We start from the raw sequence: 249,937 nt of genomic DNA on the forward strand, positions 1-249,937 counted from the left end.
CCTTCCCCCATCGCTGCTGACAACCCCCTTTCTTCATGCGCTCCATGTCTGTCATCCTGGGGAGCTGTCAGGCCTCATCCAGAATCTCCTCCATCAGCCCCCCTGGGGGCTGCAGCACAACAGAGGGACTTGGTGGGGGTGGCCTGCCCCTGCGAGAGCCCATTCCACCCGAGCCTCGGCTTCACAAAGACACAGGGTCACTGCCCCGTTTCCCAAGCTCTAACTGCTCGCCAGCCTCTGCACCGAGCTCCCTCTACACCCAAACTCACCGCTCACTCCCTCGGCACATGCTCTGTTACTGCTGTGTTTCACAGAGAAGGGGATGCTCCTTGGTCAGGGACTTGAAGTGAGTGAGGGACAAGACCCGGGTTTGCGACCACAAGGCCTTTAATGACCACACTCTAGTGTGCAACTCCTGCAGACAGAGCCTCCAGGGGCGGGACCATGCCTCTCCCATCAGATTGGGCAATCATGACAACAGTCTCCTCCATCAGACTGGTGTCTTTGAAGGCTGAACCATGCCTGCCCTGTCAGACGGGGACTTCTAAGGATAAGCCCTTATCTCCTCCATTAGACTAGGGGTACCTGAAAGACCATTTCTCTCACATCAGACTGGAAGCCCTGAAAGTGCTTCAGAGTGCTTCAGAGAGTAGAATCATGCCTCCTGGGTTTCTTTTGTTTTTTTTTTAAGATTTTATTTATTCATGAGAGACACACATAGAGAGGCAGAGACACAGGCAGAGGGAGAAGCAGGCTCCCTGCAGGGAGCCCAATGCAGGACTTAATCCCAGGCCCCCAGGATCATGCCCTGAGCTGAAGGCAGATGCCCAACCACCAAGCCACCCAGGTGCCCCCAGAATCATGCCTCCTCTGTCAGACTGGGAGCATATTAAAGCATGCACCCCTCTCCATCAGACTGAGGCTGCTGAGGTCAAGACCATGCCTCTCCCATCAGACTGCAAGTTTTAAAAGGCAAGGCTGTGTCTAGGAGCTTCTTAGGGCAAAGACTGCCTTTCCTATCATAGTAGGAGCTCCTAGGGCAGGGCCACGTCTCCTCCAACAGATTAGGAGTTATTAGGCTCCACCATGAGCCTCCTTTCTTATCCTGGTGCCTTGGCTCCCATCCTCCCCTCCATCCTGCTCCATGAGACAGGGTGAGGGGACGGAGAACACAAGCACAGCCCCCCTCCTCCAGGGACCCCATCTGGCTCCCTCTTAAGGTCCCACCCACCTAAAGCATATATCGAGCACCTACTGTGTGCCATGCAATAGAACACCATTTGGCCACAAGGGGAAGGAGGCACTCACACCCTGGCGGAAGGACCTTGAAAACACGGTGAGAACCAGTGAGAGCCAGACACAAAAAGCCACATAGCATGTGATTCCATTTACATGAAATGTGCCAGAACAGGCTCATCCACGGAGACCAAGCCGATTAGAGGTGGCGGGGGCAGGAGAAGTGGGGAGAACGAGAGTACCAGCAGCGGTGGCGCTTCTTCTTTGGGGGTGGGGGGGGGTGATGAAAATGTTCTGGAATGAGTGGCGATGGGTGCATGATCTTGTGAACGTTCTCAAACGGAAATGCACACTTCAAGGGGGCAAATGGTAGAGTATGTGAATTGTTTCTCAAATTATAAAAGGGGGGGGTGCTTCAGAGGATGTCCCGAACCCCTGAGCCGAGGGTAGCTGTTTCCCTGCCATCTCAGCGGTGATGGGTCACGCCACCCCAGGTCGGGAGGGGCCCGGTCCAGGAGATGCCCCCTGACACTGCCTCCCAGGCCACGGGTGCTGGGGCAAAGGGGAACCCGCAGCCCAGGACCCCCAGACCGCCCCAGCGGCTCGCCTCATCCCTGCAGTGACCCCCTCCAAGGCCCATCTGAACGCAGAAAGCCCCGGAGTTCACGCGGCTCCTCAAGGGCGCGCGGCAAGGTCACGGCCCCCGCCCTGGCCGCCTCCTCCCCTGCAGGGCCTCGGGGCTCCTCTCCTCGCGCGGGGCGGGGGCGGCCCCGGGAGCCGCGGCTCAAAAGCGCAGGAAAGTCAAACGCCCGTTTGATTCCGCCGCGGGGCCTCCAATTGCCATTCCGGACGCGCCGTAACTAGGAGGCCCCTCTCCAGTGTTCATACCTCGGACGGCTCGTGTTTATCCGACAGGGAGAGGGCTCGGATTTGATGAGATCTGTCAACAGCCCATCCCCGCGCCGGGAATTGCCTGGCGGCTGACAGAAAACAGGACAATTACCCGCCGTGCTCCCCGAGGTCCCCGGGGACCCCGCCGCGCGCCGAGCGGGGTGCGGGGGGCGAGGCCCTGGGCGCGCTGCGGAGGAGGATCGGGTTCAACAGGTTCACGTGGGCGACCCGCCAAAGCAGGGGAGGGGACGCGCCGAGGGCCCTGCCGCCGCCAGCGCCTCCGCCCGGCCGGCCGGCGGCCTCGGTTTCGTCGCCTGGAAAATGGGGCGAGCAGTGGGGGCGGAGAAACGCTGACGCCACGGGGACCCCGCAGTGGGTGCCCAGTGCCACCCCAGCCGGGCCACATCGGGGCGCGCGCGCAGGCCGACACGGGCTGCGGGCTGGCTCTGAGCAGGTCCTCCCTCTGCCTGTGCCTCAGTTTCTCCGTGGGGAAAAATATAACTCACTCCCTTCTGGCGCTGCCCCCCTTGAGCTCCCTGGGGGTTCCCTGTTAGAACCCCTGTGGGAAAGCGGGAAAGCAAGGCACAGGCGCCCTGCTCTTCCCAAGGGGCATCTTCCCAACAGTGCCAGCTCTGACTTCTAACTGCTCCTCCCTCCCCTCGGAGCCACAGGCACCAGCCCGCCCTGGGGGCCATGGGTGGGGGGTGCGCGGCACCCGGGGAAGGGAAGGGAACCCCGAGTCCCATGACCACCCCTCTCTCTTACTTCCCCAATATTAAGGGGCGCTGAACAAGCCCCCTTAGGCCGAAAGAAAGGAAAACCCGGTTTGCCCTGGAATGGGCCCGCTCACCTCGCGGCTTCCCTTACCCCAACCTCCCAGCGGCCTCGCCCCCAGACAGCTGCTCTGCCGGGGAGACCCCTCTCATCTCTGTCCCCCTCCCTGCCTCCGCCCCCAGGAGCCACAAAGGGACAGATGCTGAGGACACGCGCCAGGCACAGATACCATCTCCCTGGCCGCGGCCAGCTGCCCCAGCCCCCTCCCCCCGGCTGCAATTAGTCCCCCGGGAGGGAGGGGTGCAGAGGAGAGTCCTCTTGGGGAGGGGGCGCCAGACGCACACACCCCCTTTCCGTTGCCTCCCGGCCTCCTTCAGCTGCATCAATATCAATTTGAGCCGGTGACCTCTAGAACAATCTGCTGGGCAGTTGCGCCGCCAGATACCGGTTCAATCTCAGCCCTCCACAGTGGTCGCCCCCGCCCCCCCCGCTGGTCAGTCCACCCCCTCTCGCGGGCACATCCAGACCCCCCACTTCCCCAGTTGCCCCCGCGCCTCCCTCTCGCGCCGCCCCCGCCCCTGCGCCCCCCGCCCTCCCGGGCAGGGGCAGCCCGTGGCTTCCCACCTCCCGCTCCTGCTCGCTCGTGCGGCCGCGGTCCTCCGGGTCGGGTCCAGCTGCCGCGGCCGCGGCCCGCGACGCCCGCCCCGCACCCCCTCCCGCGGCGGGCAGCGGCTCCCCTCCCTTCCCAGAACAGCTGAAGGTCTCAGTCACCTCCGAGGGGGGCGCAGGGGGAGCGGAGGGGCGGGGGAAGCCGCGGCGGGGGAGGCGGGGAAGCCTTGACGTCGCCGCCCGGGACGCGGCCGGGGGCCGCTAGGGGCTGGGGCGTCCGCCCGCGCGCCCCCTCCCCAAAGTCCCACCTCCCGGCCGCGGCGGGGAAAGTCTCTCCGAAAGCGTGAAGGGGGATTGGAGGAGGTTTTATTTCCCTTTGTGCGGGAGGCCGGGGCCGGATCGAGGCGGCCGGGCCGGGGGCTGCGGGACCCGGGCTCCCCCGGAGCGGAGACGAGCGCAACAAAGGATGCGCCGCGCGGGGGTCACCGTCCCCGCCGCCCAACTTTGCGCGCGGCGCCCGCGCCCCGGGGGAGCCCGCCCGCTGCGCTGAGAACGCAGGCGTCCGGGCTGAGCCCGGGCTGGGGGCCCCCCCGCCCCCCCTCCCTCCGGGCCGCAGAAGGGAATCCCGGAGCCCCCCGGAGGCGGCGGGCGGCCGAGCCGCGCGCGGGGACGGCGCTTCCCGCGGAAACTCCGCGCGCTTCCTTGGATGCCCCGCGCCCGGCCCGACCCCCCGGCGCTCGGCGTTCAGGGCCCCGCGGGGCGCCCCCTCCCCGCGCCGCCCTTGCGGAGCCGGGCTAAGGCGGACTTTGGCTCCCTTCCTCCCCTCCCTCCTTCTGTCTCCCTCTTTTCTCCTCTTTCCACCGCCTTCTGAGCCCAGCCCGGGGACACACCTGATCTTCCCCCTCCCGTTCCTTCCTCCTCCCTCTCCTCCTCTCCACCTCCTCCTCCTCCCTGGGGACTCTGCGGAGAAGAAAGGGGGGTTGGCAAGGGGGCATGTGGGTGCCCCCCCGACAGTGGCCAGCTTTGGCGTGACACACGCACAGATGGCCAAGTGGCTACGGGACTACCTGAGCTTTGGCGGCCGGAGGCCCCCTCCGCAGCCGCCCACCCCCGACTACACGGAGAGCGACATTCTGAGGGCCTACCGGGAGCAGAAGGATCTGGACTTCGAGGACCCCTACGAGGACTCAGACAGCCGCCTGGAGCAGGACCCTGCCGGGCCCGGGGACTGCAAGGGCCCCGGAGACGCCAAGTACGACTCTCCCAAGCACCGGCTCATCAAGGTGGAGGCTGCGGACATGGCCAGAGCCAAGGTCTTGCTGGGCGGCCCCGGGGAAGAGGTGCGTGGCTCCCGCCCAAGCTTGGGCGGCCCCAGGACGCTGGGCGGGGAGGGCCAGGCTGGGCTCCCGGGATTTGGGGAGCTTGTTTTATGGGGCAGGCCAGGGCACCCCCAGAGACGCCCCTGTCCTCCACCTGCTAGAGGGAGCTCAGTATGTGGCCCTTCCCAGGGCGCAGCACTGGCTGTCCCACTGCCTCTCTGCCCTGCTTTGTCCTCCTGTCCCCCTGCCCTCCTGTCCTCCTGTCCCCCTGCTCCCTGCTCCTAACCCCTAGTCCCCTCTGCTCAGATCTGAGTCACTCCCCTAGTGAGCCCTGGAGCACCCTCAACCACGATGCCCCTCCTCTGTTACTACTTCCATTTCATGGAAGTGGAAACTGAGGCTCACAGAAGACAAGCAACTGGCCCAAGGTCACATGGCCCTGGCTTATTAGGACTTGACGCAGATCTGCCTCCAATGCCCATGCTTTTTTTTTTTTTCTTTTTCAATACTTTCCCTAGAGGATCAGGGAATCGTCCCCCAACCCTCCATAGAGACAGGATTTGAGGGGGGTCCCACGAGGCTGTGTGGGGCAGTGTTTAGGAGGACAGAGGAAGGAAGGAGGAGGCAGGGACCCCGGGAAGCAGACCACCTGGGATGAAGCCCTGCCTCCTACTTACCAGCTGTGTGACCCTTAGCAAGTCACTTACCCTCTCTGTGCCTTGTTTTTTCCACCTGTAGAATGGGGATAATGTGCTCACTGGGTGTTGGCATTACAAGGAAACACATGTGAAGCGCTGGCAGCTGATAGACGTTACAACTGTCTGTTTTAACAGAGGTGGGGTGTCAGGGAGGGTCAGAACCGCAGGGAGGCGGAGCCGGGGAAGCTGGCATCTGTGTGCAAATCCTGGTGGATGGGGGAGAGGACTCCCCGCCCCAGAGGAGGAAATGAGCTTTGTGGAGGGGAAGGGGTAGCCAACCCAGAGAGGTGCGCCATCCCCGGGGAGGGGGTGTCCATGGCTGGGCTTGGTTGCCCCCCAGCCCTTGCCACTCCCTTCTTCTCTCTCCAGTTGGAACTCGACACGGAGTACTCAGACCCCTTTGATGCTCAGCCTCATCCGCCACCGTCAGATGACGGCTACATGGAGCCCTATGATGCCCAGCGGGCCGTGAGCGGTGCGAGAGCAGGGCTGGGGGGAAGGGGGCGGGGGCCCCTGGTGGGTGTGGGAGCTGACCAGTGTTCTTGGTGCCCCCAGACCTGCCATGCAAGGGGGTGCAGCTGTATGACACTCCCTACGAGGAGCAGGACCAAGACCCAGGAGATGGGGCCCCTTCCGGGAGGAGACCTCGCCAGAGCCGGCTGCCTCAGGAGGACGAGCGGCCAGCAGATGAGTACGACCAGCCCTGGGAGTGGAAGAAAGACCACATCTCCAAGGCATTTGCAGGTGCCCCTCTGCCCCAGGCCTTGACCCTCCCTCCACAGGCCCTGAGTGTCCACGTCATTCCATTGTCTGCTCTGGTCATAGTCTCTGATTCAACTTACAAAATAGACCCCAATCACCTGCCGCTGTGACACTATGGTCATTTTTGTGCATTCTCGCTAAAGTGTGAATGGCTGATCATCATGCATTTCTCTTCCTAGGACAAGTTGTGTCTTCCCCTGAAGACAGAAATTCCTCTAGAGCACCTGTAGTGCAGGGATAGGCTTTGGCATCAGGGTAGACCTGGATTTGTGTCACTTACTGGGGCAAGGTGCTTTATCTTTTAGTCTTGGTGCCCTCACCCATCAAATGGGGGTCGTGACAGCACCTACAGAACAGGGGGCATGTAAACAGTGCTAGAGGTGCTGTTGGGGGTCAGGGTAGCATTTCTTAGCAGCTATCATTTAGGTGGACTTGGGGTCAAGTGCTGAGTTGGGGAAGCCTGGACAAGTCTGTGATCTCAGTTTCCTCTTCTGTAAAAAGGGTAGCAACACGGGCAGCTTTAAGAAATACAATAACGTGGGCCAGGAAGAGCTGTGCGAACCCAGCTTGGCCTCAGAAGTTGTGTGGCTGGGAGGGACCCGGAGGGCTCGGTGCCTGGCTCTGTCTACCCGTATCTTGGGGTGGGGCTGGGGGGTGGGGTCCAGCTCTAGGACTTGGCCAGACTGTGCAGAACCAGCATCCTGCTCTCCGTTCTGTCCCTCTCGGTCCCCCACGGACTGGCCCCTCCCCTCAGGACACCAGCCTCAGAGGAGTGACCACACCCCTTCTTCAGGAAGCCCTCCCAGGTGGGTTGGACTTAACCCTGCCCTCTTTGACCCTCCCCATCCAGTGCAGTTTGACAGTCCCGAGTGGGAAAGGACCCCAGGCTCTGCCAAAGAGCTTCGGAGACCCCCGTCCAGGAGCCCCCAGGCCGCAGAGCGCGTGGACCCGGCCCTGCCCCTGGAGAAACAGCCGTGAGTGGGGAAGCTGACGGTGGAATCCCTCTCCATCCCATCCCAGCTGCAGACTCCTTGGACTGGGGTGGGGGGGTGTTGGGGGAATTAACGACTCATTCATTCGCTTCATTCCCGTCTTCAACTCATCTTCATTGGGTGCCAGAGCCTGCCGAGTGTCGGACACCTAGCTAGGTACGAAGCAGAATCAAAGGGTGTCTCATTCCTCTGGCATCAGATTCTGGGTTCCAGTCTCTGCTCTGCATCTCTTGGCTGTGCAGCTTTGGGCGAGTCCCTTAACCTCTCTGAACCTAGGGCTCAAAACCCCCAAGACGGCGTCCAGCTCAAACGGACTAAAAGGGTGGATGTCCTCCGTTCACTTGGATGACGCCCATGAGCGAGCCCGAGAGTAAAGAGACAAAACTCATCCTCACCCCCAGGGGATCTTGGGATGGAAGTAGGAGGCGACAGGGTTTTGAGGGGGGAGTCCCAGCGTTGGGCTGGAGTGAGCTGCACCAGCTGGGAGGGCCTGGGTCTTCTTTCCAACCTCCCAGTTCCTCCAGGAACTCCCTAAAAGCCCACTGCGCTGGGCCTGAGGGCACAACTGACTGCTGGGGGTTGGGGACAGCGAGGCACAGGGAGAGAAGTTGTTGCTCTGTTCAATTTTTTTTTTTTTCAATACAAAACCCGCGAAGTCTGTTTGGCGCTCCTCTGTCTGTGAGACCTGGCTCGCAACTGCTAAGCTCACTGTGAGCACGCGCAATGGAAATATTCAGTAAAGGATGGTGCAGGCGGGTGGGGACGCAGGATGTGGCAAATCTGGAGAAAGCCAGATGCAAGGGATTCGCTCGAGGGGAAGTGGAAACAGGACACTGGGGACCTAGCCTTGGGGAGCCAGTGAAGGTCAAGGTCAGGTGTGTCTAGTAACCCCGAGGGAACAGCCCCAATGGGCCTGGGCTCAGCTGCCTGGCAGGGAAAACTGTCTGCCTGAAAACCAGGCTCCCCCTGAGAAACCCAGGGGGATTGTTCTCAGTTGTTTGCCTGGAGGTCACAAGTCCTGGAACCGGACCGGGCCTGCACCCCACCCCAGGGTGCATCTGCGGGGATCGCCCTTTAAGAGACATCTGCCCCCACCCCCTAGGTGGTTTCACGGCCCACTGAGTCGGGCAGATGCCGAGAACCTCCTGTCTCTCTGCAAGGCAGGCAGCTACCTCGTGCGTCTCAGCGAGACCAGTCCCCAGGACTGCTCCCTGTCCCTCAGGTGAGGCCCCAGCCCCCTGAAGGGACCAAGGTTCACCGGACTACCTGGGAGCAGAGGGTGGCTCCAGCAGCCAGTGGGTGGGGCTTCCAGGGAGGCTAGAGGCAGGATTTAAATAGGGAATGAGCACCTTGTCACTGGGGGTATGCAAGAAGGTAGAGTGGAAGCCATACCTTAGATCGAGGATGTGGGTGAGGTGGGAAACTAGGTATTTCCTTCAAACCCCCCGACCCCCCAGTCCAAAAGTTGAAGTATATCCATTTGTGTGTCTCTCGGGGCCAGAATCTCTGAGTGACCCTGTGGGCATTTGAGTTTGAGATCCTGATTCTACGAGCTTCTCTGCCTCAGATTCTAAGTGTGTCTGATTGTAACAAGCCCCCCAATTCGACAAGGCATCTGAGTGTGAGATTCGTAAAAGGACAAGATTGCAGAGGACTTTGAGAATCAGTTTAAATCCTGCCTCTGCCACTCTGCAGCTGTGTTATCTTTGCTAAATTACTCGGCCTCTCTGGGCCTTGCTTTTCCCATCTATGAAATGAGGCTACGAATAGCACCTACTTTGTGTTAATACTGCCGCGATTAAATCACACACACACACACACACACACACACACACACACACACGAAGAATTGTTGAGACTAGTGCCCTGGCAACAGGAAGCGTTTCATCCATATTAATGATGACAAGATCATTCCCAGGCTCAATGTCATTCCACTCACCAGAGAGGGAAGAAAGGAGAGGGACCCCAGACCGAGGGCTAACTCGTGGGGCGCCCAGGAAGCGTAGTGCAAGGGCTCAGAAGGTTTGGAGGAAACGTGCAGGACCTCCAGCCTGCCTTCAGAGCCGACAGGCGCGTCCCTGCCGATGTGGACCAAACCCATGGCTTGGCACCCAAGAGGCCGATTTCTGGAAATATTTGGGAATGCCAGGCCCCAGCTTCTGGGGGCCATGAGTGTGTGTGTGGAGGGGAGCTTTAGGGCCAGAGAGCCTGAGCAGGTCTGGGGTGATCAAGGCACTCTGTGACGCCTGTCCCCCAGGAGCAGCCAGGGCTTCCTGCACCTGAAGTTCGCACGGACCCGAGAGAGCCAGTTCGTGCTGGGGCAGCACAGCGGCCCCTTCGCCAGCGTGCCGGAACTGGTCCTCCACTACAGCTCCCGGCCGCTGCCCGTGCAGGGCGCCGAGCATCTGGCCCTGCTGTACCCGGTGGTCACGCAGACCCCCTGACCCCAGGACCTTCGGCCCCTGCCCTGCACCACGCGGGCCCAGATTTACTGGCCACAAACGCTGGAGGTCTTTCCAGTCCTGGACGAGGCCGGAGGGAGGGAGAGAGACTCGCTTCCCCTCTGGGCCCGGCTCTTCATCAGAGCTGCCTTCTCGGCCTTCTCTTGGGTTCTAGGTTCCAGGATTGTGTCTCCAAGCACTCCTCTGGCCTGGAAAATAAATAAGTTATTGTGTGTTTCAAGTGTCCTTTCTGGGAGGTGGGGATCCCGGCCCTGGGGAAAGAAGAGGGGAGTGACCCTTAGACCCTTGTGGTGGGGGGGCGTCCCCAGCTCCCCGGGGGAATGAGCCCCATGGGGTGAAGCCTGACTTGCTCACAGCGGGGCACCACCAGTAAGGCCTAGACCTGCCTAGGTGTAGGCAGGGAGAGAGCCAGTGAGGTCGGAGGACGCAGCTGATACCGACAGATACAAAGACGGAGAAACCGAGGGGGGAGGCTCTCAGGCCGGCCCTGCCCCCACCTGCCCCTCCCTCGCCTCGGACAGGCGGGCAGCCACGGCCTGATGCTGCTGCAGAATGACATCTGTCCCCATGGAAACAGCAGAAGTGGGGGAGGGGAGTTGAGCCCAGCTGGTGTCACTTCAAGGTGACAGTCGGGCAGGAGACCCGGGCCCGATGTCTCCCGTCAGTCACCCTCCATCTCCAAACCCACCCAAGGACGGGTGGTGCTTCCAGCTCCAGGCGCTGCGTGGGGGTCGCCTGCAATTACTTCTCTGCTAATTGGACATGAGGCTCCAAGGATGAGAGTGGGGCGCTGACCAGTCATCACAAAGCCCCCTCACCACGGCGGACCCCTTCAGCCGCCCTGGGGCTCAGGAGCCCCAAGACGGCCCCCCAGATAGCTTTAACACTCCCCCAAATCACAAAATCTGGCTTTCTTTCTTTCTTTTTTTTTTTTTTAAATCTGGCTTTCCTTTATGAGCCTTTATGGAGTGCTCTGGGGGTGAGAGAGGAATCCAGCGTCATGGTAATGAGGCGGGGGTCTTGGGCTGGGCTGTTGGACTCCCTGACTCTTGGAAATCAGTCACATTTTCATGTGGCCGTTGGTGGGAGGGGGTCTTTCCTGGGATTTCTGTTCTTCTCCCCACTTCCAGAAGCCCTCTTGACCTCTGCGGCCCAGAGGGGCGCGGTTCAGGGGAGACGACAGCAGATATGGGGTGAGCCGACCTGGGCCTGGGGCTGGGGGAAGGCTTCTGGGCCAGGCGCTCCTGGGGGCTGAGAGGTCGCGGGTGGGTGGGAGGGATGGGAGGGTGGGTGGGCGGGGGTGTTGGGAGATCGAATAGAAGCTCTGACCCTGACCCTCCTGGTTCGGCCTGGGGATGTCCAGCACCTTCCCCTCCGCACGCCACAGCCGCGCGTCTTTGGCCCCCCCGCGCCCCTGCCCCCCGGGGCCGGTAAAAGACGTGACCGTAGAGGGGATGCCCTGCAGGTGGGAGGGACGGACGACCCAGGATAAGAGCGGAGAGTCACACGAGACAGCCTGGCTCTCCCCAGCCTACCTGGGCTTCTGCAAAACATGAGCGTAGGGGCCGGACCTCTCCAGTTATTCCCGGTCCCGCCCGACCCCGCAGCCCCACCTGCCCCCCTTCCAGAAGGGGCCGGCGTCCCGGTCCAGTAGCTGCAGTTCCCGCCTCCACCACGCGGGGGCAAGATCGCCGGGGGGACCCAAGAGCCGCCCTCCCCGCCACCTGCGCGGTTACCTGAGTCCCCAGAACCAGCTCCCCCCGCCGCGCTCCGCGGCCACGGCCACGCCCCCTGCCCACGGCAGCGCCACCGGGAGTCCTGGGGAGGGGAGTGCGGGGCGGCCTGAGGGGCGGGGAGTCCCGAGGGGCGGGGCGATGGGCGTGGTCGTCCGAGGGGCGGGGCTGTCCTGGGGGCGTGGCGAGGGCGGGGCTCACCTGAGTCCCTGGAGGTCCGTTGGAGCGCAGGCCATCTGCACACAAGAAACCTGTGTCTCAGGGGTGCTCACCTTCCAGTCCGGCCTCCACCCTCCAGGGTCAGAGCCCCCCTACCCCACGTGAGACCTCAGGATTCCGCCCCTGCCATGCTGCGTGAGTCCCGGCAGGTGTCCCTCGGGGCCTGTTTCCTCTTCTGAAAAGTGAGGCAACCCATTTCTGCCTCCTCGAGTGTTGTAAAATCATGGCCAAATGGATTTTTTTCATCCTGAGCTCCACCATCCTTGTCATGAGCCCCATCACGCCCCTAAGAGTCTCCGCCATTCCCCACACAAGCCCTGTCATCCTATAAGCCCCAGCACTGACATCACGAGCTCCATCATTCCCTCCGTGAGCTCCAGGGTCCTGTGTTTTGAGCTCAACTCTGCTGTCAGGCCCATTTTTCATACAAGGGAAACTGAGTCTCAGCCTGAGTCACTTGCCCGGGGTTACACAACCAGGCAGCAACAGTGCCCCACTTTGAAGAAGGTGTTGCTCACCTCAGCTCCCCTTTCCTTCTCTGTTTCAGGGGGAAAAAAAGAAAGAGAAAGCAAGAAACAGCTTATACCGGCCTGAACTTTTGAGTCGTCTCGAATAAACAGGATAATAGACATAAAATAATCACTTAAGTTTACTGAGGACTTACCATGTTCTAGACCCTGTAATAAACTATTTAGATATAATTACTTCAAATTCACATAACCCATAGCTAAGGAAACAGGCACAGAAGGGTCGGATAACTTGCCCAAGGTCACACAGCCAGTGAACAGCAGAGTGGAGACGTGTTTCCAGGTCTGTGTAATTGATATAAACTCCAGCCAAAGGCTCCTGGTGTGACTAAGATGAGGCCCAGGGCCCCTGACCTCTTCATCTTGCATGTTTTAAAGTTGGCATTGGTCCCCGGAGGCTGCTGATCAGCTGGCGGGGAGGGGAGGGGAGAGGCAGCTGTGTGGAGCTGGATGCACGCCTGCCCGCATCCCTGCGGATGCCAACAATGCACAGCCTGGTGCCTCTGTTACCCAGATTCTGCTAATTGGTAATTGGCCCTCTCATTACTAGTAGGTGGGGGCAGTCAGGACAGCCAGAACGTATTGGCATGGAGGCCGGTGGTGGGAGGGTCCTGCCAACTGGAGAGGAGTGGGCATCTCTGCCGAGGCCCTCAGGAGCCAGCAAGAGAGCAGGAGCCCCATCTGGGCCAGCTGGAGTCTCCCAACCCGATGCAGGGTTTGGCCCAAAGTGGGAGGTCACGCAGGGTGAGGGGGGCAGTATGAGCTGGGCTTTCCAGAAAGCTGGATGTGTCCCTGGCTCGTGTGTATGGCTGGACGTGTCTTGCCCTTCTGTGGGCCTCAGAGGCTTTCTCTTCTCTAAATGGAGGCAGGTGGCTTAGCTGATCTCGGAAATGCCTTCCAGCCTTGAGAGTCTATGGCTTTCAGTGTGGATTCTTGAATTCTAGAGTTATCAGTCCTGAAAAATTCTAAAAGGCTATTTAAAATATCTCAGATACTAAAAATAAATAAATAAATAAAATGTTTCAGATACTGCGATTCTAACGTTCTTGAATCATCTATTCCCTCGTGTCAGTATTTCTCAACCTTTTTTCAATATTATCCCCCTAAAGAGATTTTTAAAGTCTTACTTTGTGCTCCCATGACACTTTAGAACCACAGAGTGTAAATCTCTTTATGTACTATCCATACATCTATGCTTTATACGTAAGAAAGTAGAATTTTCATTGGTCCCCAAGAACCAATTCCTGCCCCCATAGGAGCATATTCCCCACTGAGAACGCTGTAATCCTAAGAGCCTAGAATGTTCTGTCCCTAGGATTCTAGAACTGCAAGATTCTATTTTGTGGCTGGAGATTTTAGAATTGCCTGAGGCGCAACAAAAATGTGTACAGATGTTGACCAAAGGCAGGTTGTAAATTGTTCACCGCAGCCTTATTTGAGATTCCCAACAACTGGACGCTGCCCAAGTGCCCATCCGCAGGAAACTGGATTGATGGGTGGCAGTGGGTCCACTGCAAAGAGAAAGGACGATCCACTGCTGGGTGGCCAGGATGGACGCATCCTCTGGTTGAGTGGAAGGTTCAGTGTTGAATGAGAGAAGCCAGACACAAGAGAGGATGCTCTCTGACTCCCCTGAGGTAGCGCACAAAGCAGCGCAAAATACGTCTGTGCAGCTTGTCGTCGGGATCCTGCGTGTATGCCTGGGTGGGGGGAAAGGGGCCTAGGAGGCGGGAAATACGGTTTCTTTAGCTGGGTGGTGGTTCAGGGGTGAGCTCAGGCTGTGAAAATCCAGTGCTGTGGTCTGAATGTGTGTCCCCCACAATCCCTGTGTCGAGTCCTAACCCCTGGAGGTGATGGAACGAGGAGGTTGGACCTCAGAAGGTGATGAGGTCCAGAGGGTGAAGGCCCACGAAGGGGATGAGCGTTGTTTCTTTTTTTAAGATTGATTGATTGGTTGGTTTATTATTCATGAGAGACACAGAGGGAGAGAGAGAGGTAGAGACACAGGCAGAGGGAGCTGCAGGGAGCTGCAGGGAGCTGCAGGGAGCCCGACAGAGCCCTGCCTCTTCTTCCATGTGAGGAAAGGGATCGGCACCAACATTGAACACAACCATGCTGCTGCCCTGATCTTGGATTTACAGCCTCCAGACTGATGAAAAAAAAGTTTCTGCTGTCTATAAACCACCTGGGGTGCAGTAACTTGTTAGAGCAGCCCAGACGGATCTAGATATCCATTAAGCTGGCCACGTACAATATACGCTTTTTTCCCTGTATGTATACTTTAATAACACATTTTTAAAAAATGTTCTGGGATTCTTTTCCATCAAAACTCCAGAATTACATGTATTCAGGAGTCTTTATGATTGCGATATTCTGGAACAGTGCTCAGCAAACTACTGCCTATGGATCCAATTAGGCCCACTGCCTGTTTTTTTAAAATTAAAAAAAATTTTTTTACACTTACAGTATTCTTAAGAGTTTATTATAAACTAGTTTCACAGGCTTCGAGGAAGTAAAAGGACTCTGTACAGCCTGATAGGAAACAGGCAGGGAGCTGAGGAGGGCCAAGATGAGTCAAGGGCCTTGGTGGGTGCATTCCCGGGGGAGCGGGCCCTGAAAGGGAAACCAGACAATCCTGTGAGACCCCGAGAACAATGGCATAACAAACAGGTCTGTGATAATCGGGCCCATGCCTCTGTCTCTGTGGAGCTTCCATAACTCTGTGGTCAAGGGTCAAAGGAGACCTCACATGCGGGGGGGGGGGGGGGGGGGGGGCACATCCCAGGTGGAGGGAGCGGGGCGGGGGGGTTTGCCCATCGGAGTTCCGCAACCAGGAGGGATCCCCATCGGAGGGCCCATGGGAGGCCTTATGCCAGGTGGTGGGCCCATCATGCCTGGAGGCGGTATCCCCCAGCCTATCAGTGGAGGAGGACCCCCACGGCGGGGTGGGTACTTGTTCGGGGCCCCTGCAATGCTGGTGGTGGCAGCAGCTGCAGCAGCAGCCACAGTGCCTCTTCCCTGTGGGATCATCACCTGCTGGGACGGCCCACCAACCCCTGGGACTGGCCCTGCAAGTCCTGCAGGAGCCTGGGGCATTGGAACACCAGCTGAAATTCCTCTGCCAGCAGCCCTGCTGATCCCTGGACCCCCCGGCAGCTCCAGCAAGTGGCACTTGGGCAATGCCAGTAACTTTGGGAGGAGGTCCCTCTACCGTCATTGAGACCAGGTTCTCCTGCCGATGCAGCACCAGACCGAGGACTCGCTTCTCTTCTCCTTCTGCTTGTTTTGAGTTCTTTGGCTTCATCTTCCTGAACTCATCACAGTCACAGAGGATCAAGTTCATATGCTTGTCAGAAGCCTTGAAGGTGCCAGTGAAGGTCCACCGTCTTGTAGGATGACCTCATCCTATAGTCGATGTGTTGCAGCATCAGCATCTTGCTGCTCTTGCCCGCAGTCGTGTGGCGGTTCTGATGGCTCTGAGTCCCGCCGGATTGCCCTCAGCAGAGGCCTAGATGCCCGCCACTCTTAAGTAAAGTTTTATTGGAAACCGGCGCCAGCCATCCGTGCCCGTCCAGCCTAGGGCGGCTTCGCTACAGCAGCGGAGTGGAGTGGTTGCAGCGGAGAGCGGCTGGTCCACGAAGCAGAAAACATTTACTCTGTGGCCCTCTACAGAACGTTTGCTGAGTCCTGGTCTAGAATTATAAGTTCCGGCATATCTTTGATTCTGTGATTCTAGATTCTGATGTTCTTGAGTTTGCAGGGTTTCTAAGAATCTAATTTGAAGAATTTAGAGTTTATGTTTCTAGGAGTTTGAGATTTTAAATCTTTTTTTTTTTTTTAAGATTTTATTTATTTATTCATGATAGTCACACAGAGAGAGACAGAGAGGGAGAGACACAGGCAGAGGGAGAAGCAGGCTCCATGCACTGGGAGCCCGATGTGGGACTTGATCCCGGGTCTCCAGGATCGTGCCCTGGGCCAAAGGCAGGCGCCAAACCGCTGCGCCACCCAGGGATCCCTGAGATTTTAAATCTTAAGACCATCTGAGTTGCAAAAGCCATACCTTTGCTCCCATACCTTTCTCCACCAGAAGCTGCATGCCATTGGCCTCAGCCACCTCCAACTCAGAAATCTCCACGGCCACCCGGCATGTGTAGTCCCCACTGTCACTGAGGCTCATGTGGTTCAGCCGCAGGGTGAGATTGCCACGCAGCTTCCAGGAAGGCTGCTTCCGGGGCCCACAGACCCCCAGGCGGAGACTGCGATTGATGACGTGTGGCTCACACAAGAAAACACCATCCTTGGCCCCACCCAACAGAGATGCTTGGGACTGTATCACTTGGCAGGCCAAGGTCACCTGGCTGCCCTGAGTCACCTGCAGCCACGTGGGCTCCTGCTGCACTCTCAGGCCTTTGGCTCCTTGCAGGACTGGGGGATAAGAAGTAAGGCGTGTGTGTATGTGTGTGTGTGTGTGTGTGTGTGTGTGTGTGTGTGAATCCCCTAGTGAGTCTACAGCGCTAAGTCTATGTGATCTTTGCAAGGTCACGGCTCACTGAGGCTCAAAGTCTTCATCTGTGAACTGGGTTTAACTTTCTTTTGGCACTTGTGAGATTTCAAGGACTCTGTGACAATTCCAGTTCTCAGCACACAAATATTGCCTTGCTTGTGCCAGGCCTGGTGTTCTGAACACCAGGGACACAGACACAGGGGTGATGAAGACAGACAGAAAGTCCTGCCCCTGCCCACCCACCCCCAGAGCTGACATTCTGGGAGGAGAGACACACAGAAAGTCAGTAAAGTGAGAATCCTGATGGAGGATGAGGATGAGGTGAGAGAGAATGGAGGGTGGTCAGGGAAGGCTTCTCAGAGGAGGTGATATTTGAATGGGGATCTGAATGGTAAGAAGTAGCCAGTCGTGGGAAGAAAGGAAAATATGGAGGAAGAGCACTCCAGGCAGAGGGAGTAGCCCACGCAAAGGCCCTGGGGCACAACCACGGCTGGTGTGTTGGAGAAAGAGCAAGGAGGCCCTTGTGGCTGGAGCAGAGTGAGTGAGGGGGAGAGAAGGAGGAGGGGAATTGGACAGAGGACGGCTTACACATGCTTTGCAGACCACAGGGTGGGGTGGGGGCGGGGGTGGGGAAGGGGAACAGTTTGCTTTTTAATCTAAGTAATGGTCCAATTTAATTTGTTTAAATTTATTTTATTTATTCCAGAGAGAAAGAGCATGCCAGCAGGGGGAGGCGCAGAGGAAGAGAGAATTCCAAGCAGACCCCTCGCTAAGCGGGGAGCCCCTACCCAGGGCTCCATCTCACGGTCTCATGACCTATGAGATCATGACCTGAGCTGAAATCAAGAGTCGGACGCTCGACCAACTGAGCCACCCAGGCGCTCCACACCCCCATTTAAGTTTTAAAAAGATGACCCTGACTGCGGCGGTAAGAATGGACTGTGGGGTCAGGGGGTCCAGGTGGCTGGGAGTAGCAGGACCTGGATCCTGGAAAAAAGAGGTCAGAATCTGAATATATTTTGAACATTGCCCCCAGAAGAGCTGCGTGGACTTACACAGAGAGATGGAAAGAGGGTTTTAGCCTCAGGGACCCTGTGAATGGCAGTGGCTTTTCGGCCAAGACGGAGGACCCTGATGGAGAAGCAGGGCTGGAGTAGGAGAGTTTGCTTTGGGTCATGAGAAGTCTGAGGTCAGAGCCCCCAGAGGGGTGCATTTGGATCAAGTTCCTGGGCTTTGAGGTGTCATTGCCATTGATGCTAGAGAGATGAGATCCAGGGAGGAGTGTTCTGGGCAGAGGGAACAGCAGGTGCAAGGGCCTGGGGGTGGTATCAACTTTGGTGTGCTGGGAAAGAGAGAGAGAGGAAGGAAGGAAGGAAGGAAGGAAGGAAGGAAGGAAGGAAGGAGGAAGAAGGAGGGAAGGAAGGAGGGAGGGAGGAAGGAAGGAATAAAGAAAGAAAAGCTGGCAGGCTGGACAAGGGGGAGAAAGCGAATGTGGCAGAGGGTGGAGATGAGAGAGGCCAGCGTGGCCAGCTCACACCAGTTGGGTGTGTAGGTCGTGGTGTGAGATTCACCCTAGGGACCCACTCTGAGGATCCTGCTAGAACTTTTCAACCCTTGTGAGGTTCTGAGTACCAGAGAGAAACAGGCCCTAGCTAGCAGAGCAGAGAGAGGTTTCCAGGGGCTCCAAGCCCGGGGCAGGCTGCTGGGGTGATGGACAACAGGAGGGAGGGCAGAGGGGAGGGGGGCCCAAGACTCACCCCAGAACTGCACCAGGGGGACCAGCGCTGTGCCCAGGGACTCCATTCCTGGCCCACCAGGCCCCCTGTCCTGGCTGGTCCGCCCCCCAACCCCCCTCCTATATGACAGACATCCTGCCACAATCTCCCCCCACACACACGCCCACCGCCACAGAGGCCGGACAGCAGATGGCCTGTAAACTAATGCTGCTTAGGGCTCCGCTTCCCAAAAGATTTTTTGTTTTTAATCTGAAGGGCAGTTTGTGTATGTGATCGGGATAATGCGTCCCATCCCAGCGAGTGGAAATCTTTCTGGGAGGTGCTATATAAACACGCCTGAGCTGGGGTGGGAGGGGGGCAGGATGGAAGGTTAGGTGATGCAGGTGTGGGGCCCAGGAGCAGGCAGCAGAGGCCTGAGCTTGGATTGAAGACTGGGATCCCAGCTTCAATTATTTGGCCCCCAGTGGTTGAGCAGCTACCTTCGGCTCAGGGCGTGACCCCGGGGTCCCAGGATTGAGTCCCACATCCGGCTCCCCGCAGGGAGCCTGCTTCTCCCTCTGCCCATGTCTCTGCCTCTCTTGGTGTGTCTCTCATGAATAAATAAATCTTTTTTAAAAAATGAAATTCAGAGTAGATTTTTGCTGCCGGCTTCAGGTCTCATGACAGGTATGGGGGGTTCCCCTGTCCCCAGAGCCTGCAGAGAAGTTTGGGGGCCTAAGCCAGGGTATACATAGGCCCTGAATTTCTCCCAGCCCTGCATCTGTCACCCCCGGGGCTGGGAGGAGATGACGGACTCTAGGTGTCACCCCAACCACGGTGCCAGGACCTCTTTTCTCACCCAGGAAGAAGGCCTATGGGCTCCCCAGCATCGTTCCCATCAACCACAGGATGGCCGGCGGGGCACAGAGCGCACCCCAGCCCAGGGCCACACAGCTTCCCCGCCTCCCCCGTCCAGGCCACCGCCTCCCTTGGACTTTCTCAAACTCCACCCTTTCCCCACCCTCCGCTGAGAGGCAATGCTGAGGATCCTGGCTAGATCCTGGATAGATCTGGCCGTAGGCTGGATCCTGGATAGATCTACCCCAGGCTGACAGGGAAGACCAAGCTGGGCACAGGCATTCAGAGCCCCGTGGATTCCGGTCGGGCAGAGAGGCGTCTGGAGGAGGAGACCTGAGAGGCTGTGCCTTGGGGAGAGAAAGGAGGCATCGGATGCGGAGCATCTGCTTGTGCAAAATGTAAATGCCAGGAGTAAACGCAAGGAGTGTGAGCGGTGAGGGGCCAGATCTCACGGGGGGGGGGGGTAGGGGGTGGAATTCCAGCCTTGGGAGCAGCCGAGGAACGCAGGGGTGCAGCAGTGGAGGGGCTTGGGCACCACGACTAGGTTTGGGCTGGAGGCCGGGCGGCAGGGCCGGGGCTCGAACCCAGGCAACCTGCTGCTCAGCTCCGGGCTCTCGGCAGCTCACTCATCACTACCAGCCTCTCGGGGGGCGGCGGGGCGCGGAGACCCCGGCGCGGGACTACGATTCCCAGCATGCTGCGGGGGGCGCGCGTGCGCACTGCGGCCAGTGATGGAGCGCTGACGGGGGGCGCGGCGGCGGCGGCGAGGGCTCGGCGGGCCATTGGCTCGTGGTCGCGGCGAAGGCAGCTTGAGGACTCGGAGGGCGAGCGGGGCCCGCGGGCCGGGCCGGGCCGACCTGGGCTGCAGCCATGGAGGACCAGAGGGTAGGAGCGGGGCGGGGCGGGGCGGACCCGGGGCGGGGGGGCGCAAGGGGGAGGCGACCAGGTGATGCCGCAGCCCCCCCACCCCCGCCGCAGCTTTGCGGCCGAGGCCCCACCCCCGCCGCAACCACGCGGGGATCGAGCCCCTAATTCGGGACGCAGAACCCCCCCCCACCCCGGTTGCCCCGACCTCTCATCATCTTAGCCCGGGTCCTGGCGCATCCCCTCCATGCTCCCCACACGCGCCCAGTATCCCGGCCCCAGCCGCGACCCATCCCCCCTCCTTCCATCGGGACTGCGGACCAGGTGTCGGGACCCTGCCCCGCCCTGCCGTGGAGGACGTCCCTCCAGCTCGGCAAGGTGGTCCCACCGATCCTGCACCCCCAGGAAAGGAACACGTCTGGGGCCTGGGTCAGGGTTGGGGCCCCAGCAGGATCCTCCCGCGCGGTTTCCTTCTCTCCAGGCGTCCCCTCCCCCAGAGGTCCATCCCCCACTCACTTACCTGGGCTCTCAGGCACCGGTTCCCCAGGTCCCTCCTTTCTTCTGGCCAATCCCTGTTCCCAAGGTATCCCCTTCCCCGCGTTAGCAACCCCTTTTCTACAGGCATCATTTTGCTCTGCGGTTTTCTTTCCCCAAGGTAGCCCCTCACCCCAGATCATGCCCCGCCCTCAGTGTATAGGAACAAGGTCGAAGGCTTTGTGTTGAGACAGCGCTGGCTCAGGCCCAGGGGCTGCCCCTTCCCCAGAGGCTCAGTCGTGTCCTTTCCCCCCCCTCCCACCCCCCCCGCCCCCCGTAAAATGGGCATGCTTGCAGCAGGTATCTGCTAGGTGAGGGAAGGTAGGGCCAGAGCCTCGCCCAGGACCTGCCTCGTGGCGGGTGCCCGAGCTCACTGGCGCGCTGGCTTCCACATCTCCTGGATCCCCGGAAGGGAGAGCAGGGAACCCCAGGTGGGAGAGCCCGGCCAGGCTTAGGGGCTCACCAGCCCTGCCTCTGCACATGCTTCCCGTGGGGCAGGAGGCGCTGCGGAAGATCATCACGACCCTGGCTGTGAAGAACGAAGAGATTCAGAGCTTCATCTACTCCCTCAAGCAGATGCTGCTGAACGTGGAGGTGAGGAAAGCACCTCCACAGAAGGGATGGAAGGCCGTGGGGAAGTCTTGGACAGGTGGGTGGAAGGGACAGTGGGAGGGGGCAGTGGGAGGGTTAGCCTGTTCCTGCTGATGCCCATCAGACTTGGCCTGGGGACCGAGTCCAGGCCTCAGTTTCTCCATCCAAGTGAGCACGGGGTTTGGCCAATCCTGGCCCTTCTGACCACATGACATCTCTCCAAGGCAAACTCCACCAAGGTGCAGGAGGACCTGGAGGCAGAGTTCCAGTCCCTCTTCTCCCTCCTGGAGGAGCTGAAGGAGGGCATGCTCATGAAGATAAAGCAGGACCGCGCCAGCCGCACCTACGAGCTACAGGTGTGTGTGTGTGAGGGGCTCTCCCACACCCCCACCCAGCCACGATTCCCCACTGCACCCCTCAGACTCAGCAGAGCCCATCTGGCCTCAGCGTCTTCCTCCAAACCTGCTCCTCCCCCCACATCGCTCCTTGGAGATGCCTGCAAGTGTCTGCAGTGTCCAGAACCAGACACCCCAGTGCCATCGGCCTCATCTCCTCTTTTTCCTGGTCTCTTCTCTGCCCCCTCGCTGGCTGTGATCCATCAGTCCCCACCCACCTGCTCTCCTTGATCTCTATTCCTACCACCCACCTCCACCGCCTCTTCCCTGTCCCCAGGGCCCCACCCCTGCATCTGGCTGCTCCTCCCCTCCAGTCCTCACCCAGGGCCTCCAGTTTCTCAGCCCTTCCCACTGGTCCCCGTATTTGGCAGCATCATCTTTTGCCGACCCCCCCCCCCCCAATGGCTCCTGTGGGATCTCAGATTCTAAATTGAGGCCCTGGGGCTGCATCAAAACCTCCTGGACCACTTTCTAGCATCCCAGATTCCCATCCCAGGAGAATTGGGGGCCTCGAGGCTCAGGTGTGGCCCGGACATGTGAGTTTTTAAGAAAGGGATCCCCAGGTGATTCTGAAGTACTGCAGGGGGTGGGGGGTGAGGCCCAATTTCCCTCCACCCTACCTCCCCCACTGGGAGTTGGAGAAAGGCGTGGTGTCCTGAATCCCAAAGGCAGTGGGGAGGCCCGGAGGGTTTGATGCAGTGGGGTGAGGTGTCTCTTCCTTTGGTGCCGTGCTACTCCCAGAACCAGCTGGCGGCCTGCACTCGGGCCCTGGAGAGCTCAGAGGAGCTTCTGGAGACAGCCAACCAGACCCTGCAGGCCACAGACAGCGAGGACTTCCCTCAGGTGGGCACCTCAGAAGCCAGACCAGTAGGGCCATGCAATAAAATACAGGACACCCAGTTAAATTTGCACTTTAGATCGACCACAAGTGATTTTTAAGTGTAAGTATTGCCCGTATTACATTTAATATAAATATGTCCCAAAGATCACGAGACAAACTTATACTAAAAAATTAGTTGTGGTTGATCTGAAAGTTAAATTTAACAATGGATAATTTGTTTAGTATGAGTATATCCCACGCAGATGTTTAGTATAAGTATTTCCAGATGTTGCATGGAACATATTTGTACTAAAATATTTGTTAGGTATCTGAAATTCAAATATAACAAAGAATAATTTTAAAAAATATTTTATTTATGTATTTTGAGGGAGGAAGCAAGAGAGCAGGGGGAGGAGCAGAGGGAGAGGGACAAGCAGACTCCATGCTGAGCGTCGAGCCAATGTGGGGCTTGATCCACAACCCTGAGATCATGACACAAGCTGAAACCAAGAGTTGGATGCTCAACTGACTGAGCCATCCAGGCGTCCCCAAAAGGGAATAGTTTTTTAGTATAATACATCCATCCAATATTTAGAGTGGGACGTAGTTCTACCAAAAAATCATATTGTTTATCTGAAATGCAAATTTAACTGGGCATCCTCTATTTGTATTTGCCAAACTGGCTAACTGGATATAATGGGCACTAGGCACTGGGGGTGGAGGTATGAGCCCATCTTTGCCCCCATCCCATTGGGGCCCAGCCAAGTGTTTCTGCCCCAGTGGTGGGGGACTTTGGCCAGGGGCTACCACTCTGGGTCTCAGTCTTCCTGTCTGTATAGTGGCTTTCTGATTCAATCAAGAAAACTCTTTGAATTTTATTATGTTGCTTTTTCTAGGCTGCCAAGCAAATCAAAGATGGGTAAGATGCTGGGATCTGGTTCCCACCCCAGTGCCCCGCCCCTGGTGTGAAGGTGGGGATACCCAGGTGAGGGTCTCTACGCCCAGAGCTCTGGACCAGAAACAGGGGGAGTGGGTCTCCCACATACTTCAGAGAACAGAGCCTGGGCCCCCTTGAGATGCCTGCCAGCAGGCTGCCTCCACCTTTTCCCTGCAGTGTGACAATGGCCCCTGCCTTCCGCCTATCATTGAAGGCCAAGGTCAGCGACAACATGAGTCACCTCATGGTGGACTTTGCACAGGAGCGGAGGATGCTACAGGCACTCAAGTTCCTACCAGGTGAGAAGGGAACTTTGTTGGGGCCTGGAGTCTGGGGTACCCTGAAAAAGGCCCAAGTAAGCCTGGCATTGGAACTGACCCTGGGGGTGGAGCCCTGAGGACACCCTGCCCCTGTGGGTGGAGCCATGAAGAAGCCCGCCCCTGGTGGCCAAACCTGAGAGGCCCCACCCACAAGGGGTGGAGTCCCACGAAGGCCAGACCCTATCACAGAATTCTGAAAATATTCTGCCTCTAAATGGTGGAATCCTAAGAAAGCCCATCCGGTTTTGGGTGAACGCTGAGAAAGCTGTTCCCCATCACCCCACCCTGGTGAGACCCTGGGAAGCTCCTTCCCCAGGCCCCGCTATCCGGAGGGGCTCTACCCCCAAGAAGTGCAGGTGGAGTTGCAGTTAGGGGCCCCTGCAGGCCCAGGACCCTGACTCCCACCCCCACCCCCTCTGTCCTGGACAGTGCCCGGCGCCCCTGTGATTGACCTGGCCGAGTCCCTGGTGGCAGACAACTGTGTGACGTTGGTGTGGCGCATGCCGGATGAGGACAGCAAGATTGACCACTACGTGCTGGAGTACCGGCGGACCAACTTCGAGGGCCCGCCCCGCCTCAAGGAGGAGCAGCCCTGGATGGTCATTGAGGGCATCCGGCAGACGGAGTTCACCCTGACAGGTAAGGACAGCTCAACCCTGCCACTGACACACACCCCAAGCCCGGGGCAGCTCAGCAGTTCCAGGATCCCCTTTCCCCTTTCAGCTGGGGGCCTGGCTGGACTGATCGGAGTAGCTGAAAGTAATAATAATGAAATCGATATTGATGATCGCTGCTGCACCGCTATGGAGGGCGTAGCTTGCTGCGTGCTGAACATTTTGCCCACAGGCAGTGCACGTGCTCATCTCATCATTAGCATTTTACAGACGAGGGAACGGGCAGGGAGAGAAGGCCTTCTCCATCCCCGTCTTACCTGTAGGATCCAGCGCTCGTTCATTTCAGCGTATTGAGCGCCTGCAGTATACCAGGGCCTGCCCTGGCACTAGTGAGCAAAGCGGACGAGATTCCCTCTGCTCGTGAAGCTGGCATCCTCCCAGGGTTTGGGGATTTCCTTGGCAGTTGTAAGAAAGCAGAAAGCACAGGGGATTCCCCAGCCGGTGGGGGAGGGTCTGAAGAAGGGTAAAATTGGGGGTCCCCAATGAGTTTCAGAATCCATTTTGAGCCAAGGGAAACCCTCAGTGGGGGGAGAGCCTCACTGACAAGATAACGATCACCATAGCTCTTGGGCTGTAATCAGCCAGTTCTTTATCTGTAATTAGCATACATGGTTAATAATGAGCATGCTAATTGCTGGGAAGAAAAGCTACCAGCCGGCAAGAGGACCCATTCTTTGCATAGGAATCAGAATAAACATACCCCACTTTTCCCCCAATATATTTATTTTTATTATGGCAAAATGCATATAACACAAAATTTCCCATTTTCATCATTTTTAAGTGTCCAGTTTGGTAGTAGTAAGTACATTCATAATGTCGTAAAACTATTAAAACTGTCATACCATCCTCGTAACTTTCCGTCCTGCAAAATGGATACTCTGTCCCCCTTAAACGCTAGCTCCCCAGCCCCCAGCTCCCACCGTCTACTCCCTGTCCCTGTGACTTTTACCGCTTCTAGTACCTAATGTGAGCAGAATCCGACAGGATTTGCTCTTTTGTGTCTGGCTCACATCACTGAGCTCAGTGTCCCCGAGGGACATCCCTCTTGTAGTGCGGGCCAGGACTTCCCTCCTTTTTCGGGCTGAATAATGTTCCTGGGTTTTCGCCACTTGCAGTGGCTTCTGGGACTGGAGTTCAGTGTCAGATCCGAGGAACCGACATGAACACGTTGTGCTGTGTCGGTCCGCATTTTCCCAGTGATACATACCTTCACCCGCCTGTGCGTGGGTAATCGCCTACGTGGTTTTCTCCCGTGTGCAAACTCATGTAACCGCCACCGCGATCAAGGTGGAAGCCTGCTGTATCACGGGCTTCCTGACGCATCGCCCCCTCGCCATGCCCTCTTGCCTTCTACAACATTCCTAGCGAGTGAATTGCACAGGGTAGGACGTTGAATCCATCCAAAGGTGTGTGGTACTGAGGATGTGGATGTGTACACTCATCTAGCTAACTCACCCATGGGGTTATTTGTCACCTACCTGCCATCTCCATGGCTTGGACAGTCAGGAGGGTTTGGGTTTACTGTTCATAACTGACATGCTTCGACCCATCTCATCTTCATGTGAAGCCTGCTTAGGATGGGGAACACGATGGCCGGTTTGCAGAATAGGAAACTGAGACCCACTGTGAGTCCAGACCATCCATAGTCAGATGGGTTCCAGGTTTCTGAAAAAGAGAGTTCTGGTTGGTTCTGGGGGCAGTGGATGGTGTCACTGAGCAAAGTGCTGAACTCTCAGAGAAGGGGATCCAGAGAAGGGTGAGACAGTCTTGGGCACCAGGAGGAAGTGGCAGCCATCCTGAGGCTCGAAAGAGAAAGGGTGAGTGGAGAACAGCCTTCTTTTTTTTTTTTTTTTTTTTTTTTTGAGAACAGCCTTCTAAGCAGAAGCACAGTCTGATGGAGGGCTCAGAGGCCAGAGCGCTCTGAGCCTTTGTCTATGGAACCTGTTGAGTTTGCCACCTACATCTGTGGCGGGGAGTGAGAGGAGGAGTGAGGTCTTTACAAGGCAAGGGGAGCTATGGAAGGTTTTAGAACAGGGGGTACTGAGTGCTCTTCGGATAATCAGAGAACAGGCATCCCATAGGGAACACTCAGGAGGAACCTAGACATGTGATCTGGGCTGTAGGTTAGGCTGTGGGTTCTCCTGTGGTTGAAGGGTATCTGAAGGGCAAGAAGGGGTCAGGGAGCAGAGGGAGATGAGTAAGGGCCCCAGATGGAGTCACCTCAACATTTAAGGGTGTCGAGGAGGGAGGAACCTGCAAAGAAGACCTGGGGAGAACAAACAGAGTGGGGCAGCCGGGAGATCGCAGTAACATGGCTGCCAAGGAAGGAGAATGTTCCAGAGGGAAGGGGTGGTCAGCCAGAAGGTCCTACAAGGTGGAAACTGACAAAGCCAGAGGAAGGAGAGGGAGCGAGGTGACTGAGAGGAGGTAAGGATGTAGACAGCTGTCCAAAGAGGTTTAGCTTGAGGGGAAAGACAACAAAAGACGCCTTGGTGATTGCTTTTTATTTTTATTTTTTAAAGATTTTATTTATTTATTCATGAGAGTCAGAGAGAGGCAGACACAGGCAGAGGGAGAAGCAGGCTCCATGCAGGGATCCCGGGACCCCAGGATCACGCCCTGGGCTGAAGGCAGGTGCCAAACTGCTGAGCCACCCAGGTGTCCCTGCTTTTTATTTTTTAAGACTGGGAGAAACTTGGGATCCCTGGGTGGTGCAGCAGTTTGGCGCCTGCCTTTGGCCCAGGGCGCGATCCTGGAGACCTGGGATCGAATCCCACGTCGGGCTTCTGGTGCATGGAGCCTGCTTCTCCCTCTGCTTGTGTCTCTGCCTCTCTCTCTCTCTCTCTGTGACTATCATAAATAAATAAAAATTTAAAAAAAAGACTGGGAGAAACTAATACAGAAAGGAGGACAGAAGGGAGTAAGGGACATAGCCTAGAAGTAGGGGAAATCTTTAAATAACCCCACATGGAGCCAGGGTTCCAGCAAATGCCTTGCTCACTTTTGCTCCCTGCATTTGTTGGGTCTGGGGGCTGCGTTCTGAAGGAGGCTTGTCAAATGCGCTGATAAACTTTCCCAAGAGTAGCTTCCCCCTAGCTGGCCAGCCCAGAGAAGACAGAGACTCTGCTCCCTATAATATAAACCCAGTGTCCCAGGGAAGGTTCTTATTGGCCAGTTTGGGTCACATGCTATTCCTGAGCCAATTGCTGTTACTGCCTCCTAAAGCATCCTGATTGGCTGCTCTGGGTTGGAGGCGGAGCCAAGTAACCCACAGCCCCAGGGGTGAATGAGGTGGTTTCTCAGGGATAAGAGGCCTTTTGCCAGGTGCTCCTTAGAATGAGGAGTGGCGGGTTTGCCATGGGACACAGGGACCGTGGCCTATTGCTCCCAGCGTACACAACGTTGAGATCCCTCTGTTGCTCCTAGGTCTCAAGTTTGACATGAAATACATGAACTTTCGCGTGAAAGCCTGTAACAAGGCAGTTGCAGGCGAGTTCTCCGAGTCGGTGACCCTGGAGACACCAGGTGACTGGCTCCCACCCCTACCCTGGCTGTGACTCCATAACCCCTCACCCTGGGGCCCCAGGTACTGGTGTGTAATGATAATCTTATAATCAGGGTTCTGTGACCCTTTTTGCTCTGGCTGCCAGGAAGCTCAGAGCTTGGTCCACCATAGATTCCTCAGCCCGGCTGTCTAATATAAACCTGCTGTTGTTTTTTGCTTTTGCAGTTGATCCCATTTTTCCTGGATGGTTTTTATACTTTCTCTTTCTCTCTCTCTCTCTCTCTTGCACACACACACACACAGACACATACTCCTTATCTCTTCTAAAAAAATAGATAAGGGTTCTTAGAGTTGGGGATGGGATTAACACCTCTGCGTGCCCTTCGAGGAAGTCCTTCCGCAGTCTAGCTTCCCTGTCGTCCTATTGCCCGGCCCCTTTCCTGCAGTTAAGCCCCGACAGAAGCCCGGAGCACAAGTGCTTTGGAGAAGCCTGCAGACCTAAGGGACCTTGAGGCCACGAGCCCTCGGCCTTCACGGCCCCGGCTGCAGGCTCTGCCCCTTCTGCTCTTGCCCATCTGTCTGTCTGTCTGGGTGTCTTGCTGCCTGTCCTCTCTGTATCTTCTGTCTCTGAGTCCGTCCATCAATCCCTCTCCCTCCGTCTTTCTGTCTTAGGCCCTGTTGTCTGGTTTCTGTTCCCTGTCCCTGTCATGGTCTGTCTTGGTCACTGCCTGTCTCTCTGTGTCTCTGTGTCTCTCCGGGTTTCCCCATCTCTGTGACTCCCGCGTCTGCCCGGCCCCAGCGTTCATGTTCCGCCTGGATGCGTCCACATCTCACCAGAACCTGCGGGTGGACGATCTCTCCGTGGAGTGGGACGCCATGGGCGGGAAGGTGCAGGACATGAAGACTCGGGAGAAGGACGGCAAGGGGCGGACGGCGTCTCCTGTCAACTCCCCGGCCAGGTAGGACCCCCCTCCGCCCCAGCCCAGCCGCCCTCCTGAGTGTCTGGGGGACAAGCGGGCTGGGCAGGGTGGCCTGCATGGTCAAGGCTGGGGTGGAGGGAGGGACGCGGGGTGGAGGAGCTCAAAGAGTAAGTGGAGGGAGAAGAGGTTTGGAACTGTTTTTTTTTTGTTTTTGTTTTTGATTTTTTTTTTAAGATTTTATTTATTTATTCACGAGAGACACACAGAGAGAGGCAGAGACATAGGCAGAGGGAGAAGCAGGCTCCCTGCGGGGAACCCAATGCGGGACTCGGGACTCGATCCCAGGACCCCGGGGTCACCCCTGAGCTGAAGGCAGATGCTCAACCGCTGAGCCACCAGGCGTCCCTCTAACTGGGTTTTGACAGTCGAATCGTTTTCCAGATGAGGAAGGGCACGGGTGTGTTCTGATAGGCGGGGCCCAGTGCATGAACAGAACCAAATCCTGTGAAGGATTGATGGAGGGTTCTCAGTGGCTGGGTGGACCAGGAAAACCCTCCTCTGGGGGCAGCGAGGGCTGAGCGAGCCTTCCCCTCCCTGCCGCTCACAGAGGTGTGCCATCCCCCAAGAGGATGCCCTCCGGTCGTGGGGGTCGGGATCGCTTCACGGCTGAGTCCTACACGGTGCTGGGTAAGGAGGGGCAAGGACAGGAGGACAGAGGGACACTCTGGGCAGGGCCCTGGAGGTGGGAGGTGGGCGAGAACTCCCCTGGCTGGGGAAGCTGAGGTAGCCACCAACAAAGCTCTCTGGGAACGGTTCCAATAACCTGTTGCTGTGGTGCTGGGGGAGTGGGAGGACTGGGGGGTGGGGGCCTCCTGGGGGTGGAGAGAGCTTTTGGAGGCTCTGGCCTGCAGATCGGCCAGGGGCTGTCCTGGGGTTTGTGGAGTACCTGGGATTTGCAAAGTAGCTGGGAAGAATGGTTGCCAACACGGCCGATGGGTTTATGGACGAGTCAGAGAGGGTCGCCGGTGTGGGAGACAGTGAGCACTGGGGTGAAGGAGAGGCTGGGGCATGGGGAAGTCAATACGGACACTCGCACCTGGGAGGGGGCGGAGTTGGAGAGCAGCTGTGTTCTGGAGATGAGCTAAGGTCTGGGGAGAAGTTGAGGTTCTGTGGAGGACCCGGATTTTCTGGAAAGCATCTGGGATTGGCTAGAGGTGGGGTTCGGGGAGGAAGCAGGGGAAGGGGCAGTGGTGATGGTGGTGGGGTTTGCAGAGGGAAGAGCCCAGCCTAGCTGAGATTGAGGGAGTAGCTGATGTCTGGGAGGAGCAGACCCAGAGAAGACATGGGTGTGAGGGGCTAGCCCTGTGCCTGCAGAGGAGCTGACGCAGTAGATGGGCAAGGGCAGTGGGGCGGGAGGGGGCAGGAGCGTGCAGAGAAGCTGAAGCTCGGGAGTCGCCGGGTCAGGGAGTAGCTGAGCTGGCAAGAATCTAAATCTGGACTTGGGAGAATGTGCACTCAGGGATTAGCTGAGATCCAGAGGGCATCTGAACCCTGGGAAGAGCTGAGGCCTGGAAGACGTTGGCTTCCACCAGGAGCCAGGGGTCTGGGCACAATCTAGATTCACAAAGCAGTAGGAAAGAGGCCCAGGGTGCCCGGGAGTATCCGCACTCCGTAGGACATGAGGCCTGTGGGAATACTTGGAGTCGGCCAGGAGCAAGGGTCTGGGGATTGTCTAGTCTCTGGGATGAACTGAGGACTGGGGAGTATCTGAACGTGGGGAAGAGTGGGAGACGTTTCTAAGGCCTGGAAATATCTGGAAGGAGTAGCTTGGACTTGCAGGGAATCTGAAAAGATCAGTTGAGGCTTGAAGAGCAAATCTGAAAAGATCAGTTGAGGCTTGAAGAGCATCTGGGCTGAGTATCTCGAGGAAGTGGATGCAGCCTGGGGACCACCTAGAAGGAGTAGCTGGGAACTGAGGAGTATCTGGAGGGAAGAGCTATGGTCTGAGGAGTATCTAGGTGACAATCCCTTTGTGGAAGGGTGTCTGGGACGCGAGTCCACCCGGTCCCCGCCGCCCACCTCACCCCACAGGGGACACACTCATCGACGGTGGGGAACATTACTGGGAGGTGCGCTACGAGCCGGACAGCAAGGCGTTCGGCGTGGGGGTGGCGTACCGCAGCCTGGGCCGCTTCGAGCAGCTGGGCAAGACGGCCGCGTCCTGGTGCCTGCACGTCAACAACTGGCTGCAGGTCAGCTTCACCTGCCAAGCACGCCAACAAGGCCAAGGTGCTGGATGCCCCCGTGCCCGACTGTCTGGGCGTGCACTGCGACTTCCACCAAGGTGACCCCCGAGCCCCAGTTGGAATCCCTCGCCACCTCCCTGGGTCGGCTCTCTGCCGCAGACGCCTCTCATCAGGCCCCTCTGTCCCTCTGTCTCCACCCCAGGCCTCCTGTCCTTCTACAACGCCCGTACCAAACAGCTGCTGCACACCTTCAAGGCCAAGTTCACACAGCCCCTGCTGCCTGCTTTCACAGTGAGAGCCCTTCGGTGGCGGCGGGGTTGGGAGGGCTGGGGTGGGGGGGCCCTGGCTTTGCTCCTGAGCCCCCGTGCTCCCCTCACTGGTCCGCAGGTGTGGTGCGGCAGCTTCCAGGTGACGACAGGCCTACAGGTTCCCAGCTCTGTGCGCTGCCTGCAGAAGCGGGGCAGTGCCACGAGCAGCTCCAACACCAGCCTCACTTAGGCCACTGGACTGCCCCCGCCCTGTCCGGCTGATTTTGGGGAGGCCCCTCCCACCCCCAGGCCTTGGTTGTTTCAGCCGGCACCCTCTTCTCACTTGCTGCTTGGAGCCTTAACTCCTGATTGGGGGGGGTCACCAGTGGGGAGTGGGCACCAGGGCGGGCCCTCGTCCCCCACCTCACCTCCTAATAAAGGTCAATCACTGGCCAGGCCGTGCTGATGGTTCTTTGGGGCTGGGTGGCACTGACTGTGCCCCGAACCTCTCTGGACCTCCACTTTCCTGGCTGTAAAATGGGCCTTTCTTGTAGGGTCAGGTGGTAGGTTTTGCTGAGTGGGGCCTGCTGTGGGAGGACATCTGACAGACCCTCGCTGCCCCCTCCCCACCCCAAGCCAGGCCAGACACATAGGCCCCCGGGTCACTTGAGCTTTTATTCTGGGAGGAGCTGTCTGCCTGGCTGACTTGCACACCCCAAGACTGGCTCACTGATCCCCAGCACGTCCAGCTGAGTGCTCCAGCGCCCGCCTCCTCTGCAGTTTCTCTTCCAGCTCTGCCGTCAAATCTGCCAACCCTGGGTGAGGGCGGGGGGTGACCGAGGCCTCAGTTGCCACAGGGAACCCCAGGCCAGGCTGTCCTCCCCACCCCACATCCACCAGAACCTGCTGCAGAATTTGCAGGGCCCAGTAAAAAGTAAAAACGAGGAATCTCGAGACAGCACAGCATTAGACCAAGCGAGGGACCCTTAGGAATGGGGGTCCCGTGTGATCGTGCAGGTCAGCCGCCTGGGAAGCCCGGACACCTCACCTGTTGTGGGGAATAAGGCCTGCACTGAGCCGACTGCCAGCTTCTTGGCCAGGCCACCGTTGACGCCTTTGGGCTCTGGAGGAGAAGCAGGGGGAGGCTGAGGCTGGCTCTTGCCGGATGAGGAAGGGCTGGGGAGGAGGACCCCTACCTGGCTTGGGTGCGATGGGCGGCTTTAGAGACTTTGCCAACTTCCTGGGCTTCGGGACAACCTGCCAGCTGGGGGAATGCACTGTGTGGACAAAGGTGTGGTGTGTCACAGCTAGCTTTTAGCCTCCTCCCCACCCCGCCCCTGTCCCCGTGTCACCCACTCCCTCCCACCTACCATCCTCATTCTCGTAGTCGGCAGCTGGGGCGTCTGCAATGGGGATCACGTAGTTCTCGTTCTGGTTCAGAAGTTGGGGTGGCTTGTCCTGGCTTGGCGGAGGTGTGATGGGCACGGGAGGCAGCTGCTTGCGGCCACCCGAGGCGGGTGCAGGTCCTGGTGGGAACCAGAAGTCACTGTCTGGGCCCACATGTTGCAGGGACACCTCAGCGTGGCTCTGTGTGCCTCTGAATGCGGATGCATGTATGCGCGCCTGGATCTGGGCACGGGACCCTGTGCATGTGTGTGTTTTTGCACGTGCCCATTTAGGAGTCAGTGTGTTTGTGCCCCTGTGTGGCATAAACACGTACGCTTGAGTGCATCTGCATAGTTGAATATATGTAAAGGGTTTGTACACACACACACCTAAATGTGTGCGTACGTGCATGAGACTGTGTGGATGCTACAGTATGTCCGCAGCTGCTTGTCTCTGTCTGTGTTTACCCGCCTACCTATAAATGTCTGAATCTATGCTCGTGAGCATTTGTGTGTACACGCGGGCGTGGCTTATGTTTGCTACACAGGACTGGAACTGTGTGGCACCCTTGTCCACGTGGGGGTCTACACATGAGCAGGTGGATGCAGTTCGTGTTCGTGAGTGTGCAGTGTGTAAGTGTGTACATACATGCCCACTGTGCACAAGGGTCCTCCAGCACCTGCCCAGCCCCGGGAGGCCCACACTGCTCACCCCATGGACCTTTCCAGCCTCTTCTTCCTGCCCCATAAACTGGACCGCCTCCCACCCCTTTCTCAGCAGCCACCCAGATGCCGGTCTCTGGGGGGTCCTTGCTCCAGATGAAGCCCAGCTCTACCTACTGAAATCGTTTGAGACCTTAAGCAAACACCCCCTCCTCCAGGAAGCCTTCCCCCTACTCTACCGCTGCCTGCCCCAAGTCTAGGCACCGCTGCCTTCAGCCCCAGGTTCAACTGCACAGGGCTGGAGTGTGTGCAGCTGTTTCCCCCTCCACAACCCGCAGGGCAGGGTCTGGGTAATTTCTGGGTCCTTGCAACTCCCGGGTACAAGATCAGACTCGGGCGGCACCCTGTGGGTCCCAGGTGTCCCCCCACTCTGTCCCAGCGGCGGCCGCTGGCGGGGCCTCACCTGGGCCTGGGGCCACGGGGGCCGAGCTCGCCACCCACACACTCTCGCCGTTCTCTTTATCCGCCTCCACGTGGCCTAGAACAGAGAGTGGTCCTAGAGGAGGTGCGGCGGCCGGGCGTTGGCCCAGGGGTGCCCCGTGGGAGCAGGGGCCCCCCGGTTCCCTGAGGCCGCACCTAGCACCTTCTCGTAGTCCTCGTTCAGCCGGAAGGGCACCAGCCTCCTACTGCTGTTTGATACGAAATAGTTGACCACGGCATCCAGCGAGGCACGCGAGAGCTGGAGGCGCACAGGGTCGCGGTCAGGGCCGTGGCGGAAGGGGCGCAGACCCCACCACTGAGCTTGCGGACCCCGGCCCAACGCTCACCGGATCCTCCACGTCGATCACATATTTGGAGCCGTCACGCTTCACCTTGTAATGCCGGAACACCGGCGTCCTGCGCGGGCCGTGGTGAGTGGGTGGACCTGCTCGGCCGGGGAGGACCCCGCCCCGTGTCCTGGCTCCGCCCCCACCGAGGGCCTAACCTCTTCCTGCTCCCCGCACACTGACCACGTCCCGTCCTGGCGTGGCTCTCTGCGGAGGACAAGACTCAACTGACTGCATCCTCCGGGAAGACCTAGGCACTGCCCCCGGGGAGCACCGCGCCCTGATGGCTCCACCCCAGGAGGCCCCGCCTCCCTGCTGGCTCCGCCCCCAGGGTTCTGACCCCACCTTCGACTGGCCGGACCCCTCACCACCGTCCCAAAGGAGGCCGCAGTGCCAGGGTCCGATCCACGCCCAGAGTGGCTCCACCTCCAAAGCCTGATTCAACCGCGGCGGGGAGGGCGGGGCCAGGACTCCACCCACAGGCCCTAACTCCGCCCAAAGGGCGGGTTTCCACCCCTGGATTTGATTTCTTCCCTGCTGCAGATGCCAGACCCAGCTCCGACTCCGCCCCGAGGGCCGATCCTAATCCAAAGGTCCTAATCCAAAGGTCTGACTCGCCTCTAGAGTCTCGTCCCCGCTCCAGGCATTGACACCTTCCCGCCACCCCGGGCCCCGCCCCATGAGCTCTGGCCCCGCCCCGGCCCTGACTCCGCCCCCGCGCTCGCCCCTCCTCCCACCGCGGCGCCGCGCATGCGCACCCGTGGAGCGTCTGGCGTGTGGTGACCGACACGTTCGCGCCGTCGCTGCTGGGCCGCAGCAGCAGGTTCCCGCACTCGGGGTAGCGCTCCAGGAGCAGCTGCGCCTCCAGCCGGCTCACCTTCAGGAAGCAGCTGGGGGGCCGCGTCCCTCACTCAGGGCAGGCCCCGCCCCCGTGGAGCCCCGCCCCCTCGATAAGCCTCGCCCTCTAAGGAGCTCCGCCCTTGGCCCCGCCCCCACGGAGCCCCGCCCCCGCAGAGCCCCACCCCCGGAGCCCAGCCCCGTCCCTCGCACCTGGGCGAGTCCCCGAGGACCCCATCCCCGCGCTCCGCTGGCGGCCCCAGCTCCCCACCACCCCCGCCCTCCCGGGACACTCACGGGGGCACCTCGAGCGCGCGGCGGGCCTCCTCTTTGGCCAGGGCCTCGGCCATCATGTACAGGTGTCCGGGCAGCAGGGTCAGGTTGGACGGGACACGCAGCTGAGGGGCGAGGGGGCGCCCGAGGGCACCCAGCCGTCAGGGCACAAGCGGTTTGTGCCCGTGTCACACCTACGGGCAAGGGGGGTGCGGCATGCGGGCCGCGCCAGGATGGGAACCCGGGTCTGGGGGCCCCTGGAGCCGCCTTGCACCTGGGGGGGGGGCGGGGCAGAGAGGCTTTGGAGGGGACATGAAGACACTTGAGCGATGGGAGGGCAGATGAGACGCTAGAATGTAGGGTCTCAAACCCAGCGGCCTGCAGGGGCCAGGCAGAGGCCCGATGACTGAAAGACAGATGGGGCATGTTGACCGAAAAACCCCAGGCTTTTAAGCACTGGCAGGTAACTTTTACATTTTTTGCATAAGACGTTTGTGGGCTCTTCCACGCCAGAGAGGGGGCTGGCAGGAGGGGTGTAGGATGGAGAGAGCAGGCAAGCCGTCCTACCTCGACCACCGTCAGGATGAAGCCTTTCCACATCTCCCGACACTCCAGGCTCTCCACCTGGGGAGGGAAACAGAAAGGGTCCATGTGGATGAGCCTCACCCTATTCATCTGTGAAATGGGAATGAGGAATAGTAGTTGTTCCCAAGGTTAAATGAGTAAAGTCGGATTAATTTAGGATGTCTGAAGGGAAGTCCTTGTGGGATGCTATTCTGCAATGTCACCGAATCAATGTTTATTTATCGTATCTATTCATTTATTCTACATTGACTTTTTATTTTTTTTTTCAAATTTATTTATTCATGAGAGACACAGAGAGGCAGAGACACAGGCAGAGGGAGAAACAGGCTCCCTGCGGGGACTCGATCGCAGGACCCCGGGGTTATGGCCTAAGCAGAAGGCAGACGTTCAACCGCTGGAGCCACCCAGGTGTCCCTATACGTTGACTTTTTTCAAAGATTTCATTTATTTTTTAAAAGATTATTTATTTATTTATTTATTTATTTATTTATTTATTTATTTATTTGAGAAAGAGAGAGAGCGCGCAAGGCACAAGCAGGGGAGAGGGAAAAGCAGCCTCCCCCTGAGCAGGGCTCGATCTCAGGACCCTGGGATCATGACCCAAGCTGAAGGCAGATGCTTCACCAAGTGAACCACCCAGGCGCCCCTATTTTATTTTGAGAGAGAGAGAGAGAGAGAGAGCGAGGGAGCGAGAGAGCGGGAGAAGCAGACTCGCCCACTGAGCCACACTACATGGACATTTAAAGCAACATAAATCTGATCATATGTCTCTTGTGCTCTCAACCCCCCCAGGACTCCCTCCTCCTTTGGAGTAAGTGGGGTGCAGAGGGCCGTGGGGTGCAGGCCTGCCTCCCTCCCCCCTCTCCTCCCTCCTCTTCCCTCCCCCTGTCTCCCCTGCCCTCGCTCTGCTCCAGCCACCCGGGCCTCCTCCCTGCTCCTGCAGCACACCAGGCCTCTGCTGCAGAGCCATTGCACAGGCGGCCATGTGGCTGGCTCGCTCACGTACTTTAGGTCCTAGGTACGCCGTCCCTGGTCACCCTGTGTGACGCTGTAACCCCAACCCCCGTGTGTCCTTTCCCTGGCACCTGCTGCCAGCTGACACTCCAGACATTTCACACATTTAGGTTGTTTGTTGTGTGCCTCCTGCCTCCACCCAGACTCTAAACTCCACAAGGGTGGGAGTTTTAATTGTCTTGCTCACTGCTGTGCAACCAGGAGAGTGCCTGGCACACAGTAGGTGCTCGATCACGTGGGCTGAGAGGTCGCAGGAGGGCAGTGACCCATCCGCGGGCTCCAGGCTTGTTCTGGCTACTTTTCCCGTGTTATCCCATCCTGCAGTTGTAGGAACTGGGGTGTAGAAAAGTTAAGTGACTCGCCCAGTGTCCCCAACCGAGCGGTAGACCCCATGTGAGATCACACTGGTGTGTGTTAGTGGTGAGTGTGACAGGGAGGGGCAGGCCTACCTTGAACTTGATCTCTTGGTTCCAGAGGACCAGGTTGAAATAGATACCGGGGTCTCTGGGGTTTCTGCCGGGCGCCTCATCGCTGAGCCTCACAAATGCTCCGAGGCCCAGCTTCTCCACGTGCTGGGGATCCAGAGGCAGGACCTGAGTGCGGGGCTTGCTGCTTCTCAGGCCCTCGGGCTTGGCGACACCCCCGCGCTCTCTGCTTGGTCCCTGCGGTCAGGTCTTGAGCCTCATGCCCATCCTTACCTGCGAGTCCCGATTGCTATTATAGAAATAGAGAGTGCAGCCCTGCAGGCCCGCCCAGAACTTCTTGTAATCCTGGGGACCAAAAGTAGAGGGCAGAAGGTGAGAAGGCAAATCTGGGGACCTCCATGACACCCCCTCCTGCCTCAGGACCTTTGCACTGGCTCTTCTTGCTGCCTGGGTACTCTTTCCCCGGACCTTCACACAGTTTCCTTCATCACCTGCTTTGGGGCTTTGGACAAATGTTGCCTTCCCTGGGAGGCCCACCCCATCCGTGGCCCAGCTTCTGGGGATCCGTTAGTCATTATTCTTTGAGGAAGGACCCAAGAGAATTTTGATGGGATGGGAGATCCAGAGCTGCCTCCCTCTATACCCCTCTGGAGGGTATAGAGGAAGGAGCTTGGCCCCTGGGTGGCTCAGTGGTTGCATGTCTGCCTTAGGCTCAGGGCGTGATCCTGGGGTCCTGGGATCGGGTCCCACATCAGCCTCCCTGCAGGGAACCTGCTTCTCCCACTGCCTATATCTCTGTCTCTCCTTCTGCATCTCTCATAAATATAAATAAATTAATTTTTAAAAAAAGGAGCTCTAGGGGAGAGTTGAACTATCCACCCACCCACCCATCTGTTTACTCATCTGCACGTACTCACATCTCCCTTCTCCTTGCCCACCCAATAAATGTTTATAGGGATCTCCTAATTTCACAAGGTTCTGAACCCTTGAAATCCTGCAGATTCAGGTTTTCTCCCCCCAGGATTTTGAATTATAAGTGTCCTAACTCTCTGGAGATCTCAGGGGCTGACATAGCTGAGATTGTAAGATTCTAGGGGTTTTTCCCAGCAAATATTCCCCGAACGCCTACTCTGCACCCAATTGTGTTCCAGGCAAAATAATAAATGAGACGTGGCTTCTGTTTCTAAATAGATCATTTTCCAGAAGAACATAGAACACACAGTTACTAAAATCTGGGGGTGCCTGGGTGGCTCAGTTGGTGCAGCGTCCAACTCTTGGTTTTGGTTTGGGTCATGATCTTGGGGTCCCAAGATCAGGCCCTGCATAGGGCTCTATGCTCAGTGGGCCATTGGCTTGAGGCTTCTCCCTCCCTCCCTCTGCGTCTCCCCTCCCCCTGCTCATGTTTTCTCTCAAATAAATAAAATCTTAGAAAGGGGGGGGTGCGCCTGGGTGGCTCAGTTGGTTTAGCCTTTGGCTAGGGTGGAGATCCTGGGTCCTCGGATTGAGTCCCACATTGGGTCCCTGCTCAACGGGGAGTCCGCTTCTCCCTCTGCCTCTGTCTCCTCTCCTCTGCTCATGCTCTCTCTCTCTCAAAGGAATAAATTTATATAAAATAAATTATATATATATATATATATATTTTTTTTTTAAAGCACAGATACTAAAATGCTCCTGGGAAGAGAAATTAGAACCCCAGAAGGGACAGAACATGAGCCTTGAGATCACAGAGGAGGAGAAAGGCCTTCCAAGTGGGAATCTGGGAAGACTTCCTGAAGGAGGAGTTAGTTTAATTAGTCCATAATGACAAAGAGGCTAGTTCTCCGTTGACGGCTGGCATCCGTTCATCAAGCCGCCTATTCCTCCTCCCTTGGCTGCCCGTCCGTCCGTCTATTCATCCGCTAATCTACCCACCCACCCGTCCGTCCTTAGGCACATACATATATTTGACATTTACTGAGGACCTACTCTGTGCCGGCCACTGGGGATAGAGCAGTACGTGATTAAACTCAGCATGGTCGGACCTGCTTCCTCAGCGACTCACTATACACCATTTCACAAGGTATCTAAGCTGCCCCGTGCCTCAGTTTCCCCACCTTTAAAATGGCCATAGATAAGTACCTATGTGGGAGGATGTTGTGAGAATAGGGTGCACGCATACCAGTGAGGCACTGGGGCCTGCAGAGTCAGGTCTGCAGACCACTGAGGGCGCCCCCTCTCCTGTAACCATGACTACGGCCCTGGCCTCCCCCTTTTGCACTGGAGAAAGCCCAGGCACAGAGATGGAGAGCCCCTTGTCAAGGCCTGGGAGTCAGGAAGGCGTGGAGCAGGGATGTGAACCTGGGTCTCGCCCTCTGGGGCCAGGCCTTGCTGAGCCTCTGCTGTCTAGGTGCTGCCTGGGCTGGGCAGGAGGTGGGCCCTTGGAGGCACAAGGAAGGGAAGAGGGAACTGCATTGACGGTGGCTCTGGGGATGCGCAGAGGAGGCGGTGGGCGCTTGTTTGGGGGTGTAGCAGGGGATGAATGTGAGCAGTGGGGAGGAGGAGATGGGGCTTCAGGGGAGGAGGGCCGGGCTTGCCTCAGTATCTGGTCCCCGACGTGTGGCACCCCCAGCTTTCACTGTCCCCACATGCCACCTGTCCTGGCCTTGCCCCAGGCAGCCGAGGCTCTCGGGTCCCTAGGGGCTGGGGGGTAGGGCATGGGAGTCAGGAGGCTTCCCATTTCCTGGTGGAAGCCCCTGGTCCTGTTTGTATCCAAGAGACAGAGAGACCACGAGGAAGACAAATGGAAACAGGCGGGGAGAGGCACGGAGAGAGGCAGCCAGATGGCGGGCGAGGCTCTCCCGGACCCCAGCGCACGCCCTGCCATATCCGGGACCCACCGCGGCCCAGATGCAGAGTCCAGGCTCAGGGAAGTGCTGCCAGCCACCCAGGGGCCCAGCGGTGCCTGCCCCCGCCCCGCCTCACCTGGTCATGAGGTCCCTTCTTCTCCAGAAAGCTCTCATAGTAGTGTGAGGGTAGAGCACCCTTGGCTTTGGGGACCCGGGGTGGGCTTAGGGCTGAGGCCATGGTGGCCAGGGCTTTGGCCTGGCCTCTCCCTCCAGTGGGTGCCCCAGCTGGGCAGGGAAGCAGAGAAACAGGTTCCAGGGGAATTTCCTCTTCTGTCTGCCAGCTCTGGGTGGGTGCTGGGCCGGGCTTGTCCTCCGGGAATCCCAGCCTCTCTGGTCTCCCCCAGAGGTCTGGGAAGCCTGCCCTGCCCGCGTCACGGAGGAGGAAGCCACCGGGAGGCTTTCAGGGCAGAGCAAGGGCTGGGCAGAGGGTTCACTGGGAGGAGGGACCTGCCTCAGCAAAGGTGCGGACGTGAGAAAGGGAGAAGCCAGGTGCCAGAGTGGCAAGGGCTGTGGCAAGGGAGGTCACAACATGAAGGAGCTTGGGGCCCCGAGTGCCCCTGAGGCTGCCCGTACTTTAGACCATCCTGGCCTAGACCCACCAGGAGACCCGCTGGGATTTTGATAGTGTGTCAGTCGGGGAAGACCTGACATCTTGACTATGTTGAGTCTTTTTTGTTTTTGTTTTTAAATAGATTTTTAAAAAAGATGTATTTATTTATTTATGACAGACATAGAGAGAGAGGCAGAGACACAGGAGGAGGGAGAAGCAGGCTCCATGCTGGGAGCCCGACGTGGGACTTGATCCCGGGACTCCAGAATTGCACCCTGGACCAAAGGCAGGCGCCAAACCGCTGAGCCACCCAGGGATCCCAGATTTTATTTTTAAGTAATCTCTGCATCCAACGTGGGGCTGGAACCTACAACCGTGAGATCAAGAGCCACTCACCACGCTGACCCACCCCTATGATGGTCCGTCTTATCCATGGACATGGTCTGTCTCTTTGCTTATTTAAATCTTTGATTTCGCTCATCAGCACAGTATACTTTTCTCATATGCGTCCTGTCCCTGTTTTGTTAGACTTACATCTAAGAATTTCTTTTTTCTTTTCCTTTTTTTTTTTGAGCAGTTTAAATGGCAATGCACTTTTCGTTCCAGATTTCACTGCTAGTACACAGTCGTGCAGTTGATTTTTTTTTTTTAGGTATACATTTAAAAAAAATTTTTTAAGTAACCTCTACACCCATGTGTTTCTCAAACCTATAATCCTGGGATCAAGAGTCCCATGCTTCACCAACTGAGCCAGCCAGGTGCTTCTATCTATCTATCTATCTATCTATCTATCTATCTATCTATCTATTATTTTTAAAAAGATTTTATTTATTTATTAGAGAGAGATAACACAAATAGGCAGAGCAGTAGGCAGAAGGAGAAGATGAAGCAGACTCCCTCTCGAGCAGAGAGCCTGACACAGGGCTCAAGCCTGGCTGAGATCATGACCTGAGCCAAAGGCAGAAGCCCAGTCAATTGAGTCACCCAGGTGCCCCCATATGAAAAGTTTTTATTTAAGGGGTACCTGGCTGGCTCAGTCAGTAGAGGATGCAACTCTTGATCATGCGGTGAGTTTGAGCCCCCCCCCCCCCGCCTTGAGGGGGCAGTAGATCGTACTTTAAAAAATCTTTAAAGTTTTGTTTAAATTCCAGTTAAACGCACATGTTATACTGGTTTCAGGTGTACAAGATAGCAACTCAACACCTTACAACACCCAGTTCTCAACAAGTGCACTCCTTAATCCCCATCACCTATTTCCTCCACCCCCACCCCCACCTCCACTGTGTTCTCTATAATTAAGGGTCTGTTTCTTGGTCTCTCTCTCTCTCTCTCTCTCTCTCTCTCTCTCTCAATGTCATCTATGAATCAATTGCTTCCAAACTCCCAGTACTGTTAATATTTTGCCCTCTTCCCATGAGCCACACCATAAGCATATAATAATAATGGAAAAGCTTGAAATATTATGAGAATTACCAAAATGTGACACCGAGACACAAAGTGAGCAAATGGTGTTGGAAAAATCGTGCTGCATGATTGTCATAAACCTTCAATTTAGTTTTTAAAAATGTGAAGCACATCAGCACGAGGTATTCCTGTACATTTCTTGGCATTTTCCATGTAGACCATCACATCATCTGAAAACAGGGCTGGTTTTCTGTCTTTCTTTCCAATTTGTATGCCTTTCATTTCCTTTTCTTCCCTTATTGCAATGGCTAGACTGTGTCAGTTACGGGTGCCCTGTTCCCTCTGCTATGGGGGAAAATGTTTAGTCTTTCACCATTAAGTAAAATGTTAACTGAAGATTCATGGATTTTCTTCAGCAAGTTGAGGTGGTTTCTGTCTTTTTGTAGTTTGCTAAGAGTTTGTATCATGCGTGGGTGTTGAATTTTGTCAAAAGCTTTCCTTGAATCGATTGAAATGCTCTTTCGACCTTTCATCCTTAGTTTGTGTGTTAGTTTTCTGTGACTGCTCTGGGCAAATTATCGTATATGTAAAGGCTTAAACAATACAGATATGTTACCCTACAGCTCTGTAGAAGTTGTATACGGATCTCACAAAGCTGATATCAAAGTGTTGGCAGGGCTGCATTCCTTTCTGAAAGTTCAAAAGATGAATGTATTTCCCTGCCTTTTCCAGCTTCTAGAAGCTTCTTGCATTCCTTGGCCCATGGTCCCCTTCCTCCTTCTACAAGACCAGAAATGCAGCTACAACCCTTACATCATATCACTCTGAATTTCTTCCGCTGTCACTTCTCTCTTCTGCGTCTAGGAAACTGTGATCACATTGGATTCACACAAATAATCCAGGATAATTTCTTTCAAGTCAGTTGATTAGCAATTTAAATTTCATCTGCACCTTAAATCCCCTTTGCCACATAGCCTAACATATTCACAGGTCCTGGGGATTATTAAAAAGATTTTATTTATTTATCTGTGAGAAACAGAGAGAAAGAGAGAGAGAGACAGAGACAGAGACAGAGACCCAGGCAGAGGGAGACCTGATGGGACCCCAGGATCATGCCCTGAGCTGAAGGCAGACGTTTTAACCCGCTGAGCCACCCAGGATGTGAACATCTTTAGGGAATCCTTACTCTACCTACCACAGATTGTTAAATATGATAGATAACGTTGATTCTTGAATACTGAACCAGCTCTGCATCCCTGGAGTAATCTCCCCCTCCATCATGGTGTGTAATTATGTTTATATGATGCCAAATTCTATTTCCTAATATTCTGTAAGGATTTGTTGCATCTGTTCACAAAGAATATGGTCTATAGTTTTCTTTTTTTCCTTCTTTCTCTTCTCTCTTTTCTTCTTCCTCTTTTTTTTTTTTTTTTTTAATGTTACCCTTATCGGGTGTTGCTATCAGGGTAATGCTAGTTTCGTAAAATGAATTGGGAAGTGTTCTCTCCTCTTCAACTTTCTGGAAGAGATTATTTATTTTTTTATTTGAGAGAGAGAGAGCAGAGAGAGCACACAAGTGGTGGGAAGGGACTTGACCCCAGGACCCTGAGATCGTGACCTGAGCCAAAGCCAGATGCTTAACCAATTGGGCCACCCAGGCGCCATTGGAAGAGATTATTTTAATTAATTAATTAATTAATTAATTTGGAAGAGATTATTTTAAAATGGTGTTAATTTCTTCTTTGAAAAAAAAAATTTCTTCTTTGAAACTTTGGTACAAATCTCCATCCCGCCTTGGAGATTTCTTTTGGAGGAGTTTTAAAATTACAAATTTAATTTCCTTACTTGCTATAGGGCTGCTTGGACTTTATACACATAGCAAAAATAGCCTTTGGAATCCATTAAAGGGGTGTGTGACTTGGCAACATCTCCACCTGATGAGCTCTTATAAGTTGATAACAATACCTGCCATAAAGGGGCGCCATAAATGGTTAGTGAGGTCACAGCAATTTATTTTGACTTTATTTACCAAAGGCAATGGGGAGCCATTTAAGGATTTAGAGCAGGGGAGGGAGGCGGCCACAGTCACATTTTCGTAAGATCCCTCTGGGGCCGTGGTGGAGACAGATAAGGAAGATGGAGGGTATGGAGACCTGAGGCCCAAGGCTAAGACCAGGGTCCAACTGGGAGAGGCCGGAGGTCTGGCCCAGGGTTTTGGGAACAGAGTCAAAGAGAATAGGAGCAAGGACATGGGGGAATAAACTGAGGTCAGAGCCTGGGGGTACTGGGAATGCCCGGTTGGTGGCTGGACCTGCGGTGGGAGGTGGGGGTGGTGTGGGGAAACGTGGGGAGGCATGGAGTTGACAAAAATTTGTCCAGCTCTTATTTTATTATTTTTAAAATTTCATTATCATTTTTTAAAAGACTTTATTTATTTATTTGAGAGAGAGGGAGAGGAAGCATGAGCAGGGGGGAGGGACAGAGGGAGAGGGAGAAGCAGGCCCTCTGCTAACGGGGCCTGATGAGGGGCCCAATCCAGGAGCCTGGGATCATGACCTGAGCTGAAGTCAGAGCCTTAAGCAAAGGAGCCACCCAGGCGCCCGCAGCTCTTCTTTCATTAGGTGTCGAGCCCTGTTCTCCAACAACCCCGACGTCGATATTATTATTGTCCCAATGGTGAAACACAGAGAGCCACATGGGCAGTCCCTGGGTCCCGTGGGACTCCAGACCACGCTCCCCGCACATCCCCGCCCCCACCCCGAGGCCCCGTCCCCCCTTGCAGACCGGCCGAGCAACCCCGCCGCCGGCTGAGCCCACCCTGGGCCCCCCGCAGCCTGGGGAGCCTCCATCCCGGGCTTCCCGCCCCGCCGGAGGCTGGGGACTCTCCATGCAGGGAAGTGTCGCTGCGCCCCGGGCCAAAAGTCCCGGGACAGGGACCGGGGACAAAGGACAGGGCTGCAGCAGCCCAGCGACCTGCCGGCGCTTGACCCGGGATCTGATTGGCTGGCGGAGGACCGGACCCTACAACTGAATGGCTACGTGAAGCCCGGGGGCTCCTGCTGATTGGCCGAGAGGACAAGCTTGGCGGAATTAGCATCTTAACACTGATTGGCTGGGGGAATCCGGCGGCTGCTGCCTATTGGTTAGAGTTTAAACGACCGTCTTCTAATTGGCTGTTGGGTCTGCTCCAACCGCGCAATCAGCTCGGGCTGGAAGGTAACCCTTTAGAGCCTGCGCCCCCGGGCGCCGTGAGTCGCTCTCCCGGCCTCAGTTTCCCTCCAGGTCTCAACGACCGAGGCCTCTGGCCCCTCAAGTGTCTCATCTCGTCCCCACAGTCCCCCGTGGCCCGCAGCTCCAGGCCTCCATCCACCCGGTCGGCTCGGGTGGAGCCACTAGTTCCCCGATAGCAGGGAAGCCCCGGGCCTCAGTTTCCCCGCGCGCCGCGGCAGGCCGAGCCCCCCGCCCGCCCCCAAGCCGCGGCACCTCCCCCTCGGGGCGGGGCCGTGTCACGTGCCAGGAAGAAAGGGCCCGCGGCTCGCCGAGCGCTCGGGGCGCCCGGGGCGCGGGGGTCCCCGGGGAGCGTCATGGCAGGTACGGCGGGGGCCGGGGGCCGGGGGGCGGGGGGCACCGAGGGGCGGCGGGGGCGCGCGGCCCGGTGCAGCCTGTCGCTGCCCGCAGCTCCGGAGCCGCTGTCCCCGGCGGGCGGCGCGGGCGAGGAGGCGCCGGACGAGGATGAGGACGAGGCGGAGGCCGAGGACCCCGAGCGGCCGGCTGCAGCGGGAGGCGCGCGCGGCGGCGGCGGCGGCGGCGGAGCAGGAGGCGGCGGCGGAGCAGGCGGCGGCGGCGGCGGCGGGCCCGGGGCGGGGGCGGGGGCGGGGGGCTGCGGCGGCCCGGGGGGCGCGCTCACCAGGCGCGCGGTCACGCTCAGGGTGCTCCTCAAAGACGCGCTGCTGGAGCCGGGCGCCGGGGTGCTGTCCATCTACTACCTGGTGAGCGCACCCACCCTCCCATCCCCGCGGGGGCAGGCCGGGGAAACTGAGGCCCAGCAGGAGCCCTTCTGGCTGGGCGACCCCGTTCACCCGGCGCCGGCTGCAGGGGGGAGGTGAGCTGAGGACAGCACCGCTCTCCCCGCGGGCGGCGTGACTTTGCTCAGCCTCTCCACATCCCAGTGTCCTCGTGCATACATTGAGATTTTTTTTTTCCCCCTCGCGGGGTTGTATGAGGATTAAGTGAACACGGCGCCCAGCGGGGTGCCCGCGACCCCTTGAGGGCCTTAGGGGTTCGTTGCTGTTGCTGTGAGTCTGTGAGTGGGAGCAGTTTATGGACCGAGGGCTTGCTGCGTGCCTGGCTGTGCGCTGCGTGTTAGGGATCGCGGAGACCCCGTCCCTGCCCTTTGGGGGCTCACAGTCCACTGCGGGGTGGGCAGGCCCAGAACTGGGCGCTTTCAGCCCAGGCCCATGAGGACTGAGAGTGGACATGCAGGTGCTGGGAGGAACGAGCCTGGAAGGCTTCCTGGGAGGGATGCTGTGGGCGGGACGGGTGCCCAGCCCTGGGGAGCAGCAGGTGGCAGGTGGGGGCCTTGGTGGGTAAGAGGCTCTGGGCCCAGCCAGGCCACTTTGCTGCAGGGAAAGAAGTTCCTGGGGGACCTGCAGCCCGACGGGAGGATCGTGTGGCAGGAGACCGGGCAGGTGTTCAACTCACCCAGCGCCTGGGCCACCCACTGCAAAAAGTTGGTGAACCCGGCCAAGAAGTCCGGCTGTGGCTGGGCTTCTGTCAAGTACAAGGGCCAGAAACTGGACAAATACAAGGCAGCCTGGCTCCGGCGACACCAGCTCCACATGCCCACAGCTGCTGCCGACGAGGTGCGTCCTTCGGCCTCCGGAGCAAGCTCTCCCTGACTCATTGTAGCGCCAGGAGTGCCCCGAGTGAGGACGCTGGAGCTGGGGCCCTGTGGGATGAGCAGGAGTTTGTCAGAGCAAGAAGGGAAGAGTTTTCGGAGGGAGGGGGTGGCACAGCAACGCCAGGTTGGTAGAAGCGACCCAGCGCCTGCGGACCCAGGATTAGCCGGTGCAGCTGGAGGCTCACATGCCTTAGGTAGCTGAGGGGACTGGAGACATTGGCAGGGGCCGGGTGGACTTAGCCAAGCACCCACTCCGGTCCTAAGTCGTGTCCGTAAGTAGAATGAAGATGATCACAGTCCCCGCATGTGTCAGATAGGTGCGTCTGGCTGGCAGGTCCGGAGCCTGTAGGGCCGCTGGCAGGCTGGAAAGAGGCGGGGAGGACTCGGGCTTTTACCCTGAGGTGGGTGGGAGCCCAGGGAGGCTGTGGGCAGAGGCTGGACGCACCTGACCAGGTGATCCTGACTCACGGACCCACGGGCGCCCCCTGGTGGCCACTGTATGCAGCACGGGCGAGGGGGGCGGCTGGGGACTGAACTGGTCCGGTGGGAGATGATGGGGTGCACCATCCTGACAATTGATGGCGGAAGACGTGGGCAAGTTTTGGCTGATTTTGAAAGTGGATCTCACGGGATTTGCTGCTGCACGAGACGTTGGTGTTAAGGGAGATTTTGTTCTGAGCAAGCGGATGCCTGGAGCTGCCCTCGGCAGAGGTGTGGGGATTGGGGAGGAGCAGGTGTGGGGGACAGTCGGTGGAGTGTGGCCGAGCTGCGTGAGGGACGCCCCGGAGCCCCCCCGGCAAGGAGGCCTCCAGGGTCAGCTGGACCCCGAGTCTGGAGCTGGTGAGGGGTGCCTGGAGACAGGACTGTGGGTGTCATCCTGGCATCGACAGGGGGAGAGCAGAGGAGACTGCCCCCGAGGGGTCCCAGCCTGGGCTCCGAAGGGGTGGGGGGTGGGAAACCGAGGGTGCCGGACAGCGGGGGAGGAACCCAGGTCCCTGAGGAGTTCCCAGGGGAAGGGGGACGGGCCAGTCAGTCCCTGCAGCGGCGGGGAGGATATGTGACTGTTGGATTTGGACCCTGGGAAGTCGCCCCAGCAGGAGCAGTTAGGGGAGATCAGGAGGAGAGATGGTTGAGAGCATCTGGTAAATAATCCCCTAGGCACGGGCTTGCCCCGAGAATTGGGTGGGCAGGCGGCGGGCTGCTTGCTTTGCAGAGATTCTCCCTTCTCCCTGATGCCCCCCCCCTGTGCAGCTGGAGGCCAGTGTCTGGTTTAAAGACGAGGAGAATAGAGCTCAGGGAGGTTAGGGCGCTTGCGGGAGGCCGCACGCTGGGAGAAGGCAGAGGCCAGGTGGGCCCCTCTGCCAGGCGCTCAAACATGCGCTGCGGCCGAAGCCTAGGCCGCTCCTGCTCGCTCCCGCCCTCTGGTGGGCATCCGGGGCGGCGGCAGGAACCTGGGGCTCGGCGGAGGCGTGGGCGGAGGCGTGGGTGGGCCGCGGTGGGGGGGGCGGCACCCAGCTGAGCGTCCTGCGGCCCTCCCCACCCCCACCCCACCCCACCAGAGCCCGGCCAGTGAAGGCGAGGAGGAGGAGCTGTTGATGGAGGAAGAAGAGGAGGAGGTGCTGGCGGGGGTCTCCACGGAGGACAAGAGCCGGAGGCCACCTGCCAAGGGACCCTTGGAACCTGCCCACACAGGTAAGAGGCCCGGGTCAGGCCTGGCCTTTTTCTCCGCGTTCCCAAGATGCCTGGCTGACGTCCTAGCCCGCTGCCTAATTTCTTTCCCACGCTGCCCAACTTCCATGCTCCCTGTAGGATTTCTCTGTCTCAGTGCCTGTTCCTTTGGCCCCCTGCCTGCTTCTCTAGGTCCTCACCTGATTTCCTAAGCCCTTCATCTGGTATTTTAATCTTTTTTTCCTACTTGTTAACCCGCCGCCCGATCTCAGTTCTGCAGCCTGATTTTTCAAGCGGCCTCTGGAGGGTTTTTTTTTCTTCCTTGGGCAGCCTGGTCTCTATTTTCCAGTTCTGGGCTGGGAGGGCTTGATTGCTGCCCTTTCCCCCTTGCCCCACATCCTGCAGAGGCCGTTCCCCCTGGGAAGCGGGTGGAAAACAAGATCCGGGTGCCTGTGCGGTACTGCATGCTGGGCAGTCGAGACTCCGCCAGGTCAGACACGCCCTGTGCCCGCCACGGACACGCACGTGTGCGCGCACACACACACACACCCCAGTGTACACGCGCTCTGCGGGAGTGGGTGGAGCGGGGGGCAGGAGTAGGGTGGGCTCTGGGCCTCCCCTGTGCACAGCTGGCTCTGGAGGCCCGGGGAGCCAGCTCGGGCGTGAGTGCCTGAACTCTGGGCCCCACTGGCTCCCACAGGAACCCCCACACCCTGGTGGAAGTAACCTCCTTCGCTGCCATCAACAAGTTCCAGCCGTTCAACGTGGCCATCTCCAGCAACGTGCTGTTCCTGCTGGTGTGTGCCCAGCCGCCACCCTGTCCCTTGCGGGCCGAGGGCCAGGCCTGGGCAGGTGGCTGGGCACCTGGGAGGGGTCCCTGGAATGGTAGCTCTGAGGGCATGGACCTGTCTGGCCTGTTCATTACTGGTATACAGTAGGCACTCAGTGTTGGATGAAGGAGGCTGGTGGGGCGGTCCTGGTACACCGCGAGGGCTCCGGCCCTGAGGATAGACATTTGGGGCCAGGCCACAGCCTGAGCCCTCTCCCGATGTCCATCCCCTCCCAGGACTTCCACAGCCACCTGACTCGCAGCGAGGTCGTGGGGTACCTGGGGGGCCGCTGGGACATCAACAGCCAGAGTGAGTATTTGGGGCAGGTGGGCAGGGGGGTGTTTGAGACCAGGTGGGCAGGGGGTATTTGGGGCAGGTGGGCAGAGGGGTGTTTGGGGCAGTGGGCAGGGAAGTGTTTGAGACCAGGTGGGCAGGTGGGTATTTGGGGCAGGTGGGCAGAGGGGTGTTTGGGGCCAGGTGGCAGGGAGGTGTTTGGGACCAGGTGGGCAGGGGGGTGTTTGGCGCAGGTGGGTATTTGGGGCAGGTGGGCAGGGAGGTGTTTGGGGCGGGACCCAGGTGGGCAGGGGGGTGTTTGGGGCAGGTGGGTATTTGGGGCAGGTGGGCAGGGAGGTGTTTGGGGCAGGTGGGCAGGGAGGTGTTTGGGACCAGGTGGGCAGGGGGGTGTTTGGGGCAGGGGGGTGTTTGGGGCCAGGTGGGCAGGTGGGTATTTGGGGCAGGTGGGCAGGGAGGTGTTTGGGACCAGGTGGGCAGGGAGGTGTTTGGGGCAGGTGGGCAGGGGGGCGTTTGGGGCCAGGTGGGCAGGGAGGTGTTTGGGGCAGGTGGGCAGGGGGTGTTAGGGCTGGGTGGGTGTCTACACCTTCTCCCCGCCTCTGTGCAGTGCTCACGGTGCTGAGAGCCTTCCCCTGTCGCAGCCGGCTGGGGGACGTGGATATGGCAGCCAGCATGGAAGAGGAGGTGAGGGGGGCACAGGGGGCCAGGGCGCTCCGGGGAGGGCTAGGGTGGACACAGCTGTTCTGGCCACCGGGTCCTGGGGGCTTGCACAGTGTCTGAGTTTAACAAGTGTGCAGATGAGTGTGCGTGAGCCCACGGCCCTGCATGCTCTGCACAGGCAGTCAGCACCCTTCCCTCTGGCACCCATTTCCTAGCCGTGCCTGGCAGGTAGTGACAGCCCAGCGAATGTTAGCTGCCACCCCAGTAGTGTTTTCTGACACGCCCACTGCCCGCTGGCACCCCCAGTGGCTCTTGGGGACAGGCGACTAGGGGTGGGTCCGGCCCACCTTTCTTGCTCCTGGGGCCAGCGCGGGGCTCTGCTTGCTGAAGCCCCGGGGAATGCCGGTCCTGCTCAAGGGCACACACGTCCACCCAGCTGTCCAACCATTCGAGTGCCTGCTGTGTGCCCAGAATTGTCCACGAGCTAGGGATACAGCAGTGCCCCCAATAAACTTGTGGCTTTGCTCCCTGACAGGTGCAGCTTTTTAACGTATTTGTTGACCGTGGCCCCCTTGAGGGTGGGCGCCGCTCTGTCTTGGTCCCCGCTGTGTCCCCAGGCCTGGTACACAGCAGGCGCGTCCGAAAAGTGGCCTCACGTGGGGACGGAGCTGGGCGGGTGCGCGGGCGGCTGGTTGAGCCCCGGCCTGGCCTGTGCCCCCAGATCTACCAGAGCCTGCTCCTGCGGGGCCTGTCCCTGGTGGGCTGGTACCACAGCCACCCGCACAGCCCCGCGCTGCCGTCGCTGCAGGACATCGACTCGCAGATGGACTACCAGCTGCGGCTGCAGGGCTCCAGCAACGGCTTCCAGCCCTGCCTGGCCCTGCTCTGCTGTGAGTCCCGCCGCCCCGCGCCCGCCCCTCCTGGGCCGCAGACCCTCCCTCCAGGCCCAGCGCCCGCTCTCTCTCCCCCTGCAGCCCCTTACTACTCCGGCAACCCGGGCCCCGAGTCCAAGATCTCCCCCTTCTGGGTGATGCCGCCCCCCGAGGTAGGTGGGGCTGCTGCCGGCGGGGGTCGGGGGGCGCGCCCCAGGCCTCAGTGTCTCCCGAGAAGCGGGAACAGAAGCCCTGCACCATCCGAGGTCCCTGAGGGACCTGGAAAGTCCTGGCCTCCAAGTGGGCCATCTGCCTTGCTACTAAGGCGGCCGCCTCCTCGAACCTTCGTCCACACGTCTGTGCTGGGGTCACAGACGGGCTTTGGAAAGCCATCCTCGGCCTCTCCTGCTGTGGGCAGGGCCACGTGGCCTTGAAGCCGGTGGCAGTGAGGAGCCAGGCCCGGAGTCTCGATTCTCCCTCGGATTGCGGGCCCAGGGCACATCCGTGTGGATGGGGTGCTGGAGGTGGCTGGTGGTGACCGGCGTGTGTCCCTGCCAGCAAAGGCCCAGTGACTACGGCATCCCCATGGACGTGGAGATGGCCTACGTCCAGGACAACTTTCTGACTAATGACATCCTTCATGAGATGGTGAGCTCACTCCCGGGCGGGGCGGGGCGGGGCCCCAGCTGGACGGGGGTGATACTGCAGGACTCCGGGGCGCCCAATGTGCCACATCAGGGCATGGGTCAGACTTCTCTCCTGCGGCCGAAACTCAAGTCTCGGATTCTTGCCCACCTCCTCCCTCCCCCCACCGCCGCCAGCCTCCTGGCTGTTCTGGAACTTGCTGGAGGTGCCCGGCCTCACACCTCTGCCCCTGCCACTGATTGTCCAAATGAAGACTCGTGAGGGACTTCAGCTGGCGCCCAGATGAATGTTTTCAGTGCCCAGGTCCCAACAGCCGTTTAAAAAGCAGCTAGTTGGTCACACCTGTGGGGTTGGGCTACACTGTGGCCTGGGATGAGGCTACGCGAGGGGGGCGGGGTTGCTCAGAGTCATGGGTGCCTCCCTCTTCGGGGTCCTTCCGCCTCCCCCTCCAGGGGCCTCCTGAAAGCTCCCTTAGTTCTCCCTGGAGATGCTCCTCAGCGGTCTCTCCGGGGTCCTGGGTAGCTCCTATATGCTGTATAGGCCTGGAAGCCCCATGAAGGGCAGCGGTGGTGTCTGGGCTGCTCGCTGCTGTATCCTGGGCACCCAGGACAGAGGATGGGAGCGAGGGGGACCCATTGGCCCCCTGTCCTGTAGATGCTGCTGGTGGAATTCTACAAGGGCGCCCCCGACCTCGTGAGGTTCCAGGAGCCCTGGAGCCAGGAGCACACGTACCTCGACAAGCTGAAGGTAAGACTCACACCCTCAGTCTCCCATAAAGCCCTTTAGGAAGACAGTTCTTGGGGAGCCCCCCAATAATCTAACCCTGGGCAGCCTGGGAAATAGTGCTGACCTAATTTCTTCCATAGAAAGTATCTCACCTGGCTTTTAAAGCTGCCAAGGAGCCTTGTTTGGTCACAGGTGGATGGTGACAGTGACAGGGAACCAGTATTAGGATGCAGATGAAAGCATAAAAGGTCGGAGCAGCTCTGCTGGGCCCCCACAGCATGGGTGCTGCAAGCGAGGGAGCAGGGAGCCTGTGGAAGGGGCTGTGTTCTGGTCCAGAGCCTCAGTGCCAGCAAAGTTGAACCAAGCAGAGAAGCTGGTGCACTGAGGGGTTTCTCCAGCCCCCTGGCCCTACCCTCAGGGGACACTTAAGGGCTTGGTGGCCTCGGAGGGTCTTACTTCCGGCCTGGAAGTCCTTCTCAGAAGGCATTTTCAATTGCACTTGGGAGAGAAAGGCCGTTTTGCATGCTTGCTTGTTTTGTCGAAACTTGAGTGGCCACAGCTTTGAGCTGCCATGGGTCCCCTCCACCCTGTCACTGGGCTGGTGGGGTGGGGGCGGCTCCCCACCCAGGTGAGAGCCCGGCAGGGAGGCCGCTGGGGAGAGAGCAGGATGTGGAATGTGCAGATAGAACCCCCTTTCCCCGCCAAAACCCAGAACATTCCACGAATGGGCCTCCTTTAAAAATAAAACCTCACTTTAGAACACATTGTGTACCTTGGTTAGTAAAACCCCTCTGCCCTCTGGGGGGTGGAGTGAGGCCAGGACCACTGGGCACAGCCCTGAGGTGTCAGCCCTGCTCGTTTCAGATCTCCTTGGCCAGCAGGACACCCAAGGACCAGGGCCTGTGCCACGTGCTGGAGCAGGTTTACAGCCTTCTCAAACAAGGGAGCTGAGGCATCGCCTCCGAGGGCCTGGGGGGCCTCTTGGTCAGACTCTGAACCCCAGTGGTTCCGGCTGAGGAGGAACGGGTCTGGGGTTTTGTTTGCAGCTATGCTGCTGTCCCTGTGCAACTCAGCTGCGCAGTGGTTGGGGCGCAGACAATAAAGGGAGAAACAAACATCCTGGGTGTGTGTGTCACCTGGGGATGCCTTCCCCTCCCTGCACTTGTCACCGGGTTCTTGGCTGGTATGGGAAGGATGCCTTTTGTGCAGCCATGGTGGCGTGGACTTCCTGGGGCTGGAGCTGCAGGGAGCTGTGGGGGATCTACTGCCGCGCCGGTGGCCAGCACATGACCACTGTCCCTCCCTGGCTTGTGGGGGGCTAGTACTCTCCCCGGAGTGGGCCCGGACAGGGGACCCTTCTGGAGAGCTGCGCATGTCTGGGTGAGCTTGGGGAAGCGCCACTGCCCCCCCCCCCCCCACCTTGCACCATAACAGACGTTGTAGAAAGAGACATTTAATACTTTTCTTAAAAAAAATTCAGGATTACATTTCAACCTGCCCTCGATTGTGACCAAGGCTACACTGCTCATCTTAGCTGGGATGCACGTGCGTCCCTCGTGGAATGGCAATGAGGGGAGCCTCAGGAGCAGAGCTTGGTGTCTCCGGGGCTTTGCTGGGTCATCAGAGAAGGGGAATGTGATCCAGTCCCGAAGTCCCCCGGTTTAGCCAATTTTTGGATGAGGCAAGACAGGAAGTGGAAGCAGGGCTGGGCTCTGCTGGTCAGGGCAGCTGCCTGCCTTGGTCTGAAGGGAGATGGCTACGGCCACCGGCTTAGGATGGGGGAGGTGCCTGTGACCCTCCTGAGGGGTAGTCCCAGCAACCAGGGGTCTGGGAACATTCACTCATCAAAGCCTTTGTATTTGACCTTCAGCAGAGCAGAGGCTGGAAGACTCCTGTGGTCCCGTTTGTGGTGCACACGTGAGTGCCGTGTGCATAGCTGGTGGTGGCAGCTCGTGCCAGAGAAACGTTCCGTGTGCTTGTCTGGGGTGGGGTACCCTACGTGTGGGAACAGAGGAGGGGGTGCGGGACAGGGTGGAGGGCACTGGTGTGCAGGGCTCAGTGCCCTGCAGGGAGAGACGACAGCAGCTCAAGGGCTGCTCAGGACAAGGCTGGTCTTTAGGGGAACCCTGAGAACCCCAGGATTGTCTCTCCCCAGGGAGGTGGCATCCGTGGGTGTGCCAGGGCCTGGGGAGCCCTGGAGTTGGGGCCAGGAAGGAGTGTTGGAAGGTAACTTAAAGACAGGGTGGTGAATCCTGGCCAGGGATCCTACTCAGAACAGCCAGTGGCACAGATGTTCCAGCTCATGCTGTTAAGGGCAGGTCTCCTGGCGGGTGGGGGGACCCCAAAAGAGGGGAGGAGGGAGGGGGGCCCACCTGGAGTTACCCATTCCTGGAGAGGTATTCCTGGGGGGCGGGAGGAAGTTAGTGTTTCTAAGAGCACCTTAGTGTTAGCCCCTTGGGGCCCTGGGCAGGAAACCTACTCCCTGGGCCCTGGACTGCTGCATGGAAAGGGGACTGTGGGTGACTGCTAGTGGAAGCGGGCCCCTGCCTCCCCGGGCCCCCTGCCCCCTGGCCGCCCCAGCGGGGCCTGCCTTCCCCAGTGGCCCCAGAAGCGCAGGCAGGCTCAGCCCTGGCTGCAGAGGCAGGTGGGATGCAGGCCGCCTGGACCGGGCTGACAGGGTCACTGAGGCAAGGGCACCAGCACCTCCACGTAGCTGAGGGGGAAGAAGCCCGACTGGCCGTGGAGCATGCCCTCGTACCAGTTCTCGTCGATCTGGTTGGTCAACGTGATGACGTCACCCTCGTGGAAGCCCAGCTCCCCGGCATTCTCAGGCTCAAAGTCGTACAGAGCTTTGCAGCTTGGCTGGTCCAGGGGTGCTGGGGGCAGGGGCTCGGCTCAGACCCCTGGCGCCCTCCCTGCCTGCCCACCCCACCCTCCCACCCGGGTCCCTGTGAAGGACAGGTGCTATTTCCTCTGTTGCCCATAGCCTTGTGAGAAAAGAGGGACAAAAGGGAGGGACACGGGCTCCATCAGTGGTCACCACAATGCTCCTGGGGAGAGCCAGGTATGCCCAATGGCATCAGGGTGACAGAATGACCAGAAGCCCTCAGGCTGCCTCTCGGAGAGCCTAGAGGCTGTTGGACACCCTGGGTGCTCACAGCAGGGCCCCACACAGATGGGAAGGCCCCAGCACCTAGCTCCTCCCCTGCCCGAGATGGGCCAAGAGGCCTTCTGCCAGAAAAGCGGAGAAGGGCCCTTCTGAACAGACTAGAAGGCAGTTAGACACGGAGGCGGGGAGCTTGTGAGGGCAGGGCAGGGTCTGTGCCCACAGGGACACTCACGCATGCTCCTACTGGGGGTCCGGATGGGCTTGTCAGAAGATCGGAAAGATGACGAAGCTGTGTGCAGACAAAGCAGAGAGGGTGGGCCGGGAAACCGGGGTTGGGCCCCTTCCCTAGAGGGAGTGGGGTGGGCCTGGCTCTGCAGTTTGGATGGAGCGTTGCACTGGGGGTGGCCCCCTCCCCACTTCTTACCTGGAATCTTGGGGGCCGTGGCACAGGGGAAGCCCCCATTGGACTGCTCAGGCTCCCCCAGGTCGAAGGGCTCCCGAGGCTTGGGCTTGTATTCCCGCTTGGGGCGAGAGGAGGCATCTCGCATCCTGTGTGCAGGGAGGAAAGCCGTGAGCAGCCAGCAGGGCCTGAGCGGTACATGCCAAGATGAAGGAACTTCTCCGTCCCTACTGCTGATGCTGCTGCCCAGGACTTGGGGTAGGAGGGTGGGCCCTGGACACAGAGGCCCAACAGGTCTAACCACAGGGCCCCCTAGTTGGGCAGCTCCCCCAGCTCAGGGCCTTCTCAGAAGCCGCCAAATGGCCAGATCCTGCCAAACCCTACAGCCCCCTTAGCATGCCCACCCCACCTGGGGACACGGCTGCTCAAGGTCATCTTTCTCAGGCCCTGGACTAGTGGACAGCTCTCAGAGGGGAGCCCTGTCTACCCTTGCGCTGTGTAGCCTACCTCCCCAGGCCCTGGGGTGCGGGAGGAAGTTAGTGCTCCTCCGTGGGGGAGGAGCTGAGCTCTGAACTACCTCATTCTCTGGCCTCCCAGCCTCAGGTCACTCCAGTCCTCCCCTCTGACAACTGCCACAAGCCTGATGAGGTCTTGCTGCTTCCCTGGAACCCCCACCCTGTGAGCGCAGTCTAAAGATTCTTTATGAAAAGAAGCCAGCCCCCCTGTTCTGACACATGCTCTGAGCAAGGCTGGACAGTTGGGGGAGGCTAGTGGTGGTGTCTTGGGAGCCCTGAAGGGCTGGCCCAGGATCCACAGGACTGACTCTAGGTTTTCAGGGCACCCCAACTCAGCACAAAGCAAGATGGGGCTCCCACATGGAAGGCCAGGGGCTGGAGCTCACCTTCGCTTGAGCTTGTCGGCCAGTTCGTCCAAGATCTGCACGGCCTGCCGGTGGTAGTCCAGCTGGGCGTCCACCAGCGCGCAGAGCTGGCTCACCTGCTCGATCTGCAAGTGACCAGCACGCTGAAGGGGCAGGCCTCCCTGTGACCCCTACCTCCAAGGCCACCTCTCAGAGAGCTGGGCCAGAGTGCTCCCAGCACAGGGGCCGGGCCCCCCTCTCCATCTGCCCACCCTTGTGCTGCAGCTGGAGTAGAGTGGACGATTTCAGGGGGCCGGGGAGACTGCCCCTTGGGTCTTGCAGCTGCCCCTTGGGCCTAGGAGCTGGGCATGCATGACTCCACCCACTGGTTGCGCTTCCTCGGGCTCCCCACCAGGAGGGCCCCAACGTACATCAGTCTCCAGGAGGTTGTGCATGCTGGTCTCAGCCACCTCCTTGGACTCTTCGAACTTCTCCAGGGCCTGGCGCAGCTCCTCATCGGGAATCCTGCCCTGTCGCTTCTTCTTGTAGTCAAAGTCCAGGCGGCGGCCCTCTAGCTTCTTCAGGTGGTGCTGCAGGAGAGGGAGGGCATTGGGACTATGAGGCAAGTGCTAGGGTCTGCACAGGGAGGACTGGCACGCTGGGCACGGTGTGTGGCAGGGGACAGGTGCTGGGGGGCCACAGGAGGATGGGCATGCGGGGCAGGGCAGGGTGCAGGTCGGGGGGCAGCACCTGGATCTCCTTCAGGTCTTTGTCGCACAAGTTCTGCAGGGGGTCGATGAAGTTCTGCTTGACCTCTATGTCCAGGGAGTCTTTCACCTCTGCCAGGCGCTTCATGGACTCCCCTGCGTCCAACAGGGCGTCCCCTACAGCAGGGCAGGGAGTGGGGGAGTAGCTGTCACGGGAGACCGTGGCCTGGGAGTCCAAGACACCCCAACTTCTAAACTGCTCTCTCATCCCATGGACCAGATGCCAGAATTCAGGACAAACCAAGGAACCCTAAAGTCTGAACCTGAGCCCGAGCAGCCAGGAGGAGCTGGTGATGACAAATATCAAACACCCTCTGCCCCCATTCCCTAGCATCAGTTCTGGCTTGAGAGGACAGGCCTTCCAAGGGGTCTTGGCCCTGTAGGCAACACCCCAACTCTCCATCCCCACAGAGGAAGGCTGGGTGTCCTTGGGAGCCTCTGTCACCCTCGTCCAGGGGATTACCACGCACTGCAGGAGGCTCTGGGGCAGTGGCATCCCGCCATCCAGTGGTAGCCACCCCAGCCCTGCAGCCCACCCGGCCGGCCCTCCACAGTCCTCACCGAAGTTGGACTCGCCACCCAGCTCCTTTCCGTGGCGGATCATGCACTCGCCCAGCAGGCCCTCTGACTGCGGGTAGCCAGGGTTCTTCACTTGCCCTCGGATTTTGGACACCGTGTTGAGCATTGTCAGCTTGGCCCGTGAAGCTGCAAAGGAACGGGCCAGGTAGGTGTGCAGCCAGTCTGTCAGGAAGCCACCAGGCCTGCCCTTGGCCAGAACTGCGGGCTGCTCCCCTCTCTGGGTTCCTCCCTCTCCTCAACACCCTGATTTCTAAAGTGCAGCCCTGGCCCAAAGAATCTTGGTTCCTATGCCTGCTTGGTTCCAGCCAGGCTCTGAGAACCTCCTGCATAGACTTCCGTCCTCTGGACCCCTCTGGGCCTCCTCGTCCTGGAGCACAGCTCTGATCACAGAAGCTCCCTTCCCTGGCCTGCGGAGTAGCACCCCAGGGCGGAGGGCAGGTACAGGCATGTCCAGGTGCCCCAGACATAGCCCTCCACCTGGCGTGGGGGGAGGAGCTGAGCACTTGCCTTTGCCTGCTCAGGTTGGTCCCTGGCACAGGCCTCAACGGGAACTGGCTGGTGTTACTGCCTGTCCCACACCCATCACCTCCTGCTCGGATTTGGATTTTCCTTAGGGAAAAGTCCCCATCTCTCTCTCTCAGACTAGGTGACTCCCACCTCATGCTCCAAGGGTGGGCAGACAGCTGGGGCCAGGCAAATGGGTGGGCAACCTGTTCTGATGGATCCAATGGGTTGCTTAGGTGGAAAGACGCTCTTTTCTTCCGGGACTATTAGCTGTAAGGGTGACTTCACACTAAGGCTGCCATACAGAATGAGAGCTGCCTCATGAAATAGAAAGGAAATGCAGGACTCTAGGGATATCCTCTGGACCCTTGGATCCAGCCACCCATGAAACCCGCCTGCCTATCCCTGGCCATTTCAGTTCTCTGAGCCCATACATTCCTGTTCATGCTCCAGAAGATTGCTGGTTGACATAGGCCCCTCCTGGCTGGCTGGCCCCCCTACCTGGGTTGGGCTGCAGGTACTCAATGGTTCTGGCCAGCACTTCTGTCACAGCCTTGCTGGTAACATCCACCTTCTGTCAAGAGAGGCAGTGTGTGGGGTTTTGTAACCATTGGGAAGCCAGAGGCCAAACCAGGAGTCCCTGGACAGCCCTTGCCCTGCACCCCAGAGCCCACACAAGAACCGCGTGCTGCTCTGAGGGCTGTTGTCTGCCCTGCCTCCCAGGGCTGGGGGGTATCCATCCATCTACGAGCCCCACCCATGGCCCAGCTATAGCACTGCCGTGGCCCATGAGGGTAAACAGTGCTGGGCATCAGACTGGTACCTTCTCCATCTCTTTGAAGTCTTCATCAAGCTTGGTCCCTTCAGCCCCTCCGACCTTCTCACTGACCAGCTGGGGGACAGAAGGAGGGAAAACAGTGTGAGCTTCAGATGAAGAGGAGCCCTGAATATGCCGTCTAGCCATGTCCACTGCCAGTGGGAGCATGTAGAAGGGTCAGCTCGTCCATATCGGCTTCCCAGGGATGCAGCTGATGACCAGATGGGTGGCTGAGCAGGGCCCTGGTTCCAAACCCACACCCTCCTTCCAACCCAGGGTGGGGGGAAAGGAGCTCCTGCTGGAAGCCTTCCCTGGCCAAGCAAACCCCTCGAGTGCCCACCACCCCTGGAGACCTGCCTGGGGGCAACCACAGTTGAGTGATGTCCCCTCTCAGGGCTGAGGTGCCCACACCCAGACAGTGATGCCGCCCTCCCCCGCCCCTGGCTGAAATCAGTTCAGCTTCAGGTGTGGCAAAGAGGTTCACCAGAGCCTCTTCCCCCAGGGATCTCACACTTTCTTTTCCCCACTGAATTCCTGCCTCTTTGGGAAGGAATCCTGTGAACCCAGGGGCCAGCACTTCCTCAAAATACATTCTCCCTGGGCACCTCTGGGAAACAAGCAGGTCCGTGGTGAGGAGGAAGTTCTGTGGCTGAAGGGACTGAATGGACATGGGGATGACCCAGTCCACAGCTTTGTGAACGCCCCCACCCCCCTCCAGCAGGATCCAGAGGAGACAGGGCCTTGTGCTCCAGTGGGTTTATACCTGGCTGAGCCGCAGGTGTAGGAGAGCTAAAACCACCGCAATGGGGGGACAGGAAGGAAGCAGGGTCTGCCCAGTGACTGCTGCCACCTGCAGCAGCTCGGGTCATGCACTATCCTCTAGAGGACCTTGTGGGACGGGCAGAGGCTGCCCTCCTGCTTCTGCTAACCGCTCCATAAGGAAAGACCCTGGTCTCTCCCTGGGCATTTATGGGCCGTCCCAATTTATTTCATGGGACAGTTTCACTTCTTTTAATGATGGTAAAACAGGACATTCTCAAATTCAGTGGTTGCCAGAGAGGGAAATGAGTGCACTGCCTGACGTGAGATGAGACTCTTCTGGTGAACTAGGAGGGAGCTGAAGCGTAGGTGCTCAAAACCACACCTTCCGGGGCCCCGGGGCTGATGGCCTGGCTCAGTGCAGGAAGACATGGTGTGGGGCAGACAGGGACACGTCTCCCAGGCAGGAGCCACATCCTGCCCCTAGGGGAAGGCATGGGCAGACCCCGCAGCCTGCCTGGGGTGGGGGGGTCGGTGGCAGAAGTGCCTCCCCTGGGAACCCAGGAGCCCTCGGCTCCTCAGGCACCTGTGGGGCTGGTTTTACTAGGCACCGGAGCACACAGGAGGCCACGCTGGAAGCACCTGGGCCCTGCCAGTCTCCCTTCACCATCTAGGAGCTCAGAACCCATGTCCCTCAGGCTGCAGATGACCATTCTCTCCGAGGCTCACAATCTTGGAACCGGCACAAATGCATAAAAGGATGACAAGAGGCCAAAAGGATAAAGGAAAACCAAAGGAATCGTGTGCTGATCAGAGCAACAAAGGGTGGCACCTCTGAGTGTGGGGCTCCCCAGGGTGCAGACCACGTCTGGCAGAGAGGAACCCAAGTGCTTCATGGAAGAGCTGGACATGGGGCTGGCAAACAGGATACATCTTTGGGCACGAGCAGCAGGTTTTTCAGGGACCATGGGCCTTCCATCACTGAGCAGCCAGCCCCAGAGGCTCAGCGGTTGGGATGCTGCCTGAGTGGAGGGGCAGGAGGGCGGCAGGGGGCCCTGCCCTTGAGGAAGGCTATGACCCTGACATTTCAGTCCTGCCCGGGAAGAACACACACATATCTTCAGACCCAACAAGCGCAGCAGACACCACCGTGGAAACCCCACTTCCACCTGCAGAACCAGCACGGCACACAGAGCTCGCCCCCCAGGCTCCCTCAGTGGTAGGTCACTACAGCCCGATCCTGTTCTCATGTGGGCTGGGAGGAAACACGCAGTGCCCGGTGGGGCCCGCTCTTCCTCTCCACATCTGAGAACAGCCAGGGACTCCCATGAGCTTGTGGCGCGGAGGGCCTGTTCCCCACTGGCTGGGCCCTGCGTGGCTGTGGCACTTTGGAGGACAGGAAGGTGGATGGTGACCACCGCCCACTCTCTGCAGGCTCCTGGGCCCCACCCAGATGCTCGGAGCCTGAGTCACAAGCAGTGGTCCCATAATGGCTGCCATTGTGAAACCTATCCCCGCCGCCTCTCTGAGGCCAGCATGAAGCCCAGCCCCAGGTCAGGGGCTCTCCAAAACCCTGCCCCAGTCCAGGCGTTAGCCTGTGCCCTAGCTCCCACCAGGTGAGATCCAGGACCTGGTGGCGGCCTGCTGGTGGTAGCCTCTGGAGGTGAGCTCCCTATTGCCCAATTCCTGACACTTTCCAGCTCTTTTCAAGACTGGCTCCTGAGCTCTGCTCTGCCATGCCCACCTAGGCTCCTCGCCTGCTTGGCCTGGCGCTGCCTGCATGGTGGGCTTCAGGGTAGTGACTGTGTCCACAAAGGGCCCAGAGTGGGGTCTCTCCTGGGCAGCTGTGTGTCAACGCCCAGGACACCAGGTACCTGCTGGTGAGTGCAGCTGCACTGTGGCACCTCTGAGCAATGAGGCTCCTATTTTCTTCAACAGCCTTATCAAGATTCTGTGGGCCTATCCCAGGATCTACTGCTCATTAGTTACCCTTGGATGACGGAAGAGTTTTAGTGGCAGCACCTCAATCCAGCCTCAGAACACCGCCAGCAGCTAGAAGTTCCCTCTCTTCTCTCTACTGGTACCTCTTCTGGAAACTGCATGACTGGACTCACACCATACATTTGGCCTGACTGATACTACCCCCATACTACTTTTGACTTTTGGGAAAAGCATGCTCTACCCCCAACCCAGATGGCAGGCACTCCAGGATGGGGCAGGAATCAGTGGCTCCGTGCGCCCTAAATTTAGGCTGCAGAGATGGGTACTGCTGGGGAGGGAGCAAGAGGCCCTGCTCCTGGACGCCTCCCTGCATGCCCAACCCCCTCCTGCTGCTTTCTGGCTACTCTCCAGGCGTATATCCCACCTGGCCTTTGAATGATCATATTTGCAATGGCATGTCTGCAAATGACTGCATTGGGCAGACAGCGTGAACTGTCACAGGCTCCTGCATTGATTAGTAGTGGAGCCGCATGGGGAGATGGCATTACCTGTGACTTGGGCACCTGGGAGGTGAGCAAACCTGGAACACAGCTAGATCTTCACCCACATGACTTCCATGCACAAATGTTGGCCTGTGGGCATTCATAATAAAGACCAATTGCGGGAGAGGCTATTCTTTCAAAGCCTGGTGTTATCATTCCAGACCTTGGCCATCTTTGGAGAGAAGCAAGGAATCTGACTCTCGGGAGAGAAAGAGCATATGCAGTGGAACTAGTCCGAGAAAGGACTGAGGAAATACCGCATGCCATGAGCCAGAGGACAGCTGCTCCAGGAGTCAGGTGGAACTCAGGCAGGAGAAGTTTCTTTTACGGTACGTGGGTGAAAGGCGGCTGCCTGCACTGGCGTGCATGTCCCAGGAGGCCTCTTGGTGGTAGTTGGAGAAGCAGTTCAAATCCTGAGGAGTGGGAGGAAGCCAACAGCAGACCTCCCAACTGAGATGACTCCGCAGGGAAACCTGACCAACACCCGTGACACGGAAAATGAAAGGACCAATCTGCAGGCTCAGTGACCTGGGCAGACGATCTGCTTTGATGACTTAAAGATTTAAGAGAAAATAAGAGGAGGAGGAGGAGGAGGAGGAGGAGGAGGAGGAGGAGGAGGAGGAGGAGGAGGAGGAGGAGGAGGAGGAGGAGGAGGAGGAGGAGGAAGCCGGCATAGAGGAGCCAGGAGGAAGGGAGATGTGCCGGGCCACTCAGGGCCTCACTGTCCCAGATGGTGCTACACGTCTTCCCACTCCAGCGTCCTGCACCTTGTCCAGCCGCCTCATGCATGGGTGGCCACTGGCGGTCCTCGAGGACCTCCTCCCAGGTTAACATCAGAGGCCACTTGACCTCTCCTGGTCCAGGCTCCCCCCAACCCGTGTCTGCGGAGCTGACTGGTCGCTGCCTATCTGTGGGTGCTGGGACAGCATTTCCCACCGTAGGCTACAGAGGTATATGTGAGCCCCAGACCAGGCATGGAGGGGAGAGGTTGCTGCTAGGCCTTGCTGGAGTGCCATGGTGAATGGCACACAAGAGGTGACTGAGACACAGGCCCAAGGGCAAAGAGGGCCTTGAGGGTCCGGCCCAGCCACTTGCTATGGCCCTACACTAGCTGTCCTAAGGATCTGGGCCAGCCAACAGGCCTCTGGCTCTCAAGAGTGAGCACCGCTGCCTCCAGTTAGCAAGGGCTGTCAGGATAGGGGTCAATAGTCCTGTACCAGCAAACTACCACATTGCCAGATGAATTGTGTATAAAGTGGGAGGGGATACAAAAGGGGCATGAAAGTCTGTCCTGGACTTGGGGAGCACCCCTCTGGCAAGGGACAGGAGGATGTCTGATAGAAAAGCAATGCAGAAAACAATATGGTAAGAATCACAAAGGAGGTGTAAATATGCCCAAAGGGCAACAGGACATGGCTCCCAGCTGGATGAGCCACAAAGCCAGTGCTATCTGAGCTGAACCTGAAAGGGCAGGGTCCCAACTGGCAGAGCCAGGCCAGGTGGGCAGAGAGAGTTCTGGATGAGATGCAGGTTTGGGGCACAAGGGCTACCATTCCTGGGCTATTACATGCCAGGCACTGGGTAGGTACATACATCCTATCTACTCAATGAGGGTGCAGGGACCAGCAGGCCATTTCAAGGATGAGGAAACTGAGGGGTGAGAGGCCATGGAGCTGTAAGTGGAGGGCATGAGTGCTGTGCCCAGATGTGTCCGACTTGCCAGTCCACCTGTGCTGTGTCCTATGCTGGAGGATAGGCCAGCGACAGGATGTGGGTGAAGCCTGGGGCCTGCAGGGCCTCTGAGGGCTGTCGGGAGGTGTCAGAATGCCGTGTGTACAATGCCTGGACATGGGAGGCCCCAAGAGCCAACAGTTGATGATCCTGGGCAGAGCTGAGAAATTTCTGAGCCAGAGTGACAGCATAGGGTGGGGAGGGGAAGGGCCTGAGGAAAGACATGCTCCCTCCAGATCCCTTCCAACTCCACCCACCCTCCCTGCCGCCTCCTAACATCTGGAGGGCTTGGAGCCAAACGCTGCAAAGCAAACCCCTCTAGTTTCCATCACGGTCTTCTGTCTCGTGACTCAGAGTCCACGGCATGGGCAGAGCTGAGGCTTGGCTGCTGCCCTGCTGAATACGAGGCTGCTGGCCTTCCTGCAGCTGTTACTCCTCTGCCCGTGCTCCTGGGCCCCCACTTTAGGGGCACTGGCAGACACACCAGCTGGCATTCTCTTTGGTTAATGGGGCTCTCTTTCTGGAAGGGCAAGGTGAGCTGAGCACACTCCTGGGGAAGTAATGTGTGTGGTGCACTGGCTGCCCCCCAAGAAGCCTCCTCCTCTTGTGGTCTCCATCCCTACCCAGAAACCTTCTGGGGCCCCTGGCATCACCAAGATACTCGGGACAATTTCTAAAGCCAGGGCCCCTGTGAGTTGCTCGAGGATGAGCTTCTTGCTGACTGAGGTGGAGTTCCCACGTGGCTCTGAGAGCAAAGGCCACGAGATGTGGGGCTGGGCCATGGCTCTGGGGGTGAGGAGGAGGTGCCAGTGAAGTAGAGGCCAGAGAAACATCATCTGAGCCCAAACAGACCTTCATACCCCTCCTGGGAGGAACCAGAGGATGTGAAGGAGACATGTTAGCAAAAGACTGAAGGCTCTTGGCACGGAGCAAGACATTTCATCTGTCACAGGTCCTCCGTAAATATGTGAGCTGACTGAGAGAATAAGTCACCACTCCTTTTGTTAAACCCCAGAGAGGTTCTGACAAGTCAGAACTTCCTTTTTTTTTTTTCTTTTAAAGATTTTATTTATTCATGAGAGGCAGAGAGAGAGACAGAGAGACAGAGAGTTCTGCCCAAGTCAGAACTTCCTAAGGTATATTGGGGGATTCTGAAATTTCCCCAGATTTGCTGGGACCCTTGTCATGACTCAGGGCACACTTTCCTCTCCTCCTAGCCATTGAAACTAAATGTTTTCTTTCCTTTATTTAAAAAAAAATTTAGGGGATCCCTGGGTGGCGCAGCGGTTTAGCACCTGCCTTTTGGCCCAGGGTGCGATCCTGGAGACCCGGGATCGAATCCCATGTCGGGCTCCCGGTGCATGGAGCCTGCTTCTCCCTCAGCCTGTGTCTCTGCCTCTCTCTCTCTCTGTGTGTGACTATCATAAATAAATAAAAATTTACAAAAAAAAAAAGATCTTAAAAAAATAAAATAAAAATAAGAAAATTTATGCTTTATTATTTTTTAACTTTTTACATTTTTAAAATTATTTTTATTTTTTAAATTTTTTTTTTTTTTTTTTTTTTTTTTTTTTTTTTTTTTTTTTTATTTTTTTTTTTTTTTTTTTTTTTTTATTTTTTAAATTTTATTTTACTTTTGGGCAGCCCAGGTGGCCCAGCAGTTTAGGTTGCCTTTAGCCCAGGGCATGATTCTGGAGACCCAGGATCAAGTCTCATGTCAGGCTCCCTGCATGGAGCCTGCTTCTCCCTCTGCTTGTGTCTCTGTGTGTGTCTCATGAATAAATAAATAAAATCTTTTTAAAAATTCTTTTATTTTACTTTATTTTTAAATTTTTTATTATTTTATTATTTTTATTTTTATTTACTTAAAAAAATTTTTTTTAACTAAATGTTTTCTAAAAAGCAGCTTTGCAAAAAGGCACAGTGGAAATGATCAACCAGGAAAAGTCTGCTGGGGCCCCTGGGAGGCTCAGTCAGTCAAGTGTCTGCCTTTGGCTCAGGGCATGATCCTAGGGTCCTGGGATGGAACCCCACATTGGGCTCCCTGCTCGGTAGGGAGTCTGCTTCTCCCTCTCCCTCTGCTGCTCCCTGTCTATGCTCTCTCTCTCTCAAATAAAGTCATATATATATATATATATATATATATATATATATATATATAAAAGAAAAATCTTCTTAAGTTATGTTCCACACAGAAACTCCAAGTTGGGCGCCTCCACCACCAGATCAGGCCCCAACAGGCAAACACGCACCCTGGACACACTTCCACACGTGGTACAGCTGGGGTTCACTGGGAACCTAGTTTTGGCACCAAAGGATCATGGCTTCTGAAACCCTAAGCCACAGGGGCTGTGGTGGATGAGATGCTGGCTCAGAAGCAGAAGCCGGAGGTCCCCCAGACTGCAGGGACGTGCCGGCTGCTGGTCCTCTAGCTGGAGTGAGCCTGGCTGTCGTCTGGGGAGAGAGCCAGAAAGCTGTGGAGAGGAGCCTGGCATGGGGGCCTTGGTCAGACCTGGCCTCTTGCCGCCTAAACCCCGTGGTCTTCTGTGACCTGCAGGACTGGTCGTTCAGGTCACGTCTCAGGCTAGCTCAACCTTTCCACATCCCTGCACAAATGAAGCTCAGGGCGGCTTGGCTCCCGGCTCCTCGAGATGAAGGATGGAACTCTGGGCTGGCACGGGAAGATAAAGGCTTTGCTGTCTGGAAGGCAGCGAGCTGAACACCACATGAAGTCCCAGCTGCTGCTTCCCTGCCTGGCACATGTTGTTCAAATGCCGAGGGGAACACTCAAATAGGAAAATCCCTTAAAGTCACCTGTCTGGCTTAATCCAAAAATCTGAGCTGGCTATGGCAAGGGCACCGGGAACAAACCAGGAAGTGACCACTGGAAAGAAGTGACTTTAGAAGGAAGTGGCGAGGCAGGCGGGGGACTATCACCCAGTGGCTTTCAAGGACAGAGTGGTGAGCCAGATGACAAAGCTGTGTGTTGCCATTGCAGAGATATGACAGGGATGCAGCTGAGGCCTGCTCTTAAAGAGCTGACCTCTGCTTTTGCAATGCAAGTCCGAGTCTTGGTAGTGAGAGGCTCCCACTGGGCAGATACCGAGAGTTGCCCTTTCAGGTCTGGGCTAAAAAGAACTTTTCTTCACTGACAGCAGAGGCTGCAGACCTGCGCTAGTGCCTGGTTCAGCAGTGTTCCCTGCAGCTGTCACACGGTTCGCCTGATGAGGCCTACAACACTTAAGGATCTGTCACAAGGGCCCTGTGTTCCTCTGAAGCCCTCCACATGCCTGAACCAGGCCGGCCCCGACCCTGGCTCGGACTTTCCTCGTTCCTCCCCAGGTCTTGCTCCTGCCTACTGTCCAGAACCCTCCATGAGTCAAGTTGGGGCCTGCCACAATCTCCTGCCACCTGCCCTGTTTGCACTGCAGCCCCCAGGATCGCTCCCTTCCCCCTGGTCCCCTGTCCACCACTGAAGCCTAATCCCTGCGTGGAATCAGAGGCCTTGGCTTCAGTGCAACTTCCTGTTAGAGTCCCTGAAGCCTGTCAGAGCTCTTCCCGTTCTAACTCTGCATGCCATGCATGCCATGGATCCCACGTCTGTCCCTGGCTGACCACAAGCTCCTCGGGTGCAGGGACCCCCTGTGTCTGGCTTTCTGGCCCAACCCAGCACACTGCGTGGGTTTGATGGCTACCATCTGACTGGCTGGCCCAAGCCCCACTTGCAAAGGGCAGGCTCAAGATGAGGCCTTTTCTCACCTCCCAGGGTGTGGCTAACAAAACGCAGGCACAGTGGTATGGGAAGACCTGAGGCTGGGAAAGATCTGTTGCACAGGAGGCCTCGGAGGAACAGTGAGGGGCTGAGCAGACAAAGGCAGTTGCAAGGTGCCACTTCTTGTTGCTCTAGTCCCAGTTACCAGAAGTTATGGAGCACACCTCAGCCCTCTCTGTTGGAGGGAAGTGCCTTGTTCCTCCCCGCAGGGTGACTCAGCAGTCCTAGGAGATGGGGTAACCAAGAGCTCACCCTGCCTGGCCCCAGCTCCACGTGAATGGTGTGAGGAGAGGGCAGGCGGGCCAGCACTGGCCACAGGCAGGGATTTCCCCTCACACTCCATCTGGCCAGCAACCAGGGGCTGAGCACCCTCCTCAGTGGCCTAAGGTCCCAGGCCCAGCTCCTCTGGGGGAGCCTCCCAGTGTCCAATCAATGAAATGGAGTGTTGGCCCAGGTTCAACTGTAAAGATTGGCAAACCTGGGATTTTCACAAAAGTGCCAAGTTGCCCCAAACTTAACAGAACTGGTCCCTGCTTTCATCAATGGTTAACCAATTGCCTAGTTGATCTCAGAGAATCTGGGGGAAGAGGTGGAACCTGCTGGGTATTGAAGATAACCACCTTCTAGCTCTGAAGCACTTATCACTTGCAGAAGGAGGCAGCATAGCAGGAGCTGAGAAGGGGTCATGCAGCCCAGATGCATGTTCTGTGGTCTTGCTCCCCTGACCCCGATGGAGGGAGAGAGCTGCTTAAGACCTCCAGCAACCACCTGGCCCAGCTGTAGCCTCTGGGCAGGTATCCTCACTTTATAAACGGCATAGCTAAAGCCCCAAGAGATGATGTACCTTGCCCAGGGCCAGAAAGTACAATGCGCAGGTGCAGGGGTGATGGGGGGTGCGCATGTGTGTGACCAAGCCAGGCAGTAGTCCCAAAATAGTTAAATCCAACCCAACTCCAGAGGCTGTCGGGTTCTCTGGAGTTGTTTCCTCATTTTCAGAGGCTAGCTGGGTGTCAGGGTGCTGGGAGATGAGGGAGCTGACTAATAATGAGCATGGGTCTGGAGACTGCGGCTAGCACTTGAGGTGGGCTGCAAACCCCAGCCCTCCCATCAACAAGTGTGGGGCCACATCTCAGGCCCTGTAAGTGGGTGGTTAGGAGGACCTTACCTGCTCCTGGACGCCAGGCCAAGAACCCAAGTCTAAAGGAGAGCAGCCACCCAAGACTACTTTGAGTTAACCACACTGGCCCAGACGCCAGAGACCTGAAGTCTAGGGCTGGCTTTGCCCTGAGCCCTCTGGAACTCCACACAATATCCATGGCTCAGGGCTGACATGAGGCCAAAGCTCCTGGAACATTACAGAGCCTGTGTGAATACCAAGGGGGCACCAGACTGGAGCTGTTCAGGGGATCCACCAGTCTCCCTCTTGCAGACCTCTGCCTGCGGCATGGTGCTGCTAACTTGGAAAGAATTGGACAGGACCTCTCTCTCACCTTCCTGCTGACTGCGGCTTGGCCCAGAACATATCCCAGGAAAGTGATGAATCTGGGCAGCACCAGACTGTGGGGGTGGTGGTGAGGGGGTGACAAGCCATAAAGCTCATTCTGTCTCCTTCCAGGACAGGTGGAAGGAACAATACCTGCCGTGCAGGGGACTCAGCTGGGCCTGATCCCAGCTGGCGTCCCTGGCTGTATAGATGGCTTTTACCAATGACTGAGATGCCAACAAATACTTTTAAGGCTCATCTCCCTGGAAGAGATCACACCTGGGACTCATGGTAGGGCTAAAATGTCAGGGTATATATTGTTCTCCTATGTTTTATCTTCTGATCTTGGGGATGAGGCAATAGGACTGCATGTTATACAACTCGGAAAGTCAATTTTAGATGAAAACTCATAAAAAGAAACACCCAACCTACAAATAAATGTAATCCCCCCTGCCCCCAAGTCCTGCCTGGCTGGGCAGCGCCAGCTCTGCATCAGTGTGTGTGCCATACGGCGGCCGCCAGCTGCCGGTCCACAGCCAGGGTGGCAGAGCACGAATGAGTTCCGCATTCGTGCAGAGATGATAAGGGCATTCTGCAAACTCATCTGGTATCAATGGCAGAACTAACGTGAGAATAGCCCTTTGGGAAAAGGCCCTCTGCTCTGAGGCTTGGAAATCTGCTTGGCCTCTGGAAGGCACTGACACAATGTCCGTATCAAACACTGTGAGCACAGCCCACCACACAAAGGCCAGGCACCCAGGCACAGGTCTCAATGAGGGGTGACATGTACCCCAACCATGACAAGCTACAGTGGCCCACTGATCAATCTAAAAGCCCAGAGCCCTTGCCACCTGAAATACAGATGCCACCTCTCCTGTCTCTAAGACCCTTTCCATTTTTAAAGCTGCCTCTTCCAAGAAGCCCTCCTGATTCTCTACCACCTGCCTCCTTAACTGGATAGGAGTGACATGGCCACTGTCCACGTCTCCCATCACATTACTGGTACCTCCTCTCTCAAGTCCCTGCCCACTTCGGACTTCACCTTGGACCAGGCTCAAGTGGGCTGTATTTTCTATTCTGTGAAGTCAACCGCCTCATTCCTACCTCCTTATGGTCTTCCACCCACTGGACTGTGAACTTGAAGTGAGCAACCCCATCCCTGATAGGAAGCACTTTGATATGACTCCATACAGCACTGTATGGTGGCTACGCTCTAAGAGGGCAGCAGACTCAGGAGCTGGCCGGATGGCAGCACCCCTCCGTACCCACAACTTCCTTTTGTTGCCTGCTTGTAGGAAATTCAGGTGAGGCTGGCACTCTGGCTGGAGGCTGCCAGTCCAATTTCCCTGCTCTCCACCCAAGGTCTTCCCACAGCTGATTCCCTCACCAGAGAGCAAAGGGTTGAGTTAATTTGCAAAGAAAAAAAACCTGAGGAAGCCAGGCCCTGGCCGGTTAGTATCAGGGGACCTGCCCTGCCACCAACCGCCACCCCCCCTACCCCCCAGAGTGGGATGGTTTCTCAATGACAGGAACCCCCGTGAAAGCAACAAGTCTGTGGTTTGGGAGGACACAGCACAGGAAGGCTGACAGCAAACAGGCTCTAAAGGCCAAAGAGAAATGTGCTCGATTGGAGCTGGGGAGCGTGGGGCGGGCAGAGCTCAGACTTGGAGCTCCTTTAGACAGCTCCAGGCAGCAGCTCTGAGTGGGCGCTGAGGAATGTACCATCACCTGACTCTTGCTCGCCTGTCATATCAGGGTGGTGATAACAAGCTTGGCTGACGGGTGACTCATGGCCATGGTGGCCTATGGCCACCAAGACCAATCTCTTCAGGAGTGGCTACATAAGCACCCGGGCAGGTGCTGACCCCAAGACAGCACGTGGCAAGCAGGAGAAGGTGAACTGGTCAAACCAAGGCCTGCTGTGGGTTAATGCTACGCACTGTGAGTGGGTCGTGTGCGAAATGCCAACATTCTGTCACCTTGCCTGGCCACTCCTCCACCCACACACACCCTACTTGTCCAGGGGCACCCGCCTATCGAAACTGCAGAGTCAGTCTTGGAAAGCCACAGCTGGAAGGAGTCTAGTCTCAGAATCACTGTCCAGCCACCTCAACACAGATGAGGCCCAGGAGGAGGGAGCTGTCAGAGTCAGGTAGGCAGTTCCCGTGGTCACAGAGGCAAATGGCCCCTACTTCCCCAGCTGCCACCCACCCTTTAGTGAACAGAGCAGGTGGGCCTATCCTTCCTCACATGTGTGCGCACGCGCGCGCGCGCACACACACACACACACACACACACTCACTCTGCTGTCAGCACTCATGCCCCAGCACTGGGTGAGCGCCCAGACCTTCGAGGTTCCCAGAGATGCTGCTGCAGACCACAGATGCAAAAGTACAGTTCTCGGGGCCCTTTCTCCTCCCTCAGGGCTCATCTTCATGCCAGCGATGCCACTTGAGACAGCCTTGCTCCACCTCCTCACCCCTACTCCCCAGTCCAAGGCTCTCCATCCCCAAACGTGAACTTCCGGTCGGCAGTGAGGCTACTGTGAGGAGCTGGGAGGACAGCACGGGACTGGGTCCCAGTAGATGCTTGTGCAACCAGTATTTGTTGAGATAATAGATACATGTTGGGCCTGCACACCCTGCTCTCCAGGAGCTCCTGGGAGGGCTCTCTCAACTGAAACAAGCACCGCCTCTGCCTACCAGGCCATGACTATGAAAGAACGCAGACTCTGCTGAGCCTCAGTTTCCTCAACTGTAAGATGGGAAGTAGGGATGACATGCTGCGGGACTCAAGTGTGAATGTGCTTTAGAACTCACAGACTAGGGGTGTCTGGGTGGCTCAGTCAGTTAAGCGTCTGCCTTCAGCTCAGGTCATGATCTCAGTCCTGGGATCAAGCCCTGAATCAAGTTGGGCTCCCTGCTCAGTAGGGAATCTGCTTCTCTCTTTCCCTCTGACCCTCTACCCTGCTCATGTGCACACGCTCTCTCCCTCTCTCAAATAAATAAATACTTAAAAAAACAAAACAAAACCCACAGACTACAGGTATGCACCTGTTGCTCACTGCAGAACAAGTCACCCGAGGAAAGGAGGCCAGGAGTGCCATGTGCAGGCAGCTGGGGCAAACATCCTACAACTTGGGCAAGGTCCAGCAGCAGGATCTGCCAGGTGGCCCACACAACAGGGTGAAAGACTTCCAGGGGAGCCCTCCTGAGGGATCAGTGCCTCCTCCCCCTACCACATGACCACACATAGCCAGGCAGCTGTGTCCACAGCAGGCTGACCTGCTAATTCTTTTTTGCAACAGAAGCTCCAAGAGATCAGTGATGGGACCTCGACTCCACAAAGCTCTCAGCACTAGGAATATCTGTTGGTGGGCGGCTTTGATAAACAATCTCGATGCTCTATTTGGGGGAAAGGGAGAGAACAGGGCATAGAGATGAAACAACTTGGTCTGAAGGAAGATGGCGGGTAGGAAACCCCTAGTGGAGAGTAGCTGCTGTCACACAACAGCTATCGTGTCATGACCCAGCTACTCCAGTCTCCAGGCTGCCCCTCTTCCCACTTTCACCCAGCCACCATGGTGGCTTGTTGGCCAACCCTCAACGCCTCTCGAGCAGATGTCTACCCTCCATCCTGGCTAATAGGATTCCTAACCCTCAGCCTCCCCACCCGAGATGCCCGTTCTCCCCATCCTTCAGATGGCGCTGGTGTGGGCATGCATTCCTGAATGCAGCAATGAAACTCTATGAATGAGAGTCCACCCCCACAAGCTGGGGAAGGGGGACGGCTATGCTATTCTGACTCATGGTACTCCTCAGCAATGCTTTTTTATGTTTTGCAGGAGAAAAGCAACCCTGTCTTCCAATCTGGCTGCCTTTCTCCCTAGGCCTTCCTGCTCTCTTGTCACCCCTGTGATACATGTTGCTGCTTTTTAAGCTAGGAGCCGTAAAAGTACTCAAATCCCTCTCCACCTCGTGATGCTGATCTAGCAGCCAGGGCTGCCACCCGGCACCCAGGGCTGCCTCCACTTCCCCAGAAGGACAGAACTCACCAACAGAATGTGTATGACTCCTGGATAAGTGGGGGAAAGAATACAAAAGGGCAAGCCAGCAGCCCTGAGGCTCCAGCACTTGCTCTAGCTGCCTGCCTAGGAAACCCTGTATGCTTTTTTGCTTTCTTCCTCCCATGGCCAAATGCGAAGCCAGAGTCTAGGGTCATCCTGGGAATCATCCCTCGTTCCTCTTTGCAGGCGCTTGTCATAGGACCCTGTGTTACTGAATCAGCCCTGTTCCACTTAGTCAGCACCCGTGTTTGTGATACTCTCCTGCTTGGAGTTGATCTGCTCTGTCGGAAGGGGGATGAACATTTGGGGTCAAAGTCAGAAGTCCAGATCCCCCCACCCCTTTGAAAAGGTTGCCCTATTCATTCAACAACTATTTATTATTATATATAACGAGTATAACAGAGGAACAAAAGATTAGTAAAATCATAGGCAAAAAAGATTAATAGCAGGGTCTAAGCTAAGGGACCTATACGGAGAAGTCACTTCCTCCCTGTGGGGAAGAGAACCAGGGACAGTTCACAAAGATGACCCTGAACTTGGCTTTGAAGGATGAATTGATGCAGAAAGGAGAAAGGGACATGATGTGAGGAAAGGCAGAGACAAGGGGTCACAGGATCTGCACCAGCGCAGACGACGCTGGTTGAGGGCTGGCATGGAAACAAATGCCCAGGATGGGGTTCTGAAATGTCTCTCTTAGAGATGTGGGGAGTTGTTAAGCAAAGAGTATCTGATGTCAGTCTCCAGGCTTCATGATGGGAAGAAAGGGACCTTCAGGCTCAAGAACCGCCGAGCTCCTTCTATCCAGTTAGCAGGAGCCAGAGTAGGTCGAGATCCCACCATAGTATTTCCTGTGATGTGCTGCCCTGAGGTGTAGATGCACAGCAGTGTTTTTTGCATAAAACCTGAACACAGAGCCAGTTTTCAAATTCATGTTAAACAATGGTGATGGAGATTTCCTATCAATCCATCAGCTTTTAAGTCACCAAGGTGGGATCCAGGAACCAGGGACTGACTTCTACAGAGCTTCAGATTCACTTCACGGAACCCTTTAATTGAAGATGGCCATGAGGGATGTGCTCTTAGCATGGTGACGCAACAATGACCCAGAAGTTGACCTGGCAAGTGAACCGATCCTATTTTCTTGCTGACGCCGGCCATTAAGTTGGAGGCGAGAGCTAACGGGGGATAAAACATGTGTACATGTGTGCATACACCCACCCCTTTAAGAAGGAGCTCTAAACTTTTCTATCAGGACAAGACTTTAAGACAGGGCAGACCTATGGCTGCCATAACAAATTACTACAAGCTCAGCGACAAAACACAAATTTCCCAAACAACACAAAACATTACAAACCTGATATTAAAACAACAAAAAAATAAATCTTGCCTCTCCTGGCTTCTAGAGCAGCCCCCATTCTTTGGCTGTGGCATGGCATGGCCTATCCTCAAAGTCAGTGATGCAGACCTGCCACGCTCCCTTCCCCTGACGCCCTGCTCAGCAGTCATACTTCCCTCTCACCACAGAGGGGACAGGAACCTGCCTTTAAGTGCCCTGATCACTAGACAGGGCCTACCAGGTTAATTCCGAGGGATCTCTGCATCTCCAGGTCCACACACACTCTGGCTCCCATCGGCAAGGCCCCTGTGCCAAGGCAGCACATTCACAGGAACTGCTGGCAGGTCTCACCACTCATTCATAGCTGTTCTGTTCTAGAAAGTCACTGTGAACACTCAACTGTTGAATATGGAACCACTTCTCGTGGGAGAAACAATGGGGTTCGGTTCTTGTGAGCCTCTGGTCACAGCGAATCAATACCTAATACCTCATGTTACATGCATTTCTATCTAAATACACCTTATATAATACATGCTATTGACTCGTCTACACTGAATTTGGCCAGCAGAGCTGTAACCCCTTCCTGAAGGAAGCTCATCTGATACATGGGTTTCCTGCCTAAGGCACAACATGGCCTTCCTGCACTCAGGAACATAAGCTGGCACCATAGCTCTGCTTGGGGTCATTTCAAACAGCAAAATCACCCACAAAATGCACAAAGATGCAAAAAAACATGGCACTTAAAGTATACTGCAAGGACACTGGTTAATAGTCTGGGCTGACACATCTCAGCTGGGAACATCGGGAGACTCAAAATTCTTTGCTGCTCTGCAAATTTGCAAATGACTGCAAAGTGCCCTGAGTATTGATTTGGGGGCTACAAATAAATAGTAGCAAACAGGTGAAAGTGCATGCACAGAATCTCCAATCAGGGAGCTCTGACTGCATATGCCAGTGCAAGCGGCCCTTCGTGACAAGGCTGGATGCCAGGTGCTTTCTGCAAAAAGCTCTCCTCACTGTGGAGAGCAGAACCGAAAACACAGCTATTGAGGAACTGACAGGCTGATGAGTAAATGAATTCTGTGAGGAGGACACAGGGCAGATGGAGGGTTCTGGGTGCTGCCTGTGGCTGCAGGTTTCCCCAGGGTTTATCCCTGGTCCATGAGACCTCTGGACCACCCCCAACCAACTCTGTGCCTGCAGACCCTCTGCCCACCCACTCAGAGTCCTGGCTGAGGCCCCTAGGCAGGCAGCAGAACACACTTGAAATATCACCCTTAGGAATGTTCAGACACAGGACTCCCCCAGCTTTGGCCTGGACTTTAGGTCATGCAAATTGAATACAATGTGTTTTTTTTTTTTTTCCAGACTGGTACCAGGGAAAACCTATACTGTTATATTAAACAAGGTGTAAGTCTGGAAAACCTCTCAGACACATCCCAAGGGGGACATCTGCAAGAGTGCTCACTGCCACACAGTTTGAAAGAGCCAAGACCTGGAAACATCGTCAATCCCCACTGGCAAGGGTTGGATAAGTGCCCTGCTGTACAGTCACACCGGGGAAGGCTATCCAGCTAAGCAATGAAACTAGGGCTACATGCATTCGGGTAAACGGGAAACACTAACGGTACTGAACAAAAGAGCAGCTTACACCAATAACCACATGACAGACAGCATTTAGAGGGGTAAACCTGCAAAACAAGATTGCACACTTTTTGGTGATAATTCATGTGCAGTAAAGTTGTAAATCAGGGAGAGGCTTTGCCTGTGACTGCACTGCTCTTAGTGAAGCTCTTGTGGGCATGTGGCTATTTCTTTGTATCTTTTCCTATGTCTGAACCACTTGATGATACACCAACAACAGCAGTGATGCAACACAAGACTCATACACAACCTTATCTATTCACATGTAACTCAGCAGCTAGATAATGGTTATTGACAATACATAACATGGTGCGTGATTCCATGTAGCCAATCAATGCAACCATGTTAATAGTGAGGACATAAGGATGTGATTAACGATAAGGAACGCTAATAACAGCAGTAATCACCTTATCACGGCGCCTGAGAAGTGACGTGCCCTCTACAGCACCCCAGCACCGACTGCCTCCGGGCCTGGTGACCGCCCTGGTAGCTACTCAAGTGACCTCTGCAAGAAGGTCAACCCTGTGGGCTCTGCTGCAAAGCCAAACGGACTTTTGGACTCCAGAAGCACAATGGAGGCAGTTGGGCAAAAGGACTTTCTCCCTGCCCCCCTGACCAAGTGCACTTTCCTCCTGAGTTGCAAACACTCCTCTTGTCTCTGCAGCTTTCCACCTAAGACTCCACTTGTATTGAGGTGGTAGAGAGGCTTCACTCAACAGAAGGGGCTTGTCAGTGCCTCCTGCCCATCCTGAGCTGAAGCTGTGGAAGCTGTGGGAAGCACAGGCAGGATCAAACACTCAGGTGCCCCTGAGGCTGCTGGAAAGAAAGGAACCTTGCATGGAGCCGGACACAAATGCCTTAGACTTCTCCGCTATGAAGACATTCCATGCCAAAGCTGGGAGAGAACCACATCTGGATTTGGATTTCCAGGACCTCACAGCCCACCTTGATGTGGGGCATCACTTGCACATGTTTCAGGGCCCTGACCCAGACACCCACTCGATGGTCAGTGGGGAGCTACAGCAGCTCCTATGTTCCACAAAGATGGGGAAATGTTGCCTTGCGCAGAGCAGAAAGCAGCAAGAGACTAACCCACAGCAAAGGTTCTCAAATCTCAGGACCTAAGGGTCAACCCTAGACCAGCCAGGTTGGATTCAAGGATGGAGAAACCTCACCCCAACCCTCAGCTGCCCTCTTCTGAACCACAAAGGCTGGCCTTCAAGGGCCAGCACTGGGCATCTGACTCTAGACAATCACGGCTCTGATGGATGTCTGCCCATCTGCCCCAAGAAAAGGAACAGGAAGTTCCCAGTTTCCTTTCTAGAGGGGTTTCTTAAGAATGTGGGTCTCTGCTCAATCCTGAGGCTGAGGTTCAAAATGACAGTTCATCATTCAATCATTGCACTTTAGAAAAAATTGGGCTGGGTGGAGGGGCACTAGTGAAAGATAAGCGAATTATGGTTCAACGTGATGTCTGTGGACTCCCTGAGAGTATCAACTGAACTGTGACCTTACTGTCATGCTAATCCAAAGCCAAAGGGACAATCTCTGAGCTTTGATTTCTTATTTATTTTTTTTTAAAGATTTTATTTATTTATTCATGACACAGAGAGAGAGAGAGGGGCAGAGACACAGGCAGAGGGAGAAGCAGGCTCCATGCAAGGAGCCTGACATGGGTCTCTAGGATCAGGATCCAGGGTCTCTAGGATCAGGCCCTAGGCTGAAGGCGGCACCAAACCACTGAGCCACCCGGCGGCCCTGATTTCTTATTTTTAAACCCGTTGGACCTGTTTCTGATGGAGGGCTGTTAGCCCCTCTGCTTCCCTAGAGTTCTGCCTAGGCTAAGCAGAAGCCACCCCCAGGGACATTGTAGGAGGCCACTATCACTGTCACTGGACTGCCCCACTCCCACTCTCAGAAGGAGCCCACCATTTCTGACAATTTGGTCAGTAAGCCATGGCCCAGGGAACCCCAGGCCTGTCACAAGCCACCAGGCAGCCCTGCTTTGACAGGAGCTCAGGTTTGATGAGAAGAAAAGCACATTCTGGTGTGAGGACGTGTTTGGCATGTGGCATGTGGGCAGGAGAGCACTAAGGTGCACTGGTCAGATGCCCAGAGGACGGAGAAGTCTTTCCAGTGAGTGGCCACAGAAGGTGAGGATAAAGAGACATACAAACAAGGCTTTAAAGGGCAAGCAGGAAGTGGACAGAGAGACCAGTTGGGGTGCAGAAAATGAGGCACAAGGTACACGGTAGTACAAGGTAGCTTGCTGAGCAGGCAGACCGGTCAGACTGGAGCCGTCAGACTGGAGGGTGCCACCCATGAAGGGAAGGGGTAGGATTTAAAATTGGGACCAGGCAGAACTCCAGGAGGTCCTGAATGCCAGGTCAGCTGGGGATGTTTACACTTCCCACCCATCCCAGGCTCTGCTTCCTTTAGGCCTGCTGACCCTACAGCTCTGGCATCTGCACCCACAACCCATGATGCAACCATTTGCTCACTAGTGTGCAAATGTCCATCCATCCAATACCAACAGTTCCCAAAACAGGCCAGGGGCTGGGCTCAACTGGGCACACAATAATAGCAGAACCACACGGGCCTGGCCTACAAAGACTTAGGATCCAGCGACAAAGATGTCAATCTCCATTCTCGATTGGAAAAGCAGCTATAAGAGTCTGAGAGGTGGAGAGACAGAGGCTCTGAGTGCCTCAGAGGCTGGGGAGACACATGAAAAGGCTGAAGGGACACATGAAAGGTGAAGTGATGTTTGCCAGGCCAAGGGGAGGCAAGGTTGCTGGAGCCGGGAGAACAGTCCCGCGTCCTCTCCGACACTCAGACACTCAGTGGATACCTCGCATGGTTCTGCTAGGACAGTACTCCCTAGACTGGGAGCCCTGCTGGGCCAGTAGCTGCTGGGTCTGTGGTCTCAGTGACACCACTGGAGGTGCTTGATTCCCAGGTGTGGACCTCTGAGCAGCTGGGCAGTGACCCGATGCTGAGTCAAGTCCTTTGGAGGAAATCACAGTCTATTTTCCTGCTGTGGTTGGGAATCGCCGCGTGACCCCCGTTCTCTGGGCTCAGTCAGCAGGTTTTTTTCTAGGAGCTGAACGGAAAAGGAAGATGGAGCTGTCCTCTGGGATCCTGCATTCGTTCGTTCGTGGAACCCTGGTTACTGCCTAACAGGAAATGAGCGGAAATGTACCCAAACTGCAGTGCTCAGTAGAAGCAGCTGCCAAATCCAGCCCTGTGAGCGGCTGGGGGGGGGGGGGGGAGGGGGTAGGACAAGGGAAGGCAGGGAGGAAGGGGAGGGGGAGGGAGAGGAGAGAGCAAAGATGAGGGAAGACAGAAACCAGCTGCTGCCAATCTGACACACTCCTCCATCCAGCTTGCCAGGAACAGCTTTGAAAAAGAACCAGAAAAAGCTGCCCCTAACACTTCACCAGGCAGGAAAAGCCCTTAGGGTTTGAGTACTGGGGTAAAGACACCTCAATAGGCCTGCAGAGCTCCTAATCCCCTGGAGCTGGAAAACTTCAGCATCAAAACCTTCCTACAGCTTACAAGTTTCACCCCCTGCACTGGAAATCGGGAACAGAAGACTAGTTGACTTTCCTCTGGCCAATCCTCCACCCCCAACTTGCCACAGTGCCAAAACGTGCAACACACTCGCCTCCAAAATCCTACGGAGGAAACTGGCTACAGGGATCAGTTTCAAAATATCGGCAACAACAGAAGAGGAGGAGAAGGGCTAAGATGGGCCAGAGCAGAACTAATTGGCCTATGCCCTTGGGTCAAAGGCCACGGGACACACATGCCAGAGGCAAAGGGCAGGCCTCAGTAGGCCCTGTCACTGCATCAGAGCACTAAGTGTTTCCTCTGAGGGAAAAAGCAAGCAGATGCACATATGGACACCTGAAGGGCAAAGGAATGGGACAGCCCCCAATTTCTGAAACTGAGCAGGGAGACACTATGAAACCCCTAAGCTCAGTAACTCGCAGACTATAATTAAGTATCCTATGGCTCTGCCTTCACGCTGAGCCAAATAAGTAGGGAGAAGTGTACCTGGGCACGCTAACTGGTGTTTAATAAACACAGGGTTCTGAGTCAGACCTGAACTTGCCACCTCATGTTTGGCAGACACAGGTAGCGAATCAGAGTATGGTGCCCTCTTGGTCCTGGTTGTTAACAAGAATATGTGGGACTCTGCTTGGTTACAGAGTGCCTCCATGACTGTGGACAGTGGTCAGGTGAACTCAGTTTTACAGACAGGCCTGGAAAGTGGTAGGGTTTAAGGAGGTCCCAGGATCCCTCAGGGGAGGGCAGTCTCACACTTCTGTAGCTCCACAGTCCAGCCTAGAACACCAGGCTGGTTATTCTATCCACCCAGCAAGTTGGTGACCCAAAGCCCAGTGGGAAGAGGAACAGCTCTGGCCAGGGTCCCATAGGGTCTTCTTACAGAGGGAGTCAGGAGAGTTGCTTCCAGCAAAGTTGGACTTAACCAAGTTCCCATTACATATGGATATGGCCAATGGCCAAAGCCATTTCCACATCTGGTGCCCCAAGGCAGACGGTCTTCAGGAAGTTAGCCTGCAGCTGCTGAGCTCAAGGATCTGGGGCAGGGACCCCATTTCGCCTGTCACCTGTTATTCTCAGCACACAGGTTCCATGCTTTTGTTCATACTCAGGCAAAAGATCTACAAGTTCCAGACTTTTGTATCTAAGACCATTCCATGCTTATTACTTAACAGGCCAAACTCTTTGCTAGGAAATCAAAAGCCTAATTCCTCACAATAAGATTTTAAAAATAGTTCAGAGCAGGTAGTATCTGGGGACGTTCCAAACACCAACCATGTCCCCCCAGACAGTACTTATTCTAACAGGCTGGGGTCCCAGGTGCCCCAGCCCACTCCTCACCCCATGTCTTTCTACAAAGTCTGATCTTTCCTTCTGGGCACAAACCAGGGCCTAGCAAGCATCCAATGAATTTCAAAGCTATAGGAGGAGAATTTTCCTCCTAGCTCTGAAGGAACCAATCTTTCAGTTCAAACTCTCTCTCCCTCCTTTCAGGCCAAAAGAAAAAAAAAAAAATCCAGCCAGCACTCCAGGCAGCTGCCAGCTCTATCCCTAGTTACACTCTCAAATCTGGCCTGACCACAAGAATTATCAGAAACCAGCAAGCAGCTCAGGCCTGGAAATTAACATTGTATCACAATGAGAAGTGAACTTCCAAGTTTGGATCTCACTGTCAGGGTCCCCTTGCCTTCCTTAGTCCCCTAGAAACACGCAGATTCAAGCACCTCCGCCAGTTCTAGATGTACGTAAGTACCAGAGGGGCCCAAGGGCCCAGACAGACACCGCTTCCTTCTAGCACTTTCCCCTACAGATTCTTCACCAGGCCTCAGTCCAGCAGCGGCCAGCTCTTAACAAGAAGTAAAAGCGCGCGCAAACTTTCTACTCCAGCCCAAACCGACCTTATAAGAGACCTGAACATTTTCACTAGAGATGAACTGGCACGGAATTTGCCCAGATGCTGCCAGATTACTAATAACTCATTATTAATAACTCATTTGTTACCAGCATCATCAGAGAGATCAGAAACTTTTAATTAACATCATAGTCTCAGCTGCTAGAAACCAAGCCTCTCCATGCCCCACTCTCTCCCACATCCACTTCTCAATTTAGAAACAACACTGTTCTAAGCCTCTGAAATCAACCTGTTTCAAAGCATTGTTTCTCAACCTGGTGCCCCTGACATTTGGGGCCTAATAATTCTTTGTTGTGGGGAAGGCTGTCCTGTGTACTATAGGATGTTTAGCAACCACTCTTAGCCTCTACCCACTCAATACCAGGAGCACCCTTCTTCCCAAGTGCAGACAACGAAAAACCTTCTCAGACATTGCCAAACATCCCTGAAAGGGCACACGGAGTGGGGAGTGGGGAGGACTTGTCACCCCAGCTGGGTACTGATGCAAGCTTAGACCTTCTTAAAGATACCAGATGCCAAGGGATCCCTGGGTGGCGCAGTGGTTTGGCGCTTGCCTTTGGCCCAGGGCGCGATCCTGGAGACCCGGGATCGAATCCCACATCAGGCTCCTGCTGCATGGAGCCTGTTTCTCCCTCTGCCTGTGTCTCTGCCTCTCTCTCTGTCTGTGACTATCATAAATAAATAAAAATTAAAAAAAAAAAAAAAATAAAGATACCAGATGCCAAAGATACCCTGGAGTTCTAACAACTTGGGATCTGGATGCTGAGTTTCATGTAGGTGTTTATTTGTGTAGATGTGGTCATCCATGTTTTGAAAACTAAGAAAGGCAGGCAGCTACCACAAGAATGGCCCAGGTGAGATTTTTGTTGTTGTTCTATCGGGTTTTTGTTTTGGTTTAATTATCCCTGCTTTTCTCAAATCGTAAAGCAGGGTTTCTCAACCTCGGCACTACTGACATCTGGGCCCAAATAATTCTTGGTCGTGGGACTGCCCAGTGCGTTACATAGAGTGTTGAGCGGCATCCCTAGCCTCCACCTACTTGATTCTAATAGCAACCCAGGTTGTGACAACCTAAAATCTCTCTAGATATTTCCAATGTCTCCTAGAGAATAGAACTGGCCTTGGTTGACAACCACTATCCTATAGGAAGATATAAATGTCCCCACATTGTGCTCGCTTCGGCAGCACCTATACTAAATGTCCCCACATCATTTTGTGTAAAAAGAATAGTATGTTTATCCTTATGGCAGATAAATGAGACTAGTGGCTAAAAGCATACTGCCTGTCCACAAGGTGAGAGTTCAACAGATGTTAACCACTGCCTTATACTTTTCAACAGCCAACCCTACTCTAAGGACAAAAGGATGAAAATGGGTGTACTGAGGATAAGAAAAGAATCACACAAAGAGATGGACACGTTTGGATAAACAACAGAGATGCTGGGGGCCTGTGGAAACTATTGCAGAAGAGAGTGGAGCACAGCCAGCATGATTCTTGAGAGCACAACTCAGCAGAGGATTTATCAAGAATCCAAGACAGCCGCTCCCAGAGTAGGATGTGGCCATCACAGCAATTCTTTGGGATGGGCCTCAGAATGGCGAGATCACAAATTGGATCAGAACCAGCAGCTTATACTACACAGTGTCTTCCATTCAAGGTTTCCCTCACAGATTTGAATGCAGGACACCCCCCTACCCCCGCCCCCTCAAGAAAAAGCTCTGGTGGCCAGTCTGAGCAGCCTAGCCAGTTCCTCTAGCAGAGTGTGCTTGCTTGGGACAGTATGGCCCTCCAGCATGGGCCTTGAGAGCTAGGGGTTGGGAGGAGAGGGCTTCTCCTGCAGGAGGGACTACATCAAGGTCCAAGACAGCAAGCACCATCCCTAGTTGCTCTGGTCAAGCCCTGGTGGTCTGATGTCTGTTGGGCAGGGTCCAACCCAGGGCCAGGTCACTTAATTCTACCCTGCTGGGACAAAGGGCTGTACTCTCAGCAATAATGCCAGAACCCCCCCCCCCCCCCCCCCGATTAAGTGTCTCTTCCTCTAGGGGTTAGCCATCATCTGGGGTTTGCCCTAGATAAACACTAGCGTGGGGTCATGACTTTTTCCATCAAGGGGCAAAAGGTTCCAGCTGAGTTACTGTAGACTTATTTCTCTTCTCTCCTACTGAACTTTTCCAAATTGTGGGAAAAGCCCAGTTTGCCAGCAGGGCCCACACAATCCCTAAGATGGTCGCTCATTCCTCCACGGATTCTATCCACACAAAGTGCCCACCTACGGTTCTTAATCTGGGATGCGGGGATCAAGAGGATTCAAGAAATCTGGGGCTTCGTGGATCTGAAACTATAAACTGAATCTCCCACTTGCTCAGCTTTCTGGAGAGTGGATCCACAGCTTTCACCAGATTCTTGAGCAATGGGGCTGGGACATTCCAAAAAAACAAAACAAAACAAAACAAAACAAAACAAACAACAACAACAAAAAACCACCCTATACTTACTTGTCACGTGTAAAAACATACATACTCTCGGATTCAGCATTCTCCTTCTGGGAATTTATCTTATAAACCCAATCCCACCTCTGAGCAAAGATATTCACTGGCTATTCATTGTGTGTAGCACAAACTGACAGGAAACGATCCACACATACATCAACAGATGACTGGTCAAAATTTAACCAGTCCCCCAAAGTTAACTGGAATACCAGCACCCATTAAGATGATCAAAGAGAGGGGATCCCCGGGGCGGGGGGGGGGGGGTGCTCAGCGGTTTAGCATCTGCCTTCAGCTCAGGGTGTGATCCGGAGTCCTGGGGTCAAGTCCCACATCGGGCTCCCTGCAGGGAGCCTGCTTCTCCCTCTGCCTGTGTCTCTGCCTCTCTCTCTCTCTCTGTGTGTGTGTCTCTCTCATGAATAAATAAATAAAATCTTAAAAAAGAAAAGAAGATCAAAGAGATTCTAGGGGTATGCTCCAGGGCAGTGGCTCTGGGGTGGGGGCAGAAGGGGACATTTGGTAGCAGGGGGAGGTATGTGTGGTGTCAGGACTGGGGGGGGGGTGCTCCTGGCATCAAGCGGGTGGGGCCAGGGATGCCCCTCATCGCCCCCACAGTGCCCAGGGCAGCGCGGTCTGAGGCGGAGAATTCCAGCTCTAGCGTTATCTCCGAACACATGGAACGGAAAACCGAAAAAGCCGAAGCACAAAGGGCTACACAGACCACGGTACCACCGTGTGCGTGTGCGTGTGCGTGTGCGTTTTTCTAGGAAAGGTGTAACCGATCTTCGGAAAAGATGCCGATGCCCCGGGGGACTGGAGGCGGAAGCGGGGCTTTCCCCTCCACCCTTTCCCAACTTTGTAGCGGGTCCATCAAAAGGGGTTTTCGTTTGTTTGTTTTGGAGAACGGCTGCGGACGCCAAGTTTCCCTGCCCCCGGGCTCTCTGGCAGGAGTCCCGTGTCGACAGCCTCAGGGCAGTGTCTTCCTCGCCCGCTCCGGGCCCGTCTACGCGAGGGAAGGCGACAGCGTCCGGGTCCGCGTCCCGGGGCGCCGCCGCCCCTCCCCGGGGTCTGCCCACCCTCCCGGGGAGACCCGAGCCCACATGGCGGGCGGGCCTGTGGGCCGCCTCGCCGGCAGCCGCCGTCCCTCCCGGGCGGGAGACCCCCTCAGCGGACGCCGCGCGCCGACGCCGCGCCTCCGGAGCCGGCGGCCCCCTCACGAGCCACGTCGGGCCCGGCCGGGTCCCGACTCCGCACAGCCTGGGGGCGCGGCGCCAGCTCCCCCGCCTCGGCCGCCGCTCACCTGGCTCGCCTTGTAGAACTGCTTCTTCAGCCCCGCCACCGACATGCTGCCTCCCGCCGCAGGGGCTCCCGCCCGGACCCAGCGAACCGGAGGGACCGCGCAAGCGACAGGCTCCCGGGCGCCGCCGATACCCCGCGCGCCTCAGCGGGCCCCGTCGGCGCTGCCTCCACCGCGCTCTCGCCAGCTCCGCGCCCGCCCCGGCGCCGCCTCAGGCCCCTCGCGCGCCCGCGCGGCCAGGATATTACATGGCAACCGCACACTTCCGGTGCCGGCCTGCGCGCGCCCCCGGCCCCGGCCCCGACCGCGCACGCGCGCCCCCTGCCGGCCGGAGAGCGCACGCGCACGCGCACGTCTTGCCCTCTCCCCTCCCCCGCTATGAGGCCGCCTCCGACAGCGAGCCGACAGGAACGAGCCTAGAGAGACCCTGGAGGCTACAGCGCCTCCTGGCGGCCCGGAGGTAGTCCTAGCGTTTTAGGAAAGGCGCTTAAATCCTGGAGAGGTTGGGAGGCCGGGTTTGTAAATCAGACGTCGTTCGCTAATCTCAGTCGACCCAATTCTCTGTGCATTTAGTCCCTTCCACACGCACCGCCTTCAGCCCTGCCACGTGCTCATCCATTTAGTTGCCCTAGTACGACATCAGGGTGTCCCTTTATTGCTTTTCTATCCCCCTGGCCTCCCTGCCCAGGCCAGACTATCGCACCCAGTCTCCTCGCTGGTATGCCCACCTGCAGGTTTCCCCTCCAATTTTCCCCCTTAAAAATACTCAGAGGGACGCCTGAGTGGCTCAGCGGCTGGGCATCTGCATTCGGCTCAGGGCGTGATCCCGGGTGCAGGGATCAAGTCCCACGTCGGGCTCCCTGTGAGAACCCTGCTTCTCCCTCTGTCTGAGTCTCTGCCTCTCTCTCTGTGTTTCTCATGAATAAATGAGTAAATTCTTAAAAAAAAAAAAAAAAGATGCTCTATAACAAAATGTATATCACATTAGTCTACTATCCTCACAATACACTCTCAACTTCGTAGCATGGCCTTACAAAGCTTACAAATTTTGGCTCCATCAACTCTTCTGACTTCAGCTCTCTTCCTCTTCTATAACCCATGATCCCTGTTTACTGTGGGCCTTTTCTAAGGTTGTTCTTTTCTGGCACATTTTCCCCCAATCTCCCCTCCCCCGCCCCCCATCCTTTGTGCATAAAAGAGAAATCTGTTGGGAATGTCACCTCTTTCAGGAAATTCAGTTTTATACATGTTAATTGATTTTTGTTTTTTATATCAATTGTTATTGAATTAACTGGAAGTTAATAATAAATTGGAATGGATAAATTAATCTGAAAAGAGGAACAAGAAAGTGGCTAGAGCTAACGTGCTTGCAACTTCAGTGCTGAAATCTGACAGATCTGGGTGCTCTTCTGAAGCAGAAGATTGCTAGAAGTTTCCAAATGCCTCAACAGAAGGTACTGGACTAGATGGATGATTATTTCAGATTATGTATGCCACAAATCTCCCTCCCTAAGATCCTGATGGGGCTGTTACGAATAGTTTGTTTGTTTTTTGATTCCCCATGTGATTCTGAAAGGCACTCTGAATGGTGACCTACTGGTTTCAATCATTGCAAAATGCCAGAATGTCATGATTCATACGGGGAAACTCAGGCATTGAGTAAGACATGACTTGTCCAAAGTGATTTTAATCTGAACTCCCTATTTCTCCACATTGCTTCCAAACAATTCAGCTTTAATTATCCAATCTATAAATTCAATAGAATTCTAAACTTGATCTAAATTTCATCTTCTTTCCTCACTTCTCTGCTTGACAGATTAATTGGTGCTACAGAAAACCAACTCTAGGACGCCTGGGTGGCTCAGTGGTTGAGCGTCCGCCATCAGCTCAGGTCAAGATCCTGGGGTCCTGGGATCAAGTCCCCCTTTGGGCTCCTCGCAGGGAGCCTGCTTCTCCCTCTGCCTATGTCTCTGCCTATCTCTGTCTCTCATGAATAAATTCACAAAATCTTGAAGAAAAAAAAACCAACTTGAAGGCTCACAGGTTGACACTGAACGTCTGTGTTCCATGTGAAGCTTGTAATCAAATGGAGTTTATGCATTTGCTCATCTATTTATTGAGCCCTTGCTAAATGCATCAATCATGGAGAGGTACTGGGGATACAGAAATAAATTATTCCTCCTCTCTTGGAGCTGGTGACAAAGACACATACTAAATCAAATAACACGCTAATAAAAAAAAATAAGCTGTAATTGCTTCAGAAAAAAAGAACTGCAAGGGAAAAAAGGGCGGGGGCGGAAAAAAAGGGGGGGGGAAGAACTGCATTGTAGGAACTTCACCTTGTTGAGGACAGGGAAAGGCTCCCCAAGGTGCACATCTAAGATCTGAAAGTTAGGTTGAAACTAGCCACGAAGAGAGCTGCGGAAAGTTTTCTAGGTGAGGAAAGACCGTGTGCAAAAATGCTGAGGATAAAACCACAAAGATCCATTTCATTCATTCCCTCTGAATATGTTTGGTGCGCATTAAATGCTTCTAGAGCGCTGCACAGAATCTATTTAACTTATTTTCTCATAAAAAGGCATTTATAATTTTGCTACTGATGATACTCAGCCAACATCCAACGAGGATCAACTACAAGCCTCGCTCCTGCTCTAAACCAGTTTCAGATTGTCACCCACCACCCTACGTAGAACGTTTCGTCATGACGTAAGAGCTGGCCCTCCCTCCTCCTGCCGACCTATCCCACGCGCTCAGCCAATCACAGGGCGGAACTCTCAGTTTGACAGCTTCCGCCTCCAATCGCAGGGCACCTCTTCCCCGCCAATGACCGGCGGCCTAGAGGAAGCCCCGGTCCTCCGCGGGAATATCAATAGGGGAACCCTGGGAGGAATGGAAGACGCGGCTCTCGCGAGGATGCTCCCGGCGCTCCCTTCTTCCCGAGGCGGGTTGTCACGTGACGCAGCCTCGTCCAATCGCCGCGCGGCCTGCGGGGGTCGCCGCGGTTCCCGCCAAATACGAGCTCGGCGGCCGCGGCAGCAGCGGCGCGGGCGGGAGGGCGAGCGGCAGTGGCCGCCTGAACGGAGCCCGCGCCTCCGCCGCCTGAGGGGAGCTCTAGCCGCCGCCGGGGCGATGCTGGAGGAACTGGAGTGCGGGGCGCCCGGCGCCAGGGGAGCGGCCGCAGGTCGGTTCGGGTCCGCGCCGAGGGGAAGGGGGGGCGCGGCGCGCGGCCTGCGCAGGCCGAGAGGCGGCGGTTGGGGGCGGACGGACCTCCCGGCCTCGGGCCCGCTCCTCGTCGGCGGCCGTTGGGTCGGTGCGGCCGTTACGGTCGGAGCTAGGGTCTGGCGACCCGAAGGGCTCCCTCCTTGACGTTATTGTTGCGGCCGCGACCATTTTTCTTCCGGCGCTTTGGCTTCAGTTAGTCCTTGCGAGGCTCTTTTTTTCCCCCTGTGCTGACGGGTCGGTGTGGCCCGGGGGGTGGAGACTGAGGCCCCGCGAGGCGAAAGGGCTGCCTTTGCAGGTTGCCGAATGCGTCTGTGTCCCCCGAGCAAGTTGGACCGTGCAGCGGCCCTCTGGCCGGGTGGGGAAACTGAGGCCCGGGGGCACATGAGCTCGGGGACCAGACAGCTGCATCTGCGGGTCAGGGCACGCCCAGGTAAGAGGTTTGGGTGGTGGGATCGCCAGGGAGATGCGACTCCCGGCTTCTTGATCCCGCTCGCTCTGCGGGGTGAGGACCTGTCTTCCCCTCCCCCACCCCACCTTGGGAGGGGGCTTTCTAGCACCCGGTGGGGACCTCCGAAACGGGCGATGGTGAACGGGCGATGGTGAACCAGGCCGCCTGTCTGCCTTGCTTGACTCCCATTTTGTCCCTGGCACTTGCACAGTGCTTGGCACAGAGTACAAGTTGGTTGGCTGAATTAGGGGTTGACAGGGAGATAGTTACTCCACCCCAGGGTCTCTCAACCTGGCCACTGTTGACATTTGGGGCTGCCCTGTGCACTGTAAGGTGTCGGGCAGCATCCTTGGCCTCCACCCGTTAGACCCTAGTAGCAAACCGTTTTCCCTATTTGTGAGGACCCAGAATGTATCCAACCAAGCATTGCCAAGGTGCCCTGGGAAGGGTTGCAGAATCGCCCCCTCCCTGTAGCTGAGAACCACTGCTCCAGTTGTTTCCAGACTTTGAAATTTCACAGAGACATAAAATTCCCATCAGTAAAGTTGGAACCGATTGTCATGGGCCGTCGTTTGATCCAGTAACAACGTTTAATTTAGAAATGTAAAAAGCACTACTTTGCGGTGACCATTCTACCATACAAGGAAGGGGTGTTTTAATGCTACGTAAAATTAGGAGGCGTGTAATCTCATAATAAAGAGCGTTTGGTAACTTTAGACACGAAGTGTGTGTGAATGGTATGTGTACCTTTGAACAGTTGGGATCTCTGGGTAGGCTGTTCCTTTATGTTGACCCGAGGTAGCTTCTAGGCTTAGGTCACTGTGTTCCACTTGTTTCAACACTGGTGACTCAGGGCCACACTAGTGAATACTTGTGGTTGACCTAAAACTACATTTAAATAGGTAGAGATTATGTATACTTTGGTTGAAAGGTGAAATTATGTCTTTAGTAACTAAGGACTTAAAAGGGTATTGAAATGGGTAGAAAGGAAATGTGAATCCTCAGGGTATTTGTATTCCAAGCATAGGGGGGTAGGCGAGAGCAGTTTCATCTGCTGAGTTTTTTTAGAAACTTTGAAAAAAAAAAAAGAAGAAGAAATAAAGAAACCTTGATCTGCTTTTTAAAAATACTCACTTGTATGTATTTTTTTACAAAACATGTAGATTGCCCCAAATAACTAACCTAGGTTTTTTGTAAGACAGATCTCCTAGCAGGTGTCATTTTCTAAATTTATTTTAACCAATTTAAGGATGTTTTTCCAAAGACTTAGTTCTATTTACAGTCATTCCTGTATCAGCTTCGATATTATTAAATGCTTTTTTTGAAATTTTTTTTTTTCATGCAGGAAAACATTCTCCCTTGTTTCTTCACTTCAGCTCCAGCCTGGCAGGCTCAGTATGCTTTGAATTGTTTTACCTGTATAGGCTCTATTTTTTTTTTTTTAAGATTTTATTTATTAATTCATGAGAGACACACAGAGGCAGAGACACAGGCAGAGTGAGAAGCAGGCTTCCCATGGGGAAGCCCAATGTGGGACTCGATCCCGGGACTCCAGGATTGTGACCCGAGCCAAAGGCAGACGCTTAACCACCGAGCCACTCAGGTGCCCCAGCGTATAGGCTCTATTTTGAAAGAAAATAAACCATATTCTGATTTTGCACATTTGGTGGTGGGGATGGGTTGATTGGAGGAGGACATTTTGGGGTCATTAATTGTGAAATCGGTAACGCAGTGTTTTCTGTCATCTGTACTCGTTCCCTTTCTCTCTCTCTCTTTTTTTTTTTTTCCTTAAGATTTTAAGTAATTTCTGTGCCCAGTTTGGGCTTGAACTCACAATTCTGAGATCAAGAGTTGCATGGTCTACAGACTGAGTCAACTAGGTGCCCCGTCATTCCCCTTTTCACTGTCCCTGTTACTGTGCTCATTGGTGTCCCACTATGTGCCAGTTCTGAGCTACGTGCGAAGGGTACAGTGTGGAACAAGTCTCCCATTGTGTTGGGAAGGGGGGAGACGTCATGTAAGTTTCAGAACGATAATCACCACATGAAGATGAGAAGGAGTGAGAGAGTTGAGAGCAGAATTTCTCAACCTAGTAACATTTTGGGCAGATAATTCTGTCGTGGGTGCCATCCTGTGTATTTTAGGATATTTAGCTGTATCTCTGTCCTCTACCCACTAGACACCTCCCCCCTCATGACAACCAAAAATGTCCCTAAACATTGCACCCCATGGTGGGGGTGCCATAATCACCCCTATTGGACAACCACTTTGGACATGTTAGGTGTTGCATATTTATTTACTGCTTCATTATTTCCAACTTTTAATAACCTATCCTTTGACATTTTCATTCACAGCCATGGATTGCAAAGACAGACCAGCTTTTCCAGTCAAAAAGTTAATACAAGGTAACTTTCTGGGAAGGTGTTAAATACTGTTCCTAATTTATATCCTTCATTGTCTCATCAGTTGTATTTTTAATTTCCTTTGAGCAGAGGTCTTCTGCTGGGGTCCTCAGCAGAAGCCTCAAGGGCTGGGGGGAGATTAATGGTTGCATCTTCCAATCAGAACCTTGGGAACCCATGTGATTATGTTACTGTTTTCTTAGGTTCCCAGGAGCACATCTAGTGGTTATTGCCTTTACTAGGGTTTCTCTACTTCAGCATTATTGACATTCTGTAATTTTTTGTCAGGATATGGGGCTGTCCCATATATTGTAGGGTTTAGCAGCGTCCCTGGTCACTCACCTAAATCATGATGACCAATAATATCGCCAGACATCCCTGGCAGGGACAGCTGCCCCTGGTTGAACCACCATTGTACAGGAAGATAAATGTGTTCAAATCCTTTTGTGTGAAGAGTGGTTGGTATTTTTACCCTTAGGCTAGATTAGCTAAGTGACTATATACAAAACTAAGGCTTCTGGTTTTTAAAACTTGGTATCTCGTTCCCCTGTAGCAGCTTTCCTCCTCCTATGATGACTGATAGCAAGTTTGGTGTTGAGGGGAGTCATAGGAAGAGCAACAGTCTCTGAGGGGCAGGGGCAAACTTGAACCCAAGGGCATGAGTGGTTTACAGAAATCCCCATCTGCCGGCCCCACCTCCATCCCAGCAGGTTGATACTTGTTGAGCATTTGGAATATTCAATTATTGATGGGCTGTTGCTCTTCACACTTTCCCTGTAAAGATGGCCTCCTCTCTATGTTTCAGCTCGTCTGCCCTTCAAGCGCCTGAATCTTGTCCCAAAGGAGAAAAGCGAGGACGGGTCGGATGACATGAGGAGCTCTGAGGGCACTCCTGCACAAAGTCAAGTACCTGATGTGGAGACCTCTTTGGATACCTTGGAGAACAACTGTCATTCGGGTTCTGATATAGATGGTAGTCCAAAACTTGTCAATGGGAAGGGTCCCTTAGATAACTTTTTAAGAAATAGAGTCAAAACCAGAATTGACCAGACCATGGTCATCATTGATTTGACGGAGGACTCAAGTGACCAACTGGATGATGTTGTGGCCCACAGTAAACTAAATTCTGCAGCCTCTGCCTCCGAGGAGGCTGTAAGCAGAGTCAGAGAAGAAGCTGGAGGTGACAGGGGGCTGCTGGAGGCCAGTATGGAGGATGAGCTGACGTGTCCTGAAGAGACCCTTTCAGACACTCCGTGCAAAACAGAGAACGAGGGTGCTGGCTCAAGGGGCACAGAGAGGAGTGGAGATGGGCAGAAAGGCTCACCCCCAAGCTGTCGTGTGCTGACGGGTGGTCCAAGAACATGCTTCGAGAAGGACCAGGATGGTTGGAGTGAAGCTGGGGGCATTTTTTTCAAAGGGAAGGTGCCTGTGGTGGTCTTGCAGGATATCCTGGCTGCGAAACCTTCTCAAGCCAAGTCTCCAACGACACCTGCACACCAGGGCATGCCCTCTGAGAGTGAGATGCTGGAGTCTGGCCCTGAAGAAGACTCTGTTCTTAGCCACTCATCCCGGGGTTCTTCCTCTCCTAGCAGCTCACCTGAGGGGCAGTCTGCTTCCAGAAAGCAGCACAGCAGTCCCAGGCCCTTCCCCTCCTCCACACCTATCCGCAGAGTAAGTATCTCTGCTGAATGCCAGTGTGGCAGTGCTGACGGGATTCAGCCTCTTGCTCTTCACCTGGGAATACTGTGTCACTCAGGTGTTTGGTGGCTAAGCAGGCCACAAACAATTCTTTTGGTATCAAAAAACCACTAGTGGTGTTCTGTTAAATGTGCATTGTGATGTACCGGTGGCCCTGTTAATCACCAGTGTGTAAAATGTCTTCTGTGAACTGTCATCTAGGTAGCCATGGTTGTTCACACCTAATGAGTGGTGCTAGTCAACTTAGTACTTTTAATTAGGAACGCTTTATAAGCAGGCAGCTGTGACCCCTCGTGTCACATGTTAGCTCCCTCCAGTTTTCCTTGCCATTCCAACACAGGCTTGTAAGGGTGTTGATGGTAAAGAGTCAGGCAGCATTGGTGAAGAGACCCCAAGACAGCAGGAGAAATAAAATGGGGATTCCGTAGGTTCGGTTCTTGTCAGCCTAGCCACACATCTGAAAAACCTCACCCCAGAGCAACAAGAATAAAAAGAAAACCTGGCACCATTTTTAAGGACCACAGAAGGATGACTTAGGAAATGCTTGTTTCTATTACTGATTTGTAATTAGCACAATGGCAGCAGGGTCTTATGGGTAAAACAGATAAAATCAGTCAAGAATCCAGAAATGTGTTTAATTAACAGTGTTCTTTGTTTTGGGTATTTTGGTTTTTGTTTTTCTGTTTTTTTGTAGAATTTTTGTGTACATTGCATTTTTGTATGTAAGATCAGATTCTGGGTTGGATCATTCAATCTGTACTTTATCTGCTTGATTTGACCTTCATTACTTTCTGAGATTTGATCTCTAAGGGACTAATTTTTCTAGATGATTCTATGGCTTTTATCTCCTGAAGAGTTTAGAAAAAAAGAAAAAATGACTTTCTTTTTAAGTTTTCGAAGTGTCAAGAGTGGAGCGATCTGTTTTTCTTGTAGATGGAGATACATTTTTAAACTTCCACCTGAGCCATTATTCAGTCTCTTAGAATCAGAGTTGAAGAGTGCATTTTTGCCGCCAGCTATCTTTCTTGGTCTGGCCAATTGCTTGAAATTCTTCCAGACTGCTGTTTCTGTTTTTTTTTTTTTTTTTTTAAGATTTTATTTATTTATTCATAGAGGCACACACACAGAGAGAAAGAGAGAAGCAGAGACACAGGCAGAGGGAGAAGCAGGCTCCATGCAGGGAGCCCGACGTGGGACTCCATCCTGGGTCTCTGGGATCACGCCCTGGACTGAAGGCGGCACTAAACCGCTGAGCTACCCGGGCTGCCTTGCTGTTTCTATTTTGTCGAAAGCCTCTGTCGTATGACATATTTAAAGCCAGTTAGCCTAGAAAACGGGACATGTGTACATGTGTTTCATTCTTAAGCACTTTTTAAAAATTTATTCATTAGAAACACAAGAGAGAGGGATCCCTGGGTGGCGCAGCGGTTTGGCGCCTGCCTTTGGCCCAGGGCACGATCCTGGAGACCCGGGATCGAATCCCACATCAGGCTCCCGGTGCATGGAGCCTGCTTCTCCCTCCGCCTGTGTCTCTGCCTCTCTCTCTCTCTCTCTCTGTGACTATCATAAATAAATAAAAAATTAAAAAACAAAAAAAAACAAAAAAAAGAAACACAAGAGAGAGGGAGAGACATAGGCAGAGGGAGAAGCAGGCTCCCTGCGGGGGGCGGGAGGGGGGAGCCCTATGCCAGACAGATCCTGGGATTCTGAGATCACACCCTGAGCCCAAGGAAGATGCTCAACTCCTGAGCCACTGAGGTGTCCGTTAAGCACTTTTTTTTTTCTTTTTTAAGATTTTACTTATTTATTCATGAGAGACCGAGAGAGAGAGAGAGAGAGAGAGAGAGAGAGAGAGAGGCAGAGACACAGGCAGAGGGAGAAGCAGGCTCCGTGCAGGGAGCCCGATGTGGGACTCGATCCCAGGTCTCCAGGATCGAGGCAGACGCTCAGCCCCTGAGCCACCTGGGCTGCCCCAAGCACTTCATTTTTTAAGTTTGTTTTTATGCCCAGAGCCAAGCCCAAGAATCCCAAGAATTGGGAAGTGACATAGTTAGCCATTGTTATGAAACTTTTTTTTTTTTTTTAAGATTTTATTTATTTAGGAGAGACAGAGAGAGGGGCAGGCTCCATGCAGGGAGCCTGACGTGGGACTCGATTCCAGGACTCTAGGATCACGCCCTGGGCTGAAGGCAGGCGCTAAACCCCTGAGCCACCCAGGGATCCCCAACAATTTTATTTCTGTCTGCTGGCCCTCAGGGCACTCAGGACAGCTGAGCAGGTGAACTGAGTATAGTCACTTAGATCCTGCATCTGATTTGCCGGGTCTTACTCTGAACACAGGCTTAGAGCTCTGAAATGCTCTAGAAGGCAGTGTTATCACATGGCTTGGCAAATAATTTACACTGAGTGGTGAAGGTTCAGACCACCCCAGAGCCTGTGGCAGAAATCTGCGGCTACCACCCACAGATGGGCTGGTCCATCACAAGAATGGAAGTAGAGCCCCTTGATGGTCATTGACACCAAGTGATCATCAGGTGCCTCTGGGTGCTTTGAGAGTGAGACTCCTTGAGGGAGTGGCTGGAGACAGACCACTTGCAGCCACAGGCACAGCCTTTTACTTTATCTCCTATCTCCCCCCTCCCCCCCCAGCAGGAGTTTCTCGATTTGCTGGTTGGTTTTGTGTTTGGTGTCAACTAACATCTCCTAGGGGGGAGGGGAGTCAGGGTTTTCCTGATGCTTAGGAGTGTAGAGAATATTTTTGTTTTTCCACTTTTCCTCCACCTCCTCCTTTCCAAGTTGTAGCTAGAACCTCACTGGAAGCTTACATGTTGTTTCATGTTACTAAGCAACATGTTTGGTTTTAGTTGGGTCTGGTAGTCCTGGAGTTAGTACCATAAAATCACCGCTGCATTTGGAATCCCTAGGCATTCTCTGATCCTCTATTGTGTGTGTGTGTGTTTCCCTTCCAAGGAACTTGTTAAATGCAGATCCTGCTGTTTCTTCCCAGGGAGTCTGATCTAGTCCGCCCAAAGAGCTTCTTCAGTTCTATTTTGTTTTTTAAAGTACTCCAGGGGTTCTAGAGAATCTCAGTTTGAAAAAATTATTTAGGAACACCAGTTTTAGATAATTCAGGGTCTTCTGACTGGCCAAACAGTGACTATTTAGCATTAGAGCATTTTACCATTTGGTATAGAACCATTTCGGAGTTTGCATTTTAGCTGTGTAATTCAGCCTGCCTTATTAGTGATTCAAGATTTTTTTTTTTTCATACTTGATGATGTTGATGCAGCTGTGTTACTGGAATCTCTGCATCTATACAAATAAACCCAGATCGCTGGAACTTTTCCATGTATAACTGAAATTACACAAGTATTAAGTTCTTCATTTTTTTTTTTTTAATTTTTATTTATTTATGATAGTCACAGAGAGAGAGAGAGAGGCAGAGACACAGGCGGAGGGAGAAGCAGGCTCCATGCACCGAGAGCCCGACGTGGGATTCGATCCCGGGTCTCCAGGATCGCGCCCTGGGCCAAAGGCAGGCGCCAAACCGCTGCACCACCCAGGAATCCCCTAAGTTCTTCATTTTTTAAAAGATTTTATTTATTTATTCATGAGAGACACAGAGAGAGAGAGGCAGAGACACAGGCAGAGGGAGAAGCAGGCTCCATGCAGGGAGCCTGACACAGGACTCGATCCCCCGTCTCCAGGATCAGACCCTGGACTGCGAGCGGCGCTAAACCGCTGTGCTACCGCCAAACCGCTGTGCCACTGGGGCTGCCCAGTTCTTCATGTTCTAATGGAAGCGTGACAATCTCAGACCTCCCAGGAGGTTCTCATTATTTCACATTTCTCTGTGTGGTGTCTGTGAGAGATCTCTTGGGGAATACACAGTATCATTTTGTTTCTTTATGTGAGCCATGTGTTGTAAATATGTTTCTTTTTCATTCTTGAGTGTCTTCCACTATGGCCTGGGAAGATCTCTTGTCAGTTGCCATGTCCTGTGTCCAGCTTGTAGAATCATTCTCATTGGTGGATGTTTCCATTGTCTTTAATTCTCAGCCTTGACAGAATAACTGTAATGAGCTTTCTACATGTTTCCTTGGGCTGTTGTTAGATAGCATATCCAGCTCCCAGGTTAATCTTGCCTGCTTGCTCTCCATCACGGCTGGAGCAGTTGAGTTCTATCTCTTCCCGGCTGCTATCTCTCCCCTGCCGGTAAGTTTTTAGCTGCTTCTGTTGCCTGCCCACCTCTCCTTACCTCATTCGCTGCTGCTGCTGCTGAGCTAAGAAACTAGATCTCCTTATATGTAAAATCAGACCAAGTGGCTCTGAGAGGATCCTGCGAAATAAAGTGCAAGGATATTCATGCACATAGTTAAATCAATCTTGACGACATGGGATAGGTGATATGTGTATTTTAGCTTCCTTCTGGGATCTTGGGTCTTGTTTTTGGCAGCTGAGTTCCAGATAGGTAACACATGTGGCCTCTACTTGGCAAGAGTTCCATAAACACTTGTGTCACACATATCAAGAAGATAACATTTCAGACCTGTAAGGCCCACCTGAGTGCCTAGTGAAACAGTAGATATTAGTTCTGCATGAAATCATAATTGCTCTGGTGGTTGGAGATCATTAGCTGGCTCCTGGGAATCATGTCAATTCTGCTGTGCCTGGACTCCCAGCAAGGGAGGCATTGTAAAAGGCACTGATTCTGCATCTGAAATTCACCAAATGTGGGCGAGACTGTGTTTTCCCTTCAAGTGCCCTCGCTTGGGAGTGGGAGTGGCAGTCACATTCGGTACTGTAAGTTTGAATGCAAAGGACAACAACAGGTATAGTAACTTGCAGATTCTGCTCTTGAATCTTTTGTGGTGGGGATGAAGTCCAGAGATGTGACAGGCATAGTGGACTCTCGAGAGGCAGATCCTTTTTCTCAAGCCCTTGGTAAAACCGCTTTGGTAACAGACAGGCTTGAGCATCCCCGCACAATGTTGGTGGCTTTTGACAAGGTCCTGCGGCATGTGGCTTTCATAAGACTGCTCACCCATGTCCTAAGGGAAGGCTTAATCCAAAAAATTCAGTGTGTCCCAAATAAGAAGGATGTCTTCTTGAATTTATTAACCTTTAAGTTTTATTCTGTAAGAGATCTTAGGCTTTCTCAGATGGAGAAACCCTTGCCACCTAGCTTTTGTCCGTATGTCAGAGCATTTTAAGAGAAATGGGCCTTTGATTTTTTCAACACTTTAGTCTTACATTTTGGCTACCTTTCTGAGTCTCAAAGGAGTCTGGAAAGTTCATGTTTTTCCAGTCTGCACTCTCTCTCCCCACCGATGATTTAGTTTTCAGAATTTCCTGCTCTGGAGGTAGCTTAGGCTAGTAGTCTGAACTTGTTCCTGCTCAGTGTGGTGAGTGAATCAAGCAGTGTGTCTTGGTGAGTCCCTGCAACCCGAGTTCACTTGACAGAAGGGCAGTAGAGAATGTTGTGCTTTAGGATGCAGGGGTCCTAGACCAGATCACCACCTCTGGCAAGCTGACCTTATTTCCTGAACATTTGCTCCACATTTCAGAAAGCAGGGAGTACACATTGGTGGCTCATGGGAATCCAACCAATAGATGTTTTATTTGATTTACAGTGATTTTAGATGTTACCTACAAAATATAGATAAAATTCCCAATATCAGCCCCTCTTAGAAAAATCGGAAGGGGCAGCAGTGCCGGGCACTACTTGCCAGTAAGAGCCCTGTCCTTTTTTTTTTTTTTTTTTTTTTAATTTTTTTTTAATTTTTTTTTTTTTAAGATTTTATTTATTTATTCTTGAGAGATAGAAGGAGAGACAGAGCCAGAGACACAGGCAGAGACAGAGCCAGAGACACAGGCAGAGGGAGAAGCAGGCTCCATGCACCGGGAGCCCGACGTGGGATTCGATCCCGGGTCTCCAGGATCGCGCCCTGGGCCAAAGGCAGGCGCCAAACCGCTGCGCCACCCAGGGATCCCAAGCCCTGTCCTTATTGGACAGGGTGCATCCTCTGTCCTCCATGACAAACCCTTCTCCACGTTACCTGCCTGATGCCAAAGCTGGCTCTCCACTGCCATTTAGGTTTGAGCCTACCCTGTTTCTTCTGTGCTTGGCCCCCTTCATTTTTGTGATCTATCTCCCCAGTCTCCTGTTTGTCCCTAGATGCATGCACATGTTCATTGGCCTTCATGATCCCACTATGACATGTTGGTTTTTTGGTTCTGTTTGGTGGGAACTGGTCACTGGAAAGGTTTTCATTATGCTCTTGTGAAGAAGTTCTTAATCATGCAAGTCCCTTATTCCCCCCTTCCCTTTCTTTCCCAAGTGAGTGTGCTATGTATTATATGTGCTATAGTGATTGTAACAATTCATGTTTAAAGAGAAATGTCTTTCATTTCAGATAACTAAGAAACTGATCAAAGCTTCTGCAGAGAAGGACAAGCTCAGACTGCAAAGAGTAAGATGTTTCCCCTGAAATAAAAAGTTAACCTATTGTTCTTTTTGCCTTAAGTAGTAAGCAAGGCCCCATGCACCTCCTTTGCCCATTGTCACCTTTCCCCGCTTGTCCTGACAGTGCCTTTGACTCTTGCTTCATATCTCACAACTGTGCCCTGGGACTTGCGGTTTGCATCATTTTTGACTTTGCTAAATCACACTAAGTTTTGTTTTGTTTTGTTTTGTTTTTTATTTATTTATTTATGATAGTCACACACAGAGAGAGAGAGAGAGGCAGAGACACAGGCAGAGGGAGAAGCAGGCTCCATGCACCGGGAGCCTGATGTGGGATTTGATCCCGGGTCTCCAGGATCGCGCCCTGAGCCAAAGGCAGGCGCTAAACCGCTGCGCCACCCAGGGATCCCCACACTAAGTTTTTATGTAGCCTTTTCTAAGCTTCTCCTATTATTATCGTTGTTATTACTACCGTCTTGATAGTTGCGTATCACATTGTAGTTGAAGCTTGCCTCCCAAAGAGCCAGTCCCTTTCCCTGAGTCCCAGACCCCTTCCCATGTGCTCTGTTAGTTTGGTGGCCATGACGCTAGGTGGGTGATTATTATCTAGTTTTGCCTTCTGAGTCTTCACTTCTGTTATCTTGGGGTCACCATGTGTTGCACACTGCAAAGCAGAGGACTTTTTTCTCATTGCCATAAAGAACAGAGAAAGCCAGTGGGCTTCTGCCTCCATGCCAGCTTGTGGGAGGGGTGGTGATGACACTGGATCTGCGCTCACCCAGTACTTCCTGTGCTATCCGCCTATGGCTGCATTCAATTTTTATGAGTCACATTTAAAAAAAATATATTTTATTTTATTATTTTATTTTATTTATTTTATTTTATTTGTTTATTCATGAGACACACACACAGAGAGGCAGAGACACAGGCAGAGGGAGAAGCAGGCTCCCTGTAGGAGCCCGATGTTGGATTCAATCCTGGGACTCTGGGATCATGCTCTGAGCCAAAGGCAGATGCTCAATGCCTAAGCCACCCAGGCGTCCCTATGAGTCAGGTTTTGATGGCGGTTTTAGAGTTTCTCTTATTCTTGGAATTTCAGAGGTGGGCACACGTGGGGTGACGATGCACGTGAGGTTCAAGTATGGCTGGTTTCCAGAAGTCTTCTGCCTTCTTATTTAGCAATGGGGACAGATGACTCCTTACCACCTTGCACATTTTCCCCAGACCAGGCACCTTCTTCAAGTATCCCATCCATTAGAAGAAAGTGCTTTGTAAGAACATCTCTAACAGGGCGCCTCCATGGGTTTCGTTAAAGCAGCCAAAAGTTTCTCAGAACAGAGGGTAGGATATTCCCTAGAGACAAGGACATAGCCCTATGCCCAGAGGGAAAGTGGAGTTGCCAGGCTCCTCATGTGGGGAAATCCATTTCTTTTCTTTATTTTTTTAAGATTTTACTTATTTATTCATTAGAGACCCACACAGAGAGAGGCAGAGACACAGGCAGAAGGAGAAGCAGGCTCCCTGCAGGGATCCTGATGCGGGACTCCATCCTGGGGCTCCAGGATCATGCCCTGGGCGGAAGGCAGGCACTCAACCGCTGAACCACCCAGGCATCCCATGGGAAATCCATTTCTGATGGAAATAGTCCTTGAAAATTACCTGGTGCTGTGGCAGAGGATGAGCCCCCCGTGTCTGGCAGGCGAGCATTTGAGTAGGAACTCAAGCTTATGTAATAACACAGTGCCTCAAGCATGTACCAGTTGTTGGGAATGACAAACTGATGTAAAGATAAAAGCAAATTCATTTCCCCCCCCTGACATAACAGGTTCCAGGTCCCTGTCTCACTCTGATCTTCTATTTCAGAGGAAATAAGATCAACCTTATAATCTGATCTGCTTGGGTAGCGGGATGTGGGAAGAAAAATGCTCTTGCTTTAAAGATAGGGAGGCAAAACCTACATGTGTTTTTGTGTCTTTATTTTACCACGGTTTTATGATTAGGTAGCCCGATCCTCTTATGTCATTGTTTCTCATTAGGTAAAAAGATAAACTCCACCCCATGTTTAAAGATGGTATTTTGAGCGAATCTTATTTTGAATGGCCCTGAGGTCTTGGGACAAATGGCCAGTGGACATCACTGTTCTAGTGGCGGGCAGTGACAGGTGCTACAGGGTGGCCCGTGTGGGAGGGCGCTGGCCAGTGGGGGGGTCCTGGGCGGGCCACCTCTCTGCTCCATCCAGCTGCCTGTGGGCCCTCCTGGGAGGCACAGGGGCACAGCTGTGGGACCATCTCTTGGCTGCAGGATAAGGAACGTTTGGGCAAGCAGCTCAAGTTACGGGCCGAGAAAGAAGAAAAGGAGAAGCTGAAGAAGGAGGCCAAGCGGGCCAAAGAAGAAGCCAAGAAGAAGAAGGAGGAAGAGAAGGAGCTGAAGGAAAAGGAGAGGCGCGAGAAAAGGGAGAAGGATGAAAAGGAGAAGGCGGAGAAGCAGCGGCTCAAGGAGGAGAGGCGCAAGGAGCGGCAGGAGGCGCTAGAGTGCGTGTGCCCTTGGAAGGTGGGGGTGGACAGGGAGGCGGTGCAGGGCCTAGCGGGGGCAGGGAAGCAGGAGTACCTCCACCCCCTACCCCCAGCACACAAGCATATCCTCTCCCCACCTCCACCCCCCCCCACACACACACCACACACACACCACACACACACACACACACACACACACACACACACACTCTCCTGCCAGGGACCTATGAGCCACACCTGGGGCTAAAGCCAAATTTCCTGTCTCCCAGGGCAAAGCTGGAGGAGAAGAGAAAAAAAGAAGAGGAAAAACGGTTACGGGAAGAAGAGAAGGTAGACTGTCCTCCCAAACGGCTGCTGGTGTTCCCTCCATCTGGGGAAGCCAGGTGGCCCCCGCCAAGACTGGCTGCGTGTTGATGGGTTTTGAGAGCTCATATCAAAAGAATGCTTTCAGCTTAAAAGTGCTGGGGCTCCTGTTCTAGAGGCCACTGTCCCTCTTCATTTCTTCATGCTCATCTCCTTTTCCATTGCAGCGCATTAAAGCAGAGAAGGCTGAAATCACGAGGTTTTTTCAGAAACCAAAGACCCCCCAGGCTCCCAAGGTGAGCTTCTGGCTTCCTCTGGCTTGGCTTTCTCTCTCGGTCATGTTCTTCCTTTTGAAAAGTATAAGGGTATTTTCTGACCAGGTAGCTCCCCTTTCATCAAGAGAGGGCCTCTGCTTACAAGGGAGCTTTTATTTTATTTTTTTTTTAATTTTTTTTTTATTTGTTTATGATAGAGAGAGATAGAGAGAGGCAGAGACACAGGCAGAGGGAGAAGCAGGCTCCATGCACCGGGAGCCCGACGTGGGATTCGATCCCGGGTCTCCAGGATCGCGCCCTGGGCCAAAGGCAGGCGCCAAACCACTGCGCCACCCAGGGATCCCACAAGGGAGCTTTTATTTCTGGTAGAGTCTGAAGACTCAGTATTTTGTTATTCGTTATGTCTTTGAAAAGGCTAAAAGTGGCATGTTTGCTAAAACTGCTAAGCGTTAAGTTGCTTCATGAACAGTTTTGCATTAGGAGCTATGTGGAAAGGTGTCATCGAAGACCTAGTCCTTACCTTCAGAGAACTGAGGCTCGGGATGGGAGGCAAGATTAAGCGTAAGTCAACAGTCTAGAATGCAGCCCAGGATTCTGCTTCCCTATCCTGGTGTTTGTCACCCTGTAAGCAGCACCTGCTTCTGGAAACCCCAGACTTCCTTCCCTGTCCCTCGGTGCTCCAGAGGTAACCCATGCAGTGGTGTCGTCTAGAACTTTGACTACATTCACACCTCCATATATATTTGTTTATATACATAATGATTCATGAGTTTGTTATGTCCCTATTTTGTTTACATAGCTGTATCTTGGATTCTTGCCATGCTGGCTCCTTTGGGTCGGCTTTGTTCTCTCTTGCCACTTAACATTTCATAGTGTGGATGTTGTCACAGTTTGTGTGTCCATTGCAGTATCAATGCCCCATCGGTGGCACGGTGAGTGTCACTGACCCTCCTCTCTGCATACATGCCTTTCTTTAGGACAGCCACCGGGAAGTGGGCTTGGCCCACAGTCCAAGGATACACACTTCAGAATCACTAATTGTGTTAGTTCCTAGTACCCTCCCAGTGGGAAGTGCTAATGTCCATGCTGGGCATCATGGGGAAATATGCTCTTCTCTCCTGCACTAGCACTGAATGGAACATGCTTTCTTTTAACCTCACCAATCTAGTCGGCAAAAAAAAAACATTCTTACTTCATTTTACATTTTTCCTTGATTCCACTTGGACATCTTTTTGTGTGTGTTTGCCATTTTATTTATTTATTTTTTAAGATTTTATTTATTCACGAGAGACACAGAAGGCGGAGACATAGGCAGAGGGAAAAGCAGACTCCTCAGGAGCCCAATGTGGGACTCGATCCTGGAACTCCAGGATCACACCCTGAGCCAAAGGCAGATGCTCAACCACAGAGCCACCCAGGCATCCTGCCACTTTATTTCTTCTCTGTCTTGCCAATTCCTATTTTTTACCTATTTTTCTATAGGATTGGCTTTTCCTCTGAACTCTAGGAGTTATTTTTACAGCCAGGATTTTCTTTTTTATTCATTTATTTGGAGAGGGGGGAGGAGAAAACAGGGAGGAACAGACTCCCTATTGAGCAAGGCACCTGATACAGGACTCTATCTCAGGACTCTGGGATCATGACCTGAGCTGAAGGCAGATGCTTCACCAACTGAGCCACCCACAGCCAGGATTTTCATTCTTGGTGACACATGCTGTAGATACTCCCTCTCAGTCTGCTACTTGCTTTCTAACCTGTATATTGTGTCTTTTGTCCTTCAGAAATTTTATGGTTTTTTTGTTTGATTTTGTAAGATTTTATTTATTTATTCATGAGAAACAGAGAGAGGGAGGCAGAGACACAGGCAGAAGGAGAAGCAGGCGCCATGCAGGGAGCCTGACGTGGGACTCAATCCCGGGTCTCCAGGATCACACCCCCCGGCCGAAGGCAGCGCTAAACCGCTGAGCCACCCAGGCTGCCTGAAATTTTATTTTTTAATGTCAACATTATAAATTTTTTATGGCATTTTTTGTGGTCACAAAGCCTTGTTTACCCTGTAGCCATTGACAGACACATTCTCTTTCTTAGTTTTTTTGTTTTTTTTACTGTTTGTTCTAGTTCATCTGTTTTTAAAGATTTTAAGTCACCTCTACACCCAACGTGAGGTTCAGACTCACAACCCCAAGATCAAGGGTCGTATGCTCTACCAACTGAGCCAGCCAGTCCCCTTTGTTTGTTTTTTTTTTTTTTTAAGATTTATTTATTTATTCATGATAGACATAGAGAAAGAGAGAGGCAGACACAGGAGGAGGGAGAAACAGGCTCCATGCCGGGAACCCGATGTGGGACTCAATCCCGGGACTCCAGGATTGCTCCCTGGGCCAAAGGCAGGCACCAAACTACTGAGCCACCCAGGGATCCCCCCCGCTTTGTTTGTTTTTTTATGTATAGTTCCTTAGCTTGACCAGAGTTCCTGGTCATATGGGCTTGGCCCTAACTCTGTCCCATATGGATGCCTGACATCCCAGCACCTGTTCATTAGTGAGGTGGTTCTTGGCTTTGGCTCTGTTTTGGGAATCCCCAGGGAGCTTTACAAAAATACGGAGCCTGGATCCCATCCCTGGTGTGGGCATTGAGGTTTTCAGCAGCCTCCTGATGTCCTGCTGTGTGGCCATGGTGAAGGCTGTTGCTATAGTGCTCTATCCTCAATGGGGTCAGAGGCTGGCTTTCCTATACTGAGCTTTATAGATCTAGGCTCTCCTCCTGACTCCCCAAGTCCTGCTGTGCTGCCAGCTTTGGGATCCACTGACCAACATGGGAGATGCTAAAGCAACTCTGAGGGGCAAACTAAACCCACCAGAATATGTAGCGGTTAATTCTTAGGGAAAAGGCACCGACCTGTCAGGTTTGTGTGTCCGCTTTCAGTGTTGAGATGGGATTGGGTTGTAAGTCATCTTGTTGTCAAGGTTTGGCTTTGGATAAGCGGTCAGTCTCCCCGGGGTCTCAGTTCCCTCACCTGGGAATTCTGGTCCTAATGTAGCCCACCCCCTTCTTTTTAAAAAGCCATGTTTTTTGAGGTGTAATTTATGTAAAATTCTCTCGTTTGCTGAGTTCTGACAATGGACTCCACAGCACCCCCGTGCTCCACCATCCCATACTCAAGGTCTAGAGTATTTCTGTAACCTCACTTGGCTCCCTGTAGTTTTGCCTTTTCCAGAAACTAGTATAAATGACATCACGGAGGGTGTAGCCTTTTGTGTGTCTCCTGGGATTTAGCAACCTGGATGAATGTGAAAAGCAATGTGCACATGCCATGTGTCCAGCATCTCACCCTCATGGCTGCTGAGTGGTGGGCGTCCCCTCTCATAAGCATGCTATCACATCCTCTTCTCCATTTCAGACCCTGGCCGGCTCTTGTGGGAAGTTTGCCCCTTTTGAAATTAAAGAGCACATGGTTCTCGCCCCTCGGTTTCGGACTGTCTTTGACCAAGACCTTTGTGATCAGTTGGACCAGCTCCTCCAGCAACAGAGTGGTGAATTCTCCTTCCTGAAAGATCTGAAAGGCCGTCAGCCCCTCAGGTCCGGACCCACCGTGGTTTCAAATCGAAACACGAATATTTATAACAGGTTAGTGGGTGGGGAGACAGCCTTTTGCCTGTTGGTGAAATCAGAGCGCAGTTGGAAAGTCCTGGAGGGCCCAAGGCAGAGTTCTGGGTTTAGGCCCGCTGCTGGCTCATCGTGGTCAAGGGCTAGTTGTCTTCCATCCTGGACCTAAGGCCTGAACCTTCAGACCTTGCTTTTTTGGCTTCCCCTGAGCTTCTGAAGTCTCGTGTGCAGTGGCTTTGCCAAAAGCCACTGCTGTGGAGTGCAGACTGCTTGGCTTGGCCTCCTGGTCTCTCAGAGAGGGGATCTTATTTCCATGCTGGCCTCCTGGGAAGGACATTTCACTGTTCTCTTTGATCTGCTTACTCTCCACGACCCCACTTCTGTAAATGCTGTGAGCCAGCAACTTGGCAGTTTTGTTTCTCCTTCCTCCTTGCTCTGTGTCCCTGGAATAAACGTCCCTTAGCTTTCTTGGGAGCAGGTGGTTGGTTACCCATCATGGTAAAATGTTGATGGCCTATTTTTTTGGGAAGCCTGGGTGGTCAGCGGGTGGGTTGTGTAACAGGCACATTACTGGGTTTCCTTCTCAGTGATGTGGTGATCGTGGAGAGCGGCAAGGTCGACGGTGTTCCTGAGAGGAAGAAGTTTGGCAGGATGAAGCTCCTACAGTTTTCTGAGAATCATCGACCAGCGTACTGGGGAACGTGGAATAAGAAGACAACCATCATCCATCCAAGGGACCCCTGGGCCCAAGACAGGGTGAGCAATGGTCCAGCCTCACCTGCCTTTCTACATTTCCTTCTCATTTTGCCTTTTTTGCACTGGTCTCCTGGATTTCATAAGCATTGTAGCTTTTCTGCTCTGCCACCCCTGAAAGACAACCATGACGCCCTGCATCCTTGTTTTCTCAGAAGCTCCTGGACTATGAGGTGGACAGTGACGAGGAGTGGGAAGAGGAGGAGCCAGGCGAGTCCCTGTCCCACAGTGAGGGGGTAAGCACACACCTGCACCTGTGGTTTCCCCCAGAAGGCCAAGGCAGGCCCTAGGCTGAGTTCACTCACAGCCAGCCTTTGACCCGTGGTGTCATCTGAAATTTCAGCCAGATCTCAGGGCTACCTGGGAGGCTCAGTTGGTTGAGGGTCCAACTCTTGATTTTGGCTCAGGGTTTTGAGATTGAGTCCCATGGCAGACTCTGCACTTAGTGCAGAGTCTGCTTGAGATTCTCCCTCTGCCCCTCCCTCTCCCCTCCCACTCTTTCTCTCAAATAAATAAATAAGTAAATAAATAAATAGATAAATATTTAAAAAAAAAAAAAAAGAAGTTAAGAAAAACTAGGTTTTCAACTTCTCTTGAAAATCCTATTTGGTGACACTAACCCACTTGGCAGTGGGACCAAGCAGCGTCTACCCTGTTAAGTGGGGCATGCTTGCCTGTGTTCCACCCGACTCCCATGTCAGTGTCAAATAATGGGATTCATTCATGGGATTTCTCCCAACCCTTGAGGTGTCCATAAGAATGATGCCCAAGGCAGTAGATGGCTTTTCATTCCTTAGATGTTTGCAGGTTAACCTTTTTTTTTCTTTTTTGCAGGTTAACTTTTTTTTTTTTTTTTTTTATGATTTTATTTATTCACGAGACAAGAGAGGCAGAGACACAGGCAGAGGGAGAAGCAGGCCCCATGCAGGGAGCCTGTTGTGGGACTCGATCCTGGGACTCCAGGATCATGGCCTGAGCCGAAGGCGGTGCTAAACCACTGAGCCATCCAGGGATTTCCCGCAGGTTAACATTTTAAATGAGACATACTTTGTTGGCTATGTATTATGAACTTTTTTTTTTTTTGAGGATGATGATGATGAAGTAGGAGAGGATGAAGATGAGGATGATGGTTTTTTCGTGCCCCATGGGTACCTGTCTGAGGACGAGGGAGTAACTGAGGTGAGGCATGAGCTGGGAGGTGACTGTCCCTGAGAGAGCTCGGCCGGACCGAGCTTAGTGGCTGCTAGCCTGTTTGTGACCCCAACAAGTAGTCATTTATGGGGTTGTAGGCACCTGGACTTAAGTTTTACTGGGGAGGGTAGTGGGATCTGCAGAGGTAGGAGAGACTCCCGGGGTGGTGACCGCGTGAGCAGAAGGCTGAGTTAGAGAGGCTGGGAGGTGTGTGGGTCAGACTGCTAAACCCCTTTTCCTTTTATGGTTTCTTAGTTGAGGCATGATGAAAGTATAAGAAAACACACAGATCCTAATTATTGAGCACAGCGAGCTTTAATGATTGACATTTGTAAATCTGTCGCCAAAAATAAAATCTAGAACTTCCCGTCTCTCCAGATGGTTCCTCCATGTCCCTTTGAGGCATCCCCCAACCCTTGTCACCAACATTCTAGACAGACTCGGCCAGATGGTGAAACTTTCAATAGGCTGGTTTTAGGGTTCGGACAGCTTTTCAGGTCGCAGTGCTTGGGTGGTGGAGAAATGTTGGAAGTATGACTGGGGGAATGGTTTTGTCTCTCCAAATCAGATGCAGGGGGAGGGATACCTCATATGTGTGTCTGTGGAGCCCATGAGTCTTCTGTCTTTGAGTGCGGTGTTGGAGCGTGGGAGGGGCCTAGCCCTGAGGGTGAACTGGGCGTGGGATTTGGGGTTGCTGATTGCATGACCCTGGCATCACACCCTCCCCAGAAAATCCAGAGTGGCCTTGAGTAGCTTACTGGTGAGGTTAAGAGAGTACCTGAGACTGCCAGTCATGGCCAGAGAGGACGGTGCATCCTGAACAAACAGCACAGGGCATAAGTGCCTGTCTCCATGGAGTCTAGGAAAGCACTCTGCTGTTTCCCAGATGGTAATGCTAGGAAGAGGGGTGCAGGATACAATGGGAGCTGATACGTGCAGGGTGCAGCAGCCCTGATGGCGGATGAGCAAGCTCTTCCCTCCTGGTGTCTGGGAGGCGGGAGGCGAGGGCACAGGGGCCTGGGCACCCTGAGTAAGCATTGCTCTCCAACCTGCAAGGAGTGTGCTGACCCAGAGAACCATAAGGTTCGCCAGAAACTGAAGGCCAAAGAGTGGGACGAGTTTTTGGCCAAGGGGAAGAGGTTCCGCGTGCTGCAGCCTGTGAAGATCGGCTGCATCTGGGCGGCCAATAAGGACGGTGGTGCCGACCTGAAGGTGCTGCAGCAGTTCACGGCGTGCCTTCTGGAGACAGTCCCCTCCGAGGAGGAGCAGACACCCAAGGCCTCCAAACATGAGAAGAGAGACCAGCAGAGTGAGTGTCCGTGCTTGGTGGGAATGGGAGGGGACCAGGCTTCTAGCTGTCCTAGGCCCAGGGAGACTTTATTAGGTGACTGGATCCTGTGAACAAATAACAAAAGCCAGTGCCTGCTGAGCACATCTTTTCGTTCTTCACTACAACAGCAGTCTGGGCACTCCTTTACTTAACATGCCTCCCCAGAGTGCCTGGCCCGCCCGAGGTCACACATATCCCTAAGGACTGTGCCTCCTTGCTCTTCAAAGCCGGAGAGGCCCAGTGGCTCAGAAGGAGAGTGTGGTGATCCCGACTAGGGAGAAATAAGCACACACCGTGAGGCGTGCTAGTTTATCCAGAGAAATCCCGCCTGGAGAAGGTTGGGCTTCCCGGCCTCCTGCAGCCGCCACCCCAAAGCTGACCACGTCTCTGACCTTGGTGACAGACCAGGGAGCCTTGTGCAATGTTTGCTCTGTCTCTCTCTCTATCTCCCCCGCCAGTCTTGGCCCAGCTGCTCCCACTGCTGCACGGGAATGTGAACGGAAGCAAAGTGATCATCCGAGAGTTCCAGGAGTGCTGCCGCCGGGGGCTGCTCGGCAAGGACACAGGCAGTCCTGACAGCAGCTCTGCCAGCCCGGCCAGCCCCGGCTCTTCCCGCCCACAGACCCCCACCACCAGCGAGGACACCACCGTCCCCTCCAAGGCCAGGCTCAAGCGGATAATTTCTGAGAACTCAGTATATGAGAAGAGGCCTGATTTCAGGATGTGCTGGTACGTCCACCCCCAGGTGCTGAAGAGCTTTGATCAGGAGCACCTGCCTGTGCCGTGCCAGTGGAGTTACGTCACCATGGTGCCCTCAGCCACCAGGGAGGACAGTGGCAGCGTCCCCGCCACAGGACCCAGCCAGGGGACGCCCGTCTCGCTGAAGCGGAAGTCAGCGGGCAGCATGTGCATCACGCAGTTCATGAAGAAGCGCAGGCACGACGGGCAGGTGAGGGGTGGGGTGGGGTGGGGGCGGCTCCCCCACAGGGGCTTATTTTAAACTTCAATAAAGTTTATATTTTTTAGAGCAGTTTTAGATTCACAGCAAAAGTGAGCAGAAAGTGTAGCAATTTCCAACGTTTGCCCAGCCCCTGCGTGCACGGCTTCCACCTCTATCAACACAGCCCCAGAGCTGTGCGTTTGGCATAGTCGACCTGTCATTGCACCCAGAGTCCCCAGTTGATGGTCGGGGTCACCCTTGGTGCTCTACGTTCTATGGGTTTGGATGACTGTGTGATGCCGGGTGTCCACCCCTGTGGCTCCTACAGAGCTTCACTGACTTACACATCCCCCCCGTGCTCTGTGTCCTCGCCTCGTCCCTCCCTCCAGTCTCATCCACTTACTGTCTCTGGTTCTGTCTTTGCCCAACTTGCAACCACACGGCATGTGGCCTTCTCAGGCTGGCTTCTCTCACTCAGGGATTGCCTCGAAGGTTCTCCATGTCTTTGCCTGGCCCGGTGGCTCATTTCTTTTCAGCCCCTACCAGTGTCCCGTGTAGTTACTTTTTCCATTTTTTTTTTATGTTTTTGTTTTCACATTCACTTACCCTAGTGATGTAGCATTTATGCTACACCAGGGCCTCTGCTAGACCTTGCACGCACAGTGACAAGCAGAACCCATCTAACGGGAGCACAGACAGGAAGTTGTCACACGAACGGCTGCCTAATCACAGATGGGCCGTGCTCACGGGAGCAAGTGCAAGGAGCGGGGCATCGGGACCTGGGGGTGACCGTGCTGCGCAGTCTCCAGTGCCGGCTGCGTGCTCAGAGGGGCAGGGGTCCCCAGCCACAGCCTTCGCTGATGTTGGTATATATATATTTTTTCCTCACTGGATAGAATTATGAGAAGTTTCGTTTCTTTCACGCGTCGCTTCTTACTGGAAACCTATTTTGCGTAGTGAGCCCTGGGTCATCTTAGGCATCTTACAGAGTTACAGATTTTGAGAGACTGGATTTTATGAGGAGATTGAGATGAGGGTGTCTTTTAAGAGCTGGTTCTCCGGCTCTGTCCAGTGCCCTCTTTTTTGGGGGGGGCGGGGGAGTATGGCTTGGGGAGCTGAATAAACTACGTCCCGGAGGCTGGGTGGTGACGCCCTCTTGCCCCCCAGCTCCTGCTCGCTGCTTCTGGACATGAATCACCATTCAGCTTAGAAAATAAAGTGGCTGTCAGAACAGGGAGGCAGAGAAATGGTAAACTTCCAGGCTCCTGGAATGAGGCCTGGCCTTTTCCCTGCTGCCCACAGGTGGATGATGCTTTGGATACGTTGTAAACATGCCTCTTAAACTGTGACTGTCCCTGGCCTGAGTACACGGCCGGGTACAGGGCTCCAGCCCACCTGTGGACACAGCTTGTACCTTGCCTCATGGGGAGCCTCCTGGGTGAGGAGTTGGGGCCTCAGACAGGCACATACTAATTTCCCTGAGCCTCAGCCCAGGTGATGGGCTGTGTTAGATCTCTTAGGTGTTCAAGCTGTGTTTGAGTGGGAGAACCTTTCCATGGGCCGTATTATTGTTACCCCAACATTCTTAGAGGGACCCCGAGTGTGGCCGGCTCCAGTTGAAACCAGTGGTGGGAACCCCAGCTTGAAAATAGCTGAGCTGAAAAGCAACCTGGTTTGTCCCTTTATGTGTGCAGCACGTGCAGGCATCTGCAGGCATCTGCCCCGCAGCCCTCCCTTGGGACCCCGCTGTGTCCGTGGCTGTGGAGTCCCACATGTTCTCATGTGACAGTCATGGCTGCATCCTGAGCTCCACCGCGGCTCCCCCCTACCCCCGGGGTGGTCCTCTCTTGTGTTCCTGCCTGATCTGCTTGCATGGAGGACAGTGGTTTTAGCCACTATTATGTGTTTCTTCAAATGCTGTGTACTGTGCTGGGCGCTTTATGTGAGTCTGTACATTTTGTTAGTAAGATGCTTTGTTATCTTGCGGAGCCTCCAGAAAAGAAAAAAACTCCCAGTTAAACTAGTGTGGTGACAGTGCCTGCCCAGGTGACAGGTGGATGCATGAGAAAGTGTGTGTCTGGGGATCTGTGAAATAGGTTTCATCTGACGATACACGCCTGAATAGCCCTCTGCTCCCTCTGCACACCCGTGGGGCCTTGGGGAGGCTTAGCAGTGTTGGGGGCTCCTCGGAAGGCCACACAGCAAACAACCATGCTGTAGGCCCCCCGTGGGGCTTACCTGCTGCACCCGGCATTCTAAAACACTCTGGGCAGAAGGACCACCCAGAGAGTGGGCTAAAACCTTTCTGGGCATGCTGGACCCGGTGATTCTGATTCAGTAGGTCTGAGTGAGGAACCCGAAGTCTGCGTTTTATTTTACTTTATTTTTAAAGGTTTATTTTAGAGAATGAGTGAGAGCACAAGCTGGGTAAGGGGCAGAGGAAGAGGAGAATTTCCAGCAGACTCCCTGCTGAGCACGGAGCCAGACACGGAGCTCCATCCCAGGACCCCGAGATCAACCTGAGCTGAAGGCAGACGTTTTGCCAAATGAACCACCCAGGCACCCCTGACGTCTGCATCATAAAAGAGGGGAGCCTGGGTGGCCTGGACGGTTAGGCGTCCAGCTCAGGTCGTGATCTCGGGGTTTGTGAGGTTGAGCCCTCCCATCAGGCTCCGCACTTAGAGTGGAGTCTGCTGGAGATTCTCCTTTCCCACTTCCTCTGTCCCTCCGCTTGCTTGTTCACAAACATGAGCATTCTTTCTCTCTAAAATAAAGGTTTAAAAATAATAACAGAAGCCCTTTAGGAAATCTCATGTAATGGGCCCGGGCTGCAGGGGGTGGGTGGGTGGTGACACAGTGTGTGCCTTGCAGGGAGGGAAGCCCTGAGACCCTGCCTTCTGGGGATGTTCAGTTAGTGTCGCCCCTGCTCTGCATAGTGGTCCCTGGTGTTGGGCCGCTGGTAACAGGCCCTGACATCACAGCTTCAACACATGGGGGTTTGTCTCAGCAACAAGGGGTCCTGACCTCCTGCCAATGACAGGCGCTCCCCGTGTCCTACACCCTCCTTGGTGTGTGGCCTTTGTCATCGTGGTCACAAATGGCTGTCACACTTCCAACCAGCAGGATCAAGGCAGCAGAGACTTTCTATTTAGCTGTAAAGGGAAACCCTCCCCAGCAGCCTTCCACCTGAGTCTGGCCAGAATCCGTTGGCACAGCCTCCCCGGCTGCAGGAGAGACTGGGTAATGAGGCTGGCCAGCAGCCATGCACAAAATTCCAGGTCTGTTTTAGAAGGATGAGGTGGGAGAATGGCTTTGGGGCATGCATGAAGCAGGGCTCCCGCCACTGCACAGCACCCACAGAAAAGCAGAAGACACAGGTAAACTTCTAGAAGGTAAGATTGGCGGCCCGGGAGCGTATGGAGTGCTTCCACTTGTGTTTCGGCAAAGCCGCGACTCGATGCTTCTGTACCCCTGGGGGTACATATAAAGGTGCACGGATATTTTAAATATTTTTTTATTTATTCATGAGAGACAGAGTGTGTGTGTGTGAGAGAGAGAGAGAGAGAGAGAGAGAGAGAGGCAGAGACACAGGCAGAGGGAGAAGCAGGCTCCATGCAGGGAGCCCGACGTGGGACTTGATCCCAGGTCTCCAGGATCAGGCCCTGGGCTGAAGGAAGGCGCTAAACCGCTGAGCCACCCGGGCTGCCCCTGGACGGATATTTTAGATTGGGTTGGGCTTTTTTAATTTGTGGGAATTTAAATTTTTCTCCAAATTTTTATTTAAATTCTGGTTTTTGTGGGGGGTTTTTTGTTTGGTTTTTTTTTTTTTTTTTTTGGTGGGAATTTTAAAATCTTTTTGAACTCACAGTAGTCCCAACACTCTGTGTGTTCACAAGGTGTTACGATCAGTAAGATGAACGGGCTGCGGCGTGGCACCAGTTCTGCTGCCAGAAGTCTTGTGTGGCCCAGGGTGACTCAGGCTCTGGGCCTCAATTTTCTAAGATGGGGAGAGCCCAATTTTCCCTTTAGGTCAAAAACCAACTGGGATCAAAATGACCCTGAAGAGGTGTCACGGAATTAATTTCTTTGTCGTGACTAAACGCCGTTGGCCCCTGCTGGCAGTAGTGGCAGCTGAGGGGCACTCAGGATGTCCCCTGGACTCCCGGTGGGGGCTGAGTGCCTGTCCTGCAAGTCCTCCTTGAGGGCTGCAGATGCGGACTGCAGGGAAAGCCTTGTTCCTCTGCACGTGCGTGTCCTGTCTGCAGGGCCCGTGAGCGGGGAGAGCTGAGTACATCTGGTCTGTTCCTTTTCCTTGACAGACACAACCAAGTACCTCCCGATCAGCAGAGTTGAGAGCCGGCCTGTGTTGAAACAGGAGGTTGGAAGGTGCCCTTGGCATCCTGCCTGTGACAGCGCTGCTTGCTCTGGGGGCTGTGGTCGGGTCCGTGGGGCTGCGCCAGGGCAGCGGTCTGCACACCAGAGGGTCCTGTGCTGTCCCCCATTTTCCAGGAAAATGCAGGTTTCTGTAGCAGAGGGATTGGTTTCAGGAGTGTTTTTGAGAAATAGTCCCCCTTTTGAATAACCCCATCTCTGCCTCTGTCAGCTCTTCGTTCACTTACAGAGCAGGGGTGCTTGTAGGGGTGGTCGGGGTTTAACACTGGTCCTCCTTTCCACGCTTTCTGTCCCCTCTGCTGAAAGCCAGCAAAAGCAGCTCAGCAAAGTCGGTGGAAATTATGCACTCAGTGGAGGCCCTGCCTGCCCTCGGCCCACGGTGGCTCAGGGGGTGTCGTCCCAGGCCAAAGTGGTCTAAGCAGGAGAGTTGTTGGGTGCCGGGCCGAGGGACTGAGCCCCTGGGCAGAGAAGGAGACGCTGGTGGGCTGAGTTCTCTGCTGTTTATTTCAAGAGAAAGTGGGTCCTTTATCACTGTCTCTTTCAGACCAAACCAGAAACCCAGATTGCTGATTCAGGAACAGTTGGCAAATCATTTTTGTAATGTAAATACGGCTGGTGGTCATTTTCAGAGATCTGAATGAGGTCCTTTGAGGGAACCTTCTCTCCCCGCACAGGGCTCCTTTGCTCACCGGCTCTCAAGCAGTCACCTTAAACTTGTCGGAACGGTAGCGGTGGTGCAGGGTCCCGGCGGCCCATCTGCTGCTGCTCATGGCCGGTGCACCCTTGTCTGTCCAGGTTGGAGCTGGGGACCTGGATGGCTTCCAGGCAGACACGGAGGAGGAGGAAGAGGAAGACGGCGACTCTGTGATCCTGGACATCTCGGATGTTGGGGGTGAGAAGGGCCCCCACACTCCTCTTTCACCAGCCTGGCAGGAAAGGAAGAATGCACCCCCTCTCATTCCCATACACCACCTGTCTGTAAACTGAGGGGCTGAGTCAAGAGACCTCAGGAGGCGCTGTGCGGGCTGGCCAGGTGTAGGCAGGGGGATCTGGTCCAGGGTCTGCAAGATCTGACTTGTCTGAAAGCTGCCGTGTGCACCCCAGGACGACTGCGGTAGCCATAGCAGAAATAGGTATGGTAACGCCGGCAGCTGGGCGCTGACCACAGCGTGGCGCCGTTCCGGAGGCCTCCCAGAGACCCCGCAGGGCTGCGCCTGCAGTGCCAACCCATGGGCTGAGTCCTGGGAGGGGAGCGGTACAGTCCTGGAGTGGCCTCGACTGTAGATGGGCCTCAGGGAGACCTGAAGGAGGGGGAGGGGAGCGGAGTGGGTGGTGAGGGGGGCCAGCATTTGGCTCTTCCCAGGTGAGCTCAGGAGGGGACAGGGTCTGAGGGCCGGGAGCAAGTAACTGTCGGAAGGGGGAGCTGTGGGGGCAGGGACTCAGGCCCCTACCAGGTCTAGGGGTACAGCCAGCTAAAGCCCCCTCCCTCTCTTGCCTTGCAGAGGCCCAGGCCCCATGTGGAACCACTTCTGGAGCTGGGGGGTCCGTGGGAATGGACACCAGTGAGAGCCCCCTGCCTGCCAGCTCGCTCGGCCCCTGCTGAGTGCCCCGCTGGCCCGGTGTATGTATGTAGAATGGTTAGGGCATTCACAAACGCCTCTTGGATACTTGAAAGTCCTATGAGTCCTGTGTAAAGAGCACTTTGTCCTGCTTCGCAGACCTCCCTGGAGGTCTGGAAAGTTTTATATAGGATGTTTGATTTGTTCCTTTTAATACTTGTAAAAATCCCCCCCCCCAAAGCTGCATATTAATCTTCCTTTTAATAAAGCATTATTGCGATGTGAGGACCTGTGCGGGGACAGCCCGGTTGCGCCTGCGGGCCCCCAAGCAGGTGCTGTGATGAGATGCTTGTAAATGAGTTGGAGCCCCCTGCGGCTCTAGACCTGATGTGGGTGTGTATAAACTTACTGTCCAGCCCTGACCCGGTGCATCTGTTGTCTTTTCTAATGTCGTTTCTCGAGAGTGGGTATGTTCCGTCACCTGGGGCCGGGCCCCCGCTCTGTGCTGTGCTGGTGGGTGTGCACCCCCTACCCCGTGCGTGGTCTGTCCTTGTAGAAAGGGTTACCCCTTGCAAAAGCACCATCCCAGTCCTTTGCTGTGAAATCCTCAACCGCTATGCTGTCCTCGTTCCAGGTGCAGCTTCCAGAAAGTGCTTCTGCTGGTCTGTCCCTCCTGCCCACCTGTTAGGGAACTATGGCTCCGGACTGACGTCTGGCTTGGGCCACACCTGTGCCTGGAGCAGCCCTGTGTTGGGGCTGTGATAGGCCCCGCAGTAGAAGCCTGGAGCGGGGGGCGGGGTGGTGGTGGCAGGTTTTGGTAGAGCTCCTGGACTCCTGGCCGCTCTGTCGAGTTCTGTTCCTGCTGCCCCCGTGGAAAGGGGCACCTGCCATGTCAGTGTTGAGCATCCACCGGATTCAACTGAGACAGGGTGAGCCACCCCACCCTCAGGACACTGGAAGGCCAGGACCCTGATCCTCCTCCAAGGGCTCCACGCCTCCCACCCCGCTGGGTGAAGGCCCTGGCCAGGCTCCCTGCTGGAGTCCCTGAGTGCAGGGACTACCCCAGTCAGTCAAGTCCCCTGAAACTCGTTTGAGTTGGCCACCTGACAACTTGAAGTCAATTCCAAGTCACCGGTGGGGAGGAGACCGAGGAGGGGGCAGCAGAGCTGTGGGGAAGCTAAGGCACATGCAGGGGCTACTTGCCGGCCAGGGGCCTACGGGGGCATTTTTGGTTTGGAAATCACATTGGGGCCTCAAAGCTTCAAGTCTGTCCATCACCGAGCTGGTGGCGGCCAGAGAAGCAGCCACCATAGGCCTCTGTGCAGGGAGGAGAGTGTCTGGAAGGGGCTGGGGCCAGGGCCGGCTTGGAGTGGGGGATGGTCTAGGTGAGCGGTTAGCTCCCCTTGGGGTGTGACCAGGGGCAGGGCCTCTTGTGCTCCAGACTCCGCCTCTTGTGCCCCAGACTCCGCTTCCCTGCCTACTCGTTTCCTGTGGCTGTTGGAACACATCACCACTTACTTGGCTTGAAGCCAAACTTGTTTTTACGGTTCTGGGAGTGAAAAGTTGACATGAGGCTCACAGGTTAGAAGCCCGGGGGGGGGGGGGGGGGGCGCTGGGCCTGGGCGGCTCAGCCATTGAGCTGCTGCCTGTGACTCCCAGGGTCCCGGGATCGAATTCCGCATCAAGCTCCCTGCATGGACTGCATGGAGCCGGCTTCTCCCTCTGCCTCTCTCTCTCATGAATCAGTAAAATCTTTAAAAAAAAAAAAACAAACCAGAGTGGGGTGCCTGGGAGGTTCTGCTAAGCGTTGCCTCAGGCTCAGCTCAGGCCCTGGAATTGAGCTCCTGTGGGGCTCCCTGCTCAGTGGGGAGTCTGCTCCCTCTGCCCCTCCGCAGCCTGTGCTCTCATACTCTCAGATAAATCTTTAAAAAAACAAAACCAAACCAAACCAGCGCGGGCAGGGCCAGTTCCCTTTAGAAGCCCTGGGGGACAGCCACGGGCCTGCCTCTTACAGCTGCCCGTGGCCGGGAGGCCTTGCAGTCCCTCTCCCTCACACCTACTTGGTGTCTTCCATCTCCTCTGCCTCCATCCCCTCCCTCCAGATGCTAGGACCCCGTGGTGACGTCACACACACACAGCTCCTTTACAGTCACATAGTTGCCACCACAGGGACGGGGCTGAGACCGCGCCAACCACAGGGCCCTTGCCGCACAGTAAGATGACCGAGAACAGGGCCTGGAAGAGGCCCCTGGGCAGCCAGTGCTTGGCAGGTACCCACCTGGCCCCACCCCCCAGGAGCCACACAGGCCCCCCGTGGGGCAGCTCGGCAACCATGGCCCCCACCCTGCGTGGCACAGCCTTAATTCAGCACCAGGAGACTAGTCAGATGTCCTGTTTATTCGGATTCAGATTCAGTTATCACAGAACCGTGTCCTGACAGGCCCTACATCTATCTCCCTCCGCTGTCACTGTCTCCAGCAACCCCGTGGCTCAGCATCAGGGCCAGGGTGGCCACCTGGCCCACGCGGCAGGCCCACTCTCCCTCCTGGGGGCTCATCAGGTGGCTGTGGCGGGCTTGCACCCAGGGGGATGACGGCAGCGGCCCCCCGGGAGCCCTCTCCAGGCAGCGGCGCCAGGCACAGGTCTCGGCCATGCTCCTCCCCGGTGCCCGCAGTGCTCTGTGCACCCACCAGGGCAGGCAGTTCTGCGGGAGGGGGAGTTCCGGGGGGGCGGGGAGGAAGCAGGAGAGCATGAGACAGACCCACGCGGGCTAAAGCCAACCCTGCTTTTATTTCACGAGAGCTTCTCGATGGCCGCCAGGAGCTCCGGTTTCAGAATAGATGAGTTGGGTTCGGCCCCGGCCGCCCTGATGTCGTCCAGCACAGCTGCGTCCCACGAGAAGGTCAGGAGGGCCGAGGGCACCTGGGGTGGGGCGACAAGCCTCAGTCTCCCTCTAGCCTCGGTGATGGAGCTCGCCTCTCCACGCTCAGGCCCTCGTGCTGGAGTCGGGGCCACACTCGCCCAGGTGGCTCCCTGCCAGTGACGGCAGCCGCCACAGCCTGTTCCCGCAGGCTCAGGCACCGGGCATCCGGTGGGACTCCCGTGTCCTCCCAGGGCGTCCCTCATCCCCCATCTGCCGCGGTTCTGCCCTCCAGAGAACTCCGGGTCGACAGGTGGGAAGCAGGCACAGGCACGTCATTTGGGGGGACGCCGCCCGAACAGGGCAAGGTGGGACTGGAACCCAGGACCCTGGCCCCCTGCTCTTACAGCGCACAGTGCTGAGAGTGGCCGCCCTGGGAGCCCGTCACTCACCAGCCCGCACTCGTTGAAGGCCAGGCTGTCCTCCTCCGACAACTTCTGCCCCCCCGAGGCCAGCAGGTCGAAAGGCAGCCAGTCGCTCTGCAAGGCCTCCCGCACGAAGGCGTACAGTGCTCCCACCCGCTCCCGGGCGTAGAAGGTCCCTGGGTGGGCGGCACGGTCAGTGGGGCTACAGTCCACAGAGCACCCACTCCCAGGGAAGCCCCCCGGAGCCTCCCCACCACAGCACCGGCCCCCACGGGCACCCACCCTGGAGGAGGCAGCCGTCGGGGAGGCGGACGCGCAGCAGCGTGTAGGTGTACTTGCGCAGCTCTCTCTGCTCCTCCCTCTCCCGCATGGCCTTGGTTCGCAGCACGCTCAGCCGCTCCACGGCCTCGGACCGGAGCCTCTGTTCCCGCTTGATCTCTTCCGCCGTGAGGTTAAAGAAGTCCCCGGGCAGGTCAAACTGGGAGGCCATGGGCGAGGGCCGGAAGACCCGGCGCTGGCGGGCCAGTGTGGCCCGCACGGGCTCGGCGACCAGCAGCTGATCCTTGTGTCTCTGCAGGCTCTGGGGTTCGGCCACCGCGGCCTCACTCAGCACGTAGAACTCTTCTGGGCCCTCTGGGGTGCGCACAGATGTCACTCTGCTGCCGCAGGGACAGCCCCCACCCCCTCCCAGCAAAGCCAAGACCCTGCTCTGCCTCCCTTACCCTGATCGGGAACCGGAAGCAGTGCCTTCTGGAAGCCAATGGCCTCAAAAAACTCGTGGGTCCCTTCCAGGCAGTTAATGCGCTCCTGGGAGTGGAGCCAGAGGTCACATAAGGGCCTGGGGCCTCCGGAGGCCACTGGCCTCGCTGCCCACCCTGCCCAGCTCAGGCTTCCCTGTCTTGGAGCCACTGCTAGCGGGGTGAACCCGCTGAAGCCGTCTCCAGACCTGAGCACGAACATGCTCGCCTCCACCAGCTGCTCGCAGAGGGCATGGGACCCCCGAGGTCAACCACCAGGTGAAGGAGGAAACTGAAGAGCCAAAGGGCAAGCAAGAGAAGGGTCCCAGAGGTGGGGGAGACAGGCGGCGTGTGACCCTGGAGGCAGGAAGGGGCCAGGTGGCATCCACAGCCACCAGGAGACGCCTGGCGCCCTGCCAGTGGTACATGCGCCAGGGCGGGACCAGGAGATTTCTCCACAGGAACCACAAGTCTGTGTTTGCAGAAGAAATCTCACCAGTGCCGACTACTCTTCCCCACTAATTGAAATCAAAGTCAAGGTGCGCCAGTGATGGCGGGCAGTGTGGACAAAATACTTTATGCACGACCTGTGTTCACAAAGCCCTGGCTCCCCGGCTGCCACCTGCTGCCCACCTCCAGCTGGCCGCCGGCGGGCCACCTAGCTGCTTCCACCCTCGCTGGGGCCGGGCGCGCACAGGCCCTGAGGGACTGAAGCCACCACGGTGGCAGCCTCACCTGGAACACTTTGTTCTGCAGCTTGATCTTCCTATATTTCTCCTCCTCTGGGTGCAGGCAGATGTTGTCCAGGTACCTGGGTGGCGTTGGCGGAACAGGGAGCAGCAACTGAGAGTCATACCCGGCCTTGTGGTGGGAGTGACCCCAGAGGGGTGCCGTTGCACCTTGGCCACCCCTTGCAGCCCCTCCCCACCACCACTTCTGGGTGCTGACAGCTCCCACTGCTGCCCCCGACACAGCCCACGGGGGACCGTCGTTGGGCCTCCTCCTTGGTCCAGCCTCCCCTTGAGAGCAGCAACACACAGTAGTGGGGTGCAGCAGGTGCATCCAGAGAAACGGACCATAGAGTCTATGGGTCCCTAGGGGTGAGGGGGCTGGAGGAACACGGACTTCCTGGCATTCCGTCCTGCCCCAGGCCTGCTCGAACAGGTGAGAGTGGGTGCTACCCGGCCCCCTTCACACGTTGCTATGATGATCCCCAAGGAAAGCCAGGGCTGGGAACCCCCCCAATTTGGTAAACCCCCTTCATTTTACAGACAGGTAAACTGAGGCCCTGAGAGGCCAAGCCCCTTTCCTGAGGGCTTGGGGAGTGCCGGGTGGGGCCTGGCTGCACTCCCAGTGCTGTGCGCCTTCCAGGCCCCCCCAGCAGGTTGTGGTGGAGGCCCCGGGTGCGGGGAGGGGTGGGGAGGGACACCCTGGTGGGAGGGCAGCCGCATGCTCACTTGGCAATGGTGTCCACGCCCAGCTTCACCTTGTCCCGGTCTCTGTTGAACGTGTGGATCTTCATGATGGAAGCAGCCACTGGGTCAGTGGAGAAGTGCTGGCGGGAGGGACAGAAATGCATCAGGCATCCCCTCCCTCCTCCCAGCAGCCCGGTCTCACTACTCAGGTGACACAGGTGACAACAGTCAGTCCAGTGGCAGGCCACGAGGGTTTCACTGAAATAAACTCAACTGTGCATTCTAGGCAAAGGAAGAGAAGAAGACCCCCTTCATTGGCTCCAGCCTAGGCCTCACCCTGCCCTCCCCTCTAGAGAGGAGGGGACATCACAGCCCAGATCATGCCACCTCCGGTACTCCACCTGACAGACCTTTGCCAGCCCAGTTTTCCATTTCAGTTGCCAGGGTGGGACAGGAGGGGACACAGACGTAGAATGGCTGAGAAAACAGGTCTGCAGAGGACAGGTGGACACACAGCAGTGAGAGGGGGGATATTCTCAGGACGTGGCCGGGCCCGAGTGACCACCCCAGCCTCATCGGAACCACTGCAGACCCCACCCCCACCCCCTAGGGAAGAGCAGCTGCTCTTCACAGGACATAGGACAAAGGAGCAGAATGTCCAGAAAGGAGGCAAATCCATAGGAGAATCTACTTTGTGATAAAGATAGATTTTGCAGCTAGGACCAAAAAGCAGATTTTCAATAAAAGGGGGGGGGGGTAGAGGGGTGAGGTTGGGTAGCTATTAGGGGAAAAAACACTGGGCAGCCCGGGTGGCTCAGCAGTCTGGTGCCTGCCTTCAGCCCAGGGCGTGATCCCGGAGTCCTGGGATCGAGTCCTATGTCGGGCTCCCCGCAAGGAGCCTGTTTCTCCCTCTGTCTGTGTCTGTTCCTCTGTGTATGTGTGTGTCTCATGAATAAATAAATAAAATCTTTAAAACAAAACAAAACAAAGTTTTAAACTTTAAACAAAAACCAAAACAGAAAAACACTAGAAAAACTATGGAAAAGGGACACCTCGGTGGCTCCGTGGTTGAGCGTCTGTGTTTGGCTCAGGTCGTGACCCTGGGGTCCTGGGATGAAGTCCACATCCGGCGCCCTGCAAGGAACCTGCCTCTCCCTCTCTCTGCCTGTGTCTCTGCCTCTCTCATGAATAAATAAAATCTTAAAAAAGCAAAAACAAAAACAAAAAAAAACAGAAGAATCATCTTAATCGTAAAGTGGGGAAGACATTTCTAAGTGTGCCACAAAACGCAGAAGCCCCAGGACCAACACATTTAATTACAAAGATCAAACACTTCTACGTGGGGAAGGAACCACAAATGCAATCAAAAAGTAAAAAATGAAAAGAAAATATTCACAGTTCATGTTATAGGTAAGAGAACAGTTTCCCTAACCTGTAAAGGGCACCTACAAATCAAATTCAGAAAAAGTCCAGGGGCCCTGGGTGGCTCAGTTGGTTATGTCCGACTGTTTAGTCTCAGCTTAGGTCTTGATCTCAGGGTTGCGAGTTCAAGCCCTGTGTTGGGCTCCACACTGGGCATGGGACCTACTTAAAAAAAAAAAAAACTCCAACGGAAAAATGAGCAAACGATGCATTCTCCTATGAAAACACGGCCAAGGGGATCCCTGGGTGGCTCAGCGGTTTAGCGCCTGCCTTTGGCCCAGGGCGCGATCCTGGAGTATCCAGAAGGAACTCGGTCCTGCTGCCACCTTGATTTTGTGAGGAATGGGTGCTGCTCAAAGCCACCAGCTTTGTCAGTTATGCCGGTGACAGGAAACTTGTACCCTGGGTGAAGGGGGCTCAGGGGTTCGACAGCTCTGCGTATATGGAACCTCTCTCTGAAAAGGGTTGGAAATCACTTAGACTGGTGGCCTCCAGGCAGGGAAGCCTCCAGACAGTTGGCTCTTGCCCACCCACCCTGGCACACTGAATCTCAGACCCGCCCAATACTGCCTCTTCAGAGACAGGAACACACACCATCCACGCAGGCGGCGGCGTCACCAGGGACCTGTGCCGCCAGCTCTCTGAAGCGGCTCTGGAACCGTGGGGGGCCGGGGGGAGCAGGGGGGCAGGACACGGGCGGGCACTCACCGAGAGGATGGCCTCTTTGATGTGGGCGTCCCGCTGGTCCTTCCTGAGCGTGGCCCCTGTGAGCGGGCACGTGAAGCACACCCCGGGCACGGCCAGGTGGGCTGATCCCTCCTCTCTGGGCTCAGGCACCTGGGGGGATGGGGGTGCAGGCTCGGAGTCTGACTGTGGACAGAGGCCGGCCCGAGCCACAGCCCAGGGACACCGGGCCCCGCACCCAAGCCCCTCCGAGCCCGCCTTCTGCTCCATAAAACTGCTCTGCGGGGCCAGCTCAGAACTGAAAGAGGTGGGAACAGAAAGCACGTGGCAGCTTGGACAAGGAGCTCGTGGGGGAGGGGGGGCGGGACTCATCGTGCCCTAGATGAGCCCAGACCGCTCTCTGGACCTCGGTCCCTACGCCCTGTTCAGGGCCTCTCCCACCTAAACCTCAGTGAGACCTCAAGGGTCAGGCTGCTCAGGTCCTTTCTGCCACGCTGGCCTTTAAAGTCCACCTCCCCCAGCAAGGCCTCCCTGATTACACCAGTCTCCGAAGAGCCCTCCTACCTCCCCGGAAAGTGGCTGAGGGCAGGAGTCAGTACCACTTCAACCGTAGCCTGCCTCCACCGTTCCAGGCGGGGTTCCCCACGCTGCCTTTGTGCGCAAGGCCAGACCTCTACCCACCCCGGCACCGTGAGCTTACAGCCCCGGGCTGGGCACCCGACTGGTAACGAGGAGATGGCCGACCAGACCCTGCTCCGGGATGCCCCTCGGGTGCCCTGCTGCCACGCGGAGGTTTTTACCATGTTGGTGCCAGGGGCCTCTGTGCTCCCACTGACAGTTGCTTCAGCTCGAAGTTCCTTTCTCACTGGAAACAGGGCAGAGACGGGCGGGTTGTCGGCTCGGCTCTGTCCCCAGGCACCCCCACCCTCCCCTGAGACGGAAGTGGGCCAAGTTCTAGTCCTTCCCCCTCAGGGTCCCCCTGCCTGAGCCTCTCCCAGCCGCCCCTAGGCTTCACCTGACCGCCCCTAGGCTTCACCTGACCGGCTGATGGCAACCCTGTCCCGGCTCCCTTTCCCCCTCTTCAAGCTCCCAGACCCCAGAGCCCTGGCACCTCCCGCTCTCACAGCGTGAGACTTCCAAGCCTCCAGAGCTGCTAGTCATGTAATCACTTGCACCGGGGGCCAAGCACAGGCCTCGCTCCACCTCCCTGCCCCGCCTGGGAGGACGCCACAGCTCACCCTGGTTCCTGATGGACTCCTGAGACGTGGGGCCCCGGGCCTTGGGCTGCTTTTGTTCAAGCCGGGCCAGGGCTGCTGCAGCTGCCATCTGGGCCTCATTGGTGGGTCCCTGGCGGGGCTGCCGCACTGCTGGCTGGTTGGGTTTTTCTTTGGGGGCTCTCTCCCTGGGGAGAGACAGAGGGAGAGGTGACAGGGGGTCAGCCAGAAGCGCCTCTGTCCCTCTCCCACTCCTGCCCCATTGGACAGACCATCCCTCTTTCCCAGGGGCCACCCGCGGCCACTAAAAGGTTCTAACAGAGGAGCCCCCGCGGCCCCATGGCAGTCCTGCTCCCAGCTCTGCCCCTCAGGGCACGTCCTGCGTGGGCGAGGCCTTGGGTCACAGCGGCCCCCCACATGGGCCGCCTGGTGCAGCATGTGAGCAGACACCCCATCGCCTGCAGAAACCTATGAGACTCAAAGACGTCACCCCTCTCCTGGCTTCCCCTCCTGAGTGAGAGCAGCCCTTCCAGGCCAGGACAGCCAGGCGCACGGGCCATGTGCCCAGGACTGTGCCAGGCCGCACGGTCACACCTGGGAAACAAGCTCGGGCTGCGTGCTCCCGGGTGCACTCAACGCAGAAACGACCTGCCTCCCCTGCGGGAAGTCCTCCCTCACACCCTGCTGAGTCACCTGCCTCTCCTCCTTCCCTCCAGACCTCTCCCGACCCCACAACTTGGAATTACCTGTATTACACCCGCAGAACTTTCTGATTAGCCAAGGCTCTGGCTTCGTGGCCTCACCCCTCCTGCTCTGCTCAGACACACAAGTGGCCGCTTTTCATGTCCCAAGGCCTCTGGGGCCTGCTTCCTGCCCATCCCTGCCCCTCTGCCCTCAGCTGACCACCTCGGGTTGCAGAAAAGATGAATCCCGTAGCCCCACCCTAGCCCCATGTGACATTTACTTCTATAAAAACACCATTTTTAAGACACCTCACCTGCCATCCCAGGCTCCCCTGGGCAGCCACGGGAAGCCTTCTAAAACCTAAGCCCAAGCTTGTCGCTCCTGCACCAAGCCCTTCCACCACTTGCCCGACATAATCCTGAGGCCCCCTTCACAACCTGCCCGTTCCCCGCCTTCACACCTCTCCATCTACGTTGCTTTCCCGCTGTTGCTCCCACAGGCCCAACTGGGTCCTACCACAGGGCCTTTGCACATTCTGCACCTTCTGCCCAGAATGTTCTGTCTGCATGTAAGATGAGGAAGGAGGTCTGGGAGCTGCTGGGGCTGCTTCAGGGTGTGTGTGTAAAAGGAGACTGATTTCCACATGGCTGAACCTCACCTCCTCCAGCTCTCGGCTCAGATGTCTCCTTCCCAGAGAGGTGTTCTGGGATGCCCTAACAGTCCCCAACCTCATTTGCTGTCCCCTGACCCGGCTTATGTTTCTTCCTGGCCCTGAGTACCACGTGATCTCTCACCACATGTGCACTGGTTTATCTGTCCATCTCTCCCCACTGGAAGGCCAGCCCTGAGACCGACACCCGAGACACCCATGACAGTCCTTGTCACACACTCAGCCCCAGGCCTGCCCCAAGTGTGTCACAGAAACCTGGATCTCCACGCTACCTCCCTTTTCTCTCCTCCCAGGCCTCCTGGTGGACACAGCCATTGTCCCCGCGGCCCCCCCCCTTCCTGGAAGGCTCAATCCCAGCTCCGCCAGCCGCCCCTCCCTCCTCTACTTGCTGAATGGCCGAGTGGACCCCCTCGTCTGGTCCATTCCCCCTCTGATCCCCCCCGGCCCTCTCTTAGGCTGCCCTCCTCTCTCCCAGGACCTGACGCAGTCCACCGGGCCTCCCTCCCCGACTCAGGAACCTGGCCCTCATGGGGCTCCTTCTTCCCAGTCCCAGGAACCCTGGATCCCCATGACGGATGCCCTGATGTCATGCACCCACTCTCCCTCACCCACCCCCGCTGCCCCACGATTCCCCTGCCGCCCTGCCTCTCCTGCATACCCCTCACAGCCTCCCTCTCCACCACTTCCTGTCCTAGACCCCACTCAGTCCCCAGGGCCCCCATCCCTGATCACCCCCTTTGCTCGTGCCACCCCCAGAGGAGCTTCCTTCCCAGCCCACCGGGGCCGCCTCCGACGGCCCCTGCTCCAGCTCCTCCAGCTCCTCCCCACCGAATCTCCAGACTGGCCCCAGGCCCTTTCCTTCCGTCCACAGAGGCCTGCGCGTGTACTCCCCCGACCTTCCCTCTTTCCGTCGGCCTCAGGACCTCCCTCCTGACTCAGCCTTCGGCCACAAGGTCCCCATGTCCCCCGGCACGAGGCCCCGAGCTCCCCACCTCCACCAGCCGGCCTCCGCGTCCCTCCCCGACCTTCCTAAACCGCTCGGACCCCCGCTCCTCGCCCCGCCGAGACCTCTTCCAACACCGCCTCGGGCTCCCCGGCCGAACCACACTCACCCCGTCCTCCCTCCACCACTGGGGCCGGGCCGCTACCGCCGCGGACGCTACGCCTCTGCACCTTCACGACCCCAACTGCGACCTCCGAGCCCTCGGGTTCCCCCGAATCTAGGCGATGCCCCTCAGGGCCCTCCCCGCCCACCCGCTGCCCTGCGGCCTCTCCCCGGACCCCCACCGCGCTCCCTGCAACCCCGCCCCCCGGCCCCCGCCAGCCCCGCCCCCTCGGGCCTCGCTCCTCGCCCCGCCCCCGGAGGCTACCCACCCCCCTCGCCCCCTCGCCCCCCGTGCCCCTCCCCCAGGTCTCCCCCCCCCGCCCCTAGCCCCCTCTGGCCCCCCGCCCGTCCCTGCTCCCGGGCCTCAACACCCAGCGCAGGTCACGCACCCCACGGACTCCGTGAGCTTCTGACCGGGCCCCGCGCTCTTGAACTTGATGTCAGCCTTGATCTCCTGGAAGAATTTCTTCATGGTGGCGGCGGGCCCGGCGGCGGGGGGCCGCGGGGGGCGGGGGGCACAGGGCCCAGTCGGGTGGGGCCGGCGGGCGCGAACAACCGGAAAGAAAATACCTCGGGGCCGGAAGTCCCGCCTTCGCGCGGCCGCCCACGTGACAATCGGCCGGGCGTGCCTCTCTAGCTCTCCGCGCCTCGCTGGCCCGCGGCGGCCGCTCCGTACGCTCGCGGCGCGTCTCGGTGCTTCTTCCGGATACTCTGTTGCCAGGGGCGACGAGCGCGCTTCCCGCCCGAGGCTGCGCGGGCGCTGCTTGCACCGCGTTCTCCAAGGCGGCGATGGGAGAGGGTGGGACCGGGCCACCGAGCCTCGGCCTGCGTGGGGGCGTCGGGGCCGAGTGGAGCCGCGCCCGTGCCCGGCGCTGGGGTTCCCTCGGGCACACGCGCTGGGGGACGCGGCCCCGCGGGGCTCGGGCCGGGGCGCCCTGACGTCATCGTGGGGCCTCTGGGATTCCGGGAAAAATCCGGTGCAGCCCCAACTGACCCTGCGGAGCTTGGGTTCCCTGAAGCGCCCGCCTCGGAGGAGGATTGCGGGGCTCATGATGCCGTCAGAAAGCTTTCAATAAATGTCACCCGTAATAACGACTCGTTTCCTATTTGGGAGTCGGCCTTGTTAGCAGCGGGGAGGGAAACCACTCCCTGACCTCGCAGACCTCGCGGCGGCGTCGACGGGTCAAGTCTGCGGCAGGGCAGGGCAGGTGGGGTTAGGTGCTCCAGGGAAAAGGTGGACGCAGGGAACGAGGCAAAAGGTTGGCAGGGCGGCCGCGAAATGCAGGGTGTCTGGGCATCAGATGATATAAAGGGTCTTTAGCAGACTCATTTTTAGGAGAAGCACACCAGTAGCTGCGATTCATTTGGGTTTTGTTCTCTTTTCAATGCTTTCATCCATTTTCCCCACCGCCCTGCCCCAGGCAACCCACCCACCTGCTCTCCTTATCGATGAGCTCGCTGGGGTTCCTCATGTCCTCACTTTTGTTTCTGTTCCTCATATGAAAGAGATCCTATACTGTTTGCTTTTCTCTGACTTACTTCATTTATTGCCCTTGGGGTCCATTGATGTTGTCACAAATGGCAAGATTTCATTCTTTTCTTGGGTGAGCGATGTTCCGCTCTATTTCCACACTACCTCTTCTTTATCCATTCATCCATCGTGGGCGCTTGGGTTCTTTCCATAGTTGGCCATTGTGAACTGTGCTGCAATGAATGTGGGCGTGCGTGTATCTTTTCTAATGTTTTTGTTTTCTTCAGGTACTCAGAAGTGTAATTTTTGAGTTACATTACTTCTATTTTTTTTTAATATTTGAGAGATTTTATTTATCTAACAGAGAGATGGACAAGCGGACTCTGCACCAAGCTTGGAGCTGATGCAGGGCTCCATCCCACAGCCCTGAGATCATGTCCTGAGCCAAAACCAAGAGTCAGATGCTCAACTGACTGAGCCACTTAGGCACCCCTGATACTTCGGGTTTTAATATTTTAGGGGCCTTTATTTACACTGTTTTCCACGGTGGCTATAACAATTTACATTCCCACCAGCAGTGGATGAGGCTTCCTCTTCACATCCTCACCAACACTTGTTTGTTGTCCTTTTGATAAGTCATTTTAGCAGGTGTCAGGTGAAAGTTTGTAGTTTCGATTTGCATTTTCTTAATGCACCTTGTTGATCACCTTTTCATGTACCTGTTGGCCATCTATATGTTTTCTTTGGAAAGATGTCTTCAGATGGAGGAAGGAGCCCTGAGCTAAGAAATGCAGGCAGCTTCTAGAAGCTGGAAAAGGGAAGGAAAGGGATTCTCTCCTAGAGCCTCCAGAAGGAGCACCATTTGGCCAACACATGGATTTTAGGTCAGTGAGACTCTCAAAAATGGAAAAGGTAAACTTGCATTATTTTAAGCCACTGAATTGTGGTAATTTCTTACATAAACAATAGATAAGGAAAGCAACCCCTAGACTGTGCGACCCTATTTCTTTATTTCTTAATAAGCTCTGATATTTCTTGCCAATTTATTATTTTTTTATTTTTTTATTTTTTTTTAAATTTTTTAAAATTTATTTATGATAGTCACACACACAGAGAGAGAGAAGCAGAGACACAGGCAGAGGGAGAAGCAGGCTCCATGCACCGGGAGCCCGATGTGGGATTCAATCCCGGGTCTCCAGGATCGCGCTCTGGGCCAAAGGCAGGCGCCAAACCGCTGCGCCACCCAGGGATCCCCAATTTATTATTTTTTTAAAGATTTATTTATTCATGATAGAGAGAGAGAGGCAGAGACACAGAGCAGAGGGAGAAGCAGACTCCATGCCGTGAGCCCGATGCAGGACTCCATCCCAGGTCTTCAGGATCACGCCCTGGGCCAAAGGCAGGCGCCGAACTGCTGAGCCACCCAGGGATCACCTTCTTACCAATTTATAAGAGAGGTTGCAAAGTTCTAAACACACTGTCCATAGTCCCACAACTTGCAGAGGGGAGATTCAAACCCAGGACCAGCAGATCTAATGATACTTAATTAAGTGCTTCACAAATCATAATGCACACTCGAGTCTCACGGAAAGCTTGTTTAAATGCACATTCTGATGCATAGGTCTTGAGGAGGCTATGATTTTGCATCCCCATCCCCTCTACCTCCCACCCTCGCGCAAGAGTGCAGGAGGCTGTTTTAGGAGGATGAACTTCCCCTGGCACTGAGCAGGCTCATGACAGATGATTATGTTACCCCTACAGCTCAGATAGGGGGCAGCTCTTGGGTAAGTGGAATCCAACACCCTGAGGGGTTCCAACCCCTGGTACTACCCCTCTGTCTCAGTTTCTTCATCTGGAATCAGGGCTGACAAATAACTGACATGGGAGTGAAATTAACTATGTGAAAAACATACCACATAATAGGGCTTGGGAGCACCTGGCTGGCTCAGACTGCGGGGCTTGCAAATCTCCATCTCAGGGTAGCAACCTCTCGCCCCCCTCATTGGGGGTAGAGCTTACTTAATAAGAGGGGCGCCTGGGTGGCTCAGTCAGTTAAGCATCTGCCTTCAGACTGGATCAGGATCTCAGGGTCCTGGAATCCAGCCCTGCATGCTCAGTGAGGAGTCTGCTTCTCACTCTGCCCCTCCCCTGCTCACTTGCACATGCTCCCTCTCAAATAAATAAATACATCTTTAAAAATTAAAAAAAAGAACATTTAGGGAAATAATTCAAAATGTTATTAAAGGTGCGCTTGGGTGGCTCAGTTGGTTAAGCTTCTGCCTTCCGCTCAGGTCATGATCCCAGGGTCCTGGGATTGAGCCCCGTGTCTGGCTCCCTGCTCGGCTAGGGAGCCTGCTTCTCTCTCTCCCTCTGCCACTCCCCCTGCTTGTTCTGTCAAATAAATAAATTTTTTTTAAAGTTATTAAAATTAAAATGATAATGTGCCTGGAACATATTGACTGCTCAAGAAATGTTACTGAATTTTTAAAGACTTTATTTTTATTTTTTTTATTTTTTTATTTTTTATTTATTTATGATAGTCACAGAGAGAGAGAGAGAGAGAGAGAGGGGCAGAGACATAGGCAGAGAGAGAAGCAAGCTCCATGCACCAGGAGCCCGACGTGGGATTCGATCCTGGGTCTCCAGGATCACGCCCTGGGCCAAAGGCAGGCGCTAAACTGCTGCGCCACCCAGGGATCCCTAAAGACTTTATTTTTAAAAATTTTTTTATTTATTAAAATTTTTTAAAGATTTTATTTATTCATGAGGGACACACACACAGAGAGAGAGAGAGACAGAGAGACAGCCAGAGGGAAAAGCAGGCCCCACGCAGGGAGTGCGACATGGGACTCGATCCTGGGTCTCCAGGATCACGCCCCAGGCTGAAGGCAGGTACCAAACCGCTGAGCCACCCAGGCTGGCCTATTTATTAAAGACTTTAATTAATCTTTATTTGAATTCATGACCCTGCGATCAAGAGTCATGTGCTCTAGGGACTGAGCCAGGCTGGTGCCCCTGAATGTTACTTATTATTGTTCTTGGCTAAGTGTGGAATAAATATTTCCTCATGATCAACCCCCAGTAAACTGGGACCAGGCCTGCAGCACACAGTAGGTGCTTAGGCCATCTGCTGGTGAGAGGGGGCTGTTGCAGTTCTGGGTGGCAATGGTGGCATCCTCTCTAACTTGCCTGTTCTACCAGTTGCCAGACCCCATTTCTTAGGGAACAGGAAGTAACCTCACCTCCACAGGTGATGACTCACTGCTCAACTGTTGTCTTCACTGGCCTCCAGTCTGGCAGGAGGACATGGATCCTTTCCTGCCTCCGCCTGCCACTTTGGCGGGCCCTCCCCACCTTCTGGGATGGTGCTGGCCCCAGCTTTCATCAAAACCTGATAATTTCCCAGCTGCTCAATGTAGCTCAGTGAGGTCTGGGCAGGAGGTCTGGTTTTCTGCACCAGTTCAAGGTCTGGGGGAAATGTGTGCACAGAACCAGGAGGGCTTTGGAAATGGGGATCCACAGAAGTGGTATTTGAGCCCTTGGACCTCATGTATGAACTCAGGCAAAGCATGCCCCCCCTGCCCCCCACCAGCCAGGGCCTCAGGCCTCATCTCTGTATCTAATTCAGGCCCCTCCACACCATCTTCCTCACAACTTGTTTGACTTCCACGCTTGTCCCCTGTGTGATTTGGCAAATATAAGGGCAGCCCGGGTGGCTCCACGGTTCAGCAGTTTAGCACCGCCTTCGGCCCAGGGCGTGATCCTGGAGACCCGGAATCGGATCAAGTTCCACGCCAGGCTCCCTGCATGGAGCCTGCTTCTCTCTCTGCCTGTGTCTCTGCCTCTCTCTCCCTCTGTATCTCTCGTGAATAAATAAAATCTTTTAAAAATTTTATATTTTTACTGTGGTAAAACACAACATAAAATGTACCATCTTAACCATCTCTAAGTGCACAGCTCAGCGGCATAAGCACACTCACACCATCATGCATCCACCCCCATTATCCATCTCCAGAACCTTCCATCTCCCCACAGGGAAACCGTGTCCCCAGGAAGCATTGCCTTCCCCACCCCTGGCTCCCATCATGTCCTCTCTGTCTTAGTGGATGGGTCTCCCCTAGCGACCTCCTGGGAGTGGGGTCATGCAGGATTTGTGATTTGTGTCTGGCTTATTTCATTGAGGATAATGTCTTCAAGGTTCAGCCATGTTGTAGGATGTGTAGCAAGTAATTTTCTAGTCTAGGTATGTCACAAATATTCCATGAGACAAACAGAACATACGCTGAAAAGGTATTTGTTGTGTGTCTGCAATTCAGATTCAACGAGGCCTTTGAATTATCTGAAAATTCTACCTCACAGCCCTTCTCAGCCTGAGAAATCATTGTTAGACACAGCTTCGTTGATATGATTTACATACCCGAAATTTCACTTATTTTAAGGATACAATGCAATGAATTTCATTATATATTTGCAAAGTAGTAAAACCATTACCACAATCTAGAATTTTCCATCACCCCAAAAAGAAACCTCATACCCCTTTGTATGAAATTATAAATTTAACTCTGGATTCCTACCCCTAACTCACGGTAACTGCTTTCTGCTTTGAAAGATTTTGCCTTTTTTTGACATTCCATCAAATGGCATATGGTGTTGGGAGAATATGTGACCTTTTGTCTGGCTCGTTTCACTGAGTATAATATTTTTGAGACTCATCCAGGTTTCAGTGCGTGTGTGTCAGCGCTTCTTTTCTTTTTATTGCTGAACGGTGTTACTTGAAAGGATATGGCACATTTGGTTTATCCATTCACCTGTCGATGGATACTTGGGTCTTTCCACTTTTTGGCTGTGTGAATCATGCTGGAATGAGTTTTAGTGTACAAGTTTTTGTAGGGAGTGTGTGTTCATTTCTCTGGGGTAGATATCCAGGGATGAAATCGGTTGGTCATGTGGGTAGGTCTATGTTTAACTTAAAAATATATATATATTTTTGAGATCTATTTCATGTGCATAAGGATGTATCTTGAGGGCTCCCTGGGTGGCTCAGGGGTTTGGTGGATCCTGGAGTCCTAGGATCCAGTCCCATTTCGGGCTCCCTGCATGGAGCCTGCGTCTCCCTCTGCCTATGTTTCTGCACACACCCCCTTTCTGTGTCTCTCATGAATAAATAAATAAAATCTTAAAAAAAAAAGGATGTATCTTGAGACCAAAGTATTATCTTTGTGCCCTGTGATCAGATCTCTCCAAAGTTTTCCCAAGAAGCTAAAAATAAAAGCCAAATTTCTCACAAATGTCCACAAGGCCCTGGGATAGGTCCTCTGTGGACCCCTATTGCTTTCCCTGCCTGCCCCACTCACTTGCTCCATCCTCTCTAGCTTAGAGGCTTGCGTTTGCTATCCCCTCTGCCCTAAGTGCCCTCTCAGTATCCACTTTACTCTATTGGGCCAATCTTTATTTTTATTTTAAGATTTTATTTAGTTATTCATGAGGGACACATACACAGAGAGGCAGAGACAGAAAGAGAAGCAGGCTCCATGCAGGGAGCCGGATGTGGGACTCGATCCCGGGACCCGTGGGATCACTCCCGGAGCCAAACGCAGACACTCAACCGCTGAGCCACCCAGGCATCCCTGGGCCAATCTTTATTCACCCTGCATCTCCAGCAGAACTACATCCCCCAGAAAGCGCTCTCTGGTCCCTCCCCCCACTACCCCGCATTTTAAGCACTCTGCCTCTTCCTTCGAGTTCCTATCAAGGGTCCTCATTGCACAGAAAGGAACGGGGCAGGCTGAAGGCATCTAGTGCTCCCGGCATTTCGGAGGGCTTTAGGGCTGATGAAGTCACTTTTACGCCCCTCCAAGATTGGTACCATTACGAATCCCATTTTGTAGGTGGGTAGACTAAGGAAGGCACGGGGCTTAAGGAACGTGGCCACGCGGCGCACAACACGTTTTTTCTAAAGGTCTTACTCATTTATTAGAGAGAGAAAGCACAAGTAGGGAGGAGAGGGGGAAGCAGAATCCCCGCTAAGCAGGGAGACCGATTGGGGGCTCGATCCCAGGACCCCAAGATCATGACCTGAGCCGAAGGCATTGACTTAACCAACTGAGTCACCCAGGCTCCCCCACTTTTTTTTTTTAATGAACATGCATATCGAGCATCTTGCGGCCCTAGCACCCGGTGCTCAAAACCCTTCCACGAGTCAAGCAGGGCAGCCTCGCGTCGCCGGGAGGCTGTTTATCCCAACAACGCCCCGCGCCCCGCCCCTCTGCGGGCCCCGCCCCGTGCCCCGCCCCGCCCGAGCTCCGCCCCTCGGACCGGCAACGGCGCGTCCCTGTTTTGAGTTGAACCTCTGTCCCCTTACCCAATGGCGAAGAGCTGCTTAAGCCCCGCCTCCCGCGGTAGCCAATGGCCGCTCCCTACCTTGAGGCCTTCCCGAGGGGTAGCCAATGGTCTGCGGCTCTCCGTTGAGCCCCGGCTCCGCGGAGCGGGAGGCTTTCCGGGCCTCGCCCCCTGCGTGGATTAGGCCCCCTTCCAGTGGTAGCCAATGGCCGGCCTCCTGCTTAAAGGCCCTCCTTCTGCGGAGGTTCCTGGCCCGCCCCTCTGCCCCAAGCCCCGCCCCGGAGAAGCCTGGCGGCCCGCCTCAGCGCTCCCCGACAGCCTCCGTTTCCCTCCTCCCACCTTTCCCCTTTCACCTCCCATAACCTCCGCCCCGCTCCCATTAGGCCTCTGGGTCACGCCCCTTGGCTCCACCCGTTACCCAATCCCGTTAACTTGCTCTGCTCCAACCCCTCTTCTCATTGGTCCTCGTGCTCCTCTATCCCCGCACGTGGTCCTGAGCGACGGCGTCTCCCGCCCGTGACGGCCGGAGGGCGGGACTTCCGCAGACGCCCAGTCCAATAAGCACCCGCCGGCCCTCTGCCCAGGCGGCCGCCCCCCGCCCCCTCGGCGCCCCGCTCCCGCCCCCGGCTTCGCCTCCCGCTGCCGCCGCCGCAGCCGCTGCCGCCGCCGCCGCTGCCGCCGCCGCCGCCGCTTCCTGCGGCCTGGGCCTCCCGCCGCCAGCATGCCGCATGCCTTCAAACCCGGGGACTTGGTGTTCGCCAAGATGAAGGGCTACCCGCACTGGCCGGCCCGGGTGAGGCCGCGCGGGAGATGGGCCAGGCAGGGGGGGTGGGGCAGTAGGGGCGCCGGGCGTGAGGGACCCGCGCAGCTGGGGTCCGGGGGGGGGCCCCGGGCTTGAGGGACCCGCGCAACGGGGTCTGGGGGCCTCCGGGCCTGGGGGAGCCCGCGCCGGGCGTCTGGGGGTCCCCGTCCCTGAGGGAATCTGCGCCGGGGGTCTGGGCGTCCCGGGGCCTGAAGGAAAGCGCGCCGAGGTGGGGGTGGGGGGTCCCGGTGCCTGAGGGACCCGCGCCGGGGTGGGGGTGGGGGGTCTCGGGGCCTGAGGGACCCGCGCTGGGGTGGGGGGAGTCCCGGCGCCTGTGGGGACCCGCGCCGGGGTGGGGGGTCTCGGGGCCTGAGGGACCCGCGACGGGGTAGGGGGAGTCCCGGTGCCTGTGGGGACCCGCGCCGGGGTGGGGGGTCCCGGGGCCTGAGGGACCCGCGCCGGGGTAGAGGGAGTCCCGGTGCCTGTGGGGACCCGCTGGGTAGGGGGTCCGGGGCTGGGGCCCGGGTGGGGGGGGGTCCCGGGGCCTGAGGGTCCCGCGCCTGGGTGGGGGGGTCCCGGGGCCTGAGGGGATCCGGGGCGGGGGTGGGGGGTCCCGGGGCTGAGGGTCCCGCGCCGGGGTGGGGGTTCCCAGTGCCTGAGGGGATCCGCGCTGGGGTGGGGATGGGGGGTCCCGGCGCCTGTGGGGACCTGCGCCGGTGTGGGGGGAACTGAGGGACCAGCGCCGGGGTAGGGGGAGTCCCGGTGCCTGTGGGGACCCGCGCTGGGGTGGGGGGTCCCGGGGCCTGAGGGTCCCGCGCGGGGGTGGGGGTGGGGGTTCCCGGGGCCTGAGGGTCCCGCGCCGGGGTGGGGGTTCCCGGGGCCTGAGGGGATCCGCTCCGGGGTGGGGGCGGGGGGTCCCGGCGCCTGTGGGGACCCGCGCCGGGGTGGGGGGGACTGAGGGGCCCGCGCCGGGGTGGGGGGGTCCCGGGGCCTGAGGGAATCTGCGCCGAGGTGGGGGTGGGGGTCCCGGGGCGTGGAGGACCCGTGCAGGGGTAGGGGTGTCCCGGGGCCTGAAGGAAACTGCGCCGGGATGGGGGGACTGAGGGACCCGCGCCGGGGTGGGGGTGGTCCCGGGGCCTGAGGGAAACTGTGCCGGGGTGAGGGGGTCCCGGGGTCTGAGGGAAACCGCGCTGGGGGTCTGGGGTTCTAGGGGTCCCCGTGCCAGAGGAAGCCCATGCGGGCAGTTTGGGGGTCCTGGAGCCTGAGGGAGCTTGCCCCCGGGATGTGGGGGCCATGGGGAGGCCCAGAGCCAAGGGAGGTGGGGTTTGAGGGACCTGGGGCCTGAGGGGGCAGGGTTCGAGTTTGAAAGAGCAGTCGGTGTGAGGGGAGCTGAGGAACATGGGGTTTAAGCAGAGGAATCGCGCTGACAGGAGGGGGGTGCCTCAGACTGAGGACCTGGTTGGGAGCGGGCTAGGGACAAGGGCTGAAGTAAGGGAGAAGGGTTGAGGGTGGAGCCTGTGGGGGCTGAGGGAGGCCAGGGCTGGAAATGAGGCTGGGGGCTGTGTTCACAAGGTCACTGGGGCTGAGAGGACTCCTCTGATAATGTGCGCTGCCAGGGACCAGAGCTTGGAGCAAGACTCGCTTGCGGGACCCAGGGGCCTGGTGCCCTGTGAGGAGCTCCTCTCCGCTCCTGGGGTGGAGGAGGCTGGCTGGGGTGTGGAGTTGAGGGAGATCTTGGTGCCCCTCCATGATACTTGAATCAGATACCTTTTTGGGCTCAAACCCAAAGAGATCATCTGAGGGAAGAGGTTGAGTCCAGGGGACTTTGGGGATTCCATGTAGGAGTTGAGATCCAGGGGACCCAGAAGGTCTGACGGGCGCAGGTCTGAAGGGCATCCCAAGCCTGGAATTCCCACAATGGAAATTCAGGCACTATCCAGGGTCAGCCGATGTGGAGGAGGGACCTGGAGGTTGTCATCCCCAGGTCATAGGGATAAAGTCACCCCAGAATCTAGGTTGGTGGAATATGCATGATAGGACTGAAGGAATTTGGCGGTGGGGGGTGGGAGGCCCAGGCAGCAGCAGGGGGCATGGGAAGGGTGAGGCTGGAACTGAAGGAGCACAGCTCCAGGCTGTATTATGAGACCGTTGGAGGTTTCAGCCTCTCTCCCTGCTGGTTGGACCCTCCTTCCCTCTGGGTGGGAGTAAGCAGAAGGGCGTCAGGCAGAGCTGGGGGTCTGGGTCCAGAGAGGCTGCCACGGGCCAGGAAGGGGCCCAGGGATACTGACCAGATGTCCTGAGAACAGTAGGAGCTGGTGCCACCGCTAGGATGGCCGAGCCTCAGGCTCAGAGGCGGGTCCTTGGTGAGCCCAGAGCACAAGCCTGGCCTGCAGGGTGTGGCAGGCTAGTGCTCAGGGTGATGAAGTTTGGAGAAGCTTCTGTGCAGGAGTGGGGTGCTTGAGATGGATGGCGGAGGCCCAGGGATCAAGGACTTTGAAAAGTAGCCCAGAGAACTGAGGAAAGAAGTTGGGTGAGGGGGGAAGGTTCCAGCAGCCCCCAGGCCTCGAAGAGGATGGGAAAGAATTAATGGGGACCAGAAAACTCACTTTAACCTGATTTGCTTGGGCTTATTTTTTTGGGGGACACTAGAGCCATGAAACTTTATAGGCACTTCCCTTCCTCCCAGAGTACCAGCTTCTCCCTCTCCTCTGTGCCCCTCCTGCCAGCTCTCTAAGCCCGGAACATTTCCAAGCACCTGATTGGAAGTGAAGGGGCTGCTAGCCTCCTGTGGGGAGGTGACTGACAGCTGCCGGGGCCCATGGGCCTGTAGGGAGAGGGTGGGACTTCCTGGATGCTCAGGGCCTGTCTCCTGCAGCCCACCCCCCACCCTCTGCATCCTTGGAGCTGCCAGCTGCAGCTTCTGGGAGACCGACCACCACCGATCGCCTCTTTGCGGGAGGGGTTCTGTGGGAGGGCCCTGGGAGTGTTTAGAAGCTGGGCTTGGCCCCACCTCCTGGCTGCTCAGGGGACCATATTTGGCTTTGCCCAGGTGAGGCACCTACCCTGGAGGCGGAGAACACTCTGGGGGGAGGGGACAGGTATGCACCGAGGGGGGTTTTATAGAGAATACAGATGCCTAACTGGAAGGTGATGTGTCCCCCTCAGTTGAAGGCTTCCTTCCTCCCAGCATGCTTTCCCCAAGTAACTTAGCTGATTTCTTGATTTCCTGGGCCAGTGGGTGAAGCTGTCCCCCAGCCACCTCCTGACCTGCCTCTCACTACAGATCGATGACATCGCCGACGGTGCTGTGAAGCCCCCCCCTAACAAGTACCCCATCTTCTTCTTTGGTACACACGAAACGTAAGTGTCCCCAGGCGGGGCTTGATTTTCCCACCTGGTGCCTCCTGAGTGACCTGACTCACCTGGGACTGGCCCCATGGTGCCTTTCTCCAGAGCCTTCCTGGGACCCAAGGACCTGTTTCCTTACGACAAATGTAAAGATAAGTACGGGAAACCCAACAAGAGGAAAGGCTTCAATGAGGGACTGTGGGAGATCCAGAACAATCCCCACGCCAGCTACAGTGCTCCTCTGGTGAGTACCTGGGGATGGGGGACGGCTGGTGTGGCATCTGCCGAGTCCAAGTCATGCCAGGCACTTGTGCACCCTGGGCACCATAGGTGGTCTTAGCTTGCCTCATAGGAAAGGAGCAAGGGCTCATCCTCCCTTGGGACTACTGACCATCAGCCATCGTTCTCTGTCAGGGTATCCTGGGACGTCCCAGGCACTGTAGGGTGAGTAGCATCCCTGGCATTCCCCACTCCATGCCAGTAGCATCTCCCTTCCCCCCAAGTCGTGACACCCAAACACGATGTTGCCAGAGTGCCCCTGGGTGGGGTGGAGGGCTGGAGGGCCGCCTCTGGTGAAACCCATTGCTCTATAGTAAACTTGGATTTATAATAGTGTTATTATCGCTCTTAAGAAACCTTTTATTTTCTCAGGGAAATAATTTGTTTTTTCTCAATAGCAGCCCTCTCTTTCCCTGCAAGATTTTAGGCTTGGGAGAAAGCTGTAGTTAATAGATGTAAGAGTTCTTGCTTAGGTGGGAAAAAAGTGCCAAGAACCACAGAAATGGCATTGCAGTGGTAGATCAGTGTCCAGAAATGTTCAGGGAAAGAAGGAATTGAGAAAAGTTGAAAAATTCATGGAAAGCCTTGGAAGGCTGCAGAAGGGTTGCAGAGAGCTACCTCATTCTGGGCAATTTGGTTTGAGGTGCAGATGAGGGGAGGTTGGGCTGGGGTTCTCTGTTCTGCTTTTAGCCACTGTCCCCCAGTGTTTGTTTTGTTTTTTGTTTTTTTTCTGCGGGAGGCACAAGGATGCAGAGTAGTCTGGCTTCAGGCAGGGTGGGTGTCAGCTTGGCTGGGAGGCCAAGCAAACAGACTACAGGGGGGCAGACGGCAGGGGGCAGAGCATCCTTCCTGGGGAAGGAAAGGGTCCGCTGTCTGGTCCATGGGGAGGGACACAGGAGGCAGAGAGGGTCTGGTGTGTGTGTGAGCGGAGACCAAGGAGCTCTCTAGTGTCTTATCTTGCATGAGAACTTGGGGTCTCCAGCCTGTGCCTCTCCTGCGGCTCAGCCACCACTGATCCAGTAGGTGCTGCTGTATTGAGTGATCAGCAGTCCAAGGTGAGGCAGGCCCACTTCTTACCCCCTGGGAGCTCACAGTCCAGAATTCCGGGTTTGTTTACCCTGTCTTTTGAGTGTTGAGAGTTTGGCACCCCCTTATCAGGGCCAGGCTCATGTTTAGTGGATGTTAGTGATGTTCTACTTTTAACTCATTGGGTGGGTCTAGGGGAAGGAGGTTCCCCCTTTGGTGCCTGCTGCGCCTCCCGGCTTCGTGGGTGAATGGGTCAGAAGGTCTTCAAGTGAGTTGGGTTCTATGTGATCCTTTTCTGGCCCTGGCTCAAGTACTGTTGGTTATGTCCTAACCTTATTGCTGCTGGTGAATCATCACACCATTTAATATTTATTACACGCCCACGGCTTACTAAGTGCTGTGTAGATGCCTGCCCTCGAGGAAATAAACTCAAAAATGGTTCAACCTTGACTTTAAACTGGCCCCACACAGACTCCCCGGGTTGAGAAGTAGCTGTTAAGTGTGAGAGCTTGTCTTGCTGTTGGCTGTCTGAGGAGCCTATGGTGCCAAACAGAACGTCTATTTAAGATGCAGATTTGTGGGGCACCTGGTGGCTCAGTAGGTTAAGCATCTGCCTTCAGTTTGGGTCATGATCCCTGAGTCCTGGGATCAAGTCCGGAGTCGGGCTCCCTGCTCCTTCTGCCTCTTCCCCCTCCCCTGCTTGTGTACCCTTGCATGCGCTCTTTCTGTCTGTGTGTGTGTGTGTCTCTCTCTCTCTCTCTCTCTCAAATCAATCAATCAAACAGTCTTAAAAAAAAAAAAAAAATAGATGCAGATTTGTGGGCCCTGCCTGTGGAAACTTTGGTTTCAGGGGTCAGGCCTGGGACCCCTGATGTGTTCCATAACCATGCATCAGCCTAAGTGTTTCTGAGAGAGCCAGGTCGCAGGCACTTGCGGAAGAGGCACTCTCCAGGTGCCTGAACAGTCTCTTTGTTCAGCCTTCAAGTTTCTCAATTATCTTTCCATCTGAATGGGAACACAGATTCTCCGTTCAAAATTGAAAAGATACAAAGGTGCATAAGAATAGTGGGAAGTCAGCCCTGCCTCCTGGTCACTCTGGTGCGATGTCCTGTCAAGATAGCCACTGCTCTTCATTTCTTGTATATCCTCCAAGGTTCTGTATTCATATCACACTCTCCACAGCTTTCCTTTCTAAAGTATAGAATTCTTTTTGTTGTTGTTAAGATTTTATTTATTTGAGAGAGATAACAAGAGAGAGCACAAGGAAGGGGGATGGGGAGGGAGAAGCTCCCCACTGAGCAGGAAGGCCCAGTGTGGGTCCCAAGACCCTGGGACCATGACCTTAGCCAAAGGCAGATGCTTAACCAACTGAACCACCCAGGTGCCCCTAAAGCATAGAATTCTTAACTTTATTGTTCTCCAAAATATATCTTTCTATGTAAGTTATTTATTTTTAATAATCTCTATACCTATCATGGGGCTTAAACTCATGACCCCGAGTTAAGAGTTGTATGGTCCATCGACCAAGCTGTCCAGGCACCCCCAAAATACATGTCAATTATTGGTCTACATGCAGAGAACAGCCTCATTCTTTCCGACAACCTTAACTCAGTTCTCCCCCAAGAGAGGATGGCAAACCAGGTTCCCGCATCTCCTTGCCAAGGCGATGGAAGTGGTATCCGAGTGTGGTTCCAATGGTCATTGTCCTTTGGTCCACACAGTAATCCTGAGAGTCGCCTTTTCCATTTTCCAGATAAGCAAACTGGCCCAGAGTGACCCGGCTAGAATCTGAGACCTCTTAGACTTAGACCAGGGTTTTTCAATATTTGTGGCTGGATTGTTCTCAGGCAGAAGTAGGGAGGGGCCTCCTGGGCACTGTGGGGTGTTTAGCAGCATCATTGGCCCTCACCCACTTGATGCTAAGAGCACCCCAGTTTTGGCAGCCCCATATGTCCCCAGGAATTGCCAAATACCTCCAAGAGAACAAAAGTCATTTCTGGTTGAGAAACATTCTGGGTGGCTCAGTGGTTGAGCATCTGCCTTTTTGGCTCAGATTGTGATCCCAGAGTCCTGGGATCGAATCCCATATTAGGTGCCCCACGGGGTGCCTGCTTTTCCCTCTGCCTATACCTCTGTCTGTTTCTCTCATGAATAAATAAATAATATCTTTAAAAAAAAAAAAAAAAGAACCATTGACTTAGGAGGAGTGTAGAAATGGATGCTTGTCCCTTGATAGAGGAAGAGGGACAGATACCTGCCTGTTCACGGTTCTCAAGCTGGTGAGAGTAAGCTGGAGCTAAAGCTCAGGCCTCCCATGTCCCAGGCTGGAGGAGGGCCCAGAGAATAACCTCTGCACTGTGGGTCTGGGGTTAAGGGCCCTGCTGTGTGAGCGCAGGGACCTGTGTTCAAGTCCCGGCTCTAGCACTTGCTTACCATGAGCCTAGAGGGTCCACCTCACCTCTTTGAGCCTCTGTCTCCTCATCTAAGACAGAGGGTCATGGTGGTGTCAGCATCTCACAGGTTGCTGGGGGAGCCCCGTGAGCAACCACGCAACAGGCACCCAACACAGGAACACAGTGCTGAGCAGGCGATGAGGTGCTAGTTGGGAGTGAGGCCAGGCTGAACATGTCCTTCCCTTTCCACCTGTCACCTTCCTGAGCCATTAAGGCAGTGAGAGAAATGAATGCTCACCTCATTCACCTGACCATTGGGTTGGGGATGCTTGGAGGTTGGCTGGCTCTTGGTGTTTGTCTCCTGGTTCCTCTCTGTACCCCATGCTTCTCTGTGTGGATCAGATTTCTCAAAACCTTTGCCAGCAGGTAGATCCCGTGGGCCGACCCCAGGAGATCCAGAGTTCCTGGCTTTAGCTACAGGCACAATGTAGGGCTGGTCACTTACCTTCCAGAGTCCTTTTTTCAAGTTGTGGGACAGGCCTGTTGGCCCAAGGCACCTGGCCAGATATGAGAGGCACAATTTGGACCCCAGTTGGCTAGGAGTTTGGCAGAAGCAAGGAGGGGTTTTAATTAGCAGTAGCTGCGTCTGGTGGCCTGGGCTTAGAGGCCAAGGCATACCTGGCTGGCATCCCGCCCCTGTCACGTACTTGCTATGAACTTTCTTGCCACCTTTCCCTCATCTGCAAAATGAGGGTGACAATTCATACCCAGTACACACAGAGAGATAGTAAGCTTGGGGCAGGGGCTCACACTGAACTAACACCAGCTCTTACTGCCACGAAACTGACCCTTCTGCAGAAGAGCCTTGGGCCTCGGTCACTTAGCTTCCAAGCTTCTCTGCCACCCCTCCTGTGGAAGACAGGGGTCATATCTCCCTTCCTCCTGCCTGGGCTGTCATGAAGAGAAACCGTGCCCTGGCGGGAGGTGTGATGGAAGTCCACCGAGAAAGTAGGATTATCCTCTCCCAGCGTTTTAGGTTCGGGGCCTGACCTACACAGTATTACATTCTTCAATTTTAATTTTGTTATACAGATCAGGCCCTGTCATCACGCCACAGGGAAGACAAAAGGTGCAAAGGTGCTCAATGCCAAGTGCGAGGTCTGGCCAACACCTGGCCTTTATTTTTCTCACCTGTTGACCCAACCATGTAAAGGCTGAGTAGGCTTATATCCCCTCAGTCAGGGAAGGACTGGGGGCTTCCTACAAGAGATCATGGACAGGCTGGGTTCCCTCCCGCGCATTGCCTCTGGCTGCCCCCACCCTGGCACCCACATTTCTAGTCTTCTAATGCATTTCCACGTTATGTGCCTTGCCTTGTCCTCTGTCCAGCACTGGCAGGTTCCCTTCCCTCCTAGGCTCCTAGCGGCTCATGCTTCTGCTTCTCCTGCTTCTTGGTCCCAGTCTTGCCACATGCATCCCGTTGGTGTGGCTATGGTGGGTCTCACACGTGTTCTTGTTCCCTTCTTGGCCTCCCTGCTTTTTTCTTTTTTCTTGGCCAGCATGCATGCCCCACTCTGACCCATTGATCCCTGGCAGTGATTACACCAAGGGAATGTGACTTGTTGTTGTTGAATTAGGGAAATTCACTATTTTAACCATTTTAAGCAAATACTGCAGTGCTTTTATACGTTTATAGTGTTGTGCGATCATCCTTGCTATCTAATTCAGAACATTCCACCACCCCACAAGGAAGCCCCCTCCCCATTATCTATCACCCCCATTTCTCCCCTTCTCTTATCCCCTCAGAACTTTTTTAAGTAGGCTCCATGCTGATGTGGGGCTTGAACTCATGACCCTAATACCAAGAGTGGCATACTCTACTGACTGAGCTGGCCTGGTGCCCTAGCCCTAAGAACTGATCACATTCTGTGAATTTGCACATTCCACATATTTCCTATAAATGGACTTATATTTGGTCCTTTGCTTCAGGCTTCTTTCACTGAGCATGTTCTGGAGGTTCATCTGTGCTGTAGCCTGTATCAGAGCTTCATTCCTTTCTATGGCTGATTAGTGTTCTGTCCTATAGCCATCCCATGTTGTGTTTCTCTATCTGTAGGGGGACATTTGGGTCATTTGTAGAGAATGTAACTCTAAAAAATATCAATCTCTTTCATTAAAAAAAGAGAGAGAGAGAGAAATCAGTTATACAGTAAAGAAATACCATGAAATAACATGATCAGATTTTGCATTCAGGCTTGGCTGCAGTGGATGCCCCAAGACGTTGCAGCACCTCCTCGTGCCATGTTATAGCTGTGCATTTCCTTATTTATTTATTTATTTATTTATTATTTAATTTTTATTTATTTATTTTTATTTATTCATTTATTTATTTATTTATTAGCTGTGCTTTTTTTTTTTTTAAAGATTTTATTTATTTGTTTTATGAGAGACACAGAAGCAGAGACACAGGCAGAGGGAGAAGCAGGCTCCATGCAGGGAGCCCGATGTGGGACTCGATCCTGGACCCTGGGATCACGCCCTGGGCCAAAGGCTGATGCTCAACCGCTGAGCCACCCAGGCGCCCCAGCTGTGCATTTCCTAATCAGTCTCCCCGTTAGCCCATGAGCTCCCCGAGGGCAGGGGTGTAGTCTGGCTCATGTCTAGGCCAGGCCTTCAGCACAGGGCCATATACATTCAGTGTTCTGTGGCATGCTCTGGACGAAGGAGTGATGATGAAATATGACTGGGGCTCATCCGTTTTCCTCCCATGAACATCAGACATCCCAAACAAGTTCAGAAACTGGCTTGAGCAAGCCCTAGGGTCTGGCCGTCATTGTGCCATCTACCAGGTGCCGTAGATCCTCCATAACCCTGCATAAGCCCCAGCTCAGCCTGCCAACTTTTCTTCTGCGTACCCGCACAGTCCCGGGCAGCCCCGGTGGCTCAGTGGTTTAGCGCCGCCTTCAGCCCAGGGCGTGATCCTGGGGACCGGGGATCGAGTCCCACGTCGGGCTCCATGCATGGAGCCTGCTTCTCCCTCTGCCTGTGTCTCTGCCTCTCTCTCTCTCCTCTCTGTGTATTCTCATGAATAAATAAATAAAATATTTTTTAAAAAAAGAAAAGAAAAGAAGTCGCAGTCCCTGGCAGGTCAAGCCTGGAGGTCCTGTGCTCATAATGATTAAAGTATTAGTAATAGAAAAAGCAAACTCTGGGATGGACCTCTGGCCAGTCTGGGTGGGCACTGTCCTTGGTATGTCACATACCACTACTGCCTTATCTTGGCCACAGCCCTGTGAAGCCAAAATGGTGTCATCCCCATTGCTCAGACTAGGAACTGAGGCACCAAGAGGCTAAGTCACTGGCCTGGGATTTGATCTGTAATCCTAGCACCTACCACACTTGTCCATCTTGCCCTCCAGCCTTAGTTCTCTGGACTTTCTGGGCCTTGGAAAGTGAGGAGACCAGACCCTGACGTTTGAGACCCTGTTGTGGGTTTAGCCCTCTGGGTCACTATCCTGGTTGGGAAATCCACCCCAGCCTGGTGGTGACTCATAGTGTGTGCTGCCCCCCGCCCCACCCCCAGCCGGTGAGTTCCTCTGACAGTGAGGCCCCTGAAGCTGACCCGGCAGGTGGGAGCGAGGACGACGAGGTCCGGGGAGTCATGGCCGTCACAGCTGTGACTGCCACAGCGGCCAGCGACAGGATGGAGAGTGACTCAGACTCAGACAAAAGCAGCGACAACAGTGGCCTGAAGCGGAAGGCAGCAGCCCTGAAGGTAGGGGCGGCCCCTGGGGGTGGGTAGGGGGTGGGGCGGGGGTGGGGCGAGGCTTGGGCCCTTCCATCTCCCCCAACTCCCACCCTAGGCCTCTGGCAGCCTGCACTCCCCACCCTGCCTTTCTTGTTTTTGATATGCGGTTTCATTCCGATTTACTTTATTATTTATTTTTATTTATTATTTTTTGACATGTGTCATCTTATTAATCTTTATAATATTGCTCAGTAGACATTACCGTTTCCACTTTGTAGATTATCATCTCGGGAAGGGCTGTGTGCTTAGCGCAGCTCTCTGGTGTGCAGTTGAAATGCTTTCCTGTATTAACCCGACCTTTTACTCAACACTAGCCAGACTGAACAGATACTGGCAAAACTAGAATGCATGTGCTTGCTCTTGGCTTTTCCCTCCCATGAGACTCCTAGTTGAAATTATCCCCTTAGTCTGAATATGCAAATAATTTTTCTGCATGTTTAACATACTTTTTTTTTTTAACACGCTTTTTAAAAATTGAGATATCATTCACATACCACAGCATTACCCTTTCAAGATACACAATTCGCTGGTTGTTAGTACATTCATGGAGCTGTGTAACCACCACTGGCTAGTTCCAGAACATTCTGTCATTCCAGAAGAAACCTTGTCCCTATCAGCCATCGCTCCCCACCCCTTCCCCAGCCCCCGTCCCCCGCAAACCCCCTTCCCATCCATGGGTGAGCCCGTTCTGGATGTGTCACACATGTGGACTCACACACCATGTGGCCTTCTGTGTCTGGTACCCTCCCTGAGCATCATGGGGTCAGGGTCTGTCACTGGGGCGGCGCTTATGGGCATCTTGCTCCTGTTCATGGCCAGTCACGTTTCCAGGTGTATGGTGGATACATTGTATCTGTTCATCAGTTGATGGACATCTGGGTTGTGTCTCCTTTGCTGTGAACATATCACTGAGTATGTGTGTGTGTAGGTCTGTGGGGATGTGAGTGTTTGGTTCTCCTGGAAGGAGCCTCTTTCTTGCCTTGTCTTGTCTGCCTTTTGCCTGCTTCTAATCATTCGGTTATAGAACGGACTAGGATCTAGCATCAACTTCTTTGGCAGAGTAATACTTTCCTCTTATTATTTACAAACATAACATTTGCTCTTGGTTCCAATTGTAATGATAAACCATGCTCATTATAAGTTGTAAGATGTAAAAAGTGTGGAAAAGCTAGTAGAAAATGCCCATGTTACGTGGGGGCCTTCCATGCCGAGGATCACAAGCACCCAGATGTATTTCTTTGCAATCCCACATGTACTTCACACAGGGTATGGCTGCATAAAGCCCAGAATTGGTGATCATACACACCCAGTGTGTTTTGCTGAGCATTTCTTTGTCGTTAAATATTAAGTCGTGGCCTTCAGCAGTTGAGACGTAGTTTGTGATGTGGGTGATTTCTAACCAATATATTATTAAGACTCTTGGCTTTTTCCCCAGTTTTTATGATATAGTTGGCATCATTTTTTAAAGTTCCCTGTGATTTCTGTTTACAGTTGCTGGGGATGTTAAACAGGAGGGTGTAGGAAACAGCCCCCCCCCCCATGCCACCCCTTAGAGGTAAACCCCTATTTGTAAGTCAGTACTTATTTAGGTTTTTTTTTGACCAACTTTGCATTAAACTGATCTAAGGTTTTGGGTTGAGGTTTTTTTTTGTTTGTTTTTTTTTTTTTTTTTTGAGATTTTATTTATTCATGGGAGACAGAGAGGCTGAGACATTAGGCAGAGGGAGAAGCAGGCTCCCCAAAGGGAGCCCGACCCGGACAAGATCCCAGGACCCTGGGATCACGACCTGAGCCGAAGGCAGGCACCAGATGTCCCAAACTGATCTAAGTTCTTGTTACAACACCTTTTAACCACACCAGGGAACATTTAAGAGACCTTTTCCCTGCCTTTTCCTGCTAGCCTCATGGCACTAGCACATCCACAGCTCTCCTTTCCCTGATCCACAAGGGATGGTGGTTTTCCTGTGGGGACGACTTTCTATGTTCTCTCTTTGGTTAGCATTAACTTGGTGTTTTTCTGTGGATCCACGTTCTGCTCTTCTCATCTATCCTCTGGATGACTCTTAATACTTCCTTCATGGGGCAGCCCCAGTGGCGCAGCGGTTTAGCGCCGCCTGCAGCCCAGGGCATGATCCTGGAGACCCTGGATCAAGTCCCACATCAGGCTCTCTGCATATCAGCCTGCTTCTCCCTCTGCCTGTGTCTCTGCTTCTCTCTCTCTGTGTCTCTATGAATAAATAAATAAAATCTAAAAACAAACAAACAAACAAAAACTTCCTTCATGAGGACTGTATGGCAGGCCCTGACCCCAGCCCCGAGGCCCTGGTAGCTCAGCATTGCCTGCCCCCCACCCCTGGATCTGTTCTCTCTAGGGTTCCAAGATCTCACTGCTCGGGGTCCCTCCCCACTGCCTCCCCCTTGTACCCTGGTGTGTGGATATCGGGAGAGAGGGTCCTGGGTCATTTTAGTCCTCATGATTCCTGCCTTTTTGTCCTAACTGGAGTCCCTGAGTGCCCGGGTTAGAGTGCTAGTGAGCTAAGAAGGAAAAGCATGCAGCGCTCCTAGGCCATAGACTGCCTCTGCCCCGAGAGGGAGTGGGGAGTGTGAAGTTCAGTGAGCTTTGGCTCACTACCTGTGAAGTAGCTCCAGGCTCCAGACACAGCGCACACAGCCCTGCAGGTCTGGCCCCAGCCAGGCCCCATCCCCATCCCTTCCCTGACCAATCACCAGCCTCGCTGCCTTCTACCCGTGGGGCTTCATACATGCTATCTCTTCCATTCTTCCATCTGTCCCTCTTTCCCTCTGGCCTCCAGAGTAACCTTAGATTCCCATGGAATGTTTCAGTTTGCCTCTCCTGAATAGAACATAAACTGTACGATGGTAGGCCCCTTAATCTCCCATTGGTGTGTCAGAGTGTACAGGTGTGCCAACTGGCCTAGGAAGGTCATATGGACTAGGCAGCTTTCACACCAGAAATTAGTCTTGCAGGCTGAAGTCTGAGATCAGGTGTCAGGAGGGCTGGTTCCTTCTGAGGCATCTCCTCAGCGTGCAGACAGCAGCCTCCCATCCTCATGTGATTGGCCCTTCTGTGTCTCTGTCCTGACCTCCTCCTATAAGGAAATAGGTCATACTGAATTAGGACCACTCCACTGACATCATCTTTTATTTATTTTTTAATATTTTTTAAAATTTATTTGAGAGAGAGATATTACAGAGGGAAAGGGAGAAGCAGACTCGCTGCTGAGCAGGGAGCCCAATGTGGGGCTCAATCCGAGGAGCCTGAGATCATGACCTGAGCTGAAGGCAGATATCTACCAACTGAGCCACCCAGCTGCCCCCAGTGATACTGTTTTAATTTAATTACATCCTTAAAGATCCCTGTACCCAAACACTGTACCCTTCTGAGCTCCTGAGGGTCAGGGATTCAACATAGGAATTTTAGGGGGACAGGGCCTGGAGTAGAGGAGATGCTCAGGTGGCTATTGTTACGAGAACTAACGTGTCTCGGGTGTGACACAACAGAGGGAAAGTGTTGAATAACTCAACAGTTGCCAGCTAGGAATACCCAGGTCATCCCTGGCCAAGATTTCTAAAGTTTGGTTTGTTCTTTATGAAAGTTCTCCTGTCAGCCTCTTTCGGTGGGTATCAAGGAATGCATGAACCCCTGAAACTGAATCCAGGCTATATGCACGTATGTGTGTATATGTGTGTTTTTAATTTTTTATTGAGGTGAAATTCCCATTAAAAAGTAGCCATTCGGGCAGCCCCGGTGGCGCAGCAGTTTGGCGCCACCTGCAGCCCGAGGTGTGATCCTGGAGACCTGGGATCGAGTCCCAAGTCGGGCTCCCTGCATGGAGCCTGCTTCTCCCTCTGCCTGTGTCTCTACCTCTCTCTGTGTGTCTCTCCTGAATAAATAAATAAATAAAATCTTAAAAAAAAAAAAAAAAAGTAGCCATTCTACGGTGTGCAGCTCAGTGGTGAACGGTCTCTTCCCAGCCTTTGTGCAGCTGCCTCCTCTGTCTAGTTCCAGATCGTATGCATAGGTATTCTTCTGGGGAAAGGATATCTGGGGCAGGTTTCTTCCTTTTTTTTATTGAGGTAAAGTACACATAATATAAAATTTGACAGTTTAAGTACACAACTCTGTGGCATGAAGCACACTCACACCGCTTTGAAGCCACTGCCATCACTGTCTCTAGAAATTTCCATCTTCCTACATGGAGACCCTGTCCCCAGGAAGCACTGACTCCCCAACCCGTGCCCCACCCCTGGCTCCCACCATTTCCTCTCTGTCTCTGGGGACTTCCGGGGAGTGGGGTCATGTAGGAGGTGTCCTTCTAGGTCTGACTCCCCTCTCTGAGCACAATGTCCTCATGATTCAAGAACCCTTCTTTTTTTTTTTTTTAGAGAAATGCAGAGACACAGGCAGAGAGAGAAGCAGGCCCGCCCCACGAGGAGTCTAATGTGGGACTCAATCCCAGGACCCCAGGATCACAACCTAAGACAGAGGCAGATGCCCAACCACTGGGCCACCCAGGCGTCCCAAGATCCCTGGTTTTTAATCAGATCCTAAAAACAGTCCCTGCCTCCTCCCAGAGGTTCCAGAACCTCAGCTCTTCTCCGGGGTGCAAGTGGCCAGGCAGCAGACAGCTCAGCAAAACACACAGGCTTTCTGATGGCTGATCTGTTTGGGCTGCTTGCCTTCTAGATGTCAGTCTCAAAACGAACTCGAAAGGCTTCCAGTGACCTGGATCAAGCCAGTGTGTCCCCTTCTGAGGAGGAGAACTCAGAAAGCTCATCTGAGTCAGAGAAGACCAGTGACCAGGTGAGCAGGTGGCTGGCTTTGTGGGCGGGCAGACATGCACACATGGGAGCTGAGCAGTGGCCAGCCAGAGGGGCCCATGCTCAGGCCCCTTCTCTCTGCCCAGGACTTCACCCCTGAGAAGAAAGCTGTGGTCCGGGCACCTCGGCGGGGCCCCCTTGCAGGACGGAAGAAAAAGGTAGAGGTGTTTTGTTCCCACTGCTTATCTGTAGGAAACCCTGAGAGATCTCTCCATGGTCACCAGGCACTGTCCGTGGTTACAGTTAGTCTTTTTTGGAGGAGGGTAGGGAACAGGCCATAGTGCCCTTGGGACCACCATCTTCCACCTCTGTCTCCACTGATGGCCTCACCTATAGTTTCTGAGTTCAGAGCACTTTTCTAGAGCCGAGGAGCGCCAGGCCACTACTGCTCCCGAGAGGAACATAGAGACCCGTTTGGGAACCGGGATACTAGAACCTTGGCTCTGGAAGGAAGTAGCAAGGTGCTCATAGGGGCCCCACATGAGGGATGGAGAGTGTGTGTGTGGAAGAGAATGCAAGCCTGTCACGTATATGTGTATGCACAGATGCTGTGAGCAGTGTGTGCATGTGTCCCAGTATGTATGTTACATGCATGTGTGCACAAGTGAGTATGTGCCATGGGTGGGGGGAGATAGGAGGTGGGCAGAGATAGCAGGAGGAGGGGAGCTCATCTAATTGGGCCTCCAGGCCAAATTTTGTGTTAGAAAGAGTTTTAACCACTGGAAACAACAGTGGCTCTCTCTGCCTCCCCCTTTTCACCAAGGAGAGGGTAAGGCCTGGGGGCATCACCCACCATGACTGAGCTGAATGATCAGGTGGCTGCAGGCACATCTGGGGCTGCCTGTGATTCCTGGCCAACATGAAGTGTTTCTAGATGGAGGAAGGCAGAGGTTTGTAGGTCAGGGGCTGCAAGGGGCTGGCACTGTCCTTGGCCTGTGTTCTGCTGACCATGCCCTGGCCCCTCTTAGAAGGCACCTTCGGCCTCCGACTCCGACTCCAAAGCAGAATCCGATGGAGCAAAGGTCGAGCCAGTGGCTGTGGCCAGGTCAGCGCCGTCCTCCTCCTCCTCCTCCTCCTCTTCCTCCTCTTCCGACTCGGATGTGTCTGTAAAGAAACCTCCTCGGGGCAGGAAGCCAGGTAGGGTCCCGGCGGGGTGCCCCCTCACCTCTGACTGCCTAGGGGGCCACCCTGAGGAAGAGAACCTGGGTAGACAAGGCCATACTCCCCTTTGCTGTAGCGGAGAAGCCACCTCCAAAACCACGTGGGCGGAAGCCAAAGCCTGAGCGGCCCCCGACTAGCTCAAGTAGTGACAGGTGGGTGAGCAGCAACAGGTGGGTGATGGGCTAGGGTTATGTGGGTGGGCCTGGCACCTCGGTCCTCTAACTGGCATGCACCCCCAGTGACAGCGATGAGGTCGACCGCATCAGCGAGTGGAAGCGCCGGGATGAGGAGAGGCGGCGTGAGCTAGAAGCCAGGCGGCGCAGGGAGCAGGAGGAGGAGCTGCGAAGGCTCCGCGAACAGGAAAAGGAAGAAAAGGAGCGGAGGCGCGAGCGTGAACGCGGGGAGGCCCCCGCCAGCGGGGGCAGCAGCGGGGATGAGCTGGGGGATGAGCTGGGGGACGAGGATGAGCCCGTCAGAAAGCGTGGCCGCAAGGGCCGGGGCCGGGGACCACAGTCTTCCTCTGACTCGGGGCCTGAGGCTGAGCTGCAGAGAGAGGTGTGTGCTGTTGGGGTGCATCCTGAACTCCTGGAGAGGGTAGTGACCAAGGGGCTTCTCTGTCCCACCCACCCCTTCCGGCAAGTCCATTCCTGACTTCCACACATTGAATGAGCACCAACTGTGTGCTGGGTGCTGTGCTAGGACCCAAGGGCCAGGGATGTAGTGATAAAGCAATGAATGAGACACAGAGACCCCCACCGTGAAAGCTGACATTCAAGCAAGAGAGATGGGACAACATGAGATGCATTTCACACTGTTCTTGCTAAGAACAAGAAAGCAAGGTCGGAAAGAAAAAAAAAAAAAAAGCAAGGTCGGGGGGCATAAGCTTTTGGGGTGAGGTTTTCTGTTTTAGGTAGGGTAAACTCTAAAGGCTTTAGTTGAGAAGGTGCCATTAAGTAAGGATCGGGACAAAGTGAGAGGTGGTCTGGAAAGCTACCCAGTGGGGACAGCACTCTAGGCAGAGGGTATAGTCCATACAAACGTCCTGGGGCAACAATGGGCCTGGTATGTTGGAAGAATTAGCCAGGAGTCCGTGTGGCTGGAGCAGAGTGGGTGAAGGGGAGAGAGGGGGTCAGGGAGCATAGGGAGGGGATGGGCAGGTTGAGCGGGGCCTTGGGGACAGAGGGGAGGACTTGGGCTTTCAGTGAAGTGGGAGCCCTGGAGGGCTGTGGGCTGGTGAGGACTTGACTCAGATGCTCATGGGCGCCCTCTGGTGCTGCTGTGGGGAGGCGGGACTCTGGGTGAGCCTGGAGCAGTTAGGAGGCCTCTGATGAGCCTTGGTAGTGACCATCAGGCACTGTGCAGTCCCCGCAGGCCTGTCTACTGCCCACTGTGTGGTCCACCTGAATCTGAGCCTGACTTTCTGGGCCTGTCACCTTCTAGATGGAGCCCCATATAATAGGAGGACGGGGGAAGCAAGACAATACTCTGTTCTTTTTCTCTCTTCCTTTGATCACAAAAAGGAGACCAAGACCCTTGCCACAGGAGAAATGTGTGCGGTGGGGTTGCCCCACCCATTGAGGGAGTAGTCCTTTTAGGGCCTAAGAGGCCACTGCCTGGGGACAGACTGGACACGAGTCCTTCCCACCTCATCCTGCCCATTACACCAATTCCCAGCAGTGCAGAGGTGGTGGCAGGCAGTGTCCGGCTATATCTCTAAGGAGGAGAGCCCCCACTGCCCGCCATTCCAGCCTTCCCTTTCTCTGGCCGCTGCAGGCAAAGAAGACAGCAAGACAAAGCACAGAGCCTACGAGGAGACCCAGCCAGAAGGAGAAGAGAGGGCGCCCCGAGGAGAGGCCCCGAGCCAGGTCAGCACCCGCTTTGCCTCTTTCTGCCACAACTACCTGGGGGTCCAGGTTGCCCCATGCTGGTCCCTGTGGTTCTCAGCCTCCTGGGGACCCATTACCCCTCACCCCTTTTGGAAGGGACCCAATTTCCAAATTTAGTCTTAGATCCAATCTAAGTGTCCCATTCTTGGGGCCCCATCAGCTTATGTAGGAGGCACTGCTCTGGGATTGAGATTCCACCCCCAGGGGATACCACTCCATATCTGTGGTGTCACACTGAGGGTGCTCCTGGCATCAAGGTGGGACCAGGACACTCCCCAGGAAAGTGACCAGTGGTTCTGAGACCCTATGTCCAAGGCCCACCAAGACAGGACACTGTTCCTTTCCCTGCTCGCTGGCCAAGTGGGATTCCGGCATCAGTGAGTGAACCTGCCCATGGGATTTGGCAGCCAGCTGCCAAGTAGAACATCAAGTCTGAGCTGTGGAAACGGGTGTCAAATTGGGCTACCTTTCCATAATTCATTCACCCACGTTTTTGTTAAGAAGCCACTCGCCCGGGCAGCTCCAGTGGCGCAGCGGTTTGGCGCCACCTGCAGCCCAGGGTGTGATCCTGGAGACACTGGATCAAGTCCCACGTCAGGCTCTCTGTATAATGCCTGCTTCTCCCTGTGCCTCTGCCTCTCTCTGTCTCAATGAATAAATAAATAAAATCTTTAAAAAAAAAAAAAAAAAAGAAGAAGCAACTAACTCTCAGTTGCATATTAATAATGGTAATTCTAAGACTTGATGTCATTTGCTGGAAAGAACCCGAGGTTGCTTGGGTCACCTTCCCGGTCGCTTCAGGTACCTGCCTAGACCAGGTCATGATGGGCCTGACCCACCCCATCCCAGCTTCCAGGGCCCCCTGAGGGTGTCCCTCACAGTGGCTGTGGGTCCATCACCACACACTCAAGGACACCAGTGGCCGGGATGGGCGGGACTAAGGAGTGTGACTTCACAGGCCTGCGAAGGTGGAGCGAACCCGGAAGCGGTCAGAAGGGTTCCCACCTGACCGGAAGGTTGAGAAAAAGAAAGGTAAGGAGCCGGATCACTGAAAGGGAGGAGGTGGTGCTGAGGAGAAGCTGGCTCCTGTCACCTCGGTGGTGCTGGGGCAGGTCCTCAGACAGCACCGACAAAGGGGTTGTGGGAACTGGTTGGGTGTGGGGGTCCAGGCCAGGTGGCTCCCTTGGCCCTGCGCAAGCCCAGCTGCTGCCTTCTCTCCTGGCTGCAGAACCTTCCGTGGAGGAGAAGCTACAGAAGCTGCACAGTGAGATCAAGTTCGCCCTGAAAGTTGACAATCCGGTGAGGTCCTTGTCGGGGCCCCGAGGCCATGGCATAGCCACATCCTCTAAACCAGGGATTACCCCAGTCCCTCATGTCTGCAGCTCCCTTAGAAGTCTTAGGAAACCAAGGCAAACCCAGGGTCTTTGTTCTTCTGGGTGTTTTCACGGAGGGCCCAACTTGGCCACCTCAGGTGCATTGCTTAGCATCTCCACAAGGTGGTGTCAGCCAGCCCTCCCAAGTTCTGCAGCACAGCCACTGTCCCTGGGGTCCCCTGGCACTCCCTCCCCCTCTGCCACCCAGGTAGCCCCATGGGGCCCCATAGGGTTCTTCAGCTAGGTGCTGTCCCTCCTCACTCACCCCTCCACCCCCCAGGATGTGAAGAGGTGTCTGAACGCACTAGAGGAGCTAGGAACCCTACAGGTGACCTCACAGATCCTGCAGAAGAACACAGATGTGGTGGCCACATTGAAGAAGGTACGGTGGCATCCCAGCATTGGAAGGGGCTGGTGGCGGGCAAGGCAGGGGTGTGCCCAGGGAGCCTGGGTTCCCGGCCACAGCAGCTCTTGGTCAAGGAGGACGCCGGTGAGCCGGCAGGCAGGAGTGCGCTGTGCTGTGGTCATGGGAAGCACTGCCAGGGGTGGCAGCCCTGGGGGCGGGTCTCTGGCGGGGGGTGAGACCAGCTGCATCTCCTGAGCCAGGCCTCTTGCCGGCCAGATCCGCCGTTACAAGGCCAACAAGGAGGTGATGGAGAAGGCCGCGGAGGTCTACACCCGGCTCAAATCTCGGGTCCTGGGACCAAAGATTGAGGCCATCCAGAAGGCGACCAGAGCTGGGGTGGAGAAGGAAAGGGCCGAGGTGGAGAAGGCCGAGGAGGCGCTGGCTGGAGAGGAGGCTCCCATGGAGAGGGTAGAGGACGAGGCGAATGCTGGTAAGGAGCAGGGCAAGAGCCCTCTGCGTTCCCCGTGCCCCATAGTGGGAGTGGCATGTTCCTGCTGGCACTCTGCATGCCTGGCTGTGTCCCCACAGTTGCTGAGGTCTGGTGTGCACACACACACCTGAGCTGCTCAGAGACCCTCAGAGCCAGGCAGCACTGGAGGCCATGCATGCAGTGGGGTGGGCCATGTGTGGGAGCGTTGCTAGGATGAAAGAGGTTATCTCCCATAGGGGCTGTGGCACTGGTCCTTACCAAATGGGAGGACCTTCTTCTTGCTGGGGTTATGTGGTGCCCATGCTGCTGAGAGGTGTTCCTTCAGACTGGGGCAGGATGGCTCAGGGACGCCCTGCAGGGGACATCACCTTATTTCTGTCCAAGCACCTAGCAAGCTTTTTCCTGTTGCCCTTGGCCACTCATTTACTGGCTTCTTTATCTTTAGACTTACATGGGCTGGGGCCATCTGGGAGGTGCATCTGAGAGGTGCAGGGGTGGGGGATGTGGGCATGCCCGGGGTCAGGGACCTCGAGGCCGGTGGAGGCTCCTTCAGGGCCCCTGGCCCCGAACCAGCTCACTTGCTTGCTCTCGGCGGACAGGGCTACAGGGTCCCATGAGTCTTTCTCCCGCCAGATCTCTCGGCCCCGGTGAACGGTGAGGCCACATCCCAGAAAGGGGAGAGCATGGAAGACAAGGAGCAGGAGGGAGGACAGAACTCCGAGGAGGGGCTGGGCTGTGGCTCCTCTGAAGAGCCATTACACAATGAGTAAGTATTGCCAAGGGCCATGGCTCCAGAGGCTGCTTCCCGAGAAGGCCTCCACGGTGTGGGCTGCTCGTTCTGGCGATGGCCACAGGGACCTGTCCCACCCTCACCTTTGCAGCTGACCCTCAGGTCCCCCATCGAGATTGCTCTGCAGCTCCAAGCTGCTCTGGGCCCGGCCCCTTGGAGGATCGCCTCCTCCTGGCACTCCGGGAGTGGGCACCATGAGCTGCTTGAAGCTGACGTCACCGTGCTGAGGACCCTGGGCCTGCCTGTGCTTGGCGGGGGCCTGGCTGGGGCGGTGTGGGAGGCTTTGGACACGGGCTGTGCTCCTAGGGTGCTCGAGTGTCTGCTGGCGGTGGCAGGCCAAGGGCTCACCCCCACCGCGCTGTGCTCCCACCAGCAATGCGCGGGAGGGCTCCGAGCTGGATGCACCCGGGAAGGAGCGGCAGGAGCGTGCAAGGGTGCGGATGGACTCGGAGTCCCTGGACGAGGAGGACAGCTGAGCCCTGGCGGCCAGGCCCACCTGTCACGCGTAGATGCCCCAGGCCTGCCCCGGCCCCCACCCGCCACCTGCGGAGCAGAGACCTGTTGGGGAAACGCCATGCTGTCCCTTTGTATCTGTCCCCTGGGTTGTTTTTCTGCCTAACTTCTGTGATTTCCAACCGACATGAAATGACTATAAAGGGTTTTTTTAATGAAAGTCACTTTTATTGGCTCGATTTTCTAGTGTTGCTGGTACAGCTGTCCAGGGCTCGTCCAGGGACAAAGGGTTTAAGCCACAAGGTCACTGTTCACAGCAAATGCTCTGACACTGCCCTTGCTGGGTCTGGGCCTGCAGGGCTGATGGTGAAGGAGAGGGGAGAGGGGAGGGGGGAGGCCTTTTCAGAAGTAATGCAGCCTCAAGTGGAGGCTGTGGTTTGACCCCAGACAGTCTTGCAGAGCCTTGCTCCCATTCCTGTTCCTACCCAGGCTGCAGGTGGTTCTGGGGCCCCCGAAGCAGCAGCTCAGGGGCACTCAAGCCATTCAGGCTTCGGGGTTGCTGTGAGCTAGCCGTTGTCCTTGCCATTCGGAGGGTGTGAGTGTTGGGGGCAGGCCTTGCTCTGTGACCTTGGACAAGTGGCACTCCCATTCTGAGCTTCTCATTCCTCACCTGTAAAGTGAACCCAGGGTCGGCAGACAGACCTGTGTGCAGCTCCCAGCCAGGTACCTGCACACGGCAGTTGCTGGTTAAACGGTGGCGTCCACTGTGTGTCCTCCACCTTGCCCCTGGCTAAGTGCCTCCATCTCAGCCGAGGTCATGGTGCAGTGTGGCACTTCCTGGGCCTGGCATCCCCTGTTTGGTCTGGCTGGATATAAGCTCCAGTCACTGTGCTCAGTTTGTGTGAATGACTGTGCCCAGTACCTCCACCCGTGGTGGAGACTGAGGACGGACAAGCCTGAGGGGCTTTCTGACTTGCCCCCCCCCCCCCACCGCTGGTCTCACCACGGCTGGCTCCCAGGAGCCAACAGCAGCCCTTTGGGGAAGGCTGGCCTCTCGTCCTGAGCTTGGAGCCCCCAGTCATTTCGGAGAAGAGGGTGGTATGAAGGCACCTCAAGTCCCCTTAAGGGAGGGAGGTGGCCTAATGCGGAAGTTGTAGGTGGGATACGGTTCCAGGAAGCAGGGCTTACCTGACAGGGTTCCCCCCAGCTGGAGGACAGGTGAAGCCCAGTGAGGGAGCACCTCAGCTTCCCCACATGCCATCCATCTCACGTGGCTTCCCTGGGCGTTTGGGGACAGTGTGGCCAGGAAGGAGGGGATGCTGCAGGTGTCCTAGCCCCTATTCTCCAGCCTGGGCTGAGCGTGGGACCATGTTGAGCATATTTTATCTCATTACCCTTGGGGCCCCACTCCCACCCCGTGGAGAAGCCCTCTCCTTCCTTAGCCTCAGCCCAGGGGCCTTGGGGACCACAAAACATCAGCACAGGGCGAGGTGGGGGGATGCGCTGAGGCGGCAGGGCCCCCCAGTCTGATCCCCCAGCTGGGCCAGTGCATAGGCATAGTTGGTGGCTGCTGCAGCATCACACTCAGAGCCCCTCGGCCACACCGGGCATCAGCAGAGGCGGTAGGAGCCTGCCGCCAGGTGACAGTAATATTCTGGTACTTTCTGGTATAACAGAACATGGTTGCTGAGAGCCAGGGTGTATGCTTCTGGGATGAGGACAAAGCTCCAGGAGCCCAGGATGGACCCAGACTGGGGTGCCCCGAAGATAAAGGGGCTCCTAATGGAGGCTACTGAATGGAGAACCTTCTAGACCTAGGCATGTTTCCACTTCTCTTTCCTAATTGGAGTGCTTGGTTGAGACCTTCAGGCAAAGGCCCTCTGTCAGCAGTCATAGCAGCCCTGGGCCCCTAGGCCAGGAGAAGGCCCAGGGGTCCTTGGGAAGAAAGGGTGGACGGCATAGGTAGGGCCAGAGCTGGGTGTGCACACGGCCGAACTCCAGTAGTTGGTGCTCCTGCTGGTGCCAGGCAGCGCCAGCCTGCAGGGTCCGGACCTTTAGGGAGTTGGTGGGGGCTGGAGAGAAGGCTCGGCAGAGGGCTCTGTGGGCAGGAGGGACCTACAGCTGCTGCCCAGTGGGGTGCAGGGCAAAGGGCCCCACCAGCCAGCAGAGCGGCGGGCCGTGCTGCACACTCTCCAGCAGCTGCTCCAGCTCCCGCCATGCCTGGCACACAGCCCCACGGCTCTGGGCCAGGCGCTCTGCCGGCAGCTCTTCCACGGAGCTGGCCGAGGAGACAAGGCTGTAGAGCTCACAGAGGCTGTGGCGCGCCCGCCCGACCTGCTGCTGGAGCTCAGAGGGGAGGCCTTGGAGGCCGGAGGCCAGGGAGCTGTAGGCCACGTGGAGCTGCTGGATGAGGCTGCAGGCCCTGGACAGAGCCCCGGAGTCCGGCACCTGTGGGAGATGGGGTGGTGAGGTAAGCTGGGGTTGAGGGAGGAGAGGAAGCCGCGGCCCTCTGTTACACACCTCTTGGGGAATGCCTTCTTCCAGTCTGCTGCTCGGACTCTGGTCCAGCCATGACTGGTCTTCTGGAGCCTGCTTGGCCTTTTCAATCTAGAAAGATAAATTACAGCTTCTCAGCAGGGTCCTTTCACACACTGCCCTGGGGATATTCCTGGCCCTGGCCCTGGGGCCTTGTGTCCAGACCTTTCCATGGTGGAAGAGCCACAAGTTTAGAGCCAGCTGTGCCAGGATAGACAATAATCCATATTCTCTTTGGGCTTGTCAGAGACCAAATAACAAACCATCAGTTCCCAGTTCAAAATCCTTCCATGGCTCCCAGTGCCCTTTGTATACAATCTAGCTCCTCACCGTGGCCTACAGGGACTGCTCCCTGGGACTTCCCAGACCTCATCTCCTACTGACACTCTGTCACGCTCCGCTCTGGACACACTGGCCTCATTTTGTCTTCTGACCACTTCCAACATGCCTCTGCCTCAGGGCCTTTGCACATGCTGCCTGTTCAGCCTGGAGTATGCTTCCTCTGGCCTTTCACGTGGTGCCCATCCAGTCTTGGCTCCAGGTGAGGCCTTCCCTGGCCACCCAGTGCAGTGGCCCCTAGTCCCTCCCTGTCAGGTTTCATTGTTCTCCTTATAGGCACATCTCTGTTGAGTTACTGTGGATGTTGGATGTTTGTTTCCTTGCTGTTTATCTACCCCACCCCCCCACCCCCCGCCTCTTGGGTGGAAGCTCTTTTGGCAGCTTTTCTTCCTAGATTGTTTTTTGTTTTTTTTTATTCATGGGAGATACAGAGAGAGAGAGAGGCAGAGACACAGGCAGAGGGAGAAGCAGGCTCCATGCCGGGAGCCCGATGTGGGACTCAATCCCAGGTCTCCAGGATCACGCCCTGGGCCGAAGGTAGCTCTAAACCTCTGAGCCACCCAGGGATCCCCTCTTCCTAGATTGTTGGGTCCCTGGCACATAGGAGCCTCCCCACCCCACCACCAGTTAAACAATCTCCCTTGTCCCAGCAGCTCGTGGGTGGGCAGAGTGTGGGCCAGGTGTGGACTCCCAGCTCACCCTGCAGAAACTCCCATCTGGGTCCTGCTGGTCAGCTCCAGTGCCCCATCCAAAACCAAACTCTCCGTGTTCACCTCAACCCACTCAGCACCTCCCCCAGGGTCCCCTGCTGAAAATCTCCCAAGCAGAGATGCCTGGCCAACTCTTGATCTCAGAGTTGTGAGTTCGAGCGGGCTGTTGGGTGTAGACATTACTTAAATAAAATACTCAAAAAGAAAAAAAATTTTTAAGCCTCCAGAATGTCTTAGGGTTCCTCTCTCTCATGCCTCCCATGGCTCCTATGGAGCCCACCTGTAGACCTTGTGAGCCCTGCCTCGGAGGCACTTCCAGGAGGACATGGGTGCCTCTTGCTTCCCCTGCCCCTCCCTGGTGGCCCCACCATCCAACAGTTGCCAGGATTTTTGTGGAAACCTCACTGATCTCCTGGGTCCAGCCCATTCTCCCATCAGCAGCCAGAGTGACGCCCTAGCAAAACCCCTGTTGGGTCAGGCCACCACTCAGTCCTGGGTGCTGGGTGGGGGCTGGGCAGCATCCCTGGCCTCACCCCCTCGATGTCAGAAGCACCTTCTCCTGCAGTTGTGACAGCTACAAATGTCCCAGCGTCCCTGGGGCCTGATCATCCTTGTTGCGACTGTTCCCACTGGCATGGACCAATAGTCTTCAAACTGGGGCTCACCGGAGCCCCCAGGGCACCAATTAAAAACACAGTTGTGCGGGCACACCCCGGGGATCCTGATTCAGGCGGCATTGCCAGGCTCTTCACTGCATGTGTAAGTGGGGCTGATGTAGCTGAACATCTAAAACCCATGACCCACGACCTCGGGAACCTGAGGTCCTCAGAGCTAGGGGTCCCTCACCACCTGCCTCAGCCACTGCAGGTTGCTGCTGCCGGACTGTGCAGCTCAGCGCTCCCGGTGCAGCGAAAGCGGCACAACTGTTAGCTGTCAGCCATGGGGAAGGCCTGTGCCAGCGGATCCTCGTGCCGTACATGCTTACTGGTCACTGCACGTGCCTGGGGGTGCAGGGGGAGATAATCTGAGGAAGGTGCCAGGGGGAGGGGAAAGCTCTTACCACCTGGAAGGAGTCCTCCAGCTGGGCCAGCGCGCCCCTGGCCTGGAACTGGCCGTGCTGCAGGTGGCTCAGGGCATGCTCAAAAGCCCGCTGGCGGAAGCCAGGGGCCAAGTCGCCCAGACGCACAAAGTAGCTGCCCCGGTCGGCCGTGAGTACCTTTGGCCCAGGTTCGGAGGCAGCAAGCTGAGCTGGAAAGGAAGACAGGATTACTCAATCTGAGAGGCCCCTGGAGAATCCGGGGCTTGGGTCTTACAGAAGCCAGGCCCATGGGAAGTAGGGCCCACCTGTGCTGTTCTCACCTTGCTCCTTGGCATCCATGGGGTGGAAAATATCCCCCACTTCCCCCAGTTCAGCCCCGAGCATTGCAAAGCTCATGGGTCCTTCGGGGATACATGTGGTGGCCGCAGACCCTGCATCCTCCCTGCCCGGCGAGGCCCCTTGAGTGAATGTTGCCACAGCGGTGGCTTCCCTGGCAAGGTCCAGGCCTGCACACAGGGTGTCTGGGGCACTGGCTACTCCAGAGGATAGAGCCTCCAGGGGTCTCAGGATGGTTTGTTTCCCTCCTTTGTCTGGGCCACTGTAACTGGTGAGTCCACTCCAGACGGTGTCCTGGGTACCTGGTAACCAACTCTGGATGGTCTGCACTGCCCCTTTGGTCACACTCCCTGCTCCTGTGAGTCCAGTGGAAACTGCTTCTTTGGTGCCTATCAGGACTGTCTTGGTGGTGTCCAGACCAGTCTGAACAGTGCCCTTGGCTACACCCAATGCCCCAGTGAGCCCAGTAGATAGGGTGTCTTTGGTGCCAGTTAGGATAGTCTTTGAAGTGTCCAGACCTCCCTGGACAGCTCCTTTGGCCACGTTCATGGCACCGGTCATCCCAGTACACACGGTGTCTTTGGTGCCTGACAGGACAGCCTTTGATGTGTCCATTCCACTCTGGACAGCTCCTTTGGCCACGTTCATAGCACCAGTCATCCCGGTACACACAGTGTCTTTGGTGCCTGTCAGGACAGTCTTGGTGGTGTCCAGACCAGTCTGAACAGTGCCCTTGGCCATTTTCATGGCCCCTGTCATCCCAGTGGAGACGGCATCTTTGGTGCCAGTCAGGACGGCCTTTGATGTGTCCATGCCAGTCTGGACGGCTCCTTTGGCCACGTTCATGGCACCAGTCATCCCGGTACACACAGTGTCTTTGGTGCCTGTCAGGACAGTCTTGGTGGTGTCCAGACCAGTCTGAACAGTGCCCTTGGCCATTTTCATGGCCCCTGTCATCCCAGTGGAGACGGCATCTTTGGTGCCAGTCAGGACGGCCTTTGATGTGTCCATGCCAGTCTGGACGGCTCCTTTGGCCACGTTCATGGCACCAGTCATCCCGGTACACACAGTGTCTTTGGTGCCTGTCAGGACAGTCTTGGTGGTGTCCAGACCAGTCTGGACAGTGCCCTTGGCCATGTTCATGGCCCCTGTCACCCCAGTGGACACTGCATCTTTGGTGCCAGTCAGGACGGCCTTTGATGTGTCCATGCCAGTCTGGACAGCTCCTTTGGCCACGTTCATGGCACCAGTCATCCCGGTACACACGGTGTCTTTGGTGCCTGTCAGGACAGTTTTGGTGGTGTCTAGACCAGTCTGGACCGTGCCCTTGGCCATTTTCATGGCCCCTGTCACCCCAGTGGACACTGCATCTTTTGTACCAGTTAGGACAGCTTTTGATGTGTCCATGCCAGTCTGGACAGCTCCTTTGGCCACGTTCATGGCACCGGTCATCCCAGTACACACAGTGTCTTTGGTGCCTGTCAGGACAGTCTTGGTGGTGTCCAGACCAGTCTGGACCGTGCCCTTGGCCATTTTCATGGCCCCTGTCATCCCAGTGGAGACGGCATCTTTGGTGCCAGTCAGGACGGCCTTTGATGTGTCCATACCAGTCTGGACAGCTCCTTTGGCCACGTTCATGGCACCGGTCATCCCGGTACACACGGTGTCTTTGGTGCCTGTCAGGACAGTCTTGGTGGTGTCCAGACCAGTCTGGACCGTGCCCTTGGCCACACCCAGTGCCCCGGTGAGCCCAGTAGATAAGGTGTCTTTGGTGCCAGTCAGGACGGCCTTTGATGTGTCCATGCCAGTCTGGACAGCTCCTTTGGCCACGTTCATGGCACCGGTCATCCCGGTACACACGGTGTCTTTGGTGCCTGTCAGGACAGTCTTGGTGGTGTCCAGACCAGTCTGGACCGTGCCCTTGGCCACACCCAGTGCCCCGGTGAGCCCAGTAGATAAGGTGTCTTTGGTGCCTGACAGGACGGCCTTTGATGTGTCCATGCCAGTCTGGACAGCTCCTTTGGCCACGTTCATGGCACCAGTCATCCCAGTACACACGGTGTCTTTGGTGCCTGTCAGGACAGTCTTGGTGGTGTCTAGACCAGTCTGGACGGTGCCTTTGGCCATGTTCAAGGCCCCTGTCACTCCAGTGGACACTGCATCTTTGGTGCCAGTTAGGATACTCTTTGAAGTGTCCAGACCTCCCTGGACAGCTCCTTTGGCCACGTTCATGGCACCAGTCATCCCAGTACACACGGTGTCTTTGGTGCCTGACAGGACGGCCTTTGATGTGTCCATTCCAGTCTGGACAGCTCCTTTGGCCACGTTCATGGCACCGGTCATCCCAGTACACACAGTGTCTTTGGTGCCTGTCAGGACAGTCTTGGTGGTGTCCAGACCAGTCTGGACCGTGCCCTTGGCCACACCCAGTGCCCCAGTGAGCCCAGTAGATAAGGTGTCTTTGGTGCCTGTCAGGACAGTTTTGGTGGTGTCCAGACCAGTCTGGACAGTGCCCTTGGCCATGTTCATGGCCCCTGTCACCCCAGTGGACACTGCATCTTTTGTACCAGTTAGGACAGCTTTTGATGTGTCCATGCCAGTCTGGACAGCTCCTTTGGCCACGTTCATGGCACCAGTCATGCCAGTACACACGGTGTCTTTGGTGCCTGTCAGGACAGTCTTGGTGGTGTCCAGACCAGTCTGGACAGTGCCCTTGGCCATGTTCATGGCCCCTGTCATCCCAGTGGACACAGCATCTTTGGTGCCAGTCAGGACGGCCTTTGATGTGTCCATGCCAGTCTGGACAGCTCCTTTGGCCACGTTCATGGCACCAGTCATCCCGGTACACACAGTGTCTTTGGTGCCTGTCAGGACAGTCTTGGTGGTGTCCAGACCAGTCTGGACAGTGCCCTTGGCCATGTTCATGGCCCCTGTCACCCCAGTGGACACTGCATCTTTGGTGCCAGTCAGGACGGCCTTTGATGTGTCCATGCCAGTCTGGACAGCTCCTTTGGCCACGTTCATGGCACCAGTCATCCCGGTACACACGGTGTCTTTGGTGCCTGTCAGGACAGTCTTGGTGGTGTCCAGACCAGTCTGGACAGTGCCCTTGGCCATGTTCATGGCCCCTGTCACCCCAGTGGACACTGCATCTTTGGTGCCAGTCAGGACGGCCTTTGATGTGTCCATGCCAGTCTGGACAGCTCCTTTGGCCACGTTCATGGCACCAGTCATCCCGGTACACACGGTGTCTTTGGTGCCTGTCAGGACAGTTTTGGTGGTGTCCAGACCAGTCTGGACCGTGCCCTTGGCCATTTTCATGGCCCCTGTCACCCCAGTGGACACTGCATCTTTTGTACCAGTTAGGACAGCTTTTGATGTGTCCATGCCAGTCTGGACAGCTCCTTTGGCCACGTTCATGGCACCGGTCATCCCAGTACACACAGTGTCTTTGGTGCCTGTCAGGACAGTCTTGGTGGTGTCCAGACCAGTCTGGACCGTGCCCTTGGCCATGTTCATGGCCCCTGTCACCCCAGTGGACACGGCATCCTTGGTGCCAGTTAGGATAGTCTTTGAAGTGTCCAGACCTCCCTGGACAGCTCCTTTGGCCACGTTCATGGCACCGGTCATCCCAGTACACACAGTGTCTTTAGTGCCTGTCAGGACGGCCTTTGATGTGTCCATTCCAGTCTGGACGGCTCCTTTGGCCACGTTCATGGCACCAGTCATCCCAGTACACACGGTGTCTTTGGTGCCTGTCAGGACTGTCTTGGTGGTGTCCAGACCAGTCTGGACAGTGTCCTTGGCCACATTCACTGCGCCGGTGACTCCACTGGCTACAGTCTCCTTGGTGCCCGTGAGTGCAGACCGGGTCATGCCTAGGCCTCCCTGCACCACACCTTTAGCTGTGTCTACCATGTTGGCCATCCCGGAGGAGATGGCACCCTTGGTCTTGGTCATCTTGGAGCACACCAGGTCCTTTGCCCCAGAGATCATCTGATAAGAAAGGACACATGTCATCAACAGGAGCACTGGAGATGCTTTGCACCCCAGACATCGCTAACCTGACCTCTCGTGTGCCTTAGGGATGGGGACTGTCCCCCAGAAAGCCTGCCCCTTACTCCCCACCCTGACATAGTTTCCCCGCACACTGTTATCCAGCCAGGGCCTTCCAGGGCCCAGCCTCGACCAGCCCTGTCCTAGTGCCAGACGGTTGCCCGTGATTCAGTAGGTCCCCATTGCTGATGGCAGGTCCCTACACCTCCGGAACCCTTGCCAAGACTCCTGGACTTGGGCTCAGCCAGTGCCTGTCATTGAATGACATAGTTGTTCACCCTACCTACTCTTTACTTTTGGCAGATTTCGAACCTGGTTTCCCTGTTACAGCAGGTAGACCACATTGCTCATTAAAATGAGTATATTCAAGTAACAGCATTTAAAAAAGAATAATAACCTGCAAAAGGACGGGGACGAGCATTGGGTTTGAGTTCTGGGATCCTGTCAATGATTCTCATCATCTCTGACGTCCCAGAAGGCGGTTTTTCTCATCAGTTAAACTAACAAAGGGCCGTGATGGCCTCAGAGCTGCCAGTACAGTTTCCCTCACCAGTTCGATACTGCCCTCCAGGGGACATCTGTGTTTGCCTCGACTTGGGCGGGGAGGGGGCTCCGGGCATGGAGCGGGCAAGGCCCGGGGATGCTGTGCAAACCCTGGGATGCCCCACAACCAAGCCCAATCTGGCTCCAAACGGCCACAGTGCTGAGGCGGAGGGGCATAGAGTGAGCACCTGCTGCCCCGCACCATCCCAAGTGGCATCTGGACTCCATGCCTGCGGAGACCTGGGTTTGAATCTCAGCTCTCTGCTCCCCCTCCCCCAGCCCCCGCCATGTGACCTCGGGCGAGCCCCCTCTCCGAGCTCTGTCTAAGGCTCGGTGGCTAAAACAGCACCTCCGCCGAGGACTGTGGAGGACCGAGGACCGGAGTCAAGGTGCCTGAGGCACTTTGCAGGGAGTAGGTGCTCAACTAATGTGAGTAGAGAGGCTGTGGGGACTCGGCCGGGAGGGAACAGGGTGTGGGTGCCAGGGTCTGGTTTAATCTGGGCCAGGGGGCCTGTGGCGCGCTTCACCCTTTGTGTTTCCGTCTGTCTGAGCTGAGGGCAGAGGAGCAGCAGTACTACTCCAGGGTAGGGGCTTGTGCTCGCTGACAGTTGTAACAGGGCTCTGGCACCTTGCCGTGACATCAGTTCCTACGCTCCGCCAGACCTTGGAGACGTGATAGCGCGGGGGGTCCCCATCGTCTCGGCAGCCTCCAACCGCCCAAGGCTCAGGAACCACACTACCACTACCACGCCTTGCTGTGTGACCTTTGGCAGGTGGCTCGCCTTCTCTGTGCCTCAGCTGTTGTGCAGGGTACTGCACTCCTCCTCCCTCACAGGGCCGATTAACTAGCAAGCGGCGCCCAGAAAGCACGTGGCCCAAAGCCTGACACAGGTGAGTTACCAGTGTTCTCTGTCCCATGGTGCTGGAGGGGCGGGGGCGCTCTCTGGGGCCCATGCTCGGAGGTAAGGCAGTGCTGCTCCCATTTCACAGACGTGGCAACTGAAGCGCCGAGGGGCAGCAATGGCTGGAATCCCACAACGGGACACACCAGGCCATCTGCCCCCTCCTTGGCCTGTGACAGCACAGCCCCTCAGGGGGCAGGCACCCGAACATCCTAGGAGGGCCCCCAGGAGGAGGTGGGAGCCACGAGGCTCTCCCAGCACCTCTCACCTTGTCCGAAGGCGGCGGCAGCTTCTCCCCGCTGGCCGTCTGCTCCAAGGCCGTGGCTGCTGCGGGGACAAGTAGCTGGTCAGGCCACCAGGAAGGGCGAGGGATGTGGGCCGGCGTCAGCCACCCCCGTGCCCGTTGCGCAACCGGTGGGCACAGCCTGAAAGGTCAGGAATGTCCCAGCCACCCTGCCAGGGACAGCCATGGGTCTGGCTCAGTCTGACCCTGAGTCCTGGAGCTCCTTGGGCTCCTGGAGCAGAAGTTCTCTGGAGCTTTTCTGTGCCTGGGTGCTGGACACTCCCCCGAGGGGCATCGCGGGAAGAGGATTCGGGGCCCGCCCCGCCCCTGCCGCAGCTGCCCGCTGCCCGTCGGGCCAGGTATGTGGAGCAGAAGTCAGCTGCCCAGGGCTCCGGGCCCAGAGTGAGGCCCGGTCCAGGAGCCGCCCCCGCTCCAGGCTCCCCTGCACCCGCCCTCTGCATCCCCAGGGCTGCCCCAGCAGAGCGGAGAACCCCCCCACCCCCGGCCCGTGTGACCCCCGGAAGCCAGTGTCTCTCTGGGAACCAGGATGGAAACCGTCAGTGAGCTCAAACACGGGGAACACCCAGCCCCTGGCCCACCGTGCGTCAGGAATGGGGTGGGGGACAGGGGAGGGGCTGAGAAGGTAGGAGACGTCGTCGCTGGGAGACAGGCTGTGTTCACAACCCCACTGTTGCTGCTTATGCTGCTTTGGGCCACTCACCGGCCATACTGATGCCTCAGTTTCCACATCAGGCACCAAATGAGCATGCCAGCCTGCAGCGTCTATTGAGACAATTCTGGCCCATAAGAGCCACCCCCAAGTGTCCAGAAGCCCCTGCAGGGGGCTTTCCTCCAGGGACCCGCCTCCAGAGCCCCCACCTCCATGGCGCTGTCCACTCACCGTCATTCCCGGGCTGGGCAGAAGCACCTGCCAGATCGGCGGCGGGCCGGGCCTCTTTCGCCGAACCGTGGGCGCTGGCCATCAGGTTCCGGGCAGAACTGAAGCCAGGCAAGGACCCCAGGAAGCTCCCCAGGATCTACAGGGGGCAGGGGGCAGCGTTGGCAGGGCCAGGCCTTGGGGCAGGGCGGGGGAAAGCATCAGACAGCCCTGGGCTCCTGCGTGACCCCAGCAGGGACAGTTACCGCTCTGAGTCTCAGTTTCCTTGCCTGGACAATGGGCAGAGTCAGCCTGCCTCCCATAGACAGCTGAGAAGACCATCCCCCAGGGCCCCAAAGACCTTTTCCCTCCACCGCCCCCACTTCACAGAAAGGGAAACTGAGACCCAGAGACGCCCATGGCTGGTTCAAGGTCACACAATAAGGAAGGAGCTAAGGGTTGCCCGAGCTCCCCACTCCTTCACCCTCCAGCTTGGGACAGGAGGAAAGAGTTGGTGCCATGGCTCTGGGAGCCTTCCCGTCCTCCCCAGGAAGCCCTTCCGGACCCCAGTACCATGAGGTCACCTTCCCAAGGGTCTGGGGGCTCCCGGGCCCCAGAAGGGATCTCCCCCTCCCGCGCCCCCCCTTACCTTGCCCTTGGGTTTGGGAGGATCTCGGCCTCCTTCTTCCTGAGCCGACATGGTAATGATACTGTAAGCAGCTGGAAGGGGGGCCGAGAGGGCGTGTGGGTCGGGGCCCCCAGGCCTCCCACCCCACACAGCCCCCCGACCACACCCCCAGTCCCAGCTGCACGCTGGCGTGGCTCACCTGGGGCGTGTGAGGGTCCCTCGGAGCCACAGGCACACAGCTGGCAGCCGGCTCAGCTCTCGGCTACCAGGCCTTATAGGGTCTGGGGCAGGCGCGGGCCCGGCGGCAGAGGCAGGCGGCCAGCGGGCTGGGGGAGGGCCCTGGGTGGTCACGTGCAGCCGGCCCGGCCCAGCGTGGGCCCTGGGCCCAGCACCTTTCCCCCGCTAAGAGCACCAGGCGGCCTCTGCCCACAGCTCCCACCCCCACCAGGCTGAGGGTTCTCGGGCCATCCCACGTCCCCAAGGCCCTGCCTGCGTGCTCACACGGCCGCCCGCTTCCACCCAGTTCAGATCTCTGTTCTGCTGAGACGCCTCAGCCACTTGCCACCCTTGGGCCTCGATTTACCTTCCGGGCTCCTCGCTATGGCTCACGAGGTCCCGCTTTCTCTTTGTCCTCACCTCCTGCAGCTCTCTCCCCTTCGCGCATTCTTCTGTAACACATGGGGCACCTTGCTGTTGCCCCAACACACCAGGTGTGGTGCTGCCCCAGGACCTTTGCACATGCTGGAGGGCCCTTCCCCACAGCACACAGTGCCCTCCCTCCCCTCCCTCAGGCCTGTTTTGTTCCCAGCTTGTCTTCTGTTCCTGGCACACGCCCTGCATTTAATAAACATTTGGCCAAATGGGCCAACTCGCAGGATAGTTCTGAGTGTGAAACGTGGTCAAGCATGTGACCTGTTCACCCCAGTGCCTGGTACCCAGCAGACGTACTCAACCAACATTAACTTAGCCTTGTCCAGGCAGAAAGGGAGAAGCAGGATCCCCCCTGAGTGGGAAGGGGACGCGTCACTCTCCAGCAGGGACTACTTCCCTTGATCAAATAGATGGAAACATGGTGTCTAAAGAGCCAGGGGATCCTGGGAGTGAGATGCAGGCCTGGTGCTCTGGGGACAGCCCAGAGCGACTTCCTGGAGGAGGCATCCCATTGCCCGAGGCCACAGAGCCAGAGTGGCAGAGACAGGATTTAAACCCAGCCCGTTTGCAGAGTGGGCCGTCTGTGGGCAGATGCACAGACCAGCCGTCCCCATGCTAGGTGTCCCCTGCCTACTCCTGGGATGGGGATCCCAGCTGCGTGCTGGGGGATTGGGGGGCAGACCCCGTGGGTGGCCCTGGGCACCGAGCGGGGAGGAGGGAGGTCTGGACATGGCCCAATGAGCCCTAGGTCATCTCCTTGGAGCCTCCGCTGTGTTTGCCAAACACTTGGGGAACAAACTGCAGATGTCCCCCAATCCTGTCCTTCCTGCCAATGCTTCCCAAAGGTGGTGGTGGGGGGGACACTGGGTGTGCCCTCCCCTGCCCACGGGGCTGCCACAGCCCAGGGAGGGCTGAGAAGCCCAGCAAAGGCGGTAAAAGTGATCGTCAACACGCGCGTCAGGACCCACCCTCCTCTGCCCACAGCTTTTTGGGGCTCCCATCTCCCTGGATGAGACCTGAGTCCTCCTCATGACCCTGGCCCCCTGTCACCGCCCTGTCATCCCCTCCTTCCTCTATCGCCTCAACTCACCCTGCTCCAGACACATGGGCCTCCTTGCTCTTCCCCCAACAACCCAGTCCCGGTGCTGCCCCAGGGCCTTTGCACGGGCTGCACCTGCCAGAATCCCCATTGGCCTTTGCTTATATGTCACCTCCTCCAAGAGGTCTTAGACCCGCTCCCCCAATTTAAAAATATACCCCCCTCTCCCTGCCCTCACACGCCCCCCGTCCTCCGTCCTTTGCATGTTCTTTGTCATCTATTAAAACTAAGGCAAATCATGTATGTATTTGTCCTATTTGTCGCCTCTCAGCTGCACTATCAAGGCCCAGAGGGCAGGATTTTTACCTGGTTCGCTGCCCTCCTGGCACACACACAGCAGGTGCCCAACAGGATGTGTTGAGCGAACAAATGAATGAGTGAATGGCAGCTCCCGAGCGCCAAGCATGTCCCGGGACCGAGCACGGCCGCCGCACAGAGGGAAACCGCTGGGGTGAGGGAAGGCTTCCTGGAGGAGGTGGCATTGGGGCTGGGGCTTGAGGATGGACGGGATGTGTCCACGAGATGGGTGGCGGGGTGGGAGAGCACTGCAGGCACGGCCGGGGTGAAGGCCCCCAGGTGGGGAGGTGTGCACAGTCCGGTGGGACTCCAGCAGCGTCTCTGGAGGGACCAGAAGTTCTCAGCTGCCCCGGCGAGGAGTTTGGATGTTTGGTCTGAGGGCGAGTGGGAGCCACGGAGGTTCCTGAGCAGGGGCGGGGAGGGGAAGCTGCTAGGGGGCGGTAGTTCAGCCTCCCGGCACTGCCCCTGGGCCAGGTCCTAGGGAAGCCAGGGGCCACCCTGACCTCACCACGTTACACTGTGCTTTCCTAACACCCCACCCGGCCACAGGGGAGTCTAAGGGGCGGCCAAGAATTCAGTCAAAGGACGGGAGGGCCCCCCCAGAGACTGGCCCGTGGCCCTTCCCCTACCTCTGTGTGCCCCCATCCTGGCCAGTGCAGCTGGAGGACTCAGCAGGATCAGCCCCTGCGGGTCCAGGGAGGTTGGCATGGGAGGGGCTGCTCCATCTGACTACTTCTTCCCTCAGATCCTGTTCTCCAGTTTCCGAGAAATTCATTTATACTAAAGTGTGAACAGCTTCCATCCCAGGAAGCTACACCCACATGCCTAACCCAGGTGGGGAGGGCGCTAGTGGGGGGTGAGGGGGACTCCAGACAGGCTGGCAGGCTGGCCAGAGAGGCATTCTCACTGCTTTCGAATCTTGAACCTTGGCTTGTGCCACACAGTCCCACACCTGAGCAACTGCACACCCGGCACCCTGCAGCTAAGACCCACCCCAGGCCTGAACAGAGGCCATAGGCCTTTGGACAACACAAAGCACCTTTATTCTAGAGCACGAACCCCAAAGGGCAAAGCAAGTGGACGTGCAGGTCCGGCTGATACAGCTGCATATCCTCAGGGACCCTGAGTCCAGGATGTACAAGGTGGCGGGGGAGTGGGGGGTGCTCATGTTTCAAAACCCCAGAGGCCACTGGGCAAAACATGTGCTTCTGCGGGTTTTGATGTGCTTCTTGGGGTGCAGGGATGGGGGCCGCAGTCAGCTGAACCCAGCTGGGGCTAGTGGGACCCGAACTGAATTCCAGGTTTTTTCCCATTGTCCCGGGAAGGACTGGGGAGAGTCTGAGAGCAGTGAAGCGGGTCTGGGATTCTGAATTCAGCTCCCCCCACCCCCAGCCCTGTCCCCCAGGCGAGGTCACCGCGGCGTGGGCTGTCAGCGCGCACGTGCGGCCACGAGGGGGCAACAGGGATCCCGGGACACTGGCCCTCGTGGCCTCTGCTGCCCCACTGGCCCCACGTGGTCAGAAGTCCAGCTCTGGCATCAGGGTGTGCTTGGGGCGGCCGGGGGGCGGGGGCTCCTCCTGGGGAACGTCCTCCGTGGGGGCCGGCCCATCCCCGTGCTGGGCCTCCCAGGCCCTCTGCTGCGCCGGCCAGTCCAGGTGAGCCCAGCGGGGGTCAGGGCCCCCCACCACCTCGTCCACCAGGGCCTCCAGGTCAGGCGGGGGCGCGGACCGCTCCACGAGGATGGGCGCGAAGGGCCCCACCAGCCAGGGGAGCGGCACGGCCTGCAGCACCAGCTCTAGCAGCTCGTCCACGCAGGCGTGCGCCCGGGCCACGCTGCCTCGGCCCTCGGCCAGGGCGGCGGCCGGCACGTCCCCGAAGCAGCGGGCATCGGCGAAGGCGGACTGCAGGGCGTCTACGCTGCGCCGCACCTCAGCCACCTTGTCCTGGGCGCCCCGGGGCAGGCCCCGCACACTGGTCTCCAGCGCGTCCACCGTTCCCTGCAGCTCCCTCATCAAGCTGCGGGACAGCACCAGCGTCTCCAGCTCCGCCTGTGGCAGAGGGGAGGGGCCTCAGTGTCCCAGACCGGCGCCCTGCCTGCCTCAGTTTCCCCATGGATGCTCCCAACAGCTGGCCTCAGCGCTTGGTTTGAGACAGCTAGAGCCCGGCCTCTGGCAACACTGGGCAGATCCAGAACGCACCCCCACCACACACACACCCCCTGGTCACCCTCTCCCCGCCACCCTACCTGGCTGCGGCGGCGGCGGCCGTTCTCTGGGGAGTGCTGGTTCCAGTCCTCCCAAAGTTCGTGCACCTTCCCAGGGCGGGCCGGGGCAGTGGGGGTCGCCCCGCACTGCATGAGGTTGATCTGAGGGGACGGAGGCAGTGGTAGTGAGAGCTGGAGGATTTGGGGGCTCGGGGGTGGGGGGCCCAGCACCCTAGCCTGGATCTGGTCTCGATGAACATCTAGAGAGCATCTTCTTCCCTGCAGCCTTCCCCGCCTACTGATCTAGCCTGGCCCACCTGCCCGGTCTCTCCTCTGCTCTTGGCCAGACCCTGCGCCCCGTGGTTCCCCTGAAGCTCAGACTCACTTTGGCCGTTTTGCTCCATCTGCCAGGAACAGGTTTCCCTCCACCCCACGCCCCTGTCTGGCTCACTCCAGTTTAAGTTTCAGTGTAGATGCCTCCGCCTCCAGGAAGTCTTCCCTGCTCCCCTCCTGGCTGGGCAGATTCCACAGCACCTGCATGTTCTCCATCATGACCCTGATCCCGCTACTGCGCTGTGAGTGTCCTGAGGGGGCCACTGCGCCCTCTTCGGTGCCCGGGGCAAGGCAGGCATCAGAAGATAAATAGAAATAAATTGGAGTCCATCTGCGCTCCGGAAATAGGACTCAGCCTTAGAAGGGAGGGACATCCTGACACCTGCTACAACGTGGATGCACCTTGAGGACAGCGTGCCCGGTGACGTAAGCGGCCTCGGGTGCTCATCCGCGCCCTCTGGTGGCGGCTGCGGGGAGGGCAGAGCGGGGTCCCGGATGGAGCTGGGGGACGGGCTGGACCAGGCCGCAGGAAGAGGAAGGGGGGCTGTGGGCAGAGCTGCGGCACCCGCCGCTGTGCGGGGCGTGGGAGCGGAGGAGAGAGGGGAGTGGAGGGTTGCTCCCGGGCTTTGACCTGACCCCCCTGCAAGGACGGAGGCCGAGACGCAGGAGGAGCAGGTCAGGGGCATCTGAACTCAGCAGTTCAAAGGGAGGGATGGACAGTGAGGGAATAGTCTAGAACCTACAGGCTGCGGAGGATTGGGATGGGTGGCAGGTGCCCGGGGGAAGCGGTGCTTTCTCTCCTGAGCTACCCTGTCTATAAATTCCAGGTCCTACATCTCCTTCGCCCGGAGACCCCCTCCTGTCTCCCCAGGCTGAGCCTTGACCCCCACCCCCGAGCTGCCCCAGCCCTGAACACACCCGGCCGGAGGCAGCTGGGCCCGGCTGTGCCTCCCCGCTGCAGACCAGCTCAGGACCAGGTACGCAGCTGGCACTCAATCCATGCCTACTGGCCTGCGTCTTGGGGCGGGAGTGGGCAGAGGCTCTCACCAGCTCCAGCGTCTCCTGCAGCTGGGCCAGCGTGTCCTGGGCGTGGTGTTTCTTCTGCCTCAGTTTCCCCAGGGAGTGTTCATAGGCCAGGTGGCGGAGCCGTGCTGACAGGGAGCCCAAACGCACAAAGTAGCCCTGATGTCTCCTCTGCTCCTCCACTGAGCCCACTTCCGGGCCCTCGGCCTCGGCTGCCAGGGCCGCTGGAGGATGGGACGGAGGAAAGGTCAGCGTGGTCGCCTCTGCACATCTGCTCACCCTCCCTCTGGGTTCACAAGCCCACGGGCTCCCAGATTTATCGTTTTCCTCTACTGCTATCAATTCGTTTAACCTTCCCCAGACCCTACGACGTGGGCACTGCTATCAGCCCCATTTACAGATGAGGAACACCGAGGCAGAGGGAGACGATGTGCAAGAGGCAGACCTGGGATTTCAGCCCAGGCACCCTTGACCCCTCTACTAAATGGTCTGTTAAGAATACACTTGACGGGGCAGCCCCGGGTGGCTCAGCGCAGGGCGTGATCCTGGAGTCCCGGGATCGAGTCCTGCGTCGGGCTCCCTGCGTGGAGCCTGCTTCTCCCTCTCCCTCTGCCTATGTCTCTGCCTCTCTGTGTCTCCGATGAATAAATAAGTAAAATCTTTTTTTTTAAAGATTTTATTTATTTATTTATTATGAGAGACACAGAGAGAGGGGCAGAAACACAGGCAGAGGGAGAAGCAGGCTCCATGCAGGGAGCCTGACATGGGGCTCGATCCCGTGTCTTAGGATTAGGCCCTGGGCTGAAGGAGGCGCTAAACCACTGAGCCACCCAGGCTACCCTAAATAAAATCCTTAAAAAAAAAAAAAAAAAAAAAAGGAATACACTTGACAAGTGTGTGGCACACAGTAGGTGTTTCATAAATGCCTCACAGCCTTTCTGCGGAGGAGGGAGTGCCTTGACGCGTCCCCCAAGTGCCATAAGGCAAGGGGGTTGAGAAGTCAGATCATCTCCAGGGTCAGGCAAGATGTAGAAAGCTGGAGAATGATGTGTTTGGGTTTTTTTTTAAAATAAGATTTTATTTTTTAAGTAATCTCTACCCTCAACGCGGGACTCAAACTCACAGCCCCAAGATCAAGAGTGGCCCACCCCACGGACTCAGCCGGCCAGGCGCCCCAGGAGAGGGCAGGTGCCTTTCAGCTCGAGTGTTTCGCGCTGGAGGACAGGCCGCAGCTCGGGATCGGAGGGCGCGATCTCATTGTTAGATGCACGGGATGAGTTAGAGCACTCTATGCCCTGCCTAGGCCAGCGCTGCAAGCAGGAGGGCCGCCAGTTCGAGGCTGTGGCCCTCACGTGCGTAAGCCCCGTGCCCTCTCAGGGTCTGCGTGGTCTGATGTCTAGGAGGATGCGGGTCGGGGGCTGCGGGGGTGGACGGGACGTCAGGGCTGGGCTCCCCGCCCTGCGTCCTGCTGGACTGTGGTGCGGCCCTGCGCAAAGTGCCGGAGCTCTGTGGTCCATGACCTCAGGGCATGCGGGCTGGGAGAGGGACTGGGGAGCAGTGGGGAGGGGGGCCAGCCTCACCCAGCTCATCCTCAGTCATGGGCAGGAAGTGGTCCACCAGCTCCTCCGACTTGCCCAGCACGACGTCCACGGCGTGGCTCATGGAGCGCTTCAGGTCTATACTCCAGCGGCGGCCCTGACGTGCCAGGCCCACCACGCCTGTCACGCCGCTGGCCACCGTGTCCTTGGCCGAGGTCACCACCTGGTGGGAGGGGGCACCCTCCAGGTTCTGGCTCCCTTCTCTTACCCAGCTCCTCGAGGCTGGGTGTCAGGGGTCCCTGGCCCTTCCTGGCGCGGGGCCTCAATTTCCCTTCTGTAAAATGAGGGGAAATAGAGGTTCCCCCTCCCGGGGTTGTTGAGGGGATTATGGGCACCAACTGCCACATCTTCAGTGCTCGGTCAGCTCGGCGGGGGCTGATCATTGTAACTTGGCTGGTGTTGAGTGGGCCCCAAACCGGACTCAGCCCCAGTGTGGTGGGCCCAGGTCCTGGGCTGGTCCCGGAGGAGGCTGCGCTGCTCCCTCCCACCGCCACCCCTCTCCGGGTACCCACCGTAGGGGTCCCCACCCTACCATGTCCGAAGGTTGCTGGAGAAAAGGCAGCTTCTCCAGCTTGTCCAGCCCCCTGCAGGCGAGATTGTTCACTGTGGCCACTGGAGGGGAGAGGCAGGGAGTGAGGGCAAGGGAGGCGGGGAGGATGGAGGGAGGCGCCGGGTGGGGTGGGGGGTCTGTGAGGGTGTGGGGGGAGACACAAGGCTGGGCCCCACCCCCCCTGCCCTCCTGGCCTCAGCCCTGCCACCTGGCTGCTGCCAGCGCCAAGGTGACTCCTGCCCCGTGCTGGCTGGGAGGGCCCAGCGGGCAGGCTCAAGGTCACGCAAACTGGCTGAGAAGGAGGCTGGGGAGGTGGGGAGGCCCAGGGCTGGGATGGGACCTCGGTCCACCAGAAGCCAGGGGTCTTTCCACCCCACCCCCACCCCTCTGCCAGGTTGGGCCCCTCAGCTGGCACAGGTGCCTGGGGAGATGTGGGGCTCAGGTCGCCGTGGGGGCAACGACAGAGAGACAGATGAGGGAGGGAGGTCGACAGGAAGGAACCGGAGGTTCGCCAGGCCGCTGGATGAGGGACGACCTCCACAAACGGCTAAGGGTGGAGGTCCTGGAGATGAAACCGGAGAGGGATGGTGGACTGGGGTGTAGGTAGAATGGGGGATGGGAGGGGGCAGGGAATGGGAGATGGTGCTGGCGGGATCAGGGAGGACCAGACCGGTGGATGGGGTACAGGCAGGTGCACGGACTAAAGGTGTCCACATGGGTGGGACTGCGTGGAGTCCACCTCAGCAGGTGCACTCCAGAGCATGGGGGGGGGGCAGCGGGGCAGGACCCAGGGGTCGGGGGGTGCTCACGCTGGGGCTGCAGGTGGCTGAGCAGCGGCTGGGCGTGGTCCAGGGCCCGGGTGGTGAGGCCGCACACGCAGTGCTCGGCCAGGCGGCAGGCGGAGCCCAGCAGCGGGTGCCTGTCCTTAGCAGCACTGTAAGCATCCAAGACGGCGGTGCACGTGGTCCTGACCAGGGGCAGGGCCACCACGCGCTGTACCGCGTTCTGCGGGGAGGTGGGGGCATCAGAGGGCTCCCCCGAGGGTGTGAGGAGCTCTGCCGCACCTCTGTCCTGCTTCCCTTCCCGAGGCCAGGATGAGGGGCGGGAGGGAGGGTTGAGGGACTGCAGGCTTAACTTGGGGCTTCGGCCTTCCCATCTGTAAAATGGGTTTCTAGGGCTGGGTGAGTCGTGGAGCCCACATGCGTGAAGTGCGGGGAGCAGGGACTGATGCAGACATGTGGCGTGATTGCTGTCCTTTGTGCTGCTGCCGTGGAGGGCGCCGAGGTGCTGGACACGGGACGGGTAGCCGCAGAGACCCAGAGGTGGAGGTGCGCGGGGGCGTGGGGGTGTGGGGGGAGATGCTCCCCGCCCCGGGGCCTCACTGTGCAGCTCTGAGCCCCCTCCATGGTCCAGCGAGGATAGGAAGGGGCGGGGGTACCTGGTCTGAAACTGTCCCAGAAGGGATATTCCCACCCCCCTTCCCTGTGCCCCTGCTCTGCTGGGGGGCAGCCCCTCACCTGCTGGTCCTGCTCACACAAGCTCGTTGTGGGGGGCTGAGCAGTCTCGTGGTCTGACATGCCTGCTGCAAACACCCTGCAGGGCAGGACAGGGTGAGAGGGGCCTCTCCACACCAGCCCTCCTGGGTCCCACCTAGGCCTTGGGGTCTGTCCTGCTGGGCTTGGGCAGGTACTCTTCTCTCTTGGGACCATAGTTGTTTTTTTTTTTTTTAAGATTTTATTTATTTATGATAGACATAGAGAGAGAGGCAGAGACACAGGCAGAGGGAGAAGCAGGCTCCATGACGGGAGCCCGACGTGGGACTCGATCCCGGGGCTCCAGGATCACGCCCTGGGCCAAAGGCAGGCGCTAAACCGCTGAGCCACCCAGGGATCCCTGGGACCTCGTTTTTGGTAATGATAGGAGCAGCTGGGTGGTTCAGTCGGTTGAGTGTCTGACTCTGGGTTTGGCTCAGGTCATGACCTCAGGGTCTTTTTTCTTTTTTTAAGATTTTATTTATTCATGAGGGACAGAGAGGCAGGGACACAGGCCGAGGGAGAAGCAGGCTCCTGGCAGGAAGCCCGATGTGGGACTTGACCCCCAGACCGGGATCACGCCCTGAGCCAAAGGCAGGCTGAGCCACCCAGGGGTCCCGATCTCAGGGTCTCGAGATGGAAGCCCATGTTGGGCTCTGCGCGCAGGGGGGCATCTGCTTGAGGATCCTCTCCCTCTCCCTCTGCCTCTCCCTGGCTTGTGCATACTCTGTCTCTCAAATAAATAAATCTCTTTTTTTCAAATAAATAAATCTTAAAAAAAAAAAAAGGATGATGATAATACCTACCTCCCAGCATCGCAAGGGACATGGACAATGTATGCACAGGCTCTGTACACAGTAGGTGCACACTAGAGAGCTCTACAAGGTGGGGATATTGTAGTGATTCAAAGCATGGACTCTGGAGAGGGAAAGACCTGGGTTCAAATCCTGCCATTACCTGCTGTGTGACCTTGGGCAAATGCCTTCACTTCTCTGAGCTGTTTCCTCTTCTGCAAAGGAGGGGAGGTCCCTGCTGCCCCTGCCCAGCCCCCAGCTCATCCTTCCCCGACAAACTGCACAAGCAGCCCCCGGCAGGGGTGGACGTGGAAGCTGCCCATTCCCAATAAACGCACAGCCCGACAGGGAAACCGAGGCGGCCGTGGCGATTCCAAGGCCACTCATGTAAGCAGACTCAGGGTGGGGAGTTCGAGCTGAGACTCCCCGCTCCCTCGCAGTTCTTTCCCCATCCCCACCCTGCGCCCTCGGAGCCCTGGTCCCCGCCCAACTGGGTCCCCAGCTTCAGCCAACTGGGCCAAGGGTCTCGGCCACCTGCTCCGGCCCGTCATCCCCCTCCTTTCTCACACCGCTGGATCCCCTCCTGCCCACCTGATCCGGAGCCCCCAGCCCTGCGGGGCTCTCCCGGACGCCCTCCGCAGGACACTCACCTGGGCGCGCGCAGCCCCAGCCCCCGAGCACCGCGGCGGACCCCGGACTCCGGCTCCAGGCTCCGCCCACCGCCGGCCCCCCTTATAGCAGCCGGGGGGGCGGGGCCTCGGGTACTGACCAATGGGGAGGGGCTGCGCGGAGGCGTGTCCCCGGGGGCGGGGCTCCAAGCCCACCCTCCCCACCCCGCGCGCCTCTCTGGGACTCCCGAGGGCGCTCCGCGGTTGTCATAGTAACTTGCGGACGCTGATGCCCCAGGATTGAGCTACTTCCGTTGGCCGGATCTGACCACCTGTCACCCTGCTGTCATCGCGGAGACGGTAGAGGACGATCACTGCCCCCATGACTTCGGGCCGAGGCGTGACCTTGGGCAAGTCCTCAAGGTCTTTCTTGTTGTTTTAAAATATCTGTCCTTTAACTCGCCCAGGATTCCGGCTGGCCCATGCCCTTGGACCCCCATTTTGCAGATGAGCAGACTGAGGGATCTGATTCAAACCCCGCTCTGCCAGACTCCAGGCCCCTCCCTGGCTTTCATCATCATGGAATGACCACCATCGTGAGCATGACCATTCAGGGAGCATGTCCCCAAACACCCAGGGGTCCTCCCCAAATCGGACTCTGGCTCCCAGCATGCCCAGCCCTGTGTCCACAGGTGGCTCAATGTTCCGAGTTGGAAGAACACAGGCTCCAGGCCTCTGCCCATGCCTTGAGCTCCACCCAACCTGCCCAGGCCTGCCCTGGGTGGCTATCCCCCTGGGTTGTCATGGGCCAGCATGACAAATTGTTTGGAGACCTGAAGCAATCTGGTTTAATTTAAACCTTCCCCAGGACACAAGCTCTGGCAGGAATCCACCGGTAAAATGACACTCTGGGCAATGGTCAGAGTTTTATTTCCAGTTAAGTCCTGGATGGGGGGAGGGGGAGGAGAAGCCGAGGGCCATCAGATCCCAACTGTTATCCCTTTGGAAGCTCACGTCCTATACCCCAGACCCTGGATCAGGCCTCTTCTTTCCTTCTCCTTCCTCCGGAGGACTAAGAAGAGAACCTGGGAGATGCTGGGAACACAGTGAATTCCAATAGTCCAATCCCATTCCACACTTATTAACCCCTCAGGTCCGTCTCCAAACTGAGAGATGCTGGCTACCAGGGAACCCAGTCCCAGTCCCTGCATTTGGAGAGCCCCCTGAAGTGGGGGAGCAGAGCCAGATAGAGACAACCCAGCGTGGCCAGGGCTGGGCCAGTGGGAGGCTGAGCAGGCTGAGGGAGCCTGGAGACCAGGAGATCTGGAAAATAGGGAGACATTCTTCTTCTTCTTTTTTTTTTTAAGTAGGCTCCATGCCCAGTGTGGGGCCCTGAGATAAAGAGTTGCGTGCCCTACTGGCTAAGCCAGCCAGGTGCCCCCAGGGAAAGATTCTTGGAAGAGGGTACAAGGAGGCCAGAGAGCCCATGGTGTGTTTTAGGAAGCGTGAGCCAAGCCAGCCCCGGCAGCTCCGGAAAGCTGAAGGTGAATGATTTGCCAAGGAGCATGCAGCGTCCTGCCAGGCCCGTCTCCCCACCGCAGACCCAGGCCTCAGCGTGACTCGGCTGCTTCTAGGAGCGTCTGGCCCTTCAAGGCTTCGGGCCGAGCGCAGCGGGTGTCGTTCCTGGAGAACATCTTGTCTTTGTTGGCCACAAGCCACCCATAGAGGTCGTCCAGGTTGTGATCACAGATCCAGGGGTTACCAGAGATGTCAAAGCCGTCCTCCATGTCCCGGGTGGGCTGCCCCAGGGATGTCCAGAGCCCCTTGGGCACGCTGGTGAGCGAGTTGTTGGAGAGGTCAAGCATGTCCAGCTGCTGCAGACCTCGGAAGGCACCGGCCGCCACCGCGGCCAACTTGTTGTCGCTCAGGAAAAGGTAGCGCAGGCCTGGCTGGGGTGCCAGGAGCCCCTCTTCAAGCACTTGCAACCTGTTGCCCTCCAGATGCAGCCTTTCCAACTGCAGGGGGCCCCTCAGGAGGTCAGGGGGCAGAGTCTTCAACTGGTTATTACTGAGGTCAAGGATGTGCAGGGCGGTGACGTTGGCCAGCAGCCCGGGGGGCAGTGTCTGGAGGTGGTTCCCGGACAGGTCCAGATGCCCCAGGGCTTTCAGCCCGCACAGCCACGAGGGCTCCAGGATGTCCAGCCGGTTTTCCTTTAGCACCAGGGTGTGGAGAGCAGCCGAGACCCGGAACAGGCCGGGGGGCAGCTGGGTCAGGGCATTGCGGGTCAGGTCGAGCACTTTCAGCAGAGGCACCGGCAGCAAGAGCTTGGGCGAGAGGCTCTCCAGCTGGTTGGTGGAGAGGTGCAACTCCTGGAGGTTAGAGACGCCCTGGAGGGTGTCAGCCCGCAGCTGGGTGAGGTTGAAGAACTCCACCACCAGGTGGACGGTGTCGGCGGGGAAGCGGTGAGGGAGTTTGGCAGGTGGGTGGCAGGAGACGGAGCTGCCGTTGCTGGACGGGAACACCAGGCAGGTGTCACGGTCCGGGGTGACCCCCTGGGCTGAGGCCACGGATAACAGCAGCAGGAGCAGTGTTCTAGAAAGATGGGAGCTCAGACCTCCCAGGCTGTAGATAGCGACAGAAGAGACACCTAGTTCGATGAAAGCATCCCAAGAATCTGCTATTTCTTGTTTCCACTTCCCCCATCCTGGACCATGCCACCTCCTTGCTCCCCTCGACTAGGGCATCACCTCCTGCTCCTCCTCTGGCCTCCCCTTCATCCCTCACCCAACTGCCAGAAGTAGCTGCTATTCCCCAGAGCAGTCTAACTCTGAAAACGGAGTTTCTCAGTCAGACCCATAACTGCTACCCTTCTTCATTGGCAGCTCAGCCCCATCGGGCTGTTAATTATTTACAGTCTCATTTGCTAATTTCTTCTGCTCTAGCTTGTTTTCTGGGTCATTTTCTATTTCCCTGGCTCCATATTTTGAAGGCAGAGCCAACGAACTCCTACTTAGCCTGCAAAGCCCTAGCTCCAATGCTTCCTTTTCCATGAAGGTTTCTCTGACTTTCCCAAGGTTCCCCCTCTGGGGTCTGTCTCTTTCTGTCTGGCCCTGAACCAGCAAGGTTATATTTCTGTGGCCTGTTCCATCTTGCTCCAAAATGCTTGGAACAATCCAGGCCTCAGAAAGGAACTCTAAACATGAAAAGTGTATTCTGCTTTGTGCAGATCTGGGGCAGGCTTTTGGCCTTGGGATGGAGTGGTTTACAGTTGGCACCATAATCCTCGGAGGGCTGGGGCTTCTGCGCCTCCTGGTCTGCCCAGCAGGCCTCTGATGGGGTGTTGGTCGGGCAGTCCTGGGGTCTTCTACCTCTCTCTCTGGCCCGGGGTGGGGGAGACTCACCTCTGGCTTCGCTCTGGGCTCCAAGGGGACATAATGGCCTCTCTCTTTTCCATCTGTGTTCCCTTGGCCCGGTGAGGTAGCCTTATACCCTTGGACCGAGGACAAGGCCGCCAACCACGGGGAAGTCCTTACCCACATCCTGTTCCCGTTAGTGGCTGGACCTGAGCCAGGCAGGGGAAACGGAGTCGTCAAAATTGCAAAACTGCTTCCTGGCAGTGGGAGGGCAGCAGGGAGTTGCCTGCCCCTTCTTTCCCTGCTTCTACCCAGTTTTTCATTTCCCTGAATCCTGCTTTTGGAGCGTGGGCACCCAAGAGTCTCCTGGGCTGAATCCCCGCTTTCCAGTCCAGGAATCAGAGGTTGGGTTCACAAGGCACCATTTTTAGGGGACAGCTCTTTAAGCAAGAGATACTCTTTGCACTAAATTTGAGCAACCAGGAAGCTCAACGAAGAGAACAAAAAGCATTTGTGTTGAACTTATGACATGTTGTTGGCCTTTTTAAAAAATGAAATAATTTATAAAAATTAGATTTCAAAAGTAAGCAATGCCAAAAGCCTCCACAGTCTTTGAACAATGGCCTGGGAGGCACTGAACCTGGCTCTGGCTCCCAGCTCCGCTAGGAATGGCTTTATTTTGTGATCTTGGGCAAGTGGCTTCAGTTTTCTTGGCCTCAGTTTCCATATCCGTGGAGTTGAACTCAATCTCCAAGGGCCCCTTCTGCTCTTTCTTTCTTCATCTGAAGCTAATGTGCTGTTTGTTTTGGATCCTTCTCATTCCCTAATGCATTTGGAAGCTACAAATTTCCCTTTGAGAACTACTTTGGCTGCACCTCACGGGTTTGGCTATCCAGTGCTTTCATTCTTGTCGCATTCTAAACATTCAGGTGTGATGTGTTATCTTTACCTGCACCCAGGACTTTGGTCACGTCTGGCCATAGCCTCTTCTCCCTGGCCAATCTCTGGAGTTTTGTCTTTATTGAGCTGTAAGAATGAATATGAGTTCTGTCTTGTGGACACACAGGTTCAGAGACACACATGCAGGCTGATCGTGACAGGCATAAAGAAAGACAGATGGAGGGGTCCTGGGTGGCTCAGTCGGTTAAGTGTCTGCCTTCGGCTTAGGTCATAATCTCAGGGTCCTGGGATGCAGCCCCACATCGGGCTCCTTGTTCAGTGGGGAGTCTGCTTCTCCCTCTCCCTCTGCTTCTCCTCCTCCTTGTGCTCTCTCTCTGTCTCTCTCTGTCAAATAAATAAATACAATCTAAAAAAAAAAAGACAGATGGATATCCTCGTGAATACACAGGTAGAGATACCACACAGAGGGGAAAATGTGTAGGATCACACAGACACACAGACAAAGCAGGACACGTCAGACAGAATAACAGATCTGTAGAGGCGGACACGCAAAAACACATACCCACAAAAGTAGGCAGAGGAGCTGAATAGACAGTTTTCCAAAGAAGACACCTAGATGGCCAATAGGTACATGAAAAGTGCTCAACGTCACTCATCATCAGAAAAATGCAGATCAAAACCACAATGAGCTATTACCTCACACTTGTCAGAATAATTAGAATCAAGAAGAGAAGAAATAACAGGTGTTGGCAAGGCTGTGGAGAAAAGGGAACCCTTGGGGGTCCCTGGGTGGCTCAGAGGTTTAGCGCCTGCCTTTGGCCCAGGGCGTGATCCTGGAGTCCCAGGATCAAGTCCCACGTCAGGCTCCCTGCATGGAGCCTGTGTCTCCCTCTGCCTGTGTCTCTGCCTCTCTGTCTCTCTGTCTCTCATGAATAAATAAATAAATAAATAAATAAATAAATAAATAAATAAATAAATAAAATCTTTAAAAAAAAAAAGAAAAGAAAAGGGAAACCGTGCACACTGCCAGTGGGAAACCAAATTGGTGCAGCCGCTGGGGAAGACAGTGTGGAGGGAGGGCCCTCAAAAAATTAAAAATAGAGATATATGACCCAGCAATCCCACTTCTGGGTATTTATCCAAAGAAAACAAAATGGTAACTTGAAAAGATATATGTATTCGTTTGTTTGTCAGAGTATTATTCACAATAGCCAAGACTAGAAACATCCTAAGGGTTATTGACGTATGGATAAGGAAGATGTGATTAAAAAAAAAAAGAGAGAGGGGATCCCTGGGTGGCTCAGCAGTTTGGCGCCTGCCTTTGGTCCAGGGCGCGATCCTGGAGTCCCAGGATTGAGTCCCACGTCGGGCTCCCTGCGTGGAGCCTGCTTCTCCCTCTGCGTGTGTCTCTGCCTCTCTCTCCCTCTCTCCCTCTCTCTATGTCTATCATGAATAAATAAATAAAATCTTAAAAATAAATAAATAAATAAAAAGAAAATGTGACGCACAGACACTGGAATATTATTCAAGCATAAAAAAGAAGAAAATGCTGCCATTTGCAACAATGTGATTGAATCTTGAGGGCATTACCCTAAGTGAATTAGACCAGGACAGAAAGACAGATACTATATACTCTCATTTATTTGAGGAATTAAAAAAACCCGTAACTGAGAGCAGGATGGCAGGATGGCTGCCAGGGGCTACGGGGTGCAAGAAATGGGGAGATATTGGTCTAAGGATACAAACGTGCAGTTCTTTTTTTTTTTTTTTTTAGATTTAAAACATTTATTTATTTGTGAGAGAGAGAGAGAGGAAGAGCACCAGCAGGAGAAGGGGCAGAGGGAGAGGGAGAAGCAGCCTCCTCGCTGAGCAGAGGGCCTGAGGCAGGGCTCCATCCCCGGGCTCTGGGATCATGACCTGAGCCGAAGAAGTCACACGTCACCAACTGAGCCACCCAGGCGCCTCCACCCCTCAACCCCATTTTTTCTTTAAAAATTTATTTATTTACTAGAGAGAGAGGGAGGGACAAATGTGCAGTTCTAAGATGAATACACCCGGGAGGGGTCACGTACAGCGTGGTGACTGCAGTTAACGTTACCGTATTATATACTTGAAAATTGCTAAGAGAGTAGATCTGCAATATTCTCATCACTCACACACCCGGGGACCTGCGGGAGGAGATGCACTGATGGTGGTAATCCTCGTGCAATGTGTGCACGCATCAAATCACTGGGTTGTGCGCCTGGAACTCAGTGCCGTCCATCAAACCTCTCTCAATAAGGCTGGAGAAACGGGTTCAGGAGGAGCCATGGGATGTCATCGCGGTGCTTTGTGTCGCTTTGTTTACTAACAGTGTCCCCCAGCACAAGGAGGATCCGGATCTGTCCTGTCCACTGCCCGGTCCCCAGAGCCCAGCACACAGCAGGTGCTTCGCGGACGCGGGCGGGAAGGGAGGAGTGTGAACGTGAAGGCATAACGCCGAAGAGATCTCTTAAAGTGAAATCAGATCCTGCTCCCTGCTTGAAACCCTCTGATGGTTCCCTGTCGCACTTAAAATAAAATCTGTAAGGCTGGGGTGGGGGTGGAGGTGGGGAGTTAATGTTTAATGGGGACTGAGTTTTACTTTGGAAAGATGGAAAGTTCTGGGGATGGATGGTGGGGGTGGGTGCCCGGCGGTGTGAACGGACTTCACGCCATTGAGCTGTGTGCTTTAGGAAACGGTACCCAAAAAGAGAAAATAAATAAAATAAGAATATAAATAAATAAATAAATAAATGTACCAATGGTGCATTTGAATTGATGTAGATTTATGTGGATTTTACAACCAAAGAATTTTACAGTCCTCACCTGTGAGGCCCTGCCTACCTGGAGCCCTGGCCCTGCTCTCTCTCATCTGCACCTGCTCCTGCCCAGCCCTCCCTCCCCGCGCTGCTGGGGGCCACTGTGGCCGCCCTGCCCCTCCTCCAAGCAGGTCCCCACTGCAGGCCTTGCACCGGCTCTTCCCTCTGCCTGCACACCTCCCCACAGCTGCTTTCTCACATGTCACCTCTCAGCTCAAGTGTCATCTCCTCCGGAGGTCCTCCTTGACCACCCCCTCCCCCACCCCATCACCCCTGACCTAGCACGTTATCTGGCCTTTTCACTGTGCATGTCACTACTTCAAATCCAGGCCTAGGGCAGCCCCCGTGGCTGAGCGGTTTAGCGCCGCCTTCAGCCCAGGGTGTGATCCTGGAGACCTGGGATCAAGTCCCACGTCGGGCCCCCTATGTGACCCCTGCTTCTTCCTCTGCCTGTGTTTCTGTGTCTCTCATGAATAAATAAATAAAATCTTAAAAAAAAAACCAAACGAACCACAAATCTGGTCCTAATTTGTGTGTATGGGGTCGATCCCCCCCCCCCCCGCCCCACCTCACCCGCCCCAGGCTGTGAAATCCACGATGACAGGGATCTTGGTCCCAAACATGCCTGGCATTCAGCAGGGGCACAATAAATATTTGCTCAAGTGTGAATCAGAAACTGGCCCATCCAGATGAAGATGCCGGCCCCTCTCCCATTTCCACACCCAGTTCCCCCAGAATTCTGCTTGCGGTCATGAGTCCCACAGGGCACTCCCAACTGCCCTGGGCGACACTGGGGTCCTGCCCCCCACCCCAGGAGACAGAGCACACCCAGAGGCATGGGGGCCGGTGGTTGTAAACAGTTTTATTGATGGGGAGGGGGTTGGGGGAGGCAAACTCCAGAGAGGGTCCAGGACTCAGCTGGCCACTCAGCTGGCATGCATGGTCAGCTGGAGGTCAAGGGAGAGGTCACAGGGGGACGGGTGGCATGGGACCCTCTGACCACCCTGGGGCCGTATTTACAGTGGGGCCCGCCCGCCTTCCCCGCCCCCCAGACCACCAAGCCCTTTAGACAGCTGCTGCCGATAGGACTTCTGGGCAGGCCCTCCCGGCCCCCTGCCCGAAACCCCTTCTCGTCTCCCCCTCAAACTCCTGACCGGCACCTCGGAGGCCCCCCGGCCTTCTGGAAGCCCCGGCGCCGGCTCAGCCAACGCCCAGGCCGCTGGGGCCACCGCCTCGCACGCAGACAGGTACACTGCACGCTGGCCCGCCGCGACACACACACGCCGGCAGCAGCCCTCGTGGGCACACACGCACACACACCTCCCTCCCCTTCCTGGCCCCTTGCACACGAACACGGCATGCACACACACACACACACCCACACACGCCAGGAGCCTGGGTTGAGGAGGGGCCTGGAGGGGGGGGTGGGGGTGGGGCGGTTGGGTCCGCAGGTGCGGCCCCTCCCGGGCCCCGCCGCCTCCGAGCCCCCGGCTGACACCCCGAGAACGGAGTTGTGCAATTGGATAGAAATCTGCAAAAGAAACGCCAATTGGAAAACACACCCAAATCCACGCGCAGGTCAACCTCGAATCCGGTGCACATTCCTCCCGCCCCCCCGCAACCCCACACCGCCTCAGTGTCCCGCGGCCCCGGGCGGGGCGGGGGGCGCGGGGCGCGGGGGGCGCGCTCGTTGTGCTTCCGTGCGGCCGAGGGGCCCCCCTCGCGGGCGGGGCGGGGGTCTTGAGCACCCACTGGAGCTGGGCCGGCTCTCTCCTGGTTCCCGTGGCTGGCACCGCCGAGGCGGGGCGCCCCGGCCTAGGGCACGGGGGGCGCAGTCCTGTCCGTGCCCCCGTAGGCGAGGAGGTGCGCCAAGTCCGTGGCGGGCCGCGCGTGGCGCCCTCGGGGGCGGTCGCCGGGCCTGCCCTCGCCGCTGTTGAACGTGTGCGTGCGGCGCAGGGCGGCGGGCGGCGGGCCGTGGGGGCCGGGCCTCCGCAGGCTGCCGGTGGGCGGCGGGCTCCAGGGCCGCGGGAGGCCGTCGGCGGCGGCGGCGGCGGCGGCGGCGGCGGCGGGGGCGGGGTCCGAGGGGCCCGTGGGCGCCGACACCACGCGCCGGCGGTCCGGGCTGGCGTGCGGGGTGAGCGGGAAGTCGCCGTGCGAGGCGCGGCCGGGCCGGGCGTAGAGGCGCGCGTCGGGGGCGGGCTCGCCGGGGCCGGCGGGGCCGGCGGGGGGCGCGGGCGGCGGCTCGGGGGCGCGCGCGGGCGCCAGCAGCAGCAGCGACGACGAGGCGGAGGCCGAGAGCAGCGGGTGCCCGTGCTCCCAGGCGCGCGCGCCCAGGCCGTGGGGGTGCGGCGCGGGCAGGCGCTTCTGCGGCAGCGGCGTCTGCTCGGGCGTGGGCAGCAGCCCCGAGTCCAGGTCGTGGGGGCCGCCCTGCAGCAGCGTGGCCTTGGCCCAGCCGTTCTGCATCAGCGGGGCCAGCAGCGCCTCGGGGGCCCCCCCGGCGCCGCCCACGCCGCCCACGCCGCCCACGCCGCGGCCCCCGGGCCCGGCCGCCCGCCGCTCGCCCAGCCGGCTCACGCTCAGCACCGCCTCGCCGCCGCCGTGGGCCAGGATGGCCTCCTTGTCCTTGCGGCGCGCCAGCTCCCGCCGCTCGCGGAGGCCCACGTACCAGCCCACGCTGAAGCCGGACACCACGGCGCCCACCACGAAGGCCGCCACGGACGACGTCACCAGCAGGTTCACCGACACGAGCCCCGCGCGCTCCTCCGCCAGGCTGGCCCGCAGGAGTCCTGGGCGGGGGGGGCGGCGTCAGGGCGCCGCGGGGGGCGGGGCGGGGCGGGGGCCGGAGGGGGAGGGGCAGCCCGGACCCCGCCCGGCTGCCCCCGGTCCTCGCGGAGCGTGTCTGCCCATCTGTCCGCCTCTTGGCCTCTCTCTGTCCCTCCCCTGCCACCCCTCCTGGAAGTGCGACCCCGCCCCTCCAAGGCCCTGACCGAGGCCACCCCCACCCCCCATCTGGGCAGCACTAGGAGACCCTGGTGGTCCCCCCTGCCCCCGCTCACCTGTACAGTCCCCTAAGCCCGCCGTGCTGGCCCCGGACACGTCCTGCTCGAAGGTGCCTCTGACGGGGTGGGAAGGGCGGTCAGCAGAAACCGCCGGCCAAGCCTGATCCTCACCCCCCACCCTGTCCCCCTCCCCCCGCCCCCCGCCCCCGTACCTGGTGCCAGGGCTGAGGAAGATGCAGGAGCCGTCGGGGGCCCACCCGCAGTAGGGGTCCTGACTGCCGATGCAGTTCCTAGGGCAGACAAGTGACCCAGCGGGTGCATCAGCCGCCGGCCCTCACGGGCACCTCTTACCGCCAGCTCCGGGAGGCCCTGTGACAAATCTTTGCACTTAGGGGCTACTTATTCCCCCCACTTCGTAGGTAAGGCTCGGGCCAGTGGGCTTCTGCCCAAGTGGCAGAGCCGGGCTCACTACTGCCATGCTGGGGGGCTCAGGGAAGGATCTCTCCGCCTCATGTCGAGGGCTCACGCTGAGCCTAGGGGCGGGCCAGGACTCTACATCTGATCTGGCCACCCCTTAAAGGCAGGGAGGCAGCTGTCTTCCTGGTCCCCAGCTTTTGCTCCGGCGGCTCTTAAAGATGTCTGGCAGATCTCTTACCTTCCTCTGCCCACAGCCCTCCAGGGCTCTCGCCCCTGAAAGCCCAAGTCTTCCCTATGGCTTACAATACCCTGCTCGACCACCCCCCTCCCCTCCCAGTCCCCCCCCCTTCCCTCTCTTCCCCTTGCTCACTCTGCTGCAGCCAATCGGGCCTCCTTGCTGTTCTTCCAACATACGAGGCCCGATCCTGCCCCAGGGCCTTTGCACAGGTTATATCCCCTGCCCAGCTCATCAGGCTCATCCTTCAATGAGTCAGGACGCTGTTGGGCCCCGGACTTGAACGTGGCTCTCCCGGCTTCCCATGCTCACTTCCCCTTGCTTCCCCTTCACCTCCGCAACCTGCCCCAGGGGGAACTCACTTCATGCACCCTGAGTACTGCTGGCAGCGGGCCACCGGCACGCGGACCACACAGCGGGGGAAGGCTGCCAGCAGGCCACCTGAGGCTGCGTCCAGCTCCAGGCTTAAGAGCCGGCGCCCTGCCTCACCGCCGTCCGACCGTCCACACCTGGGGGCGAGGAGACTGTGAGACTCAAGGGCGGGCCCCATCGCCCTGCCCACCGGGCCCACCTCCCCACCTCTACCCACCCCACCTGTCTGGCCGGTAGGTCTCAAACTCCTCCAGGAAGACACTGGGCCCAGTGGTGCCTGAGGTGCTGGCATTGGGCCAGATGAGGAACTTGAGGACGGTGCCCACCTCGGAACCCAGGAAGACAACGGTGTGGTTGCCCCAGGGGCCAGCGCCCACGTCCACAGCCACTCGCGTCAGCTGGTGCCTGGGGCCAGGGTGGGCAGGGGGTCAGGCTGGTCCCACAGTCCCTGTGGGGCCCTGGGTCATGTAGAGACAACACCCATGCCGGGCAAGGTAGGCATGGGCATGGTGACATGGGGGCACGTCACAGAGAGACAGGCCCCCAAGCTGGGCTCCTGCCTGGGTCTGTCCCCCACCATCCCCATCACGTGCCCCACCGGGGTGCTGCATACCCGGCTGGCTTGAGGGTCTGGCTGCAGCAGGACCGCTCTCCACCTTGCCCTCGTGCCCACCGGGGCCCCGTTCTTCCTCCCCACCCACCGCCCTGGCCTGGGCTCTCCCCACCACCCACCGCCCCACCAGGGCCCCAGCCACGCATGGGGACTGACCGCATTAGAGTCCGCACGATCCAGGGCGCGTGGCCCAGAGAGGGCACCGCTTCGTCCATCAGGGGGTGGGTCTTGACAAAGTTGAGGATCTCATCGGGGAAGGCGCTGGAGGCATTGTACTGCATGCCGGGAGCCGCACAGCACCCAGGCCTGGGTGGGGAGAAGTGCTGGTCAGGCTGCACCTGGACATCCCTACGCAGGGGCTCTGATTTGCCAGCGGACCTGCCCGCAGGGCCTCGGCTTTCTGCATCTGTCTAATGGGCGCGGCTGAAGGGCAGCGACAGATAACCACCTGGCAGTCCCGGCCCTTCGTCCTAGGGGCGGGACCCCACCCAGGCACCCGTTTTGGGATCAAGGGGGCTCTCACCGGGGCCGTGGCACCTGGTCCTCCGGCACGGGTGTCCAGATGGACTCAGGGGACTTCTGCTCACGGAAGCGGCCTTCAAACACAGCAGCCACCTGAGTCATGTCAAAGGCGCAGACAGCCGAGCCGGGGATGCTGGGGGAGTTAGGTGAGAGGCAGCGGTGAGCCTGGTGGAGGGCACTGCCTTGGTCAAGCGTGCTGGAGAGTCTCTGTCCCCGTGAAGCTGTCGGATGTTCAGTCCCCTGGGCCACCCAGCCAATCCAGTCACTCTGCTTCCTCAACAGGGTCCCGACTGGACCACAGGTCACCTCCTCCACGGCCACCTGCATCCCTCCATGGCCACCCATCGTCACTTGCCTGGATGTCCAGTCTCCCGGATGCTATACTCTTGCCCCCTTTCAACCCATCCCCCAGGGAGCTTTCCAAAAATGCAAATCTGATCTTGTCTCTCTTCTGCTCCTCTCCCATGGCTCTCAAAATGTAGTCCAGGCTCCTCCCAGTGGCTCATTCCCTCTCTGCCCTCATATCCTCTGCTCACCCCCTCCTCTTCAACCACAGAGGCCTCCTCCCTACTGTTTAAACATCCCGACCTTACTGCAGCCTCAGGGCCTTTGCACATGCTATTCCTCCAACTTGGAATGCTCTTCCCTTTCCTGCAATCTCATACCCAAGTGTGCCTTGCTCCAATCTCCCCTCCTCCAGGAAGCCCTTCCTGACCCCCTCCTCTAAAGGCAGAGGGGGAGGACATCCCCCATCTGCCCACTTCTGACCAAAGGGCCACGGAGGGTCGATATCTGGCCTTGTCCTACCCCAGCCTGGGGCTGATGCCGCTCAGGAGTCCAACCTTGCCCAGGCCAGGCCCCAGGGAACATATGCTGAATGCAGGACCTCTCCACTCACATCCACCCCGTGCCCGCAGTTTGTGCCCTTTGGGGCCCTCTGACCTGTTGCTGGGGGTGGAGAACACAGCGAGGACCACGGGCCGGCCCCCCAGGCTGACCACACCCGTGACGGCCTGCAGCACGTTAAAGTAGAAGTGGGAGTCCCCAGGCACAGAGCAGTTGAGCCGCGCCTTCAGGAAGGACGTCCACTGCTTCTCCAGCACCCGAGGGGAGCCTCCCAGGTCATTCTTGCACACCCGGGCCACGCGGGACACCACCACCTGGAGCAACAGCAGGCAGATGGGGACCTGAGCCATCACCCAGGCCAGGACAGAGGGGTCCATCCCTGGCTCACTGTGGGACCCCAGACGGGGACCCCATACCCCTCTGAGCATCACATTCCCCAGTGGAAACATGGGGGTGTCAGGTGTAAGTCTCCACGTGCCATGGATCTTACGTATTTACGGATCGCTCACTAGGTACCAGGCACGTAATTCTCAACATCTCCTACATTCCTCCCAAACTCGACAAAGGAGGGGACCTTTGTACAGATGGGGAAACTGAGGACCAGAGAAAGAGAAGTGACTGGCCCAAGGTCACAATAGTAGTAAATGGAAGGCTGCACACTTCACCGTCCAGCTGCCTGGGTGGACTGAGGAATAGGATCGATGAGCAGGATGAAGGGATGGCAGGATGAAGGATGGATGGAATAGTGGATGGTTGCGTGGATGGATGGATGGATGATGAACGAATTTGAAGGAGATAATGATGCATGGATGGATAGAAGGATGTGTGTATGGATGAATGGACAGATGGGAGATGAATGGGTGGGTAGGTGCATGGGTGAGTGGGTTGATGGATGGTTGGACGGTAGGTGGATAAATGGGTGGTTGCATGGAGGAGGAGGAGTGGATGGGCAGATGAAGAAGGACATAAGGATAGATCAATGGATGAGTGGGTGCATGGGTAGATGGATGAGTGGATGGGTAGACAGAAGGTTGAATGGCATGAACAGGGGAGGGGGGATAGATAACTGGATATACCGAAGCGTGAGCAGGAGGTGAATGAGCTAATGAGTAGGACAGAGAGGTGGATGGTTAGATGTATGAATGAATGCACCGGTAGCTGGATAAATAGGTGAACAGGAGATGAAAGGGAGGTAGGGCAGACGAGCAGATGGCTGGCTACCTGGAGGATGGTTGAGTCAATGGGTGGGCAGATGGGTAAATGGAAAGATGGATACATGAACTGATGGAATTATGGGTGGGCTGAAGAACACACAGATGGGTAAATGAGAAGGTGGCTGAGTAGGAGGGTGGGTAGATGGATGGACAGTGGAGGAAGGATGGATAAACGGTTGAGAGACGGTGGGTGGACAGGTCATAGCAAGCACCCGAGGACTGGAACCCCAGAGGTGTTACCTGCCTTCAAACCCATGAACCTCACCCAGGGCTGTGCACACCAAGGCCGCTCCATAATATCTTCCAGCCTCGGAAGCCTGGTCCTGGCTGGAGTGGAGGGTCTTGAGGACCAGAGGTGGAGGGTGGAACCCCTTGCCCCAGGTGGAGATTCAGGGAGCCACCTTTACTCCCCGCTTCCCATGACCAGAGCCTTTCAGCAACATGCCCCACCACCAGGGCCTCTCGGGGGTGGAAGAGATGGGACTTACCTTCTCCAAGTAGTTAAACTCCATCGCGATCTCCCGGAAGAAGAAGTAGATGTGGCTGCCCCACTCCACGGCATGGACAAAGTAGGGCTCTGTAGGAGAGGAGGGGTCAGAACCGAGCCTCTGACATGAGGAATGGAGTTTCTGGGGTGTGAACAGATCAGCTCGGGTGAATTATTTTACAGAGAAGGGGGGACACTGGCCTATCACCCAGGCAAAATAAAATAGACTCAAAGATTTTTTTTGGGGGGGAATGCTGGGTGTCCCAAAAATCACTATCTCTACCCTCCACAAACAGCAACATCCACTATTTTTGTTACCTTCCTCCTTCATGTGTTGAAGAGCTAAGTTCTGCCTACACCCCTCTTGTGGTTCCAGTTCAAGCTTCTAAACCACCCATTTCCAGCAAGTTCTACTTCAGATCCAACTGACATCTTTCCTCTACTTTATCTTCTAAGAGGTCAGTAGGTTCCTAAGATGGGATGGGAGCCCCCTTCCTGTCTCCTCTGGGGGGGGGGGTGGGATTCGATGAATGCCTGCCCCACCTTTGAACCACTTGGAGTCGTGTTTCACGGTTCGCAGAGTGGGCCGGTCCCCCAGGCTGCGGTAGATGACAGCATCGATGGCTAGGAAGTCGGTCACCGTGGCGGTGAAGAGCATCCCTTCTGGATGGGCGTGAGTTGGGGGGAAGCAGGCGAGAAGTTGCGTCAGATCACAGAGGCCAGGGGCAGGGTGGGTCACAACTTGATCTTGTTCCAAGACTGAGCCCAGAGCCCAAGGGAGCTCCCGTCCCTAGGCTGAGCCCGGGCCCCACGTAAGCCCAAGCCCAGGCTGATCTCCAGCTGCCCCAGCTGAGCCCTGACCTTGGCTGAGCGCTGACTGTGGCCAAGATCCTGCGTGTTTCACAGCTGGACAGACAGATGGCCTCCCAGCCACCTTCATGATCACCCAACTCCAAGAATAGAAAATGCCACCACTCGTCAGGGCTGGGGGCCCATCAGACGGCCAGCGCTGGGGGACACTCACCAGAGAAGAGGGCAACGTTGGCATGTTTGGGATCGTACGGGCAACGGGCCATGCCACTGATGTTGTCACCGAGGGGCTGCAGTGTGTCCATCTGGGGTGGGGGGGCGCACAGGGCCTGAGTGACAGCGCTCCTGGCCACACCGGGCAGCCCCCCCCCCCGTCCCAGCACCCTGGACCCTGAGGGATCTTGGCTCCACCTCGGATGCTTGTGTGACTTGGACAACCGCTTAAACTGTCTAGGGCTTAGTTTACTCTTCTGCGAACAGGTCTAAGAGTCAATCCTTGTTAATCCTATAACTGGATTCTAGCTTAAGTAGCTGTGGCTTCCCGGATCTCCTCCGGAAGCCTCCTAGGGGGCTCTGGGGGGCGGGGGCGGAGGAGGGCATATCCAGTAAGGCTTCCCGTAGGAGGTGATGCGGCCAGTCGAGGGCAGGTGAGCCCTGGCCAGGAGGTGGACCTGGGGCAGGCGGGGCGTCCCGGGGGGAGACTCACGCTGTAGTTGGCGCACACGGGGTTGAAGGCGTTGGAACCGCACACGAAGAGCGTGGATTCGTCCCGAAGAAGCAGCACCTTTACAAAATTTCGACACTCGCCCTGGGGTGGGGGTGGGGGAGAGAGAAGCCGTGGTGGGCGTGGCCACGGTGTGGGCGTGGCTAGTGCGGGGGCGGGGCCGGGGCCGGGTGTGGGCGGGGCCAGGACTGGGACCCCCGTCTGGGGGTGTGGGACTTGAGCTTCCGGGACTGACCGGGGCTGTGGGCGTGGCCACGCCTGAGGACCACTTGGGGGGCGTGGCCAGGCTCGGGGCGTGGCCATGGCAACCCGAGGGCTCCGGCCGGGTGTGGGCGTGGCTGGAGGCGTGGCTGGAGGCGTGGCCAGGGCGCACTCACCTCCTGCTTGCCCTTCATGCGACACACGTTGATGTCACTGGGGTTGGAGCGCCAGGTCAGTTTCTGGGAGCAGAGGGAGTGGTGAGGGGAGCGGGATCCCTGGCGCCCGATTCCTGCTCCCCAGCATCGCGTCAGGGCCCCCGCGCAGGAGCCTCCAGGGCTGCCCCCACCCCTCCCACCTGTGCCCCCTCCTCACCCGCTGGTACCGCAGCTCCGTGGTCGTGGGGGGCTCCAGCTCCACCCGGTACAGGTTGTCCCTAGGGCAGAGGCACAGTAAGTGAGGATGGGGGCCTCCATCACCCCCCCGGCCCCTCACTCCCCGTTCTGCAACAGGTCACACGCAGGGGTGAGCAGGGGCCGCAGCTGCGGGCAACTGCAACACCAAACATGCCCTCGCGTGCTTGCTCATGCCGTCGCACGCATCCCCACGCCCGAAAATGACCCACGGGTTCTAGCACACTCCAAAAGCCTTGACAACGCCAGCTCGTGCTTACACACCCCATGGCCTTAGGGGCCTACACCCAACCCCGTGAACTGTCTAATGTCCTGCCATCGGGTGCCATCAGGTGCCCCTCCCACCACCTCCAGTCTCCCCCAGGTTCTTCCCTCTCACCCCCCGCCGCAGAAACTGCCCTGGTCAAGGTCACTGACGACCTCATGCCAAGTCCAGCAGTCACTTCTCTGTTCCCCTCGCCCCCACTGCAGGGTCTGACTGGCTCGTACCCCTTCTCCTGGGAACTCCTCAGGAATCCGGCTTCCCCGCCCCCATCTGGCCCCCTCGGTCTCCCACCCCTCCCCCTGGTGCCCAGGCTGGGTCTCCTCTGGAGTAACCCCGTCTATGCCCACAGTCCTGTCTCCAGCCTGGCCCCACCCTGAGGTCAGCTGACCCTGGAGATCCCCTTGCTGGGGTTCCGGGGCGTCCGTCACTCAGCTTGGCCACGCTGCCCCCAACTGTCCCCTACACCTGCTCCTGCCCCATCGCTCATCTCAGCTGAGGCCACTCTTGGAGGGACAAAGGCCACAACTTGGGAGTCATCTTCAACTTGCTGCCTCTCCTCCTCTCCCACACATCAGCCAATACCATCAGCTCTGCCTTTAATGCCCACCGAGAATTTACCCCCTTCTCGTGCACTCCGGGGCCACCACCACCCTAGTCCACCATGAACAGGGCAGTCGCCTACGCTTTGGCCTCCCTGCTCAGGCCCTCGACCGTCCTTCCCTCAGCAGCCATCAGAGGGCGCCCATGAGCACCTGAGTCTGGTCGGCCCTCTGCCCCCAGCCCTCCGGGGCTCTCCATCACTGGGATAAAAGCCCAAGTCCTCCCTGAGGCCCACAAGGCCCCACACAACCTGCCCTGTCCCTTCCCTGCCCTCCCCGCCTCCCTCTCTCTCCGTCACCCACTCTGCCCCAGCCAATTGGGCATCTTCAATGTTTTTCCAATACACCAGGCCGGATCCTGCCCCAGGACCTTTGCATAGATTGTGCTCTCTGCCCAGATTTCTCCCTCTCCCCCAAGATGTCCCCATGATTGACTCAGGTCTCAACTCAAATGTCACCTTCTCAGAGAATCCCTGGAGCTCCGCATCAGCACCCTTTAGAAACCCAGTGAATTTTGACCAAAGAGCTGTCCCCACCTGCAAACACACCATAGCCGACTCTGGGCTGTAACCACAAGTGGAGCTGAGACGACACCCTTTATAAAGCCCCAAGGACGCCAATTTGTACTCCAGACAAACAACATGGCCCAGCATCCAACCACCCCCAAAATGCCACCACCTGCTCCCCACACCTCACCCTGCACACTCTGCCCGACAATCCCTCATACCTGTCCCCGATGAATAAGGTCCTGTTGACCCGCAGGACTCGCTGGATGTGGAGGTCTTCAGCACCCTCTGCTGGGGTCAGGCGTCCTGGCCCGCTGCCCACGAACACGGGGTAGTGGTTCAGGTCTGGGGGAAGGTTTGGGGAGGGGTGTGATCCAGGGCTGGGGTGAGCCTGGCCTGGTGAGCCCCCCAAGGAAGTGGGCAAGCAGACCCGGCTTTGGGGAGCAAGAACCCTCCCTGGGGTCACCTGCTCCCCCAGGACCCCCACTCACAGTCCCTGGGGGCCACGCTAAGCGGCGGCGGCTCCTCCGGGAAGAGGCCGTTGGCTCCCCCCAGTAGCAGCAGTAGGAGCAGTGGGGCCGGGCGAGGAGGGGGCGCTCGCGGGGTCCGCATGGCGAGGTCCGGGCGACTAGAAGTGACACCTGCGGGGGGGCGGGGGGGGGGGGGGGGGTCGGTGGCTGGCGGTGAGCGGCGCGGCCTGCAGTCCCGCCCTCCGCCGAGAGATGGCGCGCGCGAGCCGCAGCGGCCTGGGCCTTCAAACCCCAGGAACATCCCCGGGGGCAGTAACAAAACATAACGCCAAGCGGGCAGTAATAGTAGCGCCAGCACTTATGGAATCATCAGAAAGTTCTTTTTTTTTTCTTTTTTTTTTTTTTTAGAAAGACCTTTCTGACCACATCGTAGTGAGAGCTCCGGAAACGGGTTCTAACAACAACCACCACCACCACCACCACCACCCCGTAATGACAATATTTAAATGACTTTTAAATTAAATGATTTTAAAGAATCAAAAAGCATCATGAGAATGATACACACAACACTTCGAAACACGTACTTGAATAGTTCAATCTTAAAACATATATTCAAGGATTCTTAGAATTAAAACACAACAATCCTGGGGCGCCTGGGTGACTCAGTGGGTGTTAAGCAAGTGACCCTTGATTTCTGCTCAGGTCGTGGTTTCTGGGGGGGACGGGGGAGGATGATCCAGCCCGGTGTTTGCCTCAGCACTGAGTCTGCTTGTCCCTCTCCCTCTGCTCCTCACCCCGCTTGCTCACGCTCTCTCTCTCTCCCTCTCAAATAAATTAATAATTAAATAAAATCTTAAAAAAAGAAAAAAAAACACAACAATCTTAAAATGAAAGGCTCAAAAAAATGTTTTTTTCAAAGTCTCTCAGAATTTTATAAACTACAATCTGGGAACTGCTATACTTTAGAATCGTAGAATATTCCAGCTGGCGGGGGACCTCAGAGGGACCCCAGCAAGTTTGACTTCCTTCCCCACTCCAGCCTTCCTGGCCTCTGCTGGAATACCTGTGTGACAGGCACCTCACTACCTCTCAAGGGAGCTTTCTTCAAGGGAATCTGGAGAACCTGCCCGGTGGTGTGCGGCGTGGAGGCTTCCTCCGGTTGATGATCGACAGTCAGTGGAAGTGTGAGCAGAACTCACCCTCTGGAACCCAGCCCTCCACAGCCCTGCCAGCAGGGGTGCAGTCTGGTGGTCCTGAGTAAGGAACCTACGGCCTCGTCCTTCCGGGAAGCCCCAGGCAAGGCCTGTGCCTCAGTTTCCCCATGCGCGCAGCAGGGACATCTCCACGCCCTGTCCTGGCCTCAGAGCTCCGAGACTCTGAACCTCTGGAGGTGAAGGTGGTATGAGGACTTTGGCCCTACAGTGCCTGCCTCTGAGGATTCAGAGCCAAAAAACAGGAAAGCCTTGCATGGAGCAGCAGAGCTTCCTCTTCGTGACCCTGGACTTCCTGGATTTGTGACTCAGCAGACGCCCGGATCCTACGTGTTCGTGGGACATGCCTCTGCTTCCTTAAGAGTTTCCTTCCCTGGCTCCTCCCCTGCTCGGCAGCCTTCCATGGCTCCCAGGGACCCCCAGCCCCGGCACAGCAGTCAAGGCCCCCGGGTGGCCTCCAGCCTCCCGCAGCCTGCTCCACCCTCAGGCCCAGCCTCCTCGGCCACAACACCTGCCTGGGTCAGCCAGGCTTCTCAGGTGCTCTGTCCTTCTTTTTTTCAACATTTTTCTTTTTTTTTTTTTTAAGATTTTATTTATTTATTCATGAGAGACACACAGAGAGAGAGAGAGGCAGAGACACAGGCGGAGGGAAAAATAGGCCCCATGCAGGGAGCCTGACGTGGGACTCGATCCCGGGACCCCAGGATCAGGCCCTGGGCTGAAGGCGGCACTAAACCGCGGAGCCACCGGGGCTGCCCCATTTTTCTTTAGTATTTTAAATTTTTAATTTTTGAAAAGATTTTATTTACTTATTTGACAAAGAGAACATGAGCAGGGGGGAGGAGCAGAGGGAGAAGGAGAAGCAGGCTCCCTGCTGAGCAGGGGACCCCGTGTGGGGCTCGATCTCAGGACCCCGGGACCACGACCCAAGAGGGAGGCAGATGCTTAATCCGCTGAGCCTATATTGTGTTAAATATATATAACATAAATTTATCATCCTGACCATTTCCAAGGGCGCAGCTCAGGGTACGAAGCACACTCACCCCGCCGCGCAGCCTCCCCGACCACCATCTCCAGACCCTTCCGTCTCCCCACACGGAGGCCCCGTCCCCAGGAAGCACTGACCCCCGCCCCCTGCCCCACCCCTGGTCCCACCACCTCCTCTCTGTCTCTGTGCACGGGCCTCCTCTGGGGACCTCCTGGGAGTGGGGTCCTGCGGGAGGCGTCCTTCTGGGCCTGGGTCCCCTCCCTGAGCCCGGTGTCCTCGGGGTCTGTTCATGCAGGGGCAGGTGTTGGGGTCCCTTCTTCCCCGAGGCTGGGTTGGGATTCCGGGTGCAGACAGACCGCCTTGTGCTTATCCATCTACCCGTCGATGGAAACGTGGGTTGCTTCCACCTCTTGGCTGTCGTGAATAATGCTGCTATGAACATGGGTTTGTGAACATCTCTTGTCCTTCGATTCTCGGGGGTATAAACCTAGGGTCACGTGCTAATTCTATGTTTAACTTCTTTGAGGAACTGCCAGACTGTTGGCCACAGCGCTGCCCCAATCTCACATTCCCACCAGCAGCCCACGAGGATTCCAATTTCTCCACATCCTTGCTAACATGTTGTTTTCTGTTTTGTTTTTTTTTTTTTGTAGTTGCCATCCTAAGGGCTGTGAGGTGATGCCCTGTGCATTTTATTCCACGTTCTATCAGAATAATATGTAACTTAAGAAACTTCCAGAGATGCCCAGGTGGCTTAGCAGTTAAGAGTCTGCCTTCGGCCCAGATCGTGACCCCAGAGTCCCGGGATCGAGTCCCACATCGGGCTCCCCGCAGGGAGCCTGCTTCTCCCTCTACCTGTGTCTCTGCCTCTCTCTGTCTCTCAGGAATGAATAAATGAAATTTAAAAAAAAAAAAAGAAAAGAAATAAAAGCTTTAAAAAAATTTTAAGTTAATTAATTAAATTAAATTAAAAAGAAAAGAAAAAGAAACTCCCAAACAAAGCTTCCATTCACTGGCCATGCAGCATCATTGCCAGGGGCAGGACCCCAGAGCCAGGCTGCAAGGGTTCAAATCCCGGCTCCGCCACTGATGGGCTGAGTGACCCTGGCCAGGTTGCCGCCCGCCTCTGGGCCTCCATCCCCTCATCTGTAAAATGGGCATGGGCAGTCCCGACCCCACAGGCCCGGGGCGGGTATTAGCACAGCACCCGGCACACCGCAGGCGCTCAGTAAATGCTGATTATTACGATTCCTGTTGTTGCCGTCGGCATAGTAAGTACCAGAAGCTGGCGCTGGGGGGCTTCCAGGAATTACCTCACAGAGCCCCCCCCCACTGGCTCTAGCAGGAGTGGGGTAGCACCAGCCCATTCTGCAGACGTGAGAGCGGAGGGTGTGATTTGGGGGCTGTGGTCCCACCAGAGACGATGCGGCTGCCAGGTGGAACCCAGGCTCTGCTCCTAGGTGTCGAGCACCCTAATGGCCACAATGAGACCAACGACCACCCAGCGCGCCCCCTCGACCCTCGACCCAGGGAGGCTAGCAGTCACCTAACACCCGAGGCCCTGGGTCAGGATGGGACGGGACGGGATGGTGACTAACTTTTCCTCCTGGTTTTCTCAACTTTGTGACAGCAACCGGGGGCTGGGAAGGAGTCCGTTTGCTCCCTCTGTCCACCTGCCCCAGCCCCACAGGTCCACCCAGGGACCCCTGGGACCCAGCCTGGGCTTCTCGAGCCTGGCTCTTCCACCAGCCCCGTCGTCCCCTAGCCAAAGAGTGGGGTGTTTACCCCTCCATCCCCTCCCCTGCCCTGAGGGCTCTGCAGCCCAGCCCCCACCTCCTACCTGGTCTCCGAGCCTCCAGTCCTGCCCCTTCTCTATCCTCCTCCAGGTGGCACAGGCATCTTTCTAGAACGCAAATCTCACCTGTTTTTCCCCTGCTCTAAACTAGGGTCTCTTCCCCTGGGCACTGCTGACATCCAGCGTGACCATTCTCTCGGGGGTGGGGGGCGTCCTGGGTACTGCGGGGTGTTGAGCAGCATCCCTGGCCCCCACCCCTTGCTGCCAGGAGAACCCCCCATGTGACAACCACCGGTTTCCCCAGACATTTGTCCAGTGTCCCCTGCGGGGCAAACCCATCCCCAGGTGAGAACTTCTGCTCTAAACCCTTCCATGGCTCCCCAGCTTCCTCCAAATGAAGTCCCAGCACCTCCTCTCTCCATCCTGTCTCCACCTCTGGACATCTGTGCATGCTGTTCCCTCTGCCTGGCACACCTTCCTCCCGCTCCCAGTAACCTGGTACTTGTTCTTCTCAGACACCTCCTCCAGGAAGCCTTCCCAGATCAGCCCAGATGGGTTTCCTCCAGGTTCCCACGTGTTCCCCCTTAGCGTCCTGATCGCCCCATCTTCTAACTGCCCAGCTGTCTGTCTTCCCCACTGGACTGTGAGCCTCCGGAGAGGGCAGGACAGGGTCTTGGCCACCACTGTGTCCCCAGCACCCTGCGCACAGGGCCCTGCATACAGTGGGAGCTCAAAAAATAATAAAGGTAGTGAACACCAAGTGCTTACTATGTGCCAGGTATTGAAAAAACCTAAATTAATTCATTTAATCCACACAACACACCCGAGAAGTGGGTACTGTTAATATACCCCCAGACAGATGGGGAAACTGAGGCAGCAGAGCTGAAGCTGAAACCTGCTCGGTTAATATTATTTTGATTATAACACGAACAGAACTCCACGTGCTCTTTTTGGGGGGAGTCTGGGCCACTTTGGGGCCAACTCACTGCACCTGGCCTCGGTTTCCCCCCCGACCTGGGGCTCCTGGAGGCCCCAGCACCTCCCCCCGGCCCCCGCCCCCCCAAGACCATCTGCCTCTGCATGAAACTCGAGGCGCCTCTGCCAGCAGCCACCCGGCGCCCGCCTGCCCGGAAGAAGCGCCACCACCTGCCCAAGCACCTGGCCACCGGGAGCCACCACCAGGGCCAGACGGGGCAGCGGGGGGGGAGCCGTGTGGCCAGCAGGTGCACCCCGCGGCGTGGAGGGTATCCAGGCCCCCTCATGTTCGCCTGCCTATGGAAGGGGCGTGCCTCCTCCTGCAGCCCCAGGGACACTCGTCCACACCCACACTCGTCCACGTCCCACGGAGGGACAGTCGTGGAGCAGTAGCGCACCAGCCCCCATCAGGTTGCCTCACGCTGCGGCCGGGCCTCTGCTGCGGCCTCCACCTCTCGGCACCCGAGCCCACTGTGCAGATGAGAAGACCGAGGCGGGGGCAGAAATCCCTCAGGGCCGCTCTGCTTTAGCGCCTCTGCTCCTCGGGGAGCCCCCGGGCCCGACTGCCTTCCTGTCCTCCCCGCTCCGTAGTTACTATAACTTTTTTCGTTTTTAAGATTTTATTTATTCATGAGAGACACACACAGGCACAGAGGCAGAGACACAGGCAGAGGGAGAAGCAGGCTCCATGCAGGGAGCTGATGCGAGACTCGATCCCGGGACCCGGGGTCACGCCCTGGACCAAGGCTCAACTGTTGAGCCACCCCAGTGTCCCCGTAGTTACTATAACTTTGACACAGGTTCCAGTTTCCTTCTGGAAAACCTCTCCCACCCGGCACCTCTTCGGGCCTCTGGCCTCTGACACTTCGGTGTAAACTTTAGGATCAGCTCGTAAGTTCCAAACAGGTAACACATAAAACCTATCGGGACTTTCACCTGAAGGATGCTGGGAATCAAGGTGACCTCGCGACTGGCGGCTGAGGCTCCCCCCGCAGCTGGTGCCCCCTCTGTCACCCCTGCCTCAGGCGCCGCCTGGGAGTCCTGCCCCGCTCCCCCAACACCCTGGCCCCCAGCCCCCAGTCCTTTTTTTTTTTTTTAATTTTTATTTATTTATGATAGTCACACACAGAGAGAGAGAGGCAGAGACATAGGCAGAGGGAGAAGCAGGCTCCATGCACCGGGAGCCCGATGTGGGATTTGATCCCGGGTCTCCAGGATCGCGCCCTGGGCCAAAGGCAGGCGCTAAACCGCTGCGCCACCCAGGGATCCCCCCAGCCCCCAGTCCTGCCGGCTCTGCATTCACCTTTATCCGGAAATCTCACTCCTTGCCAGCGCGGTCCCGGTGAGGCCCCTACGCCTCCTGCCCCTGCCCGGACCCTTGCAGTGTCCCCGCCCCCTCGCCCCGCGCCCTGGTCCAGGCTCCCCGTGGCGGCCACCAGACGGCGCCCGTGAGTCATCAAGTCAGTCCCTGCCCTCCTCTGCCCACAGCCCCAGGGCAAAGCCTCCCCCCTGCCGCCCCCAGACCCTGCAGTTCTGGCCCTAGCCCCCTCCTCCCCATCTCCCACGCCCACGCTGCTCCAGCCACACGGGCCTCCTCCCACAGGGCAGGTGCGCTCCTGCCCCAGGGCCCCCGGGGAAGGATAACCACATCCCTCCTCACCTCAGGTCTCTGCTGCAAAGCCACAGCCCCCTCGGGGGCCTCCACCCTCCCCACACTCTCCGAGGGTCCAATTTAGACCCTTTGCTACTCCGAACCTGGCCCCTCAGACCAGCAGCAGGGGCCTCACCTGCAGCCCTTGGAAATGCAGAGCCCCGGGCCCCACCGAGACCCGCCCAACCTTGCAGGGACTCGTGTGCACAAGCGATCCCTAAGTAAAACAATCACCCACATAGCCTGTTCGGAGCCCGTCTGCCCCCCCTGGACCCCCGGGACAGCGGTCTCGGGTGTGTCTTGGTCAACGACCTGTCCCCACCGCATGTGGCACACCGCTGGTGCTCAGTCAGGGCTTGTAGGTGAACGAACGAAGCGTCAGCATCAGGAGGGGGATCCAGACGGGGTTTCCTCCCTGGTTCCACCTGGCCCGCCCCATCCGCACACGCACGTGTCCACAGGTGTGGGCCCCCCCGCAGTGTCCACAGGCCCCGACATCCACAGCATGTAACACCCTCTGTGTGTTCTCCTGTATCTACAGATGCAGCCCCAGCGCCCCCACGCGCCCCCGCACTGGCAGGCCGTCTGCACGACACACAGTGTGTCAGCCTGAGCGCCCCCCGCCCTGCCCCCGTGAAGCTGCTGCCCGCCACCCCCCGTCCCCACTTGATGGCCTTCTGGCCATCAAACAGTTTCCGAGGGCCTCAACTAACTGTGGGCACCAGGCGGGCCGTTCCCCGGTCTAATCTCGTTGGTGGGTTGGGGAAACTGAGTCCCAGAATGCGGGTTAGACACACAACGCAGTTGGCCGAAGAGCTCCAGGTTAGCGGCGTGGCGTCCGCAATTGCTGGGCCCGGGGTTCAAAGCCTGGCTCTGCCTCCTCTCGGCTGTGAGCCCTCCCACGCTCACCCCAAACCCCACCCCCACCCCATGTGGGCCTTGGTTTCCCCATCTCTAAGCAGCAGGTGACCACAAGCCCAAACCTACGATGTGGCTATGACATGTGGCTATGACAACTAAAGGACACAAGCCAGACCAGCGCCTCCGCCCCCTTGACCTGGGTCGGTCGTTTGCAGTTTCCGGTGGGGGGGGGGGGGCACCTTCAAAAGGGGAAATGCGATTTAAATAATGTGTTTTATTTAACTCCCTAGATCCAAAACAGCGTTATTCCCACAAGCAATCAATGTAAAAACGATCAAGGAGGCATTTCAAGGGCTGGTTTTCCCACTTAATCCTCGGAGCCTGGTAGGTGTTTTACACTAAGGGCGCATCTCGATTTGGGCGGGCCACGCGAGATCCTGCAGCTCCAGGGGGAGGGCTGAGCGACCAGCAGGATCACCGTGGTGTCGCCACTGTCACCACCGCACTCCGTCTGTACATTGGAGGCTCTGGCCACATGCACCTCCAGGATGAACCCGCCCCCGCGGAGGATCCCCCCCATCCCCTCTGCCCAAGCACAGAAGTTCTACTTTCAATCTACCTTAAATCCTTCTTGCTTCCAGAAGCTCCCACCGGCTAAAGGCCTGGGGGCCTGGCACGTCCCACTTGGGCTTTTTGAGAATTGGCGTGGAAGAGCGACGCCACCCTCCCCTCTGGTCCCGCTCCCCTCAAGCACCTCTTGGCCAGTGCAGCCCGCACCAGGCTCAAAGGCCTGCAGTGGCTCCCCAGTGCCCGCCGAAGAGCAGGCGGACTTCGTGTGACACTCGAGGACCCCTCCCACCCCTGGAACGACCTGACCCTTCCCTTGCCCTCCTCCTGTCCTGCCAGGCGTGTGTCGAAGTCCCCAGTGCCACATCTAGGTCTTTCCCGAGGGGGACATCTTCCACCTTCTCAAGGCCCGGCTGCTCCCCGGGAAGCCCCTCAACCACCCAGACAGGGTAACCTCACTTTTGCTGCTCAAAGCCGCACAGCCGACTCCTGCTCGCCATCTCTATCGGCTACGTGTGGGTGTGCCTTCTTCCAGGAAGCCTTCCTTGACTGCCCCTGACACAGCCTCGGTTTCCCTGGGCTCCCCCAGCCCACCACACCTCCTTCAGCTCCACCCAACCCCATCACCCCGGGGACCAACTGTGTACCCCACGTTGGGAGCTACTCATTCACTCATTCCACGAGCAGTTATTGTGTGCCATCTGTGTGCTGGGCACTGTCGCAGGCGTGGGGACACAGCGGCGACCAAGACTGTTGCCAAGCCCTGCCTTTCTTGGGGCCCCTCCATCCACTGGGGAGATGGGAGGGGACACATGTTACCAAATAACGGAACTTGGGGACTTGTGATAACATTGACCAAGTAGAAGTGCATCAGGCGGGGGAGGTAGTGGCATATGGTAAAGGGGCTGCTCAGGTCTGGGCTTGGGGGGACCGCCTGGCGGAGGCCTGGAGGCTGGCACGGGACAGTGGGGAGGATGTGGGGCAGGGTGCTCCACGCGGGCAAAAGCCTGGGGGCTGGAACCGTTACAGCAGGAAGGTCCCAGACCTGGGAGGCTCCCCCTGCACCAGACCAGACACCAAGCCTCAACGTCCTCGCCCGGCACGGAAGGCACCGCGACAGGGCCCGGTACGCGCGTGCGGCCCGGCTGGGCGGCCTTGGGCCAGCCGCTCGCCCTCTCTGGGCCCCTCTGCACCTCGACAGGGGACTCCGGGCCAGGCCAGGAGTCCGCTGCTCCACCCGCCAGGGCCAGGGTGGGGGGCGGGGTGCTTCCAGTTCCAGAGAAGGAGCTCCTGCCCCAGGATTCCAGGGGCCCGGCGTCCCCGGGGGGATCGGGTAACCCAGCCGGGCAGCCGGGCCCCCGCGCCTTCCAGGTCTGGTTACCGGCTCTGCTTACAGCTGCCTCCTCCAGCTGCCTCAGTTCCCCCCGCCCCCGCCCGCCGTGGCTGCCCAGCCGGGCCTTCGGGGCTGTCTAGGAACTTGGCACAGCAGCCAGAGGGAGTCCCTGGGGCCGCGGCCGAGGAGGGGCTGCGGAGAGGGGCCCCTCACCCTCCAGAGGCTGCTGGATGCCGGTTAACTCGTCCCTCGCCAGTCTGGGGTGCAGCAGCGCCTCCTGCTGCCCCCCTCTGTGAATCAGCTCCGAGGCACACAGTAGGCGCTGCCTGAATACCGGCCGGGTGACAGCGCACCGACAGTCCACCCGTAAGGGAGCTGCAAGGGAGCTGTCTATGGGAGACTCTGCTGAGCACCTACTGTGTACCGGCACGGCAGGAGGTTCAGCGCGCCCTGCCGGGGTCCTGCGTGTCAAGGGCTCGGCCCGAGCTGGGCATTCAGGAAACACTCCATTCATGCTGTCTCTCTCGAAGAGGAAGAGGACGGGGCTCAAGAGTTCCTGAGCCGCCTTCCACATCCGCCCACGGGGACTGCAGCTAAGATTTCTCGAAGCCCCTACACCCTGTGGCCCCGACGGCCCCCCAGCAGGAACTCATTTCTTGTCCACGCCAGCCCAGCGAGGTCATGGATGGAAAGACAGGCCCAGAGAAGTGAAGCCACTCGGCCAAGGTCACGCAGCATGGAAGGGCGCAGCCAGGATCCCCGACACCGGGCCCGTTGGCTTATGCCGCCCCTTGCTGCGTGCCCATGGGCACGGGCTGCGGAGCCCAAATGCACGTCGGCGGGCGAGCAGTGGAGACCCCAGAGAGGCCGTCCTGTCCCCGGGCCACTCGGGGTGGGGAGGTGGCGGCGTGGAGAACAGGTGGCAGGGGCAGGACCTCAAGGGGGGGGCCACGGACTGGCCCCCGGGGCTCCAGGCCCAGACGGGGAGGGGGTGGGGGGGCTCCTGGGTAATTAATTTTAATCACTGTTTGGAAATTGGGCCGCCAGGAGGCAAATCGGAAGCAGCAACTTGTAATTAGGAACGGGGAAGGGGGGGCTGGCTTCTCCACGATGATGCGGCGACCATTCTGAGAAAATTAAAGTGTCATTTATACCCAGCGGGTAATTAGAGGGCCGGGAGGGGGCCGCCCAAGGGGGCTGGGGGTGCCCAGGGAATCCAGAGTGGGGCTGGGGACGGGGCGGACACCCACCGGTTCCCAAGTGGGGAAGTCTGGGCAGGCCTGGGGCCGTTGGTGAGCTGGGCCTGCTCCTGGGGGGCAGAGGGCAGGAGAGGCTCGCGCTAGGGGGCTCCCCTCTGGGGAGGACAACCTGGTTCTTGCCCTTGGGGTCCAACAGCATGGCGAGCCCAGCCCTCCTTTCTCGGGATTCTGGGAGCCCTCGTGTCTCCCAGGTGGGCGACCCCTCCACTTGGGATTCCACTAGCCCACCTGCCCCTCCCCCAGAGGCCTTGTGTGGGAGGCCACAGGTATCCCCAAGTGAGACCCCACTGAGAGCTCCTAGGCGGGGAGCAGGCAGGGCTGGGCCGCCTGTTGCTGGGAACAGAAGACCTGGCAAATGAACTCGAAAGACAAAGGCGGGGAGATAGGTCCTGGGGGACAGCCCTGGGGTCAGAGTGGACCACAAGTCCGGGTGAGTCAGGGCTCAGGAATGGCAGAGATGCTGGCAGAGGGACATGGGTCCTGGGGGATGGGGCGTGAGAACTGCACATTAACAGAGAAAAATAGTGGGGGCCCGAGGCCCCTGTCTTCTGACCTCAGAGAATTTGCCGCACCAATCTGTGCCCCATCTCCCCCCGGAGCCTGGGGCTCGGACCCTCAAAGGACAGTGACGGCGAACACCCAGGGGCATCTGTCGTGCTCCAAGCCCTATGCTGTGGGCCTTACACAAAGTACTAGTGGGGTGGGCGGGGCGGGTTCTTCTTAGCCCTTTACAGTTGGGGAAACTGAGGCCCAGAGTGGGTGAGCAACAGGCCCAAGGTTGCACAGCTAGGAAGCGGCCAGGCTTCCAGGCCATACAGTGTAGACCCCACACTCTGGGCCACAGTGGGCCGCACCCCTCAGAGGAAGGGGCCCCGTTTCCCTCCTCCCGCTCTTTAAGTCCCCCACCTCCTCTATCCACCACCTTCGCCCCCCTCCTGCCTCTGCCCGGCTGGCCCCCATCGTGGCTCCCCTGGGCCAGCACGGAGGCCTCCGCCCAGTCGCCCAGCTCTGGCCCTAGTGGCCCGGAGACCGATGCCCCCACAGCAGCCAGAAGAGGGCCCTGAGCGCCCGAGTCAGGTGCCGCCCTCCTCGGCCCCACCCCTCCAGGGTTCAAGCCTTGCTGGCTGGCAGTAGAGCCCAAGTCCTCCCCTGAGGCCCCCAAGGCCTGGCAAAGCCTGCCTCTCCTTCCCCCCTCCCCCCTCCCTCGCTTGCTTGCTTGCTTGCTCACTCGCCCAGCTCAGCCACACAGGCCTCCAATGCACCCAATGCAGCCGGCAGGGTCCTGCCCCAGGCCCTTTGCACCGACCACACCCTCTCCCTGGAATGCTCTTCCTCCAGATCCCTGCCTGACTGGCTGCAGCCCACTTTCCAGGCCTCTGCTCCGATGCGGATGCGCTCCTCAGGGACGCGCTCTTTGACACCACCGGCTAAACAGCCCCGCCCTCCCCGCCTACCTCGTCCACTGTTATTATCTTCAGGAAAACGTGTTAGAGTCGATTTACTTTATTTCCTAGTCAGGATCCATGTGTCCCCCGCCTGACTGTGGGTCCAACAAAGGCCGGGCCGCGTCGGCCTTGGTCATGTCTGGGTACCCAGCACCCAGCACCCAAGAGCATAGGCAGATGCTTATTAAACCATCTCGAGTGAGCGCAGAGACCGCACAGCTCTAAATCAGATCAGGGCCAGAGGCCACAAGTTTCTGGTTTTCAAAGTTAATATTTTCCCTGGAGTAAGCAAAACAATAGGACTAGGCCTGGCGGGTCCCTTGTGTCCTCGTCTTTAAATGTTCAGCCCTAAGGGACAGAGAACAGCATCCACGCTTTACAAATGGGTAAGCCGAGTCTCAAGAGGGGGCATGAGTGCGTGAGTGAATGAGCAAAGACGCTTGACTCAAGCCCAAGTGGGGCTGACCCGAGTGGGCAATGTCTAAGGGCAGTAATTCAGTGAGGGAGACTGTCTCAACCACCCAGGGGCTCTGACTCTTTGGCCTCCCGGAAAGGGAGAAAGTTCTAAAACTATCAAAGTATGTAGCCACCCCTGTGCTGCAAACTCCTACACATCCACCATAGCCCCAGCCTCGATGCCCCTCCTCTGCTCATCTTCTCTGATCCACTGGGCAGAGACCGACATGCCCCAGCCCCATTTGCTCCTTGTGCCTGGGCTCTGACTCCATGGGGCAGAGAGGGCCAGGGTCCGCCGGTTTCCCCTTCTCCGGGCCGGGAAGCCCCTCAAGGGCCAACTAGGCACTGGAGCTGAAGCCTTCTTCTCTGGGATCCCCCCGTCACCCAGCGTGGGACATGGCACACGGGAGCTTCTGTGGGGTGACCGATCTCCCCAGCTGCCCTGGGGCCAGGTCTCCCCCAGGCTCCTCTGAGAACCCATAATCCTCCTCTGGGCTCCTGCAGTTGGGAATTTCTCCCCTAGGTCCGCCCTTGGGAGGCAAGGTGCATCCTGGGAAACGTAGTCCTCACTGGCCTGGGCCTCTCTCCCTGCAGGGCCCTGGGGTGGGCCACCAGGGGAGGGTCGTGGAGGGGGGCTGCTGGGGCCCCGTACCCCACCTAAAAAAGTGGAAGAGGGGTCCCCGGCCTCTCAAGTGCCCCCCACGGCACATCCTAATGCCCATCGCTGTACCTGCGCATCCCCCACGGCCGTGATGACAAGAGAGTACAGCCCGGTCCAGCCCTGTCAGGCCAAGCGCAGAAACCTGGCTGGAGGGGCGGGGGGTGCTTCAACCACAGGGTGTGGGGCAGGGGGCTGGGGCCTAAGTCTGGGGCTGCCCTGAGCCTCGCGTTCCCCCCACTTGTGCTCAGTGAGGCCCCGCTCCCAGTCAGCCCTCATCACTGCCGGGTCCGGGTCTTGGACGAGTCAAGCTGAGAATCCCCAGCCCCTTAAGCAGCTTAGAGTCTCAGAAGCACCGTCTCTTAAATGTTACAGTTCAAAACACCCACAGTAGCTGGGAATTTCAGAGCAACGTGGAGGGGCGCCTGGGCCCCGACAGATACCAGATTTATTTTTCCAGGATTCTGGAAAGATGGCTATCAACCTCACTTGCCTGCCTCCCGGGACAGGCAACTCACCACCACTCCAAGCAGCTCACTGGGCTTCCAGGAGCCCATCTCCCGGTAGCTACCCTTCCCTTGGGGTGCTTAAGGTCTAAATCGTTGCCGTTCCCTCCTCTGCTCTAAAACGCCCTGTGGCTCCTAACTGCTCTTGGGATAAAGCCCAAGCTCAACTTGACATTCTTGGCCGCTCTCCAGCTCTCAGGCCCAATTGCTCATTATCTCCCACCCCGAAAATAGTCCAGCCACTCAGGGCTCCCCCAACACGCCCTGCCGTGGCTATGCTTGCCTCGCCCTCTCCCTCGAATCCCGGGCCCCCTCTTCTCCTGGCAACATCCTTCCCATCCCTCAAGTCCAATTCCAGCTCCCCCTCCTCCAGGCAGCCGTCCCTGATTCCACCTGTCCTAAGGCTTGGCCGAGGCCTGTCTGGACCCCCAGCATCTCCTGACAAAGAGCCAGGCACACAAGACGGGCCACACCCCGGGGTCAGCCAGGGATACCACCTTCCCAGGAGACGGGAGCGCCCGGCATGTCCTTCAGCCTCCAGGGACCCAGCTCACCTGTTCTGCGGGCTGACGTCAGGGTCACCTTTCCAAGGACAGCTTGATTTCTATCTTCCAGGTCCAGCCCCAGGTAACCCGGCAACTCCCACCTCAAGCCCTGGGCAGCCACTGCGGTGGACAAACCCTCCTGCAGCCTGTCTCCAGCACTTTCTTAGCCCGGTGGACAGAGGCGGACAGAAAAATCTAGAGGTGGAGGGGGCCCCTCCCAGGGCAGCAATACCTCTGCTCAGAGACACCTTCTCACCTTAAAGCAGAGGAGGTGACAGGATCCTGAGGACCCGTGGGTGCTCAGCCCCGGCACAAGGAAGACAGGAACTGGCGGGAGAGTGAGGAGGTACAAATCCAGGGCATCCTTGGGTGACCTCTCTTTGCCTCATCTCCCTCTACTCAGGCCCTAAACCCAAAGATCGCCTCCGGGGGAGATGGCAGCCCAGAGAGGGCTAGCCCCCAGCCCCCCCCCCTCCCGGCTGAGGTCACACAGCTGTGCTCCTCCTCTTAGCCCCAGTTTTTCCCTCTACGCCGAAGTTTTTCTTTTAGAGAGGGCTGGGGCACCCGGAGCTCCGGGTCTACATTTCCACGCAGCCCGGAGTGGACAGGGGGTGGGCTCCGGGGTAACCTTCCGGAGGGCTCCTGGGTTTCAGCTGGCAAGGCGGCTCCTTTCCCCCCAGCCCTGTCTGGGAGAAGGAGGGGAGAGGTCTGGCTTCCTTCTCTACCCACTGCGCCAATTTCTTGGGCCTCAGTTTCCACATCTACTCTTGGGAACGGGCCAGTTCAGGGCTGCCACCTCCCCAGCATTCAACGGATCTCCCATAGGCCACAGTGACCTCCCAGCCAACTTCCCCGAGAGCTTGGGGCCCCCTCCCATGTGGGCCCGGACCCTGCCCGGGAGCCCCAGCCATCTCCCCACATCCTGCACTCATTCTAAATAGAGGTTGGGGCAATTGCCCAGATACATCCCCAGATTCAGCCCTAAAGGAAACCAGGGGCGTGTCCTAGGAGGTGGGAAAGAGGCTGGGTGGGGGGAGCCCATGGAGGAGGGGATGCTCCAGCCAGGGGACTCCTTGAGAAGCTGAGGGAAAGCGGAGAAATAGGAAGAAATGCAATTCTGTAAATGGGGTGGGGGGGGTCCCCTCTGCGGGCCACCCTCCCACTTTCCTCCTTAACCCCAAAGCCAGATCCCCAAAGCTTGGAGGCCCCTCCCCAGAACTCCAAGCCTCAGTCGACCTCCAGGCTGCAGGTCAAAGATGACACCCTAGGGGTGGGAGGGGGTGGCGGTGGGGCGAGGTGGGGAGGACGCCAAAGACCTCGGAGGGCCCAACAGGGGCTGAGGGGCTGTGAATCGCCTCCAGCCCCAGGACTCTTACAAATACTCCCAGCTCCAGCATCTACTGGTCCAGGGCAGGGGCAGGGGTGGCTGGGGGGGGGGGGGTCCTACAGCAGCGCCCCCTCTGGGAGGTGCCCTAAACTCGGAGGGCGCCCGCAGGCGGAGAGCAGGGCGGAGAGGGGGGGCACGTGACCCCCGCCCCGGGGACCAATCAGCGCCCGCAGGAGGGGGGCCCCACTAGGCGCCCCCACCTCTCCCGGCGCGCTCGGAGAGAGACGCTTTCTTTGTCCCTTTGTCAGCTCTTGGGGGGCCCCGAACCCCCAGGCCCCCACTGCAGCGAGGGGCTCCGGGCCCGCGGGCTCTCTGCCCCCACCGCGGCCCCTCCCCCGCCGCCCGGGCCCCCGGACTCTCCCGGGCCGGGCGTGCGGCAGGAGAGGGCTCGGGGCGCCCAAGGTGCGGCGGCTGGACGCGGAGCGGGGCGGAGGGGTCGCGCCGGGCCAGGACCACCGCACCGGTCCCGGGTCCGCCTCGACTCGGCGCTCAGGGCTCCGCCCCCCAGCACCCCCCGCGCCCCCGGCCCGCAGGCCCCTGTCGGCCCCGAACCCCCCACCTGGGCCCCAATCCAGCTCCCCAGCGGCGCAGCCGCGAGCCCCGTTATTGTGCCTCCCACGGCCCCCCCGGACAGAGTCTCCACCCGCTGCGGTGCCGACAGAACCCCCATTATAGCTGCACATCCAGGCCCCCAGGCAACAATCCAGCCCCCCCCCACCCCCGGCTGCGGTGCCATTAGACTCCCCATGATGGTGCTTCATTCAGCGCCCCAGGCCCTGCCCCAGCCCCTCCGGAGCGTCGCCACCGGACCCCCATGACGCCGTTCCACACGGCGACCCCCATCCAGCCCCCTCCCCAGCTGCGTCGCTGGCAGATCCTCCCGCGGTGGCCCCCCCCAGAGCCCCGCGCCGGCCACATCCATCCCCCTCCCGGCGGCGGGGCCCTCGGGCCCCCATCCCGGCGCCTGACCCGGCCGCCCCGGCCGACGAGTCGGCCCCCCGGCTGCGTGCCGACAGACACCCCGGGACCGCGCCGCCCCAGCCCCCTCCGCAGACGCCCCGGGGCGCTTACCTCGGAGCCGCCGCGCCGCGAGTGCGCGGGAGGGAGCGCGAGGGCGGGAGGGCGCGGGCGGGGGGGGCCGTGCGCGCACCTGTCCCGGCCCGGCCGGCTCAGCCGGGCATCCCGCGCGGGGAGGGGGCTGGGGGCGCGCGCTCTCCCCGCCCCCGGCCCGCGGCGCTGGCTGGGGGGAGGGGGCTCAGCCCCGGCCCCCGGCGCGCTGGCGTCGGCTCCGGGGGGGGCGCTGCGCGGCGGCCGGACCCGGGGCGCGCCGCGGCCGCATCTCCTCCGCCCGCCGCGGCCGCCGCTGCGACTCGCGGCTCCGCCACCTCCGCCCCCCCTCGGGCACCCCCCCCACACCACCAAAGCCGGGCCGGAGCCACGCAAAACCCGGCCCGGAGCTGCGGCGGCGCGGAACGGAGAGAGGAGCCGGGTGGGCGGCAGGAGGCGCTGGAGGCGGAGGTGGGGGTGGGGGTGGGGGAGCGACCCGACAGGAGGCACCCTGCTTTTGTCTAGGTGGGGGGCCTAAGTGATCTCCCTCCCCCCCACCGACTTCCAGGACTCGTTCCCTCTGGCCAGACTCGCATCCCCAGGATCCATCCCCAAGGGGGTGATGGAGATGATGCGGCGTCATGAACCCCTCGGTCTATGTAGCCCTTTTCATATGTGAGGTCATTTATTCAGTCCACGAGCATCATGTTCAACAACACTCAGTGGACACGTGAAGAAATTGAGGCACAGGAAGGCGTCTCCTCCAAGGTCACTCAGAAATTGTCTGATTTGAACCTAGGCGAGCGGACTGCAGAAATCACCCCCTGCACGGCCTGTCTCCTCTGTCCAGCGTCCATACAGCCTGGTCCAGAATGGGGTTCACAGAGGGCAGCAGGCCTCCCTGAGCCAGTGGGGAGCACTCCTGCCTCCTCCCCTTTCGGACTCCAAGACAAACCCGTGTTCAGGTTTGGGAGACCTCCCTGTAACCTCCCCGCCCCTTTGTGACCTTAGGAGAGCAAGAGAACCCTCAGAGCCCTAGTGGTATTATTCTCTGTCCAAAGCACCTCCCCACGTGAGTGTGACCGGTATGCGTATGTCTCCCCCACTGGGCTGTGTGCTGTCCTGTTCCCCTGGCATCTCCAGTATGCAGTGGGTGCTCAACAAATGTTTCGCTTTATGCATTTATCTAGTAGCACTTCTTGCATACACACTGCATGCCCCGTGTCTCCTGAACATTGAATAAAGCATCTCATTCATTCCTCATGGAAGCCCCACGAGGCTGCCCCAGATGGGACACTGAGGCACAGAAACGTCCAGAAGCTTGCCTGAGGTCATGGATGGGAAGTAAGCATTGGTCATCTTGCTGCTGGCTACTGAGCACCTTTTATGTATGCTTTACCCTCTTTACCCTCCACGGTTCCCAGCAGTCTGTGGGCTCAGACACATCATGCGGCTCCCATTGGCCATGCACGCAGCAGAGAAGTGGGGATCAGACTCCGAACCCCACTCCTCAGGATACACTAGATCCCAGGCAACCTGCATCCTCCCTGGCATCTGCGGAGACGATCCGGTTCTTCCAGGCCCCAGCCATCAGCCAGGGGCCGGCCCGGAGACCACAAACCTCCGCAGGCAGCCAGGCCTTCCTGCTAGTGGTTTTGCCCTGATCCGCTTTCCGGCTGAGCCAGAGTCCCAGGCAAATCAGCCAGCACCTGCTCTCCACCAGCCCCTGCCCCCCCCCCCCCCCCACTGTCCTGTTGGAAGAAGGAGGCCTCTCGTGTGGTGCCCACCCCTTCGCATGCCCTCTCTTGCCCGTGGCCTTGGCCAGACTGGACTCCTTTGTAATCTATTCCTTCAACAAACATTTATTGGACACCCACTGTATGCCAAGTTCTGGGCTGAGCAGCCAAAAAGACACACTGACTCGCTGCTACCTTCAGACTAGCAGGGCCGTAGAAGAACCAGGGGCAGCAGATCTCAAGGTTCAGGTCCAGACTGAGATAGGCGGGGCCCTGGGACCCAGTGAGGGTCCAGGAGGACCACAGGGAGGTGATGTGGGGACCATAGAAGGACCATAGATAGATCTGACAAAGCTTATGGGGCGAGGGAGGGGTGCGGAAAGGTTACCCTAGGCACAGGGGCCTGCCTGGGACAAAGCCCTGAGGGAGGCCCCACCCCCGCAGGCGGCTCAGCTGCCACCCAGGCTTGGGAGGACATGAATGGGTCTTTCATGCCCTGGACCAAGGCAAGGTCAGGCCGGGCTGCTCCCTCCCCCCCAGCCCTGGGCTCCTGACTGTCTGAGCCCTGACCTGGAGGGGGTGGCAGGAAGTTCACAGTTTGCCCTCGGGGGGAGCTAGGGAGGCCCGGGGAGGGGAAGGGCCAAGCCCAAGGTCACGAGCACCAGCAACACCCTCCTAATTGTATCAGTCTGAGCAATTAGTCTGAGCTCAACCAGGCCTCAGTTTCCCCTCCTGAGCGGCCGGGTGGAGCGGCGCCGCTCTCCCGTCCCGCTCCGACCCCGGAATCCAGTGCGGGTTTTGCGGGCGCCCGCGTCCGCCGACACCTTCATCCCCGCGCGGCCGGGCTGCGGCCCGGGGTCCGAGGGGGCCGGGGGAGACCCGGAGGGGCCCGGGCGGCCTCGGGGGCCCCGAGGCCGAGGCTGGCCTGGCGCCTGCGGGAAGGGGAGCCCCGCCCGGCGGCCAGCGCGCCCCCTCGAGCGCTCGCGGCCGGGCCCCCGCGCTGTGTGACCCCCGCCGGCCCCTGCCCGTCTCTGGGCGGCGCTGGGCCGGGCTCGGGGCAGCGGCTCAGACAGGCGCGCGGCCCGCTGCGTCCCCGGGGGCCCCAGCGCGGCCTTCCTAACCGGGGCGGGCCCTCTCTTAAGCCCGGGTGCGGGGGTCGTCGCGGCGGGGTCGCGCCCCGACTAGCGGCCGGGGCCCGGGAATCCCCCGGGGGCTCGGGAAGGGCGGCTCCGATTGGCCGAGGCCGCGTGTGACGTCAGGGCCTCCCCGAAGCCCCCTCCCCCAGAGGCACGTGGGGGCGGCCGCGGCAGGGGAGGGGCGCGGGGTCCGGGCGGATTCGGGGTGTCCCCCCAGCCCGAGGCGGCAGCTGGGCAGCGCAGACGCGATTCTCCTCGGACAGATTTTTCCCTAGTCCCATATCCCCCTCCAGCCCCCCCAGAACGGCAGCTGCTCGGGCGGCAGATGCGCCGGCTAAATCCGCCCAGCTGGTCCCTCCGCAGAGCTAACCGCCTAGAACCCATTGTGGGTGGGTAGGGGGGTGTGTGCGCGCGCGCGTGTGTGCGTGTGTGTGCACGCGCGCTCCTGGGGGTGGGGGACACGGCCCTGCCCCCCCCTGCCCCCTGCCCTTCCACCCTCGTTCCTCCTCGCAGGGCAGGGCCGGGTGGGCTGGGACTGCTCCTGTGGACCCTTCCCCAAGTTCCAGTACCCTCCCGGAGCTCCTGAAGGATTGGGGGGACCTGGAGCCCAGAGAGGGTGTGGCCTGTCCTGAGACTACACAGCACCCCGGGGCCTGCGGGCGGAGAACGCCCCGGGTGCGCACATTAGATTCTAATGCTGAGCTCCTGTGTGCAGCTCCAGGATCCTAAGGCAGGGGTACTACTATCACCCCATTTTCAGGAGTGGAAACAGCCCCCCCCCGGGGGGAGAGGGATGGCTTGGCGGCTCACATAGCAGGGAATGGAGCTGGGACTTGAACTCCAGGCTTTTAATAATTTCCAGGAGCTCAGGGACCCCTTAGTTTGGAAGGCTCTTTTTTTTTTTTTTTTAATATTTTATTTATTTATTTATTCATGAGACACACAGAGAGAGGTAGAGACACAGGCAGAGGGAGAAGCAGGCTCCCTGCGGGGAGCCTGATGTGGGACTGGATCCCAGGACCCCAGGGTCACGCCCTGAGCAGAAGGAAGATGCTCAACCACTGAGCCCTCCAGGCGTCCCTGGAAGACTCTTAAGGCAAGTGATTTGGGGTCACTCACTCAAGTGAGTGCGGTCTTGATGGCCCCTGTGTTTGGGCCCCTCTGAGCCTGGCACAGACCTTCCCTCTTTTGCTTCTTCAGCCCCATTAGGTATCACTCTCATCTGGAAGTACTGAGGGTCCAGGAGGTTTTCCTGGAGGAAGAAGAGGTGGCTCCACTCTGAAATTTTGGGGTTTAGCCGTCAAGGGCTTGAGGGGTCTTTGAATATGTCCTCTTATACCCAGCCTGTCCTGCCTCTGAGCCTTTGCACTTGCTGTTCTTCCCATCTGGAATGTTGTCGTCCCCCCCCCATCTCCAATCTGACCTACCCTGCACCCCTCAGGTCTCAGCACAAATGTCACCTCCACTACTGCTGCACCATCCCTTCCTGTCCTCTTACCCTGCTTTGGTTTTCTTCATTTGATTTTTCACAACCAAATATTATACATCGTTTCCCCCATAGCACTGTTTCATTCCCTGCTGAACCCCCATTGCTTAGAATGGTACCCAGCAGGTACTCCATAAATGCTTGTTAGCCAGAAATCGCCCGGATGTGGGCATGAAAAGGGGGCCAGAGGGCAGAGGGTACCCATGGGGAAGGCGCAGTTGGTGGTTCTGTCTTGATGTGTGTCTAGGAGCCTGGGCCTTGACCCTGGCCTGTGGTCCCTTCATCCAAAAGAGCCCTCCCAGACCCCTCCTCCTTCTGTGCTTCCCCCACTCCTCCCTCCTTCCCAGTCCTCCAACAGTCCTGCCTCCGGACCTTTGCACAGGCTGTGCCTACTGCCTGGTGGAGATATTCTTCCCCTAGGTCTCTGAATAGTTCCGTCCTCCCCTGCTCAGGCCTCAGCCCAAATGTTCACCTCAATGTGTCCCCATCTAAATAACCACCACTCTCGGGGCCCCTGACTGGCTCAGCTGGTAAAGCGTGTGACTCTTGATCTGGGGTTTGTGAGTTGGAGACCCGTGTTGGGTGTAGACGTTATTTTAAAAATAAATCAATAAAATAAATAAATAAATCAATAAATGGAAATCCCACGGAAGGGGGAAACCATAAAAAATAATTTAAAAATCACCACCATTTTCTCTGCTGTGATTGCTCTGCTGTACTTTTGATTGATGGCATTTCTTTTTATCATTTATTTGTTTCTCTTGCAACCCCACCCTCATTCCCTGCTGGTTAGCCGTGCCAGGGCAGGGCTGGAGTTTGCCTTGGTCTCCACTGGGTCCCTGGGGGTTAGGACAGGGCCTGGCACACAGTAGGCACTCAACAGGCATGTTGAACAGATGAATGAATGAATGAATGAATGAGGGGCCTAGGAGCTCTCCAGAGTGTGTCCTTGCCATATGGATGGGGGAACTGAGATTCAGTGGGGAGCCCAGGGTCACACAGTTCCCTTAAGAGCAAAATAGGGCAATAGGAGATCACCCCTTCAGGCTGGGGAGGGGTATCCCGTGAAATAACCACTAAAGGAGCATGTATTAAGCACCTACAGTGTGCACTATAGGCTCCAGGCACTTTGCACATTTTCAGCTGGGCCGGGGATTTGAACCAGGGTCCCGGGTCGCAGAGTTTGCCCAAATCCCCCTCCCCCATAGAGGTTTGCCAGGCAGTCAGTGGGGAATGGCTGAGGGCTGCCCAGCCTGCCACCCCCTCCCCAGCCCCTCACACCCGGGGGCTGGCCTTACTGCCACTGAGTCTGGCAGGAGCTAAAAGCGCCACACACTGGCCCAGGAAACATTAGAGAGAAGCAGCAGGATTCACTGCCCGATTTGTGAGGAAATTAGAGCAATTACAAGCACTTCCTCAGCTCAGAACCACTGGGATCCTCCCCCCAAGGGCCCAGGTGTGTCCTGGGCTGTCCCAGGTTGTCCCAGAACCCCCTTCCCCAAGGCCTCATGTGCAAATGAGGGAAGACACACCGTAGTCTCCAGAAGTGGGAAGTACAGAGGGAAGGATCCAGAACCTTTGAGCCCTGGGGTCTGTCCTTGGATGTGGATAGAGAGGGCTCAAGTCCACTGTCGCTTGAGGGGAGGAGGAGAGAAGGTGTCACATTATCCCTGTTCAAAATCTGCCCTCCCTGGGCTTTCCGACCCAACTTAGTGAACACACAGAGCTCCTTCCTCAGGGCCTTTGCACGCGCCGCTCCTGCTTGGGAAGATCCTTGTGTGCCTGGCCAGTGTTTCTGTCTCCCAGAGGCCTTCTCTAACCATTTTTGGGGACAAGGCAGCTCTTTCCCACCTTGTTTCCTTTCCTCTAAAATCATCTCATTAACCCATTTTTTAATCAATCATAGAGGGGTGAGCTGCCCTTCATTTGAAGCAAGCAAGCCAGCCGGCCAGTGGTGGAACGGGTGTGCTCTCTGCAGGAAATTCCGGCCACGTTACAACATGGATGGATCTGTACGACACTCTGCTGAATGAAAGAAGCCGGACACCAAAGGACACGTCCTGCACGATGACCCCATGCCCAGGAGGTGCCCAGAGGAGGCCCGTGCACAGAGACAGAGAGGAGGTGGTGGGAGCCAGGAGTGGGGCAAGGGGTGGGGGGTCAGTGCTTCCTGGGGACGGGGTCTCCGTGTGGGGAGATGGAAGGTTCTGGAAACGGAGGGTGGGGGTGCACGGCGGGGTGAGTGTGCTTCCTGCTTAGTGCCACGGAATGGAACACTTACAAATGGTTAAAACAAATATTACATCATGTACAGTTTGCCACAATAAAAATAAAAGGAGAATCAAAACTGTTATGGAGAAAAAAAACCAGATGGCGACAGCGGGCGGGGGGTGGGGGTGGGGGGTGGTATGTGTGTGAATGACCTCAGCTGGTGGCAATTCGGTCATTGCCACCAGGGCTCTCGACTCAGGTGACGCTGACGTCAGCGTGTGGAGGTGCCATGGGTGGGTGCTGAGCTCACATTCCTCGCTTGTATTTCTCGTGCCCTTGCGCACCCCCCGCCGGGACCACCTCTGCTCCGGCCACAGGACCTCCACGGGCTTCAGGGAGCAGAGCCGAGCCCGTGGGGCTTGCCCCTCATGGAGCGACTTATTCAGCTAGTTTTACTGAGAACCTGGTCTGTACTGGGCTCTCCTGCGTGCTGCTGGGGACACAGTGGGGACCGGGACAGAGCCAAGGCCTGTCCTGGCGGAGCACGGGGCTCAGGGCAGGACAAGGTTAATTTATTTGACAAGTATTTATGGAGCACCTACTGGACGCCCAGCTTGTTCTAGTCGTGGGGAGCGCGGCGACGGACAGAAGAGACGAGTCCCTGGCCTTGTGCGGCAGCCCGGCGTTCCAGTGGGGTTGACAGATGTGAAGCCACATAAACAAGTGAAATCTATTCTGGGCCAGATGATGCTAGAGAGAAAAATTAAGCAAGGAAAGAAGATGAGGAGTGCAGGGGTGGGAGAGACTTTAAACAAGGGGGTCAGGGAAAGCCTCACGGAGGAGGTGACATCTGGAGACTGAAAGGAGGTGAGGGGAACACTTGTGTAAACATGGGGAAGAAGAGAGCATCATGTGGGGCGAAACAGCCAGTGCAAAGGTCCTGGGGCAGGACCATGCATGGCCTGTCGGGGGAGGTATGTGGCTGGAGCAGTGTGAGCACAAGCCAGTGAGGGGGAAAAAGGGAGTGGGGGCAGGTCGTGCAGGGCACTGTGACCCTCAGGAACCCCCTTTCCCCTGCCTCAGGGCCTTTGCCTGTGCAGTTCCCACCTCCTGCCTGCTGCCTCCCTCCCTCCCAGACTCACCCACCAACATCTCCTTCCTTCCCCACGTGAATGTCTCAGCTTGAGTCTTCCCCACTCCAGCCTGGGGCCCCAGGGCCTCTGGCTGTGTCAGTCCAGGCCCGTGGGCTCGGTCTCAGCACTGCCCAGCACAGAACCTGGCACAAAGCAGGCGCTCAGGAAAGACTGAGGCACAGGGCGAGCGTCAGGGAAGCCTCTCTGCCTCCAGGGTCCCACAGAGCGATGGCGATCCTCAATCCTCGTCCCAGCCCTGCCCTGGAAGTGCCACCAGGCCAGTGGCTCCCCTTGTCCGGACTCAGTTTCCCCTTCCAGAAGATTCCAACCAGCCACAAAGGTGGCAGAGGTAGGAAACATGCGGTGGGGGCAGAAGACCCCCCCCAGCCATGCCCGCCTACGTCACTGGCCGGGCCTCCCTCCCTGTGTCCCTGTGTCCCTGAGTCCCTGCGTCCGTCCTTCCAGCTCCGCCCCCCCCATGGCTCCCTCTTGCTCTCTTGCTGTCTCTGCAGTTTTGGGTCTTCTTGCATCTTGGGATTTCTCTCCACCTGCCTCTAACCCTTTCCTGCCTCCCTAAGCCTGTGCCCACCTGCTTGAGTGGGGACCCCCAGGGGGCTGAGACAGCCACCCACTCCCTAGTTCCCAGTTCCCCTAGGCCAGTGGGCTTTCTGGATGGGGGATGGGGGGGCTAGGGGGGCAGAAATAAATACTCATATCATTTACATAAAACCTGCTCCATTAGCATAACGATAGCAGGAATCTACAGAACCGGGCAAGGGAAATACCAACTTTAATGACCAACGAGGCAGGGGAACAGCTTGTCCTAAGTCCACCCCTTTTTTTACAAACGGAGAAACTGAGGCCCATGGAGGTGAGGTCTAGACAGGGCCTCTGCCTTCTCAGGAAGTGGTGGTGGGGGTGGCGGGGAGGGGGGAATCCATGGACTCAAAATAAGAAGTCAATGAACAATTAAAATAATTTCAGATTGCTGTAAGGGCCGGGGGTGGGGGGAAAAGAATCAGGAGCAGTAGCCACCTGGGAGCATCAGGGAAGGCTTCTCGGAGGAGGTAACATTTGCACTGAGACCTAAAGGAGAGGTAAAAGCCAGTTTGGGGTGGGGGGGATACAGGGAAAGGGCAGAGGGAACAGCACACACGAAGGCCTAGGGGTAGGACTATGCCTGGCGTGTTGGAGGAAGGAACAGTGAGGAGATGCGAGCCTGGAGAAGGTGAGCAAGGGGGAGAGAGGGAGGAGGGGAGGGTGGGGAGAAAGTGGGGCTGGGGGGCATGAGGAAAAGTTTGGATTTTTTGTCAAGGGCACTAGGGAGCCATGAGAGAGTTTATAGTGAGGAAGGGAGATGATCTAACTTTTAAAAAGGTCTCTCTTGGGGATCCCTGGGTGGCTCAGCGGTTTGGCACCTGCCTTTGGTCCAGGGTGCGATCCTGGAGTCCCGGGATCGAGTTCCGTGTCGGGCTCCCTGCATGGAGCCTGCTTCTCCCTCTGCCTGTGTCTCTGCCTCTCTCTCTCTCTATGTCTATCATGAATAAATAAATAAAATCTTTAAAAAATAAATAAATAAAAATAAAAAGGTCCCTCTGGATGTCCTTGGGAGATGTACCCGGGGTAGGCAAGGCCCCCGGGACCAAGGAGGTGACTGCAGTGGCTTGGGGGAGCATGTCGGGAGCCTGGACCAGGGCAAGGAGCCACAGAAATGGAGAGAAAGAGGCTGATCTGAGCAGTATTTTGGATGCAAAGACAAGGGATTGGGGGAGTGAAAGAAGAAAGAATCCAGGAGGACCCCCGACCATTTCCCTGGAGTCCCTTCCCCAAGCTGGGTCCTCACCCCCCCACCTCTCCCCTCCTCCCGCTTGGCTCATATCACCTCCACCAGGAAGCCCTCTGGACTGCACTGGCGGAGTCGGGACTGCCTGCCTTGGCCCTGCCCACTTCCCAGAGCTCGGCACAGCACACAAGTCCCGTGTGTGCCCTAAGAGAAAGAAAGAAGATTCCAGGGTTCTAGGACCTGAAGGTTCTGACCACCCCAGGGTCCTCACTTCTGGGCTGAGAATCTCACCTGCACCTCCCCGGACAGGCCCAGGGACGCTCCTCTTTTTCTCAGCCATCTTGTGGGGGGGGGGGTGGGAGGGATGGGGGCAGGTTGAGCTCATTAGGGGAAACCAAGGCACCATTAGCCGCTTGCCTCCAGGGCTTTCCGGTCGGGGTCCTTGGGGCTGGGGGCTTTGGTCCAGCCACTGGAGCAGGGGCCCCGCCAGGAGAGATCCGGAGTGGGAGAGGCAAGCCCGGGAGGGGTGGAAAGTGTCTATTTTTCCTGCTGCAGCTGTATTTATAGATTCCCTTTGATGTACCAGCGGTTGGCTGACCTGGTTCTTCGCTGCTGCGGGAGGAAGACAGGTTCTTGGAGCTGCGTCTTGGAGCTAGGCGGCGGGTCCCAGCGGGGTGGGGGGGAGGGTGCCTGGGTGTGGAAAGCCTGGGTGTGCAGTGACTGGGCCCCTGGACTTGGGAGGGGGCAGGCAGGGAGCCAGCCTCGGTTTCTCTCTTTTATTTTTTATTTTTAAAGCTTTTATTTCTTTATTCATGAGAGACAGAGAGGCAGAGACACAGGCAGAGGGAGCAGCAGCCTCCCTGTGAGGAGCCCCATACGGGACTCGATCCTAGGACCCCAGGATCACAACCTGAGCCAAAGGCTCAAACGCTGAGCCACTCAGGTGTCCCTTGGTTGCCCTGTTTGCAAAAAACGGGGCTGTCGGTGTCCTGTTCTCGGAAAGTCGAAAACGTGACTCATTCCTACACAGAGTAAAACACGCGACAGTGGTTGATTAAGTCATCATACAGGGAACCAGTTCGATGGTCAAGCTGGTTCTAAGACCATTTAAGGAAACCAGGTATTTATTAGGATTTTTCCTTTGGAAGATCAATAGGGTACAATCAGCTGAGATACGAGCTCGTGAATGTCCTACATGCCACGAAATTCTCTTTCCTACCACCTGCAAGTTCCAAGTTCACTGTATCCGCCCAGGGCCCGGGCTCTCAGCGGACGATAAAGAGCAAAGCCGAGGGGAAGCACACTGGTGGCGAGCAAGCTAAGCTGCCCTGTAGAACTTTCCATGACGAGGGACGGGTTCGGAATCCACGCTTTCTCACGCAGGGGCCACCGGCCGTGGGGCCCTGGGGCAATTATTACCCGGTGGTTAGTGTGAGCGAGGTCCTGGATTTGTTATTTTATTGGAGCCGACTTAAATATAATAAAATTTCAAATAAAATTGACGTCGTCATCCGTGGCTGGTGAGATCGTATTGGACAGCGGGTGAAAATGAAATAATCTGTGCCAGCCGCACCCCCCGCGGGCCACTGAAAGCACCGGGTGTACTCGCTCTTCGTTCACCCCCAAGCTTTATATATGTTTTCTTAACAGGTATAAATAACAACGGTAGCATGACGGCAGCGATCATCACGGCCCTATTCAGGGAGCAGCCCCGCGGTGCGGGGTGTCACCACCCAGGCCCTAGGAGAAGGGTCTCGTTGAGCCCAGTGGGTCCCTGCTTTGTAGCTTTGTGACTTCATGCAAATGGCTTAGCTTCTGTGGACCTCGGTCCCCACGTCTGCCAAAAGGGACTTCTATTAAGGGTTCCCATGACCTCATTTGATTTGGGGAAGAATTAAATGAGCTAATCCATCTAAAGAAGGCACAGGCGAGCTCAAACCGTGCTATTGTTAGTTCTCCTGGATGGATTCTTTCACCCCGGGGAGTCCTAGAAACTTGCTCGGTTTTCACATCTGTGAAATGGGGTCAAACTACACTTGAGAACTCAGAATCTTGCTGCAAAGGCAGAGCTCATTTGTAGAAATGCTCTGAGCCCAGCTCCGGGCACACGGTAAGCACAGGGGTGTGGGTGTTCCTGCTGGTGGTGGCCACGACCAGAGAGGGTGACTAACTTCCCAAGGCCCTATTACAACCAGGCAACGCCAGGGAGCTGGGAGTTGAAGTGGGGTCCTTCCAGCTGAGGTCGGGAGCAGTGCCAGGGCTCTCCACCGGGTCAAGAGGGACGGCGTCGGGCCTCTGAGGACCCGGCGCCCAGGCTCCAGGGTTAAGCCCATGCGGCAGCTGAACTTCCGTGCATCTACTCCTCTGAAATCCCTGGGAAGCAAGGCGTCAGGTGTTCCGGAACAGGCGCCTGCTCTTGACAGGCCACACACACATGGAGGGACAGCTGGCGAGGACTGGTGGGCCAGGGAGGAGGGGCCCAGGGGATGGGGGCACCTTGGCCAGAAGAAGAGGTCACAAGCTGCCCCGGTGAAGCCGCCCCCAGACAGGGGCTGTGAGCCTTCTCTCCACAACCCTCCAGACCTCAATTCTCTCATTGATGTTTGGCAAATATTTAGGGAATGCCTGCTGTGCACCACATGCCCTGCTGAACCCTGTCCTTAAGCACTGTGAAACTAAAGCTCAGAAAGCCATGGTCACCTGTCCAGGTCACACAGCAAAAAGAATGGCAAAGCTGGAACTGCAAGCCAGGGGCTCTTGCTCCTGCCTCAGGGCCTTTGCACCTGCTGTCCTTGACCCCTCCCAATTAGCCCTGTGTAGATGATACCTCCTATAAGAAACCTTCCCGAATCCATCAGCTCCCTAATTCCTCCATCACTGCCTTTTGACCCCCACTGACCCACCGACCATCTCCCCATGTTGGGGCTGTATCCCCTGCCCCCAGCACAGGCTTGCAGACAGCAGGTACTTCTTAGATGATAAGATGAATAGAAGAGGGTCGCCTGGGTAGCTCAGCGGTTGAGCGTCTGCCTTCGGCTTAGGGCATGATCCCAGAGTCCGGGAATCGAGTCCCACATCAGGCTTTTTGCATGGAGCCTGCTTCTCCCTCTGGCTGTGTCTCTGTCTCTCTCTCTGTCTCTCTGTCATGAATGAATAAATAAGAATCTTAAAAGATGAACGGAAGAATGAAGTCAGAATTTCTACCCATCCTCCATTTCAAAATTGGTCCCTTGATGGGAGGGGTTCCTCGGTGCCAGAGGTCTACACTGGAATTGAAGGGGATAGGCATGGACGAAGTCCTTCTTTCAGTTTCTGGAATACCCCTGGACTGGGAATTCCAGATAGGGGGTCTCTGTAGGTGTGTGCTGGGTAATCAATCGGGCGGGGAGGGGCACTGGGTGCCCCCAGAGAGGGGAAACTCAAAAGCTCTGGGTGTTCTAGTCACAAAATATATAGGTGTTGCTGCAGTTGAGGAAGGGCCAGGGAGGCCCCACGGGAGAGGGGGATCCCATTTCTTTTCTTTTCTTTCTTTTTTTTTATTATATTTATTCATGAGATATATATATATAGAGAGAGTGGGGGTCCCATTTCTATTTGGACTGTCCGGGAAGGACGGTCCCAGGCCCCCCTCTCCTCCGAAGGAGCTGAAAGGTAGGAGGGGCTCAGAAGGGGGATGAGGCCCAGAGTGGGACGGGGGTCAGGGAGGGGAGGGGCGCGGAAGGGGGAGGAGGCTCAGGAAGGGGAGGGGCTCGGGGAGGAGAAGGGGCTCAAGGAGGGGGGGGCTCTGAAGGGCGAGGGGTCTCAGGAGGGAGAACGTTTGGGGAAGGAGGAGACTCAGAGTGGGCGTAGTTCTCCGGGACAGGAGAGAGCTCGTGGAGGGGCGGGGACTCCGGGAGGGGCGGGCCCAGGGGCGGGGAAATGGGGGCGGGGCTCAGGAGGGGGCGGGTCGGCGCACCTGCCTCCTGGGTCTCTCCCCCCCCCCTCCCGGGGCCCCTGGACTCTGGGGTTAGGAGTGGATCGTGTCACCGGGTTTCGGGTCCATCCAGAAACCTGCCCTCGTCCCCAAGGCTCAGGGTCGCTCCCAGCTCGCACCCCGGCCCCCCTTCTCGGGTCCTCCGGGTTCCCCCCACTCTCCTCCCCACCCCCCCAGTCAGCTGTGTCCGTATTTATAGCGGTGAGGACCCACGTCGCTTTACTTCCGAAAGGGATCGTGTCCCTCGCTCCTGCCTTCGGAGCCCCCACACCTGTTCCCCGCACGAGCCACGCGGCAGGGGGCGGGGCGGCCTCGCTTCTGGGGCCGCGTGGGGCAGGGGCCAGGCCGCTCCCTCCCTCCGAGGCCCCGCCCCCTGCCGGGTCCCGAGTCCCCCGGCCTCCCCCGCCATCCCCCGTCTGATCTCAAGACCCCCTCCCTGCACACCAACCCCGAGCCGCCCGGTTCCCAGGCCCCCGAGGCCCCCCGGCCCGCCCGCCGCGGTTCTCCTCTGCCCCGCGCTTCGCCCAGGCTGCGGGCGCAGGGGGCTGGGCGGGCAGGGGTCCGCGGGAGGGCGGGGGAGGGCGGGCAGGGGTCCGCGGGAGGGCGGGGGAGGGTGGGGGAGGGGTCCGCGGGAGGGCGGGGGAGGGCGGGGGAGGGCGGGCAGGGGTCCGCGGGAGGGCGGGGAGGGCGCGGGAGGGCGGGCAGGGGTCCGCGGGAGGGCAGGGGAGGGCCTGGGAGGGCGGGTAGGGGTCCGCGGGAGGGCGCAGGAGCCCCCCCTCCCCCCCGCGGCCACTGGTCTCTGGGCAACACTGGCCAACCTGGAGCAAGCAATGCGGCCCTGCGAGCCTGGACCGAGGCGGCGCTGCCCCCGGGAGGGGCCTTAGCTGGGGACGGGGTCTTAGGCAGCAGGCGACCAGGCTGCCCCCAGATGGAGAGAGGTGAGTGAGCGGGAGCCCTGGGAAGCCTTTTCCCGGTGCTGTCTCCACTGTGTCCCCTTCGGACCCCACACCCGGTTCCCTGAGGCCCCCACAACCTGACTGCTGGATTCTGCTGTGAAGCCCACACCACCCATGGGGAAACCTCTCCCCGCCCTCCCCAGCGTTTGGAGACTAGGCCCTGGGGCAGGGGCATTTGGAGACCGAGCCCTGGGGCAGGGCTGAGGACTAGAGCCCCAGCTCTGGATCCCCCCCAGCGCGGCCCCACGGCTCTACTGAGCCTCTTTCCTCGTCTACACAACACGCAGGTAGCAGGACCCATGGGCTGGATTGTTCTGTGGGTCCCGTGGCTCCCGCAAGGGAAATCAGACGCTTAGCCCAGGCGGGGTCAAACTCAGGCCGCGGGCGGACCACGTCACTGCTCCAGGCCTTGGTTTCCTCCTCAATAAAATGGGGATTGTCACAGTGTGCACTTCCCCAGATGTTGAAGCAGGTAGTACACACACCCGCTGGCCCCTGGCGACCCCGCGTCAGTGGTAACTGCGTCTTTTATTCTTCATGTTCCTTTTATTTCCCATTTAGTTTGGGTCTTTATGAGGCTTAGAGGGGCTATGGGGGGGGTCATGTTCCCAGGGCGTCCCAGGCCCCCCGGGCTGGAGGCAGGGGTGCGGGTAGGTTTGTGTGGGACTGAGTGGCCGAGCAGGCTTCCACCTCACCCCCTCCCTCCACCTGTCCCCGCAGCCCCCACGGTGGGTGCCCCTGCCAGTGGCCACCTTCCCGGAGTGCATTTTCCTGGTATGGGGGTCAGGAGAGCCCCAGCAGAGCAGACTGGGGCGGGGGCAGGACAGAGAAGGGAAAGTGGGAACAGTGAGTTTAGACAGACCTCTCAGAATTTGATGATAAAGAGCAGAAAAACAGAGTGGTCACTGGAGAGGAACGAGAGATAAACACAAGGTTGTTTTTTTTTTTTTTTTCTAAGACGCAAAGTGTCTTGAACAGTGTAAACGCTCACCGAGCGGATGCCGCTAAATATACTTTTATTAGATAATAATTAAAATCATTATCCTAATGACGGTTATTACCAGTTCCCGACGCTTTGGGCAAATCCCAGACGGCTCCGAAGTCTGTCATTCCCTTCAGCCCACAGAGGAAGGGCTCAAAGTGACAGCAGGTGCCAGGGGCCCGAAGCCCAAGGTCTAGACCCAAGGGTGTCCATGTGGAGGCGTCGTTTCTATTTTCATGCTTTGGTGGCAAAGCCCAGGAGGCTGCCGATTCTTGCCTCTCTGACGGTGTGGAGCAGTAATGAGGCTCTCCAGGGAGGGTGAAAGCTGGAACCAGCTTCTAGAAGCTGGTCAAGTGGGGAAGGCCCCAGACCAAATCAAGGCAGGGAGCTGGGAGGTGCCAGTGGCCACCTTCCCCCCCCCAACTGCCCCCACCGACCCCACCGTGGACAGTTTGCAGGCTTGAAGGTTATGTCTGGGAGGGGCTACTCCCATAATTGGGTCTGAATGCTGATACTTTCTGCCACTGCACACTTATTGAGTACCTACTGTGTGCCAGGCCTGTCTGGGGGCTCTGGGAACTCAGGGCCGGTTGTGCCAGGTATTAACAAAGAAGCTCCCAAACACGACACATACAACTGTGACCAAGAGAGTTTTAAGGAATCAGAGACTCACAAGGGGATGAGGGAGCCAGACTGAGGAAGAGACACCTGAGCCGAGAACAGAAGCACGGGCAAAGGTCCTGGGGCCACGTGCCTTGAACTAGCCCATTGTCTTCCAGTCTCAGAACCTCCTCCTCTACCCCATGTGTGAGATGGAAATAATCAGGCCCGCGTGCACTTGCGGCCACCCGTGCCCTCCCGGCATGCTCCAACGTTGCCTTTGTTAGGCTTTACCCTCCTCCTCCCGGCCCAGGGACCAGCTTGCCTAGGACACGCATTTGTGCAGGTTCACGTGGCGGGGATGGCCCTGAGTCCACAGGTGGGCGGGGGCCCCAGTCCTGGGGGCCGGAGACCCTCTCCGAGAGTAGGGAGGCAGCGGGGCCTCCTCCTGCAAAGCACAAGGTCCAGCCCTCAGGCCTTCCTTCCTCTCCTAGAACAAGGGGCCCCCCCTCCCACCCGCCGTGGCCTGGCCCCCCGCCCAGCGCTGACCTCGAGAACTCGAGTCCCCCCGGGGATGCGGGCAATCAATTAGAATTGGCAGCCGCTGCCTAAGTAAAAGGCTTCCTTTAAGGAGGAGGCAGGAAGAGCTGCTGTGGGGCCGCAGCGGCGGACTGAGCCAGGGCTACAGGGTCCGGGCTGGGTGCAGGGGCACAGCAGGGCCAGGACGCACGGCCATGCCTGTCCATGGCCTCGCGGTCCCGTGGGAGTGACACACATGACACCAGGTAACCCACATGGGGTGTGATGGGAACGCACGGGCAGCAGCAGGGACCAGACGGGACATCAGGGCGGTGGGCTTCCCGGAGGAGGTGATACATAAGCTGAGCTCTGAGGGACGCATAGACGTGAGTCCTGAACGGAGAAGGGAGAAGGCACATTGCGGCACGGTTAGGAATTATCCCGCGCCTTCTAGTTGTCTAAAGCGGCAACAACCAACTGCGGGTGACAAGATCACGCTCCCCCGGAGATGTCCATGTCCCGATCCTGGGGACCTGTGACTGGGTTACCTGACCTGGCGAAGGGAGCCTGGGCTGCGGGTGGAATTAGGGCTGCAAATCAGTTGAGGTTAAAACGGAGAGATGATCTTGGATTATCCGTGGGAGCCCAGTGTCCTCGCAGGGGTTCTTGTAAAGAGGAGCAGAGGAACCCGAGGGAAGGGATGCGAGGAAGGCGCCGGGCCTTGCTGGCTGTGAGGCAGAGGACGGAGGAGGAAGGGCCGGAGCCTCCAGCTTGGCCTCCAGATTCTGGAAGAGGCTCCACGGATTCCAGAGCCTCCTCCTGGAGGACCAGCCCTCTCCCCCCACCCCCCCGGGTTTCACCTGGTGAGGCCCCTGCCAGACCTCTGGCCCCAGGACCTAAAACTACTAAATGTGTGTGGTTTGAAGTCATAACTTTGAGGCAGACCTTGGGGGCCCCTGGCTTGTTGCTGTGACGTCCGGGTGTCTGCCCCCCGTCGTCACACGGCCAAACCTCCGTGTGTACGAATCTTCCTCGCTTTTCTCAGAGACCCCACTCCCGGCTCACTGGGGCCGGAGATCCTCAGCGGATGGCACCCGCGAGGAGCCTGCTTCCACATAAGGTCTCATTCTGAGGTTTCGGGATGGGGGGGCGGGGGGGCAACAAACTTGACTTTTTGTCTGCTTCCTCCTGTGAAGTGCCAACCCCAGGAGGGCGGGAGCTCTCCCCCCTTGGATCCCACAGCGTCCCCTATGCCTGGAATACTGCCTGGCGCACAGTAGGCACTCCGTAAGTGTGCATTCGTTCGGCAAGCGGTTATGAGGCGCCTATGGTGTACGGGGCCTGCGGGCCCTGGGACTGATCCTAGGGAGCAGGCTACGGGGCCTTGGTCTTTCCACACCTTCTCTGCAAAAGGAGGAAATGTCCGATTCTTCAGTGATGCAAGTGTCCGAGGCAAAGAGTGAGGGCTGGCGAGAGCTTGACCTCTGGGTCTTCTCTGTACAGCCCTGGATATGGGGGACTGGGAGGTGGAGGGGGTGGGCAGGGAGCTTCGGCAGGAGGAGTGAGCCCCGCTAGGGGTCGGGCCAGGATTGGGGGGCAAAGGTGGATGGAAGGGGTCTCCCGCAGGAGCTGAGGACAGAGGCTGCACGAGGGGTCCTGGCTTCACTGCAGTGGCCAAGACTATCTGGGGGCCCTGTCTCCATGGGGCTCCCAGTCCTGTAGGAGTGAGGGACTCAGCACCAGGGATTTACAACTTAGGATGATGAGGGTCATGATGAGGGACCCCCCCTGCCCAGGTATTTTGGAGATGTGGGTAAGGCACCTGGCCCAGTCTGGGGATCGGGGAAAGGCTGCCCACAGAGCAAGGGTGATTGAAATTGGGACCTGAAAGCTGAGTAAGAGTAGGAAGCAGAGAGAACCTGGCCCAGGCGGGGGTTCAGCATGTACAAAGGGCCTGGGGTGAGAACCAGAGAAAAGAGTCTTTTTAAGAACTGAAGATGGGGTACGCCTGGGTGGCTCAGCAGTTGAGCGTCTGCCTTCTGCTCAGGTTGTGATCCCAGGTCCCATATCTGGCTCCTCGCAGTGAGCCTGCTTCTCCCTCTGCTATGTCTCTACCTCTTTTTGTGTCTCTCATGAATAAATAAATAAAATCTTAAAAAAAAAAAAAAAGAACTGAAGACAGGAATATAGTAGATATGGTGGTGAGGGTGCACTTATGCAGGGGTGAGTCTGGTTTATTATTTTGAGGTCTTTTGGGGAGGTTCATATTTGCCTGGTGAATCTTTTTCTGTTCTTTGACTTTTAAGCTTATCTGCATCATTCTATTTTTTTTAACGTTTTATTATGGAAAATTTCAAACACATATAAAAGTAGAGAAAATACTACAAGAATCCCCGGCTGCTCATAATCAATGTCAACATGGATCAATTCATGACTGATCCCGTTTCACCTCTTTTGGTATTACTTTGATGAAATTTCTATTTACCACACAATTTCTCCATACATAGAACAGTTTGTATCTCTAAAAGATAAGGACATTTGGTTAACAATTTAGCAATACATCCCCCCAAATCATCAAATATCCCATCAGACTTTAAATTGCCAACTATGTAAGAAATATTATACTTTTTCTCCTACAGTTTAAGATTTTATTTATTTATTCATGAGAGGCACAGAGAGAGGGGGGGAGCAGAGACACAGGCAGAGGGAGAAGCAGGCTCCATGCAGGGAGCCCGATGTGGGACTCGATCCCGGGTCTCCAGGATCACACCCTGGGCCAAAGGCGGTGCCAAACCGCCGAGCCTCCCGGGCTGCCCTCCTCCTACAGTTTAAAGCAGGATCCAAATAAGATCCACACACACACAATTGGTTCATTTAAGTCTCTTTTATTCTATAGATTTCCATCCCTCTCTCTTCTTCCTCTGCAATTCACTTGTGGATGATGTAGCATTTGGTTTTAGGTGCCTGCCTTCAAAAAAACATAGGAGACGGATTTTGTTTATTTTTTTCCATGTGTCCAATCTGAGAGTCTGGGTCTTCCAAGTGGTGAGTTTAGTCCACTTACATTTATTGCATTTATGGACATATTTGGATATATTTTCATCACCTTCTTTTCCTGTGTTTTCTGTGCAACATGATTTTTTTCTGTTGCTGCCTTTTTATCTCCTCTCTCACCTTCTGTTGAGTTCACTGGATTTTCTTTATTTCCTCCGTATTCCCTCTAGAGATTTGGAAATGATCCATTCTCTTCCTGTCCTCTGGGCAGTCACCCTTGTACCTTTCAACCTGCACTCTTAGTGCATCGTAGCAGAAAGTTGATCAATGTCTCTTTGTATCTACCAGCAAGACGAGGTCTAAGGATTTGTGCCCATCTGCCCATCTCTCTCTCTCTCTCTCTCTCTCACACACACACACACACACACACACACACACACACACACACACACCTGCCTCTTCTCTACATGCCACTCTTGTCTGGTATTTGAGTCCCACTGGGGCACCCCCAGGGATGGAGAGGAGAGTGGGGCGCCCACGCGGGTATTCACTAGAATGCCAGAAGTAGAGATGGATTCCGGAGACCCTAACTCTCTGCGTGACTTTGGGAAAGCCTTGCTTTGGGCCTCAGTTTCTCCATCTGTGGGAAAGCATTATGGAGTCCCTCCTGTGCTCACATCTGGATTTTGAGCCCTCTACCGTCTCCTTCGTTTCCACCACCCAGGCAAGAACTGTGTAGGCAACTAGAATGTCATTTTGAGATGAGGGGGCTTCAGGAGCTGAAGGAGAATGCTAATGTCATTATTTACTTCACTGAGCTAAATAATCTCGGGAATTGCTCATCGGGGTCTGATAATTCGATTGGGTTTCATGCACAATTAGGCCTTCAGAGCTGAGGCATTTGTACACGAGTTCAGGGAAGAAGCCAGTCTCCCTGCCAGAGAGGCTCAAGGTGAGGGCGAGGCAGTGGCGGCCTCTGCCCCGGGCCCAGGAAAGGGTCAGATGTGCAGGCCAGCAGGAGGCCTGATGTCCCGAAGTCGGCAGGTACAGCTGGAGCTGGAGCAGAGACCAGTCAGGTTCAACTTGTCATTGCTCGTTTATTTTTTTAAATTATTTTTAAAATTTATTTTTATTTTTATTTTTTCATTGCTCTTTTATTACCTGACTTCTATTTGGAGAAATTTTTTTTTTTAAACCAAGTCCGAAAAAAACAAAACAAAACAAAAAAACCCAACCAAGTCCGGAGAACAGTATCACGTAAAGACCACCTCAGCTCATGAATATAGGTGATGTGTTGTTTGTTTGCCGGAGGTTTGTGTTTTTCTTCTCATGTGAAAGAATTCAGAAAGATCAATTTTAAACGGATGCCTGGGTGGCTCAGCAATTGAGCGTCTGCCTTCGGCTCAGGGTGTGACCCCGGGTCCTGGGATCAAGTCCCACATTGGGCTCCCGGCACGGAGCCTGCTTCTCTCTCTGCCTGTGTCTCTGCCTCTCTCTCTCTCTCTCTTCTCTCTCTCTCTCTCTGTGTGTGTGTCTCTCATGAATAAATAAAATTTTAAAAATTTAAAAAATAAAAATCTAAGCCAGATCTATCCCTCCTCTGTCCATAGCCCTCCAGAGTTCCCCCCCACCCTGGAGGTGAAAACCCAAATCTTCCCCTCACCCGTGCTGCCCTGCTGGACCTGCCCCGTCCCCATCCTCTCCTCCCCGCCTCCCTCTCTCCCCCTCACTCACTTGGCTGTAGCCACATGAACCTCCTTGCTGTTCCTCCCATATGCCAGGCCTGGTGCTGCTGCCCCAGGTCCTCTCTGGAATGCCCTTCCTCTAATCTTTTTGTCCTAGAGATTGGTCACCTACCCATCCTTTAGTGCCTCTGCTCTGAGTCCCTTTGGGTGGGAGACGCAGCCTTCGCCCTCCCACCCAAAGCAGAGCCTCCTCTCTCCCTCCACTCTACACAACCCTCCCCAAGCAGCTCCAGCTTCCTTCCACCCCAGCCTGGGCACCAGGGCCAGAGAGTGGTCGATGGGGGAACCCCCTGGGCATGAACACCTGCCTAGGCACCCAAAATCTCTGAAAGAATCCCGGACAGCAAATGAAACACGCATGATCCAATGTCACCGTGTGCCTCTAAGGTGGCCCCGGCTGTCCCGGATGCCTGTGCGTCTGTCTGTAGCACCCCTTATCTGTGCGTCTCTCTCCCCTCTGTCTCTGCCTCCCTCTCTGCCCTCCCCCATCTCCCTCCTTGTCCCCCTCTGCCCTCGCCCCCACACCCTCTATCACCTCCCTCCATCAGCACCCCCTCCTCCCTCTTTGCCTCTCCTCTCTCCCCTGACGGTCTGTTTCCGTGCTTGTTCACAGGGATCTCAGATGTGCAAGGTGTCTCCTTCTCTGCTGAGGTGGAGTCCCCCCCTCTATTTCCTCGTCCCTCCATCTGCTCCCCGCCTCCCCAGGTACTCAACTTAGAGCTGGGAGGCGGAATTGAAATGTATCCTGTGGCCTCACCTTCTCCTTTGCTGGGGGAGTGGGAGGTGGAGGGACCAGAGAGGGAAAGGAGCCTCCCCAAGGTCACACAGCAACTGGCCTGAAACCCCCTGTGCCACTCCCAGTGTCCCTGCTTGCTGTGTGACCCCCCCCACCTCAGTTCAGCTTCCTCATCTGTATGGGGACAGCAAGAGGGACACCACACTGGGGGACAAACAAGCCAGGACAGGGAAAGTGACTAAACATGTGAAAGATGGTGTCATGGGGACCTGTGTAGAAGGGGACATTCCCAGGAAGGGTGACTGGGGGTGCATGGGCTGGGTGCCGGCAGGCAGACGGGGCGAGCTGGTCGGTCCTGCCCCAGATGGGAGTGTGGACTGTGGGGGCTGAGCAAGCCAAGAGCATTGTGTTGCCTGGCAACGAAGATGAAGCTGACAGACTGGGTCAAGACCACTGATGTCCCAGCATCGGGGGTGGGGGTGGGGGCTTTTAAGAAAAGGGGGTGGGGATCCCTGGGTGGCTCAGCGGTTTGGCGCCTGCCTTTGGCCTGGGGCGCGATCCTGGAGTCCCGGGATCGAGTCCCACGTCGGGCTCCTGGCATGGAGCCTGCTTCTCCCTCTGCCTGTCTCTGCCTCTCTCTCTCTCTATGTCTATCATAAATAAATAAATATTTAAAAAAAAAAAAAAAGAAAAGGGGGTGGGCATTTGGGATTCTGCTGGGAGGGGCTGACATTAATCAGGGAGAGAGAGAGAGAGAGACCGAGAGAATTCATTTGTGCCACCCTTATGCAGCACCGACTGTGTGCGAGGTGATGAAAACACCAGAGTAAGCAAAAGACACAAAAGTCTCTGCCCTCATGGGATTGCTATTCAGGGGGCCAGGGATGAGTAGTGTGGGCGTCGGGGAGGGGGATTTTTATTTTAGACCAAGAGTGGTCAGGGAGGGCCTCTCCGAGGAGGTGATGTTTGAACATAGGCCTGGAGGAGATGAAGGAGGAGGCCATGCAGAGAGACGGAGGAGGAGCCTTCCAGGCAGAGGGCACAGTATGTGCAAAGGCTCCGAGGCAGTTACTGGATGATAAAGGGTGACTATATATATATATATATATATATTTTAAAATAGTAACAGGATAATATTCTAAATCCAAAATCCTCTATCACTTTTAACTGCTGCATAATATTCCAGGGCACAATAATAAAGTAACATCCTGAATAAAGGGAACCCCGGGTGGCGCAGCGGTTTAGCGCCTGCCTTTGGCCCAGGGCGCGATCCTGGAGACCCGGGATCGAATCCCACGTCGGGCTCCTGGTGCATGGAGCCTGCTTCTCCCTCTGCCTATGTCTCTGCTTTTCTCTCTCTGTGTGTGACTATCATAAATAAATAAATTAATTAAACAAAACAAAACAAAACAAAAAAACATCCTGAATAAAGCCCTGATTCTAGAAGGGCCCTCTGAGGACACCCACCTCCTGCTCTGTCACACCCTTGGGTAATCCCCTCCCATCTGGGTCGGGCGGGGGGGACGGCCTAGGACTCTAACCAGTAAAACGCAGCAGAAGTGATGGCATATTACTTCTTTTTTTTTTTTTAAGATTTATTTGTGTATTTATTTATTTATTTATTTGACAGAGAGAAAAAGAGCACAAGCAGGGGGAATGGCAGGAAGGAGAGGGAGAAGCAGACTCCCCATGGAGCAAGGAGCCGGACGTGGGGCTCGATCCCAGGACCCCAGGATCATGCCCTGAGCCAAAGGCAGATGTGTCACCGACTGAGCCCCCAGATGCCCTGGAATGTTACTTCTGAAATGAAATAGGTGACAGATATTGTAACTTCTGTTTTTCTGTTTCTCTCCCTCTCTCTCCCTCCATCTCCCTCCCTTCCGCCTCCCCCACTTTCTCTCTCTCTCTCTTGCTCTTGCTCTCACTCTCACTCTCAACTCTGCTTACCTGCCTGCCCCGATGGAGAAGTCCACCTGGCAAGAAACCAAATCCTGCCAACATGCATCGGGCCTACTTGAAGCTGAGCCTGCCCCGGTCACACCTTCAGATGAGACCACAACCCGGTTCCTTCTGGAAGGTGGCCTTGTGAGACCCTGAAGTGGGACGCTCAGGTAAGTCACACCTGGGCTGTGGACCCACAGGAACCATGAGTAGTCACGTGTGTTACGTGAAGCCTCTAGATTTGGGGTCATTTCGTACGCAGCCAGAGATGATAAAGGCAATAGGCAGGGTTTCTTCCTTGGGATCTGTTTCTAGAAGGGGTGGGAGCGAGGTGGAGAGAAAGGGAGTGGCAGAGGCTTACAGGTGGGACAGGCTGGGAGGGGCGTGTCTGGGGCTCCGAGAGTAGGAGTTTGGGCTTGGGTCGCACGCAGGGTGGTGGGAGCCACGGGCGATCCTGTGGCAGCGTGGGATGGGATGAGTCTGGCTTTGGGATTGGCCTTTCTGGTGGGGGCTGTGTGGGGACTGAGCTGGCGGGGTGAGGGCAGGCCTAGCGACCCCAGGAGGCCCCCGGCCGGCAGCCCCACTCTGCTATCGGCTCTGACCACATGTGCCTCGCCCGCCAGCTACCCCCAGCTCGCCCTGCCCTGCTCCCTCTGCCGCCCGTGAAAGAGAATGGAATTGTATTTTTATAGCTTGTGTTGTTTTTCCCCGAACTGAGTTCCATGTGCACTGGGCTAAATTTAAAATCAGTTGGATGTAGGGTGATCATGTTCGCTGTCGCTCCCCCTGGGGAAAAAAACCAAACGCCTCCATTCAGGTGCTGTTTCTCTCTGGGCGAGGGGTGCCTCTGGCTGAGGAGCTCCAGGGCGGAGTCTGGGACGTTCACACCTGGACCCCAGCTCCCTCCTCCCTGAAGCCTGACGCTGACCCCCTCTGTCTGAGCCAGGGGCCACCTCTGGGGTCCCCAATAACAGTGCTGGTCACACCCTGTCCTGGAACCACCCATTTATATGTTTGTCACCTCCTTGGGAGTTTCCCTTTGCTGTCCCTGTGCCTGGCACACCTCGGCTACACGTCCTAGGGCTGGCTCACCCTTCGATCTCAGCTCCAGTGTCCCCTTCCCTCGGAAGCCCTTCCTGACCACCTCAGCTCAGCAAACTGTCCACTCCCTTTCTTCTTGCATTTTTTTAATACATTTCTCTTAGGCTCATGACGGCAAGTCATTAGGTACAATTACAGGAACTGGACTTTGCCCATCCCCTTTGACTTCTCAGTCACCCTCCCCAAATAATTCATTTACCACTCAGCAAACATGTTTTAAGTGGCTACTGCACTAGACCGTGTATTTGATGATTCCCAACCCTGTGCACATGTTAGAACCAGCTGGGGAGCTTCTAACTCTGTGCCCCTCCCTTCCACCTGCCCACCCTTTGCAACGTGGGAGATTGGGAATTGCTGCGCCTGGAGCTGGGAGCTGGGAGCTGGGGTCATGATCGGAAATGTGCCACCACCGGCTAGAAGTTTCCAGGCTTCCTCCTCCCCCACAAGGCCATGCTCACTGCTGCCAGCCGGTCTTCACTGAAGCCAGCCCCTTTGCCCGACACACCCTCCCACTTCTGCCCCCAGCTATTTAAATCATCCACAACTTTCTCTCTTCATTATAATAATGTATTTTTAATTTGGGAGAAAAAAATAAAACTGACGTGTAAAGATGAATTTAGCAGACACCTGTGTGTCTCCCAGCCAAGACGGAGGATGAAGGGTTAAGGCCTGCCCTGGTTGCTGCAGGTCCTTTTCACCTTAGAAAGGAGCCGATTAAAACCTTAGAACTAAGGGGGGGGTCTCTATTTGAGCCCCACCTTCGTGTGTGTGTGTACCCTCAGGCCCTCAAAGCGAGGGTTATTTCGTGCACTAAAAATGCATGTTGGTTCGTGTACTCACATGGTATATAGCATTCTGCAAGTAGCTTCCCCCCCCCCCCCGAAAAAAAATGCTCTTTAAAGATTTTACTCATTGGAACACCCGTGGCTCAGCGGTTGGACAGCTGCCTTTGGCTCAGGGCGTGACCCCGGGGCCCCGGGATTGAGTGCCACATTGGACTCCGCACGGGGAGCCTGCTTCTTCCTCTGCCTGTGTCTCTCCCTCTCTCTGTGTCTCTCATGAGTAAATAAATAAATCTTTTTTAAAACAATTAAGATTTTACTAATTTATTTAGAGTACGTGTGAGTGGGGGAGGGGCAGAGACTCCCTAAGCAGACTCCGCGCTGAGCGTGGGGCCCCGTTGCCAGGGCTCAACCTCCCGACCCTGAGATTCATGCACGACCCGAGTCAAAAATCAAGAACCAGACACTTCACCTATTGCACCCTCAGCTCAACTTTGTGACCACACCCTGCCCCTCCAGTAAGTGACTTGGCGTTTGGTCAGGGACCTTATCACCTGCCATTTCATTATGCGCTCTATTAGATAGTGTATTCTCGTCCCCATGAGGGCAGGGGACTTTTTGGTCTGTCTTTCCGCCCTGCTGTACCCTCGGCGTCCACGACGGTGCAGGTGCACAGTGGGCACCCATGGAGCAGACGCTGCCGAGTGGGCATCGGGCTGCGATGTGGCTCCGTGGGGTCCTGATGCTTCTCTTCCCCGGGGTTCCGGCCCGCGCTCCCTAAGCGCCGGTCTAGGCGTCCGCAGGATGGCCCTCCTTCTGGAGGCTGCACAGGAGAGCCCATTTCCTTGCTCTTTCCAGCTTCTAGAAGCTTCCTGCACCCCTTGGACTTTGCTTCCATGGTCGGTTCTTCTCAGACTCTGGTGCTCCTGCCTCCCTCCGGTAACAACCCTCGTGCTGCCCGGGGAATCCACCCTCGCCTCCCCCCCTCCGGGCTCCTCATTCCATCCCATCTGCAGAGGCCCTTTAGCCGCCAAAGCTTCAGGGGATTAGGACTCTGAGGGGGAGGCTACAAGAAGACTGGACACGGATGCATTCATTCAAGCTGCAAACACTTATTGAGCGCCTCCTGTATGCCAAGCTGCTCTGAGCGCTGGAGACACAGTGGGGAGCAAGGCAGTGGTTCTGGCCTTCGTGCAGCACAGATTGTAGGGACAGGAAACACAACCGGCAGAGCGCAGTGTCTGTGGTTGGCTGTCAGCGAGGCTCGGCCTGGGAGGGTGACAGCTCGGCGCCCGGCCCTGGACACTGGCGGCAAGCCTTGCCCACAGTGCCACACGCGCCTGGTCGCACGAAGGGCAACTTCGAGGCTGCTTAGCGGGGCATGAAATAACCTCAAGGTCCGTCTGCGAAGACGCCCCTTAAACGTCATTTCCATCCTTCTCAAGTCTCCTGTGGGGGTGGGGATGGGAGGAAGCTGTGATGCTTCTCCCACCCGCCGACCCCGCCACCGGCCACAGGACCCGAGTCTGCAGCCCGCCGCAACCAGCCAGATTCAGATTAAATTGTATTTCCATCAAAAAATTAAAATAAAAAAATTAAATAAATTTTAAAAATTGTATTTTCAGTGAGCTCCCATCTACGACAAGGAGGCTGGTTTTTCTCCCACCTCTGTGGTTCAAAAAGAAAAAGGCTTTTAAAAACCAATGCATGTATTCATGTTCCAGATGTTAGTGGGGTTCAAGGAAAATGTTAATTAAACAATCGTGGCTATAGGGAAATGTAAAAGGGAAGAAGCCATTGACACAGGATTGGGACATGTGACCTGTCCGTTTTACAGCTGGGGACACAGAGACTCTGGGAAAGAGAAGGACTTCCCGTGACCACCAGCCACTGGTGGACTAAAGATCTTTCTCCAGGAGGAGAGGAGAGGAGGGGAGCTGCGTGTATTCCAAACTCCCCACCCCCTCACCCATCTTTGAGCACGAGTCTCCCCCAACCTCCTCACCCTCAGCTAATGAGAGGATGATGCTCTATGATGATGTCCATGCAATAAGCTCGTGCAAAGGCCCTTGGGCAGAACCCACCTGCCAGGATGGAGGGACAGTGGGGAGACCTGTGGCTGGAGCAGATTGAGGGAGGAGGAGAGAGAGGGAGGTGGGGAGGGCAGAGATGGGATGGGGCAGGGCCTTGGGGACCACAGGGTGGATTGAGGCTTTTATTCCCAGGGAGGTGGGAGCTCTGGAGGGCCTTGGGCAGAGGAGAACAGGACCTGACTCGGAGGCTCAGTAGCCTGAAGGGGAGGGCCATGGTTGAGGGGAGACCAGTCCCAGCTCTGTGTCTCACTCACTGTGTGTCCCCAGGCAAGGAAATTCCCTCTCTGTGGGCTCAGCTTTCTTCTCTGGGAAAGAAGGACCTCCCAACGCCTCCCTCCAGGGGCCTCGGCAGGGACTCTGAGATCACGCGTGATGGTGCCCGCTGCCCTAGATTCTGGCTTTATGGTGTCAGGGCTCTGCTCACACACTCTCCCCAAGGTGGGAGGATGAGGTCAGCCGCGCCCCCAGCTCAGGCCCCGATGAAGTCACTTAGAGGGGTGGGTGTGAGGACAGCCACAGAAATAGACTTCCCACCTGTGCCCTGGGCCTCTGGGAGAGGTGAGGATGAGCAAACGATGGGAACGTCACCCCTCACAGGCTGTCGGGCGCCATCCCCAGCGCAGCTCGCACTGCCCAGGAGCTCCCTCCTGCAGGAAGCCCTCCCAGATTGCCTTGACCCTTAGGGGGTTTTGCCTGAGGCTGTTGGGAGGACCTGGTGGGGGGGGGAATAGCGGGGGGGGGGGCCCAGAGAGGGTGACAGACCAAGCTATGAGAGGGAAAGGTAGCCAGAAAGGACAGCAGAAGTGCCCAAAGGGTGAAGGAAAGTGCTGAGCCGGACAGGGAGTCAGGCAGGTGTGGGTCTGTATTTTGGCTCAGACCCTCACTGCCTTTGTGACTCTGGAGGAGTCTTTCCTGGGCTCCGCTTTCTCAAGTCTCCTTAGCAGTCAGCCCCTCAGGTGACCCCCAGGGGAGTGAATGGTTCTCTGTGCAAAGAGGTAAGGAAGTGTGGCGGGGGCAGGTGCAGCCCCGACAAAGGTGAGCGAAGATGTGAGAGCGAAGTTCTGGAAGGCTCGGCCCCCCCTGGAGGAGAGCGCCGCTCCCCCCCTCCCCCGCTGGCTGGGACTGTTCCGAGCCATTGGGCGGATTACCCAAGAAAATCCTCCCGGGGGCGCCTGGCTCACAGGGCAGCCCCAGTAGGTGCTCGTTTTACCGAAGACGACGTTGAGGCTCAGAGAGTACAAGTCATTTGTCTAGAGGAACACAGCAGGGCACCTGCAGAGCCGGGATTTGAACCCATCCAGGAAAGTCTTACTGATGGAATAAGTGATTAGGGTTCATAGTCGGGCTCGACATCCACTGGAACTCCTTGGTGGCTGCCTTTTGTGTTGGGATTAAGGCTCGGGTCCTGGGATGTCTGGGGGGCTCAGCGGCTGACCAGCTCCTTTTGGCTCAGGGCGTGACCCCGAAGTCCTGGGATCGAGTCCTGCATCGGGCTCCCCAAAGGGAGCCTGCTTCTCCCTCTACCTGCGTCTCTGACTGTGTGTGTCTCTCAGGAATAAATAAATAAAATCTTAAAAAAAAAAAAAAAAGACTCGGGTCCCGATCTTCACAGTCCCTCTGGATCCTCCGACTCGAATTCCATCTCTCACCTGCCCACCAGTTGCTGTTTTCATACCTCTGAGCCTTTGCCGTGGTATATTCCCTCTTCCTGAAACACTCTCCTTCTCGTTGCCAGACTACTTCTTCCTGGAAAACTCCTATTCAACCATCAAAACCCAGAGTCCCTCCTCCATGTAGCTTGCTTTACTGGGACCCTCCCAGGTAAACTCTTTCTCCCTTCTGCTCCCTGAGCTCTGGGGACTCCCTGTGCTCTGAGCATCTGTGTAGAGCTCCGTTTCCCCAAGACCTGAGGCCCAGCTCTGGAGGATGAGGTCCCTGGGTCCCTGATCTCCCAGCACAAAGCTGGGCACTCAGAGGGCTGGGGGGTGGGCGGTTGGGGCATAAAAGTGATCAGGAACCACAATCTTAAGTTGTTTTTTTTTTTTTAATTCTGTGTGAAGGGGGATCCCCGGGTGGCCCAGTGGTTGAGCACCTGCCTTGGGCTCAGGGTGTGACCCCAGGGTCTGGGGATTGAGTCCCACATCAGGCTTCCTGCATGGAGCCTGCTTCTCCCTCCGCCTGTGTCTCTGCTTCCCTGTTTCTCTCATGAATAAATAAATCTTTAAAAAATAGTAATTCTGTGTGAAGCTATGGAGCTTCTTTCCTGACTCGGAGCAGCCCCTGCGCTCCTCACACATAACCCCTGCACGCGTGCTGCGAGGTGCTATGGAGGTGTCCTTGCTCGAGCCACAGAACCAGAAGCTGGAAGTTGGGGACTTCAGGCACAGCTTGATCAAAGAGCCTGGGAACTCACTCTCGGTCAGAACTCAGCTCCGCGGGCCCCCGCTGGTTTGTGGGGCGAGAGCACCCGCCGGTCAGACCAGCCCTGAGCAGATCCCAGCTGGTGTTGCCCATCTCCGGCCTCCTTTCCTGTAGTTCTGTCTCAAGTCGCAGGGCTGGCTCCCCTGGGCTCACGCGGAGTCACGTGCCGCGGCAGGTGCTCCTGGGGTGGGGTGGGGGCCCCCATCTCTGAGGCTCTCGCCAACCCCCACAGGGCTCTGCCTCGGGCGCGCTCCCTGCCTGGAGCCCACGTTCCCGGGAGCAGCCCTCCGCTCATCTGCTCGAGGGTTGGAGGAACCCCCAGCTCCCTCGCCCTTGGGCTGGAGCAGTGCTGGGGCGCAGGCCACCCCATCCCCTCCCGGGGGTTCCTCAGCACAAATGATGAGCCCCAAGAGTCCTCGGTGGCAGCTGCCCCACCGGCGAATGACATGCCACGTCCCGGCTGCCTTGCCTTCCCGCGTGGCTTTCTGCTCCCCTCCCGGGGCTCAGCAGCCCCCAAGGCAAGTCAGGGCTGCAAATACCTCATCCAGGAGGTTGTGGTGTTTTTTTGTTTTTGTTTTTGTTTTTAGATTTTATTTATTTATTCCTGAGAGACACAGAGAGAGATGCAGAGACACAGGCAGAGGGAGAAGCAGGCTCCCTGCGGGGAGCCCGAGGTGGGATTCGATCCCTGGACCCTGGGGTCACGCCCTGAGCCCAAGGCAGGTGCTCAACCACTGAGCCGCCCGGGCATCCTGGTTGTGGTGGTTTTAAAACACGCCCACAAATTCTGCGGACCCCCCCCCCAGAAGTGACGTCTGACTCCCCTCCTCTCACATGCGGGGCTGGGCTGAGTGACTCATTCCCAACAGAAAACGGCAGAAGCGACAGTGGGTGACTTCGAGGTGGAAACGTGCAGGCACCGGCCTCCCCCTTGCTCTCCCGCTCCCCGTCCCGCTCATCGCCCACGCGGGGGAAGGCCGGCCACCGTGCTGGAAGGACGCTCGAGCAGCCCGTGGAGGTGCCCACGTGGCAGAGGCCTGAGCAACTCCCCCCCCCGCCCCCCAACAGCCGTGCGCGGGAGGCCGCTTGGAAGCACAGCGCAGACGTGGGCACATGCATGCCAGCCGCCCGAGGGCACACGCACGGGGACACACAGGCCACATCCAGCCTCGTAACCGCCCTGTCGCAGAGATGATTAAGGTATTTAACAACCAAAGGGCTGGGGCATCGACTACCGGGGGCAGGGGCTTGGGGGGCAGGGTCTGGAGGTCCCAGAAGAGCACCTGGCATTGAAAGGACTTGGAATAAAGGGAAACTGCCAGGGACAGCTTTCCCTGAGCATCAAGAACGTGTTTTCTACCCCACTCTGGTGCCACCCACCCCCACCTCTCTGGCTTCCTTCACCCAGGCCTCTGTCCCCTCAGTCCAAGGGGAACACCCAACCCCAGGAGGTTGCAGACCCCCTCCTGCCATGGAAAGGGCTCCCGCCACATTATCCTTCCTTCCGTTGCACACACCATGGTCTGCCCCACCGCAGGACCTTTGCACATGCTGTTTCCCCATCTGGAACTCTCCTCCTGCTTCACCTCACCTCACTGAAGCCCACACAGCTGATGACTCTCAGCTTTAATGCTGCCTTTCCTGAACACCCACCTCCTCATCCCCAACCACATCGGCTCCCCTGTTTTTTTTTTTAAGATTTTATATATTTATTC

At 56.7% G+C, this 249,937-nt stretch overlaps 12 protein-coding genes, 1 long non-coding RNA gene and 1 pseudogene across 21 annotated transcripts; 5 read left to right on the forward strand and 9 right to left on the reverse strand.

Moving 5' to 3' along the window:
* The first annotated feature begins 3,735 nt into the window (after positions 1-3,735).
* Positions 3,736-9,869, forward strand: SHD (Src homology 2 domain containing transforming protein D). Its single transcript, XM_041760580.1, has 6 exons — positions 3,736-4,850; positions 5,897-6,002; positions 6,083-6,271; positions 7,140-7,263; positions 8,384-8,503; positions 9,539-9,869. The coding sequence occupies exons 1-6, from the start codon at positions 4,554-4,556 to the stop codon at positions 9,723-9,725; spliced, it is 1,023 nt and encodes a 340-aa protein (XP_041616514.1). The 5' UTR covers positions 3,736-4,553; the 3' UTR covers positions 9,726-9,869.
* Positions 9,870-14,948: 5,079 nt separating this feature from the next.
* On the reverse strand, positions 14,949-15,665 carry LOC121494649 (annotated as a pseudogene).
* A 3,859-nt stretch (positions 15,666-19,524) lies between these two features.
* On the forward strand, positions 19,525-31,809 carry FSD1 (fibronectin type III and SPRY domain containing 1). The gene is given in 15 exon segments (XM_041760340.1): positions 19,525-19,700; positions 19,924-20,187; positions 21,199-21,294; positions 21,516-21,647; positions 22,428-22,529; positions 23,403-23,425; positions 23,621-23,742; positions 24,193-24,402; positions 27,864-27,962; positions 28,742-28,901; positions 29,470-29,549; positions 30,954-31,126; positions 31,128-31,206; positions 31,311-31,399; positions 31,496-31,809. Coding segments are annotated over 14 exon segments (1,491 nt in total). The 5' UTR covers positions 19,525-19,700; positions 19,924-20,172; the 3' UTR covers positions 31,607-31,809.
* STAP2 (signal transducing adaptor family member 2) lies at positions 31,417-40,657 on the reverse strand. 4 transcript variants are annotated; one of them, XM_041760342.1, is made up of 15 exons: positions 40,327-40,657; positions 37,639-37,710; positions 37,390-37,512; positions 35,909-35,965; positions 35,366-35,466; positions 34,990-35,121; positions 34,232-34,301; positions 34,041-34,143; positions 33,868-33,942; positions 32,727-32,882; positions 32,553-32,633; positions 32,405-32,479; positions 32,087-32,171; positions 31,785-31,886; positions 31,417-31,555 (listed from the first exon to the last, which is right to left on the reverse strand). In XM_041760342.1, exons 1-14 carry the CDS (start codon positions 40,426-40,428, stop codon positions 31,802-31,804), a joined length of 1,317 nt encoding a protein of 438 aa, XP_041616276.1. In that variant the 5' UTR covers positions 40,429-40,657; the 3' UTR covers positions 31,417-31,555; positions 31,785-31,801. The 4 variants fall into 4 exon arrangements, 3 of the variants coding, with proteins under 3 accessions (XP_041616276.1, XP_041616277.1, XP_041616278.1); XR_005988759.1 differs by having other exon boundaries at positions 31,519-31,555; positions 32,071-32,171; XM_041760343.1 differs by lacking the exons at positions 31,417-31,555; positions 31,785-31,886; positions 32,405-32,479 and having other exon boundaries at positions 31,952-32,171.
* A 4,816-nt stretch (positions 40,658-45,473) lies between these two features.
* MPND (MPN domain containing) lies at positions 45,474-53,911 on the forward strand. Its single transcript, XM_041761916.1, has 13 exons — positions 45,474-45,795; positions 45,883-46,193; positions 46,830-47,066; positions 48,664-48,796; positions 49,178-49,262; positions 49,473-49,569; positions 49,839-49,911; positions 50,501-50,577; positions 51,275-51,443; positions 51,528-51,598; positions 51,984-52,073; positions 52,725-52,817; positions 53,661-53,911. Exons 1-13 carry the CDS (start codon positions 45,789-45,791, stop codon positions 53,745-53,747), a joined length of 1,530 nt encoding a protein of 509 aa, XP_041617850.1. The 5' UTR covers positions 45,474-45,788; the 3' UTR covers positions 53,748-53,911.
* Positions 53,912-54,233: 322 nt separating this feature from the next.
* Positions 54,234-86,626, reverse strand: SH3GL1 (SH3 domain containing GRB2 like 1, endophilin A2). Its single transcript, XM_041761917.1, has 10 exons — positions 86,374-86,626; positions 59,838-59,906; positions 59,516-59,588; positions 58,493-58,636; positions 57,915-58,048; positions 57,596-57,754; positions 57,207-57,310; positions 56,330-56,454; positions 56,138-56,194; positions 54,234-55,672 (listed from the first exon to the last, which is right to left on the reverse strand). The coding sequence occupies exons 1-10, from the start codon at positions 86,416-86,418 to the stop codon at positions 55,476-55,478; spliced, it is 1,107 nt and encodes a 368-aa protein (XP_041617851.1). The 5' UTR covers positions 86,419-86,626; the 3' UTR covers positions 54,234-55,475.
* Positions 86,627-89,282: 2,656 nt separating this feature from the next.
* Positions 89,283-117,890, forward strand: CHAF1A (chromatin assembly factor 1 subunit A). The gene is made up of 15 exons (XM_041760405.1): positions 89,283-89,551; positions 92,395-92,445; positions 93,248-94,113; positions 100,557-100,613; positions 102,908-103,137; positions 103,389-103,449; positions 103,650-103,718; positions 107,098-107,324; positions 107,891-108,059; positions 108,212-108,292; positions 109,143-109,235; positions 110,304-110,556; positions 111,036-111,526; positions 116,705-116,801; positions 117,412-117,890. The coding sequence occupies exons 1-15, from the start codon at positions 89,284-89,286 to the stop codon at positions 117,510-117,512; spliced, it is 3,114 nt and encodes a 1,037-aa protein (XP_041616339.1). The 5' UTR covers position 89,283; the 3' UTR covers positions 117,513-117,890.
* A 1,957-nt stretch (positions 117,891-119,847) lies between these two features.
* Positions 119,848-136,706, reverse strand: UBXN6 (UBX domain protein 6). 3 transcript variants are annotated; one of them, XM_041764265.1, is made up of 10 exons: positions 136,576-136,706; positions 126,250-126,413; positions 125,812-125,876; positions 125,036-125,164; positions 122,948-123,045; positions 122,226-122,301; positions 121,476-121,560; positions 121,036-121,386; positions 120,781-120,929; positions 119,848-120,390 (listed from the first exon to the last, which is right to left on the reverse strand). In XM_041764265.1, exons 2-10 carry the CDS (start codon positions 126,335-126,337, stop codon positions 120,262-120,264), a joined length of 1,170 nt encoding a protein of 389 aa, XP_041620199.1. In that variant the 5' UTR covers positions 126,338-126,413; positions 136,576-136,706; the 3' UTR covers positions 119,848-120,261. The 3 variants fall into 3 exon arrangements, with proteins under 3 accessions (XP_041620199.1, XP_041620197.1, XP_041620198.1); XM_041764263.1 differs by lacking the exon at positions 136,576-136,706 and adding an exon at positions 129,074-129,261; XM_041764264.1 differs by lacking the exon at positions 136,576-136,706 and adding an exon at positions 128,692-128,849.
* Positions 136,707-137,104: 398 nt separating this feature from the next.
* Positions 137,105-159,711, forward strand: HDGFL2 (HDGF like 2). The gene is made up of 16 exons (XM_041764159.1): positions 137,105-137,287; positions 140,580-140,656; positions 140,750-140,888; positions 147,926-148,117; positions 152,859-152,975; positions 153,079-153,150; positions 153,961-154,129; positions 154,230-154,305; positions 154,393-154,708; positions 155,927-156,018; positions 156,998-157,071; positions 157,268-157,338; positions 157,693-157,794; positions 158,035-158,248; positions 158,882-159,014; positions 159,412-159,711. The coding sequence occupies exons 1-16, from the start codon at positions 137,216-137,218 to the stop codon at positions 159,512-159,514; spliced, it is 2,019 nt and encodes a 672-aa protein (XP_041620093.1). The 5' UTR covers positions 137,105-137,215; the 3' UTR covers positions 159,515-159,711.
* PLIN4 (perilipin 4) lies at positions 159,698-172,375 on the reverse strand. Of its 3 annotated transcripts, XM_041764157.1 has the most exons (9): positions 171,939-172,370; positions 171,761-171,831; positions 171,136-171,271; positions 170,220-170,278; positions 166,850-168,446; positions 164,435-165,958; positions 164,136-164,323; positions 162,012-162,098; positions 159,698-161,939 (listed from the first exon to the last, which is right to left on the reverse strand). In XM_041764157.1, the coding sequence occupies exons 2-9, from the start codon at positions 171,809-171,811 to the stop codon at positions 161,607-161,609; spliced, it is 3,975 nt and encodes a 1,324-aa protein (XP_041620091.1). In that variant the 5' UTR covers positions 171,812-171,831; positions 171,939-172,370; the 3' UTR covers positions 159,698-161,606. The 3 variants fall into 3 exon arrangements, with proteins under 3 accessions (XP_041620091.1, XP_041620090.1, XP_041620089.1); XM_041764156.1 differs by having other exon boundaries at positions 164,435-168,446; positions 170,220-170,275; positions 171,939-172,375; XM_041764155.1 differs by having other exon boundaries at positions 164,435-168,446; positions 171,939-172,374.
* A 2,431-nt stretch (positions 172,376-174,806) lies between these two features.
* On the reverse strand, positions 174,807-182,548 carry PLIN5 (perilipin 5). Its single transcript, XM_041764160.1, has 8 exons — positions 182,470-182,548; positions 181,011-181,086; positions 180,303-180,498; positions 179,476-179,555; positions 178,926-179,106; positions 177,370-177,569; positions 176,032-176,151; positions 174,807-175,834 (listed from the first exon to the last, which is right to left on the reverse strand). Exons 2-8 carry the CDS (start codon positions 181,068-181,070, stop codon positions 175,304-175,306), a joined length of 1,368 nt encoding a protein of 455 aa, XP_041620094.1. The 5' UTR covers positions 181,071-181,086; positions 182,470-182,548; the 3' UTR covers positions 174,807-175,303.
* A 793-nt stretch (positions 182,549-183,341) lies between these two features.
* Positions 183,342-185,983, reverse strand: LRG1 (leucine rich alpha-2-glycoprotein 1). Its single transcript, XM_041764161.1, has 2 exons — positions 185,829-185,983; positions 183,342-185,049 (listed from the first exon to the last, which is right to left on the reverse strand). The coding sequence occupies exons 1-2, from the start codon at positions 185,879-185,881 to the stop codon at positions 184,038-184,040; spliced, it is 1,065 nt and encodes a 354-aa protein (XP_041620095.1). The 5' UTR covers positions 185,882-185,983; the 3' UTR covers positions 183,342-184,037.
* Positions 185,984-190,362: 4,379 nt separating this feature from the next.
* SEMA6B (semaphorin 6B) lies at positions 190,363-218,141 on the reverse strand. Of its 2 annotated transcripts, none has more exons than XM_041764453.1 (17): positions 217,919-218,141; positions 201,232-201,381; positions 200,962-201,085; positions 199,333-199,393; positions 199,137-199,199; positions 198,742-198,843; positions 198,250-198,340; positions 197,769-197,888; positions 197,227-197,315; positions 195,621-195,838; positions 194,680-194,811; positions 194,313-194,462; positions 193,766-193,948; positions 193,534-193,680; positions 192,732-192,809; positions 192,577-192,635; positions 190,363-192,306 (listed from the first exon to the last, which is right to left on the reverse strand). In XM_041764453.1, exons 2-17 carry the CDS (start codon positions 201,350-201,352, stop codon positions 191,336-191,338), a joined length of 2,709 nt encoding a protein of 902 aa, XP_041620387.1. In that variant the 5' UTR covers positions 201,353-201,381; positions 217,919-218,141; the 3' UTR covers positions 190,363-191,335. The 2 variants fall into 2 exon arrangements, with proteins under 2 accessions (XP_041620387.1, XP_041620386.1); XM_041764452.1 differs by lacking the exon at positions 217,919-218,141 and adding an exon at positions 202,410-202,675.
* A 23,408-nt stretch (positions 218,142-241,549) lies between these two features.
* Positions 241,550-242,981, reverse strand: LOC121494469. Its single transcript, XR_005988814.1, has 3 exons — positions 242,918-242,981; positions 241,832-242,136; positions 241,550-241,684 (listed from the first exon to the last, which is right to left on the reverse strand). It is a non-coding gene; the product is annotated as an uncharacterized LOC121494469 (long non-coding RNA).
* Positions 242,982-249,937: the final 6,956 nt, after the last annotated feature.

Source organism: Vulpes lagopus, chromosome 7 (assembly GCF_018345385.1).
Source record: "Vulpes lagopus strain Blue_001 chromosome 7, ASM1834538v1, whole genome shotgun sequence".
NCBI classification, from domain to species: domain Eukaryota; kingdom Metazoa; phylum Chordata; class Mammalia; order Carnivora; family Canidae; genus Vulpes; species Vulpes lagopus.

What these genes read in the sequence shown, in the direction of transcription:
- SHD (XM_041760580.1), top strand. Translation starts at nt 4,554, where the DNA reads ATGGCCAAGTGGCTACGGGACTACCTGAGCTTTGGCGGCCGGAGGCCC. An exon ending in TGGGCGGCCCCGGGGAAGAG is followed by an intron (nt 4,851 to 5,896) that starts GTGCGTGGCTCC and finishes TTCTCTCTCCAG; the next exon opens with TTGGAACTCGACACGGAGTA. An exon ending in CATCTCCAAGGCATTTGCAG is followed by an intron (nt 6,272 to 7,139) that starts GTGCCCCTCTGC and finishes CTCCCCATCCAG; the next exon opens with TGCAGTTTGACAGTCCCGAG.
- STAP2 (XM_041760342.1), bottom strand. Translation starts at nt 40,428, where the DNA reads ATGGCCTCAGCCCTAAGCCCACCCCGGGTCCCCAAAGCCAAGGGTGCT. An exon ending in ACCAAGAGATCAAGTTCAAG is followed by an intron (nt 35,966 to 37,389) that starts GTAGGCCTGCCC and finishes TTCCCTCCCCAG; the next exon opens with GTGGAGAGCCTGGAGTGTCG. An exon ending in GGACTACGAGAAGGTGCTAG is followed by an intron (nt 33,943 to 34,040) that starts GTGCGGCCTCAG and finishes TCTCTGTTCTAG; the next exon opens with GCCACGTGGAGGCGGATAAA.
- MPND (XM_041761916.1), top strand. An exon ending in GCAACGTGCTGTTCCTGCTG is followed by an intron (nt 49,570 to 49,838) that starts GTGTGTGCCCAG and finishes ATCCCCTCCCAG; the next exon opens with GACTTCCACAGCCACCTGAC. An exon ending in GGGTGATGCCGCCCCCCGAG is followed by an intron (nt 51,599 to 51,983) that starts GTAGGTGGGGCT and finishes TGTCCCTGCCAG; the next exon opens with CAAAGGCCCAGTGACTACGG.
- SH3GL1 (XM_041761917.1), bottom strand. Translation starts at nt 86,418, where the DNA reads ATGTCGGTGGCGGGGCTGAAGAAGCAGTTCTACAAGGCGAGCCAG. An exon ending in ACTTCAAAGAGATGGAGAAG is followed by an intron (nt 59,589 to 59,837) that starts GTACCAGTCTGA and finishes CTCTCTTGACAG; the next exon opens with AAGGTGGATGTTACCAGCAA. An exon ending in GACCCCCAGTAGGAGCATGC is followed by an intron (nt 55,673 to 56,137) that starts GTGAGTGTCCCT and finishes CCCTGCCCCCAG; the next exon opens with CACCCCTGGACCAGCCAAGC.
- CHAF1A (XM_041760405.1), top strand. Translation starts at nt 89,284, where the DNA reads ATGCTCCCGGCGCTCCCTTCTTCCCGAGGCGGGTTGTCACGTGACGCA. An exon ending in ACCCCTGGGCCCAAGACAGG is followed by an intron (nt 108,060 to 108,211) that starts GTGAGCAATGGT and finishes TTGTTTTCTCAG; the next exon opens with AAGCTCCTGGACTATGAGGT. An exon ending in TGAGAAGAGAGACCAGCAGA is followed by an intron (nt 110,557 to 111,035) that starts GTGAGTGTCCGT and finishes CTCCCCCGCCAG; the next exon opens with TCTTGGCCCAGCTGCTCCCA.
- UBXN6 (XM_041764263.1), bottom strand. Translation starts at nt 129,156, where the DNA reads ATGAAGAAATTCTTCCAGGAGATCAAGGCTGACATCAAGTTCAAGAGC. An exon ending in GCTTCCGGTTCCCGATCAGG is followed by an intron (nt 121,387 to 121,475) that starts GTAAGGGAGGCA and finishes TGCGCACCCCAG; the next exon opens with AGGGCCCAGAAGAGTTCTAC. An exon ending in CCTTCAACGAGTGCGGGCTG is followed by an intron (nt 120,391 to 120,780) that starts GTGAGTGACGGG and finishes GCCCCACCCCAG; the next exon opens with GTGCCCTCGGCCCTCCTGAC.
- HDGFL2 (XM_041764159.1), top strand. Translation starts at nt 137,216, where the DNA reads ATGCCGCATGCCTTCAAACCCGGGGACTTGGTGTTCGCCAAGATGAAG. An exon ending in TCCTCGGGGCAGGAAGCCAG is followed by an intron (nt 154,130 to 154,229) that starts GTAGGGTCCCGG and finishes CCTTTGCTGTAG; the next exon opens with CGGAGAAGCCACCTCCAAAA. An exon ending in TGGTGGCCACATTGAAGAAG is followed by an intron (nt 157,795 to 158,034) that starts GTACGGTGGCAT and finishes CTTGCCGGCCAG; the next exon opens with ATCCGCCGTTACAAGGCCAA.
- PLIN4 (XM_041764155.1), bottom strand. Translation starts at nt 171,811, where the DNA reads ATGTCGGCTCAGGAAGAAGGAGGCCGAGATCCTCCCAAACCCAAGGGC. An exon ending in CATGGATGCCAAGGAGCAAG is followed by an intron (nt 164,324 to 164,434) that starts GTGAGAACAGCA and finishes CTTCCTTTCCAG; the next exon opens with CTCAGCTTGCTGCCTCCGAA. An exon ending in TGGAGGACTCCTTCCAGGTG is followed by an intron (nt 162,099 to 164,135) that starts GTAAGAGCTTTC and finishes TTATCTTTCTAG; the next exon opens with ATTGAAAAGGCCAAGCAGGC.
- PLIN5 (XM_041764160.1), bottom strand. Translation starts at nt 181,070, where the DNA reads ATGTCAGACCACGAGACTGCTCAGCCCCCCACAACGAGCTTGTGTGAG. An exon ending in TGTGTGAGCAGGACCAGCAG is followed by an intron (nt 180,499 to 181,010) that starts GTGAGGGGCTGC and finishes ACCTCCCCGCAG; the next exon opens with AACGCGGTACAGCGCGTGGT. An exon ending in GCCGCCGCCGCCGCAGCCAG is followed by an intron (nt 175,835 to 176,031) that starts GTAGGGTGGCGG and finishes CCTCTGCCACAG; the next exon opens with GCGGAGCTGGAGACGCTGGT.
- LRG1 (XM_041764161.1), bottom strand. Translation starts at nt 185,881, where the DNA reads ATGGAAAAGAGAGAGGCCATTATGTCCCCTTGGAGCCCAGAGCGAAGC. An exon ending in AGCCCAGAGCGAAGCCAGAG is followed by an intron (nt 185,050 to 185,828) that starts GTGAGTCTCCCC and finishes CGCTATCTACAG; the next exon opens with CCTGGGAGGTCTGAGCTCCC.
- SEMA6B (XM_041764453.1), bottom strand. Translation starts at nt 201,352, where the DNA reads ATGCGGACCCCGCGAGCGCCCCCTCCTCGCCCGGCCCCACTGCTCCTA. An exon ending in GAGACCTACCGGCCAGACAG is followed by an intron (nt 193,681 to 193,765) that starts GTGGGGTGGGTA and finishes CCTCGCCCCCAG; the next exon opens with GTGTGGACGGTCGGACGGCG. An exon ending in GGGCTTAGGGGACTGTACAG is followed by an intron (nt 192,307 to 192,576) that starts GTGAGCGGGGGC and finishes CCCCCCGCCCAG; the next exon opens with GACTCCTGCGGGCCAGCCTG.